This window comes from Magnolia sinica, chromosome 2 (assembly GCF_029962835.1).
Source record: "Magnolia sinica isolate HGM2019 chromosome 2, MsV1, whole genome shotgun sequence".
NCBI lineage: Eukaryota > Viridiplantae > Streptophyta > Magnoliopsida > Magnoliales > Magnoliaceae > Magnolia > Magnolia sinica.
This window is the reverse complement of record NC_080574.1, coordinates 42,802,488-43,090,845: the sequence shown is the minus strand read 5'-3', so window position 1 is coordinate 43,090,845 and position 288,358 is coordinate 42,802,488. Positions and strand designations below refer to the sequence as shown.

Genomic DNA, 288,358 nt, shown 5'->3' with positions numbered 1-288,358 from the left:
AGGATAAGGAGGAGGCAATTGCGGTGGCCTTTGCTGCTGCATGGGGAGAGGGCACTCACGCCTCTGATGACAGGCCTGTTTATAACTGAAGCAAACACCGAAAAAGGGGCTGAAAGATGGAGCAGCTGGCTGTGCTGATGATGATGATGGAGCTGCTGACCGAGCCGAAGGTTGCCGAAACTTTGATCTGCCCCTCCTCTGCTAACGGTGCTGCTTGAAACTGCTGGCTGGTGCTCTCCTCTTCCGATCTCCACCGAAAATCTGCTCTCTCGATCTTTGGGTAATAGCCCAATCCTCCTTATAAACCAATGCCCGATGGACAACCTGATTGAACATCTCCAAACAATGTCCCACCACACGGCTACGAAGGGCAGGACGCAAACCAGTCATAAAGCGACGAACCCTCATCTTCTTATCGCTGGTAAGATGAGGAGTAAATCTAGACAAGGCTAAGAAATGGGCCTCATACTGTAATACTGACAAATTGCCCTGAACTAGGGTCTCAAACTCGATCGCCCTCTGGATTTGAACATGCTCGGGGAAGAATTTCTGGTTAAAACGAACCACAAATTCCTCCCAGGTCCAAACGAAATCTGGACCGGCCATCCTGGATACGGATGACCATCAATGACAAGCCTCACCCTGAAGAAGATAAGTCGCAAGGGATACCCTCTGATCGGCTGGACACTACATAGTGTCAAAAATTCTCGCGATCTCAGTGCGTCATGTCTCGGTGGCAGAAGGGTCGGGATCACCCCTGAATCTCGGAGGGTCATGTTGTCTAAACTCCCTAAAAATAGCGCTAGCACGTGACAAATCACCCTGATCAGATACTAGAGTAGCTACAGGCTGACGAGTCTGCAACGCGGTAGCGACAAGCTGCATCAGCTGCTGAAAATACTTGGCTCCTATAGGCACTGTCGGAAAAGTAGGAGCGGCACTCGCCTCGGGCGAAGGCACAAGTGTGACTGACGGGGTAGGAGCCTCTGTAACCAAAATAGTAGGCTGAGGAGGGTGAATCGGTGGGGGAACTGGAGCAATTGAGGAAACGAGCGCTACGAGCTCAACAGGAGGCTGAATCGGGGCCTCAGGAATCGGGTCCTCAATAACGAGAGCAGGATGCGCTCAAGTAGAATGGGTATCTAGGGTGCCTCATCTACGGGCACCATGACTACGGGTGCCACGTGTAGGTGGCATCGTCTACAAAATAACGATAACGTAAGGAATCAAGACAATTACAGGCTTAATATGGAGTGAAAGGAAGGGTCTCAGGACACTACTTGTCCTAAGCTTTTAGCAGACATGTGATGTTATCCTGAGTTATTCCAGAATTACTTGTTATGCTCTGATACCAACTCCTATCACGCCCCAGACTCGGTAACCAGACTCATAAGGAACCCAATAGCCGGTTCTGGCCGTAACAGCATCCGTAGTACCCCATTCTCAGCTCCTGAGGTAGGTTCAGATCTTGGAATCCCACAAGGAGGATTTCCATAACCTATAACCATTTCTAATATGAGCATACCTAAGATCACAACAAGTAAAATCTCGAAAATAACAAAGGAACACATTGCAAAATCAACTATGAATTTGAACTTTTACAAGCTTTCATAAGGTCCAAAAGGACATACATAAGATAATAAAAGAAGAAGAGAAAAGTCTGCAACACTGGGGTCCTTAAGCTCAACTCTACTCCAAGTTCTGCCGCTACGATGCCTGGATCTCCTGCATACATTAATCATGCATAAGCTTATAAAAGCTTATAGGGTGGTGAAAGTGTTTTACAATAGTGCGCAGAAGAATAATAGGAGGTACAGGAAGGGAAACATGCTCAATGACAATATCACTAGCCTTACCAAGGCTTGTCATGAATACGATGCAATGAGTACTGGGCGCCTTACCAAGGCAATGCATGAAGGGGCTTATAAAGCTGATGTGAATGCGATGCAAAGTAATGCTAGTGCTCATAACCAATCCACATATCAAGTATATTTTCAATCATAAGGAAATCACTGGGGTCCATTACACTGCTGGATGATTGCCGCTCTACAGACCCTGTATAGTCAAACGAGTGTAAGAGACTTCACTACCCGCCTGTGGATAGCCAATCACCAGCAAGGCCTGATGGTAGTGGACCCATTTATGAGTTGGTCAGACTCAGCCTAGCAATGCCTCCTTACATCAGGTAAGTAAGGCCACACCCCTACCCAACTGACTACACGATAGTGGGAGTCGCGGCCTAATGGTATAATGCCCACGTGCGCTCATAGTTTTCACTCGGTCACGGCGTTAGGGCAAATCCTTGGTACCATGAAAGTATTGAGAATTTCAGCCATGGGCATCCTATGCACCCTGTATGCTTAAGTAATATTTTCAGTGTCCACACATATGGCCATCCACGAACGTCCCTATGGAGGCACGACCCTGGTGAAGCAAGAGTGGTATCATCATGAAATGCGATTACAATGCATGAGTCACACATACGAATCATGCACAAGCTTTAGGCACTCAATGTGCACAAGGGGAGAAACTCCATCCCTCTATGACTACCACACAATGCAATCAATTCACACAGATAATGCATATGGGTCACAATGATGTAAGTACGTTACCTGTAGAATATATTCCTCCTTCCCAAGGAGGGACAAGGTCTAGGTACATAGACAGGTGCTCTAATGAGAAGTGAAGTCCTCTATTGGGGCCCCAATACTTTGGGATAACACACAAGCTAAGAGAGTCATAAAGCCTCAAGGAGGAAACGATCCTAACAAGGTCCAAGCTGGGCCTTCAACTACCTATAAGGGCCCTATGGGCCTACCTTAGGGCCACCAAGGAGGACATCCGACCTCAACTGGTCCCAAAAGATAGCCCACTATGCATATAAAGTAAAGTCCAAGGCCGAAGCAAATCCATGGCCTAGTGGGCCATACATTAAGCCCAATACATAGGCAACATGGTGGGCCCTCAAGCAAGGTTTGGGCCCAACCATAAAGGTCATGAGTCCACTCATTGTGGTGGGCCTATTGGGAAGCCCATTACTCCAACATATGGGTGATCCTTATATTAAGAATAAGTAAGTTGGACCTCACATCTCGGCCCAAGTATGAGTTTATTTTAATGGGCAAGCAAGGGCCTAACTACTTAAATATTTGGCCCATAAAACCCATCACAATGGCATGATAATATAGGCCCCAAGGGTCCAATGGGCCTATCAAAAAGTTTCAAGACAATGGGCCTAGAAAAACCCAACAAATAACTAAGAAGACTAGTCCAATAAAAGCCTGATTGGAACGGGCCTTAAATATGCACTAATTAAGCCTAAAATCTAATTAAAAATAGGGCAAGATATGTGTAACAATATCCCTAAATTTGGTGGACCATGCTGTCCCAAAACATCCATTTATGGGCAGCAACCATGGGCCTATTGCTGAAATTCCAGCCCACCCACAATCTGACATTGCTGGAAATTCAAAATTTAATTTAATTATATGTTTATTTTTATTCCTGGTGACCCATACATATCATAGGAGGGTCCACCAGATAAAGGGAGTGGATTAAACACATAAATCAGATGGGCCATGCTGTTGGACTGGACATCCAGTAGCTGCCTAATGGGCTGGGCGTCCCATGTGTAGGCAGCTCTATAAGCCTGGGTATTTGGCCTAAAAACTCATCCAATGGGCCCCAATTAGATGCTACAAAAGGGGAAGATGATCAAGTCTCCTATGGACCCCACATGGATAAATGGTGGGATATAGAATACATTTAGATGGGCCCACAAAGTAGCCTGGACAGCCAGCCAAGGCTGGACACCCTAGCCTGGGTGTCCTAGCCTGGTGGGCCACTCCAGGATGCACCACGGATAGTACAGGGCCCCGATGGCCCTAAAAATTTGTAGGGTGATACTTCCATGGGTGGGTCATACTTTTTAAAAATTTTATAATTTTTGGATAACTGGAAGTATTTTAATTAATTTAAAGAAAATAGTATGTCCAGAAAATCTGTCTGACCTGGACGTCCCAAAGTGGTGGGCCGGTTCAGCCCTTGCCACGGTGTGCATAGGGGTCCGTTGGCCCCAAAAATTGATAGGTGGGTCTTAACATGAGTGGGATACCTCTATACAAAATTTCATAATTTTTTGATGATCATAAGTATTTTAATTAAATTAAGGAATATAATCTGTCTAGAAATTCTGTTAAGTACAGAATTCTACATAGACCATGATTGAGCACCCAATGGGGTGGGCCCTGGATGTCCAAAAATTGGGAAATTTAAATTTAAACCTTCCCACATATATGTAGTATAAGTTAGGATCTACCAAAGTGGCCCACCTGATCAGAAACTATTTTAAAATTTTGAGTTTCCAAATTGCAACCTTGCTGGAATTACAACAGAAATTTCAACAAGGTTCCCATATTGGCCCACTCTTTTGGAGACCCAAATGAGGTCAGTTGAAGCTGAAATTTAGCATGATTATAGGTGGGACATGTACCTTTAAAAATTATATATCACTTGGTGCAAAACTCTCCACAAAAGCTCCAAATTCTTGCCTCAAATTGGCTCAAAAATCAGTCTAGACAGATTTGGACAACAACATGTAATTGAAAGAAATTAAATATAGACATCATTTAAGATGAGATTTAACCCCCAAAAATTATGTTGTGAACCACCCCAGTGGGCATCACAAATATTTAGACCTTTCTCATCATCAAAAACCCCTTGCAGTGCCCCATTTAGGTGGATTTTGGGACCACATGTCTAAGGATGGACTGCCATGGACGTCTAACCTCCATGGATGGTCTGGATTTTTGTTGGTCCACAAGGTGGGCCACATATGCATGATCAAAATGCTAACATTAGAAAAATAAAGGATCGGCCACAAGAGGAGGGGCTCCGCCACATTGAGGCCCTCCCCTTCATCAATCACACCACACATTTCATTGATTTACATGATACAACATAAATCAAACACATGCATGTCCTAGAATCAAGATCAATGGTTGGGATACCATCCCAACCATGATTCTAAGGTCTAGATGACCTATCATGCAATGGAATCCAAATAATCCTCCATGATGGGACCTATAAAGGGAAACCCCATGCATGGGATATGCATGTATGAAATAGGCCATTTGGCCACATCTAAGGAATGATGTAGGATCTCCACCATTGATTGGTGGGTCCTACACTTCCCATATGAAAGAAAAAGAGATCTAAGAGTATAGAAATGAAAATCCTACATCGTAGAGGTACACCCACCTTAGATCTCTCTAAACTTGTATCTTCTAGCTCCTAGTGCACCAAGGGAACTATATCAATGGGTGAGATGGGATATGGATGGTTAGATTGAGAGGAAATAGGGGAAGATGGGGCTGGAATGGGGTGGATGTCCCACCCTCTCTTGCTAAGGAGGAATGAGAAAGAGAAAGGGAGAAATGAGAGGGAGAGAGAGAGAGAGAGAGAGACAGAGAGAGAGAGAGAGAGAGAGAAAGCCTTTTAAGCTAGGTAATCATTTCTCTCTTGCCTTGGTTAGAGAAGAATGATGATTGCAATAGGGAGTTACAACTAAAGTTGTAGGGTTAGTAGGCTTTCTAGGCTTGTGGGTGGTGTTTAGAGGTAGGTGGTGTAGGAATAGGACTTAAGTAGTGTGTGTGTGTAGTGTGTGTTGGAAATAGTGCTAAGAGATGGGACTTACCTAAAAATCCGTTCACACTATCCCTAGGTGGGCCACATGACTATGATCAAGGGCATGAAATGCACACAACTTATGATATACACGTCGGATGGATGCACAAGACGCAGCATCGGAACTGCTACGACGATGCGAACAAGATGGCACAGGTTTCGGCTCGATCCGAGTCGGGTCTACTTGACCGGACTTAAGGATGACTGCAAACATAATCCAAGGGTCGCGGGTCACCAGGATTCGACTGGTAGGACAGCGAGACCAAGATGAACAAAATGCATACTCACGCACACATGCATACATGCGAACTCGGGTCGAGTCTTACACCTTAGCCTAGGATGAAGTAGATCCATAGCTCAGGTGGCCCCCACTACTTAATTTAAGTCGTAATCGTTGGTTCTCGTTAATACAGTGGTCAGATTGATTCTTGTCATGCCCCAAACTCGAAAATCGGGCTCACAAATTTCTCGATCGCCGAATCCGGCGCCGACAACTTAGGCTAGGTTTGTATTTATGCCAAATTTGGTTACACGGTAACACTCGAGTACTGGAAAGTACGTGATGTTACAATCTACCCGCCTTAAAGAGAGTTTCATCCTCGAAATTCAGTACTTCTACCGTGGACAGGAATGATGACAGTCTAATTATCAATGCTTCTAAGTATTCACTAATTCCCTTTAAAGGTTGTACGTTTGTACAATGTATATGAGTAATTATGAAAACTGGAGTTATTACAATCTACCCCCCTAAAAAAGAATCTCGCCTAGAAGATTCGATAACGTTCATTCAATTTGTTAATAATACTCGTAAAATCATCTTAAGGGTGTTCCCTATCTCAAATACATCCAAGTGGGCTATCACAACTTGGATTTGACGGGTTACTTCTAAATTTTACCAAAACTCTTAAGTCTCTAGTCTAGCAGATCAACTAGCATGTTTAGGTCCTACTAATAGTTAGAAATCATCCCAGCACTAACAAGAACTAGGGGATCATCCTATTGCTTGCCAACGATAGAATTTCTTATAGTATTTACTAATATTATAAGTTTATTTGGGTGGCTAATAATCATTTCTTGTCTTTATTTCTTTTACTCCTAATGATAGTTCCCTGTTGTCCATAGTACAATACAATTTCTATCTTTCAGTGTCTAGGCTAACACGATTAGATGGTCGTAGTAGGTTTGAGCCCGATACATCATTCATCTGTCTGCACAGGACAGAGGATTTTGGTATCCATTCGTAATCCGGTTGAACCTCGATCCTTTACTTGATCAGAGCATTGGAATCATTGAGATTTGCTAGGACTTCGAATTTGAGCCAAACTAGGTCAACCTCGTTTAAGTATGGTTCTATCAACTCGTGATTCTGAATATTCTAGACTCTTGAGAAATATCATGTAATCTTATATCCTCATACATGACAAGTCTAGGTGGCCCATTACGCTTCCACTGCGCACTCTGGTCATCTAGGTTTAATGCAAAAATTTCAGGACCAGGGTTCTTATATGAAGCCTAAGTTTAGAATTTTGCTAAATCCATCTGGGCTTTCAAATCAATTTTCCAATATACGTAGTCCAGAGTTAAAAATTCACCTAAAATTCTATAATTCCATCTCTAGTAAATTTTTACGTGGTGGAACTATAGGAAATGTCACCTCCAAGTAAGGAGACGTATTAGGGAATCCAAGCTACAATTCCTACTACGATTCTTAAGTTTAGAGAGCACTCGTGTCCAATCAAGCGTACAATATGATGGTTAAGGAAAATTCCTACAATTCCAAGTTAGTTTCATTTGCCAAATCTTATAACAATATTATTTCTAACTTTTAAGAAAATTTTGAAAAAGTTCAAATTCTAAGTTTTTCTAAGGATTGTTTATTGAGAGTCCAATTCGAGGAATTTTCATCATAATTCCCATTTGCATCATAGTGGGCACTTATTCCCTACAATACCTAAGCTTAGTCTCTAAGTTCAGACAACTACCCTGGTAGTTTATAAGAGAACCAAAATTTCCACTTCTAAGTTCAATTGACTAACTTAAAATGTTTAAAGGGGGCCTAAGTTCATTTCTAAGTCTTTTTGTTCATCCAAACAAGTTTCTAGGGGCCTAAAATTTTGAGTTTTGCTAAATCTGTTCTAGAATTCAAATCTAGTTCCAATATGCTTATGCTAGGGTTGCAATTCTACCCAAAGTTTTATAACTTTACTTCATCAAAATGGGCCTCATGACATGGGCCTTATATATATATCAGATAGGCCACACCAACGGCCACAATTACATTAATATAAGCCCCATCTCATGGGCCTTATAAATGCCAAGGTGGGCCTCAATGGATGGTCACAATTAAATCAAGATGGGCCTCAATCCATGGGCCCTAATACATCACAATGGGCCTTCTAAATGGGCCATAAATATGCAACAGGTGGGCTCTACACAGCTTACTGGAAACTACTGTGGCCCTTAAAAGTTTTGAATGGTGGATTTCACTGTCCACATATTTCAGTGGTGGGGTCCATAGAACCTTGAGTGACGACTCATTCTTAGTTTCGAACCAAGAAATGAGCTTTTAAAATGGAATTGGACGGTTTGGATAGCACGTCGATGGAGTCCCACGTGGAATGGGTTGATAGATGAATAAAACACATGCATCATCAAGGTTCCGTTCGTTGGACGGTGTGAATAAAATGGATACATCATGGTGGGTTCCACCTGTCCAAAGTGCGTGTGACAATACATACAACAATGGTGGGTTCCACGTGTGTGTGCCTACCATAATATTTGCCATCTAACCTCTTTGTAAGGTTAAACAGTGAAAGGAAAACACAAATTTCATCTTGATCCAAAATCTTTTATGGCCCACAAAACGGTTTTAATGGTTAGAAATTCAATCTCACTGTTTCTAGTGTGGCCATCAGTTGGATGGATGGAAATTTGGAGGCAACGACCGAGTGTGCCACCTCCGTGAACGGTGTGGATGTAAAAGTATACATCATGGTGGGGCCCACATGTAGAGTTGTGGTCCCCGGCTCGACCAACCATAGCAGCACGGTTTATTGTTGGTGTAACGGAATTTTCCCATTAATGTACCTTATAATATATATATATATATTTGAAACCCAATTTTTTTTTGGGTTTTTCATATGTGGGGCCCGCGTTAAGTAAATCCACCCCAGCCATTGGTCTCTACAGACTATGACAAGTCCATCGAGCCCAATATTGGACATGTCTTGGCGCGTAAGAAATTTTAAGCAAATTTGAAAGGTAAAAATCACCGTTTTTAATGCTATGGCCCACCAGATACTCGGATCAACCTCATTTTTCGGCTCAACGCCTAAAATAGTCTGAGGAAGAGGATGGACGACGTGGATTGAACACATGCATCAAGGTGGGGCCTACATGAGTGGGCCACCCATAGCTTGGAAACAAGCTGATGTTTGTGTTTTCCAAACCACGTCCAGCGTCCCTAGACGCTGGACGTTGCACGTAACAAATACATTAGAGGTGGGCCCTGCTTAGGTGGGCCACTTCATGGAGGATGGTGTGGATACAACACACACAAAGTGGGCCCCACTTGTAGATGGTTTGGATAGAATATATGCCTCATGGTGGGGTCCATTCAAGTGGGCCACACAACCATATCATGATCTCATAAAAGAAAATGAAATAGAGAGGGAGAGAGAGGGATAAAGAGTGGGACACGTGTGATGGAGGGACCCCGACACTATGGGCCCTCCCTTGCAACCAATCATACATCAAGTGGGTCTCATTATACATTGGCCCATTAAATCAAAATCCAACGGTGGAGATCCCTTCTCCACTAAAATAGACGGTCTAGATGACCCTATGTATACAAGAAAAATAAACATTATAATGGGGTCCATGGAGAATGGCCCCATCATGGAATGATCATGATGATCAAAGTGGGCCATCGGCCACATCTTAGGGTCCCAAGTGAGATCCAAACCATTAGTCGGTTGGCCTCACTTGGCCCATCTTAAAAATATTAAAACTACTCTATCAAAGCACCCATCGCTTGATCTTCTTGCTCCCTTGGCTTCCTTAGCTCCTTAGCTTCGATTCCAACGGAGGAGATGAGGTTTGGATGGTTGAGATGGGAGATGAAGGGGTAGGAAAGTATGGGCTTTGTAAGAAATTTTTGACTTTTGTGGTTGGTTGGGAATGGGTGAAAGGTGATGTGTACTTGACATGTTGAGATTGATGGATTGATGTGACAAATCGTAGAGATTCTCTCAGAATTCGCACGCGCGGCGTTTTTCTCGCACCGAACGCTGGCCCACATCTCCTAACCAAGGTATCTAATTTTCAAGGGGACCTAGGTTTTGAATTTCTACATTCTCAAGGTGTCCTTTGGTTAGATGGAATTTCATGTGAGTTTGGATTGTCATCCAAGTCACTTCTAATGGAACCTAAGTTTGGGTTTCTACATTTCCAATCATGCTTCTATATCTAGGGCAAATAATCCTAAGTTCAATTTCTAATTTCAAACATCCTAACCTGAGACATTCAAAGCTTGTATAAGATCATTTCCCAAGGCCTAGTTTGTCTAAACTATGCTCTGATACTAACTGTAATGCCCCGTATTTTCAGGACCCGAGTATATGACCCATTTCCTAAGAACCCGAGTGTTAACTTAAAAAGAGCCAAATTCCATATATAATCTTTTTCTTTTATCAGAGTTAGTAGATAAGCGTAGAATGGACAAGTCAGCATAAAGGAAAATTTTCATTTACATTTAGAGTATACAAGAGTTTGCCCATAATGACTTATACAAACCAATGTCTCCACGTTAACATTACAAGATTTACATACATGAGAAATATATAGAAGCATATAAATGAAAGCCGTAAGATCGCGCAACTTCCTTGGTAGGTATAACCACGAATCCTTAACCACTAAGATGGCTCCTCATTAGTCTGAACCTGCATATCACTTAAGCCACCTGTGCTACCTGTACGGTTATATATTTGATGGATGAGTGACCAACTCAGTGTGAATTTTCCTTAAGATTACACACCGCCGCCTTAGTTAAGCATAGTTAAAAACAACAAGCATTTAAAACAGCCAAAATGTAGTCTTATTTAAATGAATGGATGCGTGAATGCACATCGACCTGGGGATATACATATAGTCAGACTTGGGCTCATCACCCATGCAATCATCGACCTGGGAATGCTCATCCAGTCGGAACTTGGGCTCGTCACCCGAAAATAGGTCGATATTCGATGGTCTGGGAGCTAGCGAAACGATACCTAAATAACACTAAGGTACGTGCTACAACATCTAGAATTAGCCACGTGTCATCGCCAATATGCTATGAATGCATGATTAGCCAACTGTTATTAATCCAGTTACAATCAGCCAATTTAAGTAACTCAATGGTCACTACGAGGGGCTCATCACCCAGCGTATACCGATAGCTCGGGCACTGTGTCCCATGACCACCATCCCTGACTCATGAGATTTCCCCACCTTAAGATGCTTAATGAAGCCCATCGATCAGTGGCCAATCAAATTCAATAAGTAGGGAATTTCATCACATGGTTATAGGCCATCGAAGGCATGTAAGGCAATCACCAAAACATATGACAGACGTTAAATTGTAGTAGAAAAAGGGTGCTCGGTACATTAAATTGAAACGACAAAGGGGTCAGATAAGATTAAACCAGGACGGTTAAAGAGATCGTTTTTAGGCTACTCAAGCCGTATGACTTATGGATGGTAAATCCCACATTAATATTCCATATCCCACATAACCTCCAATCGAGGGTCCATTCCATTCCACACTCCATCATGTTATATCCTAAGTATGGGTTCACATACACAAGAGGGCTTACCCACTAATAAGTGTAGCGAATATAGGTTCATAGTGACTTACAACAATTCATGTGAAAATATACCGTTATAGCATGGCAGGCATATGTTAAGCATAATAATCACAACAAGTCATTATGTGAACTATAAATTAAAATAAGAGCTATCATGTAAGTAACTATTGCATGCAATCATGTTTCACAATTATCAACCGTAAATCAGATATAAATCATGTAAGAGATCGCATGCTATGAATTAACAATTTTGATTCTTAATAAAGACTATAACTTAAACTAATTTGGAGATGGAAAGCTTAAGGGGAAGAAATCATCACCTTATACTTTGAATCATCTTCTAGTGTCACTAAGTGCTTGCGCCCTTAGAATTGTATCCTAACACAAATCATGAACTTATACAATTAGATCCAAGTTCTACGCACTTCCTAGGTTTAAGATCGTGGCCTAAGGTTTGAATTACTTATCTTAGGGTTTTGATATAAAATTAGGATTTTCATCCTAGGGTTTAGGGCTAGGCTTATATTTTAGGATTTGAATTGTAGTTGGCATACGATAAATAATAATATTAATTTAATAATTAAAAAATAATTATTAACATTGGTATTATGAATAATATTAGCTAACTTAGTAATAATAATCATTATGATGCTAATAAATTCTATGATCTACTATTAATGATCGTGCTTAAGAATGATAAATAAATGACTAATATCTAATAACAGTAACTTTGTTCGCAATGCCTACTATTAGCATGGATAATCTATTAATAGTTAATCCTACTTAATAATCGCAATTATCATTGACATATTATTAATAACATAGACTTAAAACAATCTGATTTTGGGGAGAAGAGTCGACTTACATTGGTTGACTCGGCAGCAAGTTGGGTTCTAAACCCGATCTGTTCCCAACGGCCCCAAGTCGCCATCGCTCCTATCATGCAGTTTAACGTCAACTAGACCCGAAGAAGGCCCAACCCAAATACTTCAGTCTATACTCAACTCGGCCTAGCTAAACTTAGCCTTAACCGAGTTAACTCGGTTCCAGCCGAGTTGACTCAGCTTAACCGACCATCCTTCTTTCTTCTTTCTCTTTTCTTTCTCCCTTCCTTTTCTTCCATCTCTCCCTTTCTTTCCATATGCTGGAGGTCCAACAACACCCCCAGACAGCCGGTCTCCAGCTCGTCAGCGAGTCGAGTCAAAGTGATGAAATGACCGCATCTTTCTCCTCTTCTCTCTCTCCCTCTCTCTCTCTCTCTCTCTCTCTCTCTCTCTCTCCTTCTTCTTCTTCTTCTTCTTCTTCTTCTTCTTCTTCCTTTGTTTTTCTTTTCTTTTCCTTATGGCCAAAAAATGTCTGGATTGACCAGACCCATCCTTGGCTGGGACCTAACTTGGGCCAGCGGGTTCAGTGAGTCGGGCAGGCTCAGTTCGAGCTGGTCATAGTGGTGCGGTGCAACAGCCGCACCACCCTCCTTCTTCTTTCTTCTTCTTCCTTCTTTGTTTCTTTCTCTTTTTTCTTTTCAGACACGTCCCACAGAGCTTGGACGAGGCCGGACGAAGGCCAAAACCACTAACAACCGACTGCTTCTTGGTGGAGAAGAAGACCGCCATTAGTGGCAGATCTCGGTACATGGTGTTTTTCTTAGAAGCGGATGCATTGGATGGTCTGAATCGATGGAATATAGCTAGGAGATGCTATGGTTCGAAGCTTAGGTAAGGTTTAAGTGGTGGTTTTGGAGCAAGGAGGAAACGACCATTTTTCTTCCTCTTTTTCTCTTTTATTTTTCTTTTATTCACAAGATGGATCTGCTGGCATTGAACGGCCAAGATTCTCCTCCAAGGGACGGTTAAGATGTAGGGAGGAAGAGTTCAAGCGGATTGCCAAGCTGGCGGTGGAGACACTTTCCATTTTTGGAAACTTAACCCGATGTAACAGTTGGGTTTTGGTTAGGGCTGAGGGACGCACGCGATGGATGGTTCGGATCATCCATGGTGATGATCATGGTGGGCCATAGAACGTCCTAAACGGACGTTATCCGTTCGCTTGCAGAACGAAAGAGAGAACGTTTCTCTCTCATTTTTTGGGCAAACACGGGTCAGACCCGAGTTGACCGGGCTAGCTCACCGGTGCACAGCGGTCGTGCACTAGTCGTGCACACGCACCCCATTAAGTGGGATCCACCATGATGTTTGTGCTAAATTTACACCGTACATTCTATTTCTAGGTTCCCAAGAAGGGTCCCTGATCAAAGATCAGGCAAATGGGATGCCTTGGTGGGGCCCATGACTTGATTCGGGCCCGATTCATGGATTTCCCGCCGATCTAATGGTCGGATCTCCCTGGGATTGAGCGCCAACGGTTAAAAGGTCCTAAAGGGTCCTTTTTAAGGCTTTCATAATATATTACTAATTAAATACTAATATTAATACAAATTTTATTACTATTGTTTATTACTTATAATTTCAATGATTAAAATCTCATACCTATAGATAAATGAACTTTTAATATTAACATACTACTACATACATGCCATTGGTTACATATTTATTAATGTATAATTCATAATATACGATATCATGTTACACATATATATGAATTGAAATTTGTACAATATCATATTTAAAATCACGTTGTTAAATAATATGCTATCTTATTAAAATGCCTAATAATTTTTGTATACATATTTATGAAAATAAAATGTTTAATACTGCGTTAACACCCCATTCTCGCCTCCCAGCATATATACCAGATTCCGATCCTGGATCCTACAAGGAGGATTTTCCAATGTACATTTATCTCGTAATAAACATAACCACAAGCATAACCAAGTCACAAGAACAACATCATCACCACATATCCACTAATATAATCATTTGAGTACAAGATTGAAAATGAAATACGTACATATAATAAAATCTCCGAAGCTCCACGCCCGCTGCCCGACCGCGTCCTATCGTCACCGCATGCATCTATCGTACATAAGCTTACAAAAGCTTAGAGGGTGGTGTGAGTGCGTGCGCAAGGCAAGCGCCAAGTGTACAATATCGAGTAATGCGGAAATATGCGGTAAGTCCATGAATGCTATCACCTGTACCAAAGCTATATGATGTAAGATATGAATGCTATCGGTCATACTAAGGCCATGCAATGCGAGGCCTATGTAGCCAAATGTCATATACGATTAGTGCTAATTTCACAGTGTAATCTAGTTTAGCACTTAATAATTTTCGTCTAATTTCTAAAGGGTTTAGTCCTGAGTTTCTAGCCGAGGTGGTACTCGGGTCTTTGTATGAATTTTTCGAGACACCACAATAACATTTATTTTCTTTCCAATCGCCATAAGGTCACATAGACTGGATTAAGAGGAAACAAATTTCCTAATGATCCAAAACTTATGTGAAACAAAAGGTTTCAATGGCAGACACTCACTCCCCACTACTTTCTATAATGTGGTCCACCTAATCCTAGACATGTCTTATTTTTGGTCTCAAGCTTGTAAGACAAGTTGGTCAGATGGTTGGACAGTTTGGATGCAACACATGCATCATGGTGGGTCCCACCGTCCAGGTGTGGAAGGTGTGGATAAAACACAAATCATGGTGGTTGCCACCGTCCATTGCTATGGACGGTGTGACTAAAACACATACATCATAGTGGGTTCCACTGTCCACTGCTGTGGACGGTGTGGATATAACACATACATCTTGGGGTCCCACGTGGGGCCCACCATAATGTTATATGCCGTCCAACTGTTGATAAGGTCACGCCGACTGGATGGAAGGAAAAACAAATTTCATATTGACCCAAAACTCTTGTGAAGACCCAAATGGGTTTCAATGGCCCATTCAATCACCATTGTTTCCTATGATGTGGGCCACCGAAGATGTATATAGCTGAAATTTTGAGGGCGGCCCACTACCCTAAGGGCTTACAAAATGGACAGTGTGGATATTAGAAACACATCACGGTGGGGCCCACGGCTGGGACCGTGGTCCCTGGCCCGTCTGTCAAATGCAGCCGACATAAAATCATGTCTATTTTTATTTTTAAAAAATTGGATTTTTCTCGAGGTTTTTCATACGTGGGGTCCGCATCGGAAGAATCCACCCCGCCCACTGGTTTTTACAGTTCATAAAAAATTCATCAAGCCCAATATTGGGCATGTTTCAGTGTAGAAAAATTTAAGTGAATTTAAACGGTGAAAATCACTATTCGGACTGTTTCCTTTGGTATGTTATACTTGAATTTTCTACCAACACCTAAAATGAGTTAGTACATAGGATGGACGACGTGGATTGAATCCATACATCCATGTAGGGCCTATACAAGTGGCTCACCCAAATAGCCTTGAGCCAAGGCGAATATTTGTGTTTTCCATTCAACGTGGATGCTAGACGGTTGTGCCTTTCAAGTGGGCTGCCCATGTGGGCCACCAAATGATGGATGGGGTGGACACAACACTTATAAAGTGGGCCCTACCTATAGATGACTTGGATAAAATACATGCCTCATGGTGGGGTCTATCTAAGTGGGCACACGGCCACATCATAACACTAAAAAAATATGAAAAAGAGAGGGAAAGAGAGATAGAAAGAGAGAGGGACACGTGTGATGGAGGGCTCCGCCACTATGAGCCCTCCCTTGCATTCAATCATACATCAAGTGGGTCCCAATACATGTGGGCCCACCAAATCAAAGATCAACGGTGGAGATTCCTTCTCCACCAAAATGGAAGGTCTAGATGACTTCTTTCAAACTTAGAAAGTAAACATCATGATGGGGTCCATGGAGAATGGCCCCATCATGGAATGATCATGATAATCAAGGTGAGCCATCGGCCACCTCTTAGGGTCCAAAGTGAGATCCATACCATCGATCGGTAGGCCTCACTTGACCCATCATAAAAACATGAAAACTAGCTTATAGAAGCACCCACTGTTCGATCTTCTTGGTCCGTTGGAAAGCCGATCTCCTTTTATCTCACTTTGATGGTGGAAGATGAGAAGTGGATGACTTGGATGAAGGAGTTTGGGAGAGGAAAGTGGGCCACACAACTCACTCTTTTCTCACATAGAAATGCATGGACATGTACTCCCTTTGGTTGCTCATACCTATAGATAAATGAACTTTTAATATTAACATACTACTACATACATGCCATTGGTTACATATTTATTAATGTATAATTCATAATATACGATATCATGTTACACATATATATGAATTGAAATTTGTACAATATCATATTTAAAATCACGTTGTTAAATAATATGCTATCTTATTAAAATGCCTAATAATTTTTGTATACATATTTATGAAAATAAAATGTTTAATACTGCGTTAATATTTATAATTCAATTATATATTGTAAAATTATTATTCATTATTATTGTTATTATTATTTTCATTGTTATTATTATTATTATTATTATTATTATTACTTCACAAATTCATGTTTTCTTTTATCATGATGTGGGTCTCGCTCAGTAGGTTATTAAATATTTAATTATCATTATTATTATTATCTTCATTATTTTTCTATGTTGTTTATCGTGGTTTGCATTTTGTCCAATGCCTTTTATTTACTGTAAGGCTTGATAGGAAGGTTAGATTATTTTAAATTCATAAGTGAGCTATACCAAGTGATTCCATAATTAATTAGTGATTCCTATTAGTCCGTCATTCTAATGGATTCCCAAGTTTGGTCCACCCTGACTAATAGGTTTCGCATTTCAAGTTGGGTCCCTAGCCTAGGATGAAGTAGATCCATAACTCAGGTGGGCCCCACTACTTAATTTAAGTCGTAGTCGTTGGTTCTCATTAATGCAGCGGTCGGATTGATTCTGATCTGAACTTCAATGGCATTGAAAATCGTTCAAATGATTGGGGCCACTTTTACGGTCGAATTTAGGCTAGAATGCACGTGAGTGTTTACTTAGGCTAGGTTTGTATTTATGCCAAATTTGGTTACACGGTAACACTTGAGTACTGGAAAGTACGGGGTATTACATTGGTTGATCATCAATAACAATATTTATGGATTCTTGAATCACCTCAGTTCTTTTGTTTAAAACACGATATGCTCGACTGTTTAGAGTATATCTCAAAATATTCTTTCGTCACTTTTAGCTTCAAACTTTTTCAAAATTTTCTAGTCTCGTAAAATAATATACTTGCTTTTGAAAATACAAAAATATTTAATAGAATATTTTTTTTCAAACAATAGTACATAAGTTGTTTTATTTTTAGCTGCTCTTATATAAACATAGTTAATTATGTAGCAAGCGGTATTAATAGCTTCAGCCCATAAATTTTTAGATAATTTTAAGCTATTTAGCATTACACTAGCCATTTCTTGTAAAACTCTATTTTTTCTTTCCGCAACTCTATTTTGTTGAGGAGTTTTAGGGGCAGAAAATTCATGTAATATCCCATGGTTATTAGAGTACTTCTCAAAATTGCTATTTTTAAATTCAGTACCATGGTCACTTTTTATTCTGATCACAGACAGTTCTTTTTCAATCTGGATGAGTTTAATTAAAATTTCAATTTCATCAAAAGCATCCGACTTTTCTCTCAAGAAGGATACCCATGAATATCTAGTATAGTCATCTACTATAACTAGAAAGTATTTATTTCCGCTTCTACTCTCCATTCGAGTTGGTCCAACTAAGTCCATATGGAGTAGTTCGAGAGGTTTTGTAGTGGTTAAGCAATTCACCTTTTGTGACTACTCCTAATTTGTTTGCCTATTTGATAGGCACCACATACTTTATTTTTTATCTTTTTCAATTTGGGTAGACCACGTAGATGATCTCTTTTGCTCAATTTATATAGGTCTTTGTAGTTTACATGTCTAAGACGTTGATGCCAAAGTTCAATTTCACCTATTTGGACCATGTAACATGAATGATTTGTTAAGTAAGAATCATCAATGATATAGCAATTTTCAGAGGTCTTGTGATCATTTAATATTACATGACCTTGATTGTTAATTATTTTACATTCGTGATCTGAAAATTTTACACTATGATTATTATCACATATTTGACATATGCTCAGCAAATTATATTTTAAGCCTTCAACATATAGCACATTTTCAAAGATAGGTAAATTGAAAATTTTTACATTACCTCTTCCGATGATCTTGCAGTTGCTACCATCTCTAAATGGAACTGAACTGCCATCGATTTGATTGATGTCTGATAGTATGGCCTTACACCTATCATATGTCTAGAACATTCATTATTCAGGTACTATCTTGAATGACTACTTGCTTTGAAAGCTATGTGGATGACAAGACACTTAACCTTTGGAACCCATTTCATTATAGTTCTAGGTCTAGGAGGATCTCTTACCATTCGCTGTGTTTGGGAGTAAGAATTTCTCTTATTTCTACTTACTCCATTATTACCAGCATTGGATTTCAATAGCTCTTTAAGAAAGTCCACTATTTTATCGGCTAGAAGAGGATTATTATTTCTCCTTTGATATTTGTGGAGCTGGCATTAGTTTTTACATTAGAAGTTTCTTGAAAGGGTTTTACATTTTTGTTTAATTTCTTTAAAGTTTCTTCTTTAGACTTTAAAGATTCTTCTTATACATCTGTAGGAGCAGGATTTTTAGATTTTTTTGAGTGATTTTTAATCTAATCCAAGCCAGATTTGTCACCACTTTGGTGAGAAGAGGTTAATAATTTTTCAAGTTTCTGGTTTCCTTAAGTATATTTCCAAATATCCTTTGAGGTCTTAAGGGAGGAAACTTCTATTTTTAGTTTCTTATTTTTGGATTTGAGATTTTGTATTTCAGAAAAATTTAAATTCAAATCCAATTTTGTTTTCTCAAAACAATCGAAAAAATAAAAATTTTCTAAAATGGCCTTTTCAAGTTCTGATTGAAGTTTGACACATTTTTCTTTTTGAATTTTCAGTTAGCCGCAATCTTACAACTTTCTTTGTATAGGGCATCATATGCTACTTGGAGATCATCTTCATTTTTAGAATCACTTCCAGGAGTTTTATAATCAAAAGTTTCACATTCATTTGAACAAGTGATTCTGGCTATAGTCATAAAAGCCTTTAGATCTTTCACAGTTTCTTAATCTGATTCGTCAGTTTCTGAATTAGATTCAGATTCCGATGATTCATCCCAAGTGACAATAATGCCTCTTCTTCTAGATTTATCCTTCTTAGGACATTTTGAAGCTAGATACCCAAATTTGGAACAGTTGAAGCATTGAGTGTCCTTAGATTTTGATTCCAAACAAAGTGTGGTACTCCAAACATGTGAGGACAAACATATATCCTTAGTAAGTAGGGATTTTAAGAAGTGTAACCCTCTCTTCAGGTGACATCCCTTAGAAGGTGGTTGGGATAATCATGTTGAGAGACGAAGGATTAGTATGTTAAAATTTTAAAATGTTTAAGGGTAGGATCGTCATAGGTCTAAGAAGATGTGTGTATAGTGGTCTCTCCACACGTGTGCTTGCACACATGTAGGCTAAGGGTGGCGGGACTCCTTTACTATAAAAAGGACAGGTGTAATAACCCGTACTTTCCAGTACTCGGGTGTTACCATGAAGACCTAACTTAGTGCATACTCAAACCTGACTCATTTGAGTGTTTACTTCACTCTAATGTAAATCGGATAATTATGAACCCTCTATGTCCACGGACCAAGCCATCCTACTATCAATTTTCAAAATAGGCAATCACGTCATCATAAACTAACATAGAACTTCATAAAATCATTTGTCAAGACTCCAATGACAATTAAAGTCCAAACCATGCCTTGTTAGATAGATTGAACTGCCTATCATTAAGCAACAAAATCTATTGTTTAGTTGATTCGCATTATGACAATTAATAACCTACTTAAAATCATACAAATCTAACCATATGATTACCAAATCAATCATTCAAATTCACCTGAATAACTCTAAGAGATCCTAAGACTGTAAATCGATGACTTATAAACAATGTAAGTTATGTGAACTAATTCTTGATCGAAGGGTCTACCCATGCATTTACATCATAGGATCCTAAAGGGACTAAAAGATCATTTATTTCACTTTAATCGAATCATCCAACCATGGATTCTTGTGAAGAAACCCCGTGGACACTCCATCTCCGATCCAAAGCCAATCTGACCATTGATATAGGAGTCCAGCTAAACACCTACACCTTGAAATCCTGAGGAACCTATTGATCATCGATTTATGACGTGGTTTAAAATCCAACCAAACATTGCCAAAACACTTTAATCCAAGAATAAACTCGGAGATGATTTCAGGAAAATTAAAATACAATGTAAGTGGACTCTAGTACACTTAATGTACAAATTAGAACTGATCCAACCATCAAATCGACGACGATGGCCACTTAACGGCCGATATTTCAGTAAATATGGTCCCCTAAGCGCTGAATCTACCTCAACGTTAGAAAGATAGCTTATCTAAACAAGTAGAAAGGAATGGACGGTGTGGATGTCACCAAGCATCACAATGGACACCACTTTTGGGCCTATGAATGTGCACCCACTTTTGTACACACGCAGTGAACTTGATTCACGTCAAGTGAAATTGGGTGTTAGCCCGATATAATTCAAATAAGGAAAGGAAATCCCTTCCTTTTTGTGCTTCCGCTCGGATGCAGTTCAAATGGACTACAGACGTTCGATCTGTAGTCTACCATCATAACCTGTCCCGACAATCCAAATCGTTCGTCTGATTTGGATGAGATTTCTAGCCAAAACCCTACTCTTCCCACCCATCTCTATACACTCATGTGCACACGAAATCCAGCACAAATTAAGTTGTACGCATGACTCATTTCCAAAAATGAAAACTCTTCGTTACTTTCAAGCTGGCAAACCACGTGGAAAGCTTTCCTTCTATCTCCACCCCCCATTATGAGTGATCTCAGCCACACAACCTCAATTCCTAAAGGGTTTTTCTCTTTCAACTACAAAAGAGTGCGGCGAAAAGAATCTCGCCTCCATGTAAACCATCATGTGTAGCTGGCACAATCACAACCATTCCCAAGACAATCACTAAGCATATCAAGACCGTCCATAAGCATTAGATCATAAGATCATCCAATCCTTGAGAATCTGACATTGACGGTGGAGTTATCTTCCTCATCTGGCCAGCAAACCCACCATTCGATCATGGGCCATTTTCCCTTATCTGAGCCATTCATCTGGCGACCCAAAACATCAGATGCCCAATCATGGTGCTGGATTATGTCCATGCAAGCCTGATTCGGTTAAAACGTCACGTTAACAGTTAAAGACCATAACTAATCTCTTGATTAGTTACACTTTCGAAATGTCTAGAAGAGGTTAATAGGGCCTTTATAAGGCTGCCTTTTAGGGTTTCCTTTCCAAAAATGGAAAGAGATAGATAGATAGAGAAAAGGCGCCGTCTCTAGTCGACCCGATTCAATCCGCCACAAGTTTGGGCCGAGTACTAGGCTTTCACCTAGTTGTTCCAGCAGAAAGAGGAGAAGGAGAAGAAGAGAAACAGAAAAGGAAGGCAAGAGAGAAGAAGGAGAAAAGCAGAGAAAAAGAGGAGCAGAAGGAAGAAGGATGCGAAGTCGAGTTCGAGCAGTCATGTGATGCTGCATCTACCGAGTCTCGGGTGAGTTGGTGAACGAACCGAGTCGGGCCTTTGCACTCTTGTGAGTCATACTCAGTTAGGGTCTGGGTTGAGTCCAGACATTGTTGGTCGGGCTGGGAGAAGCAAGTAAAAAGAAGGAAGAAGAGAGGAAAAAGAAGGAAGAGAAATTGAGGGCAAGTCGAGGGTTGCTGTCGAGTTCAAGTCGACTCACAATTGAGTCAAGGCAGATTGAGGTGAGTCTAGTTCGGGTCTAAGGTCGTTAAACACCCCAGTGAGAGGGAACCAGAGGAGCAGAAGAAGAAAAAGAAGAAGAAAGAAATAAATAAGAGAAGGAAAGAAAGAAAGGGGAAGAAGGAGTTTGGGCTGAGTCGCTGTCGAGTTAGCTTGGTCGAGTTGGGCGTGGGTCTGCCATAAGAAGAAGAAAGGAAGAAAGGAAAGAAGAAGAAAGAGACCAGGAGGAGGGGGTTGTAATCGGGTTGGCACTGAGTTGACTCGGTTGAGTCACTAGATGTGGGTTGGGGCTGATCTGAATTTAGTCTATCCTTCTAACCATGATGATGATGGACCTTTGGGTTTGGATTCACATCGGTTCGTGGGGTTCATTTGCACAATGGATTACCATCGAGTTATATTGAATTGGATCGGTTATTTCAGGTGAGTTAACTCAGTGAGTTTCATTAGTTGTATTTGAATTATATTATAGGTGATTGTTGATAGTTTACTGTAGTATTCTAATCCAGTCATGGTTGTGTATGGATCAGACCAAAATTGAGCCCATTGGGTTGAGATCGAGAGGCATCAAGCGGATCACGCATCAAAGATTCTCAATGGAGCTGTTTGCGGGTGAGTTTAAGGAAGTTTGAGTTGATTTCATTTCCATCTCTTGAGAGGTGAGGATCACCCTTCAAGCTTTGCCACATCTTGATAGTTAACATTGTTTATTTATATTAATTGATTGCTTAATATAGTATTAAGAGGCAATGATAATGAATGTTAGTCCCTACATGTATAATTATTTACAAATGATTGTTGATTGGACTTTAATTCAATTATATGAACATGTTATAGATCTCAATTACCTCTGTTTAGATTAAAATGAACATTTAAATGTCTAAGTTCTATTCAGATTATACGTGGCTCATTTCACCACTTGCGATTACTTTATGGCGTTTTTGGTGGTCCTCGAGCTAGTGGTCATTTATCCTGATAAGATTAGATAGAATGTTTGCTATGGAATTACCATCTTGTGAATCCTTAGTGCCTTTGTGGCTTTATGGGGATAATCCCATTTTTTTTACATCCTTAGGATGAACTATTTGCCCTGGTGGTTTTGATAAATTATTTGTCTACGGGACTTTGACGGACCACTTTCTTACGACCCTATGATGGTAATTTTCACTTTTATGAACTATAATTGGTCACTAGTTGTGTAGGTTACCTTTAAATATCCTATTTGTTAGCCTCATGAGCCAGGGATGGTGGAATGGGACACTATCCTGAGCTGTCGACCTATGCTAGTGACAAACCCCCCATAGTGACCTTTGAGCTTTCTTAAAATGATTATTTGAAATTGGAATAATAATGGTTGGGCTAATCATGCATTTCATGGCATATGGTCTTTTTCGGGTGACTACTTCTCCTTGGGAGTACCTTGAGTACTTTTTCAAGTGGCTAGATCTCCTCGGGTGATCTATATATTATAGTCTTTTCCGGGTGGTTAGTTCTCCTTGGGCGTACCTTTATGTACTTTTTCGGGTGACTAATTCTCCTTGGGCGATCTATATATCTATGGTCTTTTTCGGGTGGTTAGTTCTCCTTGGGTGTACCTTTGTGTACTTTTTCGGGTGATTAATTCTCCTTGGGTGATTTATATATCTATGGTCTTTTTCAGGTGGCTAGTTCTCCTTGGGGGCTAGTTTTCCTTGGGTGATCTATATATCTATGGTCTTTTTTGGGTGGTTAGTTCTCCTTGGACGTACCTTTGTGTACTTTTCCATGTGATTAATTCTCCTTGGGTGATCTATATATCTATGGTCTTTTTCGGGTGGCTAGTTCTCCTTGAGCATACCTTTAAGTACTTTTTCGAGTGACTAGTTCTCCTTGGGCAACTTTTTACCAGATCGATGTGCATCCCCAGGTCTGTGAGCATGTGCATGCATCCATGCATTTAAACAAGATTATCTTGTGTGATTTATTTAATGAATGCGTATCTGATGAACCTTATCTGATTTTCATGATAATCATTGTGTAATATTTATTATACACTGTTTCTGATAATTATGTTTAATTATCTTGATGATACGACAAATCTTGGGAGTTATACCTCACTACGATATCCATTGATGCTATCAAACCATAATTATGTGCAGGAGACATAGAGGATGTGCATGTTGGAATTCATGTGGAATAGGAGGAGCCAGACGATCTTGCGACTCCCTATTATTGATTTCATTTTCATTTTAGTTGTACTGTCATGTATTATTAAACTTAAGACATTGATTTGTATAAGTTTTTGGGTAACTACTTGAAATCTTAGTTATACACTCCCTCTTATACTTGAATTGCTCATATTCCGCTAGTTTATTAACTTTGATAAAAAGAAAAAAAATGTACGTGGAATTTGGATGTTTTCAAAGGTTAATGCTCGGGTTTTTGGAACACGAGTAGTGTACTCGGGTTTTGGGAACTAGGGTGTTATAACGTGTGAGTATTCCAACTACCAGGTTATCACGTGAACATTTTGGATATTTCAACCTTATGGTTTAAGGTATTAATGTGGGGAGGAGAGAGAGAAGGAAGAGATTTAGGATTTTCGGTCCCATCCCTAAGGTCCCTTGTATGTTTCATTATGCAATTTTCAAGTTATTTTCTGAAATTCTACTTCTAGCTTCTTCTTCTTCTTCTTCTTTTTTCCTACTAATTTAATTTGAAAAAAAATAAAATTAAGATTCTTGATAAGAGATCTCTTATGCCTCTCTCCTGGGTTGAATTCTTTACGTACATTTAGTTCACTTTTTGCTTTGTTAATAGCATTTCTTTTTTCTTTTTAAATTGGAAACTTCTCTTTACTCCTCTGACACATACAACTCTTAATTTTCATGACTTGCATTCATTCTTATGAGAATCATTTTCCTTGGTATTAACCATTTTGTTTAGTTATATTGAATTTTGATCTTTTCACAGTGTTTTCTTAAAAATTATCTTTGAAATCATGACCCTCTTATATTTCCTTGAACTATGAATGTAATCTTACATGCGAATTATTCTCTTGCGTGCTAGTTTCTCTTTTGAAATTATGATCGAGTATTAATAGTTTGTCAAAGTTGTTTATTCATGGGATCTACATGCATCATAAGCATGAAGTGTTTAGAACTCGGTTGACTTTGTTATATTGTGGTCACAAAATGTTTGGAATTTGGTTGTTTGGTTGTATCATCATCATGGAATACTTGGAATTTAATTTGGTTAGTTACAACAATATTTTTACCTAGTTGGAACTTGAAATTGTGAATAATTAAAATTGAATTTAATTAAAATTTGGTTCGATGAGCATGTTAGGATTGTTCATCGACAGACATGTAAGGATTGCTCGTTTTGTTAAATTAGATCGGTGAGTATGTAAGGATTGTTCATTGACGAGCATGTAAGGATTTCTCACCTTGTTAAACTGGATATGTGAGTATATAAATATTTTAAAACGTTTTTATTATCTAAGCTATGTAAGATCTTGAAAAAGTGATTAGATTGAATTTGAACATGATAGAACACTCAGTTGCATATATCACTACATTCATGGCATTATCGCATTAAGATCCTTTCGTGGCATTATTATATTGAGATCTTGTTTAATTTCAATATTTTGCTTAAGTTGTTTTATATTGTGTACCTCTTGGAATTCAACTTGTGGTGGATATGATCTTAATAAGTGGCTTCTAGCTCACCCCAAGTGTTATCATAACAGTAGAAAGTTGATTCCCTAGTTGGTGTAAAGTTAGATTTCATTGAGCACTATGGTTTTCAATGTTTAGAATTTTCTTCATTGGTTGATTAATAATTTAAACTCATGACGGATTGTTATTGAGTATGCCAGAATCTAGATGGATGTTATTCACAAAACTTTATGCCATATTATTTAGTTATTTGGATTGGTTTTAAGGATTACATGAATATACAGAGTCAGATTTTAAAAAAAAATAAAAAAAAATTAGTTTTGGATATATGAATATCTTTTGCATGTTTTGCTTGGGACTAGCAAAATGCTGGTTGGGGGGGGGGGGTGTGATGAGAGCTAATTAATATTGTACATTTAACCCTTATTAAGCAGTGGTTTCCCATGCAAACTCATGATAATATGGCCTGATTAGAATGATTTTTAATATGTAGAAGGATTTCAAAGTTTAAGACAAATTGAGCTTAAGAGGGATGATTTAAAGCCCAAGGGAGATCAAGCTTATGCAATGGAATAATTGAACAATGAGAAGAAGACTTAAAGCCATTGAAAATCTAAAGAAAAGAGCTAAAGTGCCTAAAGAGAAGGAGCGAAGATCAAGCGTAGGTGAAATTGAAGAAAAACAACGACTATCGATAGGATCGAGCATATCTTCGATTCGATTAGCAAACCTTTGATTGGACTTTATTTGATCGAATCTCATATCGAAAAACTCCAAATTTATGAGAAAGCTTGCTGGACAAAAATTTATATCTTCGATTCAATTAAAGATGTCTTCGATTCAATCGACAAACTTTGGAAATTTGAAAGTTGGTTGCTAGAAAGTTTTTGTACTTCTTTGATTCGATCAAATGCGTCTTTGATCCTATCAACATGACCTCAATTGGATTCGATCCTATCGAAGACTCCTATCGACAGTGTGCATAAATATGAAGCTCAAGAATTCCTAAAGTCTGTAAGATTTTTCTTATTTAAAGATATGTTTTAGACATGTTTAAGGGATGAACCTTTTGATGGTACCACTTCCCTATATATAAGAGGGAGTAGTAGAGAGAGCTTTGGACATCCCCACCCCCTAGGGTGTCATCACATTAGAGAGAGAGAGAGAGAGAGAGAGAGAGAGAGAGAGAGATTACATCTCTCATTCCCTCCTTCCATCGCACGTTCACATGTGTTGAGTCCACCCTCGACGGTTATGTGCATCTTCCTTAGAGCTATTCCAAGGCTGACATGTTAGCTCTCAACCTCCCCTTTATCTGAGATAGATCATGAAGAGACCTGTTAATTGAAGGATCAATATTAGTAAATTTAACAATTTTTTATTGCTTAATTAAGGTAATTCTGATCATACGATTTATTATTTTATATTTAAAAAAACTTAATGATATCTTAATGAGGATTCATAGGTAGGGGTGTACATCGAGTCGAACCGAGTTGAGCTGGCCTCAGCTCGACTCGGCTCGAACATTGGCTGACCTCACCTCGAACTCAGTTCGGCTTGGTCCTTGAGCTTGACTGGCCAGCTCGGCTCGGTTCGGTCAGCAGCTCGGGCCAGCTCGGGCAGAGTTCGAGCCAAGATTGAGCCAAGTTCACCATTCAGGCATTTCCATAAATACCTAAACTGCAACTTCAAAATCCCACTGTTTTACAAACAGAAGCAATGGTTTTACAGGTATTTTCTCAAACACCTTCTAAGTAACATAACAACAAAAAGAAAACAAAGAGAAAAAAGGTATTTGTTTCATGTACATACCTTCCTTACCACCAACCATATTTTGTTGAGTCATTTTATCAAATAGTTGGTGAGCAACATCAATGGCAAAGTAACCGAGTCACCGAACTAGTTCGATCCGAGTTCAATTCGAGCTGGATTTGATCCGAGTTGAGTCAAGCTGGGGCTTGCTCGAACTCATTTTAGAGCTCAAAAAATCAGCTCGACTTGGCTCAAACTCAGCTTCGAATCGAGTCGAATCGAGCTTTTTCGAGTCGAGTCGAGCGAGCTAACCGAGCTAGCTCGGTTCGTGTACACCCCTATTCATAGGGTTAATAAATTAAAATTTAGATTTAGAAAAAAATACATTTTATTTCATTGTGTTTCAAAAATCCCAATAAAATCAAGAGAGACAAAATGAGTATGGAGTTGACTTGTTTTTTGGGGTTCATATGTAACCCATTTATCACACATATTAGCATATGTGGGGTGCCATCTTATTTGTGATTTAAGTTTGACTCTTACAGATCCTAAACCACACAACATGTAAATTTTAGATATGAACAATGAATTTTGTAAGTAATTTCATTTTTTTTTTAATATTCATTTGTACAATAATCATAAAATAAATTAATTAGGAAATATGGATAACTTGATCACCATGTTGGTCTAATCAATAGTGCATGCAACATACAAATAACTTTTTCAATGTTTGTTTGTCAAATGACCGCACGATCTAGATGTTTGAAGGCCTAAATTTTTGTGGGATAACGAGCAAACGTTGCATTCGAGCCCAATTGCCCATGATCGTTCAAAATCCAACTGTCCAATTGGTCTCACATGGAGTAGCATTGGAGAATAAGTTTCCTAGTTGGTTTTAGTTTCCTTGTCCAAGTAAGCTTGTAATTATTATCTAAGGGTAATTCAGATATTTACAAGTAAGAGTTTATTTGGTTATTTCTATTAAAAAAAAGGTCTTTTTCAAAATAGATTGTTTGATAATGGTGTAATTTTACATTTACGAATTTAGACATAAGAGTTTTTACCCTTTAAATCTTTAAGTGTATAGAGCATACTTTTTCTTAAGAGTTTATCTTGCTAAATAGGGTAGACATTTTAGGTTTTTTTAAGGACAAATTTGTCCCTAAAAGTTTTAAGAAATTTCCATATTGCCCTCTTCTCTTCTCTTTTCAATCTCTCCCGCAACATGGAAGGTGAGCTCACATGATGAACCCAAAATGAAGGTGGGCCACACATGATAGATGGTCCACATCCAAGGTGGGACCCATATGATGGATTATGGACATTGAAGGTGGGCTTAAATGATGGACGGTTGGCATTGAAGGTGATCCTCACATGATGAACGCCCCACATTGAAGGTGGGCCACGCATGATTGATGGTCCACATCAAAGGTGGGACCCACCTAATGGATGGTGGAAATTAAAAGTAGGGCCCTAATGGTGGACAATTGACATCCATGGAGGGCCCATGATAAATGACTCATATTGAAGGTGGGCCACACACGATAGATGATCTAAATCAAATGTGGGAGCCACATGATGGATGGTGCACATTGAACGTGGGTCCACACAATGGATGATTGACATCAAAGGTGGGCCCACATGATAAATGGCCCATATTGAAGGTAGGGCCCACAAGATAGATGGTCCACATCAAGGTGGGCCCACATAATGAATGGTTCAAATCAAAGGTGGCCCCACATGATGGATGACCCACATCAAAGTGGCCCCAGATTGTTGGATGATCCACATCAAGTGGCCCCACTTGATGAATGGTTTACATACAAGAAGGTGGGAGCCACATGATGGATGGTGCACATTGAACATGTGTCTACGCAATGGATGATTGACATCAAAGGTGGGCCCACATGATAAATGGGCCATATTGAAGGTGGGGCCCCACAAGATAGATGGTCCACATCAAGGTGGGCCCACACAATGAACGGTTCAAATCAAAGGTGGGCCCACAAGATGGATGGCCCACATCGAAGTGTGGCCCCAGATTGATGGATGGTCCACATCAAGTGGGCCCCACTTGATGAATGGTTAACATCCAAGGTTCTGCATGATAGATGGCCCATTTCCATGTGGCACAACAGGATGGATGGTCCACATTGAATGTGCGCCCCACATGGATGGACGGTGGACATCGAAGGTCAGCCTGCATGATGGATGGCCCGCATTAAAGTTGGGCCCATGGATGGTGAACATCATAGGTGGGCCTCACATGATGGACAATGCACATCGAAGGTGGGTCCCACCTTTGGTTGCCTATTCCTCTTGATCGGATGGTTTTAACCATCCAATCAATGACTAGAAAAATAAACAATCTACATTGATCATAATAGAGTGCTTATAATTTATTAAAATAACAATAACTAGCCTTAAAAAATCTCTTATTTGAATGTTTTACTAAATGTGCTTATTTCAATAAAAACTTCTTTCATTATGAAAAAGGTTATTTTACCAAATGAGCTTATTGTAAAACAAGAGCTAAAACAAAAGTTTTAATTTTCTAGCTATTAGTAGATTAGATAAGAGTTGCCATATGGACCCTTAGTTTATTTAGTTCAGTGAACAAGTTTCCTTAGTATTTATATCACTTATTTTGCAAGTCACTTTTAGGTATAAAATGATGTTAGAACAATATGAAATTAGTTAAGTTTGATATTGTGTTATCTCCAATTCATCAAATACCCACAAGGCAATGAGATTAATGAATATTTTTGTTAGTTTAATATAAGGATTTCCTTTGCTTTGGCTAGAGAGGTCTATAAATACATGTAATCTCTAAATTTTCTAGTATAGTTGAGTGTTTTTTATTTCTTAAAAGAAAGTTTGAGTTTTTTTTTTTCCCTTGAATTCTTAGGGAATGCATGCCCAATTTATCGAAGGTTTATGCTTTACCCTACTAAGCCAACGGTGAATCTCTCATAACTTGGATTTTCACAATCTCTCAGTAAGCCACTTGTAGATTTCTGAAGCCTTCTTATCTCCATGTTGACTCTGGTTAACATTTTCGCTCAACACTCTTTACAACTAATTGTTTCAATAAATTGGATCTATGTAAAGTGGTAACAAAGAATTATTCACAAAAATCATAAGAGGTCGTTTAGATGCTTCTAAAATCCTCAAGTAGGAATTTATTTATAGGTAATCAGATTATGGCGATGTTTGGATGGGTATATCTGCCTGTAATAAGATTGCAGGCTATAATATATAATCTAAAACATGAGAAAAAGTCATGTTTCATATTACGGGTAAATGGATTTCAAACAACGGCTATAATTTTAAAAAAATTTCAAAGCATGGAGAGTTGCGGATCATCTTCCAATGGCTATGAGGACTCAAAATGTAAGAAGAAGATGAAGAAGAAAAAACAGAAGACAAACCTCTCTCTCTCTCTCTCTCTCTCTCTCTCTCTCTCTCTCTCTCTTTGCTACTGTTGTTAGGGTTGAAACTTCTCACACATTAGGATGTTATCAAACCTTAGTGTCATATTTGAATTAGTAGACCCATTTCTGTGGCTCACCAAAAAATTTATTTACTATAAAAATTGACCACAGGCTTTATTGAGTTGGGCTTATCCCAATGATCTATCTTCCATAAAAACTTTATACGTCATTTGATTATTTTTAAAGGATTTACCACTCCAAGCTTTGTTGTGAGTGAAGCCATGGAAGCCGGATAAGAATACCAGAATACCTGTAGAGCTTAGGATCTTCCTCTCCTTCACACCCTTTCTGCAATTCACAAGATGGGACTCGAATTTCTACTGTGGTGTAGGATCGGGGACCCAGCTCTCTTTTATAGAGTCTGTGGAGAGGGAGTTTGAAACCCATCACAACTCTCTCTCCCATGCTCCACATTGTAGCATCCTAATTCAACTCAAACTGCTGTCTGCGTAAGACAGCTATAGCATTCCAGCCCTAGTACGCAGAGCTGCGCAGATAGACTGCGCAGCGCATCACCTGAAGTGGGGCCCACTGGTCTACTCAATCATCCAGTCCAACTGTATGACAATCCAGACCGTTGATCAGTGAGGCCCACTAAATAGAGTTCTTACATTCTCCCACTTGGGCCTCATTGAGCAACGTCAATGATAGTCATATATATAATAATTTTGTAAACAAGTTTTGATATTTTAAGAAAATATCTAAATGGTTAACCAATGAAAACAATTGGACAGTATGAGTAATGCTATTCAATCTGGTCCATCAAGACAGTCAGTATCGAAACGCGGTAGTCATCACAACATTTAATTTAGGCGAAGTGAGTCTAAGCGCGATCACAAATACTTTCAATCTTAACGACATAGATCACGAACTAGGAAATGTGGTATAAGGATTACACATTTTAGTGTGACAATATGTGTCTATCCTTAAGAGGTCCTGAAGCTTTTAATGTCTCCAACGAGACACGACTGTAGTTCTACTTACTCAAAATTTGCGCATATATATAGAGAAGTAGAAATAAATCTTTATATCAAAATCATCCAAACAAACTGTATAAAACGAGATCTCTAAGTGTCTGTGAAAATCAAAGTACGCTCAGCTCCCACTAATTGAAAACATCTATGGGATCAACGACTCCCATGGATGTTACATGCTCCTGAAATGGCGTGATAGGGAGGCCTTTAGTGAGCGGATCTGCAATCATCTACTTAGTGCCGATGAATTCCACGGACACTTGATGATTCTGAACTCTTTCCTTTACAACAAGGTACTTGATGTCGATATGCCTCGACCTTGACGAATGCTTGTTGTTACTAGAGAAGGAAATAGCAGCCGAATTATCGCAAAATATTTTCAATGGTTTCGGGATATGCTCCAGTACCCATAAACCTGAGAAGAAACTCTGTAACCATAGTGCCTGATTAGATGCCTCAAGGCAGACAATAAATTCAGCTTCCATAGTGGATGAAGTTGTGGTAGATTGTTTCACGCTTTTTCACGACACAGCTCCTCCCACCATCATGAAGATGTATCCTGAAGTAGACTTCTTAGTATCAACGCAGCCTGCGAAGTCTGCATCTGAATATCCGATCAACTCCAATTGATTAGATCTTCTGTATGTGAGTCCGAAGTCTTTCGTTCTCTGAAGATACCGTAATACTTTCTTTGCAGCTATCCAATGTTGCATTCCTGGATTAGATAGATATCTTCCCAACATTCCAGTGACAAAGGCAATGTCCGGTCACGTACAGACTTGAGCATACATGATGCTCCCTACTACTGATGCGTACGGAAATTCTTTCATTCGATTCTTTTCTAAATCATTCTTTGGACACTGAAATAAACCAAATTTGTCGCCCTTCACAATGGGCGACTTTCCTGAAGCACAATTTTGCATGCCATACCTTTCGAGTACCCTAGTAATATAGGCCCTCTGTGACAAGCTGAGCAGTCCAAGTGTTCTGTCACGGCGAATCTCAATGTCGATGACGTAAGAAGCTTCACCAAGGTCTTTCATTTCAAACCTTTGAGATAAGAATTTCTTGGTGTCGCTCAACATCCTAGTATCACTGCTAGCTAACAGAATGTCATCAACATACAAAATCATCATAACGAACTTACTCCCACTGGTTTTAATGTAGATACATTCATCTGCAGTGTTTTCTACAAAGCCATATGAAGAAATTACTTCATGAAACTTAAGGTACCACTGTCGCGATGCCTGTTTCAACCCATAGATGGACTTCTTAAGTTTGCAAACCAAATGTTCTGAGCCAGTAGCTACAAAACCTTCGGGCTGCAACATGTACACATTCTCATTCAGATCCCCATTGAGAAATGCAGTCTTTACATCCATTTGATGTAACTCTAAATCCATATGAGCTACAAGAGCCATTATGATCCTGAATGAGTCTTTTTTGGAGACTGGTGAGAAAGTCTCCTTAAAGTCAATGCCCTCACGTTGGTTAAAACCCTTGGCAACAAGTCTGGCTTTATATCGTTCGACATTACCTTTGGAGTCCCGTTTGGTTTTAAATATCCATTTACAACCAATCGGCCTTATTCCAGTGGGTAACTCTACAAGATCCCATACTTTATTGTCCTGCATGGATTTCAACTCATCTTTCATGGCATTAAACCAACGAGAAGGATCAGCACTTTGTTTGACTTGTGTAAAGGATTCAGGATCCTTTTCCACCCCTATGTCAAAGTCGTGTTCCTGTAAGTATACGATATAATCGTCTCGATTTACAGGCCTTCTCTCTCTTTCAGATCTTCTTAATGGTTCAGCTTGTTGGGTCTGATCTTGATTTTCCTCATCAGTGGTTTGTATATGAGGTTCTACGTGGTGCTCTGCAGTGACTGTAGAATCGACTGCATCATTAATGTCCACGTGATCTGGATTGACTATGACAGGAGTCACAGTCCTTTATTCCTTAAATACAAAATTTCTTATGTTCGTGCTCCCACTGTTTTCAGTGTCCTCAATGAATCTAGCATTTCCAGTCTCAACAATCCTGATAGAGTGGGAAGGACAGTAGAATCGATAGCCTTTTGATCTTTCTGGGTATCCAATGAAGAAACAACTTATGGTTCTAGGATCAAGCTTCTTTTCATGCGGGTTATAAATTTTGGCCTCAGCAGAACAACCCCAAACATGTAGATATCGGAGACTTAGTTTTCTCCCATTCCACAACTCAAAAGGAGTTTTGCTTACTGCTTTGTTAGGAACCCTGTTTAGTATATGAACTGGATTTTGATCGCATCACCCCACAGAGATTCTGGCAATGTCAAATTGTTGACCATGTTTCGCACCATATTCATAAGGGTGCGATTGCGTCTCTCAGTCACTCCATTCTGCTCTGGAGTACCAGGCATAATGTAATGAGCGACAAGCCACAATCCTGTAAGTATTTAGTGAATGGCCCTGGATTGATTCCTGATTCGTCATATCTGCTATAGTATTCACCACCACGGTCAGATCTGACAACTTTAATTCTCTTATTGAGTTGATTTTCAACTTCGGCCTTATAGATTTTAAAAGCATTCAGGGCATCTGATTTCTCACTGATAAGGTATAGGTACCCGAAGCGAGAGTAGTCATCTATAAAAGTAATAAAATATTTGTGGCCACTCCATAAAGCTATAGGGAATGGTCCACAAATGTTTGTATATATCACCTCTAATAGACCTATACTCTTGGTTGCACCTTGCTTTCTATTTCTAGTCTGTTTTCATTTTTTGTAATCAATGTATACTTTATAGTCAGAGAAGTCTAGTGAATGCAAAATTCCTTCTCGTACAAATCTGTCTAATCTCTCACGAGATATATAGCATAGCCACCTATGCCACAATATGGAGGTATTCTCATATTCTAGCCATCGCTTGGATCTCACTTTATTTCCATGCAATGTATTAATATTATGGACGTGAGAGACAATCAAGTCTAACTGGTATAAGTTGTTTACTATAGAGCCGATTCTAACTTTAATTGAATTAAAGTAAATACTAAAACTTTTATTTCCAAATTAAAATGAATATCCCAATTTATCTAAACAAAAAATGAAACTAAATTGCGTCTTATAGACGACACACATAATGTATCTACTAAATTCAAAAAATAACTAAACTTTAACTTAAGCCTATAAACTCCTATTACCTCCACGTCTACCTTGACACCATTGCCTACATATACTGAATGTTCTGCATCAGTTGGTGGCCTGGCCTGTAGTAATTCCTTTCTTTATGAGCCAATCCTTAAAACCTTCGCAGTCTTTCTTTAGATGACCCGTCTTTTTACAAAAGAAGCACGGTTTGCCTTTAACCCGTTTGCGTTTAGATCCATTTCGATTGATTCTCATGGTTTCCGGATGGAGGACCAGAGAATCCATTATTAGAACCTTGTTTCCTTTTCCTTCTACCTTTATTCCCTTGCCCATGCCCTTGTCCTAAAGTTACCATATTAACATTTTGAACCTTTATCATCCTGTCCGATCCTATCTTCTTCTTGACGCACCGAGTGATGAGTTCATCTAATGTCCACATGTCCTTCAAAGTGTTATAGTTTACAAGAACGTGCCGAATTGGGGAGGTAGGTTATTCATGATCAAATGAACCAGAGTTGATCATCGGTGAGTACAAGCCCTAGAGCACGGATCTTAGAAACAACTTTGATCGCTCTACAATGTATTCACGGATGTTGCCTTTTCAATCGTAAGACGAGTGAGTCAATTTATTCAAAAGAATTCCCACTTCAGATTTATCAGATTTCTTGAATCGTTTTCCCATTTCAGTCAGGAAAACTTTAGCCTTATCTGTTTCAGGCATGGCACCCTTCATCGATTCAGAAATTGAATATTTAATGACTTTTAGGCACGTATCATTTGATCTAAACCATGCAACCCATCGATTGTATTCAGCTTCAGTGGCATTATCAGATGGCTTTGACGGTTCTAGTGTTATCAGGGCAAGATCTAATTGAAGACAGCCCAGTACAACTTCAATGGCGTTCTTCCATTGAGTATAATTAGACCCGTTTAAGGCAGGGACTTGATGCGTATTAGTTGGAATTGAGACTGAAATATAAGAGATACACATATACTCACATTAGTTCATAGTTTCACAAAAGCAATTTTGTGAATGTAAACAAATATCAGGCAAAGTTAATCAATTCAGTTGCTAAGGGAGGCATCAACTGAATTATCCAGGATGAAAATGGGCCCAACCATCACATCTTGGTGAGAATTTGTTACATCATCATCATTCCTCCTGTGGGAGGAAATAATAATATGTTAGTGATCTTCCTGAACATGAAGCTGAGTGATGTAAGTCATGTAAATTTGAGACACTCAACACCTATGGGTGAGATGAGTCTTTCAGTTTTACATTACCAGCACCATTTACTTCACCCGTTCACTTGACTACCAAACGGTAATCGTCTATGTTTTCGTTACTGTATGCATGAAAACGTGAATGCAACTGTATGCAATCTTTCTGATCCCAATGTTACAAGTCTGTACTTGTAAAGTTTTCATCGATTGAGGTCACTATGGTGGCTAACACAACCAAATCCAAAACTACAAATATAGACTTTAAGATTGCTATTATAATCCTGCCTCTCTATGGATTATATCTTAATTATTCTGATGCGGCCCACTAGATAGTTAGTTTTGATTAATGGAAAATAGATGATCTAAAGAGAGAAACTGTTAGATATGTTTCGCTTTCTATGATCCAATGGTCTGTAATAATATTAAGGATGGGTAATGGGCTTAAATAGGGGCTTCATCAAAATTTAATCTATATGATCTATACATCATCCTTAAGGCACTCATAATTAGATTATCATAAGATGGACGGTAATAATCAACAATTCATTTAATTCGACAATAGTGTATACACACCCTTGATCCCCACCTAGTGAATATTTTATATGAGAAGCCTACAGAATACATCATGGATGGTTTAGATCAATTAATCAATGCTTAGAGTGTAAATACCAATGCCAACCCAACCATATACGTGTAGTCCATCAATGGTAATGAAAATCGGGCCCATAAATCTTATAGAAGACCAGGCCCAAAAAAACAGGGGAGTGGGCCCATCAATTCATCAGGCCCAGTAAAGGAGAATCGGTCAGACTTATTATTTGCGGGTCCAGATCCGAATGGACTGTAATCGGGTCTGTTGATCCGATGTAATATAGGTCAATTCACGACCTATCGTCCGCCGTAAGAGGGAAAGAGGAAAGAAAAAAAATTTCGGCCTTTTTCTATCTGCCGCACACAGCAGCTGAAGAGAGGGAGATGAAATCTCCGGCTACCGCAGCTGTACGAGCAGACAACCAAGAAGATCGGCCACCAACATCTTCCACGATCCCGTCTTGTTCTCCGGCAGTCCCGACGCAAAAAATTGGACAAAGAAGCTGCGGAAACAGCTTCCATGGTTGCCGCAATGAAGGTGGGTCCTGAAAACGCCATCAATGGCTCCTGAAGCAGGGAACGGCGAGCCATGACCTTTGTTTGTTGATCCAAGGGTTAGCAAATGCTGCCGGCCCAGACGATGGAGGAACGGCATGACTGGTAAGCCCTAATGGGATTGAAATCCCCGATTTATACCAGATTTGGGGTTTTAAATCCCTAATATTGATACAATTGGATTCAGGGATGCAAAGATCCCTAATCAGCTGTATTTTGGGAATTGGAATATGAGATCCCTGATTGCTAATTTGGGGATGGAAATCCCTAATTCCTGATTTTGGGGATTCAAATCCGAAATCCCCAATTTCAAATCTGAAATCCCCAATTCCAACTGGATATGGGGTATAGGACTGAAATCCCCAAATTAACTGGATTTGGGGTTCGAATAATCCCTAATTAACATATAGATTTGGGGATTTGAATTCGAAAGCCATAATATTGGTAGTGAGGATGAAAATCCCTAATCGGATTCGAAATTTGAAATCCCAATTTACCTGATTTAGGAATTCGAAAGTCCGATTTGGGATTTGAATCCCTAGGGGATGAATCGAAAATAGATGAATCTGATCATCCATACATATGCACAGGAATCTCTGATACCAACTGTGGGACTTAATCTATATGCGGAATAGGCCCACGGATCTGTCTGTGCATGGGACATGGCGATCAGGGGTCGGATAGCTTACCTAGCTGAGATGCCGCCATGGAAGCCGGATAAGAATACCAGAATACCTGTAGAGCTTAGGATCTTCCTCTCCTTCACACCCTTTCTGCAATTCACAAGATGGGACTCAAATTTCTGCTGTGATGTAGGATTGGGGACCTAGCTCTCTTTTATAGAATCTGTGGAGAGAGAGTTTGAAACCCATCACAACTCTCTCTCCCACGCTCCACATTGTAGCATCTTAGTGCAACTCAAATTGTTGTCTGCGTAAGACAGCTATAGCATTCCAGCCCTAGTACGCAGAGCTGCGCAAATAGACTGCGCAGCGCATCACACGAAGTGTGGCTCACCAAAAAATTTATTTACTATAAAAATTGACCACAGGCTTTATTGAGTTGGGCTTATCCCAATGATCTATCTTCCATAAAAACTTTATACGTCATTTGATTATTTTTAAAGGATTTACCACTCCAAGCTTTGTTGTGAGTGAATATATAATTACAGGCTCTAAATAGATTTTAAGTTATCCAAACACAGACAAATGTTTCCCTATAATCAAGTTACAATTTAAAGCCAAACATGACTGCATGTAAACACTTTACATCTGTAATCAGATTGTTATTGCACTCATTTTTGTACCCTGATTTGTCAATTACATGAGTCGTTATATTGTAAAGTCGGTTGAGCCTTTGGAAAGTGAGATCGAAGACACAGCGGAGCAGAAGCATTAATGCGGCAAGAACAGGTAAACAAGTGGCTTTGATGACCCTAACCCTTGATCCAAAACAACCCTAGAGCCTCTAGATGATATTGTCTTAATTAGGTATATTAATTTGATCATCCCTCAGCCTTAGCAGAGCAAGAAAAACATGACAAAGAAGGTTAGAAGATGTGTGAAACTGTTGTGCAAAAGATAGCCCAAAACAGCAATTTTCGATGAGACTTCGATGACATCAAAGGCTTGATGTTCAATAACATCGAAGACCTTCAATGACATCAAAAATCAAATCCAGATATGTCCAACAGGAAAATATCATATTATTTGGATTTTCTCGATGACATCGAAGACTTGATGTTTGATGACATCAAAAAATGGTCCAAATATATCTAGTAAGAAACATCATTTTTGTCTGGATATTTCGATGACATCGGGGAACCCTTTGATGGCATTGAAGGATTCTTCGATGGCATCGACAAAGCCATTTTCTGCCCCTTTTTTTACTGTTGGAGCTTAAACTTTTTATAAAAGGCAGTCGGTTCTTGGGCATTTTGATGAGTTTTTGGAGCAATAGAAGGTAATGTGTTTCCATATGCATATCCTTCATTCCTTGCTTCTATTCCATTGAGTTTTAAGCCATCTCCTTTGAGATTACAACTCTAATGAGGATTCCAACCTCAATATTGAGATGTGCTTGAACTCCTCCATTTCCTAGAGATTGGACTTAAGCATTCTTGGTAAATCATTGTCCAACTCTTCTAAGAGACCCATCTAGTTGAATCCCTTAGGATAAACAACTGTCCATTAGTTATAGGAGATTCGACCCACTCCCATCACCTTGGTCATCTTGAAGATACATCAAATGCAAGGAAATTGATCGTGGAGCTGAAGCCTTGGCGAAGAAGTGATAACATGATCGGGGGAGCATCGGGAAGCTGATTGAAGCACAAGAGAGCGGAGATCAAGCAACCCAAGAGGAGCAATAAAAGGGACTCAATCTGACAAGTAAGTGTCTTTTGTCGGAGTCCATTGTTGTGTTCTTTCCTTTTGTAGGTTAGAGTGCAAGAGTTTGTGTTTAAACTCACCTAGGTTCTTTCATAACACACATGTACACTATCATATATATACTAGTTGCTTGAATGACATATTTATTGTAGTCTATATGATTGGACTCACTATTGGCTTAGAAGCCTTAGTTTTAAATTGTTTTACTTAGTTTAAATTAATATATTACTTTAAGTAAGCAATTGTGTGTTAATTGGTAAAAAATTTATATGGTCCTAATTATTGTTCCATCCCTAAGTATAGGATTGTGATGTAGTAATGAACTCGGTAAGACCGAGGTCGAATCCCAAGGGCCTGATACTTGTATGTTATTTGAAATTAAATAGAACTAGAACTAGAATGAGATGAAATCTAAATCGAGTGTAAGTTGAGGAATAATGATGAAATAATTATCTAAAACTTAAAGAATTCAGGGAAAGGAAACTAGGGTGCCAAGGATCCACTTGTAGAGATCAGGGAGATCTTATGCCTGCGTTAAGAACTCAACTGGACTTAGAGTCCCATCTTCATCCAGTTGAAGAATGTAACCATGGAAATCAAAACTGAACTTCCTTTGATATAGTTTTCAAGAGATGAAAGGTATATGAATTAGAATGGATTCCATCACCAAACCATGCCCAGGAGACAAGGTAAACAACAGAATTAAACTAATTACCAACCAATCAACATGCTATGAAGGTTAGGAAGGGTACCATCATCCAACCATGCCCAGGAGACGATGGTGAACAACAGGGCTTCCTGACGTCATAAACATAAAAAAGGGAAAGGAAATACTCAAAGCCATCGCAGACCCATTGTAATTTTAGTCACAACAGACCATTAAAAACTAAAAATATTTCCATAATAAAATTAAATCAAAATCCATTCAATCTAAACAAAAGGCACACGCATAAATTCTCCCATCACGCTACAAGCTTCACCTCTTAGCCCTAGCTAAGAGGTTTAGCCAACCATGATTAGGCTAGATCTCATAAGAATAAAAGAAAACTCTAACAGATATACTCTCCCTGCTCCACGCTCACATCCAGATCTGATATCCAACTTGAATACCTCCTCCTGTTCTCTCTCTTTTCTTTCTTATAAGCCAGGACGCCTTGGAGGAGGAGTTCCGCACTCTTCTTTACGCAGAAAAGTTTACGCAGATGAGAAGCCATTATGCAGTCCCTGCTTTGGTGCGGAAGATCTTGAAAATTGACTTGCGTCGGCTCAGATTTATGGTGGCTGAGGGTCCCGACCTTCTTATTTGCCTTCATGAACAGGATCAGGACCCCCTTTGGCATCTTCTGGACGGATCAGATCTTGCATCCGATCAACAGGGGTGGACCACATCACACAGATCGTCTAGACTGTGTGAACAGAGGCAACATAAGTCCGGATGCTGTACTGATGGTGGGGCCCACTTCACTGCTGGTTCAAGGAATCCATTCAGTCCATTCGATTCACGAGAAAAAATCGTTTAGAGATGGATGATTTTGGATCGAATTAGGTGTGGCCCATTGAATTGTAACCCAGCCGTCCATCTTGCATTTAAACAGAGATCCACGCATGTATACGTGCATGGGTTTGGAGAAACTCCTTTTGTACGGTCGGTTCGATCTTCTGGAATGAATGGACGGTCCGGATTGATCGTGTGATTGAAGGTGGTGGCCCACTAGATATCAGATGCAACTCTCTGTTTGGCGTTCGCAACGGCAAAAAAATTGGAATTTGAATTCCTGTGAGAAAGGGTCGGTTAAGAGTCGGTTTGACCGACTCTCCGTTGCCATGCACGACTAGTGAAATTGTGCACATGCACAAGCAAGGTGCGTCCCAACTTGATGTATATACAAGATCCAATCCGTCAATCCACTTTATCATCTCATTTCAATAGTTGAGACCAAATTTGAAGCATATCCAGATAGCAGGTGGGCCCAAAATCAGAGTTTTAGGGGCTGATCTGTCCGTTGGGCCATTTTCACAGGGATCGAATGGATGAAATTCGACGTGTACGGTTAATTTATGGTCCTGAGGCCATGTATGGAGTTTTGAGCTAAACGGATGGTTGGAACCCTGTGATCTTGCATTCTGGATGATTTTCGGGCCACTTGAGCTTCAGTTTCCCGATTTCTTGGATCTCTGGCGTGTAATTTCGTCGGTCTTGGTCCCTTGGGGTTCATGCTTTGCCTTGGTGAATTTTGAGTGTTAAATCCATGCTTTTAGTATCGTGTTTCAATCCAAGCTCGTAAATACAACCTGCATCACAAACACGATTAAATTAGTCGTTAAACAGTACCAAGTTCGTAAGTCCAAGTAATAACTGGGGTTTGATATGCAATATTTGACCCTCAACACAACCCCCAACCAGCATCTTGCTAGTCCCGAGCAAAGTATGCGAAAAATACGTTGAGAACTACAGGATAATTTCAATGTACTCGTGTGAATTTTGCAAAATAATCCAGATACAAGAATTCTAAGATTCATGAATGTTGGATATTACTTTCTCTTGTATTCAAGCGCACGGTAAACTTCATAATTAAGTACAAAGTATTAATCCATTAATTAGAAAAAAATCTAAACATTGAGTTCCATGGGTGTATAGTTTAATCCCGACTTACCATCATTAAAATTCACTTCTCTATTTCAGGATGTCATTGGTAATCAACAAGAGAATTCATGATAACCAAAACTTGCCTCACAAATCATTCTTTCAACTTTTGATTTTTTTCATTAATAGTAATGCCAAGAAGGGAAATCAAATCCTCACCTATAGGGAGCAGACCTATGGTAAAGACCAGTCGCCCAATATATTTTTTTTTTTTTGTCAACCTTGGGGAATCAAACCTTCACCTGTAGGGAGCAGACCTATGGTGAAGACCATTCGCCCAATCCTTTCAATTCTTCTTTATAAACATGATGGTAGAACTTCGCAGGTTGGTTCCTTTTGTGCTTAATTAGTGATTACCAAGTTAACCATTTAATTTCGAACTGAAACCTTCATATATAAGCGAGATGTGGCATGTGAAATCATGACTCAATCAATATTTAAAACTTCTAATCATGGATCAACAATGCAAACTTAACTGTGAAGTCTAACAGATACTGAATCTAAGAGTCATAAATTACTAACATCATGTATCTTGAAATTCTAAATCAAAGATGGCCGTCAAAATCGCATCGAGTTTACAAGAAATTCTAGAAAAATTTAAAAATTTTCACAATTTTTACTCAAGACCAAGAAAACACGATTAGGTAACCTAATCTCCCACCCCCAACTAAAAATCTACATTGTCCTCAATTTAAAAGATATGCACTAGCAATGTACATGAGACAATGAAAGTAAATGAGAAGTGATGGGAAGATTGTACCCGGACGAGGGATTCAAGAAGCTTTTACACAAAGATCTCAAAATGAAAGCAAGTCAGACACAAGAGAGAAACCAACAAAAGAAAACTATCCTAAAACAATGTAAAAAGCAAACTAACCTAGAACAGCATAAAGGAAACTATCCTAGTCCTATGGAAACAGGAAACCTACCTATACCTCCATCAGACTAGGAGATCAATCCTGGTAAACAGGATCAGTCAGAGGTATGGACATGTCCTATGAATCAAATTTCTCGATAAATGGCTTTAAGCGATGTCCATTTACTTTAAACTCCTTGTCATTGTCAGGATCTCTTATCTTAACGGCCCCATGAGGATACGCAGTGACCACAATGTAAGGGCCAGTCTAATGAGATCGAAGCTTACCCAGAAAGAAATGTAATCGAGAATTATACAAAAGGACTTTCTGACCAGGTGTGAATGATTTTTGTAGAATACGTTGGTCATGAAACGCCTTCATTCTGTCCTTGTAAATTCTCGAGTTCTCGTATGCGTCGTTCCGAATTTCTTCGAGTTCATTCAACTGAAGTTTGCGTAGCAAGCCAGCGTTGTCCAAGTTGAAGTCCAGATTTTTAATAGACCAGTAGGCTCTATGTTCCAACTCCACAGCAAGTGGCAAGCCTTCCCATAGACAAGTCTAAAGGGAGACATTCCAATAGGGGTTTTAAATGCAGTACGGTAAGCCCATAAGGCATCGGTCAATTAACCATTTTCTCCAAAATGTGTTTGATCTCCCTATTGGAAATCTCAACTTGCCCACTTGTCTGTGGGTGATATGGGGTGCTCACCTTATGAGAGATACCGTATTTCTTCATTAAACTCTCGAATGGCCTATTACAAAAGTGTGAGCCCCCATCACTAATGATAGCTCGAGGCGTTCCGAACGGAAAAGGATGTTCTCTTTTAGGAATTTAATGACCGTGCAATGGACATTATTCCGACACGGAATCGCTTCAACCCATTTAGTGACATAGTCTACAGCGAGCAAAATATATATATTTTCAAAAGATTGGGGAAATGGTCCCATGAAATCGATGCCCAAGCAATCAAATGCCTCGATGATAAGAATGGGATTCAAAGGCATCATATTTCGACGGGACAACGCTCACAAGCTTTGCAAAACTCGTGAGTATCCCTGAACATAGTGGGCCAGTAAAAGCCACACTGTAAAATCTTGTCCGTGGTCTTTTTAGCAGAAAAGTGACTACCATAGGCCTGTGAGTGACAAAAGGAGATGATACTCTAATGCTAATCTTCTAGCACACATCTCCTTAAGATTTTGTCTGGAAAATATTTAAATAAATACAGATCATCACAGAAGAATTTGAGTACCTCGGTGAAATTTTTTTCTTATCTTGCGCAGTCCAATGTGTCGGTATGGAACCTGTGGCAAGATAATTAGCAATATCAGCGAACCAAGGTGAATGGGAGACTCTGAACAATTGTTCATCAGGGAACATGTTATTGATATGTGTCGTTTCAAGGGAATCAGAGGGATTAAGGCGAGAAAGATGGTCAGCCATTACGTTCTGTACTCCATTTTTATCTTTTATTTCTAGGTCAAATTCCTGGAGTAGGAGGATCCATCGTATCAGGTGGGGCTTAGCATCATTCTTAGACAGAAGATACTTGAGCACTGCGTGATTAGTGTAAATAATGATCTTGGATCCGATCAAGTAGGACTGAAATTTGTCCAAAGCGAACACTACGGCCAAGAGTTCCTTTTCCTTAGTCGAGTAGTTCACTTGGGCAGGTTTTAGAGTCTTACTCGTATAATGAATAACGTAGGGTTTCTTATCCTTTCTCTTGCCTAGAACTGCCCCAAGAGCATAATCAGATGCGTCGCACATAAGTTCAAAAGGAATGCCCCAGACGGGTGGTTGTATGATGGGTGCACTAGTCAACATGCCCTTAAGCTTAGTGAAAGCTTCCTGACATGGCTCAGTCCACTCGTATGGTGCATCCTTTTGAAGTAGATTACATAAAGGACGAGAAATGAGATTAAAGTCTTTTATGAATCTTCTGTAAAACCCAGCGTGTCCTAAGAAGGATCGCACGTCCCGTATGTTCTTGGGTGGAGGTAGGTTAGAGATAAGATCAATTTTTACCTTATCCACCTCAATTCCTTTGGATGAGATAATATGTCTAAGAACAATTTCCTTATGAACCATAAAATGGAACTTCTCCTAATTAAGTACCAAGTTCTTTTCTTCACATCTTTTCAGCACACATTTAAGACTCTCTAAGCACTCACTGAAAGATGAACCGAAAACAGAGAAATCGTCCATGAAGACCTCTAGATATTTCCCCACCATGTCAGAAAAGATACTCATCATACATCGCTGAAAGGTGGCAGGGGCATTACATAATCCGAATGGCATCCTTTTGTAGGCAAAGGTGCCGTAGGGACATGTAAATGTGGTCTTTTCCTGGTCCTCAGGGGCGATTTCAATCTGATTGTAGCCCGAATACCCATCAAGAAAATAGTAATAGGAATGACCAGCTAGCCTTTCCAAGATTTGATCAATGAAGGGCAAAGGAAAGTGGTCCTTCCTCGTGACGGTATTCAGCTTCCTGTAGTCAATGCACATTCTCCAACCAGTAGTAACTCTAGTTGGCACGAGTTCATTATTGGCATTGGCTATGATGGTGATCCCGGACTTCTTAGGAACCACCTGAGTTGGACTCACCCATTGACTATCGGATATGGGGTATATGATACCCACATCCAATAGTTTAAGAACCTCGGCCTTAACCACTTCCTTCATGTTTGGATTTAGTCTACGTTGTGATTGCCGAGCGGTCTTCGCATTATCCTCAAGATATATGCGGTGAGTACAAATCGAGGGGTCGATTCCCTTGAGGTCCGCTATCGTCCATCCAAGGGCTCCCTTATGCTCAATGAGAGTAGATATGAGCATACTCTCTTGTTCTTTCTCTAGGTGGGCAGAAATCACCACTAGGTATGTCTCATCTTGATCTAAATATGCATATTTCAAATCAAGGGGCAAAGGTTTTAGGTCAAGCTTCGATGGCTTGATGTTAGACGGTAGAGACACTACATCAGTTTGAGGCAACTCTTCAAATTGTGGCCTCCACTGGTTAACTTCAAGTACCGATGTAGCATCAAGCATGACACACATCTCCTTAATCTGTCATCATCAAAATCATGGGAGTGGGCCAGGCACGTCTCTAGAAGGTCAGAGGATAAGGTCAGCGGTGTCCTATCTTTCACGAAAGAATCAATCATGTTAATGTCGTGGAATTCATCATCATCCTCTAACCGTTTGCCTGAATTGAAAAATATGTTTGACTCCAATGTCATATTCTCGAAAGACATAGTCATGACACCATTCCTGCAATTGATAATTGCGTTTGAAGTGGCAAGGAATGGGCGACCAAGAATGACGAGAACCGAGTGCTCATGTTATTGATGAGTTCTCGGGTAGTATAATCTATCAACTTGGACTAACACATCCTTAATTATCCCTCTTGGTACACGAACAGAGCGATTGGCAAGTTGTAGTATGGTTATGGTGGGTTTTAATTCCCCCAAACCTAACTGTCTGTATACCGAGTAGGGAATCAAATTGACACTCGCTCCTAAGTCAAGAAGTGTATGATCAATTCGATAGTTTCCGATTACACATGATATGGTTTGGCTACCGGGATCTTTGAATTTCTGTGGCACGTCTTGCTTTAGGATGACACTCACTTTCTCGGTCAAGAAGATCTTCTTTTGAATACTCTGCCGTCGTTTGGTCGTGCATAAGTCTTTCAGGAATTTGGCATATGAAGGTATCTGTTTTACGACATCAAGTAGAGGAATGTTGACTTTCACTTGTTTCAACACCTCTAGGATATCCTGAGAGTTAGAGAGAGGTTTTGGTGCGACCAACCGTTGGGGAAATGGAGCAACTGGCTTTTCTATAAGTTCCGGTTCTAATTTTTGTGGGGCATCACTAGATCCATCATTGTTGTCCTCTTCTGGTTCTTGAGGCTTTTCGGGCCTAACCGGAAGGGTTTTATCAATGATCTTCCCACTCCTAAGAGTGGTGATGGATTTAGCGTGCTCCATTTGATTTGAAGAGCTAGGGTCACTTATTTCATATTGCGGTTTGGGATTGGGGAGAGGTTGAGCAGGAAGCATCCCCTTCCCTCCACTTGTTAATTGTGACTCTATCCTTTGAATAGACGACGCAAGCGTTCCTAATGCTGTGTGGACATCATGAAACGCTTGTGCCGAATTTTGATTAAGTAGCTCTTGTTCTCGAATATGTTTTTGAACTGGATCCTCTTGAGGTTTCCCTTGATTTGGAATTTGATTGAAGAAACCTTGAGGGGTAGCAGTTTGTCCATTTCTCCAACTAAAGTTTGGATGATTTTTCCAACCAGGATTGTACGTATTAGAGGTCGGTCCATTGAAAGGTCTTTGATAAGTATTTACGGCATTGGATTGTTCATTCAACACTTCTCGAAAGGCAGGTATTGTAGGACAATTTTCAGTTGTATGAATGTTGCAATCACAGATGCCGCAAACACTTTCATTAACCTTATCCTTCTTTCCTTCCATGGCCTCAAATTTTCTTATGAGCGTAGTCACTTTATACTTGAGATCATCCTCTTCTTTCAAGAGATACAATCCACCTTTCTCCTTAGATTGAGTCGGCCTAGAGGTGATGTTCGATTTTGGGTAATAATCCCATGATTATGTTTTTTCAGCAAGACTATCGAGGTAATCCCATACCTCATCGACATTTTTATTAATGAATTCTCCATTACACATTGTATTGACCATTTGGCGCATGGAAGATGTCAGTCCATCGTAGAAAAAATTTAGAATGCGCCACGTTTCAAAGCCATGTTGTGGGCATGAACTGACCAAATCCTTAAACCTTTCCCAACACTGGTAAAATGTTTCATCCTCCTTTTGGGTGAAGTTCATGATTGTTTTTCTAAGGGTAATCGTTTTATGATGTGGAAAAAATTTCTTTATAAATTCCCTCTACATATCATTCCATGTGCCAATGGATCTAGGACGCAGTGAATGTAACCACGTCTTAGCCTTCTCCTTCAAGGAAAAAGGAAAGAGTTTCAGCCTGACTGTATCCTCAGACACATTTTGAAAATATAAAGTGGCTATAATCTCATCAAACTCTTTCAAATGTAGATATGGTTCTTCAGATTCAAGCCCATGGAACTTAGGAAGGAGTTGGATGACCCCTGGCTTGATGTCCATATGTCCTATATTTTCAGGAAAAATCATGCATGAGGGCATACTCACCCCCGCTGGTTGTAAATAATCTCGTAAAGTACGAGGCGGGGGTGCTTGATGCACCTCATTCTCATCCTGAATGTCCTCCACCCTAGGTTGGGGTAGAAGAGGTTGGTTTTCAGCCATCACTTCAATTAACTCAGGGAATTTTGAGTGGTGTCTAGTCCTGCGATGGATAGTCAACCCCTCAACCAATCCTCCTTCAGTCAAGAGACGTCGAGTGTTGTCACGGGCCCACTTGGGCATGAAACACTCGCAACCCTCAATCAAATTCGAAACCTAATCCTAAGAAAGGAAATAAAAATCTAGAAAAAGAAGGTTGGAAAGAAGATACCAAATTGGAGTCCCTAAGTTAAAAACCTGCAAAAGAAAACAAAACAAGTCAGTTTCTAAAGAGAAGGTCTAAAATTAGAAAATCCTTAAAAAGAAAGATAGAAGTAAACTAGTTTCTAAAAGAAGAAATTCCTAAAAGAAAGTGGAAATTTCTAAAATAAATTAGGAAAGTCCTAAACTAGAAAGTAAGTTACTAAAAGAGATCTGAAAAATAGAAAGTAGAGAAAGAGCTTACCGAATTAGAAATTTCTATCTTAAAAGCCTACAAAATAGGAAGGTTAGTTTCTAAACAAAAAGTCTACAAGTAGAAAATTTCTAAAAATAAACTAGGAAACAAAGTTAAATTCTAAAAAAGTTAGAATTAGAAACTTATTATAAAAAAAAAAAAGGAAAACAAATCCTAATCAAAAAATAGCAAGGAAGAAATTAAGAAAGAAATTACCAATTTAGAAACCTATCTCAGAATCTTACAAAACGGGAAAGTTGGGTTAGTTTTTAAAAAGGGAAAAACTTTCTAAAATAAATGAAAGCTTAGAAATAGAAAATTTCTAAAAAAAATAAAAAGTTTCTAGAAAGGAAAGATACAATAAGAAAGTTTCTAAAACTAAAATCCTAATTCTAAAAATAGAAGAAGTAGAGAAATTAGAAAGGAATTACTAAATTAGAAGTTTATGTCAGGATCCTACAAAACAGGAAAACAGGTTAGTTTCAGAAATCAAATAGAAATAAAAATCTAAAACTAAAGTTAGTAAAATCCTAATCTTAAACTAATTCTAAAACTAATTAATTTCAAAGAATCGTAGCCGTCAATCCGCTCCAATTATATGTTCACTCCCCAAGTATAGGGTTGTGATGTAGTAATAAACTAGGTAAGACCGAGGTTGAATCCCAAGGGAATGATACTTGTACGTTATTTGAAATTAAATAGAACTAGAATGAGATGAAATCTAAATTGAGTGTAAGTTGAGGAATAATGATGAAATAATTATCTAAAACTTAAAGAATTCAGGGAAAGGAAACTAGGGATTCAGAGGATCCACTTGTAGAGATCAGGGAGATCATATGCCTGTTTCAAGAACTCAACTGGACTTAAAAGCCCATCTTCATCCAGTTGAAGGGTGTAATCATGAAAATTAGACAGAACTTCCGTTGATATAGTTTTTAAGAGATGAAAGGTATATGAATTAGAATGGATTCCATCACCAAATCATGCCCAGGAGACAAAGTTAACAAAAAAATTAAACTAATTACCAACCAATCAACATGCTATGAAGGTTAGGAAGGGTACCGTCATCCAACCATGCCCAGGAGACGATGGTGAACAACAGGGCTTCACATCATAATCAAAATAAGGAAAAAGAAATACTCAAAGCCATCGTAGACCCATTGTAATTTCAGTCACAACAGACCATTAAAAACTAAAAATATTCCCATAATAAAATTAAATCAAAATCCATTCAATCTAAACAAAAGGCACACGCATAAACTCTCCCATCACGCTACAAGCTTCACCTCTTAGCCCTAGCTAAGAGGTTTAGCCAACCATGATTAGGCTAGATCTCATAAGAATAAAAGAAAACTCTAACAGATATACTCTCCCTACTCCACGCTCACGTCCAAATCTAATATCCAACTTGAATCCCCCTCCTTTCTTCTCTCTCTCTATTATATACGATGGAGGTCGGCTGGTGTAGAACTCGAGTCGGTGGAGAGCTTATGTTGTCCCTGCGTAAGTCAGTTTACGCAGATGAGAAGTCATTACGCAGTCCCTGCGTAAGTCAGTTTACGCAGATGAGAAGTCATTACGCAGTCCCTGCTTTGGTACGGAAGATCTTGGAAACCGACTTGCGTCGGCTCAGATTTATGGTGGCTGACGGTCCCACCCTTCTGATTTGCCTTCATGAACAGGATCAGGACCCCCTTTGGCATCTTCTGGACGGATCGGATCTTATATCTGATCAACAGGGGTGGACCACATCATCCCGGATCGTCTGGACCGCGCGAACAGAGGCAGCGCAAGTCTGGACGCTGTACTGATGGTGGGGCCCACTTCACTGCTAGTTCGAAGAATCCACGTCGTCCATTAGAATCACAAGAAAAAATCATTCAGAGATGGATGATTTTGGATTGAGTTAGGTGTGGCCCATTGAATTGTAACCCAGCCGTCCATCCTACATTTAAACAGAGATCCACGCATGTATACATGCATGGGTTTGGAGAAACTCCTTTTGTATGGTCGGTTCAATCTTCTGGAACGAATGGACGGTCTGAATTGACCGTGTGATCGAAGGTGGTGGCCCACTAGATATCAGCCGTAACTCTCTGTTCGGTGTGCAGCGGCGAAAAAATAGGAATTTGAATTCCTGTGAGAAAGGGTCGGTCAAGAGTCAATTTGACCGACTCTTCATTGCCATGCACGGTTAGTGAAATTGTGCACATGCACATGCAAGGTGGGTCCCAACTTGATGTATATGCAAGATCTAATCCGTCCATCCACTTTCTCATCTCATTTCAACAGTTGAGACCAAAATTGAAGTATATCCAGAGATCAGGTGGACCTCACTTAAGGATTTAATGGGTTGATCTGCCCGTTGGGCCACTTCTAGAGGGATCCAATGGCTGAAATTCGACATGTACAGTTAATTTATGGTCCTGAGGCCATGTATGGAGTTTTAAGCCAAACTGATGGTTGAAACCCTGTGATCTTGCATTCTGGATGATTTTCGGGCCACTTGAGCTTCAGTTTCCCGATTTCTCGGATCTCTAGCATGTAATTCCGTCAATATTGGTCCCTTGGGGTCCGTTCCTTTCCTTTGGTGTCATCAGAGCATTAAATCCATGCTTTAAGCTCCCTTTTTTAGTCCATGCTCATAAAGTCACCTTGCAATACAAACACAAGTAATTCAGGCTGTTAAACAGTATCTTGTTCGTAAATCTAGGCAATAACTGGGTCTGATATGCAATATTTGACCCTTAACATTAACTTAATTAAAAACCTCCGATAGTGAAATACGGTACACTCATAGGTTGAGTGCATCCGCCGGGAGTGGAGTAGGTACATAGTTGAATCACTATATATGATCGTGTTTGGGATTGCTATTTGCGCATTTATTTAATTATGCTGATGTGTCTTGAATGTTTAAATATGATGCATGCTTAGATAAATATTTAGGATTGATAAGAATCACATCCCACACACTCACATATACTATCTTATGTAGGTTGGTTGCTTAACTTGCATATCTAGTGTAGCCTATGTGATTGAACCCTCTATTGGCTTGGAAGCCTTTAGAGTTAAATTGCCCTGCTTAGTTTAATTGCAAATTAGTTTAAGTTAGGCAGTTAGGATTTTAAATTGGCATAATTTTTAATTGGTCCTAATCACCCCATCTTTAGGACTTAGTTTACGTTTTATAGCTTCGTCATACTTCCACACTTACACGCATTGTGACCCATTACCACAATTTCATAGATTGCCTGTAATTGGATTACAACTTAATAACTTTATCGGCATCCAAACGATCCCTAAATAATTTTTTTAATTTCTTACTCTCTCAATTTTTTATTTTTTATTTTACTTTCCTTTTTCTCATTATTCTTCGCAAAACTGTTTGCCTCCATCTCCCAAATTCCCAACCTCATCCACCCTCGAGCTATCCAAAATCCACCTCTTCTCAATGCCCGAACCCTCAACTCTAACCATTCAAAACAACCATCCTTCATTCATCACCAAACGCCTGGCCTATGTCAGGCCATCAACCACCTATATCCTAAATCCCATCATCCACCTTATTGAACCATAATCATTCAAAATGTTCAGCCTCTAAACTTTCCAATTCCAACCTCACAATTTAAAAGAAATTTAGCCTGCAATAGTTGTCTTTTTCTTTTTTTAAAGGTAGCTTGCAATTGTTGCCCTTACCCAGCCTTCTGATCATCGACCCATGTAAATCACATAATCCACATTTCAAGTCATCTTTCCAATCTTGGGCACCTAATGTGACCATGATAGTTAAATTCCATTGAATTCAAGTACTTGACCTAGCCTTTGCATGGCCAACCTCGAGATGGATCATCAATTTCAATAGTTATTAATTGGATGGTTAGGATTATTAGATCAAAGTGACTCGATAGGAATGAGCCCATACCCTATCCAGAGATGGCAACTGTTAGAGACCTTTGATATACATTGATGCACCATCCTCTAACAGCTTGGGCTTTTAGAGAAAGTGGTTATTTAACATGGTATCAGAGTGGAAAGTCAAGTGCTTGAATCTTGGTAGCAATAATTATGCCTCCATAATATAACAATATAACCAAAAATCAAGCCCATTTGCCCAATATGATCTATGACCATGGGTCCTAAATAGATAGGTTGCAACGTGAATATGTAGGAGTACCTTAAACATATATGAACATAGGTTAAAAAAGAGTTTGAACTATTAGTCTCTAAATTGGAAGTCTATCATGCTTGAACTATGATTAACTTGTGGATGTACTACCCTTGATTAATTAATAAAATTGGGTATGTGTGAGGAGTTCAAGGACTTGGTTACAAGTGCTTTGCTTGCTTTAAGAGGTCATCATGTGGCCAACAAAAGTGGGTATAGCTGTATGCATACATTAAGATCCAGTGGAAACTCACATGATCTAATAAGGGATCCGTAGGTTTCTTAGATATTATATTACGGCTTAGATCTTCGGGATAAAATGTTCATCAAGTGATTTTTTTGCTAGGCAATGCAAAAAAGGTTTTATAAATGTTTTCAACCATTAAACTTTAAAAAAATAAAAAATAAAAAATTGATCACACTCTATGTACTATGATGGTCAAAATTTAGGGGTTCACCACTTAATTTTCATAGGAATTGGATCAATGGTGGATAGCCATGACAATAAAAGAATTTGATCGATTTAGGTACATGGGTTAAGACAGGATCATAGACTTCTAATGTATTATGGCATATGGAAAGTTGTAAGGTAGTAAAGTACAAAATTGGTGTTTTCCTTAAATCACAATTCGTTCACATGTGTGTATATGTGTATGTCCAAGATGGAGAGAGAACAATAGAGAGAGCCTTGGACATCCCAACAACTAAGGGTGTTACCACATAGAGAAAGAAAGAGCGGAAATAGAGAAGTAGAGAGAGAGAGAGAGAGAGAGAGAGAGAGAGAGAGATTACATCTCTCCTTCCTTCCATCATAAGTTTACAGGTGTGGGGTCCAACTTAGACTATCATGTGTATCTTCCTTAGACCTACTTGAGGGCTGACGTGTTCACTCTCAACCTCTCCTTTATCTAGGATAGATAAGGAAAAGACGTTAAAGGATAAGTATCAACAAATTCAATAGATTTCTTGTGGCTTAATAAAGGTAATCCTAATTATAGGATTTATTGTGTTTTATTTCTAGAAACTTAAGGATTAATAAACTTAATTTTAGATTTTGAAAAACTTTTTATTTCATCATGTTTCGAAAATCCCAATAGAATTAAGCAGAAAAAAAATGAGCATGGAGTTGACTTGCTTTTTTAAGGTTCATAAGCGACCTATTTATTAAACATATTAGTATATGTGGGATGCTTTATTGTTTGTGATTTGACTGTTACAAATCCCAAGTAACATAACATGTAAAATTTAGACATGAATAATTATTTTTGCAAGTAATTTCATTTTTTTTAATGTTTATTTGTAGAATAATCATAAAATAACTTAATTCAGAGATATGGATCACTTGAGTCACCATGTTGGCCTACTCAAGTCAAAATTTTGACGTGGATCGATACTCCAGGCAATATACAAAGCGAGTAAAATTTTCATGGGATAGCAGGTAGACATTGCATTTCACCCTGGCGGTCTATGATCATCTAAAGGCTAATTTTCAAAGTCGATTAGAATTATAGTGGAGAATAAGTTTAATTTAATTAATTTCCTAGTTGGTTTTAGTTTCCTTGTCAAGTAGAATTATAGTTATTATTACGCTATTTACAAGCCATTTGTCATCTCTATAAATGAGAGTTTATTTGCTCTACAAATAAGAGCTTATTTGCCTATATCTAAAACAATATCTTTTTTGCAAAAATAAATTATTTTGTAATAGTCTAATTTTACATCTACTAAAAATAAGAGTTTATTTTCTATTTCCAAAACAACAATTTTTTTTCTTTGTAAAAATAAATTATTTGATAATGATCTAATTTTATATCTACTAATTTAGACCTAATTCTTTATGAGCAGAGAATTTATTTATTTATTTTAGAGCTCATTTTACTAAGGCAGGTTGACATTTCAAGGTTTTTTTGGACAAGTTTGTCCCTAAACTTTTTTTAAAATATCCATAATGCTCTCTTTTCTTCTCTTTACAATCTCTCCCATCACATTGAAGGTGGGCCCACATGATAAATAACTCATAATGAAGGTAGGCCACACATAATAGATGGTCCACATCCAAGGTGAGACTCACATGATAGATAGTGGACATTGAAGGTGGGACTGCATGATGAACAATTGGCATTGAATGTGGTCCCACATGATGAATGACCCATATTGAAGGTGGGCCACACAAGATAGATGATTCACATCAAATGTGGGATCCACATGATGGGTGGTGGAAATTGAAAGTGGGCCCACATGATGGATGGTTGTCATCGAAGGTGGGCCCACATGATGAATGACACATATTGAAGGTGGGCCACACACGATAGATGATCCACATCAAAGGTGGGATCCACACGATGCATGGTGAACATTGAAGGTGGGCCCACATGATAAACGACCCATATTGAAGGCAGGCACCATAAGATAGATGGGCCACATCAAGGTGGGCCCACGTAATGGATGGTTCACATTAAAGGTGAGCCCTACATGATGAATGGCCCATATCAAAGTGTGATGCCCATGATGGTCCTTCCACATCAAGTGGGCCCCAATTGATGAATGGTCTCAATCCAATGTCTCGCATGATGGACGATCCATGTCCAACGTGGCCCAACATGATGGCTTGTCCACATTGAAGGTGTGCCTCACAAGATGGTGGGTGTCCAAAGTAGGCCTCACATGATGGCTTGTCCACATTGAAGGTGTGCCTCACAAGATGGTGGGTGTCCAAAGTAGGCCTCACATGATGGATGGCCCACATCAAAGGTGGACCCACATGATTAATAGTTTACATCAAAGGGAGGTCGGTGGATGATGGACATCAAAGGTGGGCCCCACATGATGGTTGTGTTTACTCCCGACCGATCATGACTAGATCGAACAATCTAGAAGGTGTCACGTGATAGCTGTGTTACACGTGGTGTAGATGAAGTTCAAAAGGAGAAGTTAGATACGTGGGAGCATTAAGTGTCAAAGTTCCATTAAAACAAGTCTCTATGTAGGCATTGAATACTGGAGTTCTGCTGAAAGTAACATTTGCAGAAGTAATAGCCCAGTAGTGACGTGGGGACTCTACCAAAGTATCCTACACAAGAGTTTGGTGACGTAGAGACCTTCCTACACATGACCAGAATAACAAGAGGTGCATCTGATATCTTTTACATGTGGCTTAATACAATAGGTTACGCTTCGTTGATTGTACTGATCTTACTTCTAAATTAATAAAATTTACGAGTCAAACGTCATTTTAAATCTCATTCATCCATCATTGCATTAATGATAAACCTAAGAATCGCAATCATTTTTCAAAGAAAAATTTTTAACTCAAGATAAAAAGATCTCATTGAAGGACTAACCCTCCCTTTCCAAATCAATTCATTGTTGCAACATTAGTGGTTGGACAATTAGGTCAACCTTTCATAAATCTATTCTTATGACTGATTTAGTACCTGGGGTCGCAAGCGTTCAATCAAACTCAAGTCAAGTACGATTCTAGCATGCCCAACACTATCCTAATCACACACTTCTGATCGAATATGGGCCATTTGTTAACACGTGTGGTCTTATGTTTAATTGAACAACAACCAGACAACCCACATCAAAGGTAGGTCCCACTTTTGGTTGCACTTACCTCTTGCTTGGAAGATTTTAGCCATCCAATAAAAAATAAATAAAATGAAGAGTCCACATTGATCATAATAGAGTAGTTTTAATTTTTTAAAATAACAGCGATTATCCTTAAAAAAGCTTTTATTTAGATGTTTTACCAAACATGTTTATTTTAAATAAGAACTTTTTTTAGAAAAAGAAAAAGAAAAAGAGAAGCAAGCAAACTTATTGTAAACTAAGAGCTAAAGCAAAAGGTCCTAATTCTCTAGCTCTTATTAGAGTAGCTCCTAGTAGATTAGATAAGAGTTGCCAAATGGGCGTTTAATTTATTTAGTTCAGAGAACAAGTTTCCATAGTATTTATATCACTTATTTTGCAGGTCACCTTTTAGGTATAAAATGATGTTAGAACAATATGAAAATAGTTAAGTTTGATACCGATTTTTGTGAGTTATTTCCAATTCATCAAATACCCATAAGGCGATGAGATTAAGGAATATTTTTGTCGGTTTTAAATTAGGATTTCCTTTGGTTAGAGAGGTCTATATAAAGGAAGGTTTGAGTTTTAAATTAGGATTTCCTTGATTGGTTTTGATTTATTAAAGGAAGGTTCGAGTTTTTCTCCTTGAATTCTTAGCGAAGGCATGCATAGTTTATTGAAGGTTTACGACTTGACCATACTAAGCCATTGGCGAATCTCTCATAGTCAGGGTTTACACAATCTGTCGTTAAATTGCTTGTGAGTTTCTGAAGCCTCTAATCACACACAGACACTCTCTCTCTCTCTTCTTCTTCTTCTTCTTGTAATGTTCTTTTGTCTCCTTTTCCTTCCAAAATTATTTGCCTCCATCCCCCAATTTCCCAACCTCCCACTCTCGAGGCATCCAAAATCCACCTCTTCTCAATGCCTGAACTCTCAACTCTAACCATCCAAAACAACCATCCTTCATTCATCACCAAACATCCCGCCCATGATGGGCCTCATTGAACCAAAATCATTCAAAATGTTTACTCTCTGAATTGTCCAAATCCAACCCTTACCATTTAAAAATTTTCAGCCCAGTAGCTCTTTCTACACCATTGCGGCTTTCACTCTGGTTCGGTTTACCCCTTTCGTAACTTGAACACAGGATATAGTGTTGGCTTTGATACCAATTGTTAAGAACCTAACCAATACACTAGAAGCCCAACCTTCTGATCATCGGCCTATTTACATCACATAATCCACATTACAAGCCATCTTTCCAAACTTGTGTATCTAATGCAAACATGATACTAAAATTCCTTTGAATTCAAGTAGTTGACCCTGTCTTATGCATACCACAACCTGAGATGGATCATCCATTCCAATAGCCATTGAACGGATGGTTAGGATTATCATATCAAAGTGATTTACAAGGGATGAGCCCTACACAACTAACAATCTATATAAATGATTGGCCTTTTCATAGTATTATCAATATGAATCATTCATTTTCATAGCCATTGATCAAACCGTTTATGTTCATTTTTTGAACCCATATAGTGGGTCCTATGAATGTTGATGTGTGCGGTGGGAACCATTTTCATGTGATGGGATCATGCTTTCAAACTCAAAGACTCAAATCAACTTGTTCAGTCTTGAGTTGAGTTGTACTCAATCAGTTGTGCATGACTGGGCCGAGTCGAATTGAGTCGCCCCTATTTCCAATTCAAGCAAAAGAGCCCTTGGTTTGGTATCCATCCAACCCACCAAGTCACAAATTATTTGGAGCATGGTACATCTACAGCAATCCATAACACAACCAGTCTGCATTTCCCAACCATTGGCACCACTCGCGAGAGCCAAAAACCCATGGGTGCACTTGCTTGAAAGTAGTCTGCATGGCATCTGCTTGGTACATGTGTGTTTTGTATAACTTCTTGACCAGACAAATCCCATGGGTCAACTCAGTCTAACTCGGTCAAACCATTCGAGTCTACAACTGAGTTGGGCCGAGTTAGCCACATGGTATAAACTCGAGGTTTTGAACTGGACCATGCTTGAATGAATCCAAGTCATACCCGTCAGGGTCACATCGAATAGATGAATGAATGGTTGAAAACCATAGAAGAGATACATACAGTGGATCCCATGTGTCCATAATGTGTACTAACAAGGTTACGGAGTTAAAAATTAGGCTGAAGTCGATTTTCAGACTTGTGCACGATGAGAAAATACACCCTCTCCTACATAGCATGTGTGATAAGTACATGTATTTTAGCCCCGAAGTCGAAATTCTAGTATAATATAAGGGTTAAAATAGGAGGGAAAAGATAAGTGATGAGCCTTAAATACTGTGGCCCCCACACGGCATGGATGACTGGAGGTGCAAAATTCCATTGATTGGACAATCTAGTGGCAGTCATATGGCCTGAAAATGGTTAGATCAAAGGCTAACGACTCACATTCTACATGAAAAGTGCTTCAACATGATGCACCCAACCGTCTGATCTTTCTTTCTTATGTTACCTGACTATTTGCCACCTCATGTGGTAGTGCACACACATCAAATGAGACTATTATTTTATCACGAAGAAACTGTACAATCCAAGCCTGGTTGTCGGTATATTTTATGTCTACCCATGTAGGCAACTATTGAATTACATGATATTAACTGTTAGAACATGCAAACTGTGCATGGTTCGCTGCAATGCTGCTCATGTAAATGGAGTGTAAAAGTGTCAGGGTATCAGTACCCATCACACAAATAAAAGCTAACGTGAAGTAGAAGAGATTGCAGGGGTAACAAAATTCTACAAGACAATTAAAGCAGAAATATAATCAAATCAATTATTACGTCCCATTGTAGGGTGGGGATAAGTGATTTAGAAAAAAATAAAATTCAAAGAAATGTTAAAATAGCATGACTGTTTGGAATTTTTTTTTTGTAATGTTTATATTTGACTTTCATTCATGAATTGAGATGAAATAAATATAAATATCCGACGAGTTAAAAGAAATGAGATAATAGAAAGATAAGAAATTTATCAAATCACTTATTACCCCGTATTGTATGGTGGGAATGAGTGGTATAGGAAAAAAAATATTTTCAAATTAAAATGAAAACAGTGGGACTGTTTGGATTGTTTTATGTTTAAATGATTGTGATGTTTACATTTGACTTTCATGCGGGCGGGGATTGAGATGAAATAAATATAAATATCTGACAAGTTAAAAGATATGAGAAAATAGAAATATGAGAAAGTTATCAAATCAATTATCAATTATTACCTCGTGTTGTGGTGGGAATGAGTGGTATAGGAAAAAAAAAAATTCTGAATTAAAATGAAAATAGTGGGACTGTTTTGTTTGTTTTGTCTTTAAATGATTGTGATGTTTATATTTGATTTACATTCCTACTCTAATTCAGAGCACCTCTGAACTTGCATGCAACTAATGTCCAGAAATGCACAATCTTAAAACAAGATTTACCATCCATTAGAGCAGATTTAGAACAAATTATCTTTTCTTATAATGAATAAAATGGTTAAGTTTGGTTTTATATATTGATTGATATAATGAATTAAAAAATATCGACTACTTAAAAAAAATATATTAATTAGAAATTATGAGAATAATTAGATATTTTTTTATGTTTAGCAACGTGATTCCGAGTGCTAAGGTTCTTATTCAGTATAATTTTTTCAATCAGCTTAGAATAGTGCTACCAGTTTCATATGTCGATAAGATAGTTCAATCAATTCATCTTATTCATAACCCATTTCATGGGCAAGCACGCAAAAATCTCACTGATCCAATCCATCCTTATTTGGTCATATTTTTACAAAGCCATGGACCCTATGGCTATGCTCGCATTACAAAAATTAACCTTTAAAATTATAAATAATTCATGACAAAGTCTAACAAAAAGATGGATCAAATTATTGTTCGGAACTACTTTTGTGTATAAAATCTTGAGGTCAGTATTCGTGAGGTTGGTGTAATGTTTGCACGGTAGCCCATGAAATGGGAGTTGGACCTAATGAATTAGACTGTTTAAGTGTTCAAACTATGAGCAATATAAATCACAGTGATTGCTCTGAGAGCACTAGACCGCATTTTTCTTTATTTAGATGGTGCATGTATCTTTACTATTTATTGTATTATATCTCATCTATAAATTCTAGCATAAAATGCATCCATGTCACTCAAAGGACCAAACCAGCAAGCTGACCTTCCTTGGGTATCGAATCTGTGCAAATGGGGTCCATTAGCTGTATATCCAAGCCACTGATCTGATGGTCCCCCCTTATATACACCTTTTGACTGGACATGCCTGATTTTTTTGGCCAGGGTATCTACATGTGGGACCCATGTGATAGAATGCACTAATATTGGACAAAACTCTTTTCAGTTGAATATGGGTTTGTTTTGTATTTTTCTTAACCGTCCCATCTGTAGACTGAAAATCATATGGTTGAGATTCTCCTCTCAATTTGATATTTGACACACTCAATCCATGGTGGGACACTCTCACCCAACCCGTGTAATCCATCTATTTCCATTCTCAGCCTACCTTTTTACAATTGATTCACAGATACGTATACGAGATGGCTGAAAATAACTAGTGGATGTGGAGTGGGTTTGCTGGCCCCACATGGACCCCTCCAAAAGCATTACCATAAGTGTCAAAACGTGCCAACTTGTCACACGTGTTGGATGACATCCAGCATGAAGATTATGTGGCCAAAATGACCATCAGGTGAGCCATACACGATCAGCACAAGAGTACTTAATGGTTTAGAGGAACTTGCAATCCCCATCCCCCCCCCCCCCCCCCCTCCTTTTCTGGTCATGTGTGGCCTACCTGAGAGTTAGATCAGTCTGAATGTTTAGCTGACTCTTCTGCACTGCGGATCCTACCTAATGCTCGGTTCAGATGTCACATGTATTTCTTTTTTAAAAAATAATCTGATTCACCAAGTCGGATTTAGTAAACTGGGTGAGTCTTACCGAGTCAGGATTGAGCCAAAGCCAGAATTGAATTTCCAAGAGACATGGCTCGAAATCTCACTGAGTTGAGTTCACTAAGTTCGGAGTCATTAGGAACATGGTACAGTAATAATATCTAGAAATCCAAAAATAATTAGCAATAACTCGAGAATAATTGACAATAATCTTGCAGATAATCCTACAATAATTGACGATAATCTTGAAAATAATCGGCGATATTCCCTGATAGTTGTAGATAATCAGCTATAATCCGAAATAATTGACAATAGTCTCACAGATAATCACCGATAATCCGGATATAATTGGCGATACTCTCGCAGATAATCGGTGATAATCCAAAATGGCACTGTTCTAAGAGAGTTTGCTGAGACTGTTCAGAGAGGGGGTCCAACATTGGTTAGCATTTGGGCCACTTGGTGAACGGTGGACATCATTACAACATCATAAAAGCACCTATTTGGACACAACAAACATTTTCCTTCCTTGAAGAACATAAAACATGAAAAACACCATGGCTTCCTTTTTCTTAGAAATAAGAGTCATTTTACAAAGATAGAAAATCCCATGCAAGGCGGCCGTCATCTGAAGTATCAGGCAAGCGTTCTTTTTAGTGCATCAGTGGAAATAGCCATAGAGTTCCAAGAAGCAGATGCAAAGGTTCCATGGGTTCGAATCGCTGGTGGTGGGACCTGTCAAGATGACTCTAAAGAATCTGAAGGGAAGCAGAGCGGTCGGACCGTGGATGGGCCATGATGCAAACTGCCCAGGCTTGCATGTCGTTTGGTCATTGTCATGGACTCTCAGGTTAACCCAATTCTCCCCATTAAGAGAACCCTATATAAAATTCACAAAATTTACTCATAGTTCCTTTCTGTGTTTGGAGGAAAAGTAGTCCATCAGGCATGCATAGGGCTGCCAATGGGCTGGGCTGGTCAGTCGAGCTTTCAGGCTTAGGCTTACATACTAGGTCCAAGGGCTGGACCCAGGCTTAAAATTAAAATCCCATTTATTACTCAGGCTAGGCTTCATCTACAAACCCATCAGCCCAGCCAAGCTCTACCTGTTTAAGGTTTCTGATGGTAATGTTGTTAAAATATCATGCATGATTGGGCACACCAAATGAACAGCAGGCCTGGGTGTTACCCTGCAGGTTGGGTTTGGACAGACCTTAGTCTGGCCCAAACCCAGCCCATTTAGGCTCATTCATGTGGCATGGGGCTGCACATTCCAACATTGCACACCCATCTGACTCAGGCCATTCTTCATGTGAGGTCCACTGTTATAATGCCTATATCAAAAGGGCCACACATCTATGGTTAATATGAACAATTGGCTGTTTTGATCATATTCTTCTAACCATCCATTTACTTGTATGGTCAACTTGATGTGTGCCAGCCTATTTTGGAGCCAGGGCATGCTCATGGTGGATGAACAACCAATCTCATTTGCGTCCGACATGTTAGCATATGTGCCACAAAGAAAACCCTCAAAACTCATGCAAGCATGTTTTGTTAGCGGGATCCCGAAGTCTACCTGAATCGCCCACCATCTCATGTATGAGGCCGACCCGTCCTGTCTCCAGGTGTAGTGGTTGCACATAAGCTGCATCAACCAAGCAAGAAAAGCAAACAGTCCTACTTCAGGAAGTTTATTCATTGTTGCAAACATTGGAATAAAGATGCTAGCAGAAGATTATTAAAAAATCTTAAGTGTAAAGGGTTTAGTTTGTTAACACCTTCAAGAGATTGAAGACTGTATGCAACACTAACACCTTAGGACGTAACTCGATGAAAGTTTGAATAGGCTACTCTCCAAGGTTATTGAATGAAGGTGTGGGGAAGGATATAAAACTAGGAGCCTTGAATGTGTGATCGCCCTTTTTATTGGAAAGGCTGTGTTGTTTGATCACTGCATGCACATGAATGCAAGGAAAATTTTTGGAAGACAACTGTTTGTGACCACCTATGTTATATTGGGCAGAATGTTCGGCAGAAGGCCCTGCAGAGGTTGAGTGTTGCAGAGATGAGGATGATAAGATGGATGAGTGGGAAAGACTGGGAAAGATTGAAATAGAATGAGGTCAGGCCCATACAAAAGAAAAGAATTAAAAGATGAAGAAGAAGAAGGAATTAGAATGAATTTATCCCAACAGAAAATGATGGAGAGCAGATTGAGATGGTTTCGCCATCATGTACCAACATAGACTAGAAAGGACTACACTAAGAAGTGGAACATTGAATGGGGCTGAAGGCTCTGAAAGAGCACGACTAGAAGACCTATAAGGACTTGGATTGAGGTGGAGAGAAGTGATGTGAAGGCTTGTTCATTTATAGAGGATAGGGGGCCTTGGCAAAATAAGATTCATAAAGACTAACCCCAGAAAGTAAGTACAAGGTTATGATGATGATGAGTAGGTCCGACCCTAATGGTTTACTATTTGGGCCCAAACAAACCCAGACCAAGCACATTCACAGTCCTGCTCTCAAGAAAATTATACACAAAAAAGAACTGTAGAAGTATGCTCACTAGGGAGTTCATTAAACTCAATACATATACACATGGGCTCACAAAATATAATTACTTAAAACTGAAATGTTCCCCAAAATGGTCTACTTAGTTTTGATTCATTGAATACCACAAAATATCTTATGTTTTAAAATAGGCCTAGGTGGCCAGAAGTGGCAACACTAGAATTTTCCTATCAAGGATTGTTTTGGGGTTGTCCATCTATGGTGGGGATGCAACTGACCGGTTTGTCACGAGTGGGAATGAATTTGCATTGCACTGAAACAGTATTGTTACAGTTTTGAGGAGTCCCAAATGAGGAGAGCTCGCCTGTATATAGACCAAGGAACACTCTAGGTATCTTACATCAATGGCTTGAATCATGCCACTTAGCATTCACCCAGTGGTCAAGGAACCCCTCTAGAACTCGTAGACTATGTTACACAAGTTTAGCTACAAAACTACCTACAGAACTCGAATCCTCCAAAGATATCTATGAAACTATATAAAGGTCCCACCCACTTTGGAATCTTCTACACTCTTCAACTATGTACGAACCATGGATTTGAATTTCAGTTTCGCTATGTTATTGACTCAACTTAGGCTCATCCTGGATGAGTCAAATCCCAAACTTGGAGCAAACTGAGGCCAAGTCGGACAAGACCGTTAGTTTCACTCGAGATTTGATTACCACTCGTATCATAAATGATTCCTTTATACCATATGAGCGATCTCATACTGCCAATCAATGAAGTAATATGATGAATACATCAAAAAGAGTTGCCTTAGCATTGATGAAAAGGAAACAAACCAAAACACACACACACACACACACAAAGGAAAAAACTCTAAAATATAAAAAAGACACCATAAACATTCACTTCCGATATCCTCACGAAATTTAAGCCTAGAAGAGAGGAGGAAATAGAACAAAACCTGATGATCTTGTCCAATATCAACCATCCACCAAGCGCAGTTCCGGCCATTCTCGATCCTTGGTCCCGCGAAAGAGGTAGCCTAATGTATGATAAATTAATTTGTTTCCCTAAAGAAGTTCAAACACTTGGTTTCATGAATATGCTCAAGGACTTTATTTCCATACCTGATATGTCCTTGAGACTAATGCCTTGGGATCAGTGTATCTGGAAGCGGGGCTGCTTGCAGTCACTGTAATTTTCTGTAGCATGAAGATGAGATGAGATGAGATGAGATGTAATTCACAAGAAAGAGTTGCTTTTGATCTATGGTCGGAAATGGGTTGGGCCTCGGCCACCTACTCCTATCCAACTTTCTGCTAGATTCAAGCCACACCTTAGGCCCGCAGGTTGGGCTTTCGAGTTTTCAGGCCCATAGTTAATCAGCCAAGGCTCGGCCTATATCCATCAAAAGGCTCAACTGGTTGGTCCTACTTGAGCATTGTAGAGCATAGACAATACTAGTTAAGAAGGCCAGATCTGAGGTATGGGCTTGACCTTTGCTCACGGGCCGGGCTTGGAAAAGCTGTGGGGTGCGTTTGGTTGTACTAAATATCATGAAATTTCTTGATTAGTTGATCTAATTTGATGCAAATATCATGAAATTTATGCTCTTTGATGCAACCAAATGCACCCTTGGTCTTAGTCCAGTTACAAAGTTAATTCAAACAATGGGTATTTGCATCTAGAGTGAAATGTATCGAGAAAGTTACCTTAGCTAGAATCGGATTTACCCACTGATGTTCCCCATAAGATGTCCCAGCAAAATATATTACTCCATTGTTATCCCCATCGCGTATGTATTGGAGCTCCTTAAAACTTGACTGTCTATGCTGAAATCTTACACTGCAGTGATAAATTGTATCAGTGCACCTTCAACGCAGGTGCCGGATGGAACCAATGACTTCTTCAGAAGGAAAGAAATGTGATGGTTACCAGTGACAATAGCCACACATGTGCTAAAGGTGTTTGAGATCCAGGTTTCCATCTGGTGGGCCTCACTGTCTATGAGCCATGGCCCCAAAACAGGCCAATCAAGTCATCACGTGGGCCGCAGGTGTATGAAAAAGGTGAAGGTTAAAGAATCTGACCAACCGTATACACTAGAGATTCAAAGTACATATGGCCCACCTGATGACTGAACTAGAACTGCAGTTCCGGGATACCGCACATTTGCATGGGCCCACCTGACAAAGAACCTAGATATCATAGACGAAAGTGGGGTATAAGGGGAGAGCAACAATCTGCTGATATCTGTTGCAAATAGACAGTGGTAGGGCTGTCAGTGGGTAACCAGACAGGTACCCAAGTTGAGTCTTTCTTTTTTAATTAATTTATTTGTGACCTGCTAAGTCAGGTCAGATTCGGGTCTAGCCTTTTTGGACCTGATTTAAAATTGGGTACCAACTTAGACCCGGTTAAGATTGGGTTAGGTCCACCAACTTGGACCTGTTATAATTGGGTCTGGTCAGGTCAAGTTGAATCTGGGTTGGGTCCAGTTAGTTTTAAGTATTATATATATTAAATATATATTTGATTATTCTAGCAACGAAATGAGGATTGATAAGCAACACGCATGTGTGAGAGCTCATTTACATGCCAATCATGTGATAAAGTGGTCCATCAGGTGGACCCAACCATGTAAATGCCCTCATTTGACCCAAAAACCCAACTCAAAACCTAGGTCCAAAGACACCATGGCTACCCGATGTGTAACCGAACACAATCAGATCCGAGTCCTCAAAAACAAGACCTGGACCCAGCAAGATCCAATCCTGATTAACCCAGGTACGGCCTGTACGGGTACTCTAGGACCCAACCTGAACCCGACCAGTTGACAGCCTACATAGCTGGACTTTTAAAAGGCTTGTCTGAAAGTCACAAAATACAGTGAGCAATATCTTACTTCTGATTATCAACTGGCCTTGTCATTTCTGATTCTGAATATTTAATGGCTTCGGTCACCTGTTACATTGTTGAGGTGAGAAGAATCCAACAAAAGGTTTACGATGCAGTCATGAGTTCGTATTTTGGAAAAGCAGACGTATGCAATGGATTGCTATACTCACAAGCTGTTGAAATAAAGGAATTTGGCTGCTAAGGCTGCTCTTCTCCAGCTGTGGTGCAGAAAAAACATAAAATCACATATGGTCATAAGTGCTTAACTTACTCCTTAAATACATACTAAATTCTTCTTGAATCCAAACGTACGAAACAAACCTTCTTAAGCGAGGCTGATAGCATCAAGGGGAAACGCACAAATGGTAGCAGAGTTTCCATCGACCCAAGCCTCTCTCCGAAAAGGAGCTCGGGTGTTGAAGACTTCAAGAGTTTTTCCACTGCTTCCCACCCAAGTATCTCACCAGCTTGCATGCACCACAGTAAGATGGCATCCAGAACTCTTTCTTCTGATGTTACAGTCAAGTCGGGATGCTGCAAAACCATAGTTAAAGATTTAAGCAGATTGGACGTCCATCGTTATGGACCCAATAAAATGATCATGAACAAAATGGATCTTCTCCAAATGCCACCGTTCCGCATTTGAGGAATATGGAGCTCCAATGCATCGGGACGTTATCATCATGCAATAGAGGAATATAGGGTTCTGATGCATCAGGATGTGAATAACGTCCTGATGCAACCCATTCTGCATCATCAGGGCCCAAGGTCTGGGGATTCAGACTGTTGATCTGATGGACCTCACCGTGAATTGGGGGTGCAGAAAGAATCCTCCAGATTGGAAGTTCCTAGCCATCTAATCTGTGGTTTTTTCTCGGACTGTTGCTTTATTTTTCTTAGCCATCTATTTGTGGGCCAGTAATTGAAGGATTGGGATCTTCCAATCTGGAAGATTTTCAGACACCACCACAGTAGGGCTCATAAGATCAAAATGCAAGGAATCAAACTTCGCCTAAACCAAGTCCACTCAGCTGAGTTGACTCAGTTTAATTGGGGAATTTACCAAGCTGACTGTCAAATATATTTCAGAAAAGTCACTGTGCCAATTGTTGTTTTTGGCCAAAACGGAATGAGTTGTAAAGGCTCCAAACACAAAATTGAAATCCTTGATCAGCCGTCTAAATCACTGCACCATGGTCCCTCTTGTACAAAATGGGCACGCAGGACACTTTTCAGATCTCCTCCCATGCTAATCTGCAAACAACCCTCAGATCCAAACAATGCAAACCCACCTGAAGAATGTTCATAAAAGTCGCCTCATCTAACCACACAAAGTCAGTGCTTGCAGTGGTACAATAATTGAAGTGCCTTGAGAAGTTCCTTTCACACATTTCTGCAAGCAGTTTACACGATGGAATCGATGAAACGATTTGCAGAACAGGGCATATCGAATCCTGCAACGAATTTTGAATGGTCAGTTTCAAGTAAACCGCCTAGCAACTTTTCCAAACCATTTGAGGCCCTGTCCATAAAATTTGTATAACACAAATAAGTCTTGTTGAATCAGCTTCTTCCAGTACGAGATCACCATCCCTGCATATATGTATAAAAGGTATCAATATATTAAAACTACCAAAGGTAGGCCACAACACTTACATTTTCTTTTTCAAAATGGTCGCATCAGACACTCTTCAACGCCGACATACACATTTACACATTTTCACATCAAAAGAAGAATAAAAATTCATTCAACATAATCCAATATCTATATTTTTATCACACATAACACCTCGACAAAAGGGCCACACAGCGCACACTAAGAGATGTCCCTCAATAGATTGTGGGCAGTAATCAAATGTGTATTTCACAAGTGGGTTTTTGGAAATTGCATTCCAAAATACATGTTGGGATTCCCACCATCCTATAATGTACATGTAATTCTGGATATCATAATGTTTCTCGTCATCTCCAAGATGGGCGGTTAGAGATGTGAATGTGTCCAAGTTAAATAGCTGGCTGTTGCCAGCAAGCACAAACAGGATCTTAGGACAACAAGAAAACCCTCATTTCTTGAAATTAGAGGGCTGCTTGTAATTGGCATCTCCAAACTGTAAGAGTGATGCAAACCACTTACCATTCTTCTCAATAGGGACTCAAGGATTCTATGAAGAAACAAAAAAGAATAAATAAATGTGCTGAAAATTCTTAAAAAATTATCTGATTAACATTTACACCGATAATTATATGGAGAAGTAATGAATGGCAGAATTACCTCTGAAAGACATTCCAAAAGGCTATTGCAGCATTCTTGTTGAAGGTATGTAACTCCAAATTGATCGGCCAGCAGAAGAAGTTGGAGTAGCAAGTCACCCATGTCATCTCTATCCTTCATTTCAAGTTCTCCATTGTACATAAATTGAAGCATAGCTGAAAAGGCATCTACAGAAACATCCCTCAAGTAGACCTCTGAAGAATTGCTTTCGCTCATTCCATTTGTAAACATCTGCCAATTTTTGACAGTATTTCTTAACAACTAAAGGCATAAAAGCATGGTAGAGAAAAAAGAACAAATCTAAGTTTTTCTGCGCGTACAAGTGGAGTCATGTGGTTTGCTTGATCCAAACAATTGATATGATGGGCCCCACCATTGATGGATCATGCCTCAAAACTTCGCAGATTTGAAAAATCCCTAACTAATTTTTTTTTTTGTTGAACTTTTGCCTACAAAACTCGTTGATTGTAATCAACCTATGTTGATAGGCTATTAGATAGCGCTTGATTGTAATCAACCCATAGAACAGTCTATCACATTGAGCTTGTGGGAATTTTGTGCTCTTATTGCCAGTCCCAGCCCAAATAAAGGAGGGTTGCATCAGGTTGGTGGTCAGTATCAAACGTATGCCATAACATTCATCATGAATCGAAACAATATGGTGGAGCATGATTCATGTAGCCAACCACAATTAATTGGGATGAGGCTTAGACAATGACAGATGAACTTTTGCCAACAAATGAGGATTCATAAAGCCAAACCAAATAGCTGGGACAGGGCTATGAGGATGATGGCCCATCCATTGCAGGATCAATTCATATCAACACTCTGGATCACCCAATCATTGGCCCTACTTATACAATGTACAAAACTAAGGACCCAAGGATACTATGCATGTCATCAGGTTGAGGGTCACATAATTCCTCTTATTCATGAAGGAAACAAAGATCGAAGGATTAAGGAAGTCATTAGTAATAATGAAGGGGAAAAAGGAATATTATTCATATCAACGGTCTGGATCACCCAACCATCAGCTCTACTCATACAATGTAGAAACTAAGGACCAAGGATACCATGCATGTCACCAGGTCAGGGATCACATTATTCCTCTTATTCATGTAGGAATCAAAGATCGAAGGATTAAAGAAGTCTTTAGTAACTTGCAGTTCGTTAGATCCACTACTGCATCACATATAATGAAAGGGGGGGGGAAAAGAATACTAGAACGGTCAAATTGAAGAGATAAAGATTCAATATACCTTCATAAATGGAGAACTCCATAAACTAAGGATGAGTTTATGTGCACGGGCAACAAGACCATGTCCATGAATATAAATGTTCACATCACTATGCTTGCCAGTCAAAAGCAACTGCTTGAGCTTTTGCGCGTCGATGGGAAGCTCACAAGGAAAGACAGTGCAACGATGTGCTCTAGAGGTCGAATATGCCAATTCCACTTTCTTACCAGAATCGAATAACTTCTTGTTCGTTTTAAAACGATCAATTATTTCTTCGCACTGCCTAACCAACGGCAAAACTTGAAATTGCAAGCTCAAATCCCGCAAAGAACCAAGTTGTGACTCCACAATCTAGGTCAGCATTGAAAAATAAATAAATAAATAACAAATCAACAACAGTAACTTACCCACCATACTCAAGGCATCTGAAAGAAAAGAAGATGACGTAAATATGAAATGAAGTGAAAAAGAAACTCACTTGGGTCTGACCAGTGTAGATATATTGAAGGAAAGCATGGAGAACTGGATAGGTTACCAAAGGAAGCCGGATGACATTCTCGCCAGATGGACTAAAATGGAAGTTACCAGCCGTTCCCAAGATCACCATGTGGGCAGGGACAGTCTTTTCCTCCACACCCACAAGAAAGAACATATCAGATACATCCCAGCTCTCGAGGAAATTACCAAGTCCTGATATTTCACATCCACCATTCACATCTTCCCAATCCTCCTCCACCCCTTCGTATTCAATGTGATCAAAATGCTTCCACAGGCAGTTGTGATGCGGTGTTAGAGGCAAGACATTGACATTCCTGTACCCAACATGCTTGTCCCAGCTGCTGAGCCCAACATACTGGACATTCCGATTGGGTTTTGAATCTAGCCACTCAAAGACGGGATTTTGGAAAGGGTAACGTCCCGTGCCGATACAAATCAACCCATCATAGATGCTGATCCAATAACTCTGGAATTCTGAGGAACAACAGAGTCCTACACCCGCAGCATCAACGACAGTCTTCCCATTCACCTCAATCTTCAACCGTCGGTTCCTATGGCTCCCTAAAACAACGGTGTAATTCGGGCTGTTATCCATTTTGTAATGGTAGTGCTGGCTACCAACTTGCTCCCTAAACACAACTGTGACATCATTGTGAGCTGAGGCTTCGAAGGCCACGCACCCACGCCCAGCCTCCTTGAACCTCAGTTCCTTACGCCAAGCACACTCAAAAGGGGCGACAGTGAGGAACTTCTTTTGCTTCTTCTCACCCATCTCTCCTGCTAAAAATTCACAACACAACCCAAACTTTCTCTTACAAGCAAATTGATCAGACCCAATAACAAAAACCTCAAACAAGTGAGAAATGGACCACACCCAATTAAAATAAACAAACAAACAAACAAACCGTTGAGATTGCCTTCTTATCCTAAAATTCTATGATAAAAACATGAATGCCTTGCCCATTCAATGACCGATTGATTCCATAAAAGATCCCTCACCCACTCACTAATTGTATCAAAACAACCAACTTTGGATTCATTAAAAAAAAAAAATACAAAGATGAACAAATCCATCGATTGCGAACGTTCAAAGACCTATAAATAATAATAATAATAAACAAACAAATAGGTTCCCGCCAAAACAGCGATTGGAGGCAGCACAAATCAAATTCAATCTTATCTCACATGGATAAGCATCAATGTCACACCAACTTCCTCTTATCCTACACCAACAACAAATATCCACACCAAGGGCTCATACAACCTTCCCTTCTTTCTTTTTTTTTCTTTTTTTTGTTTTTGTAGAAACAGAAGAATCTAGTAATGGTTATTGATGGAAATCAGTCACCAATGTGAAAGGACAAAGCAAACGGGAAAAGATCAGATATGGAGAAAAACCCACCTCAGATTTTTTATGGGTTTTTCTAAAACAATAAAAGAAAAAGGATTTTCATGGTGGGGAATGAGATTTTTCTCACCTGATAATGAATCAATGACACAGACATGTGTGCTCTCCAGGAACTGTCATCAGAGAGAAGAAAGAAAACAACAAATGACAGAGCACAAGATATTTCTTTCTTTTTAATCAGGTTGGGAGAAGATAATCACAAAAAATATTAAAAAAATTAAAAAATTAAAAAATTAAAAAGAAAAAAAATAATTTATAAATACAGATTTAAAAAAGAGAAGGAGAGACATTGTTACCTTCTTAACAGATCAGCTTTTGATCTCTCTCCACTTCTCTGCTATTTTTAAAGAAGGTTTTTTTTTTGCTAATTGCACACGCGCGTGGACGCTAATACCCTTCCATACACATGCGCACACGTGTTATATTTCTAACGTGCACCGATCCGAGCTTTCCGTCTGATGGGAAATAATGAATAGATCGTTGCTCTAAAATCGGACCGTTCATTCCGACGCGACAATCTACAAATTGACGGTTGAAACTAGTTTTATGCATCCGTTTGTTATGAAGTCTTTGGCTCACACGAATTTCGCATGACCTGATTTGAAGGTGTAAGAACCTGATGGAAGGATCAGATTTTGCATATATATCACTTTTCACGCGTTTCTCTTAACACGTGTGAACTAGTGAATCTCTTGTATTTGTAGATCGGTTTGCGATTTACCGATACCAGACGCTGCCACGTAAGCGTACCCTTTCCTAAGATCGACAAGCGTTTAAGTAGCGTTAGTTAGAGCGGAAGAAGCGGAACATTGGAGAGTATAGCATCTCTCCGCAGTACACGTTGTGCAGTGATGTATTAATCTGAACCGTCCATCTGCTGGGTCCTATCAGATGATCGCGTCCATCACTTTGCCTTAACCGTTTTTCGTTTTCTACCGTCGTTTTGAGGGCCGCTGATCGGAGGGATAGGTTCATCCGATCAACGTGTATTTTGAACTTTTTCCCATCCACACAAGGAGTAACTGGATGGACACCATCAAACGTGAAATCAACCGTCCACGTGTCCTTTAGAGAGATGATCTAAGGGCCTGTTTGGGCGGTGGGATTAGAAGGGATTAGGTGGGATGGGATAAAAAAATATAATTATTACCCATGGCGGGGGTTGTCCCTATTGCCATAGGATAAGATTAATTTCATGCTTTGTTCGTAATATAGGAGTACATTGAAAGGATATACCACCATCATTTGAAATTATTGAGAATAACATACATGTATTATATCTAAACCGTTCATTTGTTTTGCAACCTCATTTTATGGCATGAGCCTAAAAATAAGGTATATCCAAAACTTTTGTGGCCCTAAAGAAGTTTTCAATGGTAAATATTCAATCCATATTATCTATGGTGGGGTCCAGTTGAGCTTTAGATTTATCTGATTTTTTGGCCCATGCTTTAAAATAATCTCGAAAAATGAGTGGACGATGTGGATGTAGTTCATACATCATGGTGGGACCTACACAACTTGCTAACATTGAGTAAAATTAGTACAAAACCCAATGCAATTCCATCTAATCCAATTCCAAGCTTTTCCATTCTTCCCGAACATGAAGTGGAATTGGCATAGGATCCCAATCCCACCTAATCCCTTTTAATCCCACCGCCCAAACACGCCATATCGTATTTTAGTTCTCCTCGCCATACCGGATTCACCTACAATGGCAAGTGTGTCGGGCTGCAGCGGAGGTTTGCTACTACCGGAAACGGATTGGCTACTCCCCCTGCCATCAGCCAATGGCTGATGGTCGGTGCTCCGTGGGCCCCACCATGATGTATGTGTTTCATCAATGCCGTCCATCTATTTTTCTAGATCATTTTATAATATTCCACAAAAAATGAGGTATATCCCAATCTCAAGTGGACCACATTATAGGAAACAGTGTTGAATGAACGTCAACCATAAAAAAAAAATTTGGGGCCCATAAAAGTTTTAAATGGTGGTTGTTTCTCCACTTATGCTGTGGTGTGGCCCAATTGAGTTTGGCTATGCCTCAATTTCGGGTTCCACACGTAAAATAATCTTTTGAAACTGATGGCCGGAGTGGATTTCACGAGGACGTCACGGTGGGCCGCACAACGTTTTGAGTTACTGGACGTTTGAGCACGGCTGGAAGGTTGAAGCGGTCCATCGGATGGGGCTACTGTGCGGAATCCATGCAGCAAAAATCCCGATTGTCCTGTGATTAAGTGGACACAGTTCCTTACTGTGGGGCCTACCTTGATGTACGTGCCTTAAATCCACTCCGACCATCCGTTTTGACAGCTCATTTTAATTACGCTTCAAAAAAATGAAGCAGATCTAAATCTTAGGTGGACCACACCACAGGAAATAGTGGTGATTGAATACCCACCGTTAAAAACTTCCTGGGGGCCACCAGAATGTTTATTTGCCATCCAACCTGTTGATAAGGTCACAAAGACCTGAATGAAGGGACCATACAAATATCTGCTTGATCCAAAACATTTGTAGCCCACAAGGAGATTTTAATGGTCAATCACCACTGTTTCATGTGGTGTGGTCCACCTGAGACTTGGATCTGCTTCATTTTTTCAGATCAAGCCCTAAAATGATCTGTCAAAAAGGAGGGACAGCATGGATGAAAGAAACATGCATCATGGTAGCCCTTACACGTATCCATGGAAGCCGCGTCCTCATTAAAGTGGAGCCAGCCACACCGTTATAGTTGTTACGCCTTTTTCTAGCCGTCCATTTGTTTTAATGGGAAGGTTTTTAACAAGCACATAGTCACGTGGAAGCTCGACTGGTGGATGAATTGGATCAAGTGGCGGGAGCAGCCACTTGCTTTTTGGACCAAGGAAGACTGCGGTTCACCTCGTATGGTTTTCAGTCAAGTCATGACTTCTCTGGCTGAGGTGACCGTTGGATTTTTCAAAAAATGCAGTGGAGTAAAAGTCTAATAATTTATAAAGGAAATTATTCTTGAATATGTAGAAATTATTAAAATTGCCGATGTGATATTTTCAAGTAGAAAATCCCTCCCAGATTTATTCAAATGGGAGGAGAGGCGAAAAACTTACACATTAAAACTTTGGTTAGGTATAAGGACTAATCGGAGCCCCTGTAAAATTGACCCCACAAGCATGTGGTGTGCATGTCTTAGGTGGGGACAACCAAAACTCTCTCTCTCAGCTATACAAGGTGACACTAAGGCCCTATTTAGAAGGTGGGATTAGGTAGTATGGAATTGTATTCGGTCGCATGCAAATTCTATTCTACATTTGAAAACAATGGGAAGGATTGGATTAATGTAGGTATGATATCATTCGGTCCCGGCAATAGATACCATGATATTTTTAGTTGATTTTGAAATTGACTATATTTGTGGCATGTGTTTTATCCACATTGTCCATCTATATACGACATTTACACATGACATTCGAATTGCATATGTATATAGGTGATCGACATTAGTTATGAAATTTTGTTCATTAATTACAATAGTATTTTTCTCACCAGAAGAATTTGATCCGATTGTGGATTAGATTGTCAAAATACCATGGTAATTCCATATATGTAATCATTGTGTAATAATGGTGTTAATTCCATCAATATAATTCCATACTATTTAATCCCACCTTCCAAACATGCAAGTTTAAGTGTCTAAGCTCTCTTACTTTTTCCAAGCTTAAACTCTCTATAATATAATCTATTTAAAAGGAGGATGTGAGTTTACGGGGAGACATAACTTATGGTAGTTCACTACTCTAAAACAACTCTTGTACTCAACTATAATTAAAGTTTATTAACTTACCTTTTTCATTAACCTAATCAACCAAATCTCTCTAGTTTTATGGCCACCATCTTTAGCTAATACTTGTTTTGTTGGTCTAAAGAATGAATTCATAGGTCTTAACCTTTAGATGTCCATCAAGTATGATTTTTTTTTTTTAAAAAAAAATAAACAATTAAAGCTAAAAGTCATTAGTTCAAAACTTACAATTAACCAATTGAAAACTTTTGAGCATTGGCCAACCTTTAAAGTCAACCAAGTAATGATATTCCAAGTAAATCGATTAAATTTCTTGTTGAATTGCATGAACTTCAAAGACTTTGATGTGTGTGCCTAGCCATATCCACTTTTTTTTTAGCAACATGATGGCCTCATAAAGTGAGACAAAGCTCATTTAATCAATATCTCTTTATCCACACATTCTCAGGCCTAAATATTTATTATAGCTAGTGTATTTGCAAGTCTTTATAGTCTATGCATAATGAGTCTCTCAGTTTAAATAATTGTCATCGATGCCGTTAATGTAAGTGTTCAAAGGTTTCACTAAGGTATCTATATTTATGACACACTCACGCTCTAATATGATTTCAAGATTGTGTCCGGTGGTTAATATTATCCATCTTAACACTAAGTTAGTCATCTCGCATAAGATAGTCAATATTAGAAATCACAGGTTTATCCTAGAACCAAAAAGTGGTCATGGACAACAAGGTATTGAGATTTAGGACTCACAACTCTTCCTTGGCTAGTAGCTCCTGATCGTAGAACTTTGAAACATATTCAATTTAACATAGTTTCGGTGTCTTTATATATATATATATGCACACACACGCACACACACAAAATGATCAAGAAAAAAATGCACGAACATTAAGGTGCATTCTAAGAAGATTTTAATGGTAGGGCATTCAATAACTGCTAATTATTAGACTATAGTACATTTGATATTTGAATCTTCTTCATTCATGGGATAATGTCCTAAAGTGATCAAGAAAAATGGATGCATAGTGTGGATGCAGAATACATACATCAAAAGCAGCCCCACGGTAAGAGGCGCACCATCTTGGGGTCTCACCTAATTAGCTCCACCTTGTGGTGACGTGGTGAGTGTAAGACACATATCCAAGCCTGTATTGTTCCATAGGCTTCTGCGGTCCTCCCGGTCGAATTCCGGCAACCTGTGATGCGTAGATTGCATTTGCACACAACCTTGAGTCACCTCCTGTATTCCAAAGTCGGCTCGATCCGAAACTTGTATCATTGCGACCGCATTGTCGCCGCGGTTCCAACATCGCATCTTGCATACCGATCCTATACCCTGGCCAAGAGATATGGGCTTGCGTTCAATTTGAGGAAAATAACGCGCGTTTGCAATTCCAAAAGAATCTCTACAACATGTCTCATCAATCAATCAATCACCTCATGTCAAGTACAAGAGCAACCACAAAGTCAACTCTCTCCCTCTCTCTCTCTCTTTTACACACCCATAAATGTCAAGTACACCTATCACCTCACATCCATCACTCACATCCATCACCTCTCTTACAACCATCCTCTCTCTCTCTTTCTCTTCACAATTTCCAAGCAACAAAGAAACCAAAGGAGGTGCACATCCAAGAAATTCCAAGAGAGAAAAGTGTTGTGTGTGGCCCACTTCCTATCACTAGATCCATCATTCTAGCCCTTCATTTCTCATCATCTTCCATCAAAGAGGGACAAGGAGATTGGCGTTTCATCGGACCAAGAAGATCAAACGGTGGGTGTTTCTATAGGCCTAGATTTCATTTTTTTTATGATAGGCCAAGTGAGGCCTACCGATTAATGGTATGAATCTCACTTTGAACCCTAGATGTGGCCGATGGCCCACCTTGATTCTCATGATCATTCCATGATGGGGTCATTCTCCATGTACCCCATCATGATGTTTACTTTCTAGTTTGAAAGAGGTCATTTAGACCTTCCATTTTGGTGGAGAAGGAATCTCCACCGTTGATTTGATTTGGTAGGTCCACATGTAATGGGACTCACTTGATTTACGTTGTGATGTATGGAAGGGAGGGCCCATAGTGTCAGGTCCCTCCATCACATGTCTCTCTCTCTCTCTCTCTCTCTCTCTCTCTCTCTCTCTCTCTCTCTTTCATTTTGTGTGATGATGTGGCTCTGTGGCCCACTCAGATGGATCCTACCTTAATGTATAACTTATCCACACCATCTAACCATTTGATGGCCCACCTAGGCAGCATGACTGCAAGTGGGGCCCACCTTCATATCTGTTGTATGCAAACCGTCCAGTGTCCAGGGATGTTGGACGTGGCCACGAAGTGAAGTGTAAGCTGACAGTGTGGTGTACTGGCGAGCTAACAAAAAATAAAATATCAGTTTGATTCTTAACTTTTGGGTGGGCCGCTCATGTAGGCCCCACCTTGAAGTATGGGTCTAATCCACGCCGTCCATTCCATTCCCCAGCTCATTTTAGGCGTTGAGCCGAAAAATGAAGCTAATTCGATAATCAAGCGGGCCATACCATAGAAAACAGTGATATTGACCGTTAAAGGCTATTAGGACCCACTCTGATGTTTCTGTGCACTAAAACACATCGCATATTAGGCTCATTTGGTCGGTCTTAAGCCATGTAATCCAATGGGTGAAGTGGATTCACCTGATGCGGGCCTCACCTAGGAAAAACCATGAAAATACAAGTTTTTTTTAAAAAAATATATAATATAAAAAATGCAGTGCCTGTTGCTGGACGTCTAGAGGATGCTGTAGCAGTACGCTGCGGCGTCTGACACTGGTGGCCAGGGACCATGGGCCCCATCGTGATGTGTGAGAACATCAACACCGTGCATTTTGATGGGGCCTCTTAGGGCAGTGGGCCCTCTAAAAATCAGCCATATACGAGCTCGAGTGGCCCACGTCACAAGGAAACAGTGGGATTGAGCGTCTGCCATTGAAACCCTTCTGTGGTTACAGAAGTTTTGGATCATTATGAAATTTGTTTTTCCTTTTCATGCAGGTCCCTGTGACCTTATTAACAGATTGGACAGTAAATAAACCTCATGGTGGGCCCTACATGGGACCCACCTCTGTCATTCTTAAGCAGCAGTCGCTGCCAGTTGCTGCTGCACTTGCAGCAGCAGCACGTGGTGCACATGCTATCCATGGTGTAAATGCACACCATCCATATGGTTGATGGGCCACGTGTGTGGACCCTACCATGATGCATGTGTTGTATCCATACTACCTAACCATTTTGGGAGATCATTTTATGGCATGAGAAAAATAAGACAGATCTAGGATCAAGTAGGAAAAATAGTGGGGATAGTGACATTCACCGTTCAAAACTTCTTAAGGGCCACGGTAGTTCCGATCAAGCTGATATTTGTTTTTCCTCTAAATCCAGGTCTTTGTGACCTTATGAATAGGCTGGATGAGAAATAAACCCTATGATGGGGCCCACTGGAATTTAATCGTGGAAATCATTATCAAAACGGTTAAATATGATATGGTCCAGTTGATCTTTTGATATGATTCATTTTTATATAATACTCTATATTGATCTCTGAAAATAAATGAATTGTGTCCGGCCCATTCAACTTGGCCCATTCGACTTGGCCCATTTAATTCGGCCCATTTGATTAGGCCCGATATGATATATGGGGCCCGTTGTTGAGGCCCACCTTGATGAGATGTATGAGGCCTGTTGTTGAGGCCCACCTTGATGTGATGTATGAGGCCCATTGTTGAGTCCCACCTTGATACATATGAGGTTCATGTGATGCGGCCCATTTGATGTATTTGAGGCCCATGGGTTGGGGCCCAATGGTATGTACATAGGGTTCATTGCAATATGTGATTTCACCATGGTTTACGTAATTATGTTTATGGTGGGCGATGCCTTGGGAGCAATGATGGTTTGACGTCCAGATTGTAAGAAAAATGTTGGTTAAATGTCCGCATTATAACTCTCCCTAGGGCCCGTTGATAGGCTCATACTTGCTGTGTGTAGGTCGTCTAGGCCCATCTTCGTTGTAAGGATAGTTCATCACTATATAATATGCTTAGTATAATTCCATGACTCATGTCATACGTATCATATGTATGCTTGATATGAGTAGTGACTGATCATAAAATAGCTATTGGGCAGATTATTTATGAGACTCACTTATAGGAGTTACCCACATGAGTGAGCGGTACGTGTAGGATTACTGCATGACTGGACGGTATGACTCATGCATCTCACATATGTGTGACATGATCATCATACACCCTAGCGACATCAGGGCCGTGGCCTCCACAAGTATGTCATGGATGGCTAGATGAGACACCAAAAATATTTAGTTCGAGCGATGTCTGTGAGTGAAAGTCCCTAAACTTCCAAGGTAAGGAGATGCACCAACGTCTATACCGAGTGAATACATGAGCGCCCGAGTGCCGAATACCAATAGGCCGCGTCTCCCCCTATGTCGTGATCGGTTGGGAGGGGGTGTGGCCTTATCCGCCTGAGTGAGGGGGCTGTAAGATAGGCTGAGTTTAACTAGCTCGCAAATGGGTCTACTATCAACAAGCCGGATAGGTATTGGCAGACTACTGATCAGGCGGATAGTGTAGTCTATTCCGCTCATTGGGTTGCGGGGCTAGGGAGGCGGCAGTCAGTGTGGATTGTACTAGACCCCGGTGATGATCCAAGAGAGGAACCGTACTGATATGTGAACTTATTGAGCATGAATTGCATACTCATTTATTCGTTCATTCACTATCCACTCGGGCTGGTAGTGCGCAACTATTTGTTACGCGTACCTTTGCATGACCAGGATTTCAGTTGGGCGCGCGACTAACCTGAGATCAGGAGTTTACCACATTGAGTCTGACTATCTAAATTTAGGTATGGGACTGGTTTGAATAAAAGTCCCTTGTGATGGACCCCATAGCCTGTGATACTACGTACTATCATCCCGACTTCACTCCAGCTTGGTCATTTCATTCGCATCGCATATTGCATTTCATCCGCAGAATATGACATTTTGGATTGCTACGTTTCTGCACTTATATGGCTTAGACGGACTTGACAGGAATTGCATATGGTATTACATCATCAGTATCTGATATTTTGACTCATTATGTCTCCGAATTGTATAACTGACTCTCATTACTTTCTTAGTTTATGACATCATCTTGCTATGTCTTTTCATCGTATATGCTGGATGAGATTGATGATATTTTATGGACTTGATAGTATTTCCGCTTACTCTGATATTATATGACTTATGGACTTACCAGTATATTTCCGCTTACTTTGATATCGTATGATTCATGATCTTATCAGTATTTCTTCTTATTCTGATATTGTATAATTTATGGCGTTGTATTTGTGTGCTTGACACTTATCTTGGGCGCACACTTTCACCACTCTCTAAGATTTCTATAAGCTTATGCACGATAGATGCGTGGGTTGCAGCAACATTGAGCATGGAGTGTGCAGCAGTCTTCTGGAGCTTAGATTTCGATATATGTATTTTTCTTTCAACACTGTATTCAAATATTTATATTAGTGGATATGTGATGATGATGTTGCCTTTTGTAATTTGGGTAAACTTGTGGTTATGCTTATTACAAGACAAATATACGTTGGAAAATCCTCCTTGTATGATCCCAAGATCGAAATCTGGCGTATGTGTGCTGGGAGCCGAAAATGGGGTACTACGGAGGCTGTCGGCACTGGATTCGGTGATCAAAAATTTTATAAGCTCGATTTTCGGATTTGGGGCGTTATAGTGAGTGTGATTGGTGGGGCCATGTACTGTCAGAGACGTATGCAGGATAAGGTTTTCCGCTATTCTGTCCACTTTTAATTGGAGTCAGTCCTATCAATCACATTTTTCATGTCACCACATGACAATTTAGGGCCTGTTTGATTTTGTCATTTACAAGTTAACTATGGTCATTTAATTCATTATTACTTTTTGAAAGTGTTTGGTTAATAGAGGAATTATTGCCTCGTAAACTATATGAATCCTTTCGTGATTGTGAATTCTAACACGAAAAATTTCATAGCACCCACTGCAATGAATCTATTATATTCATACTGTGCATCCATTTCTCTAACTCATTACAAGGCATGAATCCAAAAATGAGACTGATCCAAAGCACAAATAGACCCCACCACATGAAATAGTAGTTCTAATATACCTTTCTTTTTTTTTTTCCTGTTAGCTTGTTAGTACAAGAAACACTATTAGTACACACTCCACTATTAGCCACCCCCACTAGGGAATCGATACCAAGATCTCCATCTTGAAATGAGGTATCTTCACTCAATCTACCACTTAAGCTATAGATCAGGGTGTTCTAATATACTTGAATCATTGAACACTAAAACAATCCTAGTGTCCACATTGATGTTTATTTGTCATATCCAACTTGTACATAAGATCATAAAAACATGGATAAAGTGTAAAACACAAATATTAGGTTGATCCAAGACTTCTTTGGCCTCTAAGAAGTTATCAATGGTAGCCATTTAAATCATCCTATTTGCTGTGGCATGGTTTGCTTGAGCTTTGGATTTGTTGGACTCATGGTGTAAAATGAGTTGGTGGAAATGATGGATGGCATGGATATGGCATATGCATCAAAATGGGCCCCACAGTTCTTGCATCACAAAATTTTCCCACCTCTGTTGTCACCTATAAAACTTCTACATGGATTGTAAATAATTATTGCTCATTTACAATCTAAATAGGAAAACAAGGTTGTTGGAATCGAATGTCCACCTATTAAATGTTAGTGGGGCCACGATAAAACTTATGTGTTTTTCGTCCATCTCAGTAGGAATGATCTTATAAACGGTTTGGATAGCATATAAATATTATGATGAATCTCAAGAAGGTTTCAATGGTTGGCATTTCCTACTCATATTTTTCCGAAGGGAGTAGTCACTTAGAGTTTTTAATCTATCTCATTTTCAAATTAATGCCATTAACATAAACTACAAGAATGGATGGATAGGGAGCATCACAGTGGGTCCCACCTTACAATCAGGTGTTGCAGGCAATCTACTCAATACACGTCCATTAGATGAACTCGGATTCTAAGGTGACCCATCCACGTTGCCAGTTGGTTTTAGGGCGTCAGCCGAAAAATAGGCAGGTTCACTCTACAGAAATATTAGTACTTAAACGCATGCCATTAAAAACTTTCCAAAGCCGGCTTTAATGTTTACTTGCTATCCAACCCATTGATTAGGTCACATAGAGGGAAAACATAAATATCAGCTTAATCCAACCCCAAGAGTTTTTTTTTTTTTTAAATGATGGGCGTTCAATCAATATGGTTTCTTATGGTGTGGTCCACTTGAGATTTGGATCTGCTTCATTTTTGTGTATCATGCCAGAAAACTAAATGGAAAAATGCATTGACGGCGTGGATGAAATACATATATCGCAGTGGGGTCCATGGAGCACCGACTATACCGATCTCGGTACTAGAGGGGTCACTACATAATCTGAGTCCCTAGGAGATGAGAGCGGGTTATGTGAGACTAGAGTTGTACACGAGTTGAACTGAGTCGAGCTTGGCACAACTTGACTCAGCTCGGCCAGTAGCTGACCCTAGCTCGAACTTGGCTCAGTCCTCGAGCTTGACTGGTCAGCTCGACTCAGTTCGGTCAGCAGCTTGGGTCAGTTCGAGCCGAGTTCGAGCCTGTGTGACATTTTTTTCAAATACATGAAGTGCACCTTCAAATTCTCATAATCTGCAAAACAGCAGTAGTAGTTAACAGGTATTTCATCAAACACTCAGTAGGCAACATTAAAATCAAGTTATAAGGGTAATTTTATCATACAGTGTTTTTTTTTTAGTGATTTGTTTCATATTCTTATCTTCCTTGCCACCGGCCAATCCCACGGAGAATGTATCCACCTGAAATAACACTTCGTTGAGTCATTTCATCAAACAATTGTCGAGTAATATAAATATCAAAATAATCAAGTCACTGAATTAGTTCGATCCGAGTTCGATTTGACTTGAGGTTTGATCGGAGTCGATTTGAGCTCTGTCAAGCTCAAACTCGACTTAAATTTTTTTCAAGCTCCAAAAATCAAATTGACTTGACTCGAACTTAGTTTTGAATAGAGTTGAAATGAGCTTTTTCGAATCGAGTCGAGTGCATTAACAAATAACTCAGTTCGTATACAGCTCTAGGTGAGACTAGAACTGTACACGAGTCGAGCCGAGCCGAGTATCGCCCTACTCGTACTTAGCTCTTAGTGCCCAAGTCCTACTCGTACTCGGCTCTACTCGGCCATCGAGCATGGATTCTCTGCTCGTACTCTACTCGCCCAAGTACGAGCTGAGTATGAGTAGAGAACGAGTTGAGTCGAGGCCAAGCATTGTATAGTGGGAAAGTAGTGTATCATACGTACTATGGACTGGTAGCATCATTTATTAAGCAAGAGTATACTGAGGTGGAAATCTTATCCATCCCATTAGGAAGAACTATCACATTCGAGCAAGGTACCACAACTTTTGGTACGACACCATATTTTCTGCCAATATGGATGCTTTTCAGGTAATCTTCACCATGAAAATAGTAGGCCTCACAGAGTAGGTAACTTGGAAGAAAAATCAAATTAGTATGCTTATCATATGAGCCACGCCAATGGAATCAATTGACCATGGACGATCTAACTCAACATGCAGGTATGGTCCACCTAGTTATCAGATTGCAGTGATTTTCTATAATAATTACATTTATGTTGAGGTCTGTTGATTTCATGGAACTGATCTCGTATGTAAGTGCCACGTCATCGAAAAAGATGGTACGGTATCACAAGCTGTGGTGCCCTTACTTGTAGGTGTCATTTCATTGAAGTCAGAGGACTTTATTTCATGCCTTGAACTGAACATGCGGGACTAAATCTTCAAATGAAATTTCAGTCATACGTGCTATATTAGATCACATGTGAAAGATCTAACCTGATCATCATGTATTTTGTACTACTTAAATGCCTTGACCTGAAAATCAGATCAGTCCACTCATCACAACGGAGACAAACCAACGTAAAATATCAACCTTCAAAAAGGAATGCCTAATTTTCATTATCCTCTATACACGTGTATCTCTCTTTATAAGCACAAAACTTATATATTTGGTTGAGGGCATTCATTCAGTGGGAGCACGTGTTTTTAACGAGTCAAGTATCGAGTATCGAGTCGAGTACCGCCTTACCCGTACTCTACTCAAAATTAAAACGAGTCTGAAAAAACTAACCGTACTTGGCTCTAACTCATGACAAGTCGAGTCGAGTCAAGTAATTTCAAGTCGAGTCAAGTGACTAACTGAGCATACTCTGCTCATGTACAGCTCTAGATGAGACCCGGCCTCACCATGAAGGTGCGGTCCTCACCGTGGCTTTACCCTAGGAGCTACCTTGATGCATGTATTATGTATCCACCTCGCCCATACGTTTTTCCGATCATTTTAGGGCATCCCTAAAATGAAATTACCAAGTGGACCATACCTAAGGAACAGTTGTGATTCACCATTAATGGGACACAGAAGGTGTGTACGAAGAGGATGTTTGTTTTTTCCCTTCATACAGACCGTAAAACAGGCGTGAGATGAGCTGGATGAGATTTGTGAGTACGTTAGATACGCATATCCAAGCAAAAGACCTGCGCTAGGATCACACGCGCGTACGAGGCAAACGTGTAAACGCCATCACAGGTGTTAGGGTGGCCAACAGTTGTGGTATCCGAGCCGTCCATCAGGCAGGTCCGACCCAAAAGATAAACATGATCCATCCATCAGATGGACTGTGAACCATTTTTTTTATCAGCCAGCAAGAAAATTTCAGCTAAGCTTTCATCAGCCGTACACTTGTTTCGTGATATGTAGCCCACTTACCGAATGGACTGACCTGATTCTTAGATGCTTTCCTTTACATAGCAGCGTCCTTTTAATGAACGGATTGCATCTAGGAAGTACCAACATGCGAAGCGTGTAAATGATCTGATCTTTTACAGGCGAGTGGGCACAGTAAAGATTCCTGAAAAGGATTGCAGCATAGAATATCGTTTCCTTGGATTAACTTTGCAAAGCCAACACGTGTTTACACGTCAGCTAATTCACGCTCCATCACATCCGATGTAACAGCGTGGTAGACAGTTGCGATTTCTAAGACATCCATCACGAGAGTATCACCATATTAGATTCCCTATGATAAGAACAAGCTCCGTTCACTGGGACCGCATTTATGGTTGAGAAGATATCCTGGATTGCAACTGGCGTAGGGGTGGATGCAGATTCAATGGACAACTTATAGCTGTATATTAGTCCAGTAAAGTCGAGGTAGGCTAAACTTGCTTTGATTAGTCCGTATTTACTTTTTTTTTTTTCTTTTTTTAATTTTAATTTTCTTTTTCATACACCCCCACACACACACACACTTAGGCCTCATTGGAATTTCACCACCTATGGGTACTCGAACCTTTGACCAGGTGTTGAAACCCTAAAGTATACCAGAAAGAAAATTGGGTAAAGAGTTTCCTATCATTAAAATATTCCTAAGCTCTACATTAATTTTTGTATGCAATCCAAACGGTTTTTAAGGTTATTCTCACTTAGATGAAGAAAACATGAAAAACTTAACTTGATACTTAACTTTTGTGGCCATTAAAATGTTTTAATGGTTGTCACTAAATCCTCACTGTTACCTCTCTCGCAACTAGTTTTGAATGTTGTATTTAATGTTTTCAAAAAAAAAAAAAATTACCTGTATTCGGATTAAAAATTCCCTTCAAACTTTTTTATTTTTATTTTTAAAGTAACAAAGGTAATTTATCTTTTAATGGTGTGGGTTTAATCCTATATCAAATTGATAAGGAATAAAACTTGTGTTTATAAGCAAATGATTTTGTATAGTGCCCAGGCCCTTTCAACGGGCATGTGAATTTGGCTATTTGGGGGGCTATGTCAACAGCCCCAATCTATACCATGAACCACATGTGTGCGTGTCCATTGGGCCGAGCTGTGGCGTGACACGGTGTGGTGCGGTATGGTGCATGCGCTCATGAGTATACTTGCAAGCCTAAACATTTTTATTGTATTTTATATTTTTTAAATTCTGTTTTGCAACTGTTGACCAAATAGGTAATTTGTTTTGATTTTCTGAACAGAGTTGAAAAACTAAGAAGTTTTCTTTTTGAAAATCCAACAACCATGACCGTTGACAGGGTGCATACATACCCATTCATTGCAAGCTTTGAAGTTTATATAAGGGACTTCTCCGATACCGAATTTCATAATTAATTTCAATCTATCAGCTCTCTTTCTCACTTCAATTTTTTTGAATGGTTACTTTTGGTTCATCTGATTCAGTCTTCAAATTAGACATACCATGGCAATTCAAGTCTTTGTATATTGAGTGCGCCGGTGTAACTAGACAAGAATAGGGGGTATCCTAGAAGTTGATTGCCTAGCGTTCCTATTGCACTAAAAATATCGTCCAAAAGAAGACGGATCAATTTTAAGTTTAGTGACTTTTGTAGCCACTTAAACAAATAAGTTTTCAAAATTCTTTCTTATTTAAAATTTTAATTTTGTTTCAAATTTATTTTTTATAATTTTGAATTTACATAATTACGAATCTACTAATCCATTTATTATTATTTTTTTTTTGGGGGGGGGGGGGGGTGGACGGCAGATCTACGGCAGGAGATCTGCGTGATGAGTAGAAGAGTGGATTAGGTGACACCCCGTATCTACCTATGTGGGTGGGACCCTACGTCGGGTCTCACAGTTATGTGTGTCTTAAATCCACACCATCCGGTAGACCACACCATAGGAAATAATTGTGATTGAATCCCGCCATTAAAAATTTCATAGAGTCCATTGGAATGTTTATTTGCCATCCGACCGTTGATAAGGTCACAAAAACTTATACAAAGAGACCATACAAATATCTTTTTGATCCAAAGCTTTACTAGCGCACTAGAAGTTTTTAATGGTCAATTACTTAATGTTCCCTGTATTACAGTCCATCTGATATTTGGATCTGCTTCATTTCTCGTATCATGTCTTAAAATAAGTTTTTGAATACAGAAGGCCAGAGTGGATGTAGTCACATACATCAAGGTGGGCCACAGAGTCAGGGCGGTGGATCTGCGGATCCACTTAAGCCGCGCCTAGTAGAAACGGAAACGGATTGGCTACTCCGCCTGACACCAGCTAATGGCTGGTGGTCGGTGCTATGTGGGCCCCACCATGACGTGTGTGTTTCATCCATTCCATCCATCTATTTTTACAGATCATTTGACGGTGTGAGTCCAAAAATGAGATATATCCAGATCTCAAATAGACCACATTACAGGAAAAAGTGTTGAATGAGGTTCAACCATTAAAAACATTTTGGGGGCCATAAAAGTATTCGACCAAGCTGATCTTTGTTTTTTCTCTTCATCTGTGACTTTATGACCTAATCAACAGATTGGATGTCAAATAAAGAGTATGGAGGGCCTTAGGAGGATCTTAATGGTTGATATCCAATCATTATTGTTTTCATGTGGTGTGGTCTACCTGAGATTTATATCCCTCTTATTTTTGGGAGCTGATAATAAAAGGATCTGTAAAAATGGATGAACGGAATGGATGAAACACATACATCATGGTGGGGTCCACAGAGCACCGACCACCAGCCACGGAGCCGGTGTCAGGGGGAGTAGCCAATCCTGCTCCAGTAGAAACATGTTTAAAAGTGGTTTGGCTTTATCTTCGGCACATGTTACTCGCCACGTCAAAATCCACTAAATCCACGTCAGAGCTTTTCTTTGGATGAATTCGAACGAAATCTGATTGCGTACTGAGTTACTCAGTACCCTTTTATCGTACCGAGTAAACTCTGTTGGGCCCACCATGAATGTATGTGTTTATCCACTCCATTCATCCGTTTTTTTCTGATAATTTTATCGTTGAGTCCAAATTTGAAGTATATGAAAATCTCAAGTAGACCACCACATAAAGCTGTAGGAATAATGATTTCCACCGTCGAAACCTTTCTAGGGCCCACAGTGATGTTTATTTGTCATCCAACCTTTTCATAAGATAAAAAAGATATTTATGAAGGGAGAAAAACTAATATAATCTTGATCCAAAACTTCTGTGGCCCCAAGAATCTTCCAATACTAGACTGTCAATTCACACTTTTTCCTGTGGTGTGGTTCATTTGAGATTTTTATATACTTCATGTTTTGAATCAATCTCTAAAATTATCTTTTAAAATGGATGGACGGAGTGGATGAAATAAATAAGTCACGGTGGACCCCATTGAGTTACTCAGTACGCAATCTGCATCCTAATCGAACGTATCGTAGTCAAGCCGTCGGCAAGAAAGAGGGAGATAGGATCGAAGTGGAATTATATGATACACGTCGCCTCCATATTTGTAGCTTGTACTCGGCCTTTTCAATTATGCTAAGCGGAGTATATGATTAGGTAATCCAGGCCATTGGTCTGTTGGTGACCCACCGTGGATGGGGCATGTCTTGAAAAACTTCGAGTTTGAAGGAGATCAGCTACCAATATTTTTGGTAGGCCACGTACTGAAACGTCTTATGAAGGATAATTTTGAGACGTAGTCCATCCAGGAAGGGTATAACAGATCAACGGTCTAAATTAACAACTGTGGGCCCATCTTGTCGAAATTTAAAAGCCAGATATGCTGCAGCTTGTTACCACACCATCTGAATCCTTGCATCATCAACAGACCATGGGCATTTTATCTGATGAATGTGGACCGTTGCTTATTTCTACTTCACGCCAACGAAAATTTTCAGGCATGGTTTGGACCAGTGAAGTGTGGGCCCCACTTGGAGCTTGACACGTCCCGTATTCCGCCATTTAGATGAGGCCTTCATTGAATCACGTCTCATTGAAAGTGTCTGGCGCATGGAACTATCCGGCATAAGTGGGATGGAATTACTTTTTTTTTTTTTTTTTTGCTTGCAATAAATGCACTTGTAGTGGATTGTCTCTTAATGTCACGAGAGTCTGTATTCGCTCCGGTGATTGAATTATATGCGATGTAGGGCTTAAATGCATGTTTCAATTCATGTAATGTTTGGTCTGAGGCATGGAAAACAAGTACTAATATAAAAAATCATGTTTGAAACATAAAATGAGAAGTAAAGTGGCCACCTTGATGTTTGTGGGTAATCTATCTCGTCCATCCGTTGTGTGAGATCATTTTACGATATGCTACCAAAAGTCAAGTAGATGCAAAACTCAAGTGGGCCATACGAGAGAAAAGAGTGTGAAAAGAATTTCCTATCGTTGAAACCTTCTCACGCTCCACCTCGATGTTTATATGTTATCCCAATCATTTAGAAACTACTTAAAATAGAAAAATATGCTAAAAATAATCTAATTTAATTATATAGGACGATTTCCGTATGATTAGAAGCAATTTCTAAAAGGGCACCAAGTACTAAAACTCTAATATCAAAAGATACGTCCAGTCCATCGACAATTCGAAATTGCAGAAATTTTTAGTTCCAACCCGTTTATTGTTCGTAATATTTTTGTTCTTTGTAATTACTAAATTATTTTTATAATTTTTATAATAATTCATTATTAAGTTTACTTTTATTTTACAAAATTTCATTTCATTATTTGAAGTTCTAGAAAAATTAGAAAATTTTTGGAAGTACCGGTTGTTCAAACCCAACAATTTTCTGTATGATTCTAAAATGTTTTTATGTCTTGTAACATCTTTTTTGAACTTTTAGTCACTAAATTATTTTTAAAAAATTTTATAATAATTTATCATTAAATTTAAAATCATTTTACAAAATTTCATTTCATTTAGAGTTGTAGAAAAAATACTAAAATTCTAGAAGTAACATCTGTTTGAAACTGACGATTTTTGGACAGTTGTCAAAATATCCTAAAATTAACTATATTTTAATTTTAATTTATTTTTATGTAAAATTAGACTTATTATGTTTCAATATGGCTTTTCAATTATTTAAATCGGAGTTATATTAAATGAGATATGCATTTTTGAAGTAGGTAAAAAAAAATCTGAAAATTGCTGAAAATGGATAGCGGTGGAGTCGATTGTGAGGGAGTGTTGTCATTTGCGAAATAAGTGTTGAAGTTACTTGTAAGGGAGTGTTAGACTGTGAGGCGCATGCATCATTCTATAATCTAATTCGTGCATTTAACAAGAGTGTTTAGGAAATGTTTGATTTCTTATTTATCATTAACTATGATGATTGAATCGATAGTATGTGTAACTTAGAACTAATGGAACCACTGAGTTATCTACTCACTCCTACTTGGGATGGTGTTTTAAAATACCAATCAGGCGTCATTGTTGTTGTAGGTGCTATCGAGGCCTCTGATAGGTAGGCTTGGGTCGGCTTACACTTTCGTTGTGATGCCTTGGGAGCATAAGATGAAACTAAAAGACTTTGCCATTATTTAATTTTATGCTTGTATATATTGGAGCCCCCAACTGGGCGTGCTTCGTATGTTGATTTTATTCTATGTTCATTGTGGCTTCTATAATCCTCATTTTGGACAATCACTACTATCAGAATTTTAAATTTTTACTCTTAGACATATATTTATCGATTTTTGTTATCTCTACCTTGCCTTAGATCCTCGAATTTGTATTGCACTACTCTAATTACTTGTATGTTAAATGAATGTGAATTTAAACAAGGTCACATGTGCATTTCATTAAGTTAACATTCGGGAACTTGGCATCGGAGTTTATGTACTCGGGTGCCGATTTTCGGGGTGTTACACTACTTACGAAATGAACATATTGTCAAATCATGTAAATTCTTGTATCTTTTGTCTTTTAGATTGGCTTTGCTTTGGTTTGGCTTGGCCTTCTTTTTTATTTATTTACTTCGAATTCTTTCTTTTTCTACTTTTGTGTTGTTGGCACTGAGTGTTCGTTAATATAATAAATTCATCAAAACCGGATTTAATCCCTTGAAGATGACTTTATGGATCCATCTCTCACTCTCTCTCCCCTTTGAAGATGTGTTGGCATTGAGTAATTTCATTATGAGTTACAAACTCTCCATGGGATAATCTAGAACCAGACCTGTTGAGAAGGGCATCTTTTATGGCAGGCCCCCATTGAATCCATGGTTTAGATGTCTTACATAAACAAAAGGCATATTTATAGGAAAGATGTGATCAGATCTCCATTGATCAACGGACATATTTGTTGATATGGACTGCTGACTTTCTTATTTCACCCTTTATTACATGTCCACCAACCTTGCTATCACAAAGACGGTGAAGTATTTAATCCATTTATAGTGGTACCCACATTAATTTGGATGGTTTGATTGTTGTACGTCCATGGTCCATACCACATATACAAGTGTTGGGTAGATGTGTAGGTATACACAAGGGATACAGATTAGCCGGTAATGCACATGCTACCTTTAGTAGAGAGCGGATTAGGTGAGACCCTGAACTCACCCAAGATGGTGTGGCCCTTACTGTGGGGCCCAGCTTGATGTATGTATTCTGCATTCATGCCATTCATCCATTTTTTCAAATTATTTTAGGGCATTATACAAAAAAAAAAACAACAAAACGAAGCACATCCAATTATCAGCTGGATCACACCGTAGGAAACAGTGGTGATTGACTATTAATGGGTCACAAAAGTATTTTTAGATCAAGCTGATATTTGTTTTTTCTCTTCATCCAGGCTTATGTGACCTTATCAACAAATTGGATGGAAAATAAACACTACTTAAACATTAAGGTGCACTTTAAGAAGTTTTTAATGGCAGGGCATTCAATCACCACTAATTCTTAGACTATGGTCCATTTGAGATTTGGATCTTCTTTATTCTTTGGATAATGCCCTAAAATGATAAGAAAAAAAATGCAAAACCATTAAGGTGCCTTCTAAGAAGGTTTTAATGGTAGGGCATTCAATCACTATTAATTATTGGACTATCGTCCATTCGAGATTTGGATCTTCTACATTCTTAGGATAATGTCCTAAAATGATCAAGAAAAATGGATGCATATTGTAGATGCAGAATACATACATCAAAAGCAACCCCTCGGTAAGGGGCGCACCATCTTGGGACTCACCTAATTCGCTCCACCTCTACCTTCAGTAGTGGTGTGGTGGCGTGGTGAGTGTGATTGGTGGGGCCGTCTGCACTGTCAGAGGTGCATGCAAGCTAAGGTTTTCCGCTATTCTGTCCACTTTTAGTTGGAGTCGGCCCTATCAATCACATCTTTCATGTCACCGCATGACATTTTAGGGCCTGTTTGATTTTACATTTACAAGTTAACTATGTTTAATTAATTTATTGTTACTTCTTAAAGGTGTTTGGTTAATAGAGGAATTATTGCCTCATAAACTATGTGAATCCTCTCATGAAAAATTTCATAGCATCCATTTTTTCAACTTATTTCGAGGCATGAGTCAAAAAATGAGACCGATCCAAGGCACAAACAAACCTCACCACATGAAATGGTATTTCTAATCTACTTAATCATTGAACACTGAAGCAATCCTAGTGTCCACATTGATGTTTATTTGTTATCCAACTTGTACATAAGATCATAAAGGCATAGATAAAGTGTAAAACACAAATATTAGGTTGATCCAAGACTTTTGTGGCCTCCAAGAAGTTATCAATGGTAGCCGTTTAAATCACCATATTTGCTGTGGCGTGGTTTGCTTGAGCTTTGAATTTGTCTCATTTTTGGGCTCATGTTGTAAAATTAGCCAGTGGAACTGATGAATGGCATGGATATGGCAGAGGCATCAAACTGGGCCCCACAGTTCTTGCATCACAAAATTTTCCCTTATGTTGTCCCTTATAAAATTTCTGCATAGATTGTAAATAATTATTACTCATTTACAATATAAATAGAAAAACAAGGTTGTTATGGTATGTCCACCTATTAAAATATTAGTGGGGCCACGATAAAACTTATGTGTTTTTCGTCCATCTTAGTAGGAATGATCTTACCAACGGTTTAGATAGCATATAAATATTATGATGGATCTAAGGAAGGTTTCAATGGTCGGCATTTCCTACTCACATTTTTTCCAAGGGAGTAGTCACTTAGAGTTTTTAATCTATCTCATTTTTAAATTAATGCCATTAACATAAACTACGAGAATGGATGGATATATAGGGAACATCACCGCCCCCACCTTACATTCAAGTGTTGCAGGCAATCTACTTGATACACGTCCATTCCATTAGATGAACTCGGCTTCTACGGTCACCCATCCACGTTGCCAGCTCGTTTTAGGCGTCAGCTGAAAAATAGGCAGATTCATACTACAGAAATAGTGTATTTAACGCACGCTATTACAAATTTTCCAAAGCCTACTTTAATGTTTACTTGCCATTCAACCCCTCAAGAGTTTTTTTTTTTTTTAAAAAAAAAATTAAAATTTTAATGATGAGCGTTCAATCAACATGGTTTCTTATGGTGTGGTCTACCTGAGATTTGGATCTACTTCATTTTTGGTACCATGAAATAAAACTAAATGTAAAAATTCATGGACCGCATGGATGAAATACATACATCACGGTGGGGTCCATGGAGCACCGACTATACAGATCTTGGTACTGGAGGGGTCACTACGTAACCTGAGTCCGTGGGAGACAAGAGCGGGTTAGGTGAGACACCGGCCTCACAAGGCGGTGGGGCCATTACCGTGGGGTTAACCTAGGGGCCACCTTGATTTATGTAATATGTATCCACACGTTCCTACGTTTTTTCAGATCATTTTTGGGCATTATTCCAAAAATGAAATTTTTTCAGGTCATTTTTGGGCATTATTCCAAAAATGAAACGGATCCAATTATCAGGTGGACCGTAAGGTGATTGACCATTAATGGGCCACAAAAGTTTTGGATGAGATAGTATTTGTTTTTTGTCCCTTCACCAGACCGTACACGGAAATGAGATTAGCTGGATGAGATTCCTGACAACGTCAGATCCGCATATCCCAGCAAAACACCTTTGCTTGGCCCACACACGCGTACAATGGAAACGTGTAAACGCCATCACAAGTGTTAGTTGGCCGACAGGTGTGGTATCCGATCCGTCCATCAGGCAGATCCGACCAAAAAATAGACTTGATGCATCGATCAGAAGGACCGTGAACCATTTTTTGTCAGCCAGCAAGAAAACTTCATCTAAGCTCTCATCAGCCGTACACTTGTTTCGTGATATGTAGCTCACATACTGAATGGACTCACCTGATTCTTATACCAGTTCATTTACGTAGCAGTGTCCTTTTAATGAACGGATTGTATCCAGGAAGTACCAACATGCGAAGTGTGTACATGATCTGATCTTGTACACGCGCGTGGGCACAGTAAAGATTCATGAAAAAGATTGCATCACAGAATATCTGTTTTTGGATTAGCTTTGCAAAGCGAACACGTGTTTACACGTCAGCTAATTCACACTCCATCACATCCGATGTAACAGCCTGTAGACAGTTGCGATTTCCAAGACATCCATCACAAGAGTAGCACTATGTTAGATTCACGAGAGTATCACTATATTAGATTCACACTCACGTATTGGCAGCATTTTTTCCCATTTTGATTTTGATTTGAGCATCTTCTTTTAGAAACAAAAATCGCGAAAGCTACGGAACATTTGAAGGTATTACTGTCATGCACTTCGCTTATCGAAATTGTTAATCCATCATGCCACGTAATGTTGTGGAAAAATGGAAGAAGAGAACGGATGTGTCATATGCATTGCCTTGGAGTCCAAATTTTTAAACTAACTTTTTCGAATCAATTTTCAAAGTAGAAATTCGAATGAATTTTTAGTTGCTAATAAATCATCTTAAATTTTCTAACACGTTCACTTATAGATATCCTGGATTGCAACGGGCATGTGGGTGGGATGCCTATTCAATGTACCTTGGTTCTTGATGTGGTGTTACACTTGTGCATCAGGTCAATTCATGTGGAGGTGAACAAAACTTGCTTTGACTGGTTCGTGTTTTTCTTGAGCTTGAGATTATTATCAAGCTTATCATTATATCTTTTTTCTTATTTATCAAACCTTTCGAGGTAAGCTCAAAACGAGATACTGGATCAAGTTGAGGTGAACTTACCTTGAGTTAAGGCGAGCCTGCTCCTGCTCCCACCATAATTTATTATAATTTTAGCTACAAAATATAAATTAAAAGTTCAAAACATTAAGTTAAAAAATGCCACCCCCCAAACTCGAAAATCAAGCTCACTAGATTCCTAACTGCCGAATTCGATGCCGAGGGCTTTCGTACTACCCATTCTCAACTCCTAACTCCCATACTCCAGGTTCTGATCTTGGGATCCTACAAGGATGATTTTCAAAGTAATTTTTTTTAAATTTTTTTTTTTATTTTTTTTTATTTTTGTAAGGGAGTAAATTATAAGTGTACCAAGGTTACAAAAACATCATCATCATATATCCACTATATAATCTCTAAATACAGTGTTGGAAAGGAAAATATAAAATATAACCAATAACTCAAAAGATTATGCTCATGCTATGAGCTTAATTGTGATGATACACCTTAGCATCACCTGAAACGTAAACAAACGCATATAAGCCTCCTATGAAGCTCAGTAGAGTGCGTGTGTTCATGCACAATGCATATGATAATATATATATGTGTGTGTGTGTGTGTGTGTGTGTGTGTGTGTGTGTCAGAGTATGCAAAATATGATGGAGGGCTAAGTTGCTAAGTTCATGAATGTTGTTAGCCATACCAACGCTATGCAATGCAAGACTTACATGACCGAGTTTAAAATGCTAGAGATGCAACGCAAACTTGTTAATCCTCAATCAATCCACGGATCATAATGGTTCATAACTGGAAACATTACCAGGGTCTAGTACACTCTAACACAGCTGTCGCCCATCGCGCGCATGACCAAGTGATTGAAAAAGACTTCACTATCTACCTCATTAGTGGTATACCAATGCCCACTCGACTCATCAATAGTGGACCCATTTCACAAGTTGGTCAGACTCAACCTAGCATTATAGCCCCCTACACCCGGGTGGATAAAGTCATGCCCTTTTCCAACCGACCTCGACATAGTAGGAGACGCAACCTACTGGTATTTAACACTCGAGCGCTCATGTTATACACTCGATTTTGACATTAGAGCATCCTATTGGTACCATAGAGTTTATGAACTTTCACACAAGGACATCCATAGCGCCTAAATCTTAGAACACATATTTTTGGTATCCAATCCAACCATCTACGATATGTCTGTGGGGGCCACAACCCTAATGTCGCTAGGGTGTGAAAGTAACCATGATATGCAGAATGTGAAATGCATAAGTCCTACCATCCAAGTTATGCACCAAGCTTACGCATACCGCACGATCCTGTGAGGTGACTCTATCTCATATGGAGACCCCTAAGTATCTCAAGCTAAAAGATATATGCTATGATCAATCGTCATCCACAATAGGCATATAGATGATGCGTATAGACATACGAATGGGCACGATATCCATTACACTAAGCATGTTACTAGTGTGTCTTATCAGGTGAAGTACAATAACATGTTATCTAACATATTATGTGATAATCGACCTTAATTGGTCCTGTATGTATAGAGAGGGGGACCCGAATGGCAGGCCCCACTAATAATGAGAAAGTCTATGCGGCGTGGCCCACGTTAGACTAACATCCACTCCTCATGTAGCCTGTCCATAAAAAGGTCTAGTAAGCAGATGTAAGGCATGGATAAAACACATACACCAAGGCGTGACCAACTAGGAATGACTCGGATGGACACCCACATGTGTAACATATGTGCCACTAGGCTACCAATCTATTCGGCACATAGCCCATTGATGACATCACTACAATTACTTCAACAGGATAATATACACCGTCTAAAAACTGTCGATATAATCGACGATTACAAATCATTGGTTAATTACTAGGATGTGATCTCGTGCTTATGCCTCATCCGAGTCTTGGGATTTCATCATTTCTAGGCAAAGTTCATATTTTAGCCAGTTTATTACAATCAATTAGAGATATTAAAGTTGATTTAATAATTAAATTCAAACCCCTGAAAATATATTATGCATAGTTACCTTTGGATTTTGGGGATTATAAATTCAAGGTGCCAAACTTAGCTAGAAGATCCCAATATACAGGAATCTGAAATCTAAGGGACCTCCAAATCCAAGGGATTATAAAAAATCAGGGATTCTAAATCCAAAAAGGTCCAAATCCAAGGAGGTCCATTCTCTACAAGATCCTTACGGTGCGGTCTGCTTGAGGTATGGATCGGCCTAATATTTGGGCCCAACGGCTAAAATGATCAGGAGAAATGGATGGAGGGTGTGGATTAGACACATACATCATGGTGGGACCCATGAGTGGGGACCCCACCCCCACGTTGTTGTTGGTAGCGCCTGGGAGGTGAGGATGGTTCCCAACCCCCCACTGTTCCTTGTGGTATGGCTCACTTGGGATCTAGATCGGCCTCATTTTTGTGCTCAATGCCTTAAATGATCTAGGGAGTCGGATGGACAACGTGGATGATATATATACATCAAGGTGGGACCCACGACTAGGCCCACTTGGTAGCCTTCCAAAATCCAGGCAGCGTACGTTACTGGGCAGCAGCATCTCTGTACGTTGTTTGCATCCAACGGCAGCAATTGCTGCCCCCCCCCCCCCCCCGTCTTTGTTGATTTAAGGGGTGGTGGAGCCTACGTAGAAAATCTACTCCGTCCATCATATTGGCCAGCTCATGGTGGGGCCAAGGAGCTTTTGATCAACCCAATCTTTTTGTTTTTCCACCATCCAAATCTTTGTGGTCTAATCAATAGGTTGGATGGGAAATAAACATCACGGTAGGCTACACAAGGTGGTCCACACTGTGATAGCATGCGGGGCACACTCTCCAGCAGCGTTGCCCACTTGTAGGCCCCACAATACTATAAACTTTAGAAAAGAAGAGGAACAACGGAAGATTCCTATGATTGAGTGGGCCCTCGCCACTATGGGGCCCTCCATACTCAACTTTATATACATCAGGGTGGGTCCCACCCTTATGGGCCCACAAAAATGAGATAGCACAAGGAAAATGGGGATTTTCATCCTCCCTTGCATTCACGGTAAAGATGGATGGTTGTAACGATTTGGATCGGCGATCGAACGGCCCACCAAGCTTCTCTCCACTCTTAATCTCCTCTAATATCTCTTTTCTTTTCTCTCTTCCTCTTAACCTCTTGATCTTTCCCCAATTCTCTCCCATTTAGTCTCTTTCTTTTCTCCCCCTCTAATTATTCTATAATCTTTCTTTCTTTTCTCTTCATTTTTTTCTCCCCTTTCTATTTTATTTCTTTCCTTAACTACAAATGGAGAATATGTATGGGGCTTATGGCTCTTGGGATTGTATTAGAGATATAGAGGAAATGGTGGAAACAATGAATGGTAGGATGGGGAGAGCCAAAAGAGGGAAGGAGAGAGAGGAGTGGGCTAGCATGATAAAGGGATGGGCTAGGCATGGGTTGCTTGGACTTTGGGAGGAATAGGCATGGGGTGTGTTGACTATAGTAGTGTGAGGGTATGGGTAGTAGGGGTATATTGGAAAACATAAGTTGCAGGTAAGGTAAAGTAGGGACAATTTAGGTCTTTTGGTTAAGGGATAGTTTGGGTGGTATGTGTGAGAGTGTGAGGGTAGAATAAGAATTTTTGAATGTTAACTATTAGAGATTCTCTTCTAGATTTATTGCAAGTGGGCCCCACTCGCCACATATTCGTGCACCAAAAAGCACACATGCCTCGATTTATGCACACATATGCAATTCTCAAACCAGGTATTGAAATGGGGCGCATCGCATGACATTGGAATTGTATCACCCACGTGGTCGCTAGGGTACAAATCTCGCGGTGTTGTGGTACTAAAGTAGGAATGTGATCAAAATTTGTTGATTTAGTCTGCCTACAACATGCCGGTGCCGAAATTGAAGCGTATGATCAATTATCGAGGTACAAGTCTTACCAAAAAGTTTAACATGCCACAATATAAAGTCTAAAAAAAGTCTCACATATAGCTTTTTCAAGGTTTCTCGTGAGTCGATTTATACAAGTACTTATATTCTTGTAAAAGAATGAGAGAGAGAGAATACCTCTGCGTCGAGAGGGTTTTTGCCCTTTTGGCATAGTTAGCCTCAACAGTCTTGTCAGCTTGCTTCGTCACTCACTAGTTGTAAAAAGATGAAGAAAAAAGGAAACAAATGAAGAAGAAGAAAAGGAATGAGTGGGATTGGATGAGGAGACCCACGCTCGCTGGAGTTCTAAGATTCTATATCACTTGTAGTTGCTGGTTGCCGGTCGAGATGGTGAAGAGAGAGAGATAGAGAATAGGGTTTTTTCTTTGGGAAGAAAGGGAAAGGAATGGATGATGAATGAGGATCGAGTAGGGTCAGGGTTTTGGGAATAATCACGGGGGGGGGGGAAGTTAAGTCGAGGTCGAGCCAAGTCGAGTCGAGTGACCCAGTGCTTGACCTCAACTCGTTTTTTGACTTAAGATCCTAAATACAACTCGCCTTGACGCGTCCCACTGAGTCAAGGCAAGTCATGTTGAGTATGTTTCGAGTCGAGTCGAGTAGTTTCTCGAGTTAACTCGGTTCATGACTAGCTCTACGTCACGTGATATGGTTAAACACCTATTATGTTAAAGATGGTACCAGCGGACCGGTAAGAAGTTCCTACATTGGGATACTAGGTGGGGCCAACTTGGATGTCTGTGAGAAATTCACCCATTCATCCGTTTTGCTAGATCATTTTAGGACATAAGACCAAAACTTAGGTGAATCTAAAACTCAAAGAGATTATACTAAAGGGACAATTGGGAAAAGAGTTTTCTGTCGTTAAAACCTTCTTGAGCTCCACCTTGATTTTTATATGCCATCCAAACCGTTTTCAAGACCACTCCCACTCGGATGAAAAAAAAAACAAAAAACTTAACCTGATACGAAACTTTTGTGGCCATATAAATGTTTCAATGGTGGTCACTAAATCTCTGCAACGGTTCTTTTGGTTCATCTGTTCAGTTTTCAGGTTAGACATACAGTGATGGTTTGGATATTCATACATCGAGTGCGCCGGTGTGGCGAGGCAACATTCGAGGGTATCCTAGAGATTTATTGTCCAGCGTTTCTGTTGCACTACAGACATCGTCTAAAGGATGATAAATCAATTTCAAGCCTAGTGAATTTCGTTGCGCCTCGACTCAAATAAGTTTTCTAAATTCTTATTTAAATTTCTAATTTTGTTTCAATTTCTTTTTACAAATTTTAAAATTCTGAATTTACATAATTACAAATTTATAAATTTAAAATTCCCATATAAAATTCATCTTATTTTCCATGTAGCATCTCGTGAAGTCTTACAAAAGGCTCACACAGTGTGTATTAACCCATTAGATGACACCTCGGATCTACTTACTGTGGTCTCATGGTGATGTATATGCCTTAAATCCACATTATCCAACCATTTTCAAAGCTCATTTTAGGGCATGATCCTAAATCTTAGGTGTACTACATACAGGAAACAATCGCAATTGAATCCACACCATTAAAAATTTCATCAAGTCCACCAAGTGTTTATATACCATCCAACCTGTTGATAAGGTCACAAAAACCTATATGAAGAGACCGCACAAATGTCATCTTAATCCAAAAGCATTTTTGACCCACGAGAAGTTTTTAATGGTCAATTACTTAGGGCGCGTTTGGATTCACGTATAGGATTGTTCTGCATTGTAAAGTCGTACGGAGACGATATTCGTGACACTGAAGCTCGGTTCCGTCCACATTGTCCTTAACAATTACACTATTTGGTTTTTAGTATATTTGTATATGTACACATTGTGGATTTCAGTGTCGATGTTTGGAAAATGAGGCTTTATCGTGTTTGGCAGTTTGTACTCATGAAGTACGACAAACTGTCTGGTGTAACGTGCAAACGTAATCATTGGAAATTCGTGAACGAAAACACACTATTTGGTGTAATTAATGTCCACACGTTATGTGGGCCACACCATGATATATTTGGGGGCCATAATAGTTTTGGATCAAGTTGATCACCACGATTTTCTCTTCATCTAAGCCTATATGACCTAATCAACAGATGGGATGTTTAAAAAATAAACAGTATAATGGGCCCTACATTGGATTTTAACGGTGGATATCCAATCATTATTGTTTTCATGTGGCGTGGTCCACCTGAGATTTATATCCCTCTGAATTTTGGAATCAATCCATAAAATGATCTTTAAAAACAGAAGAACAGAATGGATGAAAAAGGATGTTCCTGGTGGGGCCCATAGACCATGGCGGGTTCACATTCTTCTTAAAACTGGGTTTCATAACTAGTATGCAATGAAAGAATTAATGGAAATAATAAACAATACTAAATCTACCGAAGTATCTGACAAATTCTGATAAAATATGAAATAAAAAACACTTAATTTAAGAAGCATACGTTAACTTCAAGTCATCCATGCAAATGTGACAAAAAATAAGTTTGACAATTGTGCAAGTTCACAACATAACCCATCAACACAACAAAAGACATCTCCATGCATGATTTCTGCTTCCATTAGCTGGTGAGGCGTGTTAACCCTTCCTTATGATATCAGAGTTGAAACAATCCAATTGAGTACTATATATATAAGTGTGGACACTGAAAATCGGTGCCCACGCTGATTGATATTTTTTGGTTTTGATGGAGGTGGACACGTAAGGTCGGAGAAATCTGAAGATTCTCCTACCTAGATTGACTCCTGATTTGCGATCCGGGATTCTGGGTAAGGGATCTCGGTTACAAAGAGGGAAGGGGTTAGGCATCCTCTCTACCCGTACAGATGTATGATCCTTACTTAGTATGGAAAAATGATCTCAAGGGATGATGGATGCTGTGATCGAGATGGGATTAGGTACATACGCGGATTTCTGATGTAGCAAGATCCGAGATTTCGGTAAGCCACAGAGCATACGTCCAACGTCGTGTTTAGAAGGCAGAAGTGATGATACTTATGCAAAGAGGTAAGAAAAACGGACTAGATCACTAGGAATTTCTGATGTGATAGGCTCCGATGTACGGCAAGTCACAGTGCATACGTTCATTAGAGATCTAAAGAAGCAGGGAGGTTGAGAAGGGAATAGATATCATGATGAATGCTTGTATATAAATCTTTGGCTCGATCTTGAGTAAGCTAAGACATGGACTGCACCATGATCAATCTGGGCTAGGTTTGGACGAGTTGGAGAGGTCAAGAGGAAGGGCAAAAAGGTAGTGGCTTGAAAGGTTAGAACTCTGAAGGCTTGGGAGCTCCTTCCCTTTCCCTTACTCTCTTTCTCTCTTACTCTCTTTAAGCTTAAAGGGAGAAGTGGCTTGTTGGAGATGTTGAAATGAGAAGAGGAGAGGGTTATTTGTAGCCTTCTCCAATGGCAATGTGGTAATTTTAGATTTTAGGAGGGGTAAATGCTGATGTGGCAAGAGGTGATTGGTTGGAGAGAGAGAGGCACCACGTGGCATGCTCTCATTGGCTGATAGGGTTGGTAAAAGGGTAAATAAGCTCGGATTGGGATGTAATTTCAGGAGAAAGTTGACTTTCGGATGATGGGACAGCTGTCCTCAGATGTCCACACGCGGGCCGCGATCGAAGGTACTCCGAGTGCCACCGTCGATAGTTAGATTACCGCCTGGGTCGTGCTCGGGCCGGGCCTAAGCGTGTGGGCTTTGCTTGATGTGCGGGTTCAACCAGTGGTCTCCTTTTGGGGTTTTTGCGGCTCAGATAGGTGGGCTTAGGTTCAGGTAAAGGTTTCTAGTCAGGGTATAGGATACAGACAGGGCTGTGTGTGGATTGAACGGTTTGGATTATGGTTTTTAGTTATGGGTTGGCAATTTTGGGGTTTTAAGGATGATTTGTTAGATATAAGCTGGGATTGGGTTCGGGATATAATAATGATTCATGGACTGTCTTAGCCTTCTCGAGATATTAGCTTAGGTGGGGTGTCTACAATAAGCAACACCCCTATCATAACTTTCAAGAGAGCATTTATAATTCCAGATGAATCATAATCTCCTATCACATCCGGTATGGTGGCTTCGGATATGTGCACCCCAACAATATCTTGTTCAATTATAACTGAACCTCGATGTAATGCCCTAAAGATCGGGGGTCGAGCAAAGCTCAACTTCTGAGTTCCAACGCATCACTTACGCAACATAGATAATAATGTTTAAATGTTGTCCATATTAGTGGATTTAACATGAGTGAGATTACACTAAATCAATATATCATACTCCAGAGTTAATGTAATTAAGCAGAAGACTGAACTAAATATATAAAGTATATACATGTTTCATAACCTCTAGAGTATGAACGTGCCATCAGGTTGAATATATATACATAATTTGTTTCAAGTTATACAAAATAACAAAATGTGAATGTTCCACTGATCCTATATCCCTGTAATATCGACGACGCAGTTCTAGGTCTACACAGACCCACCTGAGAGCTGAACGTAAGAGAACTCCTCCTCGTCAAAGAAGTCTGGCTCCGTCATGTAAACCTCATCGCAACCTGCATCTAAATCAGAGTCTGGTTGGTGTTTTAAAATACCGTCCCAGAGTGAGAGTGAGTGATCAACTCAGTGGTACTATAAGGCAAATGTTAACATGTTATCAATTCAATCAAGTAGTAATGATAAACCAATACAACAATCACTTCCTAATTACTCTCGTTAATGCAAGAATGTTATGCTGTAATGATGTATGCCCTCTCCTGCACTCCTTCAGCAACTTCATCTCACGGTCGCGCATGGCAAACTCCTTAAACGTGCGCTTCCTTGCCAAAGCACATGCAATGCGATGCATGGTCGTGTTAGCCAATACTTAATTAGGCTTATTCATATAGCAGATTCGGAAAGCTAAGGTACCTCCCTTTATATCATTAACCTAAACAGAGATCCATCTAGGGTTGTCAATCCTAGTTAATCACATACGATAGGCAAGTTGTAGGGCGTCACCCCTAACGAAAGCAGTGGACAGGTAAGTTGAATTGATTATACTCGAGGTCACTACGGGAGGCTTGTCACCTGAACGTAGGCCGACAGCTTGAATACAGTGTCCCATACACCACCATATTTTTCTCACAAGTTTGGGTTGCTCACTGATCACTACGGGGAGGCTCGTCACCCCAGCGTAGGTCGATAGCTCGACCACAGTGTCTTATACACCACCATGCCCGGCCCATGATTCTTAGCGGATCTTGGTACCATGGTTAAACGGGCTTCACATTAGTAAGTGGTACCTTAGATTCAAGCAGTAGCGTCCACACATGGTAAACGCACAATAGGTCAATCGGGTTATTTGACAAGTGCGATTGGTACGAGCGCACGTGATCGACATGTAACGCATAAGCACTCCACGTGGCCTAACCACTGTTGACAATCAGCGTACGACTCGGATTCATCAAACGTATCTACTGTAGCGAAACTAGTTTGGCCACTCCATCAGGAACCGTTACCGATTGCCTGGACTACGTAGTAGTCCCAATCATACTCAAATGTAATAAGTAGTCACATGTGATAATCATAACCGTATTTAACAAACAATTCAAACAGAATTCTCATTTGAGCATTTTATCAAACACATTGAGCATGTTACTATACATACGCATTTCATCTATGAATCACATAGTAGCAATTTATATTACATGAAGGAAATAATAGATATGGATAAGGTAGTTGAGAATACTATCTCAACACCCTCATTAGAAGCGATTCAACAAACACTTTCTCATTCAGACATTTTATCAAACACTTAGATTACACATTACTACATACATGAACTAATTTAGTTACAGCATATATTATGGCAAATTCTTTCATAAAGGAGTTGTCATTCATACAACAAACAAATATTTTAGATTAGTATTCATAGCATGCACAAATAATAATTTCAATTTCTTTCAAACATTTCAACAAACACATGGCATGCATTATATATTCACATAGTTCACACACATATATAATTTATTGAATGTATCGTAACTAAGATCATATGGCAGCAATCATGTCAGACATAAATCATTGCTGACATTGAAAGCCTTGAAAACCATAACCTAAATGTTTATAGTCCGCACCTTTCGTCGGTTTGCTCATTACGAACTTGGTTCGTATACTACGTTCTTGTTTACAGCACAACGGCTACCTAAATCATGAAATAGGTTAGCTATTTTGTCGATTCCTCTATTTGGATTCGTAAAATGAAATTAGGGTTAGGATTTCTTACCTAAATCGGAGTTGGAATGACCCGTGTAGCTAGATGTAGAGGTGATTTAGTGCGTGTAGTCATAAGAGAGGAACGCCGCCTCAATCTCCCAGACTCTCACTCTTCTCCTCACACTTTTCTCCTCTTTTCTCTCTTCTCTCACCTAGGGTTTGAGCAAATTCGTATGAGAGAGGGGTGAGGTGGTTTAAGTGCCTTATATAGGTTCAAAAGTGATGTCAATGGCCCGAGGGCCATGGTATACTTAGGTTATAGCCAAAAGGCATCTGTTTCAAGTAAACGGAGCTCATCTGGAGGTCCATTATTTGTCTATATCGCAGAGTAAGTTCCCTAACAGTGGATCTAGGCCAGGTTATGACTTCGGCCCCGTTGGATTAGTGGATCAACCGTGGAGGACCCGTATCAGTTCGACGGTCATCGTCACTCTATCAGGGCCACAAGTATATCAATATGTGTAGGAAAATTTTCTTGATCCACAGATAAAGTTTGGTCGGAAACTGAAGGTCTGAAGTCTTCAATTTCGCCTGCAAGCGAAGGACCCAATTCACTTAAGTTTTGGTTTATTTCCTAAAGATATTCGTGTTTCTCACACACTTCGCTCGAGGCTCAAGTTATGCGTTTCTGGATACTATTTGGGCTCGATTCCTGTGATGGTTGTCAAGCCCAATAAGGCGGTCATAACCTTATAGTTTCACGGTCATCGGACTTTCGACGTGCGGTCCAGGTCCGATACAGAGTTTTAATGTGCTCTTGAGAGCAACTGGGTTTTGGGATGGGTTTTGGGATTTCCCCTAGGTTCTTAAGTAATGTTGAGCTAGCGATTTCAAGGGTTTTGGATCTTGTTGTTCGTATAGATAATGGTTCAAGCTAATCCACCGATTAACTTGTTTAATACTTAATTAATTTTCGCCTAATTTCCACAGTATTCGGTCTTTAAGGATTTCTACCTGAGGTGGTACTCGGGTCTTCGTATGGATTTTTTCGAGACGTTACACCCAAGCACTCGGAGCTTCAGACACGAATCTCCTGGAAGGTCCCTCATGACGAATTCCTCCTAAGTTGTCTTTACTTACAGGGATGCTGAACGATGATGATATCTGCCTTGTGGCCTACAGTCATCATAACAGGAAAAAAATTCCTATCACTGAAATGATTTAGAAAACAGTGGAAGAAAAATTACACATCCCTTCTTCCTTCCAAAATTATGAAGATTATACCATACCTGAAAATTATCCCAAGTTGTCGCAGCCTTATCGTATGACCTATACGATTGGTGTTTACATCCATGGTATCGATCAACCTACACACGAGCATCCTCTCACCTGTCATATAGGCCTGGAGCTCTGCCCACAAAGACCACATAATATTTTCCCATATGTTCTTGAAAAAAATTCAACATGAGACGTACTTAATAAGAAGTGACTGTAGTAAAACACAACAAACTAGTCAATCGAAACTGTTAGTATATATTACAAAATAGGATGAAATCTGATATTTCCCTACTGTGACAAGAAGTGATAAATACATTTGTAGTCTCACCTCATTAGTAAATTTCAATTAGTGATAAATTAACATTCAATTCCATGAAATTATGGAATCTGATATTTTCCTGCTGTGACAAGAATATGCTTACCCTGTTTTTGAATATATGCTTTATACAAGTTCAATGATCAGGAGATATATTTTTAGCCGTTCAGAAAACAAAACAAAAAAACATCACGTATCATCAGAAGCTTCACATTAAAATGAACATAACAACCTAGATTGATATGATATGATGAAGATTCAAACAACCGGTTAGTCAGACTAATCAAATAACCACAACTTCCACGATGTATTAGTCGACCGCGCATGTGTTCAGAGACAGATACTCTATTGTACCTGCACTTATTAAATTCATAATACTCCCATTTTAGTTAGATCACGGAGAAAACAGATTACGAAGCAACATATATTATAGATGGTGTGATCATCAGTTAGGAAAGTATGTAGAAGAACCATAGAGCAGAGTGTTGGGTACTTATGAAGCACTTAATCTATCCAACCGAAATCCACTTCAAAATATACACAAACAAAGAAAAAAAAGAGTTTAGTTGTTTAAAAATCCTCGTCCAGCCAAGCCAACAATATTTCAAACAGGGGCATTGCAGTCGAGGAGCTTCTGCACCCACTCCTTTCTCATCTTATGCCCCATTTTGATGAAAAAACTTGCACTAACAATATCTTCCTACAATAGGTGAGTAGCCCAGACCTGATCCTCATGGCTGAGACCACCTACTTTCTCTAGTATGCCCAACAACTTTTGGAGTCGGCTTGTAGTCTTGCCCTGTGCTATAGTAATGGTTAGGGTCCTGACAGCCTCAGCCATTTCGCCCATCTTGTTGCCAATGGGGTCACTCGGCTTACCCCTTCGTTGTCGGGGCATGCCAGTAGCGGTGCTTTGACTGTTTCTAGACCCTCTTGAGGTCTCCATAGGGCCTTTATTAACCCTTTTTGACCGTTGCTGTGATTCGTCATCGAGACGACACGCCAAACTACTATCTTAGTCATCCTCATCATCTGAAGAAAGACGAATAGTTTCAGTACCATTTTCATCAGAATCATCGTTTGAATCGACCTCATCTCTTTGGCGGTGTCTACCGGAGAGTGGTGAAGAGTACTCGGTACTGGCAAATGAGCCATGGGCACAATCACTCCCAAACATAAATATCAAGTCACTATATATATCGATGCATTATCCACGTACACTCTCGGTGTATGGGTGAGACTGTAAAATCAGATTAGTAAGTTAGCACGGCTGAAACTATATTAACACCTTTGCATAGAAAAAAAATCACAATAATGTCCCAGGATTTAGATTTTCAAAAATATGAATGTTATTTACCGCAATGTACGCATCCCAAACATCATCTGTAGCGACAATCATTTTCAGGTCAGCATCCCAGCCAAAGCCACTTGCATTCAACATATCCTTCACTGCCCAATAGAAGCTCTTCAATGTGCGTAGTTGGTTAGAAATATGTTTATTCTCTAACTCGACTCCACATCTATCAAAGATTTCAGTGATTGTCGCCTTATAAACTTCTGGCTTAAAACCAATATCAGTTTTTTGACCAAGATTAACTTACTCGACTAATGCATCAACTAATGCATTATCCATTGGATTGGACCACTGAATGCGGGCTGACTTCTTACTTTTTGTAGTCCTTCGAGTGTGGGCAGTCGGACATGCTGGTAATGGAGCTTTCAGTGATGTTGTTGTGCTTTTCTTAGTTGGGTTACCAAATATTGTACTCGGTGATGCCACAGTCTTTTCGGATGACCCTGTACACTTTGAAGGGGATGCAGTCTCATTCTTATCTCTTGAAACCTTCTACAAGCTCTGTAAGAAATTCATAATACCTACGCAGCAGTAACAGTCAATGGAAATATAATCTTATGAACCAACATAAGACAGTTAATTAGAAGATGAGGTACATTCGTAAGATTAAATAATACCTCAAAGAGTAATAGAACATAAATTTTGGCATATAATGAAATGCATGCAAAGAGTCTATAAATTAAACCAAACTAACATCTTAAGACCAAATTATCCATGTTTAAAATTCTGCTGTTACACAAACAACTCAATACATCAAATGAAAAGAAGAAATTAATGTCGCTGCCGCGTACGAGGAAGACTGCCATTCCACATCCTCTTCGCAATCTCGTCCCTCTTTGTAACATCCCTCCTTTTCTTTTCAACGGTAGGTACCCTAAACCCCATTGTTTCTTACGGTGTGGCCCACTTGAGCTTTAAATCAGTCTCATTTTTGGGCCCATGTCCTAACGGAGTGGATCTGCCTTGTCGCCTATATAGGGCCCACGATAAAAAAAAGAGAGAAGAAAGTGATGTGCTGATGCACGTCACTACTCTCACGTATCCAACCCACCTAGAGATTCTCCTTCTCCTTCTTTTTCTCCATTCTCCGCAACAGCCGCACCAACTACATCCCTACCCATCTCCCTGTCCATCATGGCTGGCCCCTCATTCAAATATGAACCATCCATCTAACCAAGTTGTGGTGGAAACCCAAAGCTCAACTGTTTGATGCTCTGAAACTCCATGTGAGGACCACTCAAACCACCGATCAACCTCATTTTTAAGCTCTCATCCTCAACTAAAGTGCCGAACCTGTTGAATAGTTTAGATTTCTTTTCAAACCATCTTAGTAGACCCCACACAACTTTTATTATACAGTTATAGTCCACAAATAACCCACGACTATTATAGAGTCCGCTCGAAACGAAATCCTTCTGCTTCCACAATCCACGTTCACCTTCAATGAAACCGACACTCAAAATAATGACATTGGCGTCAACTTTCCTTGTGCTACAAAAATTCTAGAGCCGTGTTTTTTTAAAGATATATGTGTATGTCCATTGAGACTTCAGATAGCCTCCATTATGAGAAAGAGATCAGAGATAGAAATAAAAAGAAAAATGAGAGAAAATGAATCATTGAGAGGAAAAGATAGTCAAGCGTTCCGAGTCGCTTGACTCATTATTTTATCTCATTTGAGTTGTTATTCCAGCATATTTTGGACAAGATTAGAAGAATGAATCAGAAGAAAAAGCTAGAGGAAATGAGAAGAAAATAAAGAAGGAAGAAAGAGAAGTAAACAATTTCATTGAGTTAACTCAGCGAGTCAACCCGATGACCCGCTGGCCTGATCGTCCGACCTGATTACATATTTCAACTTCGAGCCATTTATCAGCTAAGTTTCTATATCCATCCTTTAATTTTATACGTTAGAGTAGCCTTGATTCGAGTCGACTCACCGAGTCAACTCAGTGATTTAACGTGGTATATTTCTTATATTTTAAATATTAGATAATTAGAAATCTTAGTATAAGTCTTAATAAATCAGCATGTATGATTTGTGTAGGGACGCAATCGTTTTACATTGAAAACATTTACCGAGTGATACTAGTTTAAATGCGTCAAATTGAGTTAATGAGAAATCAGATTCAGACCATCCACATGTAGAATCCATCACTACATCAAATCTATCACTCTAAATTAGGTAGGTGATCTTCCCTGTTGAAAATTTTAAGTTAACATATCTTTGATTATTTATTATGTATTAAATTTATTTGATCATTGTCATTAGTTGCATATTATTTTATTTGATTTCTTGGTTGCATATTGTAGAGATAATTTATTTGAGTTGTTAATTGACTTTATTTTATTTATCGTGACGTGCTTAAATTACAATTATTTTCTTATTATTACATGATAAAAAATATATTTTAATTTACGGGTGCTCTGCCCCAAAAGGATCACCATGTTATTTGTTTATGGGTGCTCTGCCCAGGGTCATTTCTTAAAGGATCGGCATGGTACTAGTGCTCTGCGCAGGGTCATACCCGAAAGGATTGGCACGGGTGCTTTACCCTAGGCGATTCCCTAAAATGATCAACACACACGGGTGCTCTGCCCTGCGTATGTACCCTAAAAGTTTATTCACCAGGTGCTCTTCCGAGGGTCATTCCCTAAAAGGATCAACATCGGTGCTCTGCCGAGGGTCATTCCTTAAAAGGATTAACACCGGTGCTTTGCCGAGGGTTATTCCCTAAAAGGATCAACACACACAGGTGCTCTGCCCTGGATTGAATCAGAAAGGATTTTAGATGACTGTAATATCTTATTTTGTTATTATGAAAAATAATTTATTATTGTTGTCATGTAAAATGCCGATTCAATACTTGTAATTAATCCTATTTAATTTATTGAGTTGTATTGGTGTTAAAGTGAAATTTCAATTTTGGGAATGATTTGACCTTAGAGCCATCGTGCTCATACCTGTATAGACTGTTTTGTCGGGTTTGTACATGAAGAACTGGTTGGACAAGATTGAAGACTTTTTTCCTTATTTATTTAGAAATTAATTAGAACTTAATGTATGTTGTTATTAATTATTATTTTTTATGTCAATGTAATTAAAGATTTAAGGATTGATTAGTGGATGTTATTTAATGATAGTTACTTTGACCCCCTTTAGTTGCTCTTATTGCTTTGAAAATGCATGAAATAATGTGGGTTGCGATATATATTTTATTTAAATACAAATCATAGTCCTGAAATTCGGGTTTGGACCTGGCCAACTCGGGTTCCAATTTTCGGGGCATGACACTCTTTTTTGCCCATTCCTCTCTCGCGCGGTCTGTCACACGAGACAATGCGTGATCTTCATCAGCATTTGTACGTCTATAGGGAATGACGAATTTTTCTCAGAATTATCTACACTATCCTCAACTACTTCAGAAAATCCATCTTCACTACAAACACGGATGAGGTTGTGCACAACACAGGAAGCTATAACAATTTTTACTTGTGTTATAAAGTTGAACTGTGGTGCTATACGCAGTTTATGAAATTAGCCTTTTAAAAGGCCGAAACATTGTTCAATGATATTTCGCAATTGGGCAAGACGATAATTAAAGAGTTATTTCTTATTAGCAGACTTCCTTTCTGCACGAAATTTATTCAAATAATATCGAACACCTCGTTAAGGTGCCATAAATCTTGAAGAATGGGCATATCCAGCATTTACAATATAATATTTTCCTATACAAAGAAATATATGAATATTAAGCATGTGAACAATCGCATGCTACATATTTAGATGAATCAGCAACAGTCATTCTTTACCATGAGGAACAAGAAAACAATCAGGGCAATGAGTTAATGCATTTTGCAAAACATAAGCATCGGAGGCAAAACCATCCCAACTCGCTAGTACATATACGAATTTCATATCGAATGTACATGTTGCCATTACATTCTAGGACGAAACCTTTTCGATTTCGAAAGGTTGGACTTGCTTCTTTTGACAAATAGGTTAGTATGTGGGTGTTATCGAGTGCCCCAATGCAGTTCTACAAGCAACATTCATTTGAGTTTTATGTTGGTATTAAGTAAATAACAATTTAATTGTATCATAATTTTAAATTCTCAGATTATTATACCTGAAAATAGGGGCTCTACATTGAATTATCGGATATCTCTTTTGGAGTATGTAACTCAAGGAACTTTACATATCTCGGATAAATAGCAATTACAACATCAAGAACTCTATTGAAGTGTCGACTCATGATTTTTCTAGATCGTGAAAACCGATGACCAATGGCACAGTTTCGTACATTGTGGCTAATAGTATGCAAGAACACGATGAATTGTTTCTCTAAACTGTATCTCCTTGTATCAGACAACAAATTCTTATCTTTTAACAAAGAATATAACTTATTAAAAAATTTATCACGACCCATTCTTAGTTGTGCAAGACAGTCAACATTGCTCTTTTTTATGTTTCCATTAACAAATCTATTTCTATATACGTGACAAAGTCGAGACAACGATTTCATACAATAACAGCGATAATATTCAGCAACTTTCATAATACATGCAGATGCTACAATTGTGGTTAATGCAGCTGCTATTTCATTCTCATTCTAATTACTATTGAAGGACTCCTCCCAGATAGAGTCACCACTATGAGACCCTATGACTGAAATGGGGAACTGACCTGTTACTTTGCGTTTAGAGGTTCAAATAACATCATAATTCGAAATGTACAGTAAGGTAAGAACATATACGCAGGGTTTATATTAAATACATTACATGAATTATAAACATAATTGAAAATATATCAGAGATCAATTTCCTTGAAGAACATGAAAACCATTCTAAGTCAAACATAACACATGATACAGTCGAGTGTAATAATGTCATGAGTAAGAGACAGTAATTAGGTAAGCAACATAAGTAATACCAAATTCAAAAGATTAGCAGATTAGTAATAGGTACCACAACTTTTAGGATAAGCTGACCAGTAAACCACGCACCTGTTAACATTGTTATAATGGAAAGAACTGATTACTATAAGGATCAACACCTATTTGAGACTTGATTACATGAAACAACTACAATTAGACCTCATTAATGTAGAAATCATCGTTCAATATGGAAGAAGCAATATGATCCTGAAGTATATTCACATTACAGGGTAAACCTTTGAAAATATATGAAAATATTTCAAAGTTCAACATAAACACTAATTATTTCTTAACACTAACAATATATCAGAGCAAACAATGCTTTCATAGGCTTATCGTATATGAAACTTTTAAAATGCGAACATGGATGATCCTTTAAAAAACACTGAAAACTTGAGAATGAAATATTACCTCGCCTGTCCAAGAGCACCTGGACTCACAGGAAACCTCAGAAATATTTCAGAAAAACGGTTAATGTGAGAGAGAAAGAAAGAGAAGATTTTCTTATATAGTCATTCCCGAAATGGTTTTGACGATCAGGCTAAATCATTACTTCTAGTCTCATTGACATACAAAAGTTATGTCGCATGTGTCGGGAGGTGAATCCATCTCCTAGCAGATACACAGTAATGTCACAAAGATACACCTGCAGAGAAAATCCAATTCGAATGTATTGCGTGGGTTCCCCCTTCGTAGAGTGAAGAGGAAAGCTGGTGGGTACAACCTTATAAGATGCATCTACAAAACTTGGGCGTTTCATGGAGTATATAGGGATATGGAGAAGGAACATGGAGGGGATAAGATCCATCCCAGAAATCAATGGATACTCTCTTCCCGATACACGCAATCACGTTTTAAATGCCACACGCTATAAAAGAAACTATACGCAATACCTGACTTCTCATAATTAGTCACAAGATTGTTCTAATGGGTGAAAGGAGGATGAGATAAGGGCAATCTTCATGAAGACACGACAATCTAGTTGTGGATAATGGACCTCATAACAATCACGAAGGACGAACATGTAATATCGCTGGAGAACGTCTCCGATCTAATGGCCGCAGGATGATCTTCTCTATCGTTGACTATGAGGACGAAGAGAAGCCGTCAAGGAGAGAGTAGCTGTGAAAAGTGGCCCGCAGAATCATCAGGTTGAGAGTGTTATTATTATTATTATTTTTTTCTGCTATGGCGGTGCAGTGCAATGATAGCACTGCACTACTCAATGCAATGTATTCTGACACGAGAGACGCGTGGAACACCAAAAATAGTTCGGCGACGTACTCAGGTGGGTCATGGACAATGGGTTTGAATTCGAATTCAAACAGTAATATTTATTATAAAAAACAATACTGTACAATTTGGGCCGTTCATCCAAACACGCACCTAATGTTTTCTGTACTAAAGTCCATCTAGATTTGGATTTGCTTCATTTCTTGGACCATGCCTTAAAAATGAGTTTTTGATACAGATAGACAGCGCGGATGTAGTCATATACATCAAGGTGGGCCACACAGTCAGGGTCCCACGCACTTCGGTGGATCCGGGGAAGCCGCGCTTAGTAGAAAGGTGTTTAAAAGTTGTTTGTCTCTGCCTGCGGCACATGTTATCCGCCACGTCAATATCCACCAAATCCACGTCAGAGCTCTTCTTTAGATGAACACCAACGTAATCGGATTACGTGCTGAGTTACTCAGTACCCTTGTATCGTACTGATTATACTCTGTTGGGCCACCATGGATGAATGTGTTTATCGACTCCGTTCATCCGTTTTTCCAGCTTATTCCAATTTTGAAGAAAATGAAAAGCTCAAGTGGACCACACCACAGGAAACATTGGGAATAATGATTTCCACCGTTGAAACCGTTCTAGGGCTCACAGTGATGTTTATTTGTCATCCAACTCTTTCATTAGATCAAAAAGACATGTATGAAGGGAAAAAACTAATATCATCTTGATCAAAAACTTCTGTGGCCCCAAGAATCTTTCAACAATAGACTGCCAATTCACACTTTTTCCTATGGTGTGGTTCACTTGAGCTTTTCATATGCATCACGTTGGGAAATAAGTCCTAAAATTACCTTTTAAAATGGATGGACGGAGTGGATAAAATAAATAAATCATAGTGGACCCCACTGAGTTACTCAGTACGCAATCCGCTTCCTAATCGAACGTATCGTAGTCAAGCCGTCGGCGAGAAAGAGAGAAATAGGAGGATGGAAGTGGAATTATATGATACACGTCGCCTCCATATTTATAGCGTGTACTCGGCCTTTTCAATTATGCTAAGCGGAGTATATGATTGGGTAATCCAGGCCATTGGTCTGTTGGTGACCCACCGTGGATGGGGCATGTCTTGAAAAACTTCGAGTTTGAAGGAGATCAGCTACCAATATTTTTGGTAGGCCACGTACTGAAACGTCTTATTAAGGATGATTTTGAGACGTAGTCCATCCAGGAAGGGTATAACAGATCAACGGTCTAAATTAACAACTGTGGGCCCATCTTGTCGAAATTAAAAACCCAGATATGCTGCAGCTTCTTACCACACCGTCTGAATCCCTCCATTATCAACAGACCATGGGCATTTTATCTAATCAATGTGGACCGTTGCTTATTTCTATAACATCCATCCATTTTGTTAGACCATTTTAGGGCACAAGCCCAAAAAAGAGGCAAATCCCAAGTTCAAGTGGACCATGCAACAGAAAACAATGAGGATCAAACACCTATCGTTGAAAACTTCCTGAGGGCACAGAAATTTTGGATCAAGCTGAAATTTGTGTTTTCCCTTCATCCCGGCCGTGTGACCTTATCAAACAGGCTGGATATCAAATAAACATTACAGTGGACCATAGGAAGGTTTCAACGGTGGGCGTCGCTGTCCCAGTTGTTTTTTGGCGTGGTCCACATGGCTTTGGATCGACCTTATTTTTTGGCTCATGCCCGAAAATGATCTGGACAAATGGATAACACATACATTGTGGTGGGCCCCACGGAACTTCCAATTTTATGGGGTTCGGATTAGGTGAGACCCCGGATCCTCCTAGATGGGTGGGACCCCTGACCGTGGGGCTCAGGGTGATGTCTGTACCTTAAATCCATACCGTCCAACCATTTTCAAAGCTCATTTTAGGGCATGTTCCCAAAAATAAAGCTGACTCAAATCTTGCGGACCACACCACATGAAACAGTTGCGATTGAATCCTGACCATTAAAAACTTCATGGATTCCAATGGAATGTTTATTTGCCATCCAACCTGTTGATAAGGTCACAAACACCTAGATGAAGAGACCACACAAATATCATCTTGATCCAAAGCTTTTGTGGCCCACAGGAAGTTTTTAATGGTCAATAATCACTGTTTCAAGTACCATGGTCCATCCGGAATTTGGAACTGCTTCATTTTTTGGATCATGCCCTAAAAATGAGCTTTCAATGCGGATGGACGCCGTGGATGCAGTCACATACATCATAGAGGGCCCCACAGTCAGGTGTCCCACCCACCTCGGGTGTCACCTAAGCCGCCCCGAATTTTAGGGAGGCAAATAGCCGTTGCGCACTGGTGAGCGGGGGAAATGTTCGCATGTGACAGATATCCCCAGATTTTTAAAATATCACGTTTTTTTTTTCCATTGCAGATTGATAATTATCACAATAATGACATGGGATTTTCAAAATTCCAGCAGAATTTTAACTTTTGCAGTTTAATTGGAAAATTATCACAATTTTAAAGCAAAAATTATCAAAAGTTAAAAAGGAATTCATTCCACACACACACACACACACACACACACACACACATTTAAAAATTTGAAATTATTTATTAGTTTCTAAGAATTATTTTTAATATATTATTTTCAACCAGATTTTCCCCATAATATGTTGAGAAAAGCATAAAAAATCTCCCAAGGTCTTCCTATGTCAAAAACTGCCAAGAACCAGACTTGTCACCATGGACAGAAACGCCTTTAAAAACTGCCTAAGATCTAGTCCAGTTTCAAAACATTGCTTAGACATTACATCTACATTTGAGCCTTCGATGCCACAACACTGCAAATCCAACTTTCATGTGTAATTACGAATCATGGAATTACTAAAGTAAGAAGTCAAAAAAAAAGAAAACTCACATGATTAACCTGTTTTCTCTTCTCCATTCTGCCTCACACTTACACTGCCTGTTTGGCTCTCTTCCCATTTTCATTTCTTTATTAGTTTCCTTTTCCTTTTTCTTTTTTCTCTTTACACCATGTAATTTCATGGACTAAAGCTTACTGTTACAAAATAATTACAGCACACATGATGCTGGGAAATTATAAATTAGGTTCCATGTTGGAACCCTTGCATTGCGGAAAGCTCTGCTTTGCTTCTTGATTGGTTGGCATGATCCAACTTCCCTTCCGCTGAGAAATATGTCGTTGCATTTGTTTGGCTGGTGAGGATTTCTGCAACCAACTTCCGCCACTATGTAAATGAAAACCTTGAGAAGAGAGAGCCAGACCCAGATGATGCAGCATCAGCCTGTGCTGTTGCAGGACTTGAGGATTCAGTCGAGGAGCTGTAAGCTTGTTGGCACTTTTTTATCTGTGGGCAGAATTACATGTATGGGGGTGAGAAAGGCGAGAATGATGCCGATAATTGCCCAAACCCAATTTTTCATCCTAACTTTGCAGGCCCAAGCTCCTATGTTGGTCAGCAAAGTGGGACCAAACCCGTGGCCTCGTGGTTGAAGCAAATGGGAACAATCAATTGAGCCATGCATTCTACCCAGGGGTGGCAATGGGTTGGGTTCCAGTTGGGCTGGGATCAACCCAGGCTTCACGCTTTTACTAAATGGGACAAGGTTTAAATGTGAGCCTGATCCATTCTCTAAGCCCATGGCCAGAGCTGATCCATTAACCCTCACCCAACTCATCCTACTTAACATGCCTCATTTGAAGCCCATTGGCAGTATTCTAACAGGTTGTGGATCATGAAACCCTTCTATTACTATTGATTCTTGTAACTGCCAGAGCCCAGCCCCTTTTCTTAACATTGGCCTCAAAAGCGTTGCCTGAATCTTGACTGTCTTGTGTTGACCTGACCCTGTGCCAACCCTAGATTTTCCCTTCTGTCCCCAGGTTATGAAAACAAGCTCAGTATATTATCATTCCAAAGGGAGCTTCAGCTTGTTTCTTCCGAGGTAGTATCAATGCTTGGGCTGAACAATTGTATGGACGCACAATCAGATTTTCAGTTTGTACAAGCATGGGCCAACCCCCCCCCCCAAAAAAAAAAAAGAAAAAAAAACAAATAAATAAAAATAAAATAAAAATCAGATGGAGTTCTAAATCTTTCAATAGGTTGCCAATAAAAAAAACGGTCATGAAATAAGATACAACAATGATTCTACTCAGCCAAGTATTCGATGGCTATAGGATCTTTCAATCTGGGGATTTTGGTGCATAGGGCCATCCATGGTGAGTCCTATAATATCAACATTTTGGATCACTAAACCATGGGGCCCACTTGTACAAACAAAAAGACTCAACTGACAATACGATCTCTTTGCTGGGGCAATGTATAATCTGTCTCATTTGGTTCTGTAATGAACCAAATCTAGGTGAACCAGTGCTACCATAATGCTCCCACTTCATGAAAGTTTGTAGAGGAAGAGAAATGCCTATCATGTTGTGCACATTTCATGGAGTTTCAAGTGTAAACTTATAAGAAATTGATCAATTTTAGATGTAGCACTTGCTTAGGGTGATGAGGATCATTAATTGGGTAGGATGCCAAGTGGATAGTTTGTGTTCCAAGATGAGACAGTGGTAGCAATCCACATTCGGTGGGCAAAATACCCAACATCTTATTACCAAAGTAGTCCAGCAGGCATATCGCCCATCCATTTGGTGGCCACCTGATTGATGGTCCCAATCACCACACATATTTGCAATGCATAAAGTGGGGATGACACTTCATAGAACTTTTATGAAGAGGTCATAACAGTTTCTTCGTATACAATAATAAGATTGAGAGAGATTATTGACTTCACCTCTTCAGGGCTGAACTGTAGCAACATCCCAATCACTGGAAGTAGAACCTCCACTTCACCTGTGAAGAGAAAGCTATCTTGTTAAGCTCTCTCTCTCTCTCTCTCTCTCTCTCTCTCTCTACTTGAATCTCTCTCTCTCTCTACTTGAAGATCGAAACCGACAGGAGTAAAAATGGATAAAAAAAGAAAAACCAATGTCCCATTGATGAAAAAAAGAAAGGAAAACGAGTTTGAAAATCAAAAGATGACAATGTCGATTTTAGTTTATGATTGCAACCCATTATTTGAATACCTGTTTCGAGCAGCTTTAAGATCACATTTTTCAGATATGTCATATCTACTCCTTCACGTTTCTGCATTCGTTCCATGTTCCGGAGCTCAGTCTTCAACATTGCTTGCTGCATCCACAGCACTCCATGATCAGATAATGATTGATTTAAAAAAAGGATGCTACTCACCCATGATAGAAAACCACAAATTAAGGGTAAATTGACACAGGACACAAATAAACTTGATTTATTTACATAACACAAAAGAGTGCATACAATAACCATTCATACCAAGAGCTCTACTGATATATTGGGGGGAAAGAATTACGGATTCGGCAAGAGAATGCTTTCTCTCATCCACGTGGACAGATGAGTTCCAGTGAGACAAGGTAGGCTTGCAGCCTTGCACATCTTTTCTTGGTACCCTTTTCCAGGAATTTTGTTATGAAAGGCAACTCTCACCATGACATAAAGCGGACTAGCTTGGTTGATCTGGATCCTTGTAAATGGCCTTTCTTATCTCTGAGATGAGAGCTTTGTCTTTGAATTTGGAAGCCATTTTTTCCAAACGTTTTGAGGGATGAAAACAACGTATCTGACGTTCTTGCAAAGAGAGTGATGAGGGTCACTCATGATTGGCTACTTGGTCACCCCCTTCTTAGTGTATGCATTATTTTGTTTACTTTTTAATAAAATTATCCTTCATCATGCCCCTTTCTTAGCGAATGCATTGTTTTCGTTGCTTTCCGATAGGCTTTTCTTTGATTGCTTTCTAGTAAAGTTATCCTTCATAGTGCAATGCCGTTGACTTAGCATGTTCTTTGTTTTGTTTGGAATCATTAGATCAGCTTTTACAAATCCAAATGGAATTCTCACTATTGCTTGGAAGGAGCTCGAAGATTGGCTGCTTCTTTGAGATCAAACTGTATCCCTGGGACAAACTGGCTGTGTTTTCCGTATTGTTACCGCGTAATGTATCCACACCCCTGGGATACGGATACATATCGGTTATCATAGGGGATATATCAGTTGTATCGCATAATGTATTGCTGTTGTAGGGAAACATGGGGAAATTGATCGAATTTTTCAATGAAACTTGAGGGATTGTTAAAAAAGACATTAATACACACTTATAAATCAAAACATTACAAAACACAAGTGCACATAATAAGTTTCCTTTGCATGGGGTCCTATTTTCTGTGCTGTTTGACCGAACTAATGCAAGTATATTCAATATTTATTTATATAATTTATAAATATAAGAAGACGTGTGAAAACACAAGCAATACATTAAAAGCAAAAGAAGAATCACTAGATCAGGTTACATACATGTTTGATTTTGCGTTTGGACACAAAGATTGTAACTCATTTGTAAGAAATTGGGAAATTTCTATTTTTCCCAATTTTCCACAACTCGGCCCATTTCCTCAAAATCTCGAAATCGAAGCTTCAAATCCATGATTTTTCATACAAAACATGAAGAATCATGGATTTTTAACAATTTGACGATGATTTAACATGATGTACAAAAAAAAAAGGATCGAAAATGCTCACCAGATTGATGGGGACATCACGCGCACACGCACGCCTCCTTACGCACGTACGCAAGGAGGAGGAGGGTCCCACCATTGATCTGGATCGATGACGCCATCCAGGTAAGGCCTCCTAGTTAGAGGACTGCTCACCAGATTGATGGGTATATCACGTGCACACGCACGCCTCCTTACGCACGTATGCAAGGAGGAGGAGGGCCCTACCCTTGATCTGGATCGATGATGACATCCAAGGAAGGCCTCCTAGTTAGAGGACTGCGTTGTGGTTCGTTGGAGTGGACCCAATAATCATGTGAATCCCACCATGGGTTCTAATGATTGTGACCCACTATCCTAATTAATCTAATACTTTGGGTTTTGCTTATTATTGTTATTAGGAATATCATGGACAGTTTAGATTGCTTTAATTAGTTGTTATTTTTTATTACTTCGTCTCCAAGTAATAGGTTGCGCATATGGTGCGACTTTTGGAGTATACGGTTTTATTATAAATAGGCACCCCCTGTAGTCTTTTTTTTTTTTCCTCAATAAAGATTAATAAAATTTCTGCGTTTTTTTGCTCCTCTAAATTCCTGAGTTGTGGAGATTCAATTAGGTGTGAAACCCTCCCTTCCTCGAAGGGCTGACTATCGTAGTGCGAAGCCATACCTATCCCGATTCGCCCCTACCTTCTTCTATCTATATTTCTTTTCTCCTACAAGCATTCCAACTGCAGATATATCAATATTTGTAGGCGTTTCTCCATCTACAACAGATTTTCAGAATCTGGCCCTGCAAGAGGGCTGAAATTTGGCAGAGCACCCTGCACAAACCGTGCATTGGATCGAGCTGATATTTGGGAGTTTTAGAGTTCATCCCTGGCCGATCAGGGCCAAGGTGGCCTTTTTTTGAATAATGGGCCTCACACACGTGCGTCTGGGATCACATGCATGTGCGTCTGGGCTATTGCTGCTGTCTACACGTGCGGTACTTTTCTAGTTCGTATCTCTCCTCTCTTTCACCCCAAATCCCTAACCTTAACCCTAAATTACTCAATTCCCCAATTTTATGCCCTTTTTCAACCTCAGGATTCCCCGAATTGAAATTTATGAATCCCTTAGATTGAGGGAATTATTTCTATGCATGTGTGGATGAATTTACCCTCCTTTGATTCTTATTTGTTCTATAATTTTGATTGATCCGGCCCTAGCATGTGTAGGCCTGGATCCGCATAAGATTTCCCTTGATTGAGTGTTTGAACTTTTGTGTGGGATATGGAATTTTGTGTAATTGTTTTTGAACTAACGTGATCTAAAAAGCCTGAAAATCTTGCACATCATATTTGAATTTCATGTCCTGCATCACAGATCCAGCAGGTGGGATATATCTACTCGTGCGTTTCATATCACACAGGTGGGATACAAGATATATTGTGAGATATACCAGCCGATATCATCAATACTAAAAAAATTACCAACCGGTGCATCGCACGATGCAGAGTTACTTTAATAGGCTTACCTTAGAAAAGGTGCTGGAACTGTGAAAAGTGGTTGATTGATCATTTCTTTGATTTCTCTATAGCTTCTTAAGCAGAGAATCCAGTAATTCAACACATAATAAAATGCAAAGGCAAAAGGCATCCATGACAAGGGTGTTCTACCAAAAAATGAGCACATCCCTGCCATAATAATCTACTTCCAAAACTTTCAATTACCAAGCGCTAATCTTGAATTCTAAGCATTTTTAAAATATTGTTCGACACAACTTGGTTTTTGTTGAAATTGATAAGGGTTGCTGCAATAAGAAATACCCTTGAATTGGTCCCAATTTAGTTTGACTTGATTTGACTTGTCTTGTACTAGACTGAGTCATGTCGAACCAGGATGAGTCCTAACCAGTGTTTGAAATATTGATATCGCGTTACGTGTCGCATCCTTGGGATATAGATACGTATTGGTTATCGCACAGGATATATCATTTGTATCAGGTAATTTATCGCACTTTTTGAGAAACATGGGGAAACATTGGGAAAATGGTTAAATTTTTCAATGAAACTTTAGGAATTGTTAAGAAAAAGACCTTAATACACATTTTTAAATCATAACATCTCAAAAAAGAAGTGCACATAATAGGTTTCCTTTGTACATGGCCCTGATCTATGCGTAGTTTGACTGAACTAATGTAACTATATTCAAATTGAATGCATGACATTTAGAGTGTATGTAATGATCATTTCATTAAACGCTCCTAAGTACATTGAAATTAGTCTCAATTAACAGCGGGTTGAAGGGAAATTTTGAAAAAAAATAATATTTTAATAGTTTTTTATTAATTTGTAATTAAAAAGTGAATTTTATTTTCCAAAAATTGACAAGGACTTAACAAATCAGTAGATCAGGCCTCATACATGCTTGATTTCATGTTTGGAGTGCAACATTACAAGCAATTTGGGAGAAAATTTGAAAATTCCCCAAATTTCCCCAAATCGGACCACCTACATTCAAATTTCGAAATTAGAGTGTACATAATGATCATTTCATCAAATACTCCTAAATACTTCGAAATTAGTCTCAATTAACAGCTGGTTGAAGGAAAATTTTGAAAAAAAAAAAACATGAAGAACATGAAGAACCAATGGATATTGAAATCAAAGCTTTGACTCCATGATTTTTCTTGCAAAACATGAAAACCAATGGTCTTATAACCATTTGACATTAATTTAACATAATTTCAACAAAAAAAGGGATCGGAAATTGAAAATGCTCATTGGATCGAACATGTGGGATATATCGGCAGTTGGCACTACTTGTGCGTTTCATATCGCACAGGTGGGATACAAGATATATCGTGGGATATATCGGCCGATATCGTCGATATTTAAAACATTGGTCCTAACAAGATAGGACAAGTTGGATTAAGTCATCACTTCGATAGAAATTCATTTAAGAGGTTTGCTAATCCCAAATGTGCATGCATGTGGCATAGTGGGTCCCACACTCTTCAATCCTATTTGATGAGACAAGTACAGTGAAGACCATATCCATCATAGCCTGCAATTGCCCTTGCAAGCAATGGGATGATTCAGGAGAGGAGAGAGGAGAGAGGAGTGAGAAGAGATCAAGAGAAGGAAGAATAAGAGGGAGAAAAAAGGAAGAAAGTGGAAGAAAGAAGGAAGAAGAATAACAAGAAGAAAGAAGAAGAAGAAAACAAGCTACTTTCATATTATTATTATTTTTTGAGTTCGCTTTTCCTATGTTGTGGCTGAGGATCGCTAGCATGTGTCACCCCTTGTGGTCCACAAGTAGAGCTGGCCACATGATTTGAACCATCCTTCTTCTACATGCTATCATAAATAATCTATTATGCAATAATCACACTTGGAAAGCAATTCTGAATTTGATTCTTAGAGTTGAATGTGAGTCATTGAATATTCTTTTCAATGCTCTGTATTTATTTATTTTTTGTTTTTGTTTGTTTTTTTTTTTTTGAAAAAGGTAACACTACCAAGGATTGAACCCTGGATCACTTGCACACACTACACTGTCTCTACCAGCTCATCCAATGAGTGGGAGGCATATTGATGACCACTATCAATCATTCAACATAAATTTCTTATTGGGTTCCCTAGAGAGTAGCATTGATCATGCAGATGGTTCAAATCATCAGGCCATCTCATCACATGGGTCCTAGTGGGGCAACATATGTGAGTGATTATCAATCATTCAACATAAATTTCTTATTGGGTTCCCTAGAGAGTAGCATTGATCATGCAGATGGTTCAAATCATCAGGCCATCTCATCACATGGGTCCTAGTGGGGCAACATATGTGAGTGATCCTGAGTCGCGACCTAGGTGAAAAGAACTCTGTTTTTTTACTTCTCTCTGTGCTAAAGATCACACACCTTGTACCCACACAGTTGTGATATCCAAGTTTTTTGTCATGACAGCCACACTATTTAGATCTTCTGGCTAGCAACTCATGCCGTTTCGTTGTTTTTTCTACTGTGCTATAGCCATTGTTCGAAGCATCGCCGATATTATCGAAATATCCCCAATATTATCCATATCTCCAACTCAGCGATACTGATAACACTGATAGTATTAGAAATTACAGGTATTGGCAATGTATCGCTAAGTATCGCCAATGTATCGATATCACCAATATTTTCGACTGTGTGAATACCAAGCATCGCTTTTATTGCCAATGTATCGAATATTGCTAGTGTATCGCCAATATTTATGACTGTGTAAATTCTAGGTGTCGCTTGCATCATCAGTGTATCGGTGATATTTTGCTAATATTGCCAATGTATCGATATCACCAAAATTTATTTATTTATTTATTTTTTTAATGGGCACATGCTTGTATGCAATGTTCAATTTGATAATATCGCGATATTATCATTATCATGAGATGGGTGATATTGAGACTACAATCTTTCATTTCCTTTCCAGTTGTCGATGATTTCTCGAAGAATATCGTGTATTGTCAATATTCTGAAATGTCGATGGATGTTTAGATGGAAGGTTGGATGGCTGTTGGATGGATAAATGGAATGGTTGATGGATGGATGGGATGGTTGAACTGATTTCTTATGACATCATATGCTTTTAGGCCCTCCATTAAATGGAAACTTATCATGTATGCATTCTTTTTTACAATTTTTAATTCCTAAATATGGAAATATGCATGTTTTAACATCTTCTGAAGTTTCATTGAAAAATTCCACCATGTTTCCTTGCATTTCCCGTTATCAGCGATATTATCGGTGATATTGATACTGTTTCTATATCCCCGGCCAGCGAAACTTGTAGCGACACTGATACTTCCAACATTGGCTATACCCCACATGCATTCCAGTAGAGGAGAAAGAAGAGGGGAAGAAGGAATGGGGAGCATTTTTCTGTTTTTTAATAAAATTTTCTACTTTTTTGATTTTTTTGTATTTTTCTGATGTGTTACAGCCAAGTGACTCATCTAGTTTTGGATGAGCCTTACTGGTTTCGGCGAGTCGTACCGGTTTCATAACCCGTTGGGCTTTGAAGCCTTTAAAACCCTGGTTCCAAGTCTGTGTTTGATAGGGCAATATGCCAAGCATTATCATTTATTTGCCTTCCAGTTTACTCTCAATTCTTAATGGTTTTCATTCAGCACGATAGAAACTAGACAATAAATTAATAGAAACCGCAAAATAAATAGACTGTATCAACTAATTATCTTGCTCAAATGCATGGTTCGAAGGGGGTAGTATTTGGGTGGATTTTTTTATTTGTGATATGGATACTTACACAGGAAATAAACCTCTGGAAATCCCACCAAATACATTGAATGCATCATACAAAAACAATATAATGACATTATGACAATGACGTCAACGATCAACCAAATTGTTGGAATCCCGAGTAGAAGTATTGTGCTGAATATAAAGTTCCCATTTCATATCCAAAAAAATCCAAAAAAAAGATGATAGAAAGACTATAGACCAAAAACAAACTTCAAGACCAAATCAATAAAAAACATGAAACAGAGTGATGCATTCTGAGGAATGAATAAGTATTCTGCCAAAAATCTTGAGCACAAAACATCAACAAAACATGTATTGGCACATGAATGAATTGATGAATGAGTGGCAATGAACCAAAGGGATACCCTTGGTGCCTTCAGTGTTAAGAAAATGAAAATACATAGTATGCATCACATAAAAAATTTAGAAAGCAGAAAGCAGGCTTAGGCTATCCATCAGGTCTTGTTTGCATAGAATTGCATTTCTTATAAAAGGGTGCATTTTATTTTGAACTTGATTTTTTCCAAAGGAGATGCTGCATAAAGAATGTTCAAGTTATTTGTGAGATGTGTTATGATATCCTTACCTTCTAACAATGCATGGGAATCACAAGGCAAATGGCATGGGCCCTGTAGCTTTCATCCAAATACCTGGCTGGCACTAATTTCTTAGACAGCTAACTTGGATCCTTGTACGCAGAATCCCAAGTGGGAATCCCTATAGCATTGCATGGTAGTTCAACTGATTCACTCATATCAGTGAAAGGGCATTCCACGGGTAAGCCACTACAGGAAACACTGACACAGAAAATTTTTCCTATGGGAATATGCATGAGTATCCATACATTGGGGAAGAAAGCCCAATTTTAGATGACCCAATAATCAATTCTTCCAAAGTTTTGGAGTACATTTCCACGTGTCGTATTGCAACTCACAACAGAGGGTTTTTTTTTTTTCTTCCTGATTTCTATATTTAAGTTTTTGTGAAAGGTAATACAAGCAGCAGCAGCAATAGTAAATCACGATGCCAACAGCAATAATGCATCAGTGCCATTACTGCGGAAGTGAATTCATGTGGATTCTTCAAATTTTATGGGACACCCCTTCCATCAATGTGCTGAAATTTAATAATATAGGACTGGTTTATGCATGACATTAAAAACAAACATATACATAGGTCTGTAGATACATTTACATACATACATAGGTACGTACCTATATGAATGTAAACATGTTTCTTACATAATTGAATAGATAAAGAAAGCTAAATAATGGATTCTGAAATGTATAAATCTCATACCTGATGATTATGGAGACGATTTTCACGTTCCAGCTCCTCAATCTCATCCTGATGAAAATTGGGATTAGAACATGCATCGGCAAAATGTAACTACAAACTAATTAGAGGGTGACTTACTTTTATTTATTTATTTTATTTTTATTTTTTACACACACACCCTCACACCCACACACACCACAATGGACGCTCGAACCCATGATCTTAGTGTTGAAACTCTTGTGAGTCTACCACTAAGCTATGAGTAAGGACCCAAGGGTGACTTACTTGAAGTGCCAATATTTGCCGTTGCGATTGTGCAAGTTCTTCCTCCCTTTGAGCTTGTTGCCGTGCTAAAAGCTGAAATTCAAAATTGGAACTGTCAAATTTCAATTAAAAATTTTCCTTTTTTGAACATTTAAAAAAAATTATTGAAAAAAAAGGCCAAAACCAGCCCAAAGAAATACAACCTCAAGGGAGCCTAACAATACATAGCTTTTGATAAATTAAAAAAGGTTCAAGTTAGTGTTAATTTGGTTAGTCTAAAGCAGCTTCAAAGTATCGACATCATTACATGTATTGATGACTAGGGACACAAAAACATGTATTGGTAGCTCCGATATTATCGCCAATACTTGGAAAAATATTTGTCTCAAGGAAACATTGGGAAAAAGGTGAATTTTCAGTGGAACTTCAAGAGATGTTAAAAGACACCTGTTTACCACAAGAAATCAAAATATATATATATATATATATATATATATATATATATATATATATATATATATATATATATATATATATGAGGTCTCAAATCCAACGGGTTGGACAACAGTTTACAGTCCACAGTGGATACTTCCAACCTGTTAAGTGCTTGCGACATCCAATCCTCCTAATATGTTGGCCCCCACCACGAGGATCACCTAGTGCAAAAATCAGACCTATCCACTCATCATGTGAGCCACACCATAGAAAACAGTGTATAGCCATTGATAAATACCAAAATACAAGTGTGGTCCACTTGGTCAGTGGATGGGGGTGATTTTTGCTTGAAGTGATCCTCATGGTGGGGCCAACCTATTAGGGGACACACACACACACACACAATAAGTTTCCGTTTTATAGGGGCCAATTGATTAGGGGTGTACACAAACCGAGCTAGCTCGGTTAGCTCGCTCGACTCGACTTGAAAAAGCTCGATTCGACTCGGTTTGAAGCTGAGTTCGAGCTGAGGTCAGCCAGTGTTCAAGCCGAGTCGAGCTGAGGCCAGCTCGACTCGGTTCGACTCGATATACACCCCTACAATTGATAGATCAACCAACACTCATTAATATATAATATTGCCACATTAATTAACAATGAAATACACATTTTTTCTAATTAAATACATTTTTTAATTTTTATGTTTTTAAATAAATGGAAATTACTTTTTTGTTTTTTTTCGAAAAATGAAAAGTTATGGCCAATCAATAGAAATGCCCTCATTGACGAACATATCAAATTTGCACACATCCATTCTCAACTTAAGGGGTAAAAATGGAGGAAATTACGATTTCCCTTGTTTTCCCACTCAAATATTGATTTTTTCGCCACAAATCCATGTTAATGCATGAGAATCATGCATAGATATGGATTTTTATTGCAACCCAGGATAACATTTGAAAAAAAAAAACTTTTTTTGGATTTGTCGTCACCTTTGAGTTTCAACCAGTCTCCATTTTGAATGGAGATTTCCCCCAAATCCAAGCTTTGATTCAATAAAAACCAAGAGGAGTGGTCAAAATCATATGCGGAAGACCCCCCAAAACATCCCACAAAAATAGTTTTTTTTTTTTTTTTTGGATTTTTGGATTTCTGCCAATTTTCTATTGGTTTTCGTCTACTGATGGATGTTTCCCTGGTTTTGGAGATATTATGGCTAGTATTGGGGATATTATCGCTAATATTGCCGGATACCACTTTTTTAAGGGATTCTTCTCAAAATCTCACTGAGTCAATGATATCGGTGATATAATCAAAATAATTGGCAATATTTGAAAATTTTTAAAATATCAGTTGTTACGGTATTGCTGACTTCGTGATATTGATCATATCAACGATATAATCGATAATATCACCGATATTTGGAACATTGATCTAAAGCGCCACAACCTGTCCATACTTTGCTAATACATTCTCCAAAAGCAACATTGTAGTGTAAACACTTGTAAACAAATCTTAACTTCTAGTTACAATCAATGTTTTAAATATCATTATTGCGTAATGTATCACACCCTTGGGATATGGATACATATCGATTATCGCATGGGATATATCGGTTGTATCGCGTAATGTATCGCCATTGTTGGGAAACATGGGAACATTGGGAAATTGGTCAATTTTTTCAATGAAACTTCAGGGATTGTTGAAAAAGACATCAATACACACTTAGAAATCAAAACATTACAAAAAAAAAAGAAGAAAAAGAAGTGCATATAATAGGGGTTTCCTTTGTATAGGGTCCTAATATAGAATTGATGCAAGTATATTCAAAGTCTATTAATATAATTTATAAACGTAAGAAGGCATGTATGGAAACACAAGCAATAGATTCAAAAGCAAAAGAAGAATCACTAGATCAAGTTGCATACATGTTTAATTTTGTGTTTGGATACAAAGATTGTAACTGATTTGCGAGAAACTGAGAAATTTTGATTTTTCTCAAATTCCACAACTTGACTCATCTCCCATAAATCTCGAAATCGAAGTTTCAAATCCATGATTTTTCATGGAAAATATGAAGAATCATATATTTGTAACCATTTGACACTAGTTTAACGTGATTTACAACAAAACATGGATTGAAAACCGAAAATGCTCACTAGATCGAATAGGTGGGATATATCGGCACTACCTCTGCGTTTTGTATTGCACAGGTGGGATACAAGATATATCGTGGGATATATCGGCTGATATCGTCGACATTTAAAACACTGGTTACAATTAAACTATTCCTAGATTAAATCGTAAAGAAATTCAATAGGAAACTTCGTATAGATTTGACAATTATAGCCTACACAAGAATTGGCCCAGGTAATAGTAGTTGCTTAGTTCAAATTTAAGTATTAGATCATAGTATAATATAAATGGTTTTTGAGATATCTATTTTTTGTTTCAAATTTCAATCTAGTGATTAATAAATTATGGAAAATTCTAAAAGTGAAAGTTCGCCGTGAGGATCCTCAATCAAACATTCTCCTTAGGCTAAGAGAGAAATTGGAGCACGTTCTTTCATACATACATTTACAAGAAATTAGTTGGGGCATATGAAACTAGAGCAAGTTCACTACCATATGAAACCATAGCCAAAAATTGGACAAGAGCAAGAGAAGACAAAGTTTTATGATCCAATTAATTTGGATTATATATTAAAAGGTCTATTAGAATGGCTAGTTGAGAAAGATGATCCTACTCTTTTTTATCTAATTTTTTTATAAACACGGATGTGCACATGGAATATTTCCCATAGAAGGGTGAGAGCCACATGGAGAAGGGTTAAGTGCTGCTACAGCTGGTGCTTCACAGTCTTGGCCACAAAGTAATTGATGATGGTGATGACTGATGACAACACATATAGACCTAGTAGGAAAAATAGTAACGGTAGTGCTACTCCTGTTGATTCTGGTAGTGGCGGCAATGAAAATGGCAAATAGTGGTAGTGGTGACAGTGGCAATGATTTATGATTTTTTAAAGGCTGAGGCAAAAACTTGTAAAAGTCCATATTTTAACCCTTAGATCTCGTCCCCATGTATATGTTTCAAGTTTATAAAGAGATCTAAAATAGATGGAAGGTCTCACCTTAATCTATCTCCAAAGAAGGAACAAGCATGGAGTCCTCGTCTAACTGGGGGGTAGAACAAATTGAGAACCATCCACAAGGTGGACCACATAGTTCATGGATTAGAGGGAAGGGTGAGGATCTCTCTTCTTCATCTTCTTTTTCTCTTACTCTCTCTTGATGGAACATCCAAGCAAGGGGGGGTTTCTAGGAGTACTGTATGGTGCTCCCCTATGCACTTTGGTATGTGCTACAACATTAAAAGTCCATAATCCAACCTATCCCATGCACCCAAATGGACCCAAATCCTTCCACTATCAGTGGCATCCACTCTAGTTGCAAAGTCCCATCCAAGAACAAGAGGTGGATCATAAAAACATTTGACCATCAGATTTCAATAAAGTTTCATTAAAACACTTCAAAGGTGAAATCAAAAGATCCAACAGTTGAAAATGATGGTAAAATCTTTTGAAAGCTTTTTGAGACGCTGGATAGCTATCTATGGTTTGATGAGTATCTAATAGTCAAGATCTAGCCACAAGTGAAGTCCGTCAAATCACCACTTGATCTAAAAGCTTAAGCTGTCAGAGTGTGGTGTATCAATGTATTTCAAGGGACTTTATCACACCCACACCCCCCACACGTGTGGGGTTGGAATTCCTCACAGGAACATACTGACGAGGGTGGAGGGACACTCAAACCATAAATAGGTCGGGCTTGATTTCTCGGTCCTTGGGCTGGACCTAATTTTCCTGACCCCCCGTGGGAGAATAATATATTAGCGACGCATATTTGCTGCTCTCGAGATTCGAACATAGGACCTTTCACTTTGATAGCATGTTAAATCACCACTTGATCTAAAAGCTTAAGCTGTCAGAGTGTGGTATATCAATGTATATCAAGGGACTTTATCACTTCAACAAAGTCCTGGGTGACCAATGGATCCCATGTTGGAGTACAATGGACTTCAACCAAATCTTAATGCATGTAACCATCACACCTATGTTTCAACTTTCAACTATGTTTATGGTATCAAAAGGTGTGTGTTAAAGCCATTACACTAAGGCCACGAAGTCCCACCATAACCTCATGTCTAGGGATAAGCCTTAGCTAGTCATGATCAAATCAACTATACCCTGCATGATGGGCCTCTTCCTAGGTGATTTGATTCAATCCTTCCAATATGGGTATGATCGGCACTACCATATGGTGAGGGGCATACGCAACTAGATGCTCGATGGTGGACATCGAACCATCCCAACTCGTCATTAGTTCTCTTCACACAAGATAACCACGAACTAATCCTAGGTAGCCTAGACCCGATGAAGTGGTTATGGCAGTTAAGAGTACTATAGAATCATGATGCCTCAACTCTCCCTTGGTCATGGTGGTCATTACGTCCAATTCATTCTTGCCCCAAGGGCTTACTAGAGATACTCCATAAACGAATCTATTGTAACCCACTAAAAATATATACGTTCAAGTTTCCGTACAAAATCGATAAATAAATGATGCGGACACATGTGCATTCAAGGTGTACCAACGAAGAAAGCGCCAACCACAAGTGCCGTCCTTGTGGATAGGCGAATATTGAGGAGCTGAAGACCTTTCACATGTGATTGGACATATAGAAGACCTCACTTAGGGAAGACACATGTGAAGGAAGATTGGAGAAAGAGGACCGAGCGCCCAAACTTTCCCATACTTATGTTATTTGCACGTTTTTTGACTTAGTTAGCGGTCTTTTAGTAATCTTATATCTTTATTTGCTTATCCTAGGGGTATTTTAGTAATTTTATGTCTTTATGTGCTTATTTAAGTGGGGTAAAGCCCTACACACGAATTTCAACTATTGATGAATGAAAATGTAAACCCTTTGGTTGCCTCCTTCCTCTCTTCTCTCTAATGGTGCTTCTTCTCTCCCCTTGATCTTCTTCTTCTAATTTCTTCTTGTGCCCCTCCAACTTCCTCAAGGTAATAACTTTCTTTCTTCTATTTTTTTATTTTGGCTAATTCCTCTTTGATCAAAATCTTGAGAACCGATCTAAACCCTAAATCCCCAAATTCTCAAATCCCTAATCCGAGAAACTTCTTGGTTCTTCTGGACTAGTGATCTTCATTGATCGATTGGGTGTGACCATGCAAGATCGGGAGGTCTCATCCTGACGGATCCAACCTAAGTAGTAATTGAATTCCATACTCCATGGTTGTAGTGATGGCCCGCTCCATTGCATGTTTCCTTTATGATTTTCTCAATTATGATGATTATTGTTAGAATTTTAGATCATTTATTCCTTTTATTTCCGCTGTTTAATTATCTCCATGAGCATGTTCAAGTTTCCGTACAAAATCGATAAATAAATCACGAATGGCTTCATTCAAATCATGGCAAGGGGTCACTAATGACGCAATTCTATAAACAAGATCCGATTGGCTTTACATGGCACAAACATCCAACAAATGATTTAAATATTGATAGTATTCACCGATACTATCAGTATCGCATGTGGCAGAGATGATATAAAGGGGAGTTATTAAATCCCCCTATATTGTACAAAATATTGCAATGTATTGCCGATATATCGTGATAAATTGATACATTTGGATATTTTGCCAAAAACCCTTCATAAATTTCCTTGCATCGTTAATACATGCAATACATTGCGATATGTATTGGTGATACATTGTGATACAATCCTCCATAGGAAATTCGAAAAAAATTCACAAAAACCCCATAAAAATCTATTTTCTCTTAAATTTATTTGGAGGAATATGTTTTTATACTTGTATTGTATGAATTATAAATTATATGAACTTTTTTTTTCTTTATAAACATGCACTCACACCCCACACACACCCACACACTCACACCACAATGGTTTTTCACCATAAATTATATGAACTCATTTTGGATATAATTGTATCAGACAACACGTGGTTTAGGATCATATACAAAGCGAACTTCTTGTGCATACTTGTTTTTTGTCAGTTTTTGAATTCTTTGTGTAATATGTTTCTTTCAATGTATCCTAAAGTTTTATTGAAAAATTCCATTATTTCTCAATGTCTCTCAAACAATGATATATTCCTCGACGCAAGATATTTCCTATGTGATATTGATATGTTTTCGTATCCCAAGGGTGTGATACATGCATCGATATTGATATTTAAAACACCGCACTCAACAATGATGACATCAGAGAAGAACCAAAAGACGCATGCGATTATGGGTGTGAAGTAGATGGCATTTGTATATAGGATACGGGATGGAGTGAAATGGCTAGGGTTGGACTGAAAATGATGATAATGAAGATGAATAGCCTATAGCCCATGTAGGCATGACATTGCACCGTGTGTGATTTAGATGTCGACTGAGCAAATGATATATAGAGTCCAACACCAGGTATGTCCTATTTATTGATAGGAGGAATGTAGGGGTGTCAATGGGCAGAGTGGGCCAAATAGGTACTTGAACTTGACCCAACATGGGCCGGGTATGGGTGTAGCTAAATGGGTGAGAGTGGCTTTGGCATTTTTTTTTTTCAAGCCCCATTAATAATTTGGCCAAAAGTGGGCATAACCCAACTCATACCGGAATCCAAGTGTTTGTGTTAACTATATTCTCATCAAACAATTCTAACTCCAATTGAACCTTTTCTCCCATTGCAAGTGTCATTGGCCTTTTTGTACTAGTGTATCATAGTATTTTTTTTTTTCCCTTCTTATTCTTAACCATCAATCTATTGCCCAATAATGAAGGATTAGTATTGTTGAATCCATAAGATGTTTTTGAAATGATCCCCAACCATGGATTCCACCTGACTAATCATTTAGATTATCAATCGATGGGTCCTATTTGTATGTGTAAAAGGCCCAAGGATAGTTAGGATTATATAATTCCTATAGAGTAATAAAATAATATGAGCAACGGTCATTTTTGAGTTTTCTTTCTCCAAAGTAGCATGTTACCATGCCATTTCAAGTATTTTTTAAAGGGAAACCACAATTGTTTATATTTTTTTTTTGGTTATAAGATCCAATCTTATGAGTTAGTGGATTAGTATTGCTATAAATGAAGCATTAGTATGGCAGAATACATAAGATGTTTTAGGTATAATTTCCACCATCGATTGCACCTGATTGATTGTTTAGATTATCAATCAATGGGTCTCATTTGTATGTGTAAAAGGCCCAAGAACACTTGGGATTATAGAATTCCTATAGAGTAGTAAAACAACATGAGCAAGGGTTGTTTTTGAGTTTTCTTTCTCCACAGTAGAATGGTAGCATGTTATTTTATGTATTTTGCAAGCAAAGACATAATTTTGTATTTGTTACCTTTTCTATAAAATCTAATCTTTTGAGTTAGTGGTGTGATTTTTTATTTATTTATTTTTAATAGTTATTTTTAAAAAAACAAAAATAAATAAATCTAATCATAGATGGGTACCTAATACCCTAACGGGTACCCAATATCTTGATGGGTACCAACATGGGTGCCCATTTTAGGCTCAACATGGGTACGGGTAGTGTTCAAATTATCTCTGATATTATCAAAATATCTGCGATATTATCTTTATTTCCAGCTCAGCAGCACCGATAACACTGGTAGTATCGAAAATTATAGGTATTATCAATGTATAGCTAAGTATCACCAACATATCAATATCGTTAATGTAATCATCAATATTTTCAACTATGTAAATTCTAGGTGTTGCTCGTATTGCTGATGCATCAATATTGCCAATATTTTGGACTATGTAAATTCTAGGTAATGCTTGAATCATAAGTGTATCGATGATATTTCAATAATATTGCCAACGTATTGATAGCAACAAAATTGTTTATTAGAAAAAAATTATTTCAATTTTTTCATGGGCACATGGTTGTATGTAGTGTTCAATTTGTCATTGATAATATTGATAATATCTCGATATTATCGATATCGCAACATGCGCGATATTAAGACCATAATCTTTCGTTTCATTTCCAATTGTTGATGATTTCTTGGTGAAATATCACGTGTTGTTGATATTTTGCAATATCGACGGATGTTTGTATGAAAGGTTGGATGGTTAAATAGGCCGGATGGGATGGTTGGGCTGATTTCTTACAACAACACATACTTTAAGGCCCCATTAAATGAAAACTTGTTATGTATGTATTCTTTCTTTTTTTTATTATTTTTTTTTAAATTTCTAAATATGCAAATATGTACATTTTAACATCTCCTGAAGTTTCCCTGAAAATTCCACCATTTTTTCCATGCTTCCCTGCATTTCTGGTTATCAGTGATATTATCAGGTATATCGATATTGTTTTCGTATCCCTGGCCAGCGAAACTTGTAGCGATACCGATACTTCGAACACTAGGTATGGGTACGGGTACCCCTATACTTGGCATGAACCCGACCTGTTTGCACCCTTAGAGGAATGAAACTTATGTAGCTTTTGCTAAGGGCAATAGTAGTATAGGCTAGTACAGAGTAATGGTTTCAGTATTGACGATATCGGTCGATATATCCCACAATATATCTTGTATCCCACTTGTGAGATACGAAACGCACAAGTAGTGTCTATATATCCCACATGTTCGATCCGGTGAGCATTTTCGATTTTCGATCCTTTTTTTTTTTTTTTTGTACATCATATTAAATTAGTGTCGAATGGTTACAAATCCATGATTCTTCATGTTTTGCATAAAAAATCATGGATTTTGAAGCTTCACTTTTGAAATTTGGGGGAGATGGGCCGAGTTGCAAAAAATTGGGAAAAATTGAAATTTCTCAATTCCTTGCAAATCAATTGCAATCTTTGTGTCCAAACACAAAATCAAACATGTATGTAACCTGATCTAGGGATTCTTCTTTCTCTTTTGATGTATTGGTTGTGTTTCCATACATGTCTTCTTACATTTATAAATTATATAAATAGACTTTGAATATACTTACATCAGTTCAGTCAAACAAGGTATACATTAGGACCCCATACACAGGAAGCTATGATGTGCATTTGTTTTTTGTAATGTTTTGATTTCTAAGTATGTATTGATATCTTTTTCAACAATTCCTCGTTGAAAAATTCAACCAATTTCCCAATGTTTCCCATGTTTCCCTACAACAACGTTACATTACGCGATACAACTGATATATCCCATGCAATAACCAAAATGTATCCATATGCCAAGGGTGCAATCAATATTCGAAGTATCGGCATCGCTACAAGTTTAGTTGGCTGGGGATACGGAAACAATATCGATATCACCAATAATCAGAAATACGGTAAAACATGGGAAAAACAATGGAATTTTTTAGTGGAACTTCAGGAGATGTTAAAATACACATATTTGCATACTTAGGAATAAAAAATTGCAAAAAGAATGCATACATAATAAGTTTCCATTTAATGGGAGGCTTAAAAGCATGTGTCATTGTAAGAAATCAGTCCAACCATCCCATCAATCCCATTTATCCATCCAACCATCTATCCAACCTTCTATCCAAACATCCATCGGCATTTTAGAATATTGACAACACACGATGTTTTGTCGATAATATTGTCAACAATTTGATCACTAAATACAACCACGTGCCCATAAATTTTTTTAAATGGAACTTTTTTAATAAATAGATTTTTAGCGATATCGATACATTGGCAATATTATCGAAATACGTTGATACATTGGCGATACAAGCGACACCTGGAATTTACATAGTAAAAAAATATTGGGAATACATTGGAGATATTGATATAAGCAACACCTGGAATTTACACAGTCGAAAATATTGGTGATACATTAGCAATATTGATACATTGGTGATACTTAGTGATAGATCGCCGACACATGGAATTTTCGATACTACCGGTGTTATCGACATCGCCGAGCTGGAGATAGAGATAATGTCGGGGTTATTTCGATAATATCAGGGATACTCCGAACAATGGGTGCAATACATTACGCAATAACGATATGGAAAACATTGGTACAAAGTACTGGATATATGCGGCAGCAACATGAGTGGGAGCCTCGCAAAGTGTTGCCATAATATGTTGTTCGGATGTGGACATGAATAATAGTATTTGAGAGTGGCAAATAACTCGAAGCAGGTAATTTATATAAATGATGTTAACCCAAGCTGTATGAAAATATGGTTGCTCATTTTTGTTGACTAATTTGTGTGAATTTGGCTTAAATTTGTTAACTAAAGTTGTGAATATGGGTTGCAATTTGTGTGATTTTTTATATATAAAATTTCCTAACTTTTTAATATTATCTAATATTTAATTTTCCAATTTCTCCTGATTTTACTCTTTTATTTTTAAAAAGATGGGCTAGCTTTGTGTTTGGTGAGGTTGTGCCTCCTCCTAGTGTACTCTTTCCCTTTCGGTGTTTTGTTTTATAATTAATAAAAAAAAAAAAAAAACGTGTCTTACTTGTAAAAAAGAAAACTTTTTATTACTTTATGCTATGGATTTAGCGTCGCCCAATTTCAGATGGGTCGTATTGGTTGTGGTGATACGACTCATTTTTGGACCAAAATCAGTTTGGTATCGAAAATCAAGATTTTAAACCATGACCCGTGGATGACCTCATTCTTTATTCTATCCTTCCTAGCCTTCATATGCATCCACGCCAACATCCTCATTCCTCTTCAATGTCTGACAGCGTAGCCGGTTTAATAGTTGCTGAATATAATCTTAAATTTCATTTGCATGTGGAGATTACACAACATTCCAAAGACATCTCCATTTCATCAACGTAGTTAATTCTACAAGAAGCATCCTCATCAATCTCTCCACTGTTTTGAATACTAGACCCAAGCTTCTGGAATAATGTCACTTTGGGGAATCTCTTAGTCATCAATTTAACTAAAGCCTCACATCCATGGCTATTCCTACTAAAGCTGCATTCCAGATAGTTTGTCTTGGACTCTTGGGGTTGCTAATTCCTATAACCTCTTGAATTTAAAGCCTTCCTCCATCTCCAATTAAGAATTAACCCCTTCTCTAATCTCATTGACTGGCACTACGCCATTGACAAGCAATATACACCAAGAGATAACATCCAACTAGCAGCTAACTCCCTAGGCACTCTATCACACGCTTCCTCCGGGTCAATAGAAACCACATATAACTTGACATCTTTCAATGCTTTTCCGCCAATCGTCTAAACTAGAAAATAGCTTGAATTATTGATCTCCCTAGAATGAAGCCACATAGATTCTTCGATACCTTATTTTGACCCTCAATATCTTTGATAAAAATGATACATGGTGTACATTATCTTCGGTCCTCCTGCGCATCTTGTTGATCCAACAGGTGGGCTAGCTGTTGGGTGCTGTGGGGCCCTCAGGTCAGGCGGTGGGTGCTGACAAGCTCAATGATGCCTGTGGGTGGGTCCTACAGCCTGCCAAAAAGAAAAAAAAAGGAAAAAAAAAAAAGAGAGAAGGAGAAAGAGAAAGGAAGAAGGATAGAGGGAGGAGATGATTAGATTACCCCTATATCCCACTCTTATACCATGTTTTATTTATGGTAGGAAAATAAAAAAGGAAAAGAGAGAATGGGAGGAAAGAGAGTTGAAGAGCTGGTTTCTTTTTTCCTCTTATTTCTAATAAAGCTCAATTACAAAGAGATGCATGATGGGTTCCAAGGGAAACGAACAAAGAGTTATGGTGCTCTGCAGGAACACCAAAGACGACACCATGTGCCATTTCCAACATATTTGAAAAATCAAGGTGTGGGAGGAGCTTCTCACTCCATCAATCTAACTTGAACAGGTGTTCTCTGATTGTTACGAACCCTAAACGCTCAAAGGCTCAAGTTATAGCTAAAGATGTTGAGCATGTCCTCCAGCCACTCCACTTTCCTAGCACATAGACAAAGCTGTCCACCCTAAAATGTAAGACCGAGTCAAAGATGGTAATACCCTTCCTATCGGTTCTGCAGATGGCTAAAACATAGCCCCGTTGTGAGTGCTGCGGTTCACTAATTATGAATGTGAATGTGAGTCAACATTTGGAGTCAAGTAATCATTAATTACGCTTGCAAAAAGGATTATTGTAGGAAAACCATCAAGGTATTGATAATGAAAGTTGCTGGAGATCTTCCCTAATCTCACTTGTATACAGTTCACTAATTTTAAGCAACTTGCACAATTAACCCTTAAAATGTAAAACCGAGTCGAGGATAGTAATACCCTGCCATTTCATTCTGTGGATGGCTGAAACATAGCCTCATCATGAGTGCCGACGTCCACTACTTATGAATATAAGTCGAACTAAGGCTTGAAGAAAGGATTTTGTCAGAAAACCATAAAGATATTGATGATGAAAGTTGCTGCTGGAGATCTTCCCTAATTTCACTTGTCATACAGTTCAGTAATTTTAAGCAATGCACATGTGGTCAACGGGACGGGATCAAATATAACTAAAGACCCAATAGATGATAACATATTTTAACTCCCAACAACCACAAAACTTAGGAATTGAAATGCCAGACTTCAAAGTTATACTACATAACCTCGAAAAGATGTGTTTGACAAATTGAATTCTTTATCGGAAATGATATGCTAAATAAGATTTCATAAAGAAAATATGAGGTGAAGAATACCAGAATCTGCTGTTCTGCCATTTCTATACTTGAAAGTTGGGAATCCTCCTTGCTTGCATTTTGGTTGTCATTGTACTCAACCTGAAATAAATTCCGATGTTAATATCAAATTAGAAGATATAAAAAGGAACATAAGTGTATTCATTTCTGGGAAAGAAGCAGATCACTGGGAAACAACAAATGATGTTTCAAGAATCTTAGAGATGAATAATTTGAGCTTTTTAGTAGGTACATCATGGGACAGTTGTACGAAGCAAGAATTAATCCACAAATTGAAGACAGAAAGGTGTGGTCAATGTCGAATGATGGTATTTCTCCTCCAGATCCTTCCCCATTGCTGAAGTGTGGAAAATCTGCCATTCCTCCTATAATGCAAGTGTTTATGCAGATATCTATGGCTAACAAGATCCTTATGATTATCTCAAGAAGAGGAAATTTTCTCTCCCAAATATGTACATCATGTGTAGGAAGGACTGAAGGAGTAAGAATCCTTGACCATCTCTTCATTCATTTTGACATATAGGGAGACATTTGGAGTTTCTTCAATTTGTGTGGAGTGTTGTGGGTCCTTATTGACTCCATTCTGACTCGTCTAGCAGGGTGTGATAAAAGGCCCCTATACTCCGAAAGGGGTGATCTTACAGGAGATCCTTCTGTTTTCCATATGTTGGGGCATATGGAAAGAGAAGAATCTATGAAACTTTGAAGATGAAGTGTCTCAGTCTATTCCCTTAAAAAGGAAGATCGTGCAAATGATAATAGAGTGGCAAATATCAAGTTCAAGGGAAAGGAAGACAGTTCTATCGTGCCATCCTGGGAGTCCATTTTCTCCGGGGGTCATGCCTATTGTATTATAGTATTCGGGGGAGGTTTTTTCCCCCCCTTTTCCTTTACCATTCTTTCTTTAGATGACTGCTCATCACCTAAGTTGATGACACTTGTATCTGTTCTTTCTGCAATATATTTAAGTTAGCATTCCAAAAATGAAAAAAAATTCCCAACTTTTGATTCTTGAAAAGATTATCTTCGAAATTGTGGGAAATGCATTTCATGTTTGCCAGTCAAGAACATTAGAATTGAGTATGATAATCATATTTAACATACTAGCGTGATATAATGCTAATAGCAGTCTCATGCAATTGAGTATGATAATCATATTTAACATACTAGCGTGATATAATGCTAATAGCAGTCTCATGCAATTTTGTGTGATAATAGTATTTAACATGCACCTTGTGCTGTAAAATATGAAGTCCACAGACTGATTTTGATGTTTGAACAGTGAAGAACACTAGAATTCAGCAAGAAAATCTTGACTGTTTATCTTTTCCTTGGCACAAACATTAGAAGGGTCATAAGCCTCCTAGATGTAGGCTTAAATCGATTCAAAAGCCCTCCTAGATGCGTGTGTAATCATGTAAAACACAGGGAAACCATGTACTAGAGATGATAGATCCAGAACACGTAGGCATGTAGAAACAAAGGAGGAAGAAGATGATAGCAGCAAACCTTGTACTAGAAGCTCAGGCATTCCACACTCCCCAAACACAAACTTTTGCGAAAGAGAGAAGGCACTTCTAGGATTGTGCATGGGATCCTTGCAAGCTTTATAAGATACCTGAACTTTCGTACCTATCGTGCCCACCCTCTCAAGTCTCAAATGCGATTTCTATACATGACTAAGAGGGGTCTTTTTGTTTGAAATAAAATCCACATTTCTAATCTCAGTGCACCAGCCCCTCCAATGGATAATGATGATCTTCACCAGTAACCGTTCTTCAAAATACTATCCTGTGGATCCCAAGTTAACATGAGCATATCTTTTGGTAGATCCAGAACACTTAGGTATTGCTCCTCAGTGAAGCTCACTTATAGTGAGTCAAGGCCAGCTAGGAGAGTACTTCAGTTTCCATGCTGAACTTCAGGTCAAGGGATTAGTAAAAGAACATTACTTCACTATGATCCTGTTTGACGTGCCATATCAACATATGTGCACACTAATGTAATGACACTGAGAACCCACTCAAACCAGCTGAGACTTAGCCATACTGTTAAAGCAGTCATCCAGTATCATGACAACCTTACTAATGAGCTGTTCAGAGCCATCACCAGTTGGGAACCCGTTTCAGATAGACAAGGAACTGCCCAGCCAAATCCCTCCATGTCATTGTATCATAAGCAATGCACCTGCGACAGTGTTATTCTAGGGACTCACTGAGTGAACCTATCCATATATAAAATACAATCCATGTGATGAAAGATAAGTTGAAAATTGTCAGCCTTCTAAGACATGTTATCTCCTTCATCTCTAAGATGCCAGATCTTGAAATTTGTGATGTTGATGGCCTGGTGACAAGTGTCACACATCTAGGGATGTGGATATGAGACCATGCAACCATTGGAAGCAATAACGTGAACCTAGAGAGGAAGCCAGATCTGCCTACACCTCAAAGAGAACCAACTAATAGACAACAAAAAGAGATCATTACTCTTGAATCTAGATGATGCCTGAATGAATCTTATTTTATTTTTGAATAGTTACTAAACCAAACTAATGAGATAAACTTAGAGGGAAGGGGAGGGAAGGTGAGGGACCATCCCTACAACCCAAACCCCAGTCTATTACAACATTGAAGCCCAATCACCCCTAAGGTCTACCCTTTCACGTAAGTTTAGCCCCATTGACAAAGAGATAACTTTGCACTTGGCCATAGAGAAAATGATTTCAATGGGTTCGGATCTATTGTTGAAGGTGTGCATCTTTCACTCCCTCCACAAAGACCATAATCCAGTAAAAAAGGAGATGTGTTAAAAGGCTTTCTCTTTGATGCGGACATCAGTGGTGTACCTTCTAGAGTGTACCAGAGGAGGAGGCGTTGCCAACAGAGTACTGGAGCGGAGGAGTTGATGTGGATGGACGTTGGGTCCATCGGACCCATTTTCTGACGTGCTACGAGCACAGGAGCGGCATGACCGCACCTTGACCATAGATCCATGGGTCGGATTTCACACCCTACCACATGGGTGTTTTAGTTTTAGGCATTTTTGTTCTTTTCCTTATCTCAGGGGCTTTATTGCACTTTATTTACTTTTTGTCTTTTTTGTTAATTTTCTTGTTTTCAGGTGCTTTAGTGCACTTTTACTTTTCCATAGCTTATATATACGTTGTGAGAAACCCTATTTTGATTATTATTGAATGAATAGAAATTTGTCTCTTTTCTTCCTCTTTATTTAAGAGATTAGAGTTTCAGGATTGGACCTTGGGTATTGAGGATTCCACCCCGATTTCAGGTTTCCTTCTTTCTAAGATCTTCGAGGTGCAAGAAAAGGTAAGAATCATCCTCCCTTTCTTTTGACGACAAAAGGATCTATACCTTCTTCATCTCGAACCCCTCATCCTTTACCCCTTTCGTTCCTCTCTGGATATCTCCTTTCTAGTCCGAACGGAAAAGAGGGATGATTAGTTAGTAGAATCAGATCCAAGCTTAATCATGGACTGACTTATGCTAGATCTGGGATATCCTCATATCTCGAGGTCCTCCCTTTTTACTGTTTATGTGATCTTATGCTAAGGGGCATGATTCTGACGGAATAATTTTATCTTTGTGTTGAGATTTACCTAATCCCTTTGATTGGAAACAGTTAGTTAATTGGTGTATTTATTTGAATATTCTTTAACTTGATTATACATGCATCTAGGGTTAGGTCATCACATGTCTCTGTATCAAATTTGGTATCAAAGCTCAGTTTTAGCGTAGGTCAGTTGATTGTTAATCCATCTTTGTAGTAAAAATTTTCTACAGCTTGACCGCGTGACTGCTATACGTAGGGGACATATTTTGTTGAATTTAGTCAGCCCTTTTTCTTAGGTTTTGTCGAGTCCCCATATAGATTTGGGCCATATAAGGTAGTTGCGTTGCATTGGTATCATCGTTTTTACCCCTTTCTTGCACATAGATCTAGGACCATTCACTTGTCATTCCTAGTGTATGCCACGTGCAACGGTCGTGGGTTCCGTCTCCATTACACCATGGACTCCGATCAATTTACCAAGGCTATGGAGGGTTTAAGTAATAGAATGGATCAACAATTTCGAACCTTGAGGGATAATATCGCTCAACAGTTTGTCCATCAGGATAGTAGGTTCACACATCTAGAGGAGAGAGTTGTGCGTCTAAAGGCTGGTATTCCAACCGCCATTGTTGGTGGAGCCCAGGCGACCCCCAACACCGGGGATGTCGATCAGTCCCAAGTTGTGGGCCCTGATCCACCTAGGGATGGTTTGTGCGCAGACCAGGCCCGTGGGCCAGGCAATAGACATGATGTGGTGTATCCATTACCACCCATACACAATCGTGATCCTGTTTTTCCCGCCTAATGAGAGGGCCATGATGGGGTGCGTCGTCAGCACCCCTAGAGATATCATGAGCACGAGGACTCTGTTGCTAGGGTCATGAAGGGCATCAAGGTTGATGCCCCCCATTTTGATGGGAGATTGGACCCTAAAGTTTTTCTGACTGATTAGCAGACATGGACCACTTCTTTGAGTGGCACGGTCTGCCAGACCCACGACGAGTCGGGTTCGCCAAAATGAAATTGGTGGGCTACGCAAAACTATATTGGGAGAATGTGGAGCGTCGCCGTGAGCAATCTGGAGAGGGGCCAGTTCTCTTTTGGATTGAGATGAAAGAGTTGTTGCGAGAGAAGTATGTTTCCCTTTCTTACGGGTAGAAGTTGTTGGATCAATGACACATTTTGCGCCAAGGATCCATGACGGTGACGGAATACATTGCCAAGTTCGATGAATATATGATGATGTGCAATGTGGATGAGGACCCTGCTGTGGTTCTCTCTCGTTTCCGTATGGGCCTTAGGCTTGAGCTTCAGTAGGAGCTCATGCTTCACATGGTCACCAGTCTGGAACATGCTTACCAGGTGGTGTAGGAACTGGAGCATTGTGTGCGCAAGTCCAATGTGAGGGGGATTGATTTTCAACTTATTATGCCTAGAGTAGCTCCATAGGGAGCGAGACCCCAGGTTAGAATTCAACATAGAGCTCAACCTGGTACCCAGCCAGTCAACAGAAATTGAAGTAATAATATGGCTGGACCAAGTACTAGGCCCGCGATGCCAGGGCAATGCTACTGTTGTGGTCGCATAGGTCACATTACTGCTGAGTGTTCAAATAAGGGTAGGCGCATTGCCTTTGTTTCCGAACACCCCACAGAAGAAGAAGTGGCAGATAAAGTTGATGGTGACCAGGGTGATGAGGAGATCATTATCCCCTCCCTTGACCCGGCTAGTGATGCCGAGGATGATACTGTGTAGTTTCCTCAGTTACTTTGAGTCGCCTGGGGTTGACGCCACCATTTTCCACATTACACCAAGTGTGGAGAAATGAGCTGTAAAGCGATCATAAACAGCGGGAGCTGTGAGAATGTAGTTTTCTCAGTTACTTTGAGTCGCCTGGGGTTGAAGTCAGTCCCTCACCCCAACCCATACAAAGTTTCTTGGATGGATGCGACATCCCTCCCTGTGACCTAGCGATGCCTTGTTTCGATTGAGTTTGTACCATACAAGGGCAAGTTGTGGTGTGATGTGGTCACGATAGACGTTGGCCATATCATCTTAGGAAGGCCATGGCTCTATGACAAAGATGTCACAATATTCGGGGGTACGAATAATCGTGTATTTAAGCACGAAGAAAAGAAGCTTGTCTTGAGCCTGCTCCCTCCCAAATTGTCAACAGGAGTGAAAGATGTTGCGTCCTCAGGCAGTCCTAAGAGTCAAAGGGCGCGTCAGTCGAAGTCTCTCCACATCATAGATGCTAAGGAGTTCGAGTGAGAGACTAAGGCGGGGACTATGGTGTACGGCCTACTGGCTAGGGAGAGTACACCTGAGGTTGCTATGGGGATACCTCAGGAGGCTCGTCCGGTCCTAGAGGAGTTTTGGGATGTCTTCCTTAAGGACCTTCTAGACGAGCTTCCACCGATGCGAGACATTCAACATGCGATAGATCTCGTCATATGGGTGACTCTACCAAACGTCCCTCATCACAAAACGAACCCCACCGAGAATGCCGAGTTGAAGAGGCAGGTGGATGAATTGCTTAAAAAGATATTCATTCGTGAGAGTCTGAGCCCGTGTGTCGTGCTCGCGTTTCTTACGCCTAAGAAAGATGGCACGTGGCGCATGTGTGTTGATAGTAGAGTCATAAACAAGATCACTGTCAAGTATCGGTTTTCTATCCCGAGGCTTGATGACATGCTTGACATGATGGCCACCTTTATTATCTTTTTGAAATTGACCTCAAGAGTGGTTATCACCAAATTCATGTTCGCCCGGGAGATGAATGGAAAACTGCCTTCAAGACGAAGGACGGGCTATACGAGTGGTTGGTTATGCCCTTCGAGTTAACTAATGCACCAAGTACGTTTATGAGGGTGATGACCCATGTGTTGCGACCCTTTATGGGCAAGTTTTTAGTTATGTACTTTGATGATATCCTCATTTATAGTACGTTCCCTAGCCAGCACATTGAGCACTTGAGGCAGGTCTGCAATGCCTTGCGTGCAGAAAAGCTCTATGTGAACCTCAATAAGTGTTTCTTCTTGACCTCCCATGTTATCTTCTTGGGGTTCGTTGTATCGTCAGAGGGTATGTCTGCAGATCCTGAGAAAGTCAAAGCCGTTGTCAATTAGCCTGAGCCACGTACCATACACGATGTGCGAGGCTTTCACGGCCTAGCTACGTTCTATCAACGGTTCATCCATGGATTTAGCTTGATCATGACTCTCATCACATATTGCATATATAAAAGGGAGTTTCAATGGATTAACGGGCTTTCTCAGAAATTAAAAAGAAGATGACGGAAGTGCCGGTCATGCGTCTACCTGACTTTACCAAAGCCCTTGAGGTAGCGTGTGATGCGTTAGGAATTGCCATGTGCAAAGTGTTAAACCAAGAGGGACATCCTATGGCCTTTTTCAGTGAGAAGCTGAACGAGGCTAAACAACGCTACTCCTCTTATGACAAAGAGTTCGATGCGGTTGTGTAATCATTGCGCCATTGGCGGCATTATTTATTACCGCAAGAATTCATCCTGTTCTCTGATCATGAGGCCTTGAAATATTTGAGCTCTCAAAAGAAGTTGAGCCCTAGTCATGCCAAGTGGGCACAATTTTTTCAAGAGTACACATTTGTGCTTAAGCACAAGGCCGAGAAAGAGAATAAGGATGCTGACGCGCTTAGCCGTCATATCATGACGCTACGGTCCATGAGTATTGAAGTTATAGGATTTGAGCAACTCAAGGGTGAGTACTCAAACTGTCCTGATTTTGAGATCATTTATGCGTCATTGTCTAGTGACCCGGCCTCGAGGAGTGTGGAGTTCATCTTTACAGGTGGATATCTTTTTAGAGGGGACAAGCTCTGTATCCCACGAACATCCCTCCGTGATTTTCTAGTTTGGGAGTTGCATGCTGGAGGGATGGCAGGTCACTTTGGTTGAGATAAAACAGTTGCCCTTGTGTCTGGCCGTTTCTATTGGCCTAATCTCTAGCGAGATGTGGCTAAGATTGGAGGGCAGTGTCGGACATGTCAACTGGCGAAGCAGAGGAAGTAAAATATAGGTTTATATACTTCTTTGTCAGTTCCACATGCCCCGTGGCAAGATGTCAGTATGGACTTCGTGCTTGGGCTTCCCAAGACTATTCGTAAGCACGACTTCATACTCGTGGTTGTTGATCGATTTTCTAAGATGGCCCATTTCCTACCCTGTTATAAGACCTCAGATGCCTCCCATGTTGCTAAGTTATTCTTTCAGGAGGTTGTGCGACTCCATGGAGTACCTAGATCCATCGTGTCTGACAGAGATACTAGGTTCACTAGTTATTTTTGGAAAACTCTCTGGCATATTTTGGGTACGAGGCTCCAGTTTTCTTCCGCATATCATCCCCAGTCAGATGGTCAAACAGATGTAGTGAACCGTAGAGTAGGGAATTTGTTAAGATGTCTGGTTGGAGACTACTACAAGACCTGGGACACTGTTCTTCCCACAGCGGAGTTCGCGTATAATTCTTCAGTGAACAGGTCCACAGGAATGAGCCTGTTTGAAATTGTTTCAAGTCTTAGGCCCCGAGCCCCCATAGATTTGATCCCCATGGCTACCCCACAGTGTCCTTCAGAGTTAGGAGAGTCCTTCGCCCAGCATATACATGTATTGCATAATGAGATCAAGAGGAAGATTAATTCAAGTAATGAACATTATAAACTTTCTGCTGACACTCACAGGAGATTTAGGGAATTTCAACCTGGAGATGACATCATGATTCGTATTAGGTCTGATCGGTTTCCACCTGGATCCGTGAAGAAGCTTCATGCCCGTAGCATAGGCCCACATAAAATTGTAAAAAGGTTGGGGTCTAATACTTACGTTGTTGATATCCCTACTATCATGGGCATCAGTTCCACATTTAATATAGAAATCTAGTTCCCTTTCATGAGCCATTGCCTTTCTTCCCATACCCATCTTACCTTCTCTTCCACCTGCACCGAGAAGAGATGAGATAGAGGAAATTTTGGACTTCGAAGCGGTTTCCACTCACTCCGGGGGTTTCCAGAAATTCCTAGTCAAATAGAGGAACAAGCCCATTACAGATAACTCTTGAATCACAGAAGCAGAGCTGCAGCGCATCGACCCCGATTTGCTCGAGAGATACAGGAGTTTACTTTCGCCAGTGGCGAATTCTTCCTACCCGGGGAGAATTGATGCGGACATCAGTGGTGACCCTTTAGAGTGTACCAAAGGAGGAGACGTCGCCGACAGAGTACCGGAGCAGAAGAGTTGATGTGGATGGACGTTGGGTCCATCGAACTCATTTTCTAATGTGCTACAAGCGCAGGAGTGACATGACTGCATCCTAACCATAGATTCATGGGTCGGATTTCACATCCCACCACACAGGTGTTTTAGTTTTAAGCGTTTTTGTTCTTTTCCTTATTTCAAGGGTTTTATTGCACTTTCCTTACTTCTCGTCTTTTTTGTTAATTTTTTTGTTTTCAGGCACTTTAGTGCACTTTTACTTTTTCCATAGCTTATATATACGTTGTAAGAAACCCTATTTTGATTATTATTGAATGAATAGAAATTTGTCTCTTTTCTTTCTCTTTATTCAAGAGATTACGATTTCAGGATTGGCCCTTGGGTGGTTGAGGATTCCACTCCGATTTCAGGTTTCCTTCTTTCTAAGATCCTTGAGGTACAGGAAAAGGTAAGAATCATCCTCCTCCTTTTCTTTTGACTACAAAAGGACCTATACCTTTTTCATCTCGAACCCCTTATCCTTTACCCATTTCGTTCCTCTCTGGATATCCCCTTTCTAGTTCGAATGGAAAAGAGGGATGATTCGTCAGTAGAATCAAATCCAAGCTTGATCTGGGATATCCTCATATCCCAAGGTCCTCCCTTTTTACTGTTTACATGATCTTATGTTAAAGGGCATGATCATGATGAAATAACCTCATCTTTGTGTTGAGATTTACCTAATCTCTTTGATTGGAAACGGTTAGTTAATTGGTGTATTTATTTGAATATTTTTTAACCTGATTATACATGCATCTAGGGTTGGTCATCACATGTCCCTGTATCACTCTTCCTGCCAATCTTTCCCCCATTCCATGCACAAATAAAAATGCCAAATGATGCAGGCTCTAGATGATGACAACTGCGACAAAATTGTTAGAAAAGAAATGAAGACAAAAGATGAGTTACGAGGGATTTCCCATCTATCGACCAATGACATTCCATATGTTAACATAAGACTCAAATAAAACTGACAAGAATAAGCCCCTCAAATATAGTAAGGATACCCGATTATATGTAATGTATACATGAAGTCCAATCTACACTATTAACACTCCCCTCAAGCTGGTGCATAGGCATCAAACATGCTAGTTTGTGAAGTGTGCAATTGTCCCTTCGATTGAACTGTAGTGAAGAAACTCACAAGCTGATTTTCAGACTTCAAACATGGGCTTGATATCTCTCTCCAGAATTTGCTTGCAAGAATTCAAAATTGATAATCAAGTTTATACATTTCATATATGTCTTACGTTTGTTCCAATTACCACCCTTCTTCCAACTACATCTGATCACTTAACATTATGTCAATATGTTCATTGAAACTGCTACTTCAACCTATCTCATTCCACTATTGATTCTTCTACTTCATTATCTACATGAGATAATTATTTTTAGGCTATGTTACCCTAGAACGGGTAGAGGTATCATGTATAACAAGGATCGGCTTGGTAGACCCTCAAACTCTAAATTCTCCGGATACGGGTATGGCAAGGATTGATTACTGCTCATAAGTAATAGCGATATTAAAATACTTCCCTAGCAATACAATGAGTTGAATTTGTCGCCCAAATGTTGATCCAATATAAATTCTGAATAACTAACAATATGGAGTTCAAAATTCTGGTAGATGCAGACTTCAATTCTCAGGGAAGGGGGAGATCCCTTATCCTTGCCCTTACCCGAGTATCCAACTTGGGTACTGACTTTATTATGGGGCCTAAGTACCATTGAATTAGGTGATATCGTAAATGCACACTAAATTAATCTCGTATGAATAATCAAGAAGTTCGGAAGAAGTGACACAAAACATTCAATTTAACCAAGATTCAAACATTCACTAGGTTAGCTGACCATGGCAGATGGCGGATCTTTTCTCAATGTAATAGTGGATAATTATGTATACCGATACCCAATCTTCACAAGTGTATTACAATCAACATGATACATACTACATGGAAGCCATATATTTTAAAGCAAACCGTATATTTGATGAAAAGAAGCATTACATTTGAAACCTATAAACATAATATGAAAATGATATACCGATTGTCTCACTTCTATAGACCGATGAAGATTCTTGTTATCATCTAGGAGTTTGGCTATCTCTTTATCCTTCTCCTCCATCACTCTATCAGCAAGATCACGAAAAGAATCATGCTCTTCCTACAAGTTGCAGATTCCAATGATCAGTCACCTAGGCTGAAGGTGGCTTTAATTAGAGTATGCAAAACAAGAAATAAGAAGGTACCTGCAATTTTTTATACTGTAGTCTGAGCACTTCTAATTCCTTTTGAAGATCTTGTGCAGCCCATCCATTATTTTGAGCCTCTAATGCCTCATATTTCACTTCAAAGGTTATTAGATATTTAGGTATATATTCTTTTCAAACTTAATTTATATACGACAAGTGAAAAAAATGAAAAAGACATTTGGCTTAGGAGAGAGTAATCACATCGCCAGGTTTCTTCCAGATTTTCAAGGTTTCTCTGCCATGCTTCTTTATCCAAGAGGTAATGGGCATTGACAGAATCAAGTTTTACTTCAATGCTTCTAATACGTTGCTTGGCATCAGTAAGAGCAGAATCCCTAAAGATGGAAGCAGAAATATGTAAGATTATTTGTTTTATAATTTACAGTGTCCGATAAATTATCCAGCAAGATCATTGCAAAAGAAAATACAGCATGAATGCCTGTAACATGGACCAAATGCTGTTGAATCTACATTTACAACAAAAACATAAGTAAATGGCGTAAATCATGGAAGGCTAATGAAATCCCAGATATGATACAAAATAAGCCCAGATGATATAATTTGCATAGCAGCAGTGATGGCAAGGCAAGCCTATTTCAGGGAATTTTCCAAGGATAAGGATATGTCTGAGACCATTACTAAATTTGCAGGCCCCTCTCGGATCAATTTGATGAATGCAAAGTAGGCACCCTTCGTCAAGTCTCTAAAGCAGTGTTTAGAGCATTGATACTGTTATATGTATTGATGGCTTGGGGTATGTATCCACATCGTGGATAATATCACAGATACTACAAAAGAGAAGGAAAAATTGATGGCTTGGGGTATGTATCCACATCATGGATAATATCACAGATACTACAAAAGAGAAGGAAAAAAAAAAAAAAAAACAACTACACATAATGGATTTATATCTTATAGGGGACCAAAACAATGTGTTCTCAAACAAAAGCAGTGCAATTATATCCAAAATGAGTTCATATCACTCAAATGTGCAAGTAATAAAAACATACATTCATAAATGCGTGACATCCATCCATCCATCTATCCATCCAGGCACTTCTTTGATTGGTAATAATAAATTTCATTGAAAAGAAAGACCAAAGAACAGCCAACGTTAAAGAAACAAGAAAACAGATCAAGAAGGGCGATCTTCCCTGATATAGACCGGGGATTGCAACCCGTTGCTTCCACCCAAGAGTAAACAAGACATTTAATTCTATATGAGACTTTGGAACTCTACTAAGGGCCTGTTTGGATTCATGAAAAGCATGAGAAAGGAAATAGTGTTTCTTAGGAAACCATATTTCTAGAAAACTGTGGGAAAGGAAACACTATTTTCCTTGCTTGTTTTTCAAAAAGGTTCTCATAGAAATTTAAAATCTAATTTCAAGTTTGTTATTTGGCAAAAGAAAAAAATTTATTGACTTTTTTAAAAGTAACCACTAGCATGTGCTAGATTCACACGTGGGATGTCTAGAGATGAACAGTGGCATATGTGGGCACTTTAAGCTAAATTGTGGCACACGTGATACATGTGAGGTACTTGAAGTTGTATAGTGGCACATGTGGCCCAAGACACACATTGGCACATTTGACATGTGGGCACTAAAGCTAGATGACGGCATGTGTGCACATTGGCACGTGCCATATTTGGAGGATTGAAGATAGACAATGGCACGTGTGGCCAGTGTTCGAAGTATCGGTATCGCTACAAGTTTCACTGGCCAAGGATATGGAAACAATATCGATATCGCTGATAATCAGAAATGCGAGGAAACATAGGATAAATAGTGGAATTTTCAGCAAAACTTCAGGAGATGTTAATATGTGCATATTTGAATATTTAGAAATAAAAAAATTGCAAAAAGAATGCATACATAACAAGTTTCCATTTAATGGGGCCTTAAAAGCATGTGCTGGTGTAAGAAATCAGTCCAACCATCCTCTCCGGCCAATTTAACCATCCAACCTTCCATCCAAACATCTATCGATATTGCAAAATATCAACAATACATGATATTTCACCAAGAAATCATCAACAATTGGAAAGGAAACAAAAGATTGTGTTCTCAATATCTTGCATGTTGCGATATTGATAATATTGATATATTATCAATATTATCAATGACAAATTGAACACTACATACAACCATGTGCCCGTGGAAAAAAAATTGAAAAAAAAAATTTTCTAATAAAGAAAATTTTGATGATAACAATACATTAGCGATATTATTGAAATATCGTCCATACACTTATGATACAAGCATTACCTAGAATTTACATAGTCGAAAATATTGGCGATACATTGGCGATATTGATGCATTGGCGATACAAGCATTACCTAGAATTTACATAGTCGAAAATATTGGCGATACATTGGCGATACTTAGCAATACATTACTAATATCTACAATTTCTGATACTACCAACGTTATCAATATTGCTACAAGTGTTATCAGTATCGCTGAGCTAGAGATAAAGATAATATCGGAGATATTTCGATAATGTCAGAGATAATTCCAACACTGCATGTGGCACATTGGCGCGTGTGAGGTGCTTTGCACATGTGGGGCACAAGTAAGATGAATGGTGGTACATGTGGCGGAATAACACATGGGGGCGCAAGAGAAGATGGATGGCGACACATGTGGCACATTAGCACATTGGGGGCTCTTTACACGTGTGACACACGATAAGATGGATGGTGGCACGTGGCATAGTGGCACGTGTGGGGCATGAGCAAAGATGGACAATGTCTCATTTGGCACATGTGGCATATGTGAGGTGATTGAATATGGATAGGGGCACATTTGGGCTTTAACCCTTGAGAAACCCATTCTCCTTCCACCAAGGAAAAGGCATTTCTTAGGGGTTTGATGTAGGACAAGTAACCACTTACTCTAAAAGCTCGAATTGATAAAGCATGGCAAATCAATTCCTTTATCTCATAGTCCAGGCCCCGCATCGCATGGGTTAGGACCTCCTCACACCAGCCACCCGCCTCACATGGGCCGCCCACCCCTAGTGTGCCCTTGTATCCCATAAGTAACCCCACTCGAGCTCGGTGTGAAAATGCCCCTGCATTTGTCACCCCCGGTGAAGAGTCTTGAACATGAGACCTCCCACTCTAATACTACTTTGATGCAGGACAATTAACCACTTGCTCTAAAAGCTCGAACTGATAGAGCATGACAAATCAATCCCTTTATCTCATATCCCAGGCCCCACATCACGTGGGTTAGGACCTCGGCCTAACCCCCCTCGTGGGCCCGAAATCATATGGGTACCGCCTCACACGGGCCGCCCACCCTGAGTGTGCCCCTGCATCTCACAGGCAACCTCACTCGAGCCCGGGTGTGAAAATGCCCCAACATTAGGGTGGAGGTGGGAAAATAAATTTATATATTTTCTAACAAAGATAGAAAGTGGGAAATGGTGTTTCCCACAATTTTTAACTAAGAAAAGCATAACAAACAACAGAAAGTGAGTTTCATGGGAAACACTATTTCCTTTTCCATGCTTTCCATGAATCCAAACAGGTCGTAAGTGTATGACTGTTTCGTTCATTCCAAATCGCCTAGAGAACAACCACAAGAAAAAAGGTCCATCCATCCATCCATACGTATATGGATACAGTACATAATCCATACATGCATCACGTGATAAGGACTCTTCGTTTGTAGCTTTGCTTGCTCTTAGAGCCCTAACTTGCTCCTTTGCTTACTCATCGTAGTGACGGTGCGTCAGTGGTTGGCTCGCTTGGGCAACTAAAAGTAGGAGTTCAACATACATACATGTATGAAATAATTAATGAGACAACTTAATTATGTTTTTTTTTTTTTTTTCAATATAAAATGTAACAACATTGAATTTTACTATGCATGCATACCTTCACACATGTACATTCACCCACACATGCCCACACACGTGCATCCACCAGTGTTCAAAATATTGGTATCGCATTACGTATCGCATCCTTAGGATATAGATACGTATCAGTTATCGCATGGGATATATCGTTTGTATCGGATAATTTATCGCAATTTTTGGGAAACGTGGGAAAACATTGGGGAAATAGTAGAATATTTCAATGAAACTTTAGGGATTGTTAAAAAAGACCTTAATACACACTTTTAAATCATTACATCTCAAAAAGAGGTGCACATAATAGGTTTCCTTTATACAAGGTCTTAAGCTATACACTGTCTGACTAAACTAATGCAACTATATTCAAATTGAATGCATAACATTTAGAGTGTATATGATGATCAAATCACCAAACACTCTTAAATACTTCAAAATTAGTCCCAATTAACAGCTAGTTGAATGGAAAATTTGGAAAACAAAATTATTATTTTAAAAAAATTATTAATTTTTATTTTTCAAAAATTGACAAGGACTTACAAATCAGTAGATCTGCTCTCATACATACTTGATTTCATGTTTGGAGTGCGACATTGCAAGCAATTTGGGAGAAATAGGGAAAATTTCAAATTTTCCTTAATTTCCTCCCAAATCAGACCACCTACACTCAAATTTCAAAATTAAGGTGTATGTGATCATCATTTCATCAAATATTCCTAAATACTTTGAAATTAGTCTCAATTGACAGCTAGTTGAATGAAAATTTTGAAAAAAAAAAAAAAAAAACATAGAGAACATGAAGAACCAATGGATATCGAAATCAAATCTCCAACTCATGACTTTTCATACAAGACATGAAGAACCAATGAATTTATAATAATTTGACACTGATTTAACATAATTTAAACAAGGAAAAATGGGTCTAAAATTGAAAATGCTCGTCGAATCGAACATGTGGAATATATCGGCACTACCTGTGCGTTTCGTATTGCACGGGTGGGATACATCGACCGATATCGTTGATATTTAAGACACTGGCATCCACCCACACACACCTACTCCTCACCCAAGTGCCACACACACCCATTACACAATACTACTCACACTCTAAACCTACAATCACTTTCATTGACCATTGACCATTGACCCTTGGCTTTGACCATGTGTAATACCCAGGAAGAGAAAGATCGGACTTTAGCCCTCGTGTTGGCCAAGTGAAATATGTAATATGATATTGGGCCCTCATGTGGCCAAGTGGATTATACGTTGCTTTATATGATTTTCGGGCAACCCATCTATGTGATGAGGTGACAGGACCCAAGGTTTTATGATGTGTATTGCTAGGCAACCCATCTACGTGATGAGGTGACGAGACCAGAAGTATTGTCGGGTGGCCCATTGTATTCCCCTGACATGGTGACAAGACCCAAGTAGTATGGGTGTTTGGTGACGGCCCCTTGTGTTGATCTAACCAAATTTATGAATGATTCGATCTAGACTGGGAATAATACGGATTCCTCGGGGGACATAGGATAGGAGTAATCTTCTTCTGTGTGGAGAAGCCCCAATTTCCTAGCTTAGGAAGGCTTTTGGGTCCCTAAGGTATGATACCCGACAATTACCCCAATTGGCCTTTGGAAGGCCCTCCGCCTTCACGTGAGTACATGCTAGGAGTAGGGGAGAGAGTATAGAGAACCTACCATAGGGGAATGGTGAATTGCACCCATCCCCCGAACTCATCAGCAGGGATGTGAGGCTGTCCTTGATTACTTGGAATTTTTTGGAGGGACGGTGCGCCACGTACATTTACACATCGGCACACATCTTTCCATTCCATCTGCTTCGATTCAGTAGCATATGTAATATGTGGTTATCTATGCTACTTATTTATGATGAGATAAAATTGCCTGCACTATACTTCGACTAGCAGTGTTATGCCACTAAATAAAAGTACCCACTGAGTTTTCAAGAAAACTCAACTCATTGTTTCCTCTTAAAAATTTCTAGGATAGGTTGTTAGTGAAGACAAGTGGGTGCAGTTTCTTTTGTTTATGTTCCAGTAGAGTGATGTATATGTTGTAATTGTTGGGAATGTAAGGAGAACAATGTATTTAGTGAAAGGCTCTACAGATGTTCTATACTTAGTTTGTGCCATATTGTGCTTGCATACCATTAAAAAAAAAACACCAACGACACCAGATTCAGAGTTCGGGAAGTTGGAGAGCCAGTTCGGCGAGTTCAGAGTGCGACACCATGGGACCCACTGTAAGTGCTAATGTTTTAAGCACACAAGTATGTTGTCAAATTTCGTAGACAAAATATATAGGGTATGGAACTTCAGCATGCTTAAGCTCTCTTCAATATTTCAAGACTAGAAGACAATTCAACATCTCAAGATTAGAAGGCTTGGAAGGATTTCAAGAGAAGAATCATCTGTATGCCAACCTACAAGTAAATATGACCTCAGGAAAGACCATAGGTTAAAGTACATCTTAGTGGTTTTCTAAGATTTAACTTGTGGCAATTTTGTAAGAAAATTCAAGAGTGTTTGGCCAGCCCAACCCTTCAGCCAACTGAACCATCTCGGGTCAGCCTAAGATCAACCTAGGTTAAGTTTCCAGCAACAAAGGAATTTGATTTTTATGGAACTTCAACCAGCCCAACCTTACCTTCGGCCAGCCGAACCAGTTCGGATCAGCTCGAGAGTGACCCAGGTCAAGTTTACAACAATGCATATTTTTTATTTCCTGGAATCTTAGGCCAACTGAACCCTGTCTCGGGCCAGCCGAAGTTTGGCTTGGGCTAGCCTAAGTTTGGATCAAATCAAATCCCAAAAAATCTGATAGTGTCGTTGGAACGGTATCGAGGAATTTCGGACAGCCGAAGGGATTCTTAGGCTGACCAAAGATTCATATCTTTGGTTATAAATAGAGATCATCTCACACTCTTTCAAAGAACGAAACAAAAAAAGAGAAACTTCTAGAAACAAAAGAGAGAAATCCTATTATTTTTCAAACTATTTGCATTATCATTCTTATATTATTTTATTTAATTCTCTTCTCACGTAGTGATAAATTCAATTAGAGAGTGCCCTATACTCAACTTGAGATTAGAGGATCGAATCTGTAGCTTTTAGGGTTTTATTCTTTGAAAAATCATATCCCTATATCCTTGGTTATGCATACATTGGTTAATCTTCATCTAAAAAAAATGATTGTTGCATCTACTGAAGCTTCAACTTTAAAGGCTTCATCAATATCTTTGCTTCGACTCACGTCTTTAAGAAAATTTCATCGGGTTGAGTGATAAGCCCGTGAAAATCACTTAAGGTTTTGTTGTGATCTTATTCTTGTTATTTTGGTGTAATAGGTTATTGAGGTTAGCCTGTAAAAACCTTGAAAATAGTGGAAAACCAAAATTATGTGGAGTAGTAATTTTGGGAGTGGAGTAGGTGTGTGTAAAATACTAAACCATTGTAACTCTGTGTGTATTGTGGTGATTGATGATTTTATTCTTGTTCCTTTTCATCGTGAAATATTGATATCAAGGAAGTCGTGAAATAAGGTTGTCCTATCTAAGATTTTAGGTGAAGGATGACCTACGACTCAATTGAAATCAATATTTTAATATTAATTGCTGTTGAGAATTTATTTTCTGCAATTGATTATAAAAAATTGGTTAAGTCCTATTCACCCCCCCTCTAGGACATCTATAACTCAACTTACACCCACATGCCACATATACCTCCACATCACCCCCTTTACACCTCATCTCTTAACATTGACCTTGACCAAGCAAAGCCAAGGCTGCTCACACCCCAACCACTCTTACTTATCCGCGCCCCTCTCCCCTTCAATGCTCTCTTCTCAACTCCCATCCCTCCCATGCTCTCTCTACTCCTCCCATCTCTCTTACCTCATCACACCTTACCTCCCATCCCTCTCTCAATCCCTCCACTCTCTTACCTCATCACACCTTACCTCCCATCCTTCTCTCCATCCCTCCTCTCTCTTAACTCATCACACCTTACCTCCCATCCCTTTGTCCCTCCATCTCCCTTTATATAAGCAAGGCCCACTCCAAGGAGTACACAAAATCTTTTTCACTCACATCTCTTATCTCATGGCATCATTCATCAAACATCTTGTGCACACGCACTGTAGCAAAATAGAGTTGTGGTGCGTAAAAACCGTCATTTGTTTGAAGTGGCTATGGCATTATTATTGGACATGAAGGTTCCAAAGAGTTTGGGGTGATGCCGTTTTAGCTACGTGTTATCATATAAATTGGACACCGTCAGTATTAGGAGGTAAAACTCTTTTATCCCCAACATCCTTCTTTTTCTCTTCCTCATAAATTTTTTGATGCGTATGTTTTGTACATCAATTTGATCATGTCTTCGATAAGTTTGAACCCAAAGTTGTAAAGTATGTGTTTATGGGGTACTTAAATACTCAATACAGCTAGAAATGTTATAATCCTATCACCCATATACAATGTGTCCGTGGATGTCACCTTCTTTGAAAATACTCCATATTTCTCAAATAATGGGAAGACATTGCAACTTTCCAAACACTACCATTCTTCCTATGGTGACGGACACAAATTTACCTGGAAAGCAAGCCACCAAGTCACATCCAAATCCACTATCGTTGCAGGTCTACTCTAGATATTCCAAGGGAAGTACCAAAGTGCCTAGTAGTGTGCCCTCCACCAGTTCTACCAATCCATCTGAAGATCCGCCTCTTCAGTCTCCACCATACTTGCTGAATGAAGCTGATCAACCTATTGCTATTTGAAAGGGTATACGTTCTTATACTCTACATCCTATTTCCAATTTTGTTTCCTTGAATGGTCTATTACGTTCATTTCGGTAGTTTGCTTTGTCCTTGTCATCTGGGACAATCGTTCTAGAAGGCTCTTCATACTTATGGGTGGAAAAGAGCTATAGAAGAAGAAATAGTCGCGCTTTATCATAATCAAACTTGGACTTTAGCTAAGTTACCTGTAGCCTGTAGGGAAACATGTAATAGGGTGCAGAGGGTTATATACGGTGAAGCACAAGTTTGATGGCACTATGGATCATTTAAAGGCCCGGTTGGTGGCAAAAGGGTATACTCAAACTTTTGGAGTAGATTACTCTGGAACCTTCTCCCCAGTGGTCAAGCTTCATTCAATTTGTGTGGTGATCTCTTTTGCTGCAAATTTGGACTGCCCCTATATTAACTGGATGTTAAGAACATGTTTCTTCACGGTGATTTGCTTGAAGAAGTGTGCCAGCTAACAACTTGATAAAGTCTACCAGCTAACAACCATTTTCACTTTTTATCTCTGCAAAATTTGGGAATTTAAACTAGAAAAAGTTTAGACAGTATATTCATAGGGACAATCTAAGTGATCTTTTCCCACTACACCAGTTCCCTTCATTAAAAAGCATGCCATGAGCTTTAGCTTTGCCAACTACTTTCGCCCTTACTGCATTTATGACTATTTTAAAATACTGGGGGTCACACTATATGCTTCTAGCACATGGACACAAAAATAAAAATAATAAAATAATAAAATCAAATTAAAAAAGAGGGCTTTCCATATAACCGCTCGCCTTTAGGGCCATCACCCTATAATCGCCCAATTTTAAGATATTTAAATTGACAAGCTTATGCTTTACAAATACGGAAAAATAGCCGCCTCTTGTACGTCAAAACACTGTTAAGATATGAAAAAGACATATTTGCTCTCACTCCCTTTAGTATTTATAGTTATACCCTATTACAAGGGGGTGGCATGCAAAAGAATTGATGGGGCCCACCTTTATCTACGTGTGTGATTGACACCGGCCATCCATTTTTCCAACTCATTTTAGGCCATCAGCCCAAAAAAAATGAGCAGATCTGAATTGCACGATAGAATCTATCAAACGAAACAGTGGTGATTGAACGCTCACCATTGTAAACTTCTTACGGGCCGATAAAAGTTCTGGATCAAGCTGATATTTATGTTTTCCTTTCATCCAGGAGGTCCTCCTATGTCTGTGTGACCTTATGAATAGGTTGGAAGTTTTTAATGGTGTGTTCAATTACCACTATTTCCTCTCATGTGGCCCACTTGAGTTTTGTATCCGCCTCATTTTTGGTCGCATGTCATAAAATGAGCTCGCAAAATGGATGGACAAGGTTGATTTCTTACAAACATCATTTCGTGCCCCACCCGGCATCCTAGCATAGGAACTTCCTTCGAAAGGAAATCCAGGTTCATCACTTCTCATTGGTATACGTCATTGCCAATCATAGGAGCTCACAAACACGCCGATCCTCTCTGCCTAATAGATTGCATACTACACAATACAACTTTTAACATGTGGAGCTTCTCTAGGCCCACCATGATTTATGCATTAAATCCACACTGTCCATCAAGTTTTCCAGATCATTCCAGAGCATGAGTCCAAAAACGACACAAATCCAAAGCTCAATTGAACCACACAATGGGGATTGAACTACTGTTGAAACCTTCATAGGGCTAACCGTGAGGTTTATTTGCCATCTAACCTGTTCATAAGGTCACACAAGCCTGGATTAAGGTAAAACAAAAATATCAGCTTGATCAGAGCCTTTTGTGGCCCCAAAAAGTTTTAAAGGATAGGAGTCCAATTCCTACCGTAACCAGTGGAGTGGTCCACTTGATATATGGATCTGTCTTGTTTTTGGGCTTGTATCTTAGGATGGTCTGAAAAAATGGATGGATGATGTGGACCTAAGAAATACATCATGGTGGGGCCCATGTAAATTTCATACTTAAAGAAATTACATTGCTTGTGCAGCACATTCCGAAAAGAGAAGAGAATCGAAAGTGTTGGCATGTGGACCTTCCATGGGCCCTATCATGATGTATGTGTTAGATCCACACCGTCCATCCATTTTTCCATATCATTCTCGGGCATGAGACCAAAAATGAGGTAGATCCCAATCTCAAGTGGGCTACACTATAGGAAACAATGGGAATTGGATGTCTAACTTTTTGGGGCCACGGAAGGATCTGATCATGCTTATATTTGTGTTTTCCTTTCATCTAGGTTTGTGTGACCTCATGAAGAGGTTAGATGGAAAATAAACCTTATGGTGGATCCTAGGAATGTTTCAATGGTAGTTGTTTAATCGCCGCTAATGATCCATTTGAGCTTTGGATGTGCCTTAGTTTTGGGCTCGTCCTATAGAGTGATCTGGACAAATTGATGGATGGTGTGGATCTAACACATAAATCATGGTGGGACTAGAGAAATTTTGCACGTTAAAAGTTGTGTTATGTAGTATGTAATGCATTCGGTAGAGAAAATTGGTGCGTTTTTGGCGCTAGCATCATCAGCAATGACATGGACCAATGAGAAGTGATGACACTGAATTTCCACGTGCCTTTAACAAGAGCGGATTTCTTGTGACTTGTGCCCGGGGCTGTGTACGACCATAGAGATGTCCATGAGAAATTCACTCTGTCCATCTATTTTGAAAGACCAAAACAGGATAGGATTTCAAAAATAAGGAAGATTCAAAACTCATGTGGGTCATACCTCAAAAACAGTGGGGATTGAACGCTTAGCGGTGATAGAATTTTTGTATCATTATGATATTTTTTGTCCAATAGTTTATCTTAAGTGGCAATAGTTCTATGAACGATTCGGATGCATATAAACATCATGGTCAACTCCAGGAAGGTTTCAATGGTGGACATTGTTCCCACTGTTTTGTTGGTGTGGCCCATATGAGTTTTGGATCTATTTAATTTTTGGAATCCCGTCCTATTGTGATCTTTAAAAGCAGATGGATGGAGTGGATTTGCCACGAACATCTCTATGGACCCCACACAGCCCTAGGCATGCAATCCGCTCCGGCCTTCAACACAACTGATCCGTAATCTTAGTAAAAGAGTTGGTTGACTTTACTTAAGAGGGCAATTTTGTCATTTCTGAAAATACATATTTTAAACCATATGAAACACTAACGCCATTAGACGCTAGGCGTTGGGATGACTACGGTGCAAAGCATGAGCTTGTTAATTTAAATATTTTAAAATTGGGCAATTATAGGTCGATGGCCCTAAAGGCGGGCAGTTATATGAAAAAACCTCGTTAAAAACAATAAAATTACAAAAATATGAACCTCAAAGTGAACTAGGTTATGGAAATAGTAATCTAATCAAATGAGACGAATCAAAGACATGTCTTAAACTTCTTAAAAGTATTGTACTAAAGTTTCCGATGTATATGGAATGCCATTTCAGTAACAATAAAAGAAGTAGAGTGGAAACAAGGAATTAGTCAAGATTGCTCACCAAGAAGTACTCCAAAATCACCATTTTCAATATCTTGGGTTGATAATTAATGAGGGCAATGTAACTAAGAAGGGTGTTACGCATAGAAATCAAACTGGGTGAAAGAAGTGGATATATGCCTTTTCTATGTCATTGTAGTGTACCAATCAGATTGAGTGGGAAACTTTTTAGGATAGACGTAAGACCGGCAATGCTTTAGGGGATATAATGTTGGGTAGCTAAGGAACAACATGTACATAGGATCAGTGTTTGAAATATCGGTATCACATTACGTATCGCATCCTTGGGATACAGATACATATCAGTTATCGCACAGGATATATCGTTTGTATCGGGTAATTTATCGCTCTTTTTGGAAAACTTAGGGAAACATTGGGAAAATGGTTGAATTTTTCAATGAAACTTCAGGGATTGTTAAAAAAGACTTTAATACACACTTTTAAATCTTAACATCTCAAGAAAGAAGTGCACATAATAGGCTTTCTTTGCATAGGGTCCTAAGCTATGCCTTGTCTAACTGAACTAATGCAATCACATTCAAATTGAATGCATAACATATAGTGTATGTGATGATCATTTCATCAAACATTCCTAAATACTTCGAAATTAGTCTCAATTCACAGTTGGTTGAAGGGAAATTTCGAAAAAGATTAATATTTAAATAATTTTTTTTATTAATTTTTAATTTAAAAATGATTTTTACTTTTCAAAAAATTGACAAAGACTTAACAAATCAGTAAATCAACCCTCACATGCTTGATTTCATGTTTGGAGCGCAACATTGCAATCAATTTGGGAGAAATTAGGAAATTTTGATTTTTTCCAAAATCAGATCACTTACACTCAAATTTCAAAATTAGAGTTTATGTGATGATCATTTCATCAAATACTCCTAAATATTTTGAAATATCTCAATTGACAACTGATTGAAGGAAAATTTCTTAAAAAACATGGAGAGCATGAAGAACCAATGGATATCGAAATCAAAGCTCCAACTCCATTTTTTTTTCCATGCAAAACACGAAGAACCAATGGATTTGTAACCATTTTACACTGATTTAACATAATTTCAACAAAAGCAATCGGATCGGAAATTGAAAATGCTCATTGGATCAAACATGTGGGATATATCGGCATTGCCTATGCGTTTCATATCGCACGGGTGGGATACAAGATATATCATGGGATATATCGGCAGATATCGTCGATATTTAAAACATTGCATAGGATGAGCATAGTTGAAATGAGGATGTTGAGGACGACGAGTGCCAAGATGAATACGGATAGAATTAAAAACACGTGCACTCAAGGGAACTTAGGAGTAGCACCAATGGGTAATAAGATGAGGGAAAATAGACTTGCATGTTTGATCATGTGCAACAGAGACCAAGAACTCCACTAGTTATGAGTTGGCTCAAGTTGAAGGCTTTAAAAGGCATGGGTAAGGCCCAAAAGAACGTGAGCGGAGGTGCTAAGAAATTACTTGATGATCTTATGGTTTAAATGAGGATGTTATCCTTGAAAGATTGGAATGTCGGAACATGATTCATGAAGATGACCCCAATTAGTTAGGAAGAGGCTTTAGATGATGATGAAAGTCCTCTTAAAGTCCTTTATTAGCTTTTGCGGAGATTTCTTGTGAAGTGTAACTAGACTTCTATCTTGGAATTGATACATATTTTCTACTTTGAAGTTGGGTGTTTTTTTTTTTCACTTCTTATTGAAAGATAGTAAGATTAAGAAGATACAGAAAGACTACTTTTAGAGGTTATTGAATGAAGATGCAAGCATGAGGATAGAAATACGAGGATTATCAGACCCTAGGAGGTTGGAGGGCATAGGATAAGGGAAATGAAAGTAGCCTTAGCAAGGCTGAGGAAAAGAAAGGCTGTGAGGATGGATTATATACCCATGTAAGTGTGGAAATTATTGGGTGAAATTGAATTAGTTTGGTTAATGAATTTTTCAATGAATTGTTTTTGCAAAAGAAGTGTTAGATCTGTAGATTAGATACATTGTGATACCTATTCGCAAAGTTGGACCAATTATCAGGGGATCAAACTTATGAGGAAAAGAAAGGCTGTGGGGATGGATTATATACCCATGTGAGTGTGGAAATTACTGGGTGAAATTGATTTTTTTTTTTTTTTTGGCAAAAGAAGTGTTGGATCTATAGATTAGATGCATCGTGATACCTATTCACAAAGTTGGACCAACTATCAGGGTGTCAAACTTATGAGTTACACTATAAAGCTTTGCATGATGTGATAGAGCAAAGGTTAAGACAAGAAACAAAGGTACCAAAGAATCAATTTGGCTTCATGATAGAGAGATCAACAATTGAAGCTATTTTTCTCCTTGTAGACCATTATCGACAAAGTATAAAGAGGAATTTACGCATGCTTTCATTAATGACCTAAAGAAAGCAAACGCTAATGTTGCTAGGAAGGTTATGTTGTGAGTAAGAAATAGGTTTTGGGAAGATATATCAACATCATTAAAGATATAGAGCATCGTTATGAGAAGTAGGATGGCTTGGGGAGATACAGACGAGTCCTTGGTAGCTTTGGGTCCATCAGGGGTCTGAATTGGGCCCATACGTTGATGCATTATTACAAATGAGACAACTGCTATCATCTAGGATGAGGTCCCTTGGTGTATGTTGTCTTCCAATAACAAGGTGCGCTTGCCTAGGACTCAATTGTCGGTCACATATTGCTAGTCAATGGGACTGGAGAGGGGCGAGGTTTTATGCATCATCATCCTTTCATGTATCTACTATTTTAAATATCCACGATATTAGCTGATATATCCCATGATATATCTTGTATCCCACATGTGCAATACGAAACACACAAGCAGTGGGATATACCTCACGTGTTTGATATGGTGAGCATTTTTTATTTTTGATCATTTTTTTTTCCTGTAAATCATGTTAAATCAGTGTCAAATTGTTCCAAATCCATGATTTTTCATGTTTTGGATTGGAACCTTCGCTTTCGAGATTTGGAGGACATGGGCCAAGTTGCGGAAAATTTAAAAAAAAAATAATCCGATTTCTCGCAAATTAGTTGCAATCATTGTGTCCAAACATAAAATCAAACATGTATCATGTATGCAACCTGATCTAGTGATTCTTTAACATCAAACATGTATGTAACCTGATCTAGTGATTCTTCTTTTGCTTTTGAATGTATTGCTTGTGTTTTCACACGTCGTCTTACATTTATAAATTATATGAATAGACTTTGAATATACTTACATCAATTCAATTAGATAACGCATAGATTAAGACCCCATACAAAAAAAAAAAAAAACCTATTATGTGCACTCGTTTTTTTTTTTTTGTAATTTTTTGATTTATAAGTGTGTATTGATGTCTTTTTTAACAATCGTTGAAGTTTTATTAAAAAAGTCAACTAATTTCCAAATGTTTCCCCATGTTTCCAACAACAACGATAATGTGTGATACAATTGATATATCCCATGCGATAACCGATACGTATCTGTATCCCAATGGTGTGAAACATAACACGATACCGATATTTTGAACACATGATGTATGGCACCTTAGGATGCGAAAGCATATATTGATATTGTTGATGATATTGCAAATACCAGGAAATACATCACCCTTTAAAGGAAACATTAGTAAAATGGTGGATTTTTTCAGTGAAACTTCATGAGATGTTAAATGAAATATGATCACACACTAGGGATCTACAAGAAACTATATAGAATAGGTTTCCATTGTATAGGGGACCAAACCATGTGTTGTTGAACAAATGTAGTGCAATTATATCCAAAAAATGAGTTCATATCATTCAAATATCATGAAATACAAGTAATAAAACACAAGTACTACCAGAAACTAAAGAGAACAAAAACAAATATACATTTGCCTCAAACATACAAGGATTTGCAAGGCATCTCGAAGTCGTCATCCATGTCCCCAATAGCACAACCAACATTCATCAATGACAGTATGAATTTCTCATACCTGCATTGCAATTTTAAAGGGCAAAATGGAGAAAACTAGGATTTCCCCAATTTACCCCATTTTTCACCTTTAAAATATGATTTTCACCTCAAATCCAAATCATGCATAGACATGAATTACGAGAATCCACGCTAATATGTAGAAAGAAAACAAAATTTCACAACCTTTTCTCACCTCAGAGTTTTAGTCTGACTATGCTCTTGAGAGTGATATCTCCCCCAAATTCGTTTATTGATGTAAAAAACTCAAGCATAGTTATTCCAAAAAAGATTTTAGTTGTTTTTGGGTTTTTCCAAAACAATTTCCCGGATTTTTATTTTTGCCGGAATATTGCTGGTATCATTGATACATGTGACAATATTGAACTAGAAAGAAAACAAAATTTCACTATTTTTTTCTCACCTTGGAGTTTTAGTCTGATTATGCTCGTGAGCATGATTTCTCTCCGAAATTCATGTATTGGCATCAAACAACTCAAGCGGAGTAGTTAAAACACCCATACTCCCACATTTTTTCCTGATTTTTTATTTTAGTTGTTTTTGGGTTTGTCCAAAAAATTTCCTGATTTTTATTTTTGCCAGAATATTGCTGTTATCATTGATACATGTGATAATATTGAATTAGAAAGAAAACAAAATTTCACAACTTTTTCTCACCTTGTAGTTTCAATTTGATTATGCTCACGAGTGTGATTTTTCTCTGAAATTCGTGTATTGGCATCAAACAACTCAATCAGAGTTGTTAAAACACCCCTAGTCCCACATTTTTCCTGATTTTTTTTTTTTTTGGCCAAAATATTGCTGATATGGTTGAAAAATAGCAATAATATTGCATGTATCAATGATACATTGCATTTATTAGTGTTTTAAATAGGTTATGCTATGTAGTATGCAGCTTATGCTACATAATGTCGCTTAGCCTTCACACTACGTAGCTCATGAAAATAGCTTAAGTCATATGTAGCCTACACTACATGCACGCTACACGCTATGTAGCATATCTTGTGAACTATGTAGCTTACATTTGATTTACTTTTCACTAAACATGAAAATTAATTAATGCTTTCAATAATTTATTACATTTTTTTATTTTCAATAAAAATTAGTTAATATTTTCAATGATTTTAGTAAAATAATATATGTAACAGTATTAAATCAGTTCCTCTGCTATTTCTTTATCTTTATACTTAATCTTTACCCTATTTTTCACATTATTATAGGATGTGTTTGGTTGCACCAAATATCATGAAAAATTAAGATATTAGGTGCAAGCAAGTGTAATCTTAATTTTTTACAAAAAAAAAAATCCAAAAGTAACATTTATATTATGCTACGTGCTACATAGCTTACACATCACGCTTCAGAGGAGTGAAACACTATGCTACACTATTTAAAACACTAATATTTACAACAAAGGAGCTAGACGATATCTCACAATATTTTAAATATCAAGAAATATAGGCTGATAATATTGATACGCATTGCATTTTTCTTGCAATATATGTTACTACCCCATGTTTTGCATCACTAAGGTGAGATACTGATAGTATTGATGGATATTATCATTCGGATCATCAACACATAGAACACTGGAGAAGGTTCATTGCTAAATTGAATGTTTGGAAGAAGGCCTTAGAATCCACAAGATTCAAACTAAAGTGGCATAACCAAAACAAAGTACCTGTAACCAGTGTTTTAAATATCGACGATATCAACCGTTATATCGTACGATATATCTTGTATCCCATCTATGCGATATGAAACGCAGAGGTCCTAGTGTCGATATATCCCACCTATTCGATCCAGTGAGCATTTTCGATTTTCAATCCATGTTTTTGTTGTAAATCACGTTAAACTAGTGTCAAATGGTTACAAATATATGATTCTTCATATTTTCCATGAAAAAACATAGATTTGGAACTTCGATTTCGAGATTTATGGGAGATGAGTCAAGTTGTGGAAAATTGAGAAAAATCAAAATTTCTCAGTTTCTCACAAATCAGTTACAATCTTTGTATCCAAACACAAAATTAAACATGTATGCAACCTAATCTAGTGACTCTTCTTTTGCTTTTGAATGTATTGCTTCTGTTTCCATACATGCCTTCTTACGTTTATATATTATATTAATAGACTTTGAATATACTTGCATCAATTCTATATTAGGACCCCATACAAAGGAAACCCCTATTATGTGCACCTTTTTTTTTCTTTTTTTTTGTAATGTTTTGATTTCTAAGTGTGTATTGATGTCTTTTTCAACAATCCCTGAAGTTTCATTGAAAAAATTGACCAATTTCCCAATGTTCCCATGTTTCCCAACAACGACAATACATTACGCGATACAATCGATATGTACCATGCAATAACCGATAAGTATCCGTATCCCAAGGGTGTGATACATTACGTGATAACAATATTTAAAACATTGCCTATAAGAGAACTTGGATAGTCATAGATGTGAGAATTTAATTACCATTGATGACTAGAGATTCCTTAAACAATATGTTCAATGATCTCGGCAATATCATCAAACTATGGAGAAATTAAGGATGTTTCTAATACAAATAAAGTTAGAAGTAGAGATGCACTTTCGGAATGTTATGGGTCAACGCATGCCAATGAAACTCAAGGGAATGTTTTATAAGGAAACTATTAGACTAGCTATGCCACATGGGGAGTATTGGGACACAACATGAATAAACAATAAATGCTGAAGACATGACGATATTGAGAAGGATGTGAGGGAAGCAAAAGGATTAATTATGAATGAGGTCATTGGAAATTTGGGAGTAGTCCCAATTGGAGATAAAGGATGGAGAGCTGATTGAGAAAATTCAGCAATGTGCATGAAAGCAGGGGATGACCTCAATAAAGAAAAAAAGATTGCTTAAGGTTGAAGGGGTTGAAAGGATGACGAAACAAAGATATAAAATGATGGGGGCATCACACGCGCATGCGCGCCGCCCCCTATGCACGTACGCACGAAGGAGGGCCCCACCGTCGATCTGGATCGATGACGATGCCCAGAGAGGGCCCTCTAGCTAGAAGACGGAGTTTTGGTTCCTTAGAGTGGGCCCGATAATCAAGTAAAGCCTATCATGGGATCTCATGATCGGGGCCCACTAGCCGGATTGATTTCATATTTTAGGTTTTGCTTATTGTTATTATTTAGAACATCATGAATGCTTTAGATTTCTTTGTTTAATTTTTATTTTAGTTTACTTCATCCCAAGTAATAGGTTGTGCACATGACGCGAGTTTTGAAGTATAGGGTTTTCTTATAAATAGACACCCCTTGTAGTTCTTTTGATTCCATTGAAGATTAATAAAAATTGTGTTTTCCTACTCTCTGAGTTGTGAAGCCTAATTGGGTGCGAAGCCCTCCATTCATCAAAGCGTTAATTACCGTGGTGCGAAGCCACATCTATCCCAATTCACCCCCATCCATCGCGATCTCTACTACCCATCTTCTATCATCCTTTCTTCTCATCTCACCCCATCATCTACACTTCGAATCAATCATCTATTGCAACAATTCTCCTCCCCACAGCAGAATTTCAGAAACTGGCCCTACAGGAGGGCTGAAACTTCGGCGAAGCACCATGCATAAACAGTACATCGGATCGAGCTGAGATTTGGGAGTTTTGGAGTCCATCCTTGACCGACCAGGGCCAAGGTGGCCTTTTCTGAATAGTGGGCCCCACACATGTGCGGCCGGGATCACACGCACATGCGTCTCGGCCATTGTTGTCGTTCATGCGTGCGGTACTTCTCTGGTTCGTCTCTCTCCTCTCTCACTCCGTTTTCACCCAAAATTCCTAAACCTAACCCTAAATTACTCAAATCTCCAATTTTATGCCCCTTTTCTTACCTTAGGGTTTCCTGAATTGGAATTTCTGAATCCCTTGGATTAGGGATTGATTACTATGCATGTGTGGATGATTATTTCTCATCTTTGAGTATCGTTTGGTTCATAAATTTTTATTGATCCAACCCTATCATGTGTAGGCCTGGACCCCCATAGATTCCCTTTAATTGAATGTTTGGACTTTCATGTGGGATATGGAATTTGTGTAATTGTTTCTGAACTAACGTGATCTTAAGCCTGAAATCTCGCATATCATATTTAATTTTCATGTCCTGCATCAAATTTGGTATCAGAGATTAGGGTTCTTATAGGGGAATACATTACATGTTTAGGGTTAGTTTGTTTGAGTCCATCATGCATTCAGATCATCATATGTAGCTTTTAAGAATCTATAGTCCCTGATATTAGTTGCTGAAATTTCAGTTAGCAGGAAATTAGCCATTTACATTGTTGTAACTTTCTGTTATTCCTTTATTTTGACAACTATATTGCTGGATTTTAGTAGCACTGCGTAGTTTCCCTCATATAGTCTCATAGGATCATTTGGTCCCATATAGTTGTCGTAGAAAGTCCTTAGGTGGAGTCAAGTTGTACGCCCACACGTACGGGTCATGGTTTTGGCTAGCACCATACACTAAACATGGAACAACTACTAGAGTCACTAAACAAGCTATCCCAGCAGATCGAGTCTTGGGGTAAGCGCTTGGAACAAGACATAGATCAACGCCTTGACCAAATAAAGGCCTCCCTCAGGACAAACCCCACCATTAGGGAAGATGGCCAATCTCAGACAGGTGGCCAGGAGGATAGACCAATGAATGGAGGTGGCCAAGGAATCAGTCATGGGCGTGCACCCGTGCCCCCACTCCATGAGGGACATTAAGACCATTATTTTGAGGGGTACAACATGTGCGGCCTCGTGGCTAGAGAGAGTGCACCAGAGGCCAGTGTAGAGTTACCTATTGAGGTCATTCCGGTAGTGGATGAGTTTCATAATATCTTTCCTGATGATCTACTGGATGAGTCTCCCCCTAGGAGGGATATAGAGCACACCAGAACATGGGATACCGTAATACCTACAGCCGAGTTTGCGTTTAATAGTTCTGTCGATAGGTTCACAAGTCTCAGTCCTTATGAAGTCGTTACTGTTTATAAACCTAGGAAACCTATTGATCTTGTCCCTATGTCACTGTCCCATAGGGTGTCAGATCCTGCAGAGTCTTTTGCGCATCACATTCATTCATGGCATCAAGAAATCAGGCAGAAGCTCACTACTAGTAATGAACATTACAAATTTTCTGCAAACCAACATAAACGTTTTAAAGAATTCAATATTGGGGACTCTGTGATGGTCCACATCTGGCCCGAGTAGTACCCTCCGAGGGCCGTTCGTAAGTTACACACGCGTAGTGCTGGACCCTTCAAAATTATAAAACGCAACGGTCTCAATGTGTATGAGGTAGATCTTCCACCTTCCATGGGAATTAGTTTCACATTCAATGTGGAGGATCTAGTTACTTTTCAGGAGATCACTGATACTTTGTCCAGCCCTTCGCCCACCCATCCTGATTCCCCATATTTATCCGTTGAACCATGGCCCCTTCCCGACCCATTTTCCCAGCCTTTACCTCCCATACTTACTCTTCTTGACCTTTCTTCCCAACCTCTACCTCCCATACCTACCCTTCCCGACCCATTTTCCTAGCCTTTACGTCCCGACCCATTTTCTCAGCCTCTATCTCCCATACCTACTCGTCCCGACCCATTTTTTCAGCCTCTATCTCCCATACCTACTCGTCCCGACCCATTTTCCTAGCCGCCACCTCTTATACCTACTCTTCCTGACATTTCTTCTCAGCCTCTGCCTGTCATACCTAACCTTCACACACCCAGAGAGAAAATAGAGGATATCTTAGACCATTAGATAGTTTCAACGTTGGACAGCGGGTTTCAGAAGTACCTGGTTAAATGGAAGTCACGCCAGCTTCAGACAACACGTGGCTCACTGAGGAGGAGCTTCAGAGACTTGATCCTGGCATCCTGGAGTGGTTCAGGAGTTTTATTTCGCCAGTGGCGAAATCTTCGCAGCCGGGGAGAATTGATGGGGACATCATGCGCACACGCGCATGCGCGCCACCCCCTACGCACGTACGCAGAAAGGAGGGCCCTACTATCGATCTGGATTGATGACGACGTCCAGAGAGAGCCCCCTAGCTAGAAGACGAAGTTTTGGTTCCTTGGAGTGGGCCCGATAATCAAGTAAAGCCCATCATGGGATCTCATGATCAGGGCCCACTAGTCGGATTGATTTCATATTTTAGGTTTTGTTTATTGTTATTATTTAGAACATCATGATCGCTTTAGATTTCTTTGTTTGATTTTTATTTTAGTTTACTTTATCGCCAAGTAATAGGCTATGCACATAGCGCGAGTTTTGGGGTATAGGGTTTTCTTATAAATAGGCACCCCTTGTAGTTTTTTTGATTCCATTGAAGATTAATAAAAATTCTGCGTTTTCCTACTCTCTGAGTTGTGAAGCCTAATTGGGTGCGAAGCCCCTTTCATTGAAGGGTTAACTACCGTGGTGCAAAGCCACATCTATCCCGATTCGCCCCCATCCATCGTCATCTCTACTACTCATCTTCTACCATCCCTTCTTCTCATCTCACCCCATCATCTACACTTCGAATCAATCATTTACTGCAACAATTCTCCTCCCACAGCAGAATTTTAGAATCTGGCCCTACAGGAGGGCTGAAACTTCGACGAAGCACCATGCACAAACGGTACATCGGATCGAGCTGAGATTTGAGGGTTTTGGAGTCCATCCCTAACCAACCAGGGCCAATGTGGCCTTTTCTGAATAGTGGGCCCCACACACGTACGGCCGGGATCACACGCACGTACTTCTGGGCTATTGTTGTTGTCCATGCGTGCGATACTTCTCTGGTTCGTTTCTCTCCTCTCTTTCACTCCGCTTTCACCCAAAATCCCTAAACCTAACCCTAAATTACTTTATGCCCCTTTTCTTACCCTAGGGTTCCCCGAATTAGAATTTCTGAATCCCTTGGATTAGGGACTGATTACTATGCATGTGTGGATGATTATTTCTCATCTTTGAGTATCATTTGGTTCATAAATTTTTATTGATCCAGCCCTATCATGTGTAGGCCTGGACCCGCATAGATTCCCCTTAATTGAATGTTTGGACTTTCATGTGGGACATGGAATTTGTGTAATTGTTTCTGAACTAACGTGATCTTAAGCCTAAAATCTTGCATATCATATTTAATTTTCATGTCCTGCATCATAAAAGGAACTTGATAGATATCATAAGGAACATGAGTGTTTTTCATGTAAAAAACGATAGGGCCTTTGGAAGTTTTGGTGAAATGGGATTAATAAAGTTGATCCCAAGTGGTTGGGGGACGATGATGATAGTAAGTGCATCTTCAACACTTTATACACCTTAGAGACGTTTCCTATTTATCACCACTTTAGATTTCCCAGAGACTGGCACATAAAATATTATTGTTTCAACTACACTTCTGGCATCAGCATTTGCTAGTACACTTCAATCTTGTGGCCAAGTTTCAATATAAGCAGCATGGGCATTGAATGCTAGTATAAGAAGCAAAGTGACAGCATGGAGAATTGGGAAGTATTGCACTAAGTGACAAGCATTGTCGCATCCAACTCTTATTCATATACTAGAAGCTCCATACAAAATTAAACAATTAGAATTTCTAGGAAGAGTATGCTTAAAATCATTGCAAAAAGAACATGGATAAATATATTTATCAACGAAAAGCAAAGCCTAGATACACATAAAAAAGGATGATAACTCTCATGGAATCATAGCAATGGTATGGGGTAGCTAAATCTTAGGTACTGGTGGAAAAAGTCAACAATAATCCACTGCCTTAAATCATGTTTAGAAGAATATAAGTCACCTTGCTGCAAGTTCTTTATCATGATTAGCCATAGCAACCTGAAGATCTCGAAGGGCCTTATCCCTTTCTGCTGATGTCAGTGCTAATTCTCTTTCGGCTTCCTAAATAGAGGGAGGGAGACACAGTAACTAACAGATAGACATGAATTTTTATTTTTATAAATGAGTTCAAGCACTTTTCATATTTATATGATGGTGAAATTTGCAATCATGTACTTTTATTGCTTCCTCCTGAGCTTTGACTACTTCAGTGTCCTTAGCTGCAAGTAACTCTGCATCCTTTTTTTGGAGAAGTGCATGTGCACGGACCTTGTAAGCAGAAAATTCGCTTTGCAGGTGGTTGATCTGTAAAAGTAACCAATATGAGAAAGAAAGTCTGCATCCAGATCATCAATGTCTAGAAAAGGTTTACTTACAAGGAATACAAGTGAAAAAAGTGTTTCTTTAATGCGGTTAGGAAAGAGCATAATGTTACCATGAGGCAGTGGGATTATGAACATTTTATAAACTTTTGCTTTGGGTCTAATAATAAACACTTTATAGTTTTGGAATGCAGCCTGTATGCTGTAGTACTCCAATGCCTGGTAGAAATCTATGCAAATTGATATGCCACCACTGATCAGAAGATGTTGCAAGGAAAAGAAGCAGACTGGCCCACAGAATATTTCAGAAACCATTACATGGAGGCATATTCCTTGAGTGAATATTTCAATTAGTCATATACCAGAAAAAGCATTTCGCAAAAACACATTACTTAAGAAAAGTACAATGAGAGGATGTATTGATTCAACACAATAAGATGCGACAAATATTACTTTTGTGATCACGTTGAAGAATATGTATCTTTAATAATCAAAAAGCAATTCCTGCAAGGTTATGGGAAGAAGCAAATATAGGTGAATATCTTCCCTATAAAGTTTTAACGATTCCTCTCAATCAAAGTGAAACAAATATCAGTCCCTCCTGTTTCTTTAATAATCAAATATCCCTCTTGATCACAGGTAGAGCAAAACTTTACTGACCTGAACCAATGTTTTAAATATTGACAATATCGGCCGATATATCCCGTGATATATCTTGTATCCCACCTGTGTGATACGAAATGAGTAGGTAGTGCTGATATATCCCACATATTCGATCCGTTGAGCATTTTCAATTTCTGATCTCTCTCTCTCTCTCTTTCTTTCTTTTTTTGTTGAAATTATATTAAATCAGTGTCAAATGAATAAATCCATTGGTTCTTCATGTTTTGCATGAAAAATCATGGACTTGGAGCTTTGATTTCAATATCCATTGGTTCTTCATGTTCTCCTTGTTTTTTTTTTTTTCCCAAAAATTTCCTTCAACCAACTGTCAATTGAGACTAATTTCGAAGTATGTAGGAGTATTTAATGAAATGATCACCACATATGCTCTAATTTCGGAATTTGAGTGTAGGTGATCCGATTTGGGAAAATTTGGAGAAAATTCAAAATTTCTCCAATTTCTCCCTAATTGCTTGCAATGTTGCACTCCAAACATGAAATCAAGCATGTATGAGGGCTGATCTACCAATTTGTCAAGTCCTTGTAAATTTTCAGAAAATAAAAATAATTTTTAATTAAAAATTAATTAAAAATAAATTATTAATTTTTTTTAATCGAAATTTCCCTTTAACCAACTATCAATTGAGACTAATTTCTAAGTATTTAGGAGTGTTTGCTGAAATGATCATCACATACACTCTATATGTTATGCATTCAATTTGAATATAGTTGCATTAGTTCAGTCAACAACGCGTAACTTAGGACCCCATATAAAGGAAACATGTTATGTGAACTTTTTTTTTGAGATGTTATGATTTAAAAGCGTATTGGGGCCGTTTTTTTAACAATTCTTGAAGTTTCATTGAAAACTTCAACTATTTTTTCACAATGTTTCCCAAAAAGTGTGATAAATTACCTGATACAATCGATATATCCTGTGTGATAACCGATATGTATCTATATCCCAAGGATGCAATACATAACACGATGTTGATATTTTGAACATTAGCCTAAACAAACATTACATGTAGTCGAAGAACCTCATATTTCATAGAGCACAAACTCTGGGAAGCCCCACTTCTTGAGCATGAGGCGAGAAACAGTTGGTTTGGATGGATTTAAGGAGAGAATGGGATAAAAGAAGAAAATGGAAATGGACGAAAAGTGCAGGAGGAAAGCTTGTTGTTGTGTGTTAGAGTGAGAAACCCTAACACATTCCTTTTATTATATTGCTAGATACACTTACATACTCCACAGGAGCACACAGAACTATACACATGCACGCACCTAAAAAGGAACATAATGAAAATACACAATACAGATACACAACTTGCATTCTCCATGCTCTATACTCCCCCTCAAGTAGGAGCATGGATATCGATCATGCCCAACTTGCAATTTCCTTGTTGGCAACCTTTTCACGAATGAAATGACAATCAATCTCAATGTGCTTCACGCGTTAATGGAACACGGGATTGCAAGCAATGTGAATGACAGCCTGATTGTCTCAATGCAAAGAAACGAGACTTGGAAGATTATAGCCGAGTTCCCATAAGAGAGTTCGAGGCCAAATAAATTCACATGTTGCATGAGCCATTGCCCGATACTCAGCCTCGGTAGAGGATCAGGCCATGATGGACTGTTTCTTGCTCTTCCAGGTGACAAGATTGCCGCCAATAAATGTATAGTATCTAGATGTTGACTTGCGATCATAGAGATTGCTAGCACAATCAACATCAGAGTAACCTGACAGGTGAAGGTGACCATGCCGTTGAAAACGTAGACCTTTGCCTGGAGAAGATTTGAGATACCGAAGGATACGATGCACACTTGCACACAGTTGTGAGATGTGAGGTGCGAGGGGCATGCATGAATTAACTCACTACAATCACAACATATGAAAGATCTGGTTGAGTGATGGTGAGATGGATAAGGCGACCAACTAACCTCCGATACATCCCTGGATCAGGAAGAAGATCACCATCATTAGGACTAATCTTTTGAGTTGCATCCATAGGAGGGGCAACAAGCCTACACACGAGCATTCTAGTCTCAGAGAGAAGATCAATGACATATTTACTTTGAGAGAGCACCGTTTTTGATATTTTTTCGAAACTTCTTGCTTCCAAACTCCTTCTCACTCCTTCTACTGCTAATTTCGACCAACCTTGGCTGGATATTTGAGGAAAAAACACATTATATTGACGGATTTTGTTGAATCAAAGCTTGGTGGGCCATTTTTCATAAATTTGTCAAAAATAGGTATTTATACTTTTTTAATATGTTTTGCTGTTTTAATCATCTCATATGATGTGTTAATCATAGAGAACATGTTAATATGCATTTTACAGATTTGGGGTGCCATTTAATATTTTTTAATATTTTTTTCTATTTACGCATGAATTTTGCCCCTTTTTTTAAAATTCAAAAAATCAATTTTTAATGATTGTTTTTGCTGTTTTAATCATTCCATATGATGTGTTAATCATAGTAGAACATGTTAATGTGCATTTTACAGATTTGGGGTGCCACTTTATATTTTTTTAATATTTTTTTCTATTTACGCCTGAATTTTGCCCCTTTTTTTAAAAATTCAAAATATCAATTTTTAATGATTGTTTTGCTGTTTTAATCATGCCATATGATGTGTTAATCATAGTAGAACATGTTAATATGCATTTTACAGATTTGGGGTGTCATTTTATATTTTTAAATATTTTTTTCTATTTACGCATGAATTTTGCCCCTTTTTTTAAAATTCAAAAAATCAATTTTTAATGGTTGTTTTGCTGTTTTAATCATGCCATGTGATGTGTTAATCATAGTAGAACATGTTAATGTGTATTTTACAGATTTGGGGTACCATTTTATATTTTTTAAATATTTATTTCTATTTACACATGAATTTTGCCCCTTTTTTTAAAAAATTCAAAAAATCAATTTTTAATGATTGTTTTGCTGTTTTAATCATTCCATATGATGTGTTAATCATAGTAGAACATGTTAATGTGCATTTTACAGATTTGGGGTGCCATTTTATATTTTTTAAATATTTTTTTCTATTTACGCATGAATTTTGCCCCTTTTTTTTTAAATTCAAAAAATCAATTTTTAATAATTGTTTTGCTGTTTTAATCATGCCATATGATGTGTTAATCATAGTAGAACATGTTAATGTGCATTTTACAGATTTGGGGTGCCATTTTATATTTTTAAATATTTTTTTCTATTTACGCATGAATTTTGGCCATTTTTTTTAAAATTCGAAAAATCAATTTTTAATGGTTGTATTGCTGTTTTAATCATGCCATATGATGTGTTAATCATAGTAGAATATGTTAATGTGCATTTTACAGATTTGGGATGCCATTTTATAATTTTTTAATATTTTTTTCTATTTACGCATTAATTATGGCCCTTTTTTTTAAAATTTAAAAAATAATTTTTTAATGATTGTTTTACTGTTTTAATCATGCCATGTGATGTGTTAATCATAGTAGAACATGTTAATGTGTATTTTACAGATTTGGGGTGTTATTTTATAATTTTTTCTATTTTCGAATTAGTGACTTTATGTTTTTATTTGCTTATATTGGACAAGTTTTGCCTTGGAGCTTCTTAGGTTATAGTTAGAATATAAAATCATCTTTATTAACATAGGTCATACACTCATACTCAAATCTAATTATCTAGTGTCTACCTAAGCCTAAAGAAATGTCTGGGTCTGGCCAACAACAAGTAAGTGATGATATTGGATGGCAACATTGTGAGAGGGTTGGTGGTACTAGGCACCAAATGAAGTGCAAGTATTGTGATAGACTAGTGACTGGTGGAATTACCGAAAGAGATAATGCTTTTAATGCAAGGTCAAGTTGCGCCATGTAGTAGAGTACCGAAAGAGATAATGCTTTTAATGCAAGCTCGTCTGGATGAGTCGAAGGGTAAACGTGTTGTATAAAAGAAGAAAGATGATATTTTGGATGCAGCTCGACAAGAAGTGTTTGGTCCTGAATATATGGGCATTCGTGATGAAGATATTATTGATTCTGACGAAGATTCAGATCGAGAACTTACTATAGCTAGGAGAGAGAGCTTGCGTCTAGCTCGTGAAGAGGAAGAACGTCGCCGCATGTTTGGCACGCATGGGTCAGTGCGTGATACAGGGGGGGGAGTGGGAGTGGGAGTGGGAGTGCAACTGCTTCTGCAGGTGGGGGTGGGGGGGTAGGTTTGGTAGGTTACGACGTATGTTTGGGAGCCGACGACAGACATCTTCACATGATGCCCCTATACGTTTGGATGAAGAAGTAAATGAGCCTAGGAGACCCTCTATTGATCCAATCCTATTTAGGAAAGAATCAACTAAACAAAAGAAGATAAAACAAATGTGGAGTAGAACTTCCGTTGAGAAATTAGGTAGAGCGGACAAAGTTATTTATACATGCCAACATACCTCCTAACGCAGCCAATTCTCATATTGGCAAGTGGTAATTGATGCGGCAGAAGCGGTGAAGGAATAAAAGCTCCACGGCTAAGGAGATTAGGGGAAATGGACAGATGAGAGTATGCGGATGTGAAAGCATACGTGGCTACCTTTAAACCTGTATGGCGAAGCCGAGGATGCACAATCATGTGTGATGGTTGGCTGGCCCAACCAGACGCAGCATGATCAACTTCATGGTATTCGCCACTTAGGAACTATATACCACAAGTCAATTGATGCCTCGGAGGCAACAAAAATTCTACTTATATTAATGGACTAATGGATAAAGTTGTGGACGAGATTGGAGAGGAGAATATAGTGCAGATTGTGACAGATAACGAAGCAACATATAAGCTTGCAGGACATATGTTGATGGATAAGAGAAAACATCTTTTTGGTCACCATGTGCTGCCCATTGTATTGATCTTATATTGGAAGATATTGGGAAGAAGAAGAATGTTAAGGAAATGGTCGAAAGGGCAAGGGAAGTGACGACGTTTATTTACAACCATAATCAGTAGTTGCAATAATGAGAAAGTTCACGAAAGGACGAGAGTTGTTGAGGCTGCGGCGACTAGATTCGCAACAAACTTTATAGCATTAGAGAGTTTATTCCAAAGATAGGGAAGAGTTGAGTAAGATGTTCGCTTCCGAGAATGGCTCAACACAAAACATGGGAAGAAGACATCAGAAATACCGGTCGAAGTTGCGAACACCATACGGGACAACAAATATTGGAAGAAGGTCAAGGCGATCCTAAAGGTGATGGAGCCACTAATGAGGGTACTCCGTCTTGTTGAATCCGATGAAGCACCTACCATGGGCTTCCTATATGATGCCATGGATAAGGCAAAGTTTGCAATTCAACGTGATTGTAGAAGTTGGGAGACTTATTGGAAGATGATCGACAAGAGATGGACAAAACAACTCTATCACGATCTTTATGCAGCAGGTTACTACCTAAATCCTAGGTATAGATATGCCCAATCATTTGTTGCGGATGATGAAGTTCGTGTCGGGCTAAAAAATGTGATAAAGAGATTAGAGCCTGACTTAGATCTGCAAATAAAGGCATTAAATGAATTAGATACATTTGGAAATCGCCTTGGTAGCTTTGGAGATGCTCTTGCACAGCATGCAGTATCTAGATTGCAACCGGCCGAATGGTGGATTAATTTCGGAGATAGTACGAAGGCTCTCCAAAAATTTGTAGTAGAAGTTTTGAGCCAGACAACATCTTCCTCTAGCGGCGAAAGGAATTGGAGTTGTTTTGCGCTCATTCATTCAAAGAATAAGAATAAATTGCAGACTAGAACATTAGATAGACTTGTCTTCATGCACTACAATATAAAACTAAGAATGCGACGACATCATAGGAGCATTACAGCTGCTGATGACGGAGACTACTGTCCAATAAACTTGGACAATATTTATGATGAGGATGACCCACTTCTACCTTGGTTGGAAATAAGAGAAAAACAAATTGAAGAGGATAGTGAAGAATTGGAAATTGATGACCCAGAAATACGCAGAGCGCAACAAGAGAGTCGTGCAGATGTGTTGGACCCAGTAAGAGGGGCAGCGTTTATGCCACGTACGGATACGGCTCAAGATCAACAAAAGAGTACGAGCAGTGGTAGCGTGACCATGTCGGATGATGACGATGACCCCCCTGCCCCTGGTGCTGGCACTTCTGGTGTTGCTCAGCGCCCTATACAGCCGTATATAGATCACGATGTCGATGAACATCGACGAGGTGGTACACGAGGTCGGACTTATGAGTGTACCGAGTCACGATGCCAGCAGGAGGTGGGTACATCTAGTGGTGCACTAGATCCGGGAGGTTCGGAACATCAGCAGGCTCATGGTCTTGGTTATTATGATGGATATTATTATGGTGAATTGAATTATGATGGTTATACTGAACCTGTTCCATCACATTCATGTTGGAGTAGCCCTCCTGATCAATATCCATATGATTATAGATATCCAAATCCAAATCCAAGTTACTCATCACAGCAAACGCACTCTCAATCTCAAGATTCTCAACAGCCTGAGTATGGGCACCAGTATGGCTATTCGACGGGCACTGGTGGATATCCTTACTCCGGGTCAGAGTCGTTGCCTAGTCGGATCAGTCATCCTCTAGTTTCGTTGATCTAGTATTTCCTTCTGGCACTGGATATTATGGATATGCAGCACCTACACCTATTGGACAGCCTCAGCCTGATGGTGACGATGATGATGATGTGGAGGTCGAGCAACCACAAAAAAACAGATTTTCATTTTGGTGGTAACTTGTGATTGTAAGTATATATTTGTGTTAAGGTAAGTATTTGCAGCAGACAGCTCACAACAATATTATTGCAAGAAGCCATGCACACACTTGACACTGCCGAACTTGTATTTAAAATAGCTCCCCTGACAACCAATCAAGTAATCCTTAATCAAGTTGCAGGGGAGTATATCAAACATTACTAATTATTTTTTTTTAATATTCTTGACTTGAGGGTGACAGGTCATAGACAAGAATCACACTATCACAGTCACGTGCACCACACTGCACAGGTATGTTCGAGAAATTCCTCAAAAATAATTGCAAACACCTAATGTAAGATATTTTCATTTTACATTCATTCTAATATATCTATCATTGATAGTAGATAGTTAGAAAATTAAATATATGAATTTTATAGTCAAATTCAGGTTATCTGGTTCATAAATTCATCAGACAGTCCGATACAACTTGTCACCAAAGAGTAGACCGTTACACCACCATAAACATGTTCCAATTTATAAATGAATGCATATTTGGAATGCTTAGAATATTCTGGATTTAATCCATATTTTTTCATATTTTTGGCAAAAAAAAATTTTCAGCCATTACGCCATTACGGGCCATTACACAACATATGAAAGATCTGGTTGAGTGATGGTGAGATGGATAAGGCGACCAACTAACCTCCGATACATCCCTGGATCAGGAAGAAGATCACCATCATTAGGACTAATCTTTTGAGTTGCATCCATAGGAGGGGCAACAAGCCTACACACGAGCATTCTAGTCTCAGAGAGAAGATCAATGACATATTTACTTTGAGAGAGCACAACACCAGGTTTAGATCGTGCAACTTCAATGCCTAGTAAGTAGTGAAGAACCCCAAGATCTTTAATCTCAAACCAAGCATTGAGGAATGATTTAATTGCCACCATTCCTGTAGTATCGTCACCGGACAATACAATATCATCTACATAGACAAGCAACAACATAATCCCTGTGGGTCGACGATAAATGAACAACAAGTGATTGGCTTGGCTACGAACAAATCCAAAGTCTAAAAGAGCACGACTAAATTTGTCGAACCAGGCACGTGGGGACTGCTTGAGACCGTAAATGGGCTTCTTGAATCGGCATATGAGAGGAAAAGTGGGACGTGTAGAGAACCCGTGGGACTGATCCATATAGATTTCCTCGACAAGAACACCATGCATGAATGCATTCTTTACATCTAATTGAAATAGGGGCCAAGACAAGTTGACTACCAAGGAGATAATCACACGTACAGAGTTAAGCTTGGACACAAGAGAGAACATCTCAAAGTAATCTACTCCATACGTTTGAGTATAGCCCTTTGAAACTAACAATGGCTTGTACCGATCAACAGAACCACTAGGAAGATACTTGATAATATAAACCCATCGACATCCAACTGTCTATTTTCCTGGAGGTAAAGGAATGAGCTCCAAGGTATTGTTCTTTTCCAATACCTACATTTCTTGCATCATAGCCTTAGTCTAGTCAGAGCAACTCAGAGCTTCTTTCAAAGTACATGGGGTAATAGAGGAGGATATGGAAACTGCAAAAGACTGGAAGGAAGGTGAAAGATAGTTATAAGAAACAAAATTGCCAATAGGATGCTTTGTGCACAACTGGGGGGTCAATCGAAGGACCGCACTCTCAAAACGTGGATCTCATTCAATCATGCACTATTCTTAGGTTGTCTATTTTAGGAATAGAATTAAGTCTTCTTCATTATCCCTTAAATCAGGGACTGTAATCATCCAAAATTATGGGTTAACATATACCATGTATAGCAGTTTGCAATCTATTTAAGAGGATGGAATCTCACTATGAGCACCGCCTAATTGAATTAAAACTTAATTTCAAAATCTTAGCAATTCAAATTTCTGTAGAAATATCATGGTATCAGAGCCACGGTGCTCTCTTTGAAGTTTGTACGAATTTCTTTACGATCGGAGACTTCTCTCATCTTCGATTTATAGACTTCCTCAACTTGTCATTCCCATCATTTTTATTTTTATTTTATTTTATTTTTTTATTTTTTGCAGCAATATAAGAAAGTTGTGGCATCTTCTCTTAGTTCACACAGAATGAGTCTGCAATCTTCCAAGCAATGTCGTAAAGTAATCTCAGTTCATGATAGCCTGAATATTCAGAACATTCGGAAGGTTTTTGGCATTTTCTGCTCATAAGATATTTGATCCATTCTTGGCTATCAATCATAGAAATGGAGAAGTCTGAGCTATTTTTGGTTTGATTTATTGGCCAAAATTATACCTCTTGGGCTTTCCAATTCCTATTATACCTTGAAGGCAAGGAATTGTTGGGGCATGTCCCCGGATATGATCCGTTGGCTACAGAGGATGATAAAAAGATACTCCTAGCATACTCAAGATGCAAAAATCAAATCCTGGATTCTTGAATCTGTAGATCCTCAATTCATTTTGCATCTCAAGCCCTACAAAACCGCAAAGGACATGCGGAAATATATATATATATATATATATATATATATATATATATTAAAGATATATCATCAAGGAAATTCCACACATCAATTCCAAGTAGAATTTGACATTACTCAATATCATCAAGGAGCTTTGTCCATTCAAGACATTATTCAGGATTTCTTACTTTATGAGTTGAATATGATGAGATTAAATATGCTAATGTATCTGGCATCGTTCTGGCTGAAATACGAGGACTTTAAGCAACTAATCACCGAGTCCAATTTCTAATTGAACTATGTTCTGAATATGAGACTGCTTGATCAAATCTAATGAGTAAAGGGTTCTATCTCCATCCTTGGATGAATGGTTGAATGAACTTCTCTGTGAGGAACAATGGCAATTGACGAAAGTACATTTGGAACAGAGAACTACAGAAAGTATTGTTGATGTTGCTTATGCTACTCAAGGAAAACCTTCTTGTGATATGGGTATCGTACAACGTTATAGTTATAAAAAATTTGGTCATTATGCCTCCCAGTGTCAATAGAAATTTTGTATTTACTATAACGAACCGGTCATATCATTACTAAATGCCGTAATTAAACGACCTCATAATCAAACTACTCCAAATCGGTTTCCTCGTGCCTATAATGCAACAATTGTTGCATTTGTTCCACAGCCTGCAATTTCATCTACTTCAACTATTGCCTCCTCATCTAGTACACAGCCTGGCTCGTCTTCTTCTCTGACCCCTGAAATGGTCCGACAAATGATTTCGAATGCCATTTCTGCACTTGGGGTCTCAGGTAAAACCAGAAAACCTCCTTTTGTTTGGTATCGTAATTCTAGAATGTCAAATCACAGGACATTCATGTCTGAAAATCTTTCCAATGTAAAAAAATACACTGGCAATCTCCAAGTTCAGACTGCAAATGGAGACAGTCTTCCAATTACTGTAGTTGGTGATGTTCCTGGCTCAGTCCCATTGACAAATATTTATCTCTCTCCTCGGTTGACCACCAATTTACTTTCTGTTGCCTAACTTGTTAACAATAACTGCAATATCTTATTTTCACATTCACGTCTCTTTCCTCTGTGCCTTTTTACACTTCTTTAGTATAAAGCAATAAATGATTTGTTTTGTTTTTCTGTTCAGAATAATTGCCAATTGTGGCACAAAAGGCTTGGACATCCATATTCCAAAACTTTATCGATGCTGTTCAATTTTGGATTGACAAATAAATCTGTTGGTGTGAAAATTTGTGTTTCTTTTGATTGCAGCACTTGCTAGTTTGGGAAAAGTAAGACCCTTTCATTTCCTCCATCCATTACATTTAGTTCAAAATGTTTTGATTTAATACATACTGATGCATGGGGAATTGCTCATGTTATCTCTCATGCCCATTACAAGTATTTTGTGGCCTTTATTGATGATTTAAGTAGTTTTACTTGGGTTTACTTCTTCCATTCGAAGTCCAAAGTTTTTTATGCGTTTAAGATGTTTTTAGCCTGTGTTGAAAATCAATTTTCTACTTACATTAAAATTCTCCGTTCGGACTCAGGAGGGGAATATGTTTCAGTTGCGTTTCAAACATTTTTGCAACAAAGGGGATAATCTCTCAACAAACATGCACGTATACCCCACAAGAAAACGGTGTCGCTGAAAGAAAAAATAGACACCTTCTTTATGTAACTCAGTCTCTTATGCTTACATCTTCCGTTCCTCCCCGTTTTTACTTTACAACTGTTGTTCATCTTATAAATCAGTTATCGTCCATCAACAATCAAACTCCACATTTACGCATGTACAACACAACTCCAACGTATGATCATTTTCGTACCTTTGGTTGCGTTTGTTTTGTTCATTTACTTTCTTCTGAATGCACCAAACTCATTGCTCAGTCTTCCAAATGCTCATTTCTTGGATATGCACCCCAACAGAAAGGATTCATTTACTATGATCCTAAAATTTGTTGTATCCAGATTTCTAAAGATGTTTTTTTAAAAAAAAAAAAAAGAAAGAAAAAAGAATCAGTACTTTTTTCAACTACATCTTAAGCCTCCTTATTCTGTGTCTACTGTCTCCTTACCTAGTTTTTCCAATGAAACACCATTTACTCAGTTTAATCCTAATTTTGTGTATCAAGGGTAGAGGAAAGACTCAACTACAAGACAAGTCCCTCAAAATCTCGTTTGCATCTAACCTAAGCCAACCTCCCTCTTTGCGTCGCTCCTTGCAACTATCTATGCCTCCTAACCGAAATGGTTTTACCCATACTACCTTGTTGGCTACACTATCTTCTACTTCTATTCCCAACTCCTACTCTCAAGCTGTGCAGCATGAATGTTGGAGACAAGCTATGCAAGATGAATTGCAGACTCTTGAAAAGAATCACACCTGGAATGTTTTACAAGGTCCCACATATATCAAACTAATTGGATATAAGTGAGTTTATTCTTTTAAACTCAAACCTGATGGATCTTTGAACAGCTATAAAGCTTGTCTTGTGGCTTTAGAAAATTAACAGGAATGCATGATTGACTATGAAGAAACATTTGCACCAGTTGCAAAAATGAATACTGTTTGTATTATTCTCTCCATTGTCGCATCATAGTCCTGGCTGTTATACCAGATGGATGTAAAAAATGCTTTCTTCATGGTGACTTTAAGGAGGAGGTATATGTGCGCTTACCCCAACCCAAAGGGGTTTATATTTTCCCATAGCAAATGATCTTACCCTACATGCAGTCTGATGCTGATTGGGCCGGTTGCCCCGACACGCACTGATCAACCACTGGCTGGTGCATGTACCTTGGCAAGGCGTTAATCTCCTGGAAATGTGAGAAGCAGGATCGGGTATCAAAATCTTCTACAGAAGTAAAGTATCAAGCTATGTCCTCTACTTGTTCTGATATCCTTTGGCTTCGTGGACTTGTGGCTGATCTAGATTTTGTTCAACCTTATCCTACGCCTCTACATGTTGATAATACTAGTGCCATTAAAATTGCAGAGAATCCAATGTTTCATGAGCGTATAAAACACATCGAAGTTGATTGTCACTTCACTCATGATGAATATGAGCGTCGGGTCATCAACCTCCTTCATGTCTCCACCAACCTTCAAATCATTGAGATCTTCATGAAAATACAACCTCGACCATGCCATCAGTTCTTCATGTCCAAATTGATGTTGTTTGATTCTCCGACATCAATATGAGGGAGGGTGTCAATCGAGGAACCACACTCTCAAAACGTGGATCCCATTCAATCATGTACTATACTTAGTGTATTTTAGGAATGGAATTAGACTCCTTCATTATCCCTTAAATCAGGGATTGTAATCACCCAAAATTATGGGTCAACATATACCATGTATAGCATGTTGTAATCTACTTAAGAGGATTGAATCTCACAATGAGCACCACCAAATTGAATCAAAACTTGATTTCAAAATCTTAGCAATTCAAATTTCTATAGAAATATCATGGGGAGGTTTGTACAAGGCAATAGGAAGATCATTAGGAGGGAGAGCTTATACCTAGACCACTAGTTGAAGTGGATGAAATGATGGACGATTGATCAGTAGAGGATTTAGTCCATCAACAATACACAAGGATAGGCTAGGAGACGGATGGAGTAGGGTTGTCATCTAAATAAGTGACAAGAAGAGGTATAGAGCTAGATCGAGGCTCCCCTCGACTAGTAAGAGGGTTATGTAGAGATTTCCTTCATCAGAGAAGTACGAATCATCTTCAAGGAAGGTCACATTGGCCTATACGTATTTCTTACAAGTCAGGGGGTCATAACAATTGTACCCTTTTTTGTGAGTGAGAGTAAGCTAAGAAAATGCAGTTAATGGCCCGCGGACTCAACTTATCAGTGCTACCATCAAGATTTTGGACAAAACATGTGCATCCAAACACATTAGGGGGTAAAGGAAATGGTTTATCATGTGGATACAAATTTTCAAATGAGGACTTGTGAGATAATATTCCAGATGGAACACGAATAATCAGAAATACAACAATAAGCCATCATATCCCAATGTCGTTTCGGAAGATTCATACCAACTAAGAGGGCACAGGTGACATCAAGAAGGTGGCGATTATTTCTCTCAGCAACACCATTTTGTTGAGGTGTTCGAGGACATGAAGTACAAGATACAATTAGAGTTGTACACGAGTTGAACCGAGTCGAGCTTGGCACAACTCGACTCAGCTCGGCCACTAGCTGACCCTAGCTCAAACTCGGCTCGGCTCGGCTCAGTCCTCGAGCCTGATTGGCCAACTCGGCTCGGTTCGGTCAATAGCTCGGGCCAGTTCGAGCCGAGTTTGAGCCTGTGCGGCATTTTCTCGAACACATGAAGTGCATCTTCAATTTCTCATAGTTTTGCAAAACAGTAGCAACAATTTACAGGTATTTCATCAAACACTCAGTAGGCAGCATCAAAATCATTTTCCAAGGTTAGTTTTATCATGTAATGTTTGTTTTTAAAAATAAAAATAAAAATTCAAGCTCCAAAAATCAGCTCGACTCGAACTCAGCTTCGAACCGAGTCGAATCGAGCTTTTTCGAGTCGAGTCGAGCGAGTTAACCAAGCTAACTCGATTCGTGCACAGCTCTAGATACGATACCATGGTCTTGCAAAAAGGATAAAGGCATGCGACATCTACTCCCCCCCATTATCAAAATGAAGAATTTTGATAGGTCATTAAAATTTAGTAACTACCTCATGGTAGAAAACTTTAAACATATCAAACACTTCATGCTTAGATTTTAGAAGATAAACCCATGTCATTCGGGTGCAATCATCAATGAAGGTGACAAAATATTTATAGCCGAAAAAGAGACACAACAGGTGCAAGGTCCTAAATTTCAGAGTGGACTAACTCAAATAGTTTTTGCTTCCTCTCAGACAAACTAGGAGAAAAGATAGTCCAATTATGTTTGGAGAGCTCAAGTTTCACAACATAAAGAAGTAAATGCAAAGATGGAAGGAAATAATATTTTTAACCTAGACAAGGATGGGTGCCCTAAGCGGCAATGCCATCTAGACATAGACTCTCTTCTATGGACACATGACACTAGAAGCCATCGTAGGTGCATTGTCAGGACATAAACGCCTTTACATTCACGGCCCCCACCAATCATCTTCTTCGTCTAGAGCTCCTGAAACACACAGTGAGAAGGAAAGAAGGTTACTGAACAATTCAAAGATTTTGGTAAGTGAACTAACATATAATAGATTAAGAGGAAGACTAGGGACATGTAAAACTGATGATAGATGCATAGAGGAAGAGAGCTTAACGAAACCTGTTCCAGTTACAGGAGTTTGGTTTCCATCAACAACAACGACAACGTGTGATTGGCTAGAAGGAAGATAAGAACTAAACATATGAGACTTACTAGTAATGTGAGAGGTGGCTTCAGAGGCAATGACCCAGGGAGAAGGTGAAGAGGACATACCAAGAGTAGTGCTTGACTGCGTAGTGATGGCTCTGGAAGAACATTACAAACATGTAGCCCCATCTATGCATCGTAAGACTCACGAGACAAAAGAAATGAATCACTCGCAGAAGGCTTCTCCACTACAGGCGACAATGAAGTCTTCTCAGAGCTAGTGGAGGCACAACTGGCTATAGATATGCCAGTCCAAGATGGACGACCAACAAGATCCCAACATCTATCAACAGAGTGATTTGTTCCCCCATTAGTATGAACAATCAGTGTTGCAACTATTGCCTTGATTACTTGATCCACTATTACATCAATGTCCCTGATGGCTCCACATTGGAGCTCAAGAGTTGTGGTTAAAGGAAGGTCAGTCCCTAGCAGCATAAGCAGATCTAACTCAGGACACAGACGGGTTTTGTCTTCCATAGAGTCTAACAACACAAAAACATTACCACAATAGCTACAAGAGAGTATACACGCTGATATACTCTCAGATTTGTACTAATTGGGTTCTAAAGGGGGACCTAAAGTTCCAACAATAACCTTAGAAGAGAAATACAACAGCCAAACTCACAACGACGTCCGAATCAAACATGAAAGTCATCCACCACACTAGATCCGATCCATATACATACACCAAGAGTTCTAGTGTATAGCCGCAGGCCCCAAGCCCTAATAATGATACAACCGGAACCCTATTAGGCTCACAATTCTCTCAAATCTTCTCATCCAAAGATAAAATCCACATGGATCATCGGGGACAGAATTTGACCCTAAGTGTGGAGAGAAATCAAGGTAACATCCCCGGATTTGAGTGGAATCACCGAAACTCAAAGATTTGGGGATTTTCTATCGAATGTGAAAAACAATCCAAACATACTTCAAATGGCCTAAAAAATTCTGCAAAAATCACCATAAATCTTCTAAAATCAAGCTGCTTCAAACCATGTTCTTCTCGTTGAAAAAGGGTTCATACAGAATGTACATTGCTGACGACAACCATACGGTTGCTGACGTTAGCGGGTTATGGCAGCACCGATCAACTCATGGTAACCTTGCTTTGATACCAAGTTAGTTTGGATGGATTTAGGGAGAGAATGGGAGAAAAGGGAAAAGGAAGAACAGTGTGAGAGGAAAGCTTGTTGTTGTGTGTTAGAGTTAGAAACGCTAACACATCCTTTTTATTATATTGCTAGAGATACACATACATACTCCACAGGAGAACATAAACCAATACACATACACACACCCAAAAAGGAACATAATGAAAATACACAATACAGATACGCAACTTGCATTCTCCATGCTCTACAACAACATGAAAAATGTGTGAATAGTCAAAGAAAGAAATCATTTCCCATGACCCATTTGCAGGGAAATAATCCACAAGTTTCCCTAGTTTTTCCCTTTTTTACGGATATTTTGCGTATTTACGCAACACTCCGATGTTATCGGTCCTTTTATCGTTGAAAATGGGTTGTTTGCTACAGTTATCCCGTGACAGGATAAGTAGATACAACGATTTCTCGCTGACAACTGGACTTTTCACAAAAAAATCGATAAAATCGCCGAAAAATCGGCGATATTAGGAAGAGAAACGAAAAAGGGAGTTTCAGTGTCACAACTCCAGCGATACCGAAATTATCGGCGATAATTTGATAATATCATCGATAATTTAAACACTGGGTACACCATAAGCCACCGGAAGAGGGGTAGATTAAGTGGCATGAGGTGATTGAGAAGCAACCGGCCATCCTAGCGCTCGTTCCCATCTCTCCCATCGGTCGTCCGGCTGTCCCTCTTCTTCCCTCACCTGTTCGGCCCTTTCTGGTAGCCACAGCAATCGTCCGGCAGTCCTTCTTCTTCTTCTTCTTCTTCTTCTCTCTCTCTCTCTCTCTCTCTCTCTCTCTCTCTCTCTCTCTCTCTCTCTCTCTCTCTCTCTCCGGTTTCCCTCTCTCCCTTCTTTTTCATTTGGTATCGGATAAAGAAATCGGAAGCTGCTTTAGGTACGTGTTACGCTAAGACGAGCGCTGACACTCCTCGATCTCCGACTTGTATGAACGGTTCAAAGGAGATCAAAGTTACATGGGCTCAACAGTAATGTATTTATTATATCTACACCATTCATCTATTTTTAGAGATCATTTTAGAGCACTACCAAAAAAATGAATTATATCCAAAGATCGGTGAACGTTTAATTATTGTTGTTTCTTATGGTGCAGTCCACTTGAGCTTTGGATCTGCCTCATTTTTGGGCTCATGCCCTAAAATTATTTGGCAAAATGGATGAACGGTGTGGATATAACACATTCATCACGGGTGGGGCCCAAAAAACTTTGACACGTGTGCTACACTTCACAATCCAAGTCCCGCCTAATTCGGGCCCTTAAAAAATTGTACACAAGACATATATTAACTTAAAATTTACCAATTAAATTATGGACTGCAATTGCTAAAATAAGGCCTTTTGATTTTTTTCATGATTCATTATCCAATAAATGTCCACCAATTCATAAGTGGGATAATGGCAATAAATTGCATGAATTTGAGGCTGATTTGGGGCATAGATTGGTCCTCCAAGTCAGCCCCAAATTGGCAACGCCATCTACCTAAATTTAATTTCATTTTTTTAAAGAACTATTGGGAGAAATGATATCAAATTGTTAAGTACATAAATTAGATATTTAGAAAATTAAATAGATGAATTTTGTAGTCACATTCAGGTTACTTGGTTCAAAAATTAATCAGACAGTCCGATACAACTTCTCACCAAAGAGTGGACCATTACACCATTATAAACATGTTCCAATTTATAAATGAATGCATATTTGGAATGCTTAGAATATTCTGGATTTAATCCATATTTTTTCATATTTTTTTGGCAAAAAATAAAAAAAATTGCACTATTACGGGCCGTTACGCCCCCGTATCGCCGTTACACCCCCGTATCCGTATCCGTATCGGAGGGCACCGTTATGCCAACCGATACTGATACGGGATACCTTGATTACGTCCCATATTGGCTAATACGAGGAATATCCATTGTAAGGCACATGTATTGGTCCAAACCGATACACGTATACGAGCCCTCGAGTTTTTTTTACCCCCCATCCCCAAAAAAAATTAAAAAAAAAAAACTCTTGGATACTTGTGGAGATATTCTAACCCATTTAGATAAAAAGACTGCCCATTTTGGAAGATAAAAAAAAAAGGGGGGGGGGGGGGAGGGGGTTAAAAATCAAAGGGCCAACGCCCATTTTGGAGAAAATTGTATAATATGTTAAAAATCAGTTTTTATATGTTGTCAAATTCATATTGTAGTAGAAAACCCCCAAAATCAATATATAGTTTGTATACCAAGCCCAAAGATTTCTATGGTTGGACATGTGGATCCCAACCCAATTGGCTATCAATTGGGTCATCTGATTGTATCTATGGACCCCATGCATTCTAATAGGACCATTGTTTTGGTTTAGATCTTTCACCAAGACTCTTGATATGCTCCAGATCATCAATTAGGTCCATTTAGACCCTTGATGTAGTCTAAATGTTCAATATGGAACCTTAGATGGTCCATGTCTTCAATCTAGACCCTTCGATGGGCCTTAGCTTCAATGTGGAGCCTTAGATGGGCTCCATCACTCAATCAACCAGCAAAAGGATCCAATCTAAACCTTAAATGACATGATGGCCTATGTTAGAGGACGAGAGAATTTGAGAAAGGGGGGAAGAGAGAATATGATAGAAAGCACATAGGGCTGATGTCCAACCTTTTCTTATTTATAATAATATGAGGGGAAGGTACAATTACATAAATGCCCTTATTATCAAGGAAAAATTAAAGACTGACTAGGGGGCAAATAAGGAAAGCATAAAACAAAGAGAAAAAGGGAAAAAGGCTAAGACTAAGGTCCATTACACATAATGCCCAGGTGTATGTACCTGTAGACCCAATAATAATAGACCACGACACTCTGACTAATGACAAGAAGCTGACCCAAACCTTCCAAGCAAACTGACAGTGCAACAATAACTGATCAACCGATTCGTTGTCCTTCCAATATAATGCACGAACATTAACTATGGAAATGCTTTGCTTTTGAAGATTGTCTATAGTAAGGATCTTATTCCAACTAGCCAACCATACAAAGGCAGTGTGACCTTCTTCGGAGCACACCATAAGACCAAATATAAGAAGAGTGCACTAGTTCAAATCCTGGAACAAATCCAGAATGCATCGAGTAAGAGGATCAGAAGAGGAAGAACCCAACTTATCTAGGGTCTAGCAGAACAAGTCCCTTTCCAAACCGAGTTTGATTCCCAAAAGATGCTCCAATAGTGATATAAGTTCGGGATAGGCTCCGTATAATCCCATTAGCCATAAGAATATCCATAATGTCTGGGTCCATAAGCCTGTTGCAGATGTTCGAAACGCCCCGGTGGTGCACCACTGGAGCTAGCCTCCTTCCGTTGTTTGTATCATGACTCAATAGACACATAAGTCTGACCTTGCATACCTTGTTGATGCTCATTGGCCTCATGATTTGTAGTCAACTATATGCCGGTGTGCCGAGCAACACCAAAAGTGGGACCAACATAAGATGCATCATCACCATCACTACCATGATCATCCATCTTGGTCTCGCTGCTACTACTGCTCGTACTCTTCTGCGGAGCTAGGCTTAACATGAAATTTGCCCCTCTTTTCGGGTCCAACACAGCTGCACGACTCTCTTATTGCGTCGTGCGTATTATTGGGTCATCCACTTCCAATTCTTCACTATCCTCTTCTACTTATTTTTTTCTTGCTTCCAACCAAGGTAGAAGCAGGTCATCCTCATAAATATTGTCCAAGTTTATTGGACAATAGTCTATATCACCGGTGCCTGCTGTAGCAATGATCCTATGATGTCACCGTAGCTTCATGTTGTAGTGCATGAAGACAAGTCTATCCAACGCCCTAGTTTGCAATCTATTCATATCCTTCTAATGAATAAGTGCAAAACAACTCTAGTTCCTTTTGCAGTTAGAAGAAGATGTTGTCTGGCTCCAAACTCTTACTACAATTTTTTTGGAGAGCCTTCACACTCTCTCCAAAATTCATCCATCATTTAGCAAGTGACAACCTAGATACTGCACGTTGTACAAGAGTATCTCCAAAGCTACCCTAGCGATTTTCATATGTATCTAATTCATTCAACACCTTTATTTGCATATCTAAGTCAGGCTCTAATCTCTTTATCACATTCTTTAGCCCAACACGAACCTCATCATCTGCAACGAATGATTGGGCATATCTATATATAGGATTTAGATAGTAACCTGCTGAATGAAGTTCGTAATGGAGTTGTCTTATCCATCTCTTATCAATCATCCGCCAATAGACATCTCAGTTTGAACAATCATGTTGAATTGCGAGCTTTGCCTTATCCATGGCATTATAACGAAAGCCCATGGTAGGTGCTTCTCCAGTTTCAACAAGACGGAGTACCCTCATTAGTGGCTCCATCACCTTAAAGATCTTTTCGACCTTCTTCGAATATTTGTTGTCCCTTATGGTCTTCACAACCTTAACCAATGTCCCTGACGTCTTCTTCTCATGTTCTGTGTTGAGCCAATCCCTGGAAGTGAACATCTAACTCAACTATGCCCTATCTTGTACAAACTCTCCAGGGCTATAAAGTTAGAAGTAAATCTAGTCGCCACAGGCCTATGCAACTCTCTTCCCTTCGTAAACCTCCTCACTATTGTAACTACTTGATTCTGATTGTAAATAAATGCCGTCACTTCTCTTACCCTTTTGACGATTTCCTTAACACTCTTCTTCCCAATATCTTCTAATATAAGATCAATACAGTGGGCAACACATGGTGACCAAAATATATGTGGTCTCTTTATCATCAACTTTAATTCTGCAGCCTTATATGATGCTTCGTTATCTATAACAATCTGCACCCCATTATCCTCTCCAATCTCATCCACCATTTTATCCATTAGGGAAAAAATATAAGTAGCATTTTTTCTTTAATCCGATGCATCAATTAACTTATAGTACACTGTTCCCAAGTAATAATACATCATAAAGTTGATCATGTTACATTTGTTTAGGCCAGTCCAACCATCACACGTGATCGTGCATCCTTTAGCCTGCTATATGGATTTAAAGGTAACCACATATGCTTTCACATCCACATACTTTGCATTTGTCTATTTCCCCCTAATCTACCTAGCCGTGGGAGCTTTAATTTCTTCACCTACTTCTGTTGCTGCATCAATTACCACCTGCCAATGTGGAGAATTGTTTGTATTAGGGGGTATGTTAGCATGTATAAATAACTTTGCTGCTACCCTACCTAGTTTCTCAATAGAAGTTTTACTTCACATTTGTTTTATCTTCTTTTATTGAGTTGATTCTTTACTAAATGTGATCGGATAAATAGAGGGTTTCATTTGCAGTCGAACTACCAGCTGCACTCCCACTCTCACTGCCCTTCCCTATATCACGTATAGATCCCGCGCCAAACATGCACTAACGTTCTTCTTCTTCACGAGCAAAGCACATGCTCTCTTCTAGCTATAGTTATTTCCTGATCTAAATCTTCATCAGAATCAATGATCTCTTCATCACGAACTGTCATATATTCAAGACCAAACACCTGTCGGGCCGCTTCCAAAATCGCATCTCTAGTCTTCTGCACAACAACTCGTTTCCCCTTCAATTCATCCAAACTGGTATGCATCAAAATCATTATCTCTTTTGGAACTCTGGTACATCCTACAACTTGACTCCTTCGATGTGTCAAGTGTTGTTTGAGTCGTGCAATTCCACTAGTTATTAGTCTGTCACAATAGTTGCACTTCATTCGGTGCCTAACACCATCTACCCTCTGACAATGTAGCTATCAAATATCCTCACTTCCTTGTTGGCCAGACATTTTCTTCTCTAAATATGGCCTATGTGAGAGTCTAATCGATTCTATACGTCTAAATACAGTTTTTATAAGCGAATGAATTAATTAAATCTCAAAACTTGTAAATAGATTAATGAAATAATGTTCTAACTTCTTCTAAATCAAATTAATAAAAAAGAAAGTACTAAACCCTATGATTATGAAACTCTAAAACTTGCTCAAAATAAGAAAATATAAACATACAGTCACTAATTAAAAAATACTAATAATAATAAAAGATTGAATCAACGATGACAATTTGCCATTCAAGCACATCATGTCATATTATATTAATACCACATTCTTATTCAATCATCAAACAAGAAAAAATAACATTTATATCAAAAAAATACCAAATCAATTGCATAATCTGTAAAAAGAACTTTTATATGTTCTACTACCATCAACACATCATATTCAACCATTAAAATAGAAAAAGTTTGATTTTTATTTTTGGCAATTTTAAAAATAGGCTGAAAGTCCGAAAATACTATAGAAAAAAAAAAAGTCAATTGCATAATCTGTAAAACGAACAATTATATGTTCTACTATCATTAACACATCATATACAACCATTAAAACAGAAAAATATTGATTTTTTTTATTTTTCTATATTTTTAAAAATAGTCCAAAATAAAAAAATAAAAAATCAATTGCATAATCTGTAAAAAGAACATTTATATGTTCTACAATCATTAACACATCATATTCAACCATTAAAACAGAAAAAGATTGAATTTTTTTTTATTTTTCCTAATTTTTAAAAATAGGCTGAAACTAGTCCATAAATATAATTTTTTTTAAAAATACCAAAACAATTGCATAATCTATAAAAATAACATTTATATGTTCTACTATCATTAACACACAATGTTCAACCATTAAAACAGAAAAATATTGAAATTTTTTTATTTTTCCTAATTTTTAAAAATTTACCGAAAATAGTCCGAAAATAAAAAATAATACAAAAAAAAAACTCTGTTCCACAATCTGTAAAATGCACATTCATATGTTCTAATTTGAATAACGCATCATATTCAACCAAAAAAATAGAGATTGAAAAAAAAATTTAAAAAAAATTTAAAAAAAAGGGATAAATACTTATTTTTAAAGATTTTTCAAAAAATAACCCATGGAACTTAGATTCAACAAAATCCTTAAAATAACTTGTTTTGATCCTCAAATTCAAGTTAAGAGTGTTCGGAATTTGTAGTAGAATAGTTTTAAAAAGAATTTGGAAGAGAAAGGTACCGAAAAATTACAAAAAATCGCAACTTAAAAGACAAAAAATTCGTCATTTTATGGCCGTTATGGGGCGTAATGGCCGTTATGGCCCTCGTAACAGCCGATTCCAATCAAAAGTTGGGGGGACCACCATTTTGACCCTCACATCGCATAACGAACTCGGTCGTTACCGTTACGACCGATACGTAACCGATCTGGTACACCCTGAAAACCATGACCTCGTATTATCTACAATAAGACATGAGCGCCAAAGGCTATAGAAAAAAAAAAAAAAAAAAAAGTAGACCTAAAAGCTTACAGATTTTATAGAGGAGCTACTGGCAAAACGCGTGGGAGATGCAAGCATTCGTGAGAAAACAGGTGGCCCTGGAAAAGGATCATGGACAAGGGAGGGGGGCTTGAGTTGCAAACCATAGCATCAATATGGATCATAAACACAGGAGAGTAGCTCAAGTTTTGTGCCACAGTATGGGTATGGATATGAACCTAGTGGATATGCGGTGAGCGATTCCAGCAGTTACGACACATTGTATTTCAACTATGGTCAAGAGTTCACTTCTACATTCGAGTAGGGATATAAGCAGCATGGATACTTAGGAGCTCCATTTATGCCCTTCTTAAATCCATATTAGCCACAGACTGTGAGGATTATACAGTACCCATGGATGCGTGTATTGGTTCAGTTCAAAGAGGACAAGTACCAACATTATGTCAGAGAGTATATTAACTGGTACCATTCTACTATGACCTGGGCACAATGCTGTTGATTTGTGGAGCAACAATACTATTCCCAACCCCATAAAGATGGAGACGATGATTATGAGCCACCACGCAACTCTATCTGGGTCCAAGCCACAACCAGTCACATCATTGATAGGTATATTTCTCAATTTCCACTTCTTTTGCTTTTGAATGAATTAGTTATGTTTTCACACATATATTGATACACTTATAAATGTTATGCATTCAATTTGAATATAGTTGCATTAGTTCAGTCCGATAACACATAGCTTAGGACCCTATGCAAAGGAAACCTATTATGTGCACTTTTTTTTTTTTTTTTGGAGATGTTATGATTTAAAAGTGTGTATTAAGGTCTTTTTTAACAATCTCTAAAGTTTCATTGAAAAATTCAATCATTTTCCCAATGTTTCCTCATGTTTCCCAAAAACTGCGACAAATTACCCGATACAAATGATATATCCTGTGTGATACCCAATACGTATTTGTATCCCAAGGGTGCGATACATAGTGTGATACTTGGGTAGCGGATGAGGCTTGATACACATGCAATCAGAAATTATACATGTGGCATATAATATATATTAACTAAAAGTAAACTGATTAAATTGTGGAACCCACTACCACTAAGTCAAAGTCCCAAAATCAGATTGTTTGGACGAACCAAACCTCAGATTCATGGACACTTGTTTGTTGAAATAGGACCATTGGATATTTTTCATTCTTAACCATCCAATAAATGTCCACCAATCTGATTGTCAAACGATGAAATGAGCATAATTTTGGGGTTATGATGCCATCTAAACTATGAAACGCAATCTGGACAGTTTAACTTGAATTAGTCGTGTGCTATGTTTGCAATTTTTAAGTAATTTCTAAGTGGCTGTGTATCATCCATCACACCATGTCAGAGAATTAAAGTTTTTCTCATTTAGAAGCTAACCTTCCATGATACTTTAGAACCATATAAAAAATGGTAGTGACTCTTCGATTGTATGCATGGCATAGTTGTACGACAACCTAGAACGTCCAAATTGTTGACCCACCAATCTGATAGTCAGATATATAAAGAAGCATAATTTTGGTTCATCATACATCTAATTGGACCCAAAGTTTGGATGGTTTAATCTGAATTAGTTTTAGGATATTTGAATGAATATAAAGGACCCTATACAAAGGAAACTTATTTCAATTCTTCTTTTCTTTGGGTAATGTTATGAGTTCTGAGTGTGTAATCATGTGTCATTTAACATTTCATGAAGAATCATTGAAAAATTCTATCATTTCTCCAATGTTTCCATAACATTGCGATGTATTCCCAGATATATCTGAAATGTCCTATGCAATACTGATATATTTCCATATCCCATGGGTGCAACCCATGCATTGATACCGATACCGCGAACATTGGTGGGGCCCACACTCCAATGAGAACATTATTCATCCAAATTTGTCCAATCAGACCATTATTTGGTCCTAATCATTCATTTGGACACTTGATCTAGTCCAAATCCTCAATCAGATTGATCTGGACACTTGCTGAGGTGCGGATGTTCAATCTGCACCCTTGATGAGCCTGATAACTCTCATCACCCAGCAAAGGGATCCAACCTGGACCCAGATTGGATGATCAGACAGCCTGGAAGCATCAAGGCAGACATCATATGATGGTATGCAATTTTAGATTGAGGTCGCATTAAAAAAATGTACTGAGGCTGGCTCTATGTAATGGAATTTGCTTGCTGAGCAAGACTGCGAAAGAAAATAGCAACAATTAACACACCTTGCAGTACATGGTAACTTCGAAGCTATCCAATAAGTCGAGTATGTTAAATGTGTTAGGAGCATATATGGATAGTTTTAAAACTAAAAGGATGCAATAATTTGCAGAATTGGAGCTTTGAATCTTTGTTTAGGTTTTGCATATCAAGTTAAGTGTTATGATAATTAAATACCTCTTCCTTGGCATCCATGAGTTCAGAATCTCTCGTATTTAGCAGTTGGTTTTGTATTGACAACTCTAGTTCCAACTGACCTATAAAATAATAAGACCAAAAAGTGATGTTATTTCTAACATGAACAACTCATGCAATCAAATAACAGTCTCATTCAAAATTTCAAACATACTTCTCATTTTAGCTGCTTCAATCTCTAAGCGTAGACAGGTACTCTCAGATGCTTCTAGCTTAGATTTGAGTGCCTGATAGGCAGCATCCCAGATCTCTTTTTCTTTTTCCTGAATGCATTATAAATATCAAAGGGAATGCAAATTACATAAAAATAATAATTAGATGTGAAATCCAATACCTTATTCAAAAGAAGCATATATAAATATGTATAATTGACACAAATGGCCATTTAAAAATACACACACACACACACACACACACACACACACACACACACACACACACACACACACACACATATCAAATATGCATGGGCATTCAATGCAAAATGGCCACATATAGCTACTGAAGGTTTGTGGAATAAGTGAGGAAAGAGTAGCAGTTTATTGATTAAATGAAGATAATATCATGGAAAATCAGGGGGCTCGGCAATCCAGACCACAGGCATGTTTGGAAGGATATGTTTAAAAGGAGGAACTGTGATGCAATATCCCTACAGGAATCTAAATTGGAAGCAGTTACGGACAGGTATGTTAATGAATTATGGGGAATAGCTAACAAACAGTATTCTTTCTTTCCAGCTCAATTGCACTATGGTGAAGATGGTTTTAGCTGGGTATTGACAGTGGTTTATGGGCTAATTGATTCAAACAGGCAGGAAAGTCCTTGGACTGAACTTTCCTCCACAAATGGCAGATGAAAACCCATGGTGTGTGGCCAGGGATTTCAACAGGATCTGATTTGTATACGAGAAGTCAAGCATGAGAAAGTTTCCCACACCTGTGAAGTAATCCGCATATTTCCTTGCCAACAAGGTGATCGATTTACTTGGACCTCAATGATCTGCAAAATCCAGTCATGCACTAATTGTATAGATTCCTTGTCACCTCCTATAGAGAGGTTCACTGTTTAGATGATAAAATCTGTCCTTCCTAGACTGGCTACTGATTATGGTCAAATTTGCTTGGAATCATCTGGAATTTCATCCAGTCCCTTCCTTATCAGTTTCAGAATTGGTGGATCCAACAGGATAGATTTGTCGACCTGGTTGCGGACTGATAGAAAGAATGCGGAGTGGAAGGATGGGCAGGATGGGACAGGAAAGGAGTTACGAGTTCCGACAGGGAGAATTGATAGGAAAAAAAAAAAAAAAAGAAGAAGAAAAAGAAAAAAGGTGATTATTACGAGGCAAAAAGGGAAGAGAGGGAGACCCTAAAGCTTGAATATCAATCGATTTTGAAAAAAGAAGACGGGGCTTGGGGGAAAAAACCAGGAGCCTTGTGGCCAGAAGAGAGATGATGATTACAATTTGGGCAGGCCACCATATGAAGCCTGGGAAGTAGTGCTGGAGAGGTGAAGCCGTAACCCAGCTACATAGAAAAGCATCCTTCTCTCATTGGGTGGAAGATCACAATGATCAAAGATGTTTTATCGAACATTCCAATTTATCACTGCTCACTATTTAGATGCTTTGCCAAGGTTATGGCTAAGTAGAATCTATGCTGAAGAAATTACTTTGGAATAACTGGGATGATGGCAACAAGCATCATCTTGTGGTTTAAAAGATGTGTGTAAGCGAGTGAAATCTGGCAGTTTGGATACAAGGCTCATCCAGCATGTTAACACCACCTTACTCAGTAAATGGTGATGGAAACTGGGAAATGGTGAAATTCTGCTTTTGAAATATATTCTCTCACCAATGATTATCAGTGAATAATTGAGACTTTCTTTTTTTGGCAAGCTGATGAAATTTTATTAAGAGAACCCCCTTAAACAAAAACTAAGGCGGTTACAATCCAAGCAAAGAAAAAAGACTGCAAACATCCTCGGTTTACAAGCTGGAAACCCACTCCGCCACAGAGCCACCTCAACCTTCCTAACCAATTCTTCCACTCCTATTTTGAAAGCATCAGTTGTTCTGTTCAGTGTTTTAAATATCGATGATATCGGCCGATATATCCCACAATATATCTTGTATCCCACCTGTGTGATACAAAATGCGTAGGTAGTACCGATATATCCCACCTATTCGATCGATGAGAATTTTCGATTTTTGATCCATTTTTTTAATGTAAATCATGTTAAATCAATATCAAATGGTTACAAATCTATGATTCTTCATGGTTTCCATGAAAAATCATGGATTTGGAGCTTCAATGTTGAGATTTGGGGGAGAAGGGACAGGTTGCGAAAAATTGGGAAAAATCAAAATTTCTCAATTTCTCGCAAATCAGTTGCAATCTTTGTATCTAAACATAAAATCAAACATGTAACCTGCTATAGTGATTCTTCTTTTGCTTTTCAAGGTATTGTTTGTATTTCCATACGTGTTTTCTTACGTTTATAAATTATGTGAATAGACTTTAAATATACTTTCATCAGTTCAGTTGGAGAGTGCATGTATTAGGACCCCATACAAAGGAAACCCCTATTATGTGCACCTTTTTTTTTTTGGGTAATGTTTTGATTTCTAAGTGTGTATTAATTTCTTTTTCAACAATCTTTGAAGTTTCCTTGAAAAATTCGACCAATTTCCCAATGTTCCCATGTCTCCCAACAACAATGATACATTACGCAATACAACCGATATATCCCATGCGATAACCGATATGTATCTGTATCCCAAGGGTGCGATACATTACGCGATAACGATATTTAAAACATTGATTCTGCTTCCCCCAGATCACCTAAAGAACTACCTTCAGAACTAACTGTCAAATTGCCTAGACATCCTTTCCACTCCCACCACCATGCCAGGCCAACAAGAAATCTTCTATGGACTCCGACATCACCCAAAAGATGTTGAAGAGAATGAGAAAGGATTCACACATTTCAAGGAAGAGGGCAATGAATGAACAAGATATTTACCAACTCAGCATCATCCATGCACATCACACAAACATTGGGGAGAATCAAAGATCATCTTTGGACACTATCGATGGTGAAGACCCTCTTCCTTCCAACCAACCAAAGAAAGGGCATAACCTTTGCAGGCACCATAGTTGGGACATCAACAAAGCTGATCGCAGAAATAGATATGATCTTGAGAGCAATATCATAGTGAATTAACGAACAATATCAGGTACAGGGTAGGAATGGGGGACAAAGTGCACTTCTGGGAACATCAGTGGTCAAAGTCCCATATTTCATCCATTTCAATTGCTTTATGAAATTGTAGCTATCAAAGGAGGTTCAATGGATAGGTTTTATCAGCAGGTTACTCTTTGTCCCAGTTGTTTGCCCCTTTGGAAGAAAGTTACTTTCAGCATGCTGGTGTGGACAGGAGATGCTAGATCCTTGAATCTGACAGTACCTTCTCAGCACCATCAATGATTTGCTTCCCAAACAAAAAGGCACCTTGTGGTGCTGAGATTACTATTCCCAACACATTCTGAAGCTGAGTGGCTAGGATCTTGGCCAGAATTTTGTACAGGCTCCTGATAAGATAATTGGCCTAAGTCCTAGAGATTTTCCACACCTTCTTTTCTTTTTTCTTTTTAAATTAACACAATTAACAATGCCCCCATTTCTTTTGACACCCTTCCCAAGTTATGAAAATCCAAAATGAAATCTAATAGATCCCCCTTGAGAGATTCCCAAAAGACATGCAAAAGATATAGGAAAACTGTTTGGACTGGGAGCCTTATCGCTGCCCAATTCTAACACGGCTTTCTTGATTTCTTCCTCCAAGGGAAGCTCTAACTAATTAACCTCTGATTCATTGATCCATTCAAAGGGAAGTTTGTCTAGCTTCAGTCTCCTTCTGTGTTAGCAGTAAGAAGATTACTGTAGAATTCCACTACTGCCTTGCATACATCCCAAAAGACACGCAAAAGATATACGAAAACTGTTTGGACTGGGAGCCTTGTCGCTGCCCAATTCTAACAGGGCCTTCTTGATTTCTTCCTCTAAGGGAAGCCCTAACCAATTAGCCTCTGATTCATTGATCCATTCAAAGAGAAGATTGTCTTACTTCAGTCTCCTTCTGTGTTAGCAGTAAGAAGATTACTGTGAAATCCACTGCTGCCTTGCATACATCCTGCATATTGTCCACCCTGTCCCATTCAACACTACATATGAGATTTTGTCGTCTTTTCCTAGCATCAGCAATGTTATTGTAAAAACTTGTATCCTTATCGCCCTCTTTAAGCCATACAGCCCTTTATCACTGCCTCCATTTTATTTCCTCCTCGTGAACCTTTTGCTAATACACAAACTTGTGAGCATCTCAGGCTGCTTCTCCTACTCCGATAACTGCAGACATTTAGTGTCAAGAAAGTGAATTTCCTGAAGGATGTCCTGCTTTCTATTCTCCACTTCCAAAAAATGGTTCTTTCTCCATTCTTTGATGAGAACTTCCAACTATTTTAGTTTCCACATGAAACAGAACTCAGCTGACCCCTGCACCACTAGAGACACCCACCAACATTTCACCTTCTCTGCAAAGCCATCCTCTTCAAGTAACATCAGTTCAAGTCAAAATAGGATTCACTCCCATGCTTCCTCCTTGGTGTCTATAACCATTGGGCAATGATTGAGGTCAGATGTAGCAGACTTAGTTGCGAACTCCTGGACAATGATTTTCACATTCGCCTTAAATAGGAAAATGGTCTGGCCTTGACCAAACCAACCTGTCTTGGTAATTGATCCATGTGAAACAACAAGCCTCTAATGGCAAATCGATCATGCTAGTCCACCTAGTCGGAAAATTTGTCATATTGAAGAAATCAGCATGGAGACCATTGTCACATTCACCATATGAACATCCACCTGAAGGTGCTCCTATCTTTAAGCTCCACTGTCATTAAAAATTGAACTGATTGCCACCTCTATTTTCTACAAATACCATTCTTCCATCTCACTGCAATACCCTTGGCTGAACCAATGGCATCAAGGGCTGCCTATTCTGATTCATGACTTCTCCAGATCCTTCTTAACAGAGTTAGATTGAAATTCTGTAATTTTGTTTCTTGGAAGGCCGCCACCTGTGCTTTCTTCCTGCAGCAAGTTTCCCTGATCAGCACCCTCTTTTCCACAGACACCAGCCCGCAAGCATTCCATGCTAATATCTTAATGAGGAAACCGTCAATACCCCTTTCTCTCTGTCTTCATTACTCCTATTCACATCATGCTCTGGAAGCTGTCTTTTCTCAATCTTCTCTGCTTGCAGAGTCGAACTTGCCATGACATGCAATCATCCCATTCTTTGGCTCTTTTAACCTTTTGTATATACCTTATGTTGAACAGTGTTGAGATCATTTCCAGCTACCCCCTCCTCTTTGCATTAACCACAAGCCTGCAAGCACAGTGGTTCCTATCTTGCAGAGTCTCCTAATACGAATTCTCCCCACCTCTCTATATGGCTCCGTACACCTATCCCCCGACAGTAATTATGCAATGAAAGGAAGCAAATCCTCTGTCCGCATTCCCCTTGGACCCTCGATATAACTGTGTTTCATCATTTTGACCAGCGCCTATGCCAAAAGGATTATTACCTCAGTGGCAGCTGGATTTCCTGCACGCAAACTCCACCCGCTAAATATGGAGATTCTGTGAGGAAGAAGACAGGCTGTGGAGGAAAATTGTTGCAGCTAAATATGGGATTCAGGATTGTGGTTGGTTCGTTAAAGCTTCTTCCTTATACAGAGATTCAGGAGTCTGGAAAGCGATCATGGCTACCCAACACCTCATGTGTAGGGGTATATCCTTGAAAGTGGGAGGGGGTTCGTGCACTAGGTTTTGGGTCGATATATGGTGTGGTGCCCAGCAACTTCAGGTTTTGTTTCCTGTTATTGCTGCACTTGCTCCTAACAGATTCGTTCAAGTGGTCGATTACTATTCTTTGGTTGGGGATTCGATAATGTGGAACCCTCAATGCCGCAAAAACTTGTCCGATGTTGAGTTTGACGAGTATGTTGCATTATTGGCTCTCCTTCAGTTGGCTAAGTTGGAGAGGATGGAAAAAGATAGGGTTTCTTGGTCTGGTTCTACATCTGGGAAATTTTCGATTAGATCTCTCCATTCTCTCTCCTATGAGCCTTCTTCATCTACCTCAACACATCTGTTCCATCATTGGTTCTATGGGGCTCCTCCTAGGGTCGCATCCTTCGTTTGGTTAGTGGGTCGGAAAAGAATTCTTACTATCGGCAATCTCCAAAGAAGAGCGATGGTCGACTCTAATAAATGTCTGATGTGCATGGGTGATGAGGAATCGATCAACCATCATTTTATTCATTGCCCTCTTCCCAAGTCAATTTGGGACTATTTCTTTTCCTTGTTGCATGTAGATTGGGTAATGCCGAAAATAGTTGAAGAATTGTTATGGGCGTGGCATGGTGGTAGAATTGGTAAGGACCGTCAGATCTTATGGCAGTTTTTTGGGTCATTTGGGGTGCTAGGAACAGGCATTGCTTTCGGAATGTGTAAGCGGGGGTGTCTGAGGTGATTTCTAATGTCAAAAGGCTCGTGAAGGATTAGGCGGTCTATGTTGAGGCAACCTCAGTTGTCATTCATTTCTAGTTGCTTGTCTTTGCTTCTTGGGGCTTGTATTCTTTTCTCGCTTCGCAAGTTTTTGAATAAATTTTCAATTATCTCCCTCAAAAAAAAAAAAAAAAAACTCCACCCACTCGAGGTGGCCTAAGGCCCTTGCAATCATTGTAGTTTCCTGCAATCCTGCTCACCACCATCCGCTCTGACTGACTCAGGAGCTTTCCTCCTACCTTTTTAAGGCCCAATCTTGTTTAGAGATGCATAAAAAGGAACACTTCTAAATGTTGTCATCAACTGGACCCAGTGTTTTAAGTATCGACGATATCAGTCGATATATCCCACAATATATGTTGTATCCCACCTGTGCGATACGAAACACACAAGTAGTGGGATATATTCCACATGTTTGATGCGATGAGCATTTTTTATTTTTGATTCTTTTTTTCTGTAAATTATGTTAAATCAGCGTTAAATTGTTACAAAACCACACGGATTGGGAGCTTCAATTTCGAGATCTGTTTGAGATTTGGAGGAGATTGGCCGAGCTACGGAAAATTGAAAAAAAAAAATCAAAATTTTCCAATTTCTCGCAAATCTGTAATCTTTGTCAAACATGTATATAACCTGATCTAGTGATTCTTCTTTTGCTTTTGAATGTATTGCTTGTGTTTCCACACGTCTTCTTACATTTATATATTATATAAATAGACTTTGAATATACTTGCATCAATTCAGTTAAACAAAAAATAGATTAGGACCCCATACAAAGAAAACCTATTATGTGCACTTGTTTTTTGTAATGTTTTGATTTATAGGTGTGTATTGATGTCCTTTTTAACAATGACTGAAGTTTCATTGAAAAATTCGAGCAATTTTCCAGTGCTTCCCCATGTTTCTAACAACAACGATACAACCGATATATCCCATGCGATAACCAATACATATACATATCCCAAGCGTGCGATACGTAACGTGATACCAATATTTCGAACACTGACTACTGACTAGACCCCACTGGGGGGGGGGGGAGGGCGCACACTCTCATTAACCAAAAGGGATTGATTACCCATCTCCATCGCTAATGAAGTAGGGTTAATGATCTTACTCTTAAGTGTCTGTAAGTTTGAGAAAGGATGCTCCTCTCTCAAGATTTTGGATACAACGGTTGGTCGAGAGAATCAACGGACCCGATCCCTCAATTAAATTACTGCAATAACTTTCTAGCCCTGGGATTATAGAACGGGATAAGATATCATCATAGCTATCTCCTGTTTGATCACTAGCACGTGTTACCTATCCTCCCGACAAAAGCCAGTCGTCATTGAACCTTTTTACCCCAGGCTGCAGAGGACGTGATGGAGGCTGATTGAGGATGCCTCACCGTCTTGTCTCCTTTGTTTGGCTTCCAACATGTGGCCTGCCTACCCCCGTCGACTTATTACCCCCAAGACACCAAGCATTTATGCTCCACCTTCCCTTTTCCCACCTACACTGGAATCTGTGGCTGGTTGGCTGCTCACTTTCCCGTTTCTAGGATTTCGAATTAGAGGTCCTCGTGTCTCTTCTATCATCACTGAGACTTGGAAGACAAGCTCCCCAATCTGCATTTTAATGAAGTTGGAAAAAGGAAAACCTCCATGTGCGAACTGAACCCATTCCATTCTCAGGGAGATCTCATCAGTCTCCTCTATTGTGCCAACAACCTCTCCCAACGCCATCGGTATTTCTTTTCACCATGTTTCTACCAACCTGGAACCATCCCGCACTTTCAGTAAACTGTGTCCACTCCACCCAGGGCATAATATCAGCCATTGGACCATCTAGTGATATGGCTTTTCCTTCCTGTTATCTCGTTTTCTAATATGTGGTTGCAAGTTGCAACACCACCCACAGATTCCCGCCATCAAGAGATCACTAAGAACTCATGCAACACCAAGGCCTATCTTCGGCTAATCCATTTTTTTACTTCAGTGTTTGAGGCTCTGCATCTAAGACATATACCACATAGGTGTCTTCCATCCACTTTCAACAATTTTGAATCACTTCTTCCTCTATCAACATTGTGCAGCCCTTCCCAATTACCTCATTCTAAACCCAAGCTAGCATATTCGGTTTACCTCTGTCTCTTCTAATGAACTTGCTCGTGCCTTCAGTAGTTGTCTCCAACCACCATGTCTCTGAACAAATTTTCTTTCGATTCATTATCCAAACACTGGAATGGATTCTTTTGATCTATCTTCCCCCAAACATTGCTGCTTTATTCACCCCTGATCCAGTCTTTCTCGGAAAAGTTTGATGTTGCACCCTTCCAGTTTGGTTTTGTTTCCTGTTTCCCTTCGATTTACGCCTGATTTTTGTCAGGTCATACTTTGCCATGCTTACCTTCAGTCTCCTCCCTCTGGACAAATTTCAATTCATCCTATGGATTGTTGACTCTGGCTCTTCCTTCTTGCCAAGTCTGAGAAAGGCGAACCCCTAACGAACCCAGTCTTCTTATCAACTGGAATGAAATCCTCCAATGTTCCCAACTGCCCCAAATCATTTACGGAACCCAAAAACATTCCGAGTTTTTGAGAAGTTCTCAATGATTGTCGGTTCCTATTTTGATTTTGCTGATAGTTCACTTTCATCTAAGCCTCCTCTTTCTCTGCCATTTTGATAAATCTTTGCTGAAGATGGAGGGAGAAAGGGAGCCCGAAGAAGATGGATTAAGTGATCGAAAGCCCATGTCTCAATCCAAATATCCATGTGTCTAACCATTCTCTTCTAAGTGATTGACTAATTTGAAAGGAAGACTAACTATAACTTTTCCCTGGATTACCAGAAAAAACTCCTATGAGATTCTCTCACAATCCTCATTGTCCTCCAACTACAAGACAAATTCGAGGAAGAAGATATGGGTAGGAGGATAATGAGGAAAAGGGTAAGGCAATATTTTCTTTAAACCTTTGATCATAAGTTGTGGCCAATATTTGCTTTAAACCTTTTTATCATAATTTTCCTCGATGAATTGATTTACAATGATCATACTATCCAGCCTGTGGGCTTTAAGATTTTAAAATCGCACTGATCGGGTTATACTTCATCATCACTCACCTGCAAAATAATAGTTAAAAGAATTTTCTGTTTTTGTACCATGGCTCACCCACAGTGGAATTCTGTAGGATGATGGTTCTGCACACACTTGCACAGCCCGCCCCTTTCACATGTTAGACTGGATTAATGTGAACTAATTCATCTGGAATGGCTGGCACATGAAATATGCTACATTTGAATATAGAAGATACCATGCATGTTATTTAGATAACTGTAAGCATTTTAACATATGCAAACATAATAGCTCCATAATCCTAATTGAGGATGGACAGTTTCTGTCAAAATGATGATAAACATTTGAACAAGCATCTATTGAGCCAGTACGGTCATAAAGTCCCAAAGTTTAGAAGTCCTCGTCATTATCCCACTTGAACAAAATAATGAAGTCCAACAGATAAGAGAGGTCATGATTTTTGTTCCCCATTGACGTACAGAAGCAAATGATATGCACATACTCCAACACTCCAACAAAAGTAAATCTCACATGTTCTTGTTTGAGATGAACAATTTCTCCTTTTGCTTCCTCTATTGCAGCTCCAAGCCGTACTGCTTCACCAGTTGAAGCTGCATCAAGCTCTGCATATTCAGACTCTTTTTCGGCAATTTGAACCTGTGAAAGAATAGATACATACTAAGCAACAATGTAACTTGGAAGTTCGTGTAGTACTCAGCAATGCTCCGCTACCCACTACTTTTAAATGGTAAGAATACTTTAATTAGCACCACTTAAAAGAGAGGACAACAGCATGAACAAATGCCTAAAAGGGATCCAGCAACAATCATAGGAAGTTAAAAACCGGCCATTGAACATTTGTATTACATGCATGACAAGGAATAAACACCACACAAAAGGAACCACATATACAACATTGCCCTTTACAGATGTAAATTTTATCATATTTCCAAATAACTGCAAAAACTGCTGCAAAAATGATAAATGAGTTTTGTGATATTTGGTGTACAACTGAACTGATTTAAAATATGGCTTCTATTCTAACTCACTAAAATATTACTGAATTTGGTCCCAAGTTATTAATTTTGGTACTTCTGCAGTCTGGACCAGCTAAATGTTTGGGATGCAAAATCACCAGTCTTGTCCCCTCTATTTGGTGCCAGTTTCTTTCAGATGCAAGATGATGATGATGATAAAGATACACAATTTGAGCATGATAGTCGTATAACTGTACCACAACGCCATAAATGAATAAACATACAGCAACACAAGTCACTTGCAAAGATGAAAATGCAGAAAATTTATACACACACACACACACACACACACACACACACACACACACAATTCTTTCCCATTTTCTATCTTTGCCGGCAACTAAATACAACATAATCAAGAAACTAACACAATAGCGAATCATACTTGCAAAGATGATATGGTTTCAGCTGCTTTGCTTCTGTCTGATAATGCATCAGCAAGTTGGGCTTCTAAGCTTTCTAAATGCTGAAAGAAAACATAAGGGAGAAGAAATAAATAAGTAATTTCTCTGATGCGCTGAAAACATACGGCCTTAAAAAATAAATAAATAAAATTAAAAAAATTAAAAAAAGGAGGAAAAAAGAAAAGAATACAAAAAAAGAAAAAGAAAAAGAAACTTTAACTAGTTAAATAAAATGGATGCTGCACTGAACTTTACCTTCTGGTGTTTGGCAGAAAGCTCAGAGATTGAAGCTTGCCTTTTCTCATCCATAGATTGCAGTAAGCCTTGCATGTCTTCTAACCTCTGTGAATATGTGAGAAAATCTATGAAATGAGAGGAAAAAAAAAAAAATCTTACTCTCTAGTACTAAAATATTAAAGAGAGCAATGTCAATGCAAAAAAGTGGTTAAATATTTAAGAGAACAAGAAAGAAATAGCATACTAATCGGACAATTTAGTAACCAATCACCATTGTATTTATGTTTCAGACCTTTTAAGATAACATAAGCAAAGACAATTTATTAACCAATCACCAATGTTGCCGTAGTTTCCCACCCCCCCCCCCCCCCCCCCCCAAAACACACACATGGCACCACCATATGCAAAAATACTTTAACATTCATTATAGCAAGCTGCTTCATGAAGTCAATGGAAAGCACATCGCCTAGTATTCCGGAGCTACGACGCAATTTGCAAGGAAGAATTCCTAATTGACACTTTTTGATAGAAGTTAACCGTACTCTTGCATTACAACAAATGAAGATGAACCAAATTCATATTAAGACGCACTAGCAACTCTAGATTCTGAAAACTGGATTAATGCAATGGATGGGGAAATTTATTCAATGATTAAAAAAATCATGTTTGGAAGCTAGTTGACCTTCAACTTGGTCGTACAACAATTGCAAATAAGTGAGTAATCAAAACAAAAGAAAAGCAAATGGTTCGAATGATAAATATAAATCTCGTTTGGTGGCAAAGGGTTTCATGCAAGAAGGTGTCCATTATTGATAAACTCTCCCCAATGGCTAGGTTTACATCAATTCGAATGATTTTACATATGGTGGCGTACCTGGACTTAGAAATCTACCAGATGGATGTAAAGACAACATTCTTGAATAGAGACTTATATGAAGATATTTATATGCAAAAACTCATAGGATATGTTGAGAAAGCTCTGGCAAACAAGTTCTACAAACTTTTGAACTATGTCTATGGGTTGAAACAATCATCTAGGCAATATTACATGAAATTTCATGAAGCCATCACTTCTTTTGGATTCTCTATGTATGAAGAAGACCACTATGTCTATGTGAAGCAATCTGGGAGGCATTTTCTAATATCATCCTTATATATTGATGATATTTTATTAGTTGGTAACAATATGGGAATACTATTCTCGACCAAGGAATAGCTAGCTATCTTCGATTTTTGAGATGAAAGATCTTGTAGAAGCGAACTTTATAATAGGATTGAAAATCACAAGAGATCGTTCGAAGAATTCTTTGTGCTTGTCGCAGGCATCTTATATCAAGAAAATTTTAGAACGATTCAAAATGCACAATTCAAACCAATTAAAATTTCAATGGACAAATATTCTAAATTAAATAGAACTATGTGTCCTCAGTCTGATATTGAGAAGCAGTCTATGCCATTTGTACCATATACTAGTGCAAGGTAGCCTCATGTATGTTATGCTTTGTACCAGGCCAGATATGTGTTATGCAGTAAGTATTGTGAGTCAATATCAAAGTAATCCAGGACAAGCATGCTAGCAAATAGTCAAAAGAATTTTCCACTATCTTCGATGAATGAAAGTTTACATGCTATGTTATCAAGGCACTAAGCTAAAAGTGCAGGCTTATTTTAATGCATCTTAAGTAGTTGATAAAGATGAAAGCAAGTCTAATTCAAGTTATTTGTTTATGTTGAATGGAGGAGGTACTTCATGGAGCAGCAAGAAACAATTTCCGACCACACTTTCGACCATGGAAGCTGAATATATCGCATGTTGTGCGACAGTCTAAGAAGGCATGTGGATTATGAGATTTTTAAAAACCTTAGGTGTTCTTGCTACTAAAGGCCCTCTCCTGATAAAGACGGATAACATGTTGGTTGTTGATCTCGCAAAAGATCCAAAGCACCGCAAGAAATCCAAGCACATAGAAATTAAGTATCACTACGTTAGAGATTAGATGAGAGGTGAGCAAGTTGTACTAGAGTATATTCCCACAAGAGAGATGTTAGTTGATCCCATGATAAAAACCAATTGCTAGAGATATATTTGAAATACATGTCTGGCAAATGGGACTGAGGAAAGTTTGATGTATTTTGTGAAAGTGGGAATGTTATAATTTATAGTAAATTCTTTTATTGTTGTATTCCCCACTGGTTATGATGGTAGAGACTCTATTGTGCAGTATTTTAAAACCTGTATATAAGTGTTGGAATAGAGTCCATGTACTCCTACGAGTGGGTGATGTAAATTATTAATGTATCAGAATGTGTGTTATAGAATAAGTTTTCACACAATAACTGAATATTCATGCGCAATCAATTTTTCTAGGCTTCAAAGATCATCAGTGGTGGTCTGGTGGACCGTGTATTGGTCATTTGTTTATTTTTCGCGGGTAGGTTGGTGTTCCCCACTCGCACAAGAATTGACCACCGCTAACATGCACGTGAAAGGGATGTTCAAGATGAGGAATCATGTTGATGTGCAAACCCCTTCTATAGTGATATAGAAGATGAGGAAGTGCGAGTTAAGGGGCGACCGCCTCCAGTCACAACTATATATGTATTATTGGAGTCCTAGCGTGCTAGACATGTTTAAATATATTTCCCACGAGTTAGTCCTCATTAGCCAATGTCACCAAAAACTAGATAGCTTTGAGTGACTTCGGAGTCAAATGACATTCACAGTAGTGGCGAGGTTAAGAGTTGTTGAGCCATCACTTCCACATTTTAGGCGAGATCTCTATTTGATGAGGTTAGCAGTTGCTAAGCCAAAACTAACGCGCTTTAAGCAAGACCTGTGTATTGTAGAACCGACGTATGCCGAGTATTGTGCATTTTGTGGCGTGGGTGAGCGACCACGTGCTCAGAGTGTTGAGTTGGACACCGCTCTAGGACCCATTTACCTACTTGTGCCTGACTCAGTTTGATCAGTTCATTGTGCAAGCAGGCTGATCTTGTAGGTGACCCTCGTGCCTTCATCTACCCACCTTTGCATATAGGAGGATGAGATTGAGAGTCGCTACTTTAGCATACGGTACAATAGTCCTAATTGATTCAGCCTAGGATGTACTGCTAGGAAAGTGATTTGGTCGATTCTGAATTGTGTAGTTGCATAGGAAAGACCCCTTTGGCAGCTACACCAAGTTCTTAAGAACATGATTAAGCATTTTGAGACATCTGCCTCGGCATTGTCAAGTTTTATGGGATGATGATTTGCAAACTGTTTTCAAAAAATTATATATGCAAATAATTAATTATTTTTAAAAAAAATTTGAAGAACGCTTGCAAAAGCATTTGCGATTTGAACTCGATAAAAGGATATGTGTGTATGCTAGCAGACCGATCCTAGATCAAGAGTGGTTTTTATCTGGTGTGGTCATGCGGGTCTAGGGCAGGCCCTGGAGAGCTTGGAAGGTTGTGCGCTAGTGAGGTGGTCACTTAGCATACAGACAACTGTGTATAAAGACATTGGAATCCTAGTTGGTCATACCTCCTTGATTCTTGCTCCTTGTATATATGATCTCAATTAGTCCCATTAGAATGGGTCGTCTAACATTGTGTTCCCCACTATGGGGTTGAGTGGGAGATTATGGAAGCATGCACATAAACCACGTGTAGGCACATGTCGGCAAGGGGGCTGGAGCCGTGCATGCTAACCAATATGCTAGCATGTGTCATCCAGGAGACTAGTGTTGTGCATACTCATCATGTGTACTAGCACATGTCAACAGGGGCAACCACTAGTGGGACCCCCTTAGCACATGCAAGCAGCCAGGTTTGTCAACCCATCCACACTTGGCCTTTAGTGGACCATTGCATGTGAACCACCACCTCTCCATTTCTCCTATTTAAGGACAAGGAGAGGGAGTTGATACACACATCAACATAGAGAGAGAGAGAGGGGAGACAGGAGAGGGAAAAAGAGAAAAGAAGTTAGAGAAAGAAGACAGAGAGAGAGAGAGGAGAGGACAGAAGGTGTGGGTGGTGTATGTGCATCGGTAAAAATAAATAAATAAATAAATAAGAAAAAAAGGGACTAGTCTTCCAATTTGCTTGAGGACGCATATATCTGCATACCATCATTGTCGTCGTCGAATCAAGTAAATTGGGTTATCTTCTCGTTGAGTAGTTGATTTGAGTGGCCGCCGGTTTCCATGTTACGGCTCCCCAATTCGGTCATGTGATCTGCAATTATAATAATAATATAACATGCCACACTGTCCACATGCACCCAACACATCTTTACCTTAAATTTTCGATTGTTGGATGCAATCTCTTTTATTAGAAAAGTATAACTAAATGCTTTCAAATATGACATTGTTTAGTGGATGTTTGTTTTACCATAAGGGTAAAAGAAGAACTACACCCGTATTTGGAGTCTTTAATCAAATGACTCCAAAAGTGGATTGGGGGCGTGGTTCCAATGTTTAAATTGTTGAATAAGTGTAAATATAAAAATTCATGCTTAGTGGGCTTGTCTGGCATTGCATGCTCTAGACCTGAAACTATTTGCAAATTCCCCTTTGTGGGGAGCGCATGACAGTTGGGCTAATTTGCAGGTTTACTCCATGAGGCATGATTTTGTCGACGAGTGGTGTTTATAAACATTTATAGGTTAGCTCCTTGCTATTATGTGTAGCCAACCACTTGAGCATATCCCTTCCACTTTTGGCCTAGTGGTGGCACATCTGTGCACAATCATGCACAGTGGACTTGTCTAACATTAGCACGCTTTGGATCCTAGTTGTTAGTAAATTCCCCTACATGGGTAGCATGTAATAGTTGGGCTAACATACATGCAGAAGATGATCATGTTGGGATGTATGCAGTGTTCAACAAACATGGATCGGTGGGCTCCTTGCTATTCTATGCAACCAACTGACCACTCGGCATGAACCTCCATGTGTGTGTGTGACACATTATTCATGCCAATTGCCCCTCCATGACCCGACTTCACACCATTGCCCTTTAACGTGTGCATTTAATAAAGCCATTTATAAAAACCTTTGGCAATCTATCTACCCTTTAAAAGCCAACTATATGAGGATTGTTTTAGGCTAAAGTAGTAAGAACCATGACTACTATAGTAAAAACCCGTGCATGTGGAAACACTAAACTCCAATGAATTGATTTGGATCGTCCATTCACATTCTATATGGGGTGCCAAAGCATACAGATCAAATGATCCCATCCATCCAATATTTTAAGTAGTTGAAAATTTATTAAAGAAAAAGAAAGAAAGATACAATTATTAGAGACAATCAAGAAGCCAATCAAGAGTGAGCCCCTCATCACTCCCTCTTGCATAAGAGAATCAGCTATCTCACTGCATCCCTCAAAACATTATACTCTTTCTAAACTGGCAACATTTGAGCATACAACTTTTCAATTTGAAGAAAGAGCTTTAATTTCTGAAATGGCAAATTTTAATTTCCACTAAACTAGAATCATGGTAGAAGAGCACTTAATGGTATTGTGGGAGTCTCCTTCGTTGACTAAACAACCAAAGAAAGAATTTAGAGTAAATACACAATTCCTCACTGAGAGCAAGATTTTCAATCTCATTGGGCCCACATAACCACATAGATCGAAGAAGACCACCAAGTCATCACCCATGTCATTCCCAATGCACCACCTGTAGGCTATACAAGAAGGGCCTTAGTTGCCAATAGAGCCTCCATCAAAATTAAGCTTGAGGTGGCCAACCAAAGGTGGCTTCTTTTGAGGTTCACAATCACTTGGTCTTTCACTACCAACTATTGCCTTTCAACCCTCTAATGTTGGTTCTGGAGGCATCCTAAAATTCAGTTTCCCTGATGCTAATGAACAAGAACACTATACACTTCTCGATAACTCTTGGGCTCCATCTTATTGTCTAATATCCTTCCACTTCTTTCCTTGGGATTGTGAATGGCATCATTTTCCGAGATAAATTGCCTATAGTACCAAAGGTCCTGCCACCCAATGGCTAATTAATTCCCCAAAGAGCCATTAAGGGTCCACTTGATTCAAAAAGAGAATAGAAGTGATTCCACATCTCACTAGGCTCCTAAAACTGTCCGTTATCTCTCTAAAAATGGTGGTGACTCTTCAACTAGACACATGACATGGTTGTGTGACAATCTAGATTGTCTAGATAACTGACCCAATTATGGATGGAGCTTAAACTTAAAAAATTACTTTGAAGATGATGATAACCATCGATGTTTGCCCTTGGGGCTTGGATCACAAATTATTTACTTTTAACCATCCATTTAATAGCTATCAATTGGATAGTTTAATAAGTGTGATTTTTCGTATATGGCCCACGCACAGCGTGCCCCACAATTTGGAAGGTCTGGAAGCCATATGTGAGTGCCACATTGGAGGAGGATGAATCTCCACCATTTTGAAAATAGTGGTGAACTACATGGGGGCCTACCCACATAAATTTTGATGACAGAAAGCCACGCATGGGATGGCTAGAGAAAAGAGAATGGATGGGTAATAATTAATGGAGGTGAAATGGTAGAGAAGGTAGGAACGAAATCTATTAGAGCCATTTCTCCATAACATAGATGTTAAGGTTACATATAAATGAGGACCTTCCATATAATTTCCCATATTACGATTAACTTGTGATTCAGAATATACATACACAAGATGATTAATGCATCTAATAATTCAGAATAAAAGCAATAACAGCAAACACAATGTGTTTTAAAGCCAACCAAGATATGTGTAGGATTGTAATCCTTGTATGATGATCATCATTTTTAGAATACGGGCCGCACAAGACTAGGCCCACCAAATGATGCTTCGAATTGATAAGCCACTCTGCCACGTGTGTTGTGCACAAACAGTCATTATTCCAAATATCAACAATATTATCGATAATATTGTTGATATTATCGGGTTATCGCCAATCGTTAGGTCAACAATACCAAAACTACCGGAAGTTTAAAATTTTCCAAATATCGCAGCTATTTTCGATTATATTGGATTGTCGATATTATCGATACCACCAATATTTTGAGAAGAATACTTATAAAAGTTTCCCAGTATGGGTGGTGTGAAACGGAACCAGCCATTGATCAATATGATCATCAACGGTAGGCCATCTACAGGGCCATCATGCAATGCATGATGCTCAGGCCAAGTGTGGGGACCCCTCAATAAAAGGCATGGAGAAGAGTAGTGGAGATGGGGGGAGGAAGGAAGGAGTGGAGAGAGAGAGAGAGAGAGAGAGAGAGAGAGATTGCAAACGTAATAGAGTTGGTTACTTGCTAGCAGACCCTAGCCTCCTCTTTCTTATTTATAGAATCAATGCCATGTACATAATGTGTGAGGGGTCTTGGGCCCTTCCATATAGGTTGTGCCCTAGCCAATCTACAACTTATTCAACTTTATCGTAATTCCTATTCAACTCAGTGCATAATCTATTTAATTCGGTCTAGATACACTCCCCCTCAAGCAGGAGCATCCTATACTGATGCAGGACATGAAATTCAAATATGATGTGCGAGATTTCAAGCTTAAGATTACGTTAGTTCAGAAACAATTACACAAATTCCATATCCCACATGAAAGTCTAAAAATTCAAGCTAAGGGAATCAGTGCGGGTCCAGGCCTACACATGATAGGGTTGGATCAATAAAAATTATGAACCAAACGATGCTTAATCATCCACACATGCATAGTAATCAATCCCTAATCCAAGAGATTCGGAAATTTTAATTCAGGAAACCCTAGGGTAAGAAAAGGGGCATAAAATTGGAGATTTGAGTAATTTAGGGTTAGGTTTAGGGATTTTGGGTGAAAGCGGAGTGAAAAAGAGGAAAGAGACAAACCAATGAAGTACCACACGCGTGGACAACAATAATGGCCCAGACGCTCGTGCGCGTGATCCCAACGGCACGTGTGTGGGGCCCACTATTCAGAAAAGGGCCACCTTGGCCCTAATCGGCCAGGGATGGACTCCAAAACTCCCAAATCTTAGCTAGATCCGATGTACAGTTTCGGCGTGGTACTCCGCCAAAGTTTTAACCCTCCTGTAGGGCCATATTCTGAAATTCTGCTGTGGGGAGGAGGATTGCTGCAATTGATGATTGATTCGAAGTGTAGATGATGGGGTGAGATAAGAAGAAGGGATGGTAGAAGATGGGTAGTAGAGATGGCTATGGATGAGGACAAATCGGGATAGATGTAGCTTCGCACCACGGTAATTAACCCTTCGATGAAGGAAGGGCTTCACACCCAATTAGGCTTAACAACTCGGAGAGTAAGAAAATGCAGAATTTTTATTAATCTTCAATGAATCAAAACAGCTACAAGGGATGTCTATTTATAGGAAGAAAACCCTATACCCTAAAACTCACGCCATGTGCGCAACCTATTACTTGGTGATGAAGTAAACTAAAATAAAAATCAAACAAAAAAATCTAAAGCGTTCATGATGTTCTAAATAATAACAATAAGCAAAACCTAAAATATGAAATCAATCCGCCTAGTGGGTCATGATCATGAGATCCCATGATGGGCTTTTCTTGACTAACGGGCCCACTCGTTTGAATCAAAACTTCGTCTTCTAGCTAGGAGGCCCTCCCTAAACGTCATTATCGATCCAGATCAATGGGCAGCCCTCCTTCTGGCGTACAAGCGTAGGGAGGGTGGTGTGCGTGCACATGTGGACAGCGTGCGCCGGATGTCCCCATCATATACTAATGATGCCCAGCTTACAACACAGGCTAGCATAATCTAATCTAACCTAATAAAGAAATACATTAACATCCTCCCTTAAAAAGGTGCTCTGGAAAAAGGGAACTTAAGTCTAAAGAGGCACACGGTGTTTCAAATAGTGCCCGTAGCGTAGCGTGGCCGTAACGTTACATAGCGTCCCATATAGCGTAAATCCCCTGTAGCGTACGCTACAGCTACGTAGCGTGTAGCATCCGTAGCGTAAGCTACAATGTATTTTTTTTACTATTTTATTTTTTATTATTTTTTTCACATTTTCTTTGTTTCTAATGTTGATGAATGTGACACTTGTATTATACTTGATACTTTTAACCTGTGGGATTTTTATTTCTCTTCATAATTATGACTTGTGGTTTCAATTAGACATTATTAATTAAAGTGGTTTGCTTAAAAAGTTGTTGATGCGATAATTATTTGATTTGGCTTATACATGTGGATTGGCTTTTGATAAATGATAACTAATAACTTTTTTTAACATGCTTATAATTGATAAAATGAATCATCTTTTAGGCATTTTTATATTTTTTTTCCTTTTTTTTCACTATTTATTATATTTGTCCTATTTTTAAATTAAAAAATAGAAGTATCATTCAGCTTACGCTACACGCTATGTATTTATGCTACACGCTATAGAGGGCTGAGCGCTACGCATCACCCTACCGCTATTTAAAACACTAGAGGCACATAAAACATTTATTCAAAAGCAGGAAAGAGAAGATAACGCAATGATAGAGATGAGTAGCACGGGCTGTGACAAGAGGCAATCAAAGTGGCAAGCAAGCAGATGAGTAGTGAAGGCGACAAGAAGGTATATAATTTTTGGCGAGCAGGCACTTATGCTACTTAAGTGATGTGAGCCACTAGACCAACCATCCAACAAAAATAAGACTGGACCAACTATCCAGTAAAAAAATGAGTTCGAGCTAGCTGCTCTATATAAATACTAGTCACATCATGGTAAAAGAAAAAATATATCTATGTCATCAAAGGAGGTAGGAGCAAGCTCATATCAAACAACATTGAGTGATACAAACAATAAGGCATCGAGGTGGGCCACAATAGCAATGGTCCGATCCACACTATCCAGCAACAAGCATAATCGACCAATAATAGGTCCAACATTATAATTACCAAGAGGCTCATAACAACTTGAGCCCACATTCAAGATCCAGGCCCACGACGAATGAATCTGGGCCAATGAGGGAGGAAAGAAAGGAAGGAGTTTTTGTTATCGGTATTTTAAAGAAGTTTTTTCAAAATTTTCAGTTTTATTCTATTATTTTGTAGTTTTTTATCATATTTAGATTCGGGTTTGGATTGAGAATAAGAAGAAGAAGAAGAGGAAAAAGAAGCATTTCATTATTTCACTTTTTCTACTATTCTCTTTTTCTTCTCTTTTTATTTTTTTATTTTTTTATTTATTATTATTTTGCAGATTTAGATTCAAACTCAGATAAGAAGAAGGAAGAGGAGGAGGAGGAGCTTCTTCTTCTTTTTTTCTTTTTATGATTATTCTCCATTTTTTTAGATTCATATCCATATTCAAATTAAAAAGAAGAAAAGTTAGTAATAGGATTTCTTTTATTTTTTTTCTAATTATTCAATGTATGTTTTCAAAAGAAGGAAGAAAAGGGTTAGCATTGCAATGCATAATTGCAAATACCTTTTTTCTCTTTTGTATGTTTTTTAGGTATTTTTATAACTTTCCATATTTAATATTTATTAATTCGTTCAAATAATACATTTTTTGACCCATCTGGTGGACCCACCGAGTCCCAGGTTGGCCCGGACTTGGTGACTGACTATAAGTCCCAAGCTAAGTCCTAGTTGGTAAAATGTGGTCTTAGCCTCCAATCAATCAAAACTTGCTGCTCAATTTGGACAGTTGCATGGTTTTCATTTTGATCATTTGTCAATCAATCAACCTGTTAAGAAACAAATTCAGTGTAATTTTTTGTTTACGCTCCATCTAAAATGGACACCACGAGTTGAACAGTATAATTTAATGTACCCGTGTTTTCTTACTTTTAGAATAAAGCTCTGAGGCATACTATAGACAATGGAGTCACTGCTGCAAAACATCTATCCATCGTCAATGATGACAACATTCACACTTCCCCCTTTCAGATTTTGACCGGTTACTCGGACCTGACAATGTCCAGGGCTGGTACTTTAAGTGTTAGTACTCAGATACAAACATAGATGGACTTGAGATACACCCATTAGGAGGTCCGGGCATGGGCATAGCCAGACCTATCCAACCCTGACCAATTGACAGCCATAGTTGTACTAAAGAGATCCCTGATCTATTTAAGCTAGCCCCCAACTTGCTTCTCACTTTCCAAACCTCCATCCATTTAATGTTTCAAAAGCCAGGTTCATTTATAACATGTTCAATCATCAATCTGAACACATCCATTCAATAGACCCCCACCTTGAATTGCTTATGGTTCTCAGTTCTCACGAACTAGTTTGGAAGATGACTCCAACCAAGGTTACCCAGATTGCAGGTCGCTACGGTATGTGGTAAAGGAAGGGGTAGGCAGTATGCTTCTTCCTCCAATACATGGTATGCTAGAGGTAGGATCATGTGGGTCACTATAATACATGCACTAAGTGTATGCAATATACTTTTATAATCAAATTCATATTGCAATTTATATATGAAATGATGAATGTTGTTCTTATAATCATATGCATGCAACCGAATAAATAGAAGTATAAATCTTTGCATTGTCGATATGCATTTGGATGACAACTTAATCAATAGTAAGATTATAGAAACATAATTTCGGGTCAATAAAAATAGTGATCCAGATCGCAAGAGACCTGTGATCCGGATCACATGATTTGGAAAGGAAATGTTTGCAGTTAGGTTATTTAGGTGACAATAACTCCAACCACCCACTTCGTTTCCATGGAAGATGAACAGGTGCAAAATATGATGTCAACATTTGGACAGACAGGAGAAACCGATTGACATGATTTTTGCATAGAGGCCCTTAGGAATCGGTTAAGTAGATTGATTGCATGGAGTGACTCTCTCCATGTACCAAATGCAAGGCTAGTATAGCAAGCTTTCCTATCCCATTAACATGGAGAATGGGTGTCATATATACACACACACGCGCGCATATACACACCAAGCATGTCTAAATTGCAGAAGAACCACTTTCAACTAGGAGAAAACTTATCTCAGCAATGACATTTATGTAAAAGAGCAATGGCAGTTATGAAGATGATTACCATGTAAAAGATCAAACAGAAAAACTAATTTACTTAGGGGAAAGGAGTTTCAATAACATAAACAGTGTTACAAGCAAGGTGTGCCATAACGGCCGTCACGGGGCCATATCAGCCGTTACATAACGGTAAGGGTGCCAACCGTTATGCGTTATAGGGACGTAGAGGCCATAACGGCCGTTATGGAGAAAAAAGGCCCGTATCAGCCCCAGTTCGACCGTTACAGGGCCAATACATGTTTTTTTTTTTTTTTTTCATTTTCACACACACACACACACACACACACACAGAGACCCTATCTTAACGGTAATGGTGGTGGTTGTATAGCACACCTTGGTTACAACTTACAAGGAACTTCAACTATCGGCTTATACAAGGCTATCATGTAAGCAAAGGTTTCATAGAGTCCAAACCTGATCTTTCTCAAAAATTGTATGCTGCAATCCCTCGAGGGCATTCTCTTTAGCTTCTAATGAGTGGCGCATCTCATCTACGCTCTCTCGAAGTCTGGAAGTGGTTGACATTATTAGAATAATGAAAGAAGATGGCAATCCAGAGATGGCAAAACAACTGAAATAATTTAAAATTGTGATATTCTGGCTTAGATATTGTCAAGGTATCACCATAGCCAGGCATGGCCTTTATGCAAAAGGCTGTGATATCCCCTTCATATAAAATTTATTTAAACTCTCAAAGATTAGCTGAGTGTCAGAATTTGCAAACTTGATACAAACCTGCTCGTTGCATGTGGTGAGGATCTGTGTTTTCGACTAGGCTCATTTTTGGAGTGTTTGTTCATCGCTATGAGTGTGACCTGATGAACGGGTTAGATGGGATATAGATACCAGTGTGGGGCCCTACACACAAACCTATGTTTGGCAACCTCCCCTTGTTGCTCCCTACGGTGTGGCCCACCTATGTTGTGATCGGGTTGATTTATTTATTTATTTTTATTTTTTTTAATTCCAAAATGCCTAACAATGAGGGGCACACCTAATGGGAGGAGTGGATTTTACGCACAAAATATAGTGGGACCCACATGGTTCTCAGTCAACAAAAGTTAACCCGCCTTCCCTACCTACACACGTTTTTTTTTAAACATTGACAATTTTATAATTAAAAGGACACAGCAAAAAGAATACAACGAGACAAGGAATAGAAAAGGAAAACATAAAACTTTAGCCAACTATCGGAAACTAAGCAATAACCCTTGACGAAATTTCCCACTCCATTACATGCAGTTTAGCCCTATTGAAGACCTTGAATACTCTCCCCACCTGATTCCTGAAGCAACGATTGTTCCTTTCTAGCCAAAGGAACCATATCCCTGCTACTAAAGAAAGATGCCAAACTTTTTTCCCAATACCACCACCATGCCACTTCAAGAAAAATTGATCAATGGACCTCAACATGACCAAAATTGATCCAAACAACTTGAAAAAAGCAATTCCACAACCTATTTGCGAACGAACAATGAATAAAAAGGTGATCCACCAATTCCTCATCATGATGACACATTTTTTTTTACAAGTAATAAAATGATTTTATTAAAAAACAGCTTGAAAAACAAGCTAAAGAAAAAAAACAAGGGCCACAACAACTAGCTAAACTGAAGAAAAGAACGTGCAACCGAAGAATCCACTTTAGAAGATGAGATTGCCCATTCCAAAATATCCCTCTTGATTTTCCAAATGACCTCTTCCCACGGGCTTTATTTGTTGTGGAAACATCTAGCATTACACTCCCCCAAAATGTTCCAAAGAACAGCTAATAAAGGCAACCGCCAGATGATCCGATTAAGTGTAGGAAGCTGCATAGCATACCACATACTAAACAGATAATGAAATGATGATAGCATCACCGAGGCTGAACCAAAGACCTTGAAAAACTGAGACCAAATTTGGTGGGCGAAATCGCAATGAATAAATAGATGGTCAATGGTCTCTGCGTCTCTCATGCACATAAGACAGACATTTGGGACGATCATGGCCCTTTTTCTGAAGATTTTCAATTGTGAGTATGTGCTTTCGACTCACTAACCATGCAAAGGAAGCCACCTTGGGTGGAGCCCCATAAGACCAAAAGGCAAAAAAGATAACACCCCTGCTCGCATTCAATGAAGGACGAATCAATTGGTAGAGGGATTTAACTGAAAACTTCCCAAAAGGGGAGACACTCCATGTCATGCTATCCAGGGAGGATGGGGATGGGGAGACGTGTAATCACAACATAAGACTTACGAAGTCATCCTCCTCAACGTCATTTAGAGCCCAAAGACACGGAAGGCACCAAACCCTGCCCCCCGCCACGGTAGAGAAGCAACTAACCACCACTGTATTCTTGTTTGGAGATAAGCTCGCCAAAGAGGGAAACTCCACCTCCAAAGGGCCATCGCCGCACCAACTATCCACCCAGAAACAAATTTGGTTGCCACACCCAACGGCAAAGGATACATTTGGTTTGACTAGATGTCCTACCAACGATACCACTTTCAAATACTTGATGAGCGATAAAGCGAGGATCTTTTTGTCTCCCAACCCCCGCTTCAACACCATAGTTGGTTTGTAAGACTTTTCTCCATCAAGAACCTTCTTCTACTCCGAACTGCCAAAGCCATTTTTCGAGAAGAGCCTTATTCATGGATTCCAAGTCCCTTATACCTACGCCTCCCTCATGGATTGGCTTACAAACATCTTCCAATTTGAGAAGATGCAACTCGTGCTTGTTGTCCGCTCCTTGCCATAGAAAAACCCTCCTTAGTTTGTCCAACCTGGCCAAAACAAATTTCGGACACTTGTATAATGATATGAAGTAGATAGGAAGGTTTGAGAGGGCTGCCCTGATAAGAGCAGTGTTCGAATTATCTCCAATATTATCGAAATATCTTCAATATTATCTTTATCTCAAGCTCAACGATACCGATAACACTAGTAATATTAGAAATTCCAAGTATTAGCAATGTATCGCTAAGTATCGCCAATGTATCAATATCGCTAATGTAATTGTCAATATTTTCAACTATGTAAATTCTAGGTATCACTTGTATTGCCAATGCATCAGTATCGCCAATATTTTCGACTATGTAAAATCTATGTAATGCTTGTATCATAAGTGTATCAACGATATTTTAATAATATCGCCAACGTATATCATCATAATTTTGTTTATTAGAAAAAAAAAATTATTTCAATTTTTTTTTATCATGGGCACACGATTGTCTGTAGTGTTCAATTTGTCATTGATAATATTAATAGTATCTCAATATTATCAATATCGCAACACGCGCGATATTGAGACAACAATCTTTCATTTTCTTTCCACTTGATGATGATTTCTTGGTGAAATATCATGTGTTGTTGATATTTTGCAATATCGATGGATGTTTGGATGGAAGGTTAGATGGTTAAATAGGCTGGTTGAATTGATTTCTTACAACAACGCATGCTTTTAAGGCCCCATTAAATGGAAATTTGTTTTGTATGCATTCTTTTTACAATTTTTTTAATTTCTAAATATGCAAATATGTACATTTTAACATCTCTTGAAGTTTCGCTGAAAATCCCACCATTTTCCCCATGTTTCCAAGCATTTCCCGTTATCAACAATATTATCGGCAATACCAATATTGTTTCTATATCCCTGGTCGGCAAAACTTGTAGCGATACCAATACTTCGAACGCTGGATAAGAGTAACACGAGCAACGATAGTTAAATGTCTCCTTTTTCCACATGGACATTCTCCACTCGAATTTCACGATCACATGATCAACAAATGCTTCGAAAGAGAGCCCACACATAGAATTGAGAATTTTTATGAAAATGTTTCATTTTATCTTCATGAGAGAGACCAATGCCAAGCAACTCACTTTTGTGAATATTGATCTTCAGACCAGACACTTCTTCGAAGCAACCCAAGATTTTTCAAAGATTATCTATCATAGCTACATCCACTTCTGAAAATAGTAACATCTCATTTGCAAATTGGAGGTGAGAGATTCTTTATCTGATCCTTGACCTGCCAAAACTAGAGATAAGAGCCCCCTCTTGACCTTGAGAAAGTATGCCGCTTAAGGTGCCCACCACCAAAATGAACAAAAAAGGAGTAAGCAGATCCCATTGCCTTAGACCTCTTGATCTTTTGAAAATTCCCTTACGAGATCTGTTAACCAATATAGAAAAAGATGCCAACGAGACACATTCCTCCATCCATTTAATCCATTTGCTGCCAACCTGCCACATCCAGTCCTCCGCAACATATAAAACAAAAATATCCAATCCACGTGATCATAGGCCTTTTTGAGATCTAGCTTTCATACGATGCCTTTGGTTCCATCCCTTTGCTTTGAATCAATGCATTCTTGAGCAAGGAGAGCATTGTCCAAAATTTGTCTATTAGCTACAAAAGCCCCTTGATTCTCTGCAATCACCACAAGAAGAACCAATTTTTGGTTAGCTAACACCTTAGCCAACATCTTATAAGGTCCCCCAACAAGAATAAACGAAATATTGCCCCAACTCCCTCTTTCTCAGGAATCAAGGCTAGAAAGGTAGCCCTATCCCTTTAGTGAGTTTACTTGTCTGACAAGATTCTTGAATGAAATCCATTGCGTCCTTTTTAAGCGAGTCCCAAAATTTTTGGAAAAAAGGCTATGCGGAAGTCGTCAGGGCCCGGAGCCTTATCTCCATCCATGGTATCTAAAGCGCTTTACAATTCCTCCCTAGTAATGGGTTTTTGCCAGCGACTCTGTATCCAACTCTAATAGCCAAAGAAAATCCAAAAAGGGTATGGTCCAAGTTTCGCTTTTGAGGAGAGAATCAACGAAGTTGACAATGGCTGAACAAACTTCAGACTTCACTTCTAAGCATTGCCCATCCACCACTATGCTGCTAATTGGATTGGTTCTTGCACGTGCATTTGAAATACCACCACTATGCTGCAAATGCGATTGGTTCTTACACATGCACTAGAAATATCGTCGAAAAAAGATGTATTCTTGTTGCCTTCCTTGAGCCATAACACTCTGGATCTCTACCTCCACATAATTTCCTCTTCTTTGCGAAATTAGGAATACTCTGTAGATAATACCAGTCACCTGTTCCGATCTTCATCAGATAGTCCCACACCATCTTCCTTAATGTCCAGTTCACTAATCTAACAAGCAATATTGTCTGCCTTTTCGGATCTAATCCTGACGAAGTCCTTCCATGCAGTAAGCTTCGATTTCAAGATTTTAATCTTTCATCCTAATCTGAAGGTCGTTGTACTAGAGATGTCGAAGGATAGCCATCGTTCGCTAATCATTACCCTGAAATTCTCCACCTCTAACCACGCCAACTCGAAGCTACAAGTTTTGGGACCCCGGCTTTCAACCTCAACTTCTAGCAAAATAGGGCGGTGGTGTAAGCATGTCCTCGACAAGCCTCTCGAACTAACATGGGGAAATTTTTCCACCCAATCCGCTGATAGCAAAAATCTATCGCGACGTGATAAGATCAGCGGATCCCTTTCGTTTGTCCGATTGTACTTGGTGCCCCCCATTAGAATGTCTTCCATTTTGTTTTGGCTGACCCGCTCCTTTCCCCCCTCCCCCGCCCCAAAAAGAAAATAAAAAAAAAAAAAAAAAGCACCATGGTATATTAAAACTTAATCTGGCTTAATTCAATTATGCCTAGAAGAGATGTCTTCTTGTCGAGATGTAAGGTCCATATACAAACGTCAATAGCCATCTAAACTGAGACGAAGTATCCCTGAACACTATCAATACCAAGAAAGAACCCACTTGCGAATGTTCCATGCACCATCTTTCCCTATTCTAGGCCACCATTATAATCCCTGCAAATCCTTTAGTGTGCAATGCAACCCAACCTTTGTTTTTTTATTCCCCAAATTGACCATAGGATTACATCATCAAAAGCCTCTAATTTGGTTTCCTAAATGGCTAATATTTGAACTTTGTGATTTTTGCAAACCTCTTTCACCTGAGCTTTCTTGTCCCGACTTCCCAACTCCCCAATATTTCAGCATAGAATCTTCATTAATAATCGATATGGAATCCCCTCTCCTTCCAGTGTTACAACTGCATACATCATAGTTAACAGAACTTTTCATATTCATCAGTTCCCACCACCCCCTAGGCATCTTTTGTTTGGCCTTCTAATGCATCGCACAACAAAATTTATTACAGCTCCTCTCTTTGACAAAATTCATGAACAACGTCGTCCTTTGCTCCAAAGGTCATCCCTATCGACCTTCCCACTCTATCCAACATATCTTTGTACCATTTCAGCTCGCTCTCTAACATCAGCTTAAGACTTCCTAATGGAGCAGAGCCCTCCGCGAAGAGCAAGAGGTCAACATTATCTGTAGGGATCTCTCTAGCAACTTGAAGCGGGGTGACGTCAAGAGCATCAACGAAGCATTCCGCACTACCTTCCTCATCTGCTGCTTGGAAGGCTTCCTCTGCTTCAAAGTTGTCTTCGAGTTTCACCAAATCCTGGCTAGAATCGGCCTGGAATTATCCACCAAGGGAGCCCTTACGCAAAGGAGAAGACATGGAGAGTGGACCTAAAAGGAGTTGAAGCCTCTACAAGGTATCTAGAGCATTAGCTGGAGGACTATTGAAATATAACCCGTCATCTTGATTAATGGGAAAAAAGGAACTGCATCACGTGTTATCGGCCAAATTTTCGGCGAAAACCCATTTTTTGCCGATATCATCGATAAAAATGGGTTCTCGCCGAGAATATCGGCATGGTGTGGCTGAAATAAAGGAAAGAAAAAGCTTCAATTTCACGATTTTCGTACCTGATTGGAACTCGGAAGAACAAAAGCCCTGTTAGGTAAGAAAAACCTACAAATTCTCCCTTTTTTCCGATTGGAATATCGATGTCGCAATTTCGGCGAAAAATATGAAATTTTACCGGATTTCCCCTCGATTTGGGTCTGGTTTAGGGTTTTGAAACCCTCGGTCAAAAACCCCTCGGCGAGAAATCCTCTCGCTCTGATATTTTTGTGTTTAAAAAAAAATAAAAAATAAAAATTCGAGCCTCGGAAGCAGAAGCAGTTGTGTACCGAGGGAAGCGGAATGGCTGGTGTACCTAGCTATAGCTGTTGTAGGTACGTGTCGTGCGAAGACGAGCACTGACGCTCCTCGAGCTCCGAGTTGTACGAACGGTTCAAAGGAGATCAAAGTTACATGGCCCCACAGTGATGTATTTATTATATCTACACCGTTCATCTATTTTTAGATATCATTTTAGAGCATTATGCAAAAGATGAATCATATCCAAAGATCATCTGTACCACACCATAAATAGCAGCGTAGATAATGATTTTCACCGTTAAACAATTTTTAGAGCCCACCGTAACGTTTATTTTACATCCAATCCATTCATAAGGTCACAAATACCTGAATGAAGAGGAAAAACAAATTTCTTGTTCCAAAACTTCTGTGACCCCAAAAAGGGTTATAACGGTAGACGTTCAATCCCCCATTGGTTTTTGCTGTGTGGTCCACTTGATAGTTGGATCTGTCTTATTTTTTGTCCCAAGCCTTAAGACGATATCGCCAAATGGATGTACGATTTGGATATAAGGCCTAGGGAGCATCAACCAGTAGCCACCTCTTTACTGGTAGCATCGGTACAATCTGCATCCCCACTGCCAAAGGGAAGCGGATTGGGTACAGCCCCGGCAACACCTGGCTGTGGGGCCCACCGTAATGTATGATTTTTATCCACGCTGTCCATCCATTTTGAAAAATCATTTTATGTGATGAGACCAAAAATGGGACAAATTGAATGCCCACATGAACCACACCATAGGAAACAGTGGGCACTGACTGCCTAGTGCTGAAAACCTCTCGGGGCCACAAAAGTTTAGAATCAAGGTCATGTGTATGTTTTTCTCACGGTGTGGTCCACCTGAGATTTGGATCTGCTTCATTATTGGCCGTGCACTCAAATGAGTTGGCTAAAAGGATGGACTATGTACATATACAACGCATACATTGAGGTGGGCCCATGGTTAGGGTCCCACCCACATCCCTATCCTTGAAAAACTTGCTAGGGTCCACTGTATTGTTTTGTTGACCCTTCAAACCCTCAACAAGGTGTCATAAACTTAGAGAAACCTTTAAAATAAAAAATAAAAAATTCAGTTTGAACCAAAACTTATGTGGCCTACCATAAGTTTTCAATGGTCAATCACCACTGTTTCCTATGGTATGGTCCACATAAGATTGGGACCAACTTCATTTGTGGGATTGTGCATTAAAATGATCCAGAAAAATAGATGGATGGACATGGATATACAACACATTAAAATGGGCTCCATTAAATGAAAACTTATAGTGAAATGCATTTTTTTATTCTTAAATATACAAATATGTGTATTTAGGTATGTCCTGGAGTTTCACTGAAAAATTCTACTATTTTCTCCATGTTTCCTCCATGTTTTCCTGCATTTCTGACCAAGGGAGCCCTTACGCAAAGGAGAAGACATGGAGAGTGGACCTAAAAGGAGTTGAAGCCTCTACAAGGTATCTAGAGCATTAGCTGGAGGACTATTGAAATATAACCCGTCATCTTGATTAATGGGAAAAAAGGAACTGCATCACGTGTGGGGTACGTCGGCACGGGTGAACCGCACTCATATGCGAAGCAAGTTGGGAATGAACAAACTCGTGTGATTGAAAAACCTTGCTCATGAGAGATTTCTTAGCCCAACTCCTGCTTTGACAGGAAGGAGAGCTTTCGACGACCCCCATGTTGGATGAGGGAACCCTCACTCTGTCTAGCCCGTAGTGTGCCTTTAATGCAGTGGCATTTTCACACCGGGCTGGAGTGGGGTTGCCTATGGGATGTAGGGGCACACTCAGGGTGGGCAAGGCTCACAGGGGAGGTCTCATGTTCGAGACTCCTCACCAGGGGTGATTAATGCGTATTTCATACCAAGCTCGAGTGGGGTAGCCTGTGGGATGCGGGGACACACTCAGGGTGGGCGGCCTGTGTAAGGCGGTACCCATGTGATTTGGGGCACACGAGGGAGGTTCAACCGAAGTCCTAACCCATGAGATGTGGGGCCTGGGCTATGAGATAAAAAGGATTAATTTGTCATGCTCTAACAGTTCGAGCTTTTAGAGCAAGTGGTTAATTGTCCTGCATCAACCTTCTACGCTACCCAGATTCTGCCTTTAATAATCCGGCCATGGACTCCTACAACAGCTTTCCCAAGGTCCTCTTCCGACCGCAACCTCACAAAAGTGAAACCGTGACTGTCCCCCGTCCTCTTATCGCGAGGAATGGCAACCTCCATAATGGGAGAAAATCAGCCAAATAGTTGCTGAAGTTGCTTCTCCTATTAGGCTTTCAGGAAGTTTTCAATGTAAATTGCCGACAATATCGTGGAGTCACAACCATGGTGCAGGCTAGATTTCTTCTTATGAACCACTTTTGTCCAACCCTCGTCTCCCAACTCCACCAAGGGCCCAACATGATCTTCATCAGAAGATTTATCTTTCCCTTTAAAGGCTTGAGCAAGAACCTTTGGCTACCGAATGAAAATCTTCTCAAGAATCTGAAGACCTCTTCTTCGATTCAAACCTTTCTACATTGCGACTTTTATCATCATGATAACACATTAAACAAACATTCAGAAGAATCATCTTTGTCTTGTGGAGGTTGTGCACTATTACCACCTTATTACATCCCACATGCCAAGCTAGTGGGACAACCTTTGGAGAAGTCGCATAATGCCACACATATGTCAACTGACTCACTCCTTCCCTTTTATCGCCACCACTAAGCATAAAGAATAGGGACTTAACTAAGAATATTCTAGACTTATCTTTTAACCATACCATCGAGTCCCTTCTAATAACACGGGCCGAATATTGGAAAGCAAAACCGACAAATTAACCGTCTCCTCACACTCCCCGTCATCTGAATTCCTCATACAAGGCGGAGCCCAAATAACTTCCTCTCCTTGCACACTAAGACACCTCTCAACCAGTAAATTTTCCTCGAACGAAAATCTCACTAGATGAGAAAAGACCACCCCTAACTTTTGCTCCCCCACCTAGATATCCTCACAAAACCTAGTATTAATTCCATTACCTAAAGATAAACCAATCCCTTTCCATACTTTATCTTTTAGCAACACCACCCACTTCCAAAGAAAGAAGCCCTATACAACAAAGAGGACTAAATCCATCTACCCCCTTCTTCCACCCCCTATTTCCTACCCACCACCACTCTCCATAAACTACCCACTTCCACCCCAAATCTCTGAACCCATTTTCCTAACAATGCTAAATTCATTACCTCCAAATTCCTAAGATTGGCTCCCCCCTGATCCTATGGCCTACAAACATCTTCCCACTTCATAAGATGAAACTTATGCTTTTCTTCTGCTCCCTTCCACAAAAAATCCTGCCTATTTTTTTTCTAATGTAACTGAAACCGATTTCGGGCACTTGAACAACAACATAATATAAATTGGGAGATTAGACATCGCCGCCTTGATGAGGGTTAGCCTCCCTCCCAAAGATAAATGCCTACTCTTCCATCGAGGTAGCTTGCTTTCGAATCTCTCTAACTTTAGCCCAAAGGTGCTTGGTTAGCCTTCCTATACATAAAGGGAGACCAAGATATGAAGATGGAAAGGATCCCGCCCTTTAGGCTGTATATACTCACAAACAGACCTGCCTCCTACCTTGAAATACCAATCCCCAATAGCTCACTTTTGCCAATAATTAACTTCCAAACCCGAGATCACTTCGAACCATATTATAATCAATCGCAAATTAAACATCAATGATTCCTCAACCTCACACAACAGAAGAGTATCATCTGCATACTAAAGATGAGTTATCCGATAGTCTGAATTATCAACCTGAAATCCTCTCACAAGACATGAATTACACAAGAATTTTCAAAAAAGGTGTTATTTCATACTCCAGTCCACCTACATATGACGCTCGATAGAAGGCACTTAGAAACGGTACATGTGGCACATTTAACTCAAATTAAACCGAACAAATTGAGGAATCCACGATCACTAAGTTACAAACCAAAAGGAAAATTGACTTGATAATCCCAACCTCTGATTCATGGACACTTGTTTGCTGAAAAAACCAAATTGGATACTTTTGATTTTAACCATTCAATAAATGTCCAACAATTTGATAGTCAAATAATCAATTAAGCATAGTTTTGGGTTCATGATAAATCTACACTGGCACACAGTTTGGACGGTTTAATTTGAATTACTTGAATGTCATATATACATTTTTAAAGTAATTTCTAAGTGCCCTACCCAAGTATTAAAGTTTTTAACATGCCTTCGAAAGATTTCAACGAAGAGAAAAGTTAGGAAAGGCAATATCTTTTTCCAAGGGAATAGATGAGAAAATAAAATGGTGATTTTGAGGGGAAAAGTCGTGAGGGAAACACGCTTTCCCACACTTTCTGATAGTTTTGCGTTCATAGACAATGAAAAGAGGATTTCTTGAGAAACCCTCTTTTGTTTCCTACATTTTCCTTGGATCCAAACCTCCCCCTAATCCAAGATTCTCTAGGCCATCTGTAACATCATTTGCTTCTGTAGGGATTTGCAAGAAATACTCCATACATTGAGCACAAAGATAATGAGCTTCTTCATATTTACAGCTCTGCAAGGGTAAATTTAGTCCAGGAAACAACATTGGTCGAATCCACCTGAACAAATTAACCTCAATTGTCATCTCCATAGCCTTGAGGAGGCGGAATCAGCAAATCATCTATTCATTCACTTGCCTTCATGTAAGATATTTGGTGAAAAGTTCTCACTCTCCTTGAAGCAGAGTGGCTGATGCTACAATCTGTACAAGAGCTGCTGAGGGCTTAGAATGGCAGCATGAAGGGTTGCAAAAGAAGGAAGACTTTAATGGCCCTTGTCATTTCTCGCATTGATTTATTTGGTTTGGCAAGAGCGCAATAATCGGATCTACTGAGGTGAAGGCGTGCCAACCTAAAGTGGTCTTCCTTAAAACTAAATGCCTAGTCATAGATTGGGCCTGCACGTCCAACGAATTTAAGGAAAACAATAGGGTTTTTGTAAGAGAGTTTTGGGGAGTTTCCTCCTCTTTATATATGGGACGATGCCTTATCATCTTTTTTTGAAGGATAAGCTTTATTAAAAGGCGTTAAGGCCAACAAAGATAAGAAAGAAAAAATAAATAAATAAAAATAAAAACCAAAAACACTATAAATACAACAGAACAGCCCCCTGGTCAAAGAATCCAATCCATAAGCATCAAAGAGACTCTAGAGTAAGTGTGGCTTAAGGGGTGGGTGACTAATATCTCTAAAACAGCGATCATTTCTTTCTCACCAAATGCTCCAAAGCACAGCCAACAAAGATTGCTGCCATTTCTTGCTGACTTTCGTGGAAGGACAACCCCTGAACCAAGAAAGCATCAACTCTCTGATAGAAGCACGCATAACCCAATCGGTCTTGAAAAAAGAGAGAATAGAATCCCAGATCCCAATCACAAAAGAGCAATGCAAGAATATATGGTCCACTGATTCTTTAGCTTGGAGGCAGATGAGCATATGTTGGGTAATGCCATACCTTTTTTGTGGAGATTATCCACTGTTAGAATTTTATTCCTTCCTACTAGCCACCCAAAAGCTAAAATCTTAGGCGAAACCTGAAGATGCCAAATGAGGGCTAAGAAGCTAAAATCATATTCTGAGTCACCCGTATGGTTCACCTTCATGAAAGATCAAACTGAGAAACAGCCTGATATGTCAACGTGCCAATGGGGAGCATCTCCATCGTCCCGGGAAGGATGCACTCCCTCCAGATGAGCTAGAATCTGATCATTTCATCTGCTCTGAATCGTTGACGTTATGTCGGCAAAGAGGAGCCCACGAGCCCCCCTTACCCGAAGGAAAGAAGCAATCTGCAACCAATAAATCCTAACGCTGGCATAAAGCAACAACAGCGGGAATTGGGACATAAGGCTTGAATCTCCCATCCATATGTCGTCCCAAAAAAAGCATTCCATCCCCTCTGCCTATAGCAAAACCAATCTGAGGAAGAACCTTGATTGCAAACCGAGAAATAGATTTCCAACAATGGGAAGCCCTATACAGAGACGAACTTCTGGTCCATCTACCCCGAGCTGAAACACCATATTTGCTAGCTACGAGTTCTCGCCGAAGACTGTTTTCTTCCGCCACAAATCTCCACACCCATTTGCTCAGAAGAGCACAGTTAACCTGCTCCAAATCTTTGATGCCTGCCCCACCTTCTACAGCTTTGCAAACCTCTCCAAGAAGGGAGGTGGAAAAACTTCTAGGCACCCCCTTGTCAGAGAAAATTCCTCTGCGGCCTATCCATCCTAGATAGGATGGACTTGGGACAATGAATGAGGGATAAATATTACGTGAACAGATTTGAAAGGGATGATTTAATCAAGGTAATCATCCCCCCTAACGACAACAGTTAACCTTTCCACGGGTCCATCTTTCTATCCATTCTCTCCAAGATCCTGTCCCACAAGGCAGGAGACGGCTTTCCGAGACACAACGGAAGACCTAAATACATAGAGGGAAACGAACTAGCTCAACACCCCAAGACCTCTGCCAGCGAGACTACAACGCTGTCCTCAAAGTTGACTCCAAGCAACTCGGTTTTGGACAAATTAACCTTGAGACCAAAGACAAACTGAAAATAATGAAAGATGAGACTCGAAGTGAAGACCATGGCCACTCCCGCTTCACAGAATACAAACATATCATCTGAAAACTGGATGTGGGGAATGGGAGAAAAAGAGTTGGACACTTTGAATGAATCTAAACAAGTGAATATTACAATAACCAAAAAATTAAGTAAATATTACCACAGGAAAATGACATAAAATCTTCTGCTTAGTCAAACATAGGGGAAAGTTGGACTAGGACATTTGGCAATGAATGAAGTTGATATTAATAGATATAATACAACCATCATTCGAAGCACCCCCGATATTATCGAAATATCCCCTATATTATCCATATCTCCAGCATGGCGATACCGATAACACTGCAGTATTAAAAATTCCAGGTATCAGCGATGTATCACTAAGTATCGCCAATATCTTGATATCGACAATGTATTGCCAATATTTTCGACTGTGTAAATTCCAGGTGTCACTTGTATCATCAATGTATCAGCAATATTTCGATACTATCGCCGATGTATCGATATGACAAAAAATCTATTATTAAAAATATTTCATTTCAGTTTTTTGATGGGCGCATAGTTGTATGTAATGTTCAATTTGTTGAAGACAATATCAATAATATCACGATTTTATCGTTATCACAACATGGGTGATATCGAGACCACAATCTTTCGTTTCCTTTCCAATTGTTGACAATTTCTCGGCTAAATATCATGTGTTGTCAATATTCTGAAATATTGATGGATGTTTGGATGGATAGATGGGATGGATAGGATGGTTGGGCTGATTTCTTACGAAAGCACATGCTTTTAGCCCCCCGTTAAATGGAAACGTATTATGTAAGCATCCTTTTTGCAATTTTTTATTCCTAAACATGTAAATATGTGTATTTTAGCATCTTGTAAAGTTTCACGGAAAAATTTCACCATTTTCCCTTTGTTTCAATGCATTTTCAGTTTTTGACGATAACGATATTATTTCGTATCCTTGGCCAACAAAACTTGTAGCGATACTGATACTTCGAACACTAAATACAACTAAAAAAGAAATTCTCATGCAACAACTACAGCATTATTCATAACATATCAATAATACAAAATCTTTGAATGTATATGAATTGATGTTCATATTTAACCAAAGGGAGGTAATACTTATTGTTTGCAGTTCGTAATTGTTGTCGCTCCACATCCATTGATCGTAGTGCTTCATTTGCTTGTTGTCGGGTGCGTTCCAGCTCCTGTTGAAGTGATGCTTGTTGAGATGATGCTTGATCAGCCATCTCATTCACAACACGAAGGCGGGCTTCAAGGTCATCTTTTTCCTAAAAATGACAACTTTCAATCAGAATAATGCACAAATTTATGATTTTTGGGTCCCCAAAACCCAGCTTATGTGAATTCATATAAATCATGCTATGACTTAGTACAAACATGTTAATAATAATCCATACTGGGATAAAAACTTTTAGGGTGACTTGGCCAGACATCTTTGGTTTCTGTTATCAAATGATCCATGCATGCGTAAGGAACAGAAGTCACAAAAAGATGGCATCATTCCAGGAAAAAAAATTTTAAAATTAAAATTAAAATTAAAATAAAAAAGAAATTAAAAAATTACAAGTTAAAAACAAAACAAAAGGCCCAAGTACTCTTTTTTTTTTTTTAAGTTGATGGAGATTTTATTAAAACAAATGCCAAGATGGCACAAACTATTTACAAGCCTAGAAAGGAAAAGAACAATCTTTTAACCCTTCAATGCACGATGCCCATTCAACAACAAATCCCATCGTCCTCAACATGACCTGCTCCACATTGTTACTTATTTTTCTAAAACATATCCCATTCCTTTCTTCCCATATCGCCCATAGGACCGCCAATAAGCAAAGCCTTCATATAACCTTCTCCTGCTTCCTAAATCCCACACCATATCAAGCCTAAAGAAGACCACCAACTGATTTTGGCATAACCCAGGATACATTAAACATCCAAAGAAATCCACTCCAAACCCATTGCGCAAGTAGACAATGGATAAAGAGATGATTGACCCATTCAGCATTTGCCATACACATAAGATCATCATTGCTCATTTTTTACGATTATCCACTGTCGAAATTCTCTCCCTACCGATAAGCCACCCAAAAGTTGCGATCCTTAGCAGAGACCTATAGGACCACACATACCACGTTTGCTCCGACACATCACCCTCCCTTACTCCCAATGTTGTCATATGCGATCAGATAAGCACCTATGCAATTTATATGCCATTTTGGGAGCATATATTGCATATGAAATAGTGGCATATGTGGCTTTATGACCATTGGGCATATGGGATTATGCGATTATGCATCACTTATGTGATTAAAATTTTAAATAAATAAATAAAATTGTGATTGTGTAATGGCATGTGCGATTATGCGATTGCAAATGCGCACAACCCCCTTGGATCACATATGATTGCTTATACTATTGATAACAATGCTTGCTCCGTAAGCACAAGGTAGAAGGACCAGCCAAAAAGCACCCTGACTTCTCCTTAAAGCCACACCATCCTATCATGTTTCCCACTCACTAGGTCACAAGAGCATAAGTAGTCAAACTAACCCCTCATTCTCTTCCTCACTCAGAAAAAAATCACGACATGAGGGAGACCACATGACGATATCTCCACAGATGGAGAAGCATCACACCATTGGAATATTACGTGTCGTAGATAATTAGGCCATTCTTGAAAACGTAGCTTGTAGGGATGCTTCACCAACCCAAACATCCTCCCAAAATCGGATCTTCTCCCCATTCCCAAGAGCATAGGCAATCCCTTCAAAGAACCTTCTCTTTATTGAAGAAATCCCTTTCCAAATTGTCGAGGCTCAATACACGGAGGATTCCTTGATACACCATCCACCCACAGAACACCTATACTTGTTACCAGTAGTTTCCCTATAACGCATGATTAGAAAACATCATTGCTACTAATTTAACCTTCCTATTATCTTCAATTTCCTTAGACTCGAACACCTTTTTTATTTTGGTTAGCCAGTCAATGAAGTCGTCAATGTGTAAACAATTATGGAATTCCATAATTTTCACCATAATTGTGGGCATTGTATCACATTCCAATAATCAAAGGATTCGATCATTGGTGTCTTCATCAGCCGAAACCACCCGTTGATGGTTAGAAGTTAGGACCTAAGCAAGGACTTTCCCCTACGTGTCCACGTGCACCATCTTTAGTCTATATTTCCATCACACCGGAACTCTCCCACTTGATTATTGAGATCACCTACCATATGTATAATTGATCTACTCAATCTATGAGTGAGCAGATCAATTGGGTTACTTAAACAAACTCTTCTTGTGCCATTTCCTTCGAAGCCATTAGGAGACAATGTAGAGTCGAAAATCCCCCAACGATCACTCTCTGATACCAAAATGGTGTAACCCGATTTTCAAGTCAATGAGATCAAGAGAGGGAGAATAACTCAAAAACCCTAAACTCATAGAAATATTTGAGTACAAAAGGAGAATAACTCAGAAAATGTGAAATGCCTACCTCTCCCCTTAAACCCTAAAGACGATCTCCATAAATGTTTAATGAAAATGCCACAACTATTAGATTGATTTCTAATCAATCTATAATTTTTTTAAGATAATAAAAATTCCACTAAAAAAGATTTAGCCTAAAATAACAAAAATAAATCTACTAAATATTCCCAAAATCTTCAATCACATCTTCCACATCAAGCCCCTTATCTTCAGCAAATGAGAAATGTGATCCCTAACAAGTAGGCCCCAAATCTCAGGCTCAAATCAGCACATGTTGGGCCCATGATGGGTCATGGGCATGGTATTAAAAAACAATTACGTTACGGCCATAACAGTAATAGTGGTGCCTGTTACGTGATACGAGGTAGTAACAACCGATTTTAGCTAAAGTGTTAGCTACCAGACTGTGGCCGGTTCTTTCCTCTGTTATCACTAATGCCCAAGGAGCCTTCCTAGCTAATCAGCAAATCCTTGATTGTGCCCTGTTGGCTCATGAACTCATTAACTCCCGCCACGGAGAGGGGAAAAGTGGCTTGGTTTGTAAAGCTTGACATTGAAAAAGCCTTTGATCATGTCAATTAGGGGTATGCGGATTAAACTATTGGTTGACTAGGCTTCAGTAAAAAATGGCAGGGTTGGATCCAAGACCGCATCTCTTCAACCTCCTCTTTTGTGCTTATTAATGGCTCCTCCAAGGGCTTCTTTTCCTCTGGAGGATTGAGACAGGGAAACCCACTCTCCCCTTTTCTTTTTTTATTGTCTCACAAGGCATTAGTAGAATGCTAGGGAAAGGGGAATCAGTGGGTCTCATCAAGGGTTTCTCAATTACTAACTATTCTCTCTAGGTTTCCCACATCCAATTCGTGGATGACACTCCTCTTCAGCGAGGCCTCTGAGACCGCTGTGATCAACCTAAGCAAAATCCTCTGTTGTTTAAAAGCATTCTCTAGCCTCAAAATTAACCTATTCAAAAGTGAAATGTTGGGTATCAACGTCTCTTCAGCTCATCGTTCTAAGTTTGCCAAGGATTTTGGTTGCAAGGCAAGATCTTTCCCAGCTTCCTATCTTGGTCTTCCCCTTTGTATTGGCAAGCCTGTTAAGCACCTTTGGGATGTGGTTATAGAGAGAATCAAGCATAAGATGGGCCCTAGGAAAAGTCGATTTCTATTGCTTGGGAGTCGCATGACCCTTATTAAATCAACTCTATCCAACCTTCCCACATATTTTCTTTCTACATTCCACTATCTGAAATCCATCCTTCTAGGCTTGAGAAACTCCGAAGAGATTTCCTTTTGAATAATAGCTCTGATAGTCACAAATTTCATCTACTTAGTTCGTCTGAGGTCTACAAACCTTACACTGGGGGGTGGGGGGTGTAGGGATCTGAGTCCTAGCAAATGCCAATTCTACTCTTCTCAATAAATGGGTTTGGTGTTAAGTTTGGAAGGGGGTAAATGGTGGGGAGAAATCATCACTTCTAAATATGGTATTGATGAGGTAGGTTGGTTTTCCAAACCCTCTTCTCTCTACAGAGCCTCTTCTGTTTGGAAAGCCATTGCCTCTCTCAGGCCCCTTATGTTGGATGGATTTTCCAATACTCTCTGTGATGGTCAGCGGATTCATTTTTGGAAGGATTGTTGGATCTCAACTACCCCCCTCCAATCTCTTTTCCTGAGATTAGCTAGATCAGCATGTAATTTGTCTCGCTTGGTGGTAGACTGCTTCTCTAATGTTGGTTCTGGGGTGTGGTGCCTCCCTTGTAGGAGATCATTGTCTAACTTTGAGTTTCAAGATCTTTTTTGCCTCTTGAAGCTCCTAAATGGTATAAGACCTGGCCCAAGTGTGGACTATTCTTCAACTTGGTCACTCTCTCCTTCGAGCTGCTTCTTGTCCGAGTCCCTGTACCTGATGCTACAAAACTCGCCTTCTCCCCACACCATGTCCTTTCCTTCATTTGCATGGTCTTATGGTGGCTAGCCAAATTGCCACTTTCGTTTGACTCCTCACAAGAGGGAGAATCCTCATGGTCAACAACCTACAAAAGTGAGGCATGTTCCTTCCCAACATCTACCTTCTCTACCTCAACAATGTTGAGATCATTAGTCACCTCTTTATCCACTACTCCGGCAGGGACCATGTGGTCCTCTATTCTCACTAAGTTTGGCAACTCTTGGGTCATGCCTAGTGAGATTGTCGACAATGTTGTCAAAATCATAATCGTATCGTAAATCATAATAGGTGTTAAATCATATTGAATTGCAAATCGTATTGTAAATTGTAAGATTTTTTATAGCTTTCTTAATAATAATAATAATAATAATAATAATAATAATAATAATGATAATATATAAACCAGAAAAATTTTAAAACTCAGCAATCAACCTTTTGCCATCAAAGTGCACCACGTAATGCCATGTCATGATAGTGTTAAAGGATTCTTAGCTTTCCTTTTTTTTATCTTCAAGAAATTTTCCTTAAAAAAAATATAAAGATCCTTTAATAATTTATGTTCTTCTTAACTTTCTTGAACATAGAATCACATTGAAAAAGCGGCATTTGATTTTGTTGATTGACAAAAATAAAAAAGATATTTTGACTTCTAACCATCATTCCACAATACATATAAGTCAACATGATCACAACCATCCATAAAAACATTCTAGATAATTCATTCATCAACTTGGTGTTTCGACCAATTACGAAGTAAGGAATCATAAAGAAAAAAAAAAAAAAAACTCTACGATTTAAAGTTGAAGAGAATATATATAATTGTCTCTTATAAAGAACAAAATAAAATAATTTACTTTCGTTAAACAATTTTTTTTTTTGTTTTTTTCTAAAAGATTCTTAAAGCCCCCAACAATTTTAAAACATAAAATGAAAGCCAAGTGAAGCTTAAAATATAAGACAAGTATAATTTGAATCGTAAATCGGGATTTGAATCGTAAAATCGTAGGATTCATATAAAAAGGGACTCAAAGGTGGGATTCAAATCATTTTGCTTAAGATTTGACTAATATAGTAAATCGTAAAATCATAAATCATAGGATTTTGACAACACTGATTGTCGGTATGTTGTTCAATTGGCACAGGAGGCATATCGGTAGTTTGCTCAAGCCCCTTTGATGTCTTGCTAGATTAGCGATTCTCAAGGCCATTTGGAGAGGGAAACAATTGGTGTTTCGGGGACCAGTCCTCTTCTTCTAAGGTGATGGTTGAACTTATTCGTGCCTGTTTTGAAAGGGTGCTTAGTCTTCTCTCTTTGGATTACAGAGTTATCTCCTCTGTTTTGGGCTTGTAATGGGCTAACTGGCTCAAGTCTTGGGGGTTTTTCCCTGTCTCGAGTTATATAGAGGATTTAGCTTCTTGTTTTGTTTTTTACTTTTGTTTATGTAGTTTTTTGTTTTGCTTGTTTTTAGGTTGTATAGTAGGTTTTTGTTTGTTTGATTGTGTTACTTTTTGCTTTGCTTTATTTTCTTTTGGGTTTGCCCTTGGCTCCCTTTAATAAAGGTTTCAATAAAAAAGAACAGTCGATTTTTTTTAAGGATAACAATTTTTTTTAATAAAATGCTACGACAAAAAGTCGAAGCGAAAAGAAAACAACCCAAAACATACCTAAGCAAAGATAAAATTTTACTATCTTCCATTTTCTTTGCCCCGAACGCCCATTCTAACACATGCCGTTTAGACTTCCAAACCACCTCTTCCAAAGGACCTTGTTTGTCCTTAAAACACCTCCTATTCCGTTCATCCCAGATGTTCCATAGAACTACTAGCAGCACCATATGCCAAATTACTAATTCCTCAGCTCGAATAATACCATGCCACACCACAAAAGAGCTTCTACTGATGAAGGCATAACCCAATTTGCTTCAAATTTTATGAGAACCATGAACCAAACTTGCCTTGCAAAAGAGCAATGAATGAACAAATGGTCTATTGATTCCGCATCCTTCATACGCATGAGACATGTTAGAGAGGACCATAGATCTTTTGTGGAGGTTGTCTATGGTTAACACTCTCTTCCTCCCGACCAACCATGTAAATGTCGCCACCTTTGTTGGAGCTCCATTGAACCAAAACCGATAAACAAAATTCCTTACTTGGGAAAGATGATGATTTTCAGATCAGTTGGTAGAATGGTTAAACTGTGAACTTCCCCGATGAAGAAGCACTCCCTTTGAAGCCGAAGAGCAATGAATATTCTGCAACCGCCCCAATAATCTAGCAAAATTGCACGCCTCCTCATCTGATAAATCCATGCGATAAGTAGGGCAACAAACATCCAAACCTCCAATAAAGGAAAAGCAATTGGCTACAAGCATGTTTTTAGATGGCGCTGGTCTTGCCAAAGAAGGAAATTTGACCTCCAAGGGCCTATACCTACACCATGAATCTTCCAAAAATGAACGCACCTTCCCTCTCCAAGAGAGAGTGAGAGAGAGAGAACCAAACCTTCCTTGAATGTATTTCTGATAGATACAACAGCCTTCCAAATGCCTGAAGCTCGATAAGCAATGATCTTTGTCTCCCATCCCCCCAGGCCACAATTCTATTCCATATTTAGAAGCAATGATCTCCAAAACCTACCCTCTTAAGGGAAAAATCTCCATTGCCACTTTCCCAACAAAGCTGCGTTCATAGAATCCAACACCCCTATCCTTGCTCCACCTTTGGAAATCAGTTTGCAAACCTCTTCCCACTTGAGAATGTGAAAATTGTGCCCTTCACCAACTCCTCTCCAAAAGAACTCACGCCTTAGCTTTTCTAGCTTGTCCAATACAGAGTCCGGGAATTTAAATAATGGAATGAATTAGAGAGGTATATTAGAAGCATGATACGCCAACGTAACGACAAATGGCAACTCTTCCAATCAAACAGTTTCCTTTCAAATCTTTCAATCACCTTGCTCGATAAGTGTTTCATAGGCTTCCTCGAGCATAGTGGAATGCCCAAATAAGTAGAAGCAAAGATTCCAATGCCACACCCAAACACTGTTACAAAAACGGATGTTTCTTCCTTAGATAAACCAACACCTAGCATCTCACTCTTATCAACATTCACCTTTAATCCAAACACACCTCAAAGCACCCTATTATTTTCCAAAAACATTCAACCTTTGCAACTTCTGCATTGCAAAACAAAATCATGTCATCAACAAACTCCAAATGAGAGATACAGTCCCCTTGAGGTGATCCTTTGAATCCCGATATAAGACCCACTTCTTGACCTTTTGCTAGCATTCTACTTGGGGTTCCGAGAACTGTAACAGGCCTACAACGGCCATTATAGGCCTATAAGGTTTTGTAACACCTGTAACGGACAGATATGAGGCCACTATGGGGCCGATGCATTTTTTCTTTAAAAATAAAAATAAAAATCGACCGTTATAGGGCTGTAATGGCTAAGGCTAGCCGTTACAACCACCATTACTGTTATTGAATACTCAGGCCATAGGCCTACATCAGAAGAAAATTAAAATTTACTTTTTTTTACTTTTTACAGATTTTCCATTTTTCTATTTTTCAGGTGGCAATCCCAAAATTTTAAATTTCTGCCCATCATATCCAAACAGCTCTTCAAATCCTGATTTTGCAAATATCAAAATTAGAATTCTCAATTAAACTGAAACTGTTTGAACAAACCCTAAAAGTAGTAAGTGGCCTTCACAATACATATGCAAGGTTATAATTAAAAAATTGCAAGGCTTTCTTAGGATTGATTTGAAATATTTAACTGGTCCTTCGAAGCTGAACGCTGTAAAACATGATGAAAGATGATAAAAACATCATAGACTCCAACATTTTCCAACTTCTACAGGATAAAAACATCACAACAGATTACAAAATAAAATATATGCATTACAAATGTTATACAATTTATATACTGTATAAGAACCAGGATCATGAGAAAAGTAGCAAGTTGGAAGACTAATGAACAACTCAAAGATAGCCCTTGCCTTCTGTAGTTCTTGTATCCGTTGCTTGGCACGTTTGAGAAGCCTTCCAAACTTTGAATCAAGCTCAACATACTTATCATCACGCTCTTTTATTTCTTGGTCCATCTTCTGTTGAACTATGAGAAAATATTATAAAATGAATTAAGACTTCAAAGAATGTAGAAACAGCAAGAAACATGGTCTCCATGCCATTGAAAGACGAAGAAACTAATCATAAACATGTTTTTTGATAGCAAACAATTATAAATTAATCAAATCACAAAGAACTAACACACTGGCAAATGGACACCCAAAACAGCAGACCACAGGCAGAGAATACCAAGCAGAGGGGTGTAGAGAAAATGGAAGAGAAAAGGCAGTCCACAAAATATCAAAATCAGCAAAGGTTAGATGTAGAAACAAAATAGGTATTGTGTGGAAAATGGAGTCACTACCATGAACAAATGACTCAAAGGTGAAAAGAGGTGAGAATGGAGAGGTGTTCTGACTTCTGAGTGAACCATGGTTTTAAGTGCAACAAGGTGTTGAGATAAGTTTAGGAAAAGTTACACCATCTCCTTAGGATACCACCAGTTTAGTGCACCAATGATTTTAACAGAGGGTACACAAGTCGCCAAAGCAAGATTGATAGGCATACCAAACTTAGAATCTGAGGATTTGCATGGGAGTTGGACAGTTTGGATGGTGATATCTAAAGATGGCACAAACCTTTAGATATCGCACGGAACGGAAGACTGTCACCACCACCCTGGAACAACAAGTAGGAATTCTATTTAGTAATTTGGATGGGATTAGTTTCTAACAGTCATTGATTAGAGAAAATAAGGTCTATTGCCTCACACTTTATGAAGGATGGTGGCAGAAGATGTCCTAGATCTTTAATCTCAGAAAGTGATGCAGGCCCATGGCCCACTGTAGCACCTAGCATGTGTTGCTTTTGTATTGATTATTGATAGAAGAAGCCTCATTATAAATAAAGTTATTTTTCCCTCTAATGCAGGACCAATGCATGAAATCAAATAATGTGTGAGATCAATCAGCAAAATTAAATTAATTAATAAAAATCACAAATCCTACTAACATCATCACAAATATCAAGATTCTAAGAGGAAATTTAGCATGCATAGTTTAAGCCTAAGTTGTCAAGCATCGTCCTACATGATCATTAAACATGGAAAACTAGGATGTAATGGATGTAGAGACATCCAAATAGCATAGGGTTAGGACTATTGTAAAGGGGAATGCCTAATAATACCTAGGGTTTACTAGATTTGGGTGTGGGTGAAGCTCGGGTTAGCAAAGTTTGGGGAAAGGGGTGATATTAGGGCTAAATTGGGGAATTGGACGAAGGAATTAAAGGATTTTGGTATTATGAGATGGGAATTAGGGTTTTGGATGTAGGGAAATTAGGGATTTTATATTACTTGAAGGATTTGGAGATCTAGGGTTTGGGAAATTGGGGAACTTGGGGAATTTAAGAAATTTGGGAAAATTGGGAGATTTTGGGTTTTAGGATTAAGGTTAGGGTTTTGGACAAGGGATAATGGGGTTTTGAATGAATGATCAAAGATGAAGGGGGAAGAAAAGGTGGGCTGTACAAACCAGCCGTGGGGCTCGCACGTGTCGTTATGGTCACACATGTGGGGCCCGAACAGGTAGAGTTTGGCCCGCGGTAAAAGGGCTTGATGGGAAAGGGTAATGGGGAAGAAGGGAAGGTGTTTGGAAGAGTTTCGAATGGCTTGGGGTGAAGAGATGATGAGTTTTCTACAAAATACCTTGAAGAAAAAAAAAAAAACCCAAATCAATGGTTGATAACCGGAAGCCCCACACTCCCACGACTGAAGATGGGCATCACACCGATCTTCATTCCAAATCACATGGAACGAGTCTTCACATCGCATAAAGTAGAAGAAACAAAGAAAATTTGTTGTTTTTTGAGAAATCCACCATTGAGAGCTTCAGACCCCCCTTATATGGTCTCAAGAGCATTAAGAAAATTACAAAATAGTCCCTGTTTTATGTCTTTTAACCAAAATAACTATAGTCTAAGAAAAACATATAAAACCACTCATAGTGTCCAAAAGCATAAATCAACCATAAAACTAGATCCTAAAACATGTCCTATGATGAAAAATGGTGCAAGATCAACGGTCCAATCATGTACTCCATGCGATCCAACAGTCCGATCGTCTCGTCGCTGAAATCCAATGGTCCAAATCACTCCATAAAGCAACCCATGTGCATCTTCCTATTGAGGGGTCTTCCAGATGCTCGTACATGCACTATTGGGTATTCAACAAGGATACTTGCTTAGCCACAGAGAGACAGGGGCCTGCCTCCTCTGATACATGCCCAAAGGCATATGTGATGTCAAGTCCTCATCACCCTCTCTACTCAAATAATCTTGTGGGCGTACTCTTGTCCATTCTTTGCAATTCAAGTGTCGAGATCTCATTGGCTTGATAACTAAGTTACATCATTTGTTTAATTAGAGCGGGTCATCTTTGGGAATTTTTTACTCTACCTCATCTCCTAATGACTTAGAACACAGTGACACAAGAAGAGTTTGCACGAGTAACCTAATTAATTCATGCACTCACAGTGCAATTAGATTAACTCACACATGCGGTAGACAATCTCACTAATCAAGTGGAAGAGCTCCGGCATGGAGGGAATTTGAATATCGAAGTTGGAGTTTGGGAGCACGTGGACACGTAGGGAAAATTCTCCACCAAGGTCCTAAGCAACACAAAGGGCCCCACGTGTAAAGGCACCAATGATTTTGATTATTGGAAGATGATAGAGAGCCTAGAATTAACATTAGAAATTGCAGAATTCCATGGTCAGTTGCATGTTGACGACTTCACTGATTGGCAATGGTGGAAAAAGTGTTCGGGAACACAGAAATTGCGGACAATCAAAACATTAAGTTAGCAGCTATGAAGTTTTCTGGTCATGCATTAGCATGGTGGGACAATCTCCAAGCCAAACAAATATCTTAAATAAATGAGAAAGTAAATTCTTAGGAAAAGATGAAAAAGAAGTAAAAAAGGAAGTTCCTAGCCACAACTGATGCCCATGACCTCTATCAAAGATGTCACAATTAACATCAGGGAACAAATCGAGAAATAAATACACCAAGGAATTCCATACATTAACATTATGAGCAAGGGTTTTTTTTTCGTAAATTATTATGGACAAGGTTTCATGAGTATGAAAACAAAAAGTTTTCACGGGTCTTTAACCCAAACATCAAAAATGAATTGACTTTTAAAGATTTCTAATTCATACGCACTTGCATTAAAAGCTCAGGAGAAGAGTAATTAGGGGCTTGGGAAATGATTTGATGCCCCACGAGGACCGTCATCAATATTGGGGCAACATGCCAACTTCTCACATGAGGCAACAACAGGACCCCCCATAGATCGAGGGACAATTGACCAACATCCAATAACAAAGCCAAACCTGATCTAACGGGAAGTGGTTATGGACGGGGGGATAGTACACCCAAAGATGGGGCAAAACAACACTCCTTTCATATGCTTTAAGTATGAGCAACCGGAAAACCATTCCTTTCACTATCATGCACACATCAATCCACAATTAAAGTAAATTTGGCCGAGAAAGAAGAATATGTTGAAGACACTCCTAAACTCATGCAAATGAAAACTGAAGATGAAATAGAATATTAAGAACATGCATATGAGGATGGGATGCACGTTGGGGAAGATGCAGTAGATGTGTATACCAATAGGGGGAGTCATTGGTATTCTAATGAACTATGTTATCGACGCCTCAGGTGATTGATGGGGGGCGATGGTTGCAACACTATCTTCTGCACCACTTGCACTTCTGGTGAGAAGATATGCACGATTTTGGTGGACAATGAGAATAGTGAAAACATTGTCTCATAAGAAATAATGGATAATTAAAACTCGAAAGAAACTAAGATCCACGCCCATATCAGATTCGTTGCTTCAAGAAGAGGGAGAAGTTTATGTTAACTCCATGTGCTTAATTTCATTCTCTATTGGATCTAAGCACAAGAATGAGGTGTGGTGTTATGTGGTCCCCATGGATGCATGCCACATTTTGTTAGAGAAAACGTGATTATGGAACCGATATATGGCACATTTGATTCAAGCAACCACCAATTCATTTATCAATGATGGTGTTCATATAACATTGCACACAATGAAACACCTTCCAACACTTGATAAAGATTCGTTGTAGAAAAGTTTGAAGAGCAAAGCAAGAGTCCAGCATCATTCATGTGATGAGTGGTAAAGAAGACAATAATCAGATGTTCTACCTTCTACACAGGAGCTCCTTAATGAATATGAAGACTTAGTGCCCAAAGAATTCCCAACTAGACATCCTCCTATGAGAAGAGGAGCATTCAACACCACATTGATTTAGTATCATATTTGAGTCTACCGAATCTTGTGCACTATCGAATGAGTCCATCCAAACATGCTCCATAGATAGGTAACTAAGTTGCTACAAAAGGTTTTAATTCGGGAAAACATGTCACCATATGTTGTTATTGCATTATTAACCCCTAAAACAAATGGATCTTAGAGTATGTGTGTGGAGATCAATGTTCGAGTTGTTAGTATCACAACCAAAATTAGTTGGTTGATGAATCCTAACCCCTACCTTTCGTGGACACTTGTTTGTAGAAATGGGACTTCTTTTTTTTTATAACTCAAATAGGACCGTCAATCCCAACAGCTATAGTTTGAATTACTGAACCATCAGCCCCATTTATTAGAATTGAAAATTGAGCACGGATCGCCTCGAGTTGCCTGATAGGACTCTATTCAGGATTGCATGGCCGGTCAAGTGCAGAGAGACTTAAACCATGATTGCAGGAGGTTCTATTGACTGGACAGTTTACAAAATGACCCACATGATTACATATATGGATGACCTTAACAATCCACCAAATGGGCCCTATCCAATTACCGGGCCTCCAACCAGATGGTTGAAACAAAAATGGTTGATGGTCCACCACCAATGGGGCAAATCAGATAGTTTGGTTATCAAATTGGGTGTACTTTCTTGTACACTTGGCCATGAACCATAGGTCCCACAAGATGAATAGTCCAAAAGAAATCTAAAGGTGTCGATCCATGCGGCCCACCTTGATGAATATGTTATATATCGACATCGTCCATCCGTTTTTCTAGATCATTCAAGGACATGGCCCCAAAACTTAAGCAGATCCAAATATCAAGTGGACCACACCACAAGAAACAGTGGTGATTGAATTCCCACCATTAAAACCTACTTAGGGCCCACCGTAATGTTTATTTGCCATCTAACCTATTGATGAGGTCAAACAGACCTGCATGAAGGGAAAATACAAAGATCAGCCTCATCCAAATTTTTTATGGTCCACAAAAAGTTTTTTGTGGTCAATCAACAAAGTTTCCAATGGTGTGGTCCACCTAAGATTTGGATATGCTTAAGTTTTGGGATCAATTCCTAAAATGAGATGGAAAAACGGATGGACAGAGTGGATATACAACACATTCATCAAGGTGGACCCCATACGGTAAGTTTGACACCCACTAATGTGTTTCCATAGTAACAATTAATATGTCGTCACATCCGAACGTGGAGGAAGGATTGCCAAAGTCTTTTGCATGAATTTCCACTATGGGAAGCTAGGCGAGACCACCATCATTCTTGTGAGAAATCCACTCCGTCAATCCTTTTTTCAAATCATTTTCGGACCTGGACGAAAAAATGAGGCACATTCAAATTTCAAGTGGACCGCTTGAAAGGGAACAACAAGGATTGAACGTCCACCACTGAAACATTTGTGGGGCCACAAAAGTTCTAGATCAGAGCCATGAGGATAATATTTTGTGTTTTCAGTTCATCCCAGTAGGAATGATCTTATGAACGACATGGATGGCATATAAACATCATGGTGGACCATAGGGAGATTTCAATGGTAGGCATTTCTCTACCCACTTTTTCATATCGTGCGGTCTACTTGAGTTTCGTATATGCCTCATATTTTAGCCCATGTTCTAACATGATTTGGAAAAACAAATGGATAGGGTGGACTTCTCATAAGCATGATGATGGGGCCCACATACAGGAAAAGGCTTTCGCACGTATCTGCATCGGACGCAATACCCTACATACCAACAGTATGAGCATGTGAGTTGCCATTGGGTAGTGGTCAGTGTTGTGGGCCCCATCATGATGTATGAGTTTTATCCACACCGTCCATTAATTTTGGCACAACAATTTAGGTCATGAGCTAAAAAAAATGAGGCAGATCGATTCAATTGGTGGGACCACATCACAGGAAATAGTGGTGATTGAACGCCCACCATTAAGAACTTCTTGGGGGCCACAAAAGGTTTCAATCAAGCTTATATTTGTGTTTTCCCATCATCCAAGTATATGCGACCTAATGAAGAGGTTGGATGGCAAATAAACATTATCATGGGCCCTAGGAAGTTTTTAATGGTAAGAGTTCAATCACCACTGTTTCGTTTCGTGTGGTCCACCTGAGATATGGATATGCGTCATTTTTGGGCTAGTGCCCTAAAATGATTTGGAAAAATAGTTGGACAGCATGGATTAAACATATTACATCATGTGAACCTATAAGCACCGACCACAACTCCCCAACGCCCTTATCTACATCCCAAGTGCGGATAAGGGCCTATAAGCACCGACCACTACTCCCAACACCCTTATCCGCATCCCAAGTGCGCATAAAAGACGAATCGAGAGGGAGAGGCTTTCGTGAAAAGGGCTTCTTCTAGAAGAAGGGGGCTTTCAAAACCATAAAATCGATCCAACTATCGTAAGAAATCTACCGAAACTCCGAAATGCTCCCCGAAATCTCTATATTTTAGGAAATCCCTCATCCAATCGTAGAAAAAAGAGAAATTTTTGAGGTTTTTTCGTACCTATTGAAGACCAGCCACGATTGTCGATCGATCCACGATTGGCCCACTGATTCCAATCAACCAATCCTCCACAGGTAACAAAAATTTCTCTCACATATCTTTTAAAAAAATTGAATGAAAGCTTTTTTTCCTTCTTTTTTTTTTAGTTTATTTCAATTTTTTATGTATTTACGCCAATACTGCCTACACATACAATCAACATTATCGTCGACAACTCGAGATAACGAAATATCATCAATATCCGGCAAATAAACAAATTAATGGGTTTTAGGTGTCATTGGTGTTGCAACACCGATATTATCGTCAATATTTATTGGCAATTCGTCGACAACACGAACATTGGTGGAGATTCGTGCGAACAACTAGATTACTATTCAGTACTAGTTTCCTATTCCTCACTACAATGATATATTGGAAATGTTGCATGGAGCACATGTCTTTTCAAAGATCTTACTTGAACAAAGGATATCATCAAATTTATATCCGTCCCAAGGGCGAGTGGAAGACCTCATTTAAGACTCGATACAGGCTACATAAGTATCCCATCATGAGACTACATTTAAGACTCGAGATGGGGTCTATGAATGGCCCATCATGCTATTCAGCCTTTCAAATGTGTTGAGCATTTTCATGAGGTTAATGATAGAGGTACTCCACCCCTTTATAAGGAAGTTCTTAGTTGTTCATTTTGATAATATTCTTGTTTTTAATCCCGATTCTTTTGCTCACCTTGATCACTTTCAACAAATATTTAATGTACTATGAAGGGAGGCACTATTTGTTAACATGATAAAGTGCTCCTGCCTTGTCGATAGTGTTGTGTTTGGGGGCATATCATGCCTGCAGAAGGGATCAAGATTGACCAGGAAAAAAATAAGACCATTGCGGAGTGGCCCAACCCACAAAACCTTTTAGAAGTCCATTCTTTCCACAGATTGGAAACATTTTACTGAAGATTTATCCAGCATTACAATACAATTATCACTCCTGTCACCAATTGCATGCACAGAGGCAAATTCAAATGAACTAAAGTGGCAGACCAAAGCTTCAGTACCATAAAGACGCAATCACGCAAATGACAAAGACTCCAGTTCTTACACTACCAAACCAAAATAAAGTCTTGAAAATGAAAAGCAACACTTCAAATGTTGGCATTGGCACGATATAAAGTCAAGAAGGAAAGTCGATCATTTTGTTTAATAAGAAACTTAATGATGCATGGAAGAAGAATTCCATGTATGATCTCGAGTTCTATGCAGTGGTCTAGGCAGTACAATATTGAAGGCAGTTCCTGATTCATCTAGAGTTTATTCTATATTTCGACCATGAGGTGTTAAGATATCTCATCTCCCAAAAGAAGCTTAGTGCTCGTCATGCAAAGTGAATGACTTTCTTACAAGAATATACTTCTTTTGTGTCACAAAACTTGTAGTCAGAATAAAGCAGCAGATGCTTTAAGTAAAGAGTGGTTCTACTAGGAACACTCATCTTGAATCAGGATTCAAGCCATTAAAAGAACAATATAAGGACCCCATTTTTTGAAAGTGCTCAATGGATGTGTGGATGGCCAAGATCTAATGTGTGAATTTATCTCACACGATGGATATTTATACAAGGGTTCTCGCTTATGCATTCACAAAGGATAATTGCAAAAGAAGATCCTATCTAGCTATAAAAAGGACCAATTGGATACTTTGGAGGAGATAAAACATTGGCCATGATGGAGGAAAAGCACAATTGGCTTTTATGTGCCGTGATATTGAATGTTTCGTTACACAATGTCATCAATGCCAAGTCCCCAAAGGTCATGTCTAGAATATCGATCTTAATACACCACTTCTTGTTCCAATCGCATTATGGATGGATATTTCATCGAACTTCATTCTAAAACTTCCTAAGATTCAAAAGAGCAGAATTGATTTTCGTTGTGGTAGACCTTTTTTCTTAAGATGACCCACTTCATTCCGTGTATTAAAAAAAAATGATAGACGATACGAATATCGCTAGCATACTCTTCACGAAAATTGTGTGACTTCATGGGGCACCGAAAATAATAATTACGGACAACGATTCGAAGTTTATGGGACACTTCTGGCACACTTTATGGAAGCAATTGGGGACTAAGCTTCAATTCTCTAACACATATCATCCTCAAACAAACGGCCAAACTGAGGTAGTCATAGGTGACAATGTATCTCAATTGGACTTGGCTCTACCCCAAGCCAAGTTTGCCTACAACAATTTAGTAAATCGTACCATCAGGAAATCCACATTTGAGATCATAAACAGGAAAGTCCACATCATGTACTTGACTTAGTACCATTGTTGGTAAAAGATCAAATGAGCAAAGATGTTGATGCATTCGCCAAACACATCCAAAGCTTGCTAGCTCATATGAAGAAACTTGAAGAGAATAACACCAAGTACCAAGAAGCAATGAATGAACATCAGCGGGAGAAGATATATAATGAAGGTGACTTAGTTATGGTTTATCTTTGAAAAGAAAAGATTCATGAGGGAAACTTACAACAAGCTCAAGTCTAAAAGGATTGATCCATGCCGAGTCAAGAGGAAGTTGGATGACAATGGCTATATGATCGAGCTCCCAGATGACTTAGATATCTCGCTGACTTTCACTCTGAGAAAGACAGTTGGGGACCAAAGCCTTTTAGATTTGAGCTGGCTTGGCTCGAGGTAGATGGCTTTCATGAGCTAGTATAGGCTTGGAGGCAGTCTTTTCAACCTTTCGAACAACCTGATATTTCTCTCCACTCTAAGCTAAAACTCCTAAGAGGTAAGCTCAACGTTTGGCGCAAGGAAGTTTGTGGGGAAGGCGAGGTTGAACTCTCCTCTATCGATGAAGAAATTCGTGCCCTGGACATCAGCGAGGAAGGTCAATCTTTGTCAGAAGAAGACAGTATCAAGCACAACGACTTGTTGAAGGAATACTCCAACGCCTAAAGGAAGATGAAATTAAGTGGAGACAACACTCCAAGGCTGTTTGGCTTAAGGAGGTTGATAGAAATACAAGCTTCTTTCATAATATAGTTTCTAAAAGAACCAAGAATAATAGGATAGTTGTAATATCAGTTGACGACAAGAGATGTAAAGAAAAATCTCAGGTATGTAATGCCATAGTCTCTTTCTATGCGAAGCTTCTCTCTAAGGAGTCATGGATCCGACCATAGCTAGACTTCCTTTTGCCAGACTTTCGAAGGAATCAGCTAGATTTCTGGAATGTCATATTTCAAAGGAAGAAGTAAGAGAGGTTGTGGATGCATTGGGCCGCAAGAAGGCCCCCGGGCTTGTCCGGTTTGCCATGGCATTTTTTCAAGTTTTTTGGAATGTCATGAGAAGGGATGTTCTAAATTTTGTTAAGGAATTCTTCCTTAAAGGCTATCTTCCCCCGGCTTATGGTGAGTCTTTTATAGCCATTATTCCAAAAATGGAAGGAGCTGAAAATACCCAAGACTATCGCCCGATCAGCTATATTGGAAGCCTGTACAAGATTATCGCCAAAATCCTTGCCTCGCGCTTTCGTGATGTTATTGGTGGTATATCAAATAATCAAGGTGCTTTTGTAAATGGTCATCAAATATTGGATAGTGCCCTTATTGCTCATGATTGCCTCAACTCAAGACAGAAAGGAAAATTTCCAGGTATTATCTATAAGTTGGACATCGAGAAAGCGTATGATCATGTCGAATGGGGCATCATCGATTACTTGCTAAAAAGAATGGGTTGTGGGGAGAGGTGGAGAAAATGGATTCAAATTTGTATTAGATCAGGGGGCGTGCTCGATGCTCGTGAATGACTCTTCAAAAGGTTTTTCAAAACAACAAAGAGTCTTCGCCAGGACGACCCTCTCCCCATTCTTATTCTTGCTAGTGGCAAAAGCCTTTAGTCGATTGTTGGCAAGGGGCTAGGATTCCAATATTATAAGTGGGTTGCGTGTCTCCAATGTGGCAGCACCTATCCTACACCTTCAATTCGCAAATGACACCACCATTTTCTGTGAGGCGGATCCATGTATGGTGGATAACTAACGCAAGATTATAGTGTGCTTTGAGGCAGTTTCCAGTCTGAAGGTTAATTTGTGAAAAAACGAGGTCATGGGCATTCAACTTTCCAAGGATAAGGTTTCTAAATTCACATCGATTCTTAGATGCAAAGCGGGATCTCCTCCCTACTCATATTTGGGGCTCCCACAATGTGTTGGGAAGCCACCTACCCACCTTTGGGATAGGGTGATCGAGAGGATCAGTGGAAGAGTCGTCATCTCTCTCTTGGAGGAAGTTAAATCTCCTCAAATCGACATTCTCTAACATGCCACTTCATGTCATTGTTTAAGTGCCCTTTGTCAGTTCGGAAGAGACTAGACAAGCTAAGGAGGGATTTCATTTGGAAAGGAGCTGTAGATGGCAACAAATGTCATCTTTTAAGAAGGGAGGAAGTTTGCAAACCTTTGAACAAGGGAGGGGCTGGTTTGAGGGATTTCCAAAGTATGAACTATGGCCTTCTAGGTAAATGGCATCAGTGATTCGGCACGAAGGAAGGGCAGCTATTGAGGGAAGTGATTACTTCCAAATATGGGCCCCAGTTGAGCGAATGGGAAACCAAGGAATCCTCATTATATAGGGACTTCAACTCTAGGAGGTCGATTGTGTCACTCAAGCCTGTGTTTAAAAACGGTATTTCTTTCTTTATTGGCAACAAAACACATGTAAGATTTTGGGAAGATGTGTGGTGTGGCAATGCTTCACTAGCTCAAGTCTTTCCTAATCTAGCTTCTCTTGCTCCTACATCAAATATTTCAGTAGCAGAGTGTTACTCCATGAACAATTCAAACGTTTATTGGACCCCTCCATGTCGAAGAGACTTGCTAGATCACAAGGTAGAGGAGCTTCTTCGCCTCTTTGGCGTGCTTCATCTTGTGTCTCCATCGGGCGGCAAGGATGAGATGATTTGGACAGCTAGCAGCTTCAGGCAGTTCTCTGTGAGTTGCTTCTACAAGATGATTCAGCCACAAATTTTGGGAGGAAGTGCAGGGCACGCTTACCATTTCTAGTACTATGTCATTCCTCCCAAAGTGGCGGCATTCATGTGGCTTGTGGGAAGGAAAGAGATCCTCACGATAGACAACCTCCAAAAGTGGGCAATGACCATTCCAAATAGATGTTACATGTGCCAACAAGATGAGGAGACCGTTGATCATCTATTCATATCATGACCCTTCACATCCAAGCTTTGGCTGCATGTGTTCTTGGCCTTCAATCAATCTTGGACCATGCCAAGCAATGTCGGGGATCTCCTATGGGCCTGGCATTGAGGATGTCTCTAAATCAAGGATGAGGCCCAATGGCGCATCTCTCTTCCAGTGGCTTGGTGGGCGACTTGGGTCACGAAAGGAATAGACGGTGTTTCGATAACACGTCTCTCTCGATTGAGCCTATGATAGCAACCTTTCGACTCTTATATCCGAGTGGAGCTCTCTCATTAAATCCTCGGGATGATTCCTTTGTTGCTTTTCTTTTTCATTTCCCCCTTTTATTCTTTTCTCGCCAGCTGTTGCTAGTGAGCCTATAATAAAATTCCACCTAATCTTCAGAAAAAAGAAAAAAAATAAAAAAATTGGAGACTTATATGAAGAAGAAAGAGCTTCGAGAGAAGTTAATAGTGTAGTGTATAATGCGAGATTGAGGGAAGAGGATTGGAAGCAGATTGGGTGGAGTTCTAACCAATTTTGTAATCCCGAGGTAAGTTACAAATGGTTGTGGGCGTGAAGTGGAGCCACCAGTAGTGGGACGGGTATATGCATAGCCCCCGGCTTGAAGGTTACCATGCCTTATCACCAACTTCTGGTCCTGCACTTTTCGAGCCATTTGATATGCCTCATCGACGTTGTTGAACCGAACAATAACCAACTATCTTTGAACAATTACAATAACGCGCCACTTGTTGTCTTCCAGTTTCTATTACCCAACAGTGAATGACTAAGTCATAATAACATTGTGTACTCCTCTACAGTCAGATTGTCCTATCGAAGCATGAGCTCTTGAAAAGAGGTCGTCTCATAATCTAGCTGCAGAAACTTTCACTTCATTCTTGCTTTCATTTCCTTCCAATTGCTTATGAGAGGAATGTCATACCGTTGTAGATTTTCTTCAATGGCGTGCCACCAGTCTTGAGTTGCGCCTTTAAGTTTCAAGGTAGCAAGATGCAACTTGACAACTTCTTACATTTCGTACCAACGAAAATATTGCTCCATTGACTTTTAACCAGTCATTGAACACTTTGGGATCCAAATTACCATCGTAATCTGGAATATTAATCTTGACATGCTTGGCAGGATCTGAAGTGCGAATATTCCTTCCTCCTTCGAGATAAATTGGATGATCCCGTCGGAGATTGTTCATCCCGCTGGCTCTCAGTTGCTCATAGCGATGTTGTTGGGCCCCGTAGCCAGGCTCATATTTCTCTTCTTGGAAATTACCATTCCAACCAGGATGCCTTAAGTCAACATTTCTGAACTCCAATTCTCCATCAAGTTCATCCATAGATGTTTAGCGATCTGGATTGATTCCATTGTTTGTGTTTTCAAGAACAATAATACGTCCTTCCAAAGCATTCATTCTGGCTGTGGAACGGGCCTCTTAAGTCATCCACCCGTTTCGTGATTAAATCGACCACTTGTTGCAAGGTTGTGACAGTATTATCTTGAGGTTGTGTGGCCATCTCAGTATTATAAATCGTCTCTCTTCTAGTGCGGTGTATAAGAACAACAGGCTTTGGCAAAGCATGCAAGAAACATTTTTCTTCTTCTTATTCTTCTCTTTTTTTTGTCTTTCTTCTTCTTCTTCTTCTTCTTTTTCTTTCTTTTTCTTTCTTTCTTTCTTTCTTCTTCTTCTTCTTTTCTTGGTAAGGAAAGAGAGGAAGCGCAATGAATTGATATGTTAGAACGGGATTGGGAACTGGTACGATTGGAAGAGTTTTTTTTTTCGTAGAGTCAACTTTAGGTGATTTTTAGATGGGGAAAAAAAAGGAAAGAAAGGAATATGAAAGATGACGGATGGATGAAGGGGAAAGATGAAAGGTTAGATTGACATGAAAGAAAAAAAAAATACCTTCTAGTTTTCTCAGGAGCAAAACTTGCTCTGATACTAATTTGATGCAAACCCGAAAGGAAAAGCAATTGAATCAATAAGAAAAGAACAAGACTGTGGGAAAAGACCCAACAATCCTCTAGCCGAATGCTAAAGATCACAAATGCAAGACTGTGAGCAAGCTCAACAGTCCTCTAGTCTAGAACTAGAGACCACTCTCCCTCCCTTCAATAGCCACCGTAGAGAAAATAAGAGAATTTCATAAAGAGAATATTAATCAGCTTGTCTTATACCATAGGCAGTAGGTCCTGTTTATAATCAGCCTTACAATCTGTAATAAAGGATATGGAATCTAAAAAATTCTGCAAAAATCGGAAAACACCTAAATAACAAAGCATTCTAATTAAAAAAATGCCTAAAATAAGAAGATACTTTGACAAGAAAATATTTAAAATTATTCCCTGCCTAAAATAAAAGATATGGAAGAAATAGCAGATTTCCTAATCTAGAGATTTGAAAGAAATGGGAAGTCTTGATGGGCTAAAAAAGGAAGGTGGTCATTTTCTTGTACACACGTGTCGAGCATGCACGTGTGGGATGTCAGACAATTGCATCAAATATGATTCTTCCGAATGTATGTGTTATGTTCTACAAGATGTGGAGTCGGTAGATCATCTTTCTGTGCATTGTTCCTTTGCAAGAGCTATTTGGGAAGGTTTTTTCAACTTGTTTGAGGTAGCATGGGTATTGCCAGGTTCCATTGCTCTGTTTTTCTTCCTGTGGCAGGGTGGTGTTTTTGGTAAAATGCGGAAAAGTGTGGCGGTTGTGGCTACTTGCAGGGATTTGGTACTTATGGCTAGAAAGGAATAATCAGTGCTTTATGAATCAGGCGGGGCAGATTTCGGAAGTGTTTAATAGGGCTAAATCAAATGTTATGGAATGGGCGATAGTGTCTAAGGCAGTTGAGCAGTTCCCTGTTAGTTGGCTTGAGTTGTATATTTGTAAATTTTGGCTTCGGCTGGCTTCGGCTGTTTGTTAATAAAATCCAGTGTTCAAATAATAATAATAAGCCCCCAAGCATTATAAATACATTCATGAGAGGTCAACAAAAGCTTTGGGCTCTCACAGTATTAGTTCTGTTCCTTCAAAATATTTTGAAGGAACGATAAAAGGTATCCTAATGTTACGATCATGTTTGCATGTTTCAAGGTCAAGTATACAGAAACACAAAACAGCTTTCAGGAAATTAGCATTACTGTATATAACAAACTGACCTTCAATAAGTTTGGCGGAAAGCTCTTGGGCTTTTGCATCTGTCTCGGAGTATGCCACCTGAAGATGCTTCAAAGCACCCTCTGCAGCAGTTTGTGTTTCTTTTTGCTCCTGAATTTCTCTATTCAAAGAACGTATTTTTTCATGTAGCTCTTTCACATGTTCTGATGCACCCTCTTCCTGCCCACTAGCATTTATTTGTTTGGAAGACCCCACAGACTGTAAATGCTGATTTTTCAAGCCCTCAAACTGAGCCTTTAAATACTCATTCTGGAAATTGAGTTCGATAGCCATTTGTACAAGATGATCCTGGCTATCGTCGAGGCATGTGACAACATCAGAAACCCCATTGCCATTGTCAACATCCCCTCCATCAGTTTTGTGGTTGGGGTAAAACAAATGGTTCTCCAGTTTTTCAGCACTCTTTGTAGGACTTCTGGGTGTTCCATCATTCTGGCTCTCTGGTGTTGATATGAATGTGCCCTCTGCAGTCACCGTTTTGAGATTAGCAAGACACCCATCTCTTTGGTGATCTGTGTCAGAAGAATGGTTCTCCAGTCCAGCACCCTTCATAAGACCTTCCATTGATCCATCATTCTGCACCTCTTGTGTTGATGATATGAATGTGCCTTCTGCAGTCACCATTTCAGGATTGCCAAGAGTTCCATCTCTTCGGTGGTCAATGTCAGAAGAATGGTTCTCCAGTTCTTCAGCATCCTTCATTGGACCTTCCAATGTTCCATTATTTTGCCCCTCTTGCGTTGATATAATTGTGTCATCTGCAGTCACCATGTCATTCCCAAGAGATTCATCTCCTTTATGGCCTTCATCAGAAGAATGGTTCTCCACTTCAACATTCTTTGTAGGACTTTGCAGTGTTCCATCATCCTGTCCTTCTTCTGTCGACATGATTGTGCTATCTGCAGTCACCATATCAACGCCATCAACTGGAACCTGATGATATATCAAAAACAAATGCCGAGAAAGTAATCAAACATTAGAGCAAAATGCTTACTAGACAACATGTGTTTTCTTCAGCAAGCATCTGCATAACAATCCTTGTCATGTTTACCTCAATATAAACAGTTACACAAGTAATCAAGCTTAACCTACTATCAATTGTAGCCTTGCAGGATACCAGACAATATCAGCCTATGTCCAAATGGTCTTTTATGTTCTGAAATTAGAAAATAGATCTGCAAAAGTCCATGGATCAGAAGGTTAGGATCATGTAAAAAGTTTAATTTCCAATCCATGGCCATCCATGATGGAGCCAACGAGATGAACAGCCTCAACCATTCCAACCATCCATAAGGTTTGCTATTGTGCCAAGAGGACCAATCAACATCAAATAGGTTTAAGAAAATAGACTGAGTAGAGAATGCTAACTCGCACCTAAGAAAGAGGCAATGAACAGATTTTGCATCTTTCCAACACATAAAGCAAATATTTGAGAAAATTCAATTCCACTCCCCTCCCCCCCGAGAGTCCAAAACATAAAGCAAATTCATTTCCACTTTTGGAGTCTGTACGTCATAATGAATTTACTGGCCATAGCAGCCCAATATAAGACCAGAACCCAGGAGGGGCAAAAAAGTCCCCCAAACTTTTGCCCACACCCCACAGGGGCTTAGCCACTTGGGGGAATCATACAGCCACAGAGCCTTGACAAAGCTTCTGAAGAGATGCCCCTTCAGGCATGGTGCCTGAACCTGCTATTCCTTCTCAAGAGTATCGTAACAAATATGGCCAAAATTTTCACATTATTTTTGCAGAATATCAACCAAATGATATCATCACATTACTATCATAATGTTTTCAAATTTTCAGCTTATCTTAATTTCTCATGGTTTTTCTCGAAATCATCGCGACTTTCTAGTCAATTTTTTGGTATTTCAACATATACATTTATATTGTCAATTTTAAATATATTTATTAATTTATAATAAATATCTTCTAAATTTTTATTTTTAACAAGATTTTCCCAATAACATATTGAGAAAAAACCTCAATTTTTGAAATCTACTGTGAAATTCCCCTGCTGAGAACAAGATTTATCGCTATGCTCAAGAGTGTACAGGACCGCCCTATCATGAAGGTCAAGAAGCTCAACTGCCATGACAATCTCATGATCCCACATATTGTGAGAGAAATGCAGCGCCCGCACATTTTTATTCTCCACAAGTTCATAGGAGTAAATATTAAATATACAATGCTTGATCAAACTGAATGACATTTTGCCTTCAGGAGCAACTATACAGGTGTGCACCTCATTCTGTTCCATAATCCATTCCATTCATCTCAAGGGGTGCCCATCACGAATGGGCCAGGCCACAAAATACCACTCAACAAAAATTCCTGCCCATGTAATCTATGCTTCTTCTTTTTTTCTTTTTCTTTTTTGTATGTGGACAGTTATGGCTGAAGTTATGGCCCTTGATAGAGTGAAATTGTGGAATACGATCCATGTAGCTGACCCATTTAGTTGGAATAAGGCTTAAATGATGATGAAGATGATGATGTGGACGGTTGGTTAAATCAGTTGGGATGTGACCATGTGGCGTCATGCAATTGGTATTATTATCTAAAATTCATTTTATGGTTTTCCTAATTATAATATTTTGTTATTAAAAAACTTAAGGAGTTGATTTCAAACTGAAAGAGAAAATCTTTCAAACCAGAATTATGAATATTAATTATATTGTTTTGTTATTAAAAAATTTAAGGAATTGATTCAAACTGAAAAAGAAAATGTTTCAAACCAAAAGGCATTTCCAATAGAGAGGCACCTTTTCACTTGTAATGGAGGAGAAATCTCACCAAGGATTGCAACCCTTCTTTGAAGAGAAAACCCCATCTACGAGAGATTCCTAGTCTAGTGCCTCGAAATGCAATGCAATCGCCCCACATCCCACACATGCACAGTCCTCACGTGTGCACAAGAAAGGGTCCACTTTCCCTTTTTAAGCCATCCCTACTTTCATTTTTCTTTCAAAGTTCAAATATCCACATTAGCAAAATATCTTTACTTTCCATTTCTTTTAAATTTCTACATTAGGTAATTTCCTTTGATATCTTTATATTAGGCAAGAAGTAATCTTAGATTATTATTTTTTTCTTATTTAGGTAGCTTCCTATTTTTCAAATCTTTGCTAGCTAGGAATTCAATTTTTAAATTCCATAGATTTTATTGCAGAATGTAAGGATTAATTATAAATAAGGCTTGGGCCTATGGAATAAGATAGCTGAATGATATTCTCTTTTATGAAAATTTTATTATTTTCTCTACAGTAGTTGCTGAAGGGGGGAAGTGATCTCCAGTTTAAGACTAAATGATTGTCGAACTTGCTCACAATCTTGCATTCACAGTCTGTAACATTCATCTAGAGGATTGCCGGGTCCTTTCCCACAATCTCTTTCTTCTCTAACATCCGTGATCTCTTTGCTTCCCCTTTCAGGGTTTGCATCAATTGGTATCAGAGCAAGTTTTTCTCTTGGGATTTTCTCATTCACTTTTCTCCTCTTCCCCATCTTCTACTTTCCTCAATTTGTGTTCCCATATTCATCCCAAACCTACCCTCTCAATTCCCTAAATCAGCCTATTAATTCAGTCATTCTACCAAAAACCATATATATTCTCCATCTTAACTAAGCCATCATCCTATCTCTACCCTAAATTCCACTAGTAAACAGCCCATACCCTATCCTACACCAATCATTCTACCATTCGTGACATCAAAAAAAAAAAACTTCTCGCATGCTTTGTGAAAGCTTGTTGTCTTATGAGTACTAGAAGTGGGAAAACTTACAATCCTAGGATAGCTACGCAACCCTAAGATGGGACCTTATAAACCTTGCAACAAGTGGTCGATTTGATAATGAAACGGTTGGATGATCTGGAGACCCATTTCGTGGTCCGAATGAATACTTTGGAACAACATGTTCTTGTTCTTGAAGACACAAACAAGGGAATTAATCAATACTGCCAAACCTCTATGGATGGCCTTCAAGGAGATTTGGAGTCCAAAAATGTTGACTCAAGGCATCCTGGCCGAAATGGTGATCTCCAAGAAGAAAAATATGAGCCTGGCTATCCAACAACATCACTTTGTGCAATCGGGAGCCAGAGGGGTGAACAACCTCCAACAAGACTATCCAATTTATCCTGAAGGAAGAATAAATGGTCACACTTCATATCCCGCTAAGCATGTCAAGATTGACATTCCAGATTACGATCGTAATTTGGATCCCAAGGTGTTCAATGACTGGCTAAAGTCAATTGAGCAATATTTTCGTTGGTAAGAAATGGTAAAAGCAGTTTAGTTACGTTTTGCCACCGTAAAACTTAAGAGCAAAGCTCAAGACTAATGGTACGCTATTGAAGAATGTTTGCAACAATGTGGCCTTCCTCCCATAAGCAATTGGGAGGAAATGAAGGCAAGATTGAAGCAGAGGTTTCTATTGCTAGATTACAAGACGACTTCTTTCCAAAAGCTCCTCACGCTTCGACGGGACAATCTGACTGTAAATGAGTACACACAACGTTATTATGACTTAGTTATTCATTGTTGCCTAACAAAAATTGGAAGACGAGAAGTGGTGCGTTATTGCAACGGATTATGATTCAATATTTAAAGAGAATTAGTGACCATTCAACTCAATAGTGTGGACGAAGCGTCTCAAATTGCTCGAAAAGTGTAGGAGCAAAAGTTGGTAATAAGGCGTTGTAGCCCTCAAGGCAGGAGCTATGCATTTCACGTCCGCAACCATTTGTGCCCCGCAATAACTTACATCGGGATTACAAATTTAGTCAGAATTATGCCTCCAATCCTTTTTTTTCCGAAACGGTGATACAAATGGAAAGTCTATTGCAGCAACGAGGTCAACCATCACTTGCTTCAAGTGTGATGGTCATGGACATTACGCAACAAAGTGTCCCTTTCGCAATCTCCAATTTTGCGAGGCGGAAAACTTCATTGCAGAACAAGTGAAAGACGAACATGAAAACGATCTAGAAGATGACAAGCAAGAATATGAGGAAGGCCTAAATGGCCTTAACAAAAACAAGTTATCATTAGTGGTCAGAAGGATTCTAACAGCAGCAAAAGAGGGAGCCCAAGAAGACTGGTTGAGAACCAATATCTTCCATACACGAGTATCATGTGGTGGAAAGGTTGTCAATGCCATTATTGACAAAGGCAGCAAGATGAATGTGGCTTCACGCGTGGTGGACAAGTTGAAACTGAAACCTCAAACGCATCCCAAGCCATACAAGATTGGGTGGGTGAATGACACATTCATCCCTATGACTAAGAGGTACTTGGTGAACTTCTCTCTAGGTCATTATGAAGAATCTCTTTGGTGTGACATCATTTTAATGAAGGTCACACATATATTATTAAGGGACCCGTGGATATACGACGGGGATGTAACTCATAAAGGTCGCAAAAACACATACAGCTTTATGTACAAAGGAAATCCCATTACTCTTAATCCTATGAAGGATGATGAATCCGAAGAGGCATAGTCGACTTCCACAGTATTGAGTGTGGACCGATTCGTGGAGGAGAGTTGTGAACGAGGAATCACATATGCTCCGGTAGGATGCAAGACCAATCCAGGTCGCTGTTCAACCACCTGAGATTCAGGACATTCTATCCCAATTTTAGGATTTGCATTCGTATAATTTGGTACCTGGAATGCCATTATCAAATCTTCCAGCATGCCGAATGAACCTGACAGAGCATACAGAGCTTCGTTGATAGGTGGAGGAATTGTTAACAAAAGGTTTCATTCATGATAGCCTCAACCCGTGTGCCATGCCAGCGTTGTTGACACCAAAGAATGATGGCAGCTAGCATATGTGTGTTGACAGTCGTGCCATAAACAAGATAACAATAAAGTACCGTTTTCTCATTCCACGCCTCGATGATACGCTGGACATGATGGCGAATGCTACAATCTTTTTGAAGATTGATTTGCAAAGTGAGTACCACCTAATAAGAATTCATCCTGGAGATCAATTGAAAGATCCTTTCAAGACAAAAGATGGATTGTATGAATGGCTAGTTATGCCTTTCAAGCCAACAAACACACCTAGTACATTCATGCAAGTGATGACGCAAATTCTACAACCAATCATTGGCAAGTTTGTTGTGGTATACTTTGACGATATCCTCATCCATAGTCGTTCACAAGAAGAGCATTCAGACCATCTTCGGCAAGTGATGAGAGTATTACGCCACAAGAAAATCTACATTAATTTGAAGATACCTTCATGAGTTCTAGCATGGTTTTTCTAGGGTTCATCATTTCAATAAAAGGCATGAAGGTTGATTCTGAAAAGATAAGGGTCATCGTTGAATGGTCTACTCCCATAAACACTCATGAGGTTCATAGTTTTCACAGGCTTGCAACGTTTTATCGAAGGTTTACTCGGAACTTTAGTTCCATCATGGCGACCATTACTGAATGTAGGAATGCCAGTCCATTTGAGTGGACCAGAGCAGCAACAAAGGCATTTCAAGAAATCAATCAGAAAATGACTGAAGCTCTAATTCTTGGACTTCCTGATTTTGGAAAAGTGTTTGAAGTTGCCTATGACACATCCCACATAGGTATAAGAGGTGTCCAAAGCCAGGAACGACATCTAGTGGCCCTTTTCAGTGAAAAACGCAATGAGGCACGAAAGAACTATTCTACATACGACGTGGAGTTTTATGCTAGTGTACAAGCTTTGAAACATTGGAGTGACTCATTACCTCATTCATCGAGAGTTTTGTGCTCTATTCTGATAACAAGGCATTATGTTATTTGAATTCTCAAAAGAAGTTGAGCACAAGGCGTGCTAAGTGGAGTGCTTATATTCAAGAATTTACATTCAACCTAAAAGAATACATTGGCATTGAAAATAAAGTAGTTGACGCCCTCAGCCAAAAATCATAGCTATTGTCTACCTTATCAGTTTTCGCTGTTAAGTTTCAAGAACTTATAAGGAACCATGCCACAGATGATGATTTTGAGAAGGTATTTTCAATACTCATTGCCGGCACAAGCACCGAGTACCCAAGATTTAGCTTGCATGATGGGTACTTATTCTATGATGAGGTTATGTCTTCCTAAAAGTTCCTTGCGGGAGCTTGTCATATGTGAGCTTCATTCAGGTGGTCGTAATGGTCACTTTGGTATCGTTAAAAAGACCGCTCTGGTTGCGGTCCATTTCTACCGGCCAGGTTTGAAGAAAGATGTCGGAATCATTATTTGTCAATGTCGAGTGTGCCAGCTAGGTAAAGGTAGCAAGCAGAATACTAGTCTTTATACCCCACTAGCTATGTCAAATGCTCCATTGGAAGACATCAGTATGGATTTCATAATGGGATTGCCTAAGAGTCAACAGGGCTATGATTCTATTTATGTTGTGGTTGATAGGTTCTCGAAGATGACTCATTTTATTTCTTGTAAAAAGACATCAGACGGGATGGACAACGTTAGTGTTTTCTTCAAAGAGATGGTTCGTCTACATGATGTTCCCAAAACGATTGTATATGATCATGATGTTAAGTTTATGAGCTACTTCGAGCACACCTTGTGATCTAAGATGGGAACTAAATTGAAGTTCTCAAGTGCTTATCATCTGCAAACAAATGGGGGGACTTAAGTCGTCAACCACAGTCCTGGGAATCTACTTAAATGTCTAGTTGGCAATCATATTGGCTCATGGGACATTGTGTTACCACAAGCTAAGTTTGCTTATAACAGTTCTGTGAACCGCACTTCGGGTCTCTCTCCTTTCAAAATTGAGACAAGTATGCAACCTCAACAAACTATCGATTTAGTCTCACTTCCCATTGCGACTCAATTGAGCCAAGACACTAAAGCTTTTGCACGGCATGTTAAGAAGATACATGAGAAAGTCAGGTAAAAGATCACCCATAGTAATGAAAATTACAAGGGACATGCAGATGTTCAACGACGTTTAAGAAGAAGATAGAGTCATGGTGCGGCTCAAGCTTGAGAAGTTTCCAACAGGCTCTTATACAAAGCTCCACTTCAAAAAGGCAAGTCCTTACCATATTTTGAAGAAACTAGGTGATAACGCATACCGAATCAAGCTTCCACCCGAAATAAAGATCAGCCCCATTTTTAATGTGGAAGACCTTACAGATTATCTTGGACATCATGAAAAAGAGAGCAAGGAATAACAGGCTAACTCAAACAAAAGCATAGAATAACAGGCTATCCAAATACCCAAGGTGCCATGCCAGCTCGAAGAAATTATTGAAGATGTGTTGAATGATCAAATAGTTTCCACACAACAAGGACGGTATCAGAAGTTTCTTGTCAAATTGAGGAGTCGACCAAGATCCACTAACATTTGGATTTCAACAAATGATTTCAAGTGCATCAACCCAAAACTCCATGAGTACACTGCCATTAACTAGACGAAGCCAAGTTTTTCAAGCCGAGGGGAATGGGGAATTGACGCAATCGGCCCACATGTCACATGTGCACACTTCCCACGTGTTCACAAGAAAGGACCCTCCCTTTTTAGGCCATCCTACTTTCCTGTCTCTTTCAAACCTCTACATTAGGAAATATCTATACTTTCCATTTCTTTTGAATCTCTATATAGGTAATTCCCTTTGATATCTTTATATTAGGCAAGAAGTAATCCTAAATTTTTTTCTTAATTAAGTACTTTCTTATTTAAATGCTTTCTTATTTAGGTAGTTTCCTATTTTCAGATATTTGCTAGCTAGGAATTCTATTGTTAAATTCCACAGATTTTATTGTAGATTGTAAGGACTAATTATAAATAAGGCTTACGCCTATGGAATAAGATAGTTGAATAATATTCTCTTTTATGAAAATTCACTTGTTTTCTCTATGGTGGTTGCTGAAGGGGGGGAAGTGATCTCCAGTTTAAGACCAGAGGACTGTTGAGGTTGCTCATAGTCTTGCATTCGCAGTCTCTGGCATTCGGCTAGAGGATTGTTGGGTCCTTTCCCATAATCTCTTTCTTCTTTTTCTTTCATCTCTTTGCTTCCACTTTCAGGGTTTGCATCAAAATGTCTATTTTTCTTAATTTCTTTATGCTAATTTTTGCTTTAAACTTGTCTCTAGGCCTATAAAAACCATCCAGTAATAGACCACCAACCAAACAGGAACGATCATCCCACAGGAAATTTTGTAGCATGCACATCTATAGCAGGGCAAGGGCCAATCAGATGAATGGTCGGGACACTAAATCATTGTAAGTGGCTCCACCACTGTATTTTTCGATCCATTCTTTCATTCAAGTGTCATTGATACCTCCTTTCTAGGATCCATTTGGATGTCAAACAAAACCTGGGCAAGCGGTGATGCTGCTCCACCCAAATTGATATCTTTGAATATCCACTAAAGGGAAATAAAATTTTAAAAAAAAATGAAAGTGCAAAATGGGATCCTGCATGATGCAGTTGCAAAAATCACTGCTTTCCCAAACAACAGCAGAACAGAAGCGCATCTATCCTAAACATCCTCCCCGCCAACAATTCGGAGTACATCCAAACACGCCCCTACCAACAACCAAGTAATTCCAACAATGCAATGGCTTTTTCTTTTTCTTTTTTTCTTTTTTTTTGAATTTGTAATCTAAACAACCACCCATCCTCGAAACTTTCCTGACAATGTGAGCTAAGATAAGCAAGATCAGCAATCCTAGAAACCTAAATCTCAATCTCTTGAATCCAATCTTCCCATTCAGGACAGTCTCAAGCGATTCCGCATCAGATCCGAAACGAAATCAGTACCGACTACTTTCGCGGAATCCATAACAACAGAACCGAGTAAAATTTTCAGAAAAACAGCATTCTCTCAACGATTTCAAACTAGATGAAGTGATAATTGCAAGAAAATGCGGGAATTCTAGGGAGACTGACCTGATTAATGCGATCGGAGTTTCAGCGTCCGGGAAATGTCGAGTAGATTTGAGATTTAAGAAATTGCGATCGAGATTCTTCCTTACATTGGAATTTTATTTTATTTTTTTAATCTTTTGATGCGAAAGCCCAATCGCTATCAAAGATCGCAGGTCTGGGAGAGGCCTGCTCTCTTACGCAGCGTTTGGAGAAAGAGCGATGCCTGTTGAAGACGAGGAATTATATGATGCATGCCCCAGCATATCTACACGGTGTACACGTGTTTTCATTCTGATAAGAAGGTCCCATGATTCGATGATCAAGACCATCGGTTTATTTTTAATCACTGTCCATGTATAACAGAAGAATAGTACTCTAGATTGAAAGATCACAACGAGTAACTCTCTGACCTTATTTGGTTGAATGTGGGCGGTTGTTTGATCTCTTCTTAGCCGTTTGTCTGAAGGGTACAAATTCAATGGTCACGATCTTCTAATTAATTTTTTAATACATAGTCCATTCACCGTGCTATGAAATAACAATTGTCTGGATTACCGAATCATGTGCCCCACCTGTGAGAATCAGAACCCGTTTATGGAGTTGAAAGATTCGGGCAGCGTATCATATATTTTCCCAGGGATCCCCAAGCATTCAGTTTGCACAAGCGGAGGAAAATTGTCCGGCGATCTGGACCATTGGTCTGTTGGGCCCAAAACCCTGTGGACCGTGCCTCCAAAATCTCATCGACTCGACAGTCTGAACCTTTCAATTTGTGGCTCTCAGATATAAGGTAATGAAGAGAAATGAAGCGACGGTCCACAATTGGGTTGAGTCCTTACCTCAGTGGTAGACTTTGAGGAGGATCCTTACTCTTGCTCCGGTCGTAGACTCCTACGGAGTTTCAACACCCTGTCAAGGGTTCGAGATCCATAGGTGGCGAAATCTCACTACGGTGGGAGTGTGTGGGCGTGTGTTAGAAAAAAAAAAAGACTTTGAGGAGTTTTAACACGAGGTTTTGGATTCGAGTTCGAGACGGGTTCGAGTTCGAGACCCATAGCGGTGAAATCCCACTACGGTGTGCGTGTATGTGTCGAGGTCATATGTAAAAGCATAAAAAACAAAAAAGACAAAAAAAAAAAGCGACGGTCCACGATCAACTGAAAAAGCAGCTTATCCGGTTGATGACCAGGCGCTTCAGATCAAGGCGCGGCTTCGTGGATCCATTGTGGAACCTACCTTGATATATGTGTCTTACATCCACGCCGTCCATTCTTTTCACGAGCTCATTTTATAGCATGAGACCTAAAATGCAGCAGATTCAATTCTCAGGTGGACAATAGCACAGAAAACAGTGGTAATTGCTATTAAAAACTTCCTGGGGGCAACAGAAGTTTTGGATCAAGCTGATATCTGTGTGGTCCTTTCATCCGGATATTTGTGACCTTGTCAATAGGTTGGATGGCAAATAAACATTCCGGTGGCCCATGTAGCTTTTAATGATGGGCATTTAATAACCATTGTTTCATATGGCGTGGTCCACCTGAGATTAAGATCTACTGCATTTTCTGGTTCATGCCCAGAAAATGAGCTGGAGAAACAGATGGACGGCGTGGAAGTAAGAGACGTGCATCAAGATGGGCCCCACAGCGAGGGATCCACCCACCTCGGTGGATCCAGGGAGCAATCGAAGCCACGCCCTTCAAATCACGGGGTTTTCTGGGGGCTGGGGATGCCAAATGCCTAAAACGGTTGTCGTAGGAGCCCGTGCTAGCACATGCTTCGGACGTGATCCCAAAAATAAGGCCCATACAAAACTCAAGTGGACAAAACACGGGAAAAAGCATAAGTTTTTTAGCCCATAAATTTATTTACAGGATCAAAGCACACCTACTGCATGGACCACCTGTTGATGCGATTTTTCAGTAGACCCTTTCCAGTTAACCCTTCGAAACCTTCACAGACAGAAACAAGAGACAAAGGAGACACTAACTTGTACAGGGAACCTTCTGATGCATAAGTCAGGACCTTTGGTCTTTTGTAAGGTAGGATCTCTTTACGAAAAGAGTCACCAGTCGAAAATAGGAATATATAATGTGTACCTTACATTGGTTGGGGGTACCTCTATTTATAGGAAAAGGAAAACAGTCGTAACGAGGAGTCATTTTTGATACGCCGGAGACGAATCCGTTCAGAGATTCGTCCAAGATCTTATCAAGATTATCGTCGTCTAAGCTTTTCAAGATCTGATTTGATCCTCCGAAGATCGTATGAGAGATCTTTGGGCCGTTAGAGAGATTCCCGAACTATTGATCCGGAGAAGATCGTACAAGCCATATTAAGCTTTCCATTGAATCTGTGTTTGCCTTGTTTTAGAGATTATCCCAAGCTATAGCTGAGATGTGGCTAAGCTATGATTGAGCTATGGATGAGTTATGGCCGACCTATGGCCGACCTATAGCCGAGTTATGGCCAACCCATAGGTTAGGTTGGCAATTGATCATTTGAGTGGACTTATAGTTGCATCCTCTTTGAGTATCCTTACAGTTGCACCGACCTCCTTAAAGGTTGGCCTGTTTTTGGAAGTAGATGTCCCTTAGGGCTCGAATCCCTTTGGGTCCGTGCTAATTAGTAGAGTTGGTCCATTCCATAAGTTGACCTATCAAACTTATCTGATTTTTCACCTAATAGTAAGTCCCCTTACTTTTTGTGCCTAGCTATAGAGGCTCAGAAAGTAAGTCCAATATGGTTAGGTCGGGTTATGTCGTCATAAATGTCAGGTATGGCGGCCAGTATGGTAATCGAGGCATGTCATTAATTAAACACGGTGTGGCATTTTGTGGTTTGAGGTCATGTGGGACGTCAGGCCATCGTTTCAGTGACAGACTAACGAGGATGCAGCACGTGGCTTAGTACTCGATATTAGAGTCGAGTAGTGGGTGGGATCGCGCCACATGTCTGGAGGGGGTAGTCGAGGGGACGTCGTACCCAGCATTGATGGGCGTACTCGAGCGTTGTCACGTGGCTTCCCTATATAAGGGAAACCCTAACCCTCAGTCAATTTCGCTTGCGTTTTGTCTCCCCTATTCGGTCGTCTTCCCTAACAAGAACAAGCGATTTCCGACGACTGTATTCATTGTCGTCCGGGTGTCCATTTCCTCAGTGAACTTCAAACTCTATTTGCCCCCTCCTCTTTTCTTTTCTCATTTTAAGCAGTGACTCTCAACAGCTATAAAAAGTTGTCTTATCGAACTCTCTGAGTTAACGGGAGGGGGCCTCCGATGGCAACAATGGGGTGAGTAGCCTTCAAGTAATGTCGAACTCATCGTCGCCATTGGTGATTATGGCCGATTTTAATTTTTCGGCATCACGGGCGATGGAAGGGTCTCCAGCAGAGATATCGGTTAATGTAAAGCACGACCCTTCCGATGAAGAGGACCCGGAAGAGTCCGCTGGCGAGGAGGGTCCGAGGGGTCCTGTGCCCTCGACCCTTACCGAGGATAAGTTAGCTCAGATCAGACTTAGGTATTACATTCCCGAGTCTGTAGTCCTTCGGATCCCCTCACCGAACGAGCTACCTGATCGGCCTCTAGAGGGAGCTATAGCTATTTTCCAGGTCACTTTTCAATGCGGCCTGAGGTTTCATCTGCAAGGGCTAGTGAGACATTTGCTTGCTTGCCAGAATCTGACCCCAGGATAGATGATTCCCAATGGAGGGCTTTGATCGGCTGCGCAGTTTTGTGGTCTGAGCTAGAGCAGCCCGAGTTGACCGTTAAGGAGTTCCTCCATCTGTACCAATTGAAGCCAAACAAGTTGCAGCCCCATTGATATTATCTCTCTGCTTGGTGGGGGACTGGAGGAGGCCTTATTACTGACCCTCCATCATCCAACAAGAACTGGAGGGATAAGTGGTTCTAGGCTTCTGGATGTTAGGAGGTAGCTAACCTACCTTTGGCCTCGGATCAACACTGGGTCCCCACAACATTTTCTGACCCAAGTAAGTGTTCCTCATATGTAGTTATCTTTTAGCTCATCCTTGGTTAGTCGGTCTTCAAATTTTCTTAACCTGGTTGCTCATGTCTTCTTTTGCAGTTGTCCTTAAGCATCCTTCATTGCTCAACAGTGGATCGATTGCTCGGATCAGAGGGGTAAAAACACTAGGAGAAGAGAAGAGGTCTTGGAAAGTACTTCTCCAACCTAAGATGCTCCTCAAGTCGGGCTTGGACCTCGCCCTGACCGGTAAGAACCTCGGTAAGACCTCTGGCCGAGCTTCAAAACTTAGAAATTTTCATAGATTTTCATAACTGATTTTCTTCGTGTTTCAATTGCAAAGATACCTGAAGCTTGACCTCTACTAAAGCATGCTTCTAAGCTCCAATGCCTTCTCGAGAGGAGCTAGCGGCACCGAAGAAGAAGATGCAGAAGACCTCCAAGAGCAAGGGAAAGGTTGGCCCCTCTTGTCCAGTTATGGTGGAGGTGGAAGTAGAAGGAATGGATGTGGAGCCCTCCTCTGACACGGCTGGAACGGCGAGGACGGTCGTCCTGGAAGGAACTTCCTCTGTCGAGGCACAGAGAGTTCCTGAGAAAGCTCGCTTTTCAAGGGTGGAAGAGGTAGCTTGCCCTTCTGGAGCGCAAGAGGAGAGTAGGGGTCTCCGCCGAACTATTGAGTGAAAATGCCCTAGTTTATCAATTAACGTGTAAGTTGAGTCAGTGAGTCAAGTGAGCCTCATATAAAGATTGATCAAGCTATCGCCTCAACCGGATGTGTGTTCCAAGCTCGTCACAAGTAAATCAAGCCTCACATCCCAAATCCCAAAACACCCAGGTAAACAAAAGCCCTAAAAGACTTAGAACAACATATGATGTAATAGTCTAAAAACTTAAGTTTCAAACAAGAAAATCTTCTTAGTTTTTCAGCAATGTTCGATGATATTGAGTCTGTGTTAATGTCATTGAACACTCATGTTCGATGACATCGAATAGTACTCGATGATATCGAATTAGGCCTTTTATGTCCAGCAACCACAAAGTAATTTAGACAAAATGTTCGATAAATCGAACATACATTTGATGAAATCGACCAATAGTAATCGATGACATTGAAGGTTAGTCGATGATATCGATAGACTTAGAGCATTATCCAGCAAAGACTTGGAAAATATTTTGATACTGTTTGAGGAATCGAAAGGAAATCGATGTCATCGATATTCAAATCACGATGTCATCGATAGGGTCTCGATAACATCGAATTGGGATAAGTTTTGTATAGCAAGCTTCAGAGGAAAAATCATCTAAATGTTCGAGGAATCGACATATTACTCAATGTCATCGAAATTCAAATCACGATGATATCGAGGGGGTCTCGATGAGATCGAATCTGATCAAAACTGTTCCAGCAAGCTTACGAGGAAAATCATGTGGAAATGATTGAGGAATCGATATAGTCTCGATGACATTGTAATTCAAAAATCGATGATAACAAGATAGGATCGATGTCACCGAATTCGGACAAAGAGTGTCCAGCAAGCTTTCACGCAATATCTTCGGAAATGATTGATGTATCGAACTGGTATTCGATGATATCGGAGTTCAAACTTCGATGACTTCAAATCAAGGTCGATGTCATCGATCCTCAGTCAAAAAGTTCCAGGTATATCTTCAGTTGAGTTTGTATCATCGAGCCTAGATTCGATGTCATCGAAAGTATACGTTCGATGATATCAAATAAGGTCTGATGACATCGAACTCAGTCAGTCTCTAACAACATTATTACTGTTGAAACTTTTTGTCTATACAAGGAAAGCTTGCTCTTGGTTGTTGGATTGAGAAAAAGAGAGAGAGCCTTGAGAGAATACTTGCATATCATCTACCCTAGGTCTTTTTTTCTCATGGGAGTTCATTCTTCAATACACCCTCATCATTGATATTCTGTAGAGTGGATTGGTGAATGAACTTCCCCATTCAAGGACATCCAACTTCCATCTTAATGGTAAATCATTGAGCTGGGAGCCCTTGAATGCTTAAAACCTTGGAATCATTCCATCTCTTAATGATTAACATTTATCAGAGTGGATTCCAATAAACCTTGACCCAAACCTGTCACCTTACATTGGAGCATCATCAGTGTTGCGAATCAAGGGAGCTAAAGAATCTCTGTCATTAAGGGAGTATATCTTCAATAATGTGCAGAATGGGGCTCATTTACTTACCTGTAAGTCATTAGAGTCCAGAGACCCTGTTGATCATTCCTTGTATAGGATTGGGTCACAGGTACATCTTACCCCTTCAAGCCCTCATAGGAGGCCTCCGAATGGAGAGTACGTTTGGGTGTTGTGTGTTGACCATTGCTCATATGTAGGGCATAAACTTAGGTTATTTGTGTAGTTCCTTAGCCTATGTGGCCTAAACTAGGGTCCTTGTGTAGATCCTTGGCCTGTGTGGCATAAACTAGGGTTCTTGACTTGTGTGGTCTAAACTGAGTTTCCTTGTGTGGATCCTTTGCTCTTGTATAGGGTATAAAACCTAGGTGCTTCGTGTTGACCTTTGCTCTTGTGTAAGGCATAAACTTGTGCCTTGTGTAGGCATGTCTAGGTTCCTTGTGTAGGTCCTATAGTCGACCTTGTATAGGTTGTAAAGGTTAGAGGTGAACTTGATTTAAAACCTCCGTTAGTGAAATCCGGTACACTTAAGGGTTCAGTGCATCCATTGGGAGTGGAGTAGGCACATAGCCGAACCATTATAAATGACTGTGTTTGGGATTGATATTTGCGTATTCATTTATTATACTTACTTTGAATGATTACATGAAACATGATAACATGAATGTTTAAAATTGCTAAGAATCACATCCCACACACATTGTCACATTGTTCATCCATCATAGACTAATTACTAAATCATATTTAAATATTGAGTAGTCTTGTGATTGGATCCTCTACTTGGCTTGGAAGCCATTAGAGTTAAAGTAAGTATAGCTTGAGAGTTGCACATTAAATCAAGATTGGGTTAATAGAATTTTTAATTATTAAGAAAAGTTTATAAAGTTCTATTTGCCCCCTTCTAGGACACTTTGACCTATTCCAACTTCTACTACTGCGGTCCTTACCACAATTTCAATTGGTATCAGAGCGGGTTGCTATTAAGGGCTTAACCGTATAGAGAGTGATCTTGGCTGAAGTTAGAATTATGGCCAAATGGGAGGGCTCATCTATGACTAGACCTCCTGTATTTGATGGTTCAAATTATCAAATTATGCATATTGGAAGCCTAGGATGCACTACTTTCTGAGATCTTTGGATCATGACATTTGGCACATTGTTGAAAATGGATATGTGCCCCCAACCGAACAAATAGTACTTGAAAATGTCACAACTATCTCTAAACCAAAATCCAAAGAAATGTGGACTACATTCGATAAAGAAAAACAAACTTTTGAAGTTAAAGCAATGAATGCTATTTACTGTGTTGTGTCTCAAGAAGTATTTAATCAAATTAGTATGTGCAACACATCAAAACAAGCTTGGGATTTATTGGAAACAACGCATGAGGGAACCAACACAGTGAAAAGATCCAAGCTGCAACTCCTAACATCACAATTTGAACATCTCAGAATGTAGGAGCATGAGACATTTATGGAATTCTTTAGAAAGCCAAACACCATCTATAATTCCATGGGTGGATTGAGAGAGAAAGTTCTGGTCCCAAAAATCTCTAGGAAGATTCTAAGATCCCTACCGGAACGTTTCGACTCAAAGGTAACAACTATTGAAGAATGTAGGAACATGGATGAAATGAAAGTAAAATAACTAATAGGGTCCCTACAAATATTTGAACTTCACTTCAAATCAACCCCTAAATACAAAAGCAATGCCCTCAAAGCTGTAAAACACACCATCACTAATGAGGAGGAAAGTGAGAGAAAAAATGAAGATGAGGAAGTTGCTCTCTTGGCTCAAAGGTCCAAGAAGGTTTTTAACAAAAATCGTTGTCGGCCATACAAAGGTAAACATTTGGACAACAAGCACATTGTAATCAAATCTTCTAAAAGGTCCAGAGAACCTTAGTGTTACAACTGTAGGAAATTTGGACACTTGTCCACTAAATGTCTTACCAAGAAGACTAAGGGAAATGCCATGGCAGCCACTTGGGATGACACGGAAGAATCAAACTCCAATTTCAGTAATTCAGAGAGTGATGGAGACCAGAAATCCTTCAAAATACTTATGGCCTCCACACCTACAAACATTCTCTCGGAAACTGAGGAAATTAATGAACCACGAGCTAAAGGGACATTTCCATTAGATGATGAGAAAGAAAAAGAAGAAGAAAAAAAAGATAATATATAGGATGTATATGATCAACTCTATATGCATAACATCAATATCCTCAAAAGACTTGGTATCAATGAAAATAAGAATAAATTGTTGCAAATGAATCTAGATAAAACTTTAGAGATGAATACTCATTTGATCAATGACCTTCAACAATACCACTCAGATAATGATAGGTTGGAAAGAATCAATTCATTTCTCAAATCTGAGTCAGTAAAACTAAACAAATAGATTGAATTATTGAAAGATGAAAACATGCATCTTAAGAATGAAAATCACACACTTATTTTTTATGCAGAAAAATCTAAAAAATCTATTGAGCTTAGTTACAAATTTTCCCAAAGTAGTGAAAAACTAGAAAGACTTTCAGGAATGGGGAGACCACAAAAAGATAAGAGGGGATTGGGATATGAAAATTTCGAACCAAGTCCCACTCCTACACCTCCAGTGATTAAGAAAACTGCTGCATCAGGGACTAATACAAGGGCTACTCCCATCTGTCACTCATGTGGAGACTCAGGACATTATAAGTTTGAATGCCTTACTTTTGACAAGACTCAATTTGATTCCGGTTTGAACTTTTCTGGTAAATACAAACCAACCAAAAGAACAATCCAAAACTTCAAGAGTTCACCAAGATACATATCAAGGAGTAAGAAATATCCGTCTCCACCCAGAATGACAAAAAGAATGGAGGAGCTATATAGTCAAGTGGCTCAACTAAATTAGAAAACAAAAGAATTAATGAAAAAAGGAAATGTGATTCAGTTACCCAACATGCCTAGACAAGTCCATAGTGAAGGAAAAACAACGTCTCCTAGGAAAACTGTCACTAAATGGGTAGTGAAAAATAAGAGAAATTGTCTAGTAACTCATTCATTTTCAAAAATAGACAATGATGCTAAGTGGTACCTTGATAGCGGGTGCTCAAGACACGTCACAAGTGACAAATCACTTCTCTCAAATTAGTCTAATATTGATGATGGGAAGGTCACCTTTGGAGATGGGTGCACCGCTAAAGTAATAAGACATGGGACCATTGTTGGATTAGAAATGCTCAAAAATGAGAATGCTCTGTGCGTAGAAGTGTTGGCTCACAATCTTCTAAGCATTTCTCAAGTATGTGACAACAAACATGTGGTAACATTCTCCAAACAGGAGTATAAGATCTTGGACCTATCAGGTAAATTAATCATGAAGGGTCTTCGCACTAGTGACCACTGCTATGTTGTCAAAGGCAAGAGCAAGGATGATCCCTCTGCCTGATATCACTAGAGCATAGATAATAAGTTCAGGTCATGGCATCTAGGCCTGGACATGTGTGTGAAATGATGCACTTTTGTGATTACTATGTTATATCCGAGGTTTGTATACCTCATCAAATTCTTTTTGATAATGAACATAACAAATGTTCATGATTTTGAGTCCCACAACTTTTTGTACAAATTTTGCTATGTATACAAGCTGATAAGAAAACACTTTATGATATGCATATCTAAGAGGTTTTCGAAGTCCACAGATCAATGTCATATTCTTCTCTTCAATAAGTCAGTTGACGAATCGAATGACTCATCGATGTCATCGAGAACAACTCGATATCATCGACGACCTTTCAGAATCAGAAGCTTCACACCTGACAAACTGTCATCGAACACCTATTTGATGATATCGACTCGAGGGTTTCGATGTCATCGAAACTAATTCGATGTTATCGAAAAAGCTCGCCCAATAAAAGTTGGGCGAGCGGGAACTTTTTGTTTTATTTCCATTTTTGGGGGTTTCTTCTTCCCAGGGTTTCCTAACGCCATTAACGAGTGAGTAGCCGTTTACACCCTAGATCCAGAGATTCGTAGGCATATACCTCTGTTCCTTCCAAGGTATTCATCATTTTGATTGAGTTATCCTAGGTTTGTTAAAAGGTTGTCTCTGGCAAAATCCTTTTTGTACTTTAACTGTCTATTGGACATTTCCATCATCTTTCACCGTTCATCTGCATTTGCCAAAGTTATCATGTCTACGGATAAAGGAAAAGCTCTAATCATTGGAGAATCCTCGTGGCTTACTCAGAAAAAGGCTCTAGCTCCGCGAGAAAGAGCTAGAGCTCCCAAATCACCCGCTCGCCACTATGGAACCACCACCAGACAGTGGTCACTCGGTGAGGCTCCATTTGCACCGCTCACACCTCCTCCTGCAGCAATTCCTCCGCCACACACCAATGTATTGGAAAAATATTTGGGGAGGAGTCTTGTACATGAACGTCGGGTAGATAGGAAATACATTTGACCTTTCTACCTGGAATCCTTGTTGTCTGTAGTTGATTGGTCACCTATCTTGGATTTTGGTGGACCATGTCACGATGAAAGGACCTATCGCCTTCTTACCTATTGTCATTCTCCAGTCCTTGAGCCTCCCTCGATCACAGTCACGGTTGGGGAGATGAATGTAGAAATCACTGCCGAGTCTATCGCAAATCTGTTTGGTCTCACTGCTTCTCTGATCGATATGTCTGACCTTGATATGGACGATCCCACTATTTGATCCCTGGCCACCAAATTCCTGTGCCATGGAAGAGATGTTCCTTAGTATCAAGGAAATGCACTTAAAGTTAAATACATGCAACCAAAATACCAGGTTCTACATGGGATCTTTTCCACAAATGTGTATCCAAGGAGAACTAATTGAGCCGATCTTACCAGCGTCATTGTCCTCATTCTGTACAACATCACATCTGGTGTCAAACTGTGTCTGCCCACCCTTATAGTCCATCAGTTGGCTACTGTTGTCCACACTTCTCGAGCAACTTATCTCCCATTTCCTCATATCCTTCATGTACTGAGCAATGAGTTAGGACTACCTGTGACGGATGATCCCGAGCGTCCTCTACAACATTTTAACAAAGTTAACATCCGCAAGATGGACCTCAATTTCCATCCAGTCACAGAAGGACAGACTGAGGAAGAGACTCAAGGTGACATTGACATAAGGAAGGCAGCGACACCAAATGAAGGAGAGACGTAGGGACTATAGGTCACTCCAACCACACCTGACTCCGCACAGACACAGAGACAAAAGCGGCATCAGGATTGGGTCGGGGCGACTCTAAGAGGGGTGGCACGTCTTGAAGATAGATTCGATCGACAGGATGAGCGAATCTCGGGCTTGGAGCAAATGGTGGCTGCTTTACAACGCACGACTCAGCATATAGTTGATTTACTCACTTGCCGGCATGACGACACGGCTCCATCCAGCTCAACACTATAGTTCTGTTGATTGCCTCATCACATACATATGTTCATCACTCATACTTAGGACATGGGTATCTTTTTTATTATCCTAAGTATTTATGAGTGTATGTGATGGTCTACTGACTTGTATAGTCTGATAGTTTAGTGTGTTTGTCTAGTCTTTGGTATTGAGATATTTTAATTGGTTGGGATATTGTCGATACTGCCCATGGATGGGCAAAATAGTTGGATTTTTTTAGGGGGTAAATGTGCCCAAGGATGGGTTGGATGATATTTTTTTTTGATATTATGTGTGTCCATGGATGGGCTAGATGATATTTTGGATACTTTCAATGTTTGTTAACTACCAAGCTTGGACAGTTTCTGTGGTTTGATGAATGATGATATTTCTAAACTTGATATCCAATTATCTCTGAGGATGAATCATGTCTACAAAATGCTAAATATTGCATATTATATGCTCGT

General features: G+C 39.1%; 3 protein-coding genes, 2 long non-coding RNA genes and 1 other non-coding gene across 8 annotated transcripts; 1 reads left to right on the top strand and 5 right to left on the bottom strand.

The window, feature by feature from the left end:
- Positions 1 to 201: 201 nt before the first annotated feature.
- On the bottom strand, positions 202 to 606 carry LOC131225138 (uncharacterized). The gene has a single exon (XM_058220586.1). It carries the CDS (start codon positions 604 to 606, stop codon positions 202 to 204), a length of 405 nt encoding a protein of 134 aa, XP_058076569.1.
- Positions 607 to 10,416: 9,810 nt separating this feature from the next.
- On the bottom strand, positions 10,417 to 12,518 carry LOC131228592 (uncharacterized). Its single transcript, XR_009163012.1, has 2 exons — positions 12,397 to 12,518; positions 10,417 to 10,654 (listed from the first exon to the last, which is right to left on the bottom strand). It is a non-coding gene; the product is annotated as an uncharacterized LOC131228592 (long non-coding RNA).
- A 35,914-nt stretch (positions 12,519 to 48,432) lies between these two features.
- LOC131238254 (small nucleolar RNA R71) lies at positions 48,433 to 48,539 on the top strand. Its single transcript, XR_009167660.1, has one exon. It is a non-coding gene; the product is annotated as a small nucleolar RNA R71 (small nucleolar RNA).
- A 14,060-nt stretch (positions 48,540 to 62,599) lies between these two features.
- LOC131237047 (BTB/POZ domain-containing protein At2g30600) lies at positions 62,600 to 73,160 on the bottom strand. Of its 3 annotated transcripts, none has more exons than XM_058234683.1 (13): positions 73,008 to 73,160; positions 71,510 to 72,309; positions 71,053 to 71,382; positions 69,794 to 70,024; positions 68,814 to 68,975; positions 67,843 to 68,055; positions 67,692 to 67,739; positions 67,529 to 67,587; positions 66,336 to 66,468; positions 65,751 to 65,825; positions 65,585 to 65,665; positions 63,677 to 63,745; positions 62,600 to 62,977 (listed from the first exon to the last, which is right to left on the bottom strand). In XM_058234683.1, exons 2-13 carry the CDS (start codon positions 72,299 to 72,301, stop codon positions 62,759 to 62,761), a joined length of 2,412 nt encoding a protein of 803 aa, XP_058090666.1. In that variant the 5' UTR covers positions 72,302 to 72,309; positions 73,008 to 73,160; the 3' UTR covers positions 62,600 to 62,758. The 3 variants fall into 3 exon arrangements, 2 of the variants coding, with proteins under 2 accessions (XP_058090666.1, XP_058090667.1); XM_058234684.1 differs by having other exon boundaries at positions 71,510 to 72,306; positions 73,008 to 73,155; XR_009166995.1 differs by lacking the exons at positions 62,600 to 62,977; positions 63,677 to 63,745; positions 66,336 to 66,468; positions 73,008 to 73,160 and having other exon boundaries at positions 71,510 to 72,653.
- A 34,954-nt stretch (positions 73,161 to 108,114) lies between these two features.
- On the bottom strand, positions 108,115 to 109,994 carry LOC131237046 (uncharacterized). The gene is made up of 3 exons (XR_009166992.1): positions 109,335 to 109,994; positions 108,339 to 109,289; positions 108,115 to 108,225 (listed from the first exon to the last, which is right to left on the bottom strand). It is a non-coding gene; the product is annotated as an uncharacterized LOC131237046 (long non-coding RNA).
- Positions 109,995 to 118,989: 8,995 nt separating this feature from the next.
- On the bottom strand, positions 118,990 to 276,546 carry LOC131237045 (protein GRIP). Its single transcript, XM_058234682.1, has 21 exons — positions 276,343 to 276,546; positions 266,422 to 267,373; positions 251,104 to 251,219; positions 242,754 to 242,923; positions 228,304 to 228,397; positions 215,891 to 215,977; positions 215,617 to 215,697; positions 214,726 to 214,851; positions 204,655 to 204,763; positions 204,483 to 204,562; positions 178,097 to 178,225; positions 177,882 to 177,982; positions 154,074 to 154,207; positions 153,870 to 153,967; positions 153,665 to 153,784; positions 142,759 to 142,839; positions 129,620 to 129,691; positions 129,356 to 129,403; positions 121,262 to 121,367; positions 120,970 to 121,028; positions 118,990 to 119,519 (listed from the first exon to the last, which is right to left on the bottom strand). The coding sequence occupies exons 2-21, from the start codon at positions 267,350 to 267,352 to the stop codon at positions 119,400 to 119,402; spliced, it is 2,862 nt and encodes a 953-aa protein (XP_058090665.1). The 5' UTR covers positions 267,353 to 267,373; positions 276,343 to 276,546; the 3' UTR covers positions 118,990 to 119,399.
- Positions 276,547 to 288,358: the final 11,812 nt, after the last annotated feature.

What these genes read in the sequence shown, in the direction of transcription:
- LOC131237047 (XM_058234683.1), bottom strand. Translation starts at nt 72,301, where the DNA reads ATGGGTGAGAAGAAGCAAAAGAAGTTCCTCACTGTCGCCCCTTTTGAG. An exon ending in TATCAGCCTCGCTTAAGAAG is followed by an intron (nt 67,740 to 67,842) that starts GTTTGTTTCGTA and finishes TCTGCACCACAG; the next exon opens with CTGGAGAAGAGCAGCCTTAG. An exon ending in TAAATCCGATTCTAGCTAAG is followed by an intron (nt 65,826 to 66,335) that starts GTAACTTTCTCG and finishes TTCATGCTACAG; the next exon opens with AAAATTACAGTGACTGCAAG.
- LOC131225138 (XM_058220586.1), bottom strand. Translation starts at nt 606, where the DNA reads ATGGCCGGTCCAGATTTCGTTTGGACCTGGGAGGAATTTGTGGTTCGT.
- LOC131237045 (XM_058234682.1), bottom strand. Translation starts at nt 267,352, where the DNA reads ATGGTGACTGCAGATAGCACAATCATGTCGACAGAAGAAGGACAGGAT. An exon ending in TGAAGCAGCTAAAATGAGAA is followed by an intron (nt 204,563 to 204,654) that starts GTATGTTTGAAA and finishes ATTATTTTATAG; the next exon opens with GTCAGTTGGAACTAGAGTTG. An exon ending in TACAGTATAAAAAATTGCAG is followed by an intron (nt 153,785 to 153,869) that starts GTACCTTCTTAT and finishes TGCAACTTGTAG; the next exon opens with GAAGAGCATGATTCTTTTCG.